At 46.1% G+C, this 288358-nt stretch overlaps 2 protein-coding genes and 1 long non-coding RNA gene across 3 annotated transcripts; 2 read left to right on the top strand and 1 right to left on the bottom strand.

The window, feature by feature from the left end:
* Nucleotides 1-96246: 96246 nt before the first annotated feature.
* Nucleotides 96247-100279, top strand: MYC (MYC proto-oncogene, bHLH transcription factor). Its single transcript, XM_037381425.1, has 3 exons — nucleotides 96247-96583; nucleotides 97523-98225; nucleotides 99295-100279. Exons 2-3 carry the CDS (start codon nucleotides 97538-97540, stop codon nucleotides 99855-99857), a joined length of 1251 nt encoding a protein of 416 aa, XP_037237322.1. The 5' UTR covers nucleotides 96247-96583; nucleotides 97523-97537; the 3' UTR covers nucleotides 99858-100279.
* Nucleotides 100280-112405: 12126 nt separating this feature from the next.
* Nucleotides 112406-131439, bottom strand: LOC119144925. The gene is made up of 2 exons (XM_037380890.1): nucleotides 129493-131439; nucleotides 112406-112416 (listed from the first exon to the last, which is right to left on the bottom strand). Exon 1 carries the CDS (start codon nucleotides 131300-131302, stop codon nucleotides 130388-130390), a length of 915 nt encoding a protein of 304 aa, XP_037236787.1. The 5' UTR covers nucleotides 131303-131439; the 3' UTR covers nucleotides 112406-112416; nucleotides 129493-130387.
* On the top strand, nucleotides 125199-260089 carry LOC119144926. Its single transcript, XR_005103251.1, has 6 exons — nucleotides 125199-125715; nucleotides 128311-128491; nucleotides 160538-160881; nucleotides 183682-183762; nucleotides 223219-223591; nucleotides 258484-260089. It is a non-coding gene; the product is annotated as an uncharacterized LOC119144926 (long non-coding RNA).
* The last annotated feature ends 28269 nt before the right edge of the window (nucleotides 260090-288358 follow it).

Here is a 288358-nt window from a genome sequence, read left to right as displayed (position 1 = left end):
TCACAGAAGAGACAGGAACATTTATGCAGAGATCCAAGCCTAATTGCAGAAGACTCCCTAACAACAGTCAAGGAAACAACACTGGAATTGGGAAACCTGAAATGTGCTCCCAGTGTATCCCTAGGGCAGAGGAACAGAAGTTAATGTATCCAGTTTAGACCTAGGAATTCATCAGCAGGTCTCCAGCAAAGTCAAAGTGAAAACTGGTCGAGAGGACACTGGTGTGAACGTGTCCAAGTTGTACAGGGGATTAAATCTTTGCATGCTTCTAATGTTTTACTGAAGAATTCTTCATTTAGAAGCAGGACAAGGAGATGTGAAGATCTAGGGTATGCTCTCACTCTCTGTAGTAAATCTAGCAACCGTGAAGCAGCACTGAAATGAGGTCCCTGAAAAATGCTGCCTTTTGCTTACAGGACAGGTACAGAAGGTTCAGTAGCAATAGGGGCTCCTGGGTCATCTCGCTAGGAGCAGCAAGCCTTACACTTTGTCCATAGTTATGAAGATAATAATATATACTGGATCATGCTGGTATTGCACAAACATCACAGTCAAACAATGCCCAAAAGCTTGCAGTCTAAATAGACAATACAGATGCAGGGATAAGGGTAAGACACACAAGCAGAGCAAACAACATAATAACAACTAATGGTTGCTATTAGTTCCACAGTTAGGTCCAAAGCTTATTTTTTTTTTACCCCTTTCTTTGAGGATGGGAGGATGTCCAAAGAAATAATTGAAAAGGAAGGGAGGAGGCTAGGATGGAGGAAGGCTTGGATGATATTTCATGCTAGAATGACCAACCCAGGTGTAGTTATCCCTTCATAAAATCATGGAACGGTTTGGGTTGGAAGGGACCTTAAAGATCATCTAGTTCCAACCCCCTTGCCATGGGCAGGGACACCATGATACGGCCAAGCTCATCAGGAATTACAGCAAACTGCAGTTCACAACAGTCCCAAAAGCTGCAGTGACACAGCCTGGGCATGGAAGGAGAAGACAAAAGTGGGACATTTGAATCTCAGCCCTTCCACAGAACTTGTGAGTGAATCAGACAGGTTCACCCGTTTCCCTTTCTGTCCTTGTGACTGTCTGTTTGAAATCAAGTGGACACTTCTTCTCCACCTGTGTGTTCATGCTTGTACACACAGCAACTCTTCCAGTACTGCAAAAATCATACAATTTAACCATATAACAGGTGTTATTTATAGTGAAATATCAAAGTTAAACCAGGCGGTCACCCTTCCAATACTGTCACTTGTGTTGAAGTGGTTGGGATCAGACAGCATCCCTGCCCTGATGAGAACCAGGTATGAGAGGTACTTCTAAGTACGCCTAAGAAATCACTTGATCCTTGCAGTGGGTCATGCTCATTTGCCTGCTGGATTGTCCTCCAGAGAGGAAATGTTTGTGTGAGAGGGGACTCGACACTGTGAAACAGCCTGAAACTAGATGGCCATTTGTGTTTTGATAAGGCTTTGAGAACCTCATTGTATGGGGAAATTATAGCCTAGTGAAACAAAAACAGCGAGGAGAGAGGGAGAGGAATGCCAAAGATGACAGATATTATGATCCTTCTGCAGCTAAGTTTGCCATTTAGGTCTGTCACAATTTGCATCTACATATGCATTTTAATTGTTCTGTGAAAACCTTTGCATTGGAACAAACCCAGAAGGAGCACGCATGAAACATGCATCCACACACGGATACAGGTCTTGGGCGGATGCCTAATCTTCTGCAATGGGAAGAGCTTGCTGTAGGCAGAGTCTCTGAAGATGAAACTATCTCTTTCTCCACTCACCTCAGATGAGTCAAGAGGGCCCTTGCGGTAAGACCTGCAGGTGAGCACTCACCTGCTCAGGAAACCAAAAAACGTGTATCTGTTAAAGATATCTAAATAGGGATTTAGGGGCCTAATTCAGGTACCCACCTTTAAAAATACATAATTACTTATTTCCAGCAATGCCAAAAGGCCCCAATGTAGATCAGCAACCTCTCCTGCCAAGCGCTGTGTTAACAGGAGTCAGGTGTTGCCCCAAACAGTTTACAAGACAGGAAGAGGAAATAATCACCATCTTGCTTTGCTGGCAATGAAACTGAGGCCCAAGGCCAAACAGAAGAGCTGACAATTGAAGCAAGATCACTCATTAAAAAGAAATGCCAGGCCAACAACTTAAATCAAGGCACTTCACTGAACATCAACTGATCAAGCTCAAATTCATGCTCGGTTTTCATTCCTTGACCAAAGAAGCCGTATTCAGTGTGGTTTGGATGAGAAATTTATCAGACTGGAGGCTGGAAAATAAAACCTTGTCTCCTTTCAGCATCTTCATAAGACCATGTTGCTTTGCCCCTGTACCAAGCACCACCCTCTTCACAAGAAAAGCGTTTATTGCTTATTGACACCAACTGTACAAATAACTATGATTTAAGAGAAGCTTTTGCAGCAGGACATGCTTTGGGACATAAAGCCTTGTTGCAGTGTTCAGTCCTGGGCTGTGGCACTTCAGGGACAGCCACACTATGGGGACAGCATCCTGGAGATTGGGTTTGCCTCACAAGCCAGCCTGAAGTGGCAGTACGTCAGCCTGGATCCCCTCTCTTCAGTAGAATTTACATCTACCTGAGTATGGAAGGATTGAGACAGATGGAAGATAATTTTTGCTTCAGTGAAACAGTGTTGACTTGCAGTTTGTTTAGTGGGTATGGATTTAACTTCTCTCAAACACAAAGGGAAGTTTTACTAAGTCATAAACAGATAAGAAACTTTGACTTACAGCCTCCTAATTCTCACATTGCAGAACAGTTTGAGGGGGATCTTTTAACAAATATAAAAAAAAAGATGATTCCCTGGTCTTTAGGTGTTCCTATCAACCAAGAGTGTCTTCATTGTGGGCAAGCAGTAATTCCTGGGACTTTGCAAGCTTCACTCAGTAACCCAGATCTGTAAAATGATCCAAATGAAGAGGAAGTCTTTTAAAAAAAAATAGTAACCTCATCTAAAAAGAATTTAGTCAAAGGGGGGCAGTTTTGCTTTTTCACTCAGATTCCTTACTGGAATCGGTGAGAAGTAATAAGACAAATGGTTAAACCTGCAAAACCAAATCAGAGACAACCTGCACAAAGAGCAGGGTGGGAAGGCCCAGCAGGGAGATAGCTTCATTTGGCTCAGCACTTTTCAGAGCAGTTCATCTGATCGTGCCCTCAGCAAAAGAAGTGGGAGGGTGTTGGTTTGGTTTTTTTTTAAGTGCCTGTGGGACCTATTTGTGAGCTTGTATTCTTATCATACTTGAAAAACACTTGGGTCTTTAAAATACCACCCAGCCAGACTGAAAAATTCACAATCAAGTAACTGTGGACAGAGAACAGTACCACCCCCATTAACAAAGCTATTCTTTTTAGGAAGAGAAGGACAAAATGGGAAAGGGGGGAGGGAAATGTGTGAAAAAGTCAGTTTTTATAACTCAGGGCTGCATGATCAGGCAGGAAGAACTGCAGAAATGAGACACCCAGCATCAACTTAACTCTGCTTCTTTATGTATCTCTAAATAAGCTGTCTCTTTCTAGCCCTGTTAATTAGCACCAATCAGTTACTTAGCAGAAAAACATCTGTGTCTCTATTGCATATACCTCACCTCCACAGCAGGAGGTAAAGGGTTAAATGATATAGGACAGTTTCCTTTTTTATATGATAACTAAGAGCTGCAATATAATTGCCTGATTTGCTCTATTTCATTAAGGCTTCTTTTCCTTCTACTTCAAAAGGTTAATGCCACTCATATTTCCTTTTTTTATTGTCTGGCTTCACATAATGCCATGGGACAAGACAAAATAAGCAGTTGCCTCAACAAACTATAATTCAACCTAGCAGAACAACGACCAGCTGTAATTCAGTCTATTTTTAAATCCAACACGTAATGAAAATCACCAAAAATAATACTTTTCCCAAAGCCAAGACAGTAGGCCTAATATGTGTAATAATTAGCGCTCTGGCCCAAGTGCTTCAGGCTCTAAACTGTTTTATGACTGCAAGATCTGTTCTTAGCAATCAACCAAGTCCATTGGCACCCACTTAACATCTTTATTATTAACATGTGTTTGTTGTACCATCTATGTTTAACCACAAGCTAAAAGCACCATATGTCCACTTAGCAAAAATCTGTGCCTCCCAACTCACTCCCCTCCAGTTCAGGACATTCAGAGGTAACACAAATTAATTCATTGTCTAAAACGGGGAAGTCTGGCAAAAAAAAAAAAAAGACAAGGAAAACACCTTGGTGTGGTTTGATACATAACCATATTTATGTGGCAAAGAAAGCAGGCTGTAGATCAAAAAATAAATAAAAACTCTCCACCCTGGCCAGCTGCCTCTCCTCATCGACCTGAAGTGGCACAAGGCGATTGATCTCCCCCCCCTCTCTTTTACAGCAACGTTCAGTGATCTTCAGCAAGACCCTCTGCACTATGTAAATTCAGCGTGTGTTAGGGCATAATAAATACACAAAAAACTTGCTGAATGATCCCTGACAACCTGCCAAAAAATCCCTGCTACTGCAGCAGTGCTTTTTCATAATCTGCATATGCTTTTCCTTTAATTATTAGCTCACACAAGGATCTGATACCTGCCAAATTTTTTAGTACCCACAGTTTTGCATCTTCAGAAATGGCTCTTTGGGGCTGCATGCATCATTTGCAGTCAAACGTGCTCTAAAATAAAACAGACATTTTTCCTAGGGCATTTAAGTGAGCTTCAGCGCTGCTGCAATCAGCTGGGTCTGAAATTCATTCAAACCTTTGCTTTGATGGGCAAACAGGATGATTTCTTTTCCAGCCTCTTAGCTTAATTGAGTTAGCATGAAAGGATTGAAAAGCTCTGACATAAACTTAAAACTCAGGTAGTTAACACATTTTGTCACTCTAGCCTGTCTATCCTTTACAGCCTGGTAGTGCCAAGTCCCAGCCCAGGCCTCTCTGCTTACAAAACCAGGGGAAGGTCCCTGCCCCAGCCTAGCAAATCTTGATGAGGTATTTCAGTTGCATTGAAAAAAACCCCATACTATTTGATATTTCAGGTTGCTTTTGCCTGTCAGGATATGGCCGGAGGCTGAAAGCCCCTGTGATGCTTTATGTTCCATGAACATCATCTCTTTGACTTAGTGCACAGCACCAAACCAAGGCTAAGCACTTCCCTCTAACACCACCATTGCTATCGTAAAAGTAACAGGCATTGTCCACCTCCTTTCACTGAGACAGAACTCTCATCAGCTTATGGGATGGGTTTACATGAGTAAAGAGCTTTGAGAATCCACATTGACAATCTAAATGCATTTGTTCAGGATAAGAGTGAGAAGAGCAGCATGACTTCTTAGAGGACAGGTGAGTCGATGCATGCAAAATGCCTCAGTGGAGCCTGGGCAGTGTAAGAGCATTAACAGCAAGCCCCTTTAAAGAATAAACTAGATAAAGGAAAATAAGAACAGGGCAGAAATCACTGCAGCTCCCTTTCAGTGTGTCATGCCAACGACATTCATTTCAGCCCACTAGTTTATGCCTACCACCACACGGTGTTTTATCAGTCTTACATCTGGCATGGACACCACCACTGCTGTGACACCATGAGGGCACTTTGCACTGCTTATCTTTAGTCCTCACATCCCTTGCTCCTCCGCAGTGAGGAAGCAAAATACAACTATTGCTTCCTCAAAATGCAACTACTGGCATGCTCAGGCAGAAAGATACTAGGCCCAAGACCTCAAAGGATCTTAAATGCTGGGCTCCCAACTATTAGCACAGCAAGAATCAAGAATCTTAATCTTTATGAGGATCTGGGCTTGCACCTTGCACCCAAGGTGTTTCTGCAGCAGGCCAGAACATTGAACCTGTCTCTGCTGAGTCCCAGCCAGCCTCCAGCTACAACCCAGCCACGTGTTCCGAGGCTTGCATTTGTACAAAGGTGTCTATGCAGCTTAAGAGTAATTTGTATCCAGATTATTGCAAAACATCCCTGGAGCCTCATACAAGTGAAATAAACTTTCTGCCTTACCTGAGCTTGACTACAGCTGTTGGGCTTTAACGCCCATTCTGTAGGCACCAGCTGAATTCACAACTGTTTCCAACATACTGTCACCAAACCCTGACATTAAGGCTGTGGGCATGCTTCTACTACATTGAAACTCTGTCATGGCAGCCCTCAGAGGCCACGGAACCAGCCTGCAAGGCCAGAGGCCTTCTTCTCACAGCATGTTCTCAGCTGCATCCATGTGAGTTGAGCAACATAAGGAATCAGCTTAGGTCAGTCTCAGCTCTCCTACTCTTCATCTCTTCCCACCTTCATCCTGCCTGTCCTCAGAGCCAGCTATGGAACAGAGACCAGACTTGATTCCTAGAGAAGGGGACAGCAGCTGATCTGGGAATTACAGCATGTGTATCCCTGCTGCAGCTTCACTGGTACAACAGAGAGAATGAGCAGCTCAGGTGGCTCTGGTTGGGTAAGGATTGCCTTCAGGATAAATACAAGTAGGTCAGCATGCCCTCAGTATACAGTAAAGCTGTGAGTGCCTCTCTGAGCAGTGAGGGTAAAGAGAACCCAATGAGGCAAAGTGCTGAGTAGCTGGTTGTTATGGGAGCATAGATTACCCTGAACACTCAGCAAGGTGGGTCCCAGAGAAGAAATAGTTAGATGTTGTTACTGATATGAAGTGGATGAACTGAAAATATTCAAGGAATTTTAGAGACTGTCAACCCAAAATTACACTGAAAATATTGTCCTTTTCCCAAAATTCACCTATAAACAGCTTGGCCAGAAATACAACAATTTCTGATCTACCTGTGCATGAATATGAGCTTTCTAGTAAAAGAAAAAAGGCTTATAATAAATATTGCTTCTGTGATAATGCCAGACTAAATATGTATTTCAACAGATGTAGTATCAAGCAATGCAGTATCCAGGTCCTCTGTTTGAGCTGGACCTTTGTGATTAACACAGGAGCTTTACAGAGTTATGACTTGTGGGTTGAAATTAAAAATGACAAGATAAGAGTCTCTATTTTTCCAGATGTAAGTAGGACTACACAAGCACCTAGTAAAAGGGGTTTTGGCATTTAGATGAGATTTACAGTCATTAAGACTTTGTACCTTGGGTTCTGCCTGCAGCAAACCTCAGCTTGATAAAAAAAGGATTCTTAAATCAGTGAGTGCCAAGCCAATGATTTCCTCTCTGTGGAGCTGCATAAACAAGATGTGTGAAATGATGAAGCAGAGTTTGGGTACCTTGAGACTATCTGGGTATTGCTAATTGATTGTTTTTAACCTTTCAAGCTTTTATGTTTGTCTAGTGATAAATAGTTGCTTTTCAATATTTTTGGCTTTTATATCCAAATGCCAAGTAAACATTGTTTTTTGATAGAATACATTTAGAGATGAACATATATTATTCTGCTTTTTTATTTATTTGTCTTTGATGATCTGTAGTATTAAGAAAATAATCCTCTTTATACTTGAATCTTAGACCTGGCTTTTCTCCTGTGAATAGAAAGAACGTGTTTGCAGTTTGGTTAAACAGTTAATTGAGCACTGAAAAAGACAAGACAAAGAAGAACAAGGTGAAAAAGGGAAAAGAAGCAGTAAACACAACTCACCCTTTCTGACATCCCATAACTAATATTTCAACAGCAATGAAAAACAGAAGTGATGCAATTTTTAGGAAATCTGTCCGGGAAGCTGGAAAACAAAACTGATTTCCTGTATGACCTTGGGCAGTTATTTAGGGCCATGTTCAGGCCACCAACCAGAAGGACCTAAAGTTAGGCATCGTGAATCCTATGATGTTCAAGCATTTCAGGCCACCTGTTGTGTACTGAAGACTCCCAAAACCACAGATGGAGAGAAGCAGTTACATCACCTAGGCAGCTGTAGCCACTCTGGGGAGGACTGGACAGTGCACCCACCTCGGGTATTGTGATTTCTCCTAAAGACCAGGACGGAGCTGTGGCATAGCAATGAGAATGTGACACTTTCTTTCCTTCAACATAGACAATACACCTTTTCCTGTCTTCCTTAGGTGTTATAAAGTTCTGGTGGTTTGGTGCTGGGCATCAGTGACAAAGGTCAGGTAAGCACTCGGGAGGCATGGGCTGTAAGTTGAGGTGGTACCTTTCATTGGACCAACCACTAGATGTAAATACCTGTATAGATAGCAGGCCATGGGACCATAAATATCCCAGAGCCTCCAGCACCCAGCTTGCTCTCACTCTCAGGGATGGAATCACAGAGCCAGGTAGATGGTGAGAAAGTCACAAACAAAAGAAAATGTATATTTTGCCAAATATCCATCTTACACTCCCTACTCCTTGTGAGAATAACCAGCATTGGATGATTAAAAGTTTTGCTGTAAGTGCCAATAGAAGGTAGGATTTCCACCCTGTATAGATAAAAAGGCACTCTGTGCTTTTAGTTTTCCTGTTTGGAATGTTTCTTAACCTTAGCAGCTATAGGAAAGGCTGCAAGAGGAGAGGAGCCTGCTCCATTAGGTCCAACCCCACACTTCTCCACAGAGCTCACAACACGGTGCTGTATCACGCTGCTTATTTGCTGGGTCATTCGTTTATTAATGACTGCTCACACTTTAAGTCCTAGGCTGCTTGTTAGCTGTGTGCAGCAGCCATAAAAAGTTCCATTCTGCACTAAATCCACCCTATTACTCTGTTTAAATGGTATTTTTGAAGTTTTAGAGCCAGAGTGATTGTCCACATAATATTCAGATTTCCCTTTACATTGCCCTCCAAATTACGTGTCAGAGAACTGCTCAGCCAGATTTCTCGGCACAGCTGGTGAGGATCAGCAGTGTATCTCAGACAAAACACACCCACTGGTGTGAGGGTTTGCTTCATTTGATCTGGTGTGTCCCTTTTCCACAAAGGCTATAACAACCAAGGCTGCTTCCTTAATAGTGTGACATTGTCTGGTGTGTCCAGTGGGAAAATGAACCATGGGAAGGCCCTAGGGCAGCCTCAACCCACCCTTCCTCTGATCAAGCAGTGCTGGCTGGGACCTGGAAGCTCCATGTCATGCAGTGGGAGCAGCTGCCTTCCCCCACCAGCCGCACCATTCCTGTTCCCCACCCTGAGGTTGCTGAGCATCTGTCTGCATGCATTCCGCTCCTCATGGTTTTTGTGTGGTAGCTTTCTCTTAAGCTTTCACTTGAAACCTTGTGCCTCTCTCGGGGTCAAGACACTGTCAGCATCAAGCATGATTTTGTCTGGCTGGAAAGCCTGAGATGCCCAACATCAATCAAACATCTTTTTGTGCCAGGCGCTGTAACAGGAACCAAGTCCTTGCCCTGATGAAGAGTCTGTCTGAATGCACAAGATAGGCAGAGAGATAAACATAACAAGTTAAAATCAGTGTTCCCAGCTTCCACAGCAAGGCAACAGCTAAGCCAGCAAAAAAGCCACTCTCCATCTCAGACTAAAGCCTGACCCCTGGTCCCAGCCAACGTCACATAACATGGGGAGGCTGCCTTGGATTCCAAATTAGCCCTGTAAGAATGACTTGACAAGCGTTACAGAATACAAAAAAAAAAAAAAAAAAAAAAAGACATTTTTATGGAAGCATTTGTTTACTTTAATTGAGCAAACAGTTTAATTAGATTTTCCTCACACATCAGATAAATAGCATTTTGCTCTGTCCTGTTCTGTATCTTGTGAATGATTCTTAGATGTGGTTTCCCCAAAGTCATTCCTTAAATTGGAATGATTAACCACAGCCAGGGTATTTTTGCTCATGTACTAAATGTCAAACTAAAGGCAAAAATAAAATTAGAATTAGAATGTCATTTTGTGCTGGCTCCAAATTCATCCAGTTGGAATAATCTCAACACCCATGAATGAGACCATTTTTCTGTTCAGTCAGTCAAAGAGGATGTCTTCATCTGCTTTGCTTGTAAGCACAGAAGCAGAGGGACCTGGCTGTGCTGTACGCCATGGGTCCCAAAGCCTGCAACTTCTCCCGTCAGGAGCCATGGAGCAGGGTACTGTGAGTCCCTCCAATTGTACATAGCAGAACAAAATGGAAGAGTTGTAATGCTTCAAGACCAGCATTGGCTTCCTGCATTTTCCCTGTTGGTGCCTTATTGAGCCTTGGGGAGAAAGGAATTAGGAAGCAAGTAGAGCAGTTGTTGAGAAATAAAAGCATTGAGGCCAAAGATTATGGAAAGATTCAGACCCATGGAGATGCCAGGCTTTTTCCCTTATTGAATCAGCCCCTTCAGGATCACTTATAAGGATAGAAAATCTCTGTATGCATTTGCTACTCCAAAGCACCCAAAGGGAGAGGGACAGTGTCTGGTTTCGTTGCAATGAACTCAGCGCTGCATAGCAATATCAGATCCTGTGCACAAGCAGTGGGGCTGCTGCGACAGCATGTGCAGACGATTGAGAGGAAATCTCCCTCGTGGGGCAGCCTGGGCACCCAGCAGTTTAATTTGACCTCTTTACCTACACAATTCAAGGAAGAAGGAGCAACCCTTGACCAATCATCCCCTTCTCCCATCCACGTGGATTTGGGTGCAGTCTTCTGGCAGTAATGCAAGTTAAGCAGCAGCTCTCCAATGAAGCAGAATCCATGGAAAAGGCTCTGCTAGTGTCAGCTTTTCTGGAAGCTGGCTTTTGATTATTCCTATAACCCAAAATTTTAAATTATGAATTACTACTATAATGTCCATCTCACATTCACTGGTGCTAGTCCACTATGCAAAGCAGAGACAGATTTTTTTTACTATCTTGCCAGCACAAATTGACTCCTAGCCTGGCACTGAGAAAGTTGGACTGAGGTTTTTAGACATCAGATCACTTCTCAGTGACTCAAAAGCTAGAAACAAACAAACAAAAAACAGACCCAGCAGTAGCATGTAAGCAGTACACGTAAAATCATTAGAAACAAGCCATTTTTATCAGCTGTTAAGTTCTAAGACTCAGAGTACTTCTGACTTCCTCTAGTTTTTGTATTATAATAATATTGTAAGGTTATAAATAACCTGCAGTGATTATCTGGGGCTGTTTACTACATTCAGAAAGGTGGAACAATACAGTACCTCAACAAAAAAGCTGCGCAGTATCCCACCCTAGTTGTTTTCGATAGTTTTTGTTGGTTTAGATGCTCCAAGCTATATTCCAAGATACACATTTGTATTTAATCTTTAGCTAAACCAGTTGTGCATGGAGAGTTAAGCTGGGGAACCAAAATGCAACACAGATAGTCTAGGACACAAAACACCTTGTCATGTCTCTTGAACAAATTTACTGCCAGAGGAAGTCGGCTGGCACTTAGTATGCTCTGGAACCAAGAAGAACAGTCTTGGAATAACCACCCACTCAATACAGAAGAGATCTGAGGAAGAGTTTGTGTACATGGAATTTTATTTGAGATATAATTGCCCAAATGTATCAGCTGGTGTAATAAGGACAGTGCTTCCACTTAGAGGCTGCCTCTCCTATACATGGCCTATGGTAACTGCAGCCACCATTTCTATTGGAATAAGGGTGAAAGCTCTGGTCATTAGAACTGACATTTCCCATTTCGAATGCTGAGTAGGGGTTTTAACCAGCAGAAGTCACACTTTTCTTTGGAATCCTTTCAAATTTGTGTTCTTTCATTTTAAACACATTTATTCTTCCCTAACAGCTGCTTGCTATTCAAAAGCAGTTTAAGGCAGGACACTCCAAGACAGGTCAGAATCTGAACTTTTCCAGTGACATTTAAATCCTAACCATAAAATTATTACCATTTTTCAGGTGCTTTCAACAATTCCACTCACATTTCTCTCGGTACCTGTTGTATCATTGCATTATTTAAAATACAAATGGATCCTCATTTTATGAATCAGTAGCTCAGCGAAATACATCACTTCTCTGATGAAATGGCATATTTTCGGCACCACACTCTGACAGCTGGCACACAGTAATCTATCATGGAAGCTGCAGAAAAAAGAACTCTGCCCAAAAAGCAAGGGTGTGTAGCCATCATCTTGTGTCAGTAAAACAGGTTAGTTTTACTACATGGAATAGCATTGAGACCCTACAGTATCCCTTAGCCTTCAGGCAGAACTGTCAGTGTTTTACTCATCTAAAAGTCCCCATCACTGTGTCATATAAACACCAGGAGCAATGTTGGTGCTAGGGAACAATGGACCTACACACAAAATAAAGCACACTGCATGAAAAAACATCAACTAGTCATGCACCTCAAAATCATTTGTTTCAATGAAATAAAGATCCCTTTCTTTCAAGACAGCCCAATGAAGACTTCAGCTCAGTATGCAGCTACAGGAAAGAAAAAAAAAGAAGATGGAAAAAAAAATGTTGACTAGACATTGCAAGCATGTGGAACAGCATAAAGAGTAGTGCAAGACACACGATGCATAATAAACGAATTGCATAGCAGTTCCTGGAACAGGGTATGCAGTATTTGTCAGAGCACTTCAAAAGAGAACTCTGGAATTGTAGGGATCAGAGTATAACAAAATACAGATTTAATAAAGACAGGGATTGCTTATCTTTAGGAGGGTAAGTCAGAGGGGGACATGAGAAAAGGATAGAGTAATGAACAGTAGATGAACAGAATATAGATGTATAGAGTAATGAATAGTAATGAGTAGAACAAGGGTTTCAGCTTTTTTCCCAGGGCTACTTTTGTGCTAGAACAGTTCAGGAAGATGGCCCAGTATCTGCTCCAGCCCTGAAATGAGCTATGGACCTCTAGTTTGTATGCTATTGTCCTATAAGAACTTCTGCTCCAAGCTTCAAGCCAACCTTTCTTTGCCTGGCATCAGGATGAAGAATGAATTGATGGAAGATTCCTCTGTGACCTGTACCCTTGGTAGACACACATGTGTGAGCGTTGCTCCTTCTCCATTATGCTGCCAAAGCACAGAACTGCCAGGTGCAGCTGCACGGCTGCTGAGGTGTGTGCAGATTCCCTCCTTGTTCGAGAGCATCCATCCTCAGAGCTGGGTATTCAATCACACAGGTGAGCATGAGTTCACCTCTCCAGCAACTGACTGCATGGGTTAAATAAAAAATAAAAACCCAACCAAACACAAAACCCACACACCTCTCAGCTGGGGAAAGCCTCTGTTAAGTTTCCTTTTTCATTGGCAGAAAGAAGGGGCTCCTCAGAGGGCAATACAGAGCAAAAGCCTAGCTTCAGAGCTTTGAATTGCTCCCTGAAGGATGTTCTGTATTAACTACAGAGGTATCCGAAAGAGATTGACCTGGGGGGCTGGATGCTTAGAGGGTAGTGAGATTCTGCTCAGTGTCATGCTACAACCATGCTTAGGGTAAATATTTTCTTAAGAGGTTTCTTAAAAGCTTCATACCAAGTTCTGGTCACCTTTGTACCTGAAATAGGGGGTTTCAATCTGCAAGTTGATAATAACTCTAAAAGCAGTACAATAAAGCTTACACTTCAAAAAAGAAGTTGAGGCAATGATTAACAGAGTTAATCCAACCAACATGAAACTAAACAGACAGCAGCATGCTGTAAAGCCCTGTAAATCAAACTTCTTAGGCAGAAATTAATAAACTTACAATAAACTTCCAGCGCTTGATTCTTCTCTATTTACAACCGTATAATTCAAAAGTAACTCAAACCAAGTCAGCAGAGTAATGCAGGAGTTGAACATGCAGAGATCAGACCACAGACCACAACAATGTGCGGAGGATTAAAAGGAAAGCTGTCATAAAGGCAAAGTCACAAAACCAAAAATGGACATGTGATGGATAAATCTTTTGCATATATTTTTAGTTAGCAAATACTAACAAAGTAGTGCCATTCACAGACATGCAGACTTGTGTTCCCCCACAAAAGACCTTACAGATTTGTATGTGTTTGATGGATTTACCCCATATCATGTACCTTCATTTATTCTTTCTCTATTCAAAATCTCCAATAAACACTATCCCCTGAGCTGATGGGAACAACACAAAGGGAGCATATTGCCACAGATGACAGTAAGACAGAATTGATCTAGACAGATTTATTCCCAGGTTTAGTAAGAAATACACAATTACTGCAAAAAGAAAGGAGAGAAAAATTACTTTTGCTTGGGGCAGTTAATGGCTACTGCACCATCCCTTGCCTCTTAATCACTTGCTGCAGCAAAGCAACAATCAATACAGTGTGAAAGAGATCACAGAGGGCCTGAACCAGGTCTCACTGAAATCAGTGGTGGAAAAAAAAGCCTTCCCCAGGCAAAGTTCTCTGAAAGCCACAGCACAGAACCTTCAGCCCAAGAGCTGAGACTGAGGAGGCTTTGAGCTACAGTCGTGCTCTCCAGCTAGGGCTTCTTCAGAGGGCTGAGACAGGTCCTCAGGGAATGCAACCCAGTCAGGACAACATGCCCAGGCCACTGCAGAAGAATAGCACTGCAAGCCTTTTTTTATCCTTGCCTCATCACACTGCTTCCCTGACTGTCTTCCCTGCACCAGGTTCTATATGGAGCGCTCAGAAGACAACCATGGGGTGTCCTTCCATGATGCTTCCATAGCAGGGCAGAGAAAAGACCAGAGCTGAGGCATCTGAGGCTCTGTGCTGCCGGGTCTCAGCCCCAGCCTTGCAGGGATGGAGCAAGACAGAAGGCTTCACACTCTTCAGAGACAGTAGAGAGTGAAGGACCACAGCATTACTCCCAAGGACCTTCAGTCATTATTTCTTTGCCATGGGACCTCTGTATAAACTAGTGACAGTCATTTTGTTCCCCTGTGCTCATTTCTCCAGAAGGTGTAGTGCTACATCATTGTCTTTGGGGAGTGGAGGGGTGGGAGAAGGGTTGACCAACAGCTGTCTTAATCTGTGAGCTCCTAGGACTGTAATATGAGAAGAATCACAGGTTTCTATGAAAATTGCAGGTCAGACCCACTGGAAATTTTCTTGTTATTATTTTATTGCAAATAAAAAGAAAAGATTTTTTCATAAAATCGTGTCACTAGGCCAAACTATGGTATGTGCTCTGGCTTTTCTCCAAGGCTGATTACAAACCTGAATGCAATGTAATTGAAAAACAAAATAATTAGAAGGCTTAGAGGTGAAGAAAGGATTTTTAAAGTTCCACACCCAGCTTTGCTCCTGATCCCTCAGTGACCTCAGGCAACAAGCCAAAACCAGCTTAAACTCCATCTAAGTTTCACATCTGGAGGCATCAAGCCAGTGTTCTTGTGTTCTTGTAAAGTCAGACTAAAGGTCATTCTAATACAATATTGTACTTCCAGCTGTGGTCAGATACCAGGTGAAGGGTGTAAGAACGAAGTAACCATGTAAATTATATTTTGGTCTACACAGCTCAGTCTCTAACAGTCTATGGTTTGTGAACTTGCTCAGCAATGGGTGTTTCTTTGCATGTAATAACCCTCAATGCATCTTTCTTTGATAAATTGGTCTAACAAATTTTTCAGCCTATGTAAACACTTGGCTGCCACAACCTCTTCTGCCATTAGGCTCTTCAGGTGCTGCTTAAACAGAAGCCCCTTCATGGTTTGGATCACCCCCATTGTCCAGTCTCTGCTTGCTTTCCAGTCCTGTTGTATCATTTTAGTGATGAATACCAAAACCGCACTTTGTTCTCATGAGGCTGCATACACCACACAGAATATTTTATTCTCTGTTCTCCTCCTAAACATTTGTAATATACAGTTGTGGTTTATAATGAACATTTAGTTAATTTTTTCATAGAGTTCTTGGAGTATTTTCTCCTGAGTTTTTGGATATAACCAGAAGATCTCATTCCTAATGAGCAATGTCTACTCCATAGCTTGTTCTTCGTAAGTTTTTCTCCATGCCTATTTTATATTTTTTCTTTCTAATTTTTTTTCCCTAAATTCTTTACAATGAGCTTTCATTTTACAACTTTGAATAGTTTAGTATCATAAGCAAACTTTGTCATGTTACTGTTTACATCCTTTCCTAACCCAGGTATGAAAATACCGGACTGTGCATGCCGACCATGAATGTCTATGGGACACCAGTGGGGCTTTCTGCCATTGACAAAACTGACAGCTTAATCCTACCCTTTTTTCTTCTGCCTTTTAAGCACTCTTTCATCTATGTAAGGACCTTTTCTTTTATCCTGTTGCAGCTCAGTTTCTTTAAAAGTCTTTGATGAGAAACCTTGTCAAGGCCCTTCTAGAAACCCAAGTATCGCCTGGATCTCCCCTGTCTACTTGGTTATTGACTCCTTCAAAGGATAGATTTATGATGCACAACTCTATAAATGCCACAGAGACTCTTCCCCAATATATCATATTTACCCATGTGCCTGCTAATGTAACACTTCATTATAGTTTCTATCATTTTGCCTAGCACGGATGTTTGATTTACTGGCCTGTAGTTCCCGAGTTTTCCCTCTTTCCATTCCACTGACACCAAAACAGTTTTATGCCTGAAGTTCAACTAATAACCATTCACAAGGTGTCAGAAGAATCATAGAATCATAGAGTATCTCAAGTTGGAAGGGACCCATACGGATCACCAAGTCCCTTGGTGCTCACAGAACTCAGAGCAGAACAGATATAGCTGGGCCACTTATTTCAGGTACCAAATCGAATCTTAGGTTTGAATTTTTTCTGAAAACTCAAAATTCTATTGAAACTAAGGAGTATCTAATGAATTCAGTTATTCCTCGCATTCAACACATTTTATGTAATCAATCCCAGTAAGACAAAGACCAAGCCATTTCTTGAAGAAAATCATTAAGTTTTTTAAGCGTGTAGGAACCCAAACAAAACAGCATGGAAGCAAACATCCTTTTTTTTCACTTCGATTCTGATGTCATTCCCAGTGAAATCAGCTGAGAAATCACCAGTGGTGGCACTGGTGAAGAAACAGTCCCTAACTGCTGGCATGTGGAAACACTGGCTGCAGAAGGTGACCCTGAATCAAGAGGCTGTGTACCTTCCTGCACGTACAGGTCAAGCCTAGCTCCTGAAGTCAGTGCTTGCTTTCAACCTAAATAAAAGCGTCTCTGTCTTGAGATCAGTAAACAACCACGCTTGCAGCTCTGTCTCACGTTCCCTGCCTAAACATCCGGGGCAGTTTAGGATATTCTTGCTGCTCAGCTGTTTGTCACTGCGCTGTACAGTGCTGCAGGAACACCCGCCCGCGCACCTCTGACGCTTCTGCCCAGCACCCAGCGGTTTAATGAAAACCCACTTTTTCTGCATGTGAAGCACATACAAGAGACCATCGGCTGGAGCAGCTGGAGCACGGCAGTCTTCCTCTTGCTATCGTGAGGCAAATGACATCCAGAGAAGGTGCAGATGTTTTGGGGAGGGTGATAGCTTCTTAAAACAGCTGCAGCAAGCTTTTCCAGAAGTCACCTTGCAGATGGCTGCAGTGCTGAAAAAGTCAGTCATCCTTGGCTTTGCTACTGAAAAATCCCGGTGCTCGTCCTAATGGTACATAAACTGCACAGCGGGACCAGGGAAAGGTCATCATAGTGTTGCATGTGCTACTCTTCCTAGGAAGGTAACAGCACCTGCAGGGGAGCAAAGGCTAGCAGGTTTGGGAAAAACGGGAGAAAGAAACACCTATATGATGAACTCCATGCCCTGTGCTTGTCCCTGGATTTGAAAGGGCTGACACTGCTGTACCCACACTGTAAAGGCAGAAGTCATTTCACTCCACACCTACTCTCAGGTGATTTTTATGTACTATTCACTGTGCTATTGCTATTTAATTTTACTAAAAAATCCACTGATGGATACCCAAGGAAAGAAGCAGTTACAGAAACAGCTTTGCCTTCTAGCAGCATTTCAGCATCCTTCAAAAACCAGAAAAGCCCAGCATTAACTGGGTATTTTTACACTTGATTTTCAGTCTCTACACTGCAGAAACAGAACTGTGCTACAACTCTACAAGTTGAGACCTGTAGAACCAATAGGTCAACACAAATAGAAATTTTTTTTCATAGCAATGTCTTTGTTGGATTGCTTTGTGGTGGAATAGCAGTCTGCAAATTTTCAGGAAAGTTCTGTTCTTCAAAAAAAAGGGGGTGAGGGGTTATTTCCAAATGTGACTTATGGAACAATTCAGAACTATGGAAACTATTTTCTAAGTGGATCTGCTTACAGGTACTGATGAGAAGAGAGCTGCAAATGTGATGCCAGCTCACTCTATTGAAAATCAGACTGGGAGTGTATGTCTACAAGACCGTCTCCTAGTGTGTTTAATGCATTTTGCTGCTTTCTGCTAAGACAGATAGCATACTAAACAGATCCGAAGCGTTCTTCACTGCCACACTGGAGCATTCTTTTTAATGGAGGGTATAATCTCATTACAAGCTCTGGTAATCATCTAGATTACAATCTTAATTGCCAAAGTAGGTAAAATAGATAAAACATATTTCATCTGTCCCCTCCTCCTCCTTTTTTTTCTTTTTAAAGGATCAGCAAAAGAAGAGTGGATTTTTTTTTTCTCTCTCATGAGCTTTTAAGCACCAGAAAGGTTTCTTTGTCTTTGTTATCCTCCACACAGATCCCCTGCAAGATTACATTTCAAATTTCAAATGTATGATTATAAAGCTGGATTCCTGTGACAATCTTCCATCAGGCACTGAGAGCTCTCAGCATCTCACAGGAGGTGTTCAACACCTTGTAGGATTCACTTCTCATTACACTGAGTCCAGGAGCACATCTCTTGGTAGTTCAAAAGGTACAGTCTTCTGAATAGAAATCTCATTAACTCCATCATCCCCCTCAGCCCATAACAGCCTACACCATAGGCTATCTACATTTGCAAAGAGCTGTATAAACACCCCTAAATCAGCCTCATATCACTCTGGGAAGGGAGATTATGTCTTCTTGCTAAACTTAGTTCATGTATATATCTCATCTCATGAGATGAGGAAGCATTAAGATGGCAGGACAAGGAAATCTTAGTGCCCTGGCAGCTGTCTGCTGCCATAACCCTGCTGACACCCTTGAAGAGGCTGTGCATTTAAACCAGCATCCCAAGTCTTTATTTTGCTGCAGCTGGGCTTCCAGCTGCAACCAGATCTGAAGCTATGCCACTTCAGCACTGAAATGAGTTGTTCACTAGGAAAGAGGAACTGCTGGGGAAATACAGGTTCACAAGCTTATAAACAGCAGGAGGAAAGGGTCTCTCTCCAGCCAAGCACTGTGGTTCTGCACATTTCTTCAAGACAATTCCACACAAGCAGCTCAAATCTCAGAGTAGATGGTGCCAATGATGATGTTCAGCACTAAAATCTGGTTTCCAACATAGGCTTCTGGGAGACTTTTGTATCTTGGTGATAGAGTTGCCCACTGCCATCACAAGAAAGGCCACCTGACAAGTTTCTGCTATCAAACTCCTAAAACCCATGCTTCAAATGGCACTAGTCCAGAACTCGATTTGCAAAGTATCTGGAAAGTGCTTAGCTTTTACCGTTATGAGGAGGAAAATTGACCCTTTGAAGCATTTCAGCTGAAGAGGTGCTCAGACTGAGAGATCTTGCTATGAAATTTATTCCAGAGAAAGAGGACACCAGGGTCAGCCACAATTTGTTCTCTGCTTAATTTTCCTTGAGAAAATGGCTTAGCTCTCTTTTCCAAACAGAAGGTCGAGCTACGGCAAGTGTAAAGATGCAGATCTGGGCAAAGACCTTCATTGTTGAGTCACTTTTCCCAGCAGCACAGAGCTCCCAGAGCAGCCCAGCCAGGGAAAGGGAGGTGTAGGGTAATCCTTCTCTCCATTACAAAAAAGTGGGATGTGAAAAGTTTGTACTCCTTTGCCACATTTATAATAAAAGACAAGTGGCTAGGCTCCACCCTCAGACTGACCCAACTCAGGCGAATGCCACCGCCTATGTTTTCTCTGCCACCAGCCCACACTGATTATGACCTTGCCCCTGATGTCCTACACCAGAATCTCACAAAATCTGAACTCTTAACGTTCACATTTGTGGTCCTTCTAGATTCATGGGTCTATTAGTTGAAATGCGGGTTCATCATAGCTAAGAGATCAGAGTAAACCTGATACACTTAAATACTGCTCACCAAAAATTAGGTGACATGTGAGATCCATTTACAGCTTTTTTGCTTGTTTCTTCTTGCTGCAGCCCAGCCTGGGATTTGTACATGTAAATGACAAGCTACTTTGCTGCCTAGGTGTACCTTAATAATTCTGTTTAAAAATTAAATGGGGAAAAAAAAACAAAACAGTGAAATGCCTTTCAGCATCCAGGAATGATATCTCCCTTTGCAATTAAAGTTTAAACAAAAGTGTTTTTAAAATTTATTTATTAAAGGGAACACATTGCTTTTCATTGTCTCAAACACCAGCACAGAAAAGTGTTTACAATCTTAATAATGAATGCTATCTCACAATTATAGTTTGCATCACAAGATCATCACAACTTTGACACTCTTGCGTGATTTCAGAAGTATATGTTGTGGTTATATTTGAAGGGGAAGGGTATATGTATATGTTTTCCTTAGATAATAATTCCATTAAATTTCCAAACTAGCAGTAGCTAGAGTTACAGAACCAGAGTTTTGGATGATTCTCATTTTCCCTTTTAAGCCACTGTATGCATAAGTCACTTTCTCTGTGGGACATTGATTGCTCATACTCTTTCATTTAGCAACAGGACAAGAAGGTTTGTATGTTTTACAAGGCTGGATTTAAAGCAGAATTCTTTTGCCAGACTACAGCTAACCCAAATTTCAGAAAATTATTTCCACTTGTGATTTTTTCTTTTTCATACTATGCTGGTTAGCCTGTCCTTCATGCAGCATGTGAAGGTCACAAGAAGGTACAGGCTTTGCAGTGCTGGAGGCTTTACAAGCACGTTGTGAGTGATAGCTCTGTTGCTCTGAAGAGCTTTCAGTCTAATGGCTGAGAAGTCTATGCAGATCTGCTGTACCATCTGCCACTTTTCTTATTCCAGATAACTTTTTTTTACTATTTTCCATGTGATTTCTTATTCACAAGGACTTGACATAGCTGAGTTCCCCAAGGATTGTCTGAGAACTTTCCATGTGAAGGTCAATGTCTTCTAACCTTGGAGTCCTCCAACCAAGAGTGGAAAATGTGCCTTAAGATGAAATATTATCACCCACACATATGTAGTTAGTTGTTCCTAATGGTCCATTCCATCCCTGAACATATATTACTAGAGTTCACTTTTAGTCTAAGGCCAAACTATGCCTGTGACAGCCCCATGAACAGAGGACTAAAACGTCTCACTCCAGCTGCAGAACTCCAGCTGCAGGTTTTCAGAAGACTGTACTTTTCTCCTGTGCCAGGAAGCCTGTAGAGAGTGTATTCCCTACTTAGGAATCACCTGGAAAGGTCCCAGACCTGCCTTCCTTCTTAGTCTGGAGCACTGACATTAGATTTACCCACAGAGTGCCTTGGATTGCAGTTCTGCATCCAAGCTGGATGGATGTGCTGAGCACAGTACGCTCCCTTGAGAGCCTGCTCTTGGAACTGTGAATTTCAAGAATATGCAAAGCTGGAACTGGGCTCTGTGAAGTGACTCACTAAAGTTCACAAACCTTACAAAAAGACTGGAAGAAGAATAGATGCTTATAATGGAGACTGTGCCACCTATACATAGAAAAAAAAAAAAAAAACCAACAACCAACACCTCATTTCTGCCCTTTTAAATAATTACAAGTCACCAGTCACTTAGCTTATCTGCACTCTCACTAGGAAGGGATTAGGAGCAAGCTGGAATACATTTATTGTGTACAACACAAAACCCCTGCACATTTACCCAGGTGTATATACACATAGGAGTGTGCATACGTGAGTGAAGGGGGGCTAACAATTCAGCAAAAGACCTGCTTCATTTCTCATTCTGACATGATCCTTCTGAATTCAGATGCAATGCAAACAGGACTTAGTGGGAAGCAGTTTCTAATAAAATGCTCAGATTAGTTTGTCAGTCAGAAGCTGCAAATCTCAGTCAGCACTAAAGATCAGTTCCTGCCAAAAGGGTTTTTTTCATACAGTAAATTCCAAAGAGATACAGCAGTCCTAAATAGATCTATTGCTTTCTAAGAATATAGTGCTGTGTGCCTGCTAGGCAACTTGCCTAGAAATTCTTTTCCAATGAAGTACTGGAAGAGACAATTTCATTTGCTCTGCTCCCAGTTCCTTGAGTGGCAGTAGCTCCACTGCACTGCTTCAGTTACCCATATGAAGGCATCCTGTATCTAGAAATCACTGCCTTAACTCGAAGGAGGTGTCCAGTCTAAGCGATGAAGTCTACCAACCATAATCCACCATAAACCACTGAAGATGGTCTTGTTAAAGACCAAATTACACCACTGTCTGTGACTTAATTCCAGTTCTACAGTTATCAGTGTGAAATGCTTGTTAACACTGATAGACCTGGACTATAATGTGGAAAAGGGAGGCTACGCACCATCTTGTGATCTTCTGCAGAGAAAGTCAGGAAGGAGAGCACATACATCTAGATATGTTGGAGGTAACTCCCCAAGGTGGTTTTTTTTTCCCCAAGCCACAAGGGCCAAAAGCAGACACAAAACTTTCCTAGCATGGTACTACACACACGGTAGCATAACTCATGTGAGAGACTTTCTTGCAAGGCCTCCTGTGGATTGGCTTGGGACTTTAAAACCCCGGTCTCAGATAGATATGGACCCCGGTTTTACAAAACCCCTGAGCCAGGTAGTTCTGTACAACAGGAAAACCAGAGGTTTCTCATCACCCATGTTAGGAAATGCTATCATGCCTCGGCATGTCTCTGCATGGCTGCACCGAGTTCCAAGGACTCACTCTACCCATCAGCTCCCTTCTTCACAGCAGCAGGAGCAGGCTGCAGGAAGAGGCTGGTGACATCTGAAAGCTACCAAATCCAAGGCTTAAGCTCAGAGACAACCATCACAACAATTACAGGTTTTCAAAGCAGGTAGCCAACAGAAGTACCACACACTGGATGCTCCTCGGGGAGGAGAAATCAGACTCTCTGAAAAGCACCGACTGCTCATAGGTAATGTTGTCTGACACATGTACAGTGCTTAAAGTAAAATAAATCACAAGAAAGGGCTACTGTCACACCGCATTCCTACCCTGCTGCCAAGACAGCTTCTTAACCAGGATTGCAGAGTCACTTTAAGAGACTGAGAAACAACAACAACAAAAAAATAGAAGCATGTGTCCAACCTAGGCTTCAGCAGCTTTCACACCACCCCTCTCACAAAGCTTTCTTCCATTTCCCCCTGGTAGGATACACCCAGGACAATAGTTCCTAGTTTGCTGAGTGGAAAATCACAAAGAAGATGAAAGGACAGATTGCAAAACCAATTCCAACAGCCCAAAGCATCAGAGAATCTCCCTGGAATGTCTGCTTAGGAATTCCCCTTCCACTCCTGGGTGGCATGGTGCCAGGTAGTGCTGGAAGCTACAACTTTCTCATCAGCCAGGAGAAGGGGCTTCAGATCCCACTCAAATAGACTCTGTCGCCCACCAGCAGACAGGTAAAAAGTATAGCTACATTCACAGTCTCTGGATTTATTCCAGGGAATTGGCCGTGTACTTGTGCTCTTCATTCTGAGCTACATCCAGGCCAACTCAGAGTCCTTGCCATGACCTTTTTTTCTCCAAATAAAGTTTGCGTAGTGGTGACGACTAATGGGAGGGAAGAATTGTAACTCCACTGTGGTATCTCACAAGAATAAAGACATACCAGCTGACAAGTGACAATAATTCATGCAGAACATCCAGGCTGGATACTGCCCAGCTTACACTTTTGCGATTCCAGTGCTAAAAGAATCTTCAGATTGTGTATTATCCTCACTTGGTGGAATGTCCAGCCAACTCATAGTAATGCAATCTTGGGGAATTATGCAATGCTGTTTTAAGTTCAGTACTCAGTGCCAGAAAGTTACGCCCCATAATATGTTAAACATACCACAAGCAGTGTAAAAATACTGCTCTCACTTCAAGGAGGGCTGAGCCCCACAGACTTCTGAGGATCAAAGCCACAGCCATCAATTACAAGAATTGGTCTACAATAGCAAGCAAAAAGCCTTACTTATTCCCCACTGCTGGCATCGGTATTATTCAGCTGGCAGAAGGCTCATGGCACTGGTACAGCTCCAGGGGAGCAGACTTGCAGTGAAGACTCTGATTAAAACAGCAGGCTAAGTTTTTTTGTTTTTAGTGTTGCCAATCATCAGCTACCATGTCATGAGATGTTGATGTTTTTATATGCAGCCCACAGCCATGCCAGCTCCTAGTGGTATATCTTGCCTGGTGGAGAACATCAGGACAAAACATCAGCTTACTCTCCACTCATCTCTTCTCTTTTTTTGTTTTTTGTTTTTTGGTTTGTTGTTGTTGTTGTTGTTGTTATTATTATTATTATTATTATTAGGGTGGGTTTTTTTAATGCACAGAAAATTAATCACAAAAGTTTGCAGGAATTTGGGATGCATGAGCCAGGCAGGATCAGATGGCTGGTCTGTTCTTAAGGAAGTGGTAAGAAAAGAGCACTATAAAGAGGAGGTTGTGTGTTAAAGTACTGGCCTGAGAATACAGACACCTGGATCCAGCTCCTTCGTAGATTTCCTCAGTGATTTAAGGCAAGTCCAGTGGGATAAGCTGACCCATAAAAATGCGTACCCATGCTTGCTCTGCCCATGCCCTGGCCTGGCTCTTCTTAAGCCTCTCAGCTGGGCTTATTCACTCAGCTGGTGTGTGGTGCCCGTTCAGCCACTCAACCTTTGAACTGAAGCTTCCAGATGTCTGTGCATGAAGTAAAACTTTCTTGCACCTGTCTACACTCAGGTAGTTGCTCATAACCTCCATCTCCATGTCTTCTCAATGTCTCCACAAGACTACCACTCATCCTTCCTTTCTCTGCTTTGCAATAAGATGGACAGCTGGGGAGATGGACCATTTTTCAGCACATAACCATCTCTTTGGGCCCTAGTATTAGAGTACATGGTATCGTTAATATGAAATTATATTTGCTTGAGAAAGTCTGTCATCAGCAGCCCATCTGGTTACTTTTCCAAAACCAGGGTGGGATTTTTTTTTTCATTAGCCCCAGCAGTTGAGTCTAGCCTGGAATCTCTCTAGCCATTTTAACTCTCTAACCTTTCACAGCAGCTTGTTCCATTGCCTAATTATTTGAGTAGCTGAAACACATCTCCCACATATGTAGCTGGAATTTTCCTTTCTGCCGCTTAAATCAGTTTCTGCTGCTTCTTTCCTCCCTGACTAATGAGAATAACTGGCCTGTTCCCTTTATCACATCATTTCATGTATTTGCAGACGGCTATTATGTCTTCCTTCAGTCTTCTGTACAGACTGAACATGCCTGTCTCTCTCAGCTGCTTCTCATAAAACTGATTTTCTAAATCTTTTATAATTTTTGTTATTCTCCTTTGAGCTTTCTCCAATTTGTCAGTGTCTTTTCTTGAAGAGCAGCGTCCAAACTGAACTCACTATGCCTGCTGAGGCTTTCACCAGTGCCAAGTGGAGCAGAAAAGTGACCCTGCTTGTTTTACAAATGATGTGCTCCTCATTTATACAGTCCAGAATATTTCATTGGAAAGCACCAATGGGCTAAAAATGAGAACATATAGATAGGGGACAGATAAGAGGAAAAGAAACATCTATGAGATTTCAGAAGGGATAAACACCAAAAAAGAGGATTGTTTAGGTGGGCTTAAGAGGAAGGAGGAGGCTAAGAATAATGAGATGAAATGAAATTGTAGGCTGGATATCAGGAAAAATATCGTAACAGTTCAGACTGTGGAAAACCCTTTCCCTAGGGAAGAGATGCAGACTCCATAAGTTGAGTCATTAAGAAATAGACTAGACAAAGCAATGCAAACTGTACAGCAAGATGATTTAATATATTATTGGGATAGGGGCTAGATGGGCTGATAAACTTGGCATTTCTAAATTTGTGATCCTACGTCAGTCTCAAATAACAGAACTAACCTTTTCTAATGCTAATGTTCACTTTTTGTCCCCACCAACACCTTCATGTGTTCTCCATTTGACCCATATGTGACAGCAAAGCTAATTTAGAAAGGCTTTGAGAATTTCTGGAAAAGCTTGGGGGAGTTTAACATTTCCCTTGTCTCTGTATCCATGGGCCCCATGTATAAAAGGCGTTTGCCAGGTTCCAGTCCCAGACAACTAAACACTAACAGATCTCACATGGTATAAATGGAGAAAGCCAACACATCCAGCAGAGAATATTATCCATGCCTAAAACTGACAAAAAACCTCCACCACCACCACTAGCACCATGACCTGCCAATGCAAGGGGTCACATTGGTGCAGCAACACCAATGGCTGGCAGCCAGTGGCAGTAATCAGGACAAATCCCCAGTCTAGACAAAGATTTAGTTATCATGAGCAAAAGTCTCCAGTCTCTGGGTCTAGTTTTCCTTTCAGTAACACCACTTTAATACTGGTGGACCTCCAGAAACTTCAGCAGAATCGTTCCTGACTCAGTCCCACAGGCACAAGTAGGATCAGATGCCTGCAGAATTTCCCTTGGCTAAGAAGGGGAAAGCTAAGTGATATTTCTTTAATTGCCTGGTGATCAGGGGACAAGAAAATGTCAAATTCTAAAGATGAACTTTACTAGTTTCTCTCTGGAGATCACAAGTATAAGGTCCAGTGGCTTGGGGAAGACTGGAGTTAGAAGACTGTGTGTCCACCACTGGATGCTCAGAATCTCTTTTTCTTAGTGTCAGAGATGCTTAACTCTGATCTTGTTAGCTAGTCTAGACAGAATCTCAGGCTCAGATGTTTCACCAAACCAAGAATAAATATAAATTTCAGGTGAAGAAATGCAAGTTGTAACAGAGAAAGAGATTGCTCCATTCTATACAACTTAGAAAATGACAGCTATTTACAACTGCTCCACATGGTCAAACAGCTGAATAATTCCAAGTAGAAGTCTAGCACCAACATTCACTTAAAAAAACCGTGGAATTTTATATTAATTTTGAATATTATTGTATCTGAGTGGTTGCTGTCATAGGAGCTTTCAGATCAGGTCTTTTACAACAGGATGGTCCAATTGTGAAAGTCAAATCTTTTACAAAATAATGGTCCCTGCCCCAGAGAGTCTACAGTCTAGAACTGGCAGGCTAGTAAAAGGAAACCAGCCAACCATGTTAGACAGTAAGATGAGCAGCATTACTGCAGCATGAGGAAGGTTTTTCCACCATCAAATGTTTCATAGCTGCCAAAGCAAAGGAGAGACTCTGGGTGTAAACGAAGCAAGACCTTGAAGAGCTCTGAAAAGCCAGCCTGAGGTTAAACGACAAATTAGCACCCAGAGAGGAGAGGTCTGGTGTGTTTAGCTGTGTTAGTTGGTAAGTGCTGGAACCACTGGCTTACAATGCCAAGAAGTGGCTATTACATTAGCGAGATTATAGTAATTTTGTTGGTGCCGTTGCATAACAGGCTAAGATGCCTAAATTCAGCAAAACTCTCGTCTGGCAGGAAATTGCTGCCTTGTAACAGCTGACCAGCTCAGCAGCAGTAGTCCTGAGCGCCTTCACTGCATCTTGTGCCAGCACACTGGCAGAGCTCTCTAGGAGATGCCTGTCTTTCCCCTTCCCTCTCTCATATTACTTGGCACCATTACTGGCAGGGCGTGGAGACCTGTCAATGAGAGGGAAAGCCAGGGAAGAGGGAAATGTAGTTTATTGCAAGGACCAAACGAACATTCTGCAATTGTTTGCTGAACTACCACTGAAGAATGTCAGCACCAAACTGCCAGCATCAAGTGGAGGAAACACTGACATTGGGAAGTGATTTGTACTTTCTACATCAGAAATGAATCCCAAGGTTCACAAAATACTCCAGCCAGAGGACCCCTCGGCTCATGGCTAGATGATCTGAAACTTCTCCTGCACAACTGGCTATTCCTTGGCATTGGGACAGACTTGGAGTGTTCAGATTCTTCTAGCATCATAGTTAGGAGAAAAATAGAAGTCGATCTAAAAAGGAGTAGAAGTTTTAGGTGTTATTTTGGTTTTCTCTGTGTGTGTCCTGTACAATGTGTCATCCTGCCAGTCTCTGTTTGAAAGTCAAATCTACCTTAAATACTCTCGGATGTCTTAAACAGTCAAGTTAAAAGTGCAGCATTTTATTCCTTAGTATAAATACTCATAACAATACTTTTCAAAGTATGAAGTATCTCATTTGCCATTATGTTTTGTACCCTACAATAAGTGTTTTCCTTTCCACTATCACATCCTTCTTCTAAGGAATGAAGCATTCCTCAGAAACATGAATCACCCAAGTGTACCAATAAAATAATAACACACACATTGTTTATTAAGAGGTTTGCACTGGTTCACAGATATACAGATATTCAAACGTTGGTGTTTTGTACTCACTGCTTGTAGCTTATCATAGTCAGGAAGTGTTTTGAACTCAAACAGCTCCTGACTTTTGAATTAAACACAAACAATTCAGCATTGCCACCACTTGCAGAAGTTCAAAAATGACCGCGGGTGCCCTGTTCCAGACCTTCGTTTTTAGTCTAAAAGTCTCTGCCCTCACTCTTACCTAAACAAAAGTCTTGGAGATGCTCTCTGGACAGCTGTAATGTCCTAGCTCTTCTACTAATCTTTTGCATCAACAGCTATGCAAAGGACAGATTAGAGATGTAGCAAAAAGTGTGAGACATATTATATTTTTTCTCTTAACTGCGTAGTCCACAAAGCACTAACAATCTTTCATATCTATGCACCAAAGCAGATAATCCTATAATTTCTGCTATAAGTATTCACTGTCTAAAAAAAGGAAGTGTCTTGAGTTGCAGTCTTTTTCAGGACTTAAGGAGACGACTCAAGGATATTGCCTGACCTCAACCCTCAAAACACAAAGAAAACACACAGAGCCTTTCAGATTTCAAGCATTCATTATTCAAAGTGTGCAGCGAATTATCACTTGCTGGGTTTTTGCTTGTAGCAAATGTTTCACCTGTGCATTCACTGACAACATGCTGCTATCACCATACTTCAGGTTCCTCTGTTTGGATGATCTTTGGCTCAAGGAGGAGTTTTGCATTCACCAAGGCGTTGCAAAATCCTTGTCTTTTCTTGATGTTGAATTCACATATTTTGTCAGCTTGAGGTGTCTACATTAGTCCTTTATTCCATATGAAACCAGAACAAGCAAAACTGTTTAACACAAGCTGACAAGTTCTTACATCTGCCTAAAATATTTCAGTTGAAATTCAGTAACAAAAGTCTTCATGTATTTGAATTCTATTGCTATTAAGACTAGCTGATCGAGTGAAAACAAATAAGATACATCAAGCATACCACTAGGTAGAGAAAACAGCAATGCAAATTAATGTTGAGTTTGGGGTTCAGTTTTATTAAAAAAAAAAAAAAAAGAAAAATTCAGTTTTGCTACAATCAAGCCAACCACTGCATTTTGCAGTATAACTAGGTCCTTCAAAGTTTGTCAGAGCTCCTGTTCTGAACCTCCCCAGAATTTTATTCATAAATTTCACGTGATTTAGTCAAGCTTTTGTTCAAACTTATTACCTGCTTATTAATAGATGAGGACCAAAAGTCTCGCCCAAAGTGGTGGCAGTGGTCGTGGTTCTGCCTGCCGCTGCCGGAGGTGCCGCCTGCCCTCCCACACTCGCAGCCCCTAACAGGGCTGGGGCTGCTCTCGCACCGCTGCTTGCTGCCTTCAGCTGCGTGCTGGGGAATGGCAGCCTGGGAGATGGCCCCCAGGAATTTCTGATATCCATTTGTTCTTGCGCACATAGGTGACATTTTGCTGGCTCACAGGGACTTTCTGTGTTTGCCTGCTGAGGTCAGTGCCTTCTGGGTTTAGACTCTCAAGTCTTCCACCCCTACAACTATTGCTGGAAACTCATTTCTCAGCAGCTAATATATTTAGGAAATTACCATTCACACAATGACTGACCATAGCCATTTAAAGTTTCCAAAGATTATTTACAGTAAACACTTTCAGGCCCTTAGCTTGCTTGCCAAGTAAGGAACATCACTGAGAGGAAAATAATCAGGTGTTAGTATACAGAAAACATGTTCCTAATACCGTATCTTCAACACCTTGAGGTCAAGCATATTAGTTTAAAAGAGCACCAAGGTCTGCTGTCCTTAAAATGAGTTATAAATTGTGTATTTTTTATATATATATATATATGAACTGTGTTATAAACCTCGCAGAGCATACACCCCCTGACCAACACAGAACTCTCCTGAAGGCCAGGTGAAAATCAGCCAAGAATCAGGAGACGCAGGTAATGAATAAAGAGCTCGTTATCATTTAACACTTGTTTATTCAACAGCATAATGTCATATGCAACTTGAAAAGCATCAGATGCATTGCAGAGCATGAAGGCAATTCTACTCCTCAAGATATCCAGAAGGAAAATCATATTAGTAGGATGACTACACTTGTGCCTCTGCGGTATAAGCCAGTAAATTTCCTGGTGTGAATCCTTATTCAGAGACCTAAGGATTTCTCAACAGATTCCCAAGGGCTGTGGCCTGGAAAAAGGGTTCTGTTCTGCCAGACTTGGAAATTTAATGTGTGGAAACACAGCACGGCTGGCTGTAAATCCTTGATGCCGGGCTCGCCCCAGTTTGCAGTGTGACCTACCCCCCCCCTCCCTCTGACAGCCAGAGTTGACTTGGCCTTTCTTACTCATCCTTTCCTTCACCTCCTTTTCACTCTGGCACCTCATCTGACAGTGATTCCCCATGTACATGCACACAGCCATGACTTCCCTTCCCCATCCCTGCTCCATCAGGTAAATTCATTAGCAATTAAGAAGTTGATCCTGGAATGTAAAACACCAGCTTTAAACAGAAAGCTGACGGTAGTGAAAGGGCGAGTCTGGGCTCCTTCCATCCCTGCAGTATCTCCTCTGTTGCTGCAGCCTTGTGCTGGCAGGTCCCTGTCCCCACCAGAAGGGCTCGGTGCAGGATAACTCCGCAGACCTGTGAAGGTTGGTGGGTCACCATCCCAACTAGGAGGTCTCTGACCACTCCTAAGGGAGCTGCGATCACCCTCCAGTTTGAGGAGCACTTTGAGCATAGCAACACTAATAATAGCTTTAATTAAAGCACAGGAAGACCTACCCAGTGCCATGCAGTGGGTGCCACAGCAGTGTTCCCCGCTATGTTGCTAAGGCAGGAGGACCTCAGTGGGGTGCTAGGATGGGGGCAAAGAGCAAAGAGACTGCCTTCTCCTGGACTCATGGAGTTCCTCTATCTCTTTACGCCCAGGGAAGGCAAGGGGAGGCGGGCAGAAAGCCACCTCACTCAGCCATAGGGTCAGACAGAGAAGGAAAAACACGCACAATTGCTCTGGCCCCCTACTTCAAGTGGCAGACAGTGTCTCTCATCCACTCCTGGAAAAGCTTCTGCTCTCCATCCCCTGGCCTTCCACAGTCCCTCTTCAGTGTCTTGCCCCTCAGCCCTGCATGCCAGAGCCCCTGCTCCATGCTGCAGTGGCTCCCTGTCAGGAAACCTCACCTTGCTGCCCACCAGCTATGGCCACAGCATCTCATCCTGCATGGGCCATGCCCAATGTCTAGGTAGCTGTATGGTCTTCTCCCAATGGAAAAGTCTCATTACCTTCCTCCCACACCAGCAGTGACCCTATGGTACCTCCTGGGAAGAGGCAGCTACAGAGCTACTGCGGTTTCTGTGTCACCACAGGGATGGGCTGAAGAGATAAATGTCCTTGGCTTGTCCTGGTGTCCAGCACTGCACAGTCAGTTCTTCCTCCAGAATGCCCACATTTCTAATAAGAGTCTGCAAATCAGTCTCTTCTACTGACCTGGCTCGTCACTGCAGCAAATATGGCAAATCACCCTTCTGTCTCCAGTCCACATTAACACCTTTTGGTGTGTTGGCTGCTTGAAGGGCAAAAGCTGGAGCACAAAAGACAAAAGGGAGAACGATGTTCATTATCCCACTAGACTGACAAAAGCTGCAGTGCTCTGCCAATCTTGCAAGGTGCTCATTGTGGTCTGGATGCTGCAGTGTCACTGCACCTTCAGGTCGTTTGTTCCTCCCTTCTCTTCATGCCACAGTCATGCCTAAGCTCACCAACTTCTTACTCATGCAGTACACTCTCCCACACAACACACATCCCATAGGAGCCCCCTCTGCTGCAGCACTCAGCTGGGGCTCTTCCAAGCTGGTCTCTGGCCTGCTCCCTTTTTAGTTTCACCTTACAGTAGGGAAAGAAATCCAATGGAAACTCTGCTTGGGGTCTCTGCATTCTCCATTTGTCAAGTCTTTTTCATTTTCAGGTCTTTGAAGGGCTCCCGAGGCAATTATACAGGTCTTTCACACTGTTTCCAATCTGTCTTCTACATCAGAGGAATTTGCCTTTAAAATAGGCTTAGTAACTGCCAGTTTTCCTGCATTCCTTTATCCCTGAGATTATTTTCCTCAAAGACCTTACTTACCAGTTCCCCAAGTTTGCTGAAGTCTACTTTTTTGGAGTCATTATCCATATTCAGCTGGTCTAGCTTTTTCCCTTGGAATAATGAACTTTATCATTTCATGCTTGCTTTCATCCAAATTACCACCCAACCTTTAGATTGTCAGGCTGTTCTTCTCTGTTAGTCAGAAATGGGTTTAAAGTAGCTGCTCCCCTGCACATTTCCTCCCACTTTCTGAAACAGCATCATCACATCACATCACAGGACCTTAACAGCCCATCTGTATCTAGCTCTGTTGCTTTTGGTGGAGGTATCAAAGCAATATTGTGTCTTACTACTGGAAAGAGCTGTCCTACTGATGTGCTTTCCTGTTGCTCAGTAAAAGCTGTCCACTACCTGTCCCAATGAGTTGATCAATATCAGTTTCAAAGTACTTTATAATTGCCCATTTTTTTTCCTTTACCAGAAATGTTCAACTAGTTCCTTCCTGAACACCAACACTTGGTACTCGGCGCCTCCCTTCTTTTCCCTTCTATCTCCTGGACAAATGGCATCCTTCTATACCTTCCATACCATTCCTCAAGTCCCATGGTGTGCCCCACCAGACTGCCATTAAGGCTTACAGCTCTGTCACTATGTGTTACTGCTTTTATTACTTTCTTTTCGGATTAAAATGGATAAAAGTTTAATAGACCTAAATGGTACAAAGTGTATTTGGTGAGACATGAAGGGATGTAGGAAGGGCTTGTTCTCCAAAAAGCTGCATGTGAGATAAGTGGAAGACACACACAGAGACTAAAAAAGAAAAGAAGGAAAGAGAGAAGAGAAGAGAAGAGAAGAGAAGAGAAGAGAAGAGAAGAGAAGAGAAGAGAAGAGAAGAGAAGAGAAGAGAAGAGAAGAGAAGAGAAGAGAAGAGAAGAGAAGAGAAGAGAAGAAGGAAAGAAGAGAAGAGAAGAAAGAAAGAAAAGACAAGGGAAAAAAAGAAAAAGAAATGAAAGGAAAAAAGAAAAGAAAGGAAAAAAGAAAAAAAAGGAAAAAGAAAAGAAAGGAAAAAAGAAAAGAAAGGAAAAAAGAAAAGAAAGGAAAAAAGAAAAGAAAGGAAAAAAGAAAAGAAAGGAAGAAAGGAAAAAGAAAAGAAAAGCCCTTAGGTCTGGCAAGCAGGTTGCTGAAAAGCTGGAAATCCTGTATTGCAACAGATAGACAAAGCTGCTATATAATTTCTTGGACAGACTCCCACATGCAGGCTTCGTCCTGGGTTAAGCACCAACTGATTTAACAGCAGCATGACTGTGGAATCCCCTTGTATATTAGAGGGAAGGAGTGGGCTAAAGGGCAGTAGCTCCTCATTGACCATATGAGGAAAACCTCATTTTTTCATAACACATTTTTTCCCATGAAAGGGAAGACTGAAAGCCAACAGATGCTTTCTTCATGAAAACTCTGTTTCCTTAGTGTTTCTCTTCAGAAGTCAAGCGTGCAATTCCATCTGGCCAGACAGACTTTTCACGTGCAGTATAAATCTACCGCATCTCTTGGAAGACGGTTTGGAAGCTTTAATGGCAGGGAAACTATCTACAGCAGTTCCCACTGGATTACATTTAATCCTGTTCTCCACTTCAATAGATTAAGGTGATCCACACAGCCTGTACCTTCCACAGCTTTTCTAGATGCAGTTTTTTTATGGACGGTTATGGATGGCTCACTTTCCCTGTGAGCATTTTTGCCCCTGTGTCTTTAGATGTATTTAATCTTCCTCTCCTGTGCTCCACCCCAGAAATGGCTGCGTCGAGTGGGGTGCTGATTGTAGTTATGTGTGAAATACTTGATCTCTTAGGATAAAAGCTGCAATTTGGATGCAAAACACTGTGAAAGCTTCCCACTTCTAATGGTTTTGCTTTCCCACGCTGGAAAATATCTAGGATGTTCATTTCCATTTTTCTTTTGTTTCCACTTTTGTGGTGCATACCTAACAGGAATGTATGTCATCTGAGTAAGGGGAAGGGCTACCTAAGCCTCAACCCAGACTCCAATTGCCAGTTTGCCAGATGACCCCTGGTGCCGACCAAAATCCCCAGTTCTGAATCAATCTGGCCTTGGAAGGCATCACAATTGGCATCCAAACTTTGTAGTGTGTAGAGCTGGAAGGACTATCAGCAAGTTAACGAGTCCAGTCCCTTACCCTAAGGGAAAAGCCAGCCCTTTCTGTGACTGTTGTTCCCATCTGCTCTTACCCATCAGTAGTCTTTACCTGGGATCCTGGATCATTAGTGGATAATAACTCAGATAACCAGGTCCATATTCGCAGCGCTCTGCCTTTTGCAAATACACCACTTGAGTTTGCCACAGACATTTTGTGCTTTGGCATGACTTACCAAATACCCACCACACCCAGACAAATCACTCACAGCCCAGCAAGACCCACACCATCTCAGGGCTGGCACTGCAGCCCTCAGGGTGACCGAGGCATCACAGCAGGTACCACTGCCATTTGGAAAGGAGTGACTGCTTTTCAGATACCCAGCAGTTGAACCAGTCTCTGTGAAACAGGTCTGGTACTGCAGGGGGACTGATAGAATCATACCATGCAGTATCAAAAAAATTATTTTGGCCCACTGGCAGAGGCATGCACACCGGCGTCTTGCCCAGCACGGTGGCGCTCAGCACCTCGCCACCTCAGCTCCCTCTGCCCAGCAGCTTCCTCGGCCGCCGGGGTTTGGATTCTGTCTCGCATCGCTTGGCGTGTAACCATCTTTAATCACAACCAGCCAAAGCCACTCTCAGATTATTTCATTTGCCTGCCCGTAGCTCCACAGTAAAATACATATGTTATCATCGTTGTTTTCTCATTTTGTTCCATTGCAAGAGTCTCAGATGGGGCCGGGTGCTCTGGGCTTTGATGTGTGTTTTTTTAAACTGCATGAGAACTATATTTAGTTTCAGTTCACTTGCAGTGTCAGGCTTCCCTGTCATGGCCCTCTGCCTTTACCTTGGCAGTGTTACAAGATCCAATTATGGCTTAAAAATCTGGCTGCGGAGAATCAAAACTGCTGGCCTTTTATTCATTACTAAACAAGGACCTTCTGTTGTCCACAACACGTGCCTGACGTGAAACCTTTCAGGGAGGCCTTGAAGAGGCAGTTTTGCTGCTGTCTTACCTTCATGATCTCTTGAAGACCTCAAAGTCTTAAAGACTTCCCTGCTATAAGAGCCTGTGAAGCCTTTGGTGTAAAAGCAGAGCTGCGTCCCCCTTCTTTCACTTCCAGTTTGACCTGTCAGACACAAATTCTGCTTTACTTAAAAAAAGAAAAAAGGATGGAAGTGGGAATACTTGTTTGAATCATAACCTATTTCAGACTCATCCACTTACCCTATCTGCTGAATTGTACTACTCTGTCTCAAAGCCAACATGATGAATCAATATTTCTAAGGGAATGCGAAGGGATTTTTTTTCCCTTGGTTTTCCCATACCATTTACAGTAGCTTTTATGTTACCTTTGTTAACAGTCAACTTCTGGCTAACACATATCAGATTCATCTACAAAGCAAAACATTTTCTTTTCTGACAGTGGATGTGAAGAATATGTTTGTTTTAAAGTGACTGTCTCGTTAATATGTTTAATTGAATTATACACCCCATAAAGAAATATTGTCCCATTATTAATATATACTAAGGCAATATCCAAGAAAAACTTCTGCAGGAAATAACACAGTGAAAAGCCAGCTCTGTCTGCACTTTGCATCTCTTTTTTTTAAGCAATGCTTTATGTTTCCTTGAACATAAAGGAGATATTGTCAGCCCACAATTTTAAGAGTTTGACTTTCCAGATCAAAAGAAAAAGAAGGGAATTTGTGCTGCTTTCTCCTCAAAAACACATGGTTTTGGAGTATTTTAAGCTGTGACCGTGTTGGTCTCGTTGAAATACGCTAGGGATGGCTTACAATAAAAACTTTTGTCATTTACTTGATGCATAATCATTGTGGAAGAAACTCCAAAGTGACACTGTCCTCTCATGAAATTACAAGGTTGCCCATCATGAGCCTTGTTTAGGGCCAAGAGCAAGTCAAGCTGCTGATGCCATCTTCCTCAAGGTAGCCATCCCCAAGTCACCCCCACCAAGCAGAGGACGGAGCAGCACGCCCTGGTCACTGCACCATCAGAGCATATGGGGACACTGGGGATATCAGGATATTCCTGCAACTCACCCAGGCCTGGCTTACACGTAGAAATTGCCAGCCTTAATGCTCAAATTGGTTGATGAGTGCTTTATGCTGATTTAGCTTAATTTGGGAACAAACTCAATTAAGCTGAATCAATGTTAGCTACTAAAGGGGTTGCACTGATTTAACTAAATTAATTTAGAAACCAATTTAGTTAAATTGGAACGATTTGTGTATGTAGACAAACCTCCATTTAGCACACACTCTCTCATTGACTTCATTTGAAAGCATAAACCCCCTGCAGATCTCGCTTCCTTCTATACTTGCATAAGGCACCTCATCTCAAAGACAGTTGGAGTGCACAGATGTGCACACATGTATGGACGTATACATGCACACATAGGCATGCTGTTTCTTACAGACCCTTCCTTCAGTCAAATTTTCCCAAATTTTACCTAATACCCAGCAACGCTGACTCACCCCAAGTCCTTGACATTTTAAAGAAATGTGTTTAAATTCATGTTTATGCTCATAAACACTGGGTGGTTTTATTTTGGTTCACACTTCACATGTAAGGCATCTGCAGAGGATCTGTTTTCCCTTCTTTTTACATCTCTTTTCCTTCAGCACAGCTGAAGTGACATGTACACTGTACTAAGCCTACGGATGCCGTGGTCCCCCAGCTGCTCTCCGCTCTGATGGAGGATGCCCCAGCATGCACAGGGCAGGACTGGGGCCTCAGTGTTCTCCACTCTTTGGAACAGGAGCCACAGACAAGAGATAGCCAAGGACAAACATGCTTAGATTAGTCCTTGCCGCACTGGCTGGCACTGCTACTTTGTGCCCCTCGTCCATTTGAGGTGGGGTCAGGACCGACTCACCACCTCCTTCTTCCCAGGCTCTGGGCAAGATGGGGATGGGCACTGCCTTGTGCCATGCCCACCCCCCCACCCCACCCCCAATCAGATGGGACTGACAGGGAAAAGGAGGAACAGACCTCCTTCTGTGAAGGTTGTCAAGTTCAGCAAAAGTGTTTCCATTGGCATAAAAGCACGTGAAGTCCAAATCACTTTCTGCGTTGGCCGTTCATGCAAAAGCAGCAGGTCTCAAGCCCCCTTCAGCTGGGTGAGTTTTGTTCCTCCCTGCCATGACAATGCCAAATACACAGGGCATTACAGAGCCTAACTGCCTCTGCTGTGAATCCCCGGTAGTTTCATAAGGCAGAAAATTACTCCAGTGGCACAGCGATCAATGCATCATCCCTTCATCCTCCTCAAAAAAAGAAACTTATCTCAACACTGTCCACAAGATCTCTCCCTCAGATGTCATAAAAGAAGTTTAAATCCAATAAGTTTAAATAGAAATCCCAGCCTTTCTTTTTGTTTCCTGTTTTATAGTGCTAGGACACTGAAATGTAATGCTGGAAGCGTGCCCCCGGCTCTCTTTTTATTCTGCTGAAGCAGAAGCCAGGGCAAGCATCCCTCCATCACCCACGGCCGCCTCCCGTGTCGCACCCGCGTGCCTTGATACAGCTGAGTGCTGATAAAATTGCAGTTAGGAGGAGCAATATCCCTGTCCCCTTCTCTGTAATTTCGGTTTCCCAAGGATTAAAGTGGTTTCTCTGAAGGAACCTCAATGCATATCGCAACACCAAAGCTCGGCAAGGACAGAAACTTCCTTTGTTGTGCAAAGTTATGACAGGAAACAACGCTGGGTTGGACTGATAAGCGTTTTGCATTCACCTGCTGCATATCAAATGTTTGGGAAAGGTGTGTAGCAGGACATTCGAAGTCAGCTATTCACCGCCAAAGCTTTATAGCAGCTTTGTAGATGGCAGGCTTCTGGGTGCAAATAAATTTATATCTCTGTCACAAAGAAAGTTCCAAAAGCGTATTGATAATACCTCGGTAAAATGACTGCCTGACTGGCATTAGTATTAAAACTGCTTCCATTCCTGCCAAAAACAAGCTGTGTGATGAAACAAACACCACTTTATTTTTAATACCATGGCAGCTCTGTGTCGAAATATTTTTGCAGATTGCCAGACACCAGCGCGTGTGATCAGATCCTGTTGGATCACAGAGGTTTCTAAGCTGCCCTTCGGTATTTACATAGTGTAAGCGTCTGTTGTATTTCGCATGGGATTAAGTATAATCAAAATTCATGTTACCCTTTGCAAGCTAGCATCAGAGGAAGGCATGCATATTTTAGCTAATTAATTAACAGGAGGATGGATGTGTTAACGTGAGCCTCTTGAGATTCAGGTTAATAACCCACTAAGGGTCGTATTTGCAAGCAGCAAAGCTTCTGTGGCTATACAGTGAGCCATAAATTATGGGTGAGGCCATTTTCTTTTCCAGTCTTGACTATCTAGATACAGGGGTTTGTTATGGCTCTGCTTTCACAGGAAGGCAAGGATTGCCTTTTTTCCTTCTTTTGCTCTTAACTCTTTCTGCGTAACTCATTAAAACCCTGAATGGCACCAATCATGGTGGGAGGAAACACAAGGGTCTCTTTTTCACCCACCCAGAGGAGACACGGAGGCTGTGTAGCCTTCATTATCTAATGCTTCCCTGGCATTTTTAAGTCAGGGACTGAAATTAATTTGCAAGCATCACACCAGCCATGCCTACGCCACTGCAAAGAAACAGCTAAATGATGTGCCATGAAGAGATATCAGTTCTGTGGAGGCCTGTTGCCAGCTGAAGACTGTACCTGCTGGAGGTCACCTTCCCACTTCTGCTTCAGTCACTCAGTGAGCATCTTCGCCTACAGAAACAGCCTGGCCTTTTGCTTGACAAAGGGCTTGGGCTCTCCTGACATCTCCTACAAGCTAAGCCGTGGAAGTGGGAACAAAACGAGCTGGTGGCAACCCACCTGTAGCCTCCTTAGACCCACTTCACAGGTGGGCACACTGAACCCAAGGCCAAAAATTAGGTTCAGCTACAAAATTCAGGTGGGAAGCTGAGAGATCCTGCATCACTTCTCCACACTCCTAATTCTGCAAAGTTTTCCCAGATCTTCAGGCCTTTGTAAAGCCCCCATTAGCCAAAATTTTGGGTGTCTCTGGAGAAAAGCTGGTGAAAGCCAAGCCTGAGATCAGAGTAGACTCCCCACTGCTTTCCTACACACAGCCCCCAGCATGAACCCATGAAAAAGCCAAGCCTTTCCACTAAAACCAAGGAGCTTGTACATCCTTTTTAACACTTTTAATTACAAAAGTGTCCCAAAATGAATTCTGACAGGGCTACATGCAGCTGGCAGAGGTGGGGAGCTGCCTCTTCTTCCCCAGCATGCACGGGGGTTGTCTGCCAGAGGTTGTGTGCATGGGGTCCCTGCAGAGCCACGGACCCCTATGCAAGTGCAGAGGGTGAGGGGAGGCCAGAGAAGCTGGGAAGAAGGCTTTAAGCCTTTTTTAGGAAATCTGGCTCAGCAGCGGTCTGCAAGGGGGAAAAAAGCTGGAAAACGGAGGAAGCAGAAGGTTATGGATGGGGACTGCTCTGCTGCTGGGCCCTCATCACGCCCCTCTCCCAAACCAGCACAGTAGGCACTGACCCGAGCCGAGCCTGAGCCGCATCCCTCCCTGGGCTGTTGGGTTTGGGGTTAGGGCTGCATTGGCAGCCTTGTCCTGCAGTGGGGTTGGCAGGGCCAGGTGTGCTCCCCACCAGGCTGGCTCATAGGCTGTGATCTCCGACAGGGATCAGCCAAACGCCAGCTCCTTCATAACAGGGCTGAAGGGATCCCACACAGAAAGACAGCTCCACGCCAGCCGGGCTGTGAAACAGGACTTCTTTATCACCGCCTCCTGCTGCAGAGATCCTCCAGGCTCGCGCACGCCCTGGATGTGTGGGAGATGGGGCACTGGAGAAGTCGAGTTTCTCAGGCTTCTTGCTCCTCCGGCCCAGAAGGCCTTTATTATTTGGGGAAGCTGCAAATCCATGGTGTAACCTCTCCAAAGACAACACGAGGAGAGGGAACAGTGTCTAATAAAAGAGGAAGCTCCAATATATAATCGGATGTGTTCATTTCAGTTAGGGATGAGCTCCATTCCTCCTCATGTTTCACAGATACTTTAACTCTCAGCTCCTACAAAGGGTGCAGCTATGTGGGAGATGACTGAAAAGTCTGATGGAAAGAGTGGGTGAAATTACACAATGGATTCATCGATGAAGTGTCCAAGGTCAGGGTTTATTTGAACAAGTCACTGGCTACAACCAAGTGGCTTATGGATCTTGCCCTGAGGAACAGAGCAAGTTAAAACACCACTAAACAAATCTTCCCCACAGCATTTAATTCCTTCTTAGTCTTGTTTGGAGTTGGCGCGTTAATGGCCTAATCACTTGTAACAAAATGGGCAAGCTTAAGCACCAGGGAGAGTGGGAAATCATACTGTTTATCGCTGCTGAGCTGGCATTTATCTGTATAAATAGGAACAGGCTGGGTTACAAAGACATGCCTGAATTGAAAATCGAGGGAAATCAGAGCTTAGTCCTCTCATTTACCCACGCTTATGAGCTAGAACAGCAAAAGTATTTATCTGTCCCTCAGTGGCACACAGGTGCACAGCTGCCCTAAGAGGTGTGTTGCACAGGTCACAGACCAGCTCGCCACTCTCCTACAGGAGCCTGGGGAGCCTGAAGATGCAGAACATAGGCAGGCGAACAAATCCAAATACTGTTAAACCCCATGGTTACTGTTCCTCCCTCTCATGCTCATCACCACTTGCAGGGCAGTTCTTATTTGTTGTAGTTCAGTGGATCAGCTGCCCGCCAAGCCACTCTGACCTGCCCTGGGGAGAGGACCCAGGCAGATATCAGCCTTACCCCACCAGGATCCCACCAGACCCTCAAAGAAACAGGCTTTGCTGAAGCATCCTTCCAACTAAGCATGCTCAAAAGCTTTCACCAATCATGCCTTTCACATGCTTCAAAAAGTAGATAGTGCTTCCAGCTGCAGCCTGGGAAAGCCACAAATGCCTGACTAGTTTCTCAAAAGGCTGCATTTAGAGACTTCTTTCTCACTGAACACTTCTAATAAGGAGCTGGGAGTCCAGCAGCCTTAGTAGATACAGGGTCATCAACTCATTATCAGTCTCTTCCTATGTCCTGAAGTTACTAACCCTCCAGATTCAGCAGTGCAACTATACAAGAGTTGCTCCCTACAGCTCCCGGGGTTGCCTCACCTGCTCACATCTGTAGCCATGTGCTCCTTTCCCTTTCCTTCTGCCCCAAATGGACACTCCAGTCCTTTCCTCTGCCAGTTCTGGTGCTCACCCAACCCTTCTGGAGAACTGATTCAGCTCATCCACTTAACAAAAAGTTCATGCATGGATGTGACAAGCACCTGAGCCTAGTACAAGAGAAGCAACAGGAGTGTCTGGCCATGTGAGTGGCACAAGTGGGGCTCTCTTCACTTGGTGACAGTAAATTGATGTAATCTGGGTCACCAACCCATTGGTGTAGCCCAGACTTAACTTTTTCCAAAAACACTTGAGAAAATCAATCAATCAATAGATTAAAAAAATTTAAATTATGTTTACGTTATTAAGATTACAGCCACATCATTTGGGTGGGAGGGAAGCTTAGGGTAGGAAGGGACTACATAAGCAGTTACTTCAGGGGAGTAAGGGGATGGGAGGACCCCAAACAGTGAGGATGATCACAACGAGCAGATGGGGACAATAACCTCTTAACCCTGGCTCAATTCCATCCACAATAACATGTCTGATCACAGCCTGAAACCCCAAATGAAGCGCTAGAGGTACGAGTTTACCTACCCACACACCAGTCATCATTCCCGGCCACACTCTGCTGCAGCACACCTCTGAGAAACCACTCTAACCGTGCTGCATCTGTGGTTTCACAGACTTGAATTCATAATTGCAGGCTCAGCATTCACTCTTTGAAAGCCAGCCTGCTGTATCTCATTTCAAGTCATGAGCAAGGTGCCAGCTAAAGCTACGCAATGAGAGTATTATTATAGCTAAAGCACAGGAGGTGTTGCAAGGAGAAGACCTTGGCAGCCCAGATGGAGGACTACAAAGACATGCATGGGTATACATATGATGCAGATAACTGCATTTACTACCAACAGACTGGCTAAACTGAACTGCTGCTGGAGTGGCAGAGGCTTTGCAAGCGAGTCAGGCCTTTGCAAGCCTGCCACATTTGCAAGCTGGCACAGAAACTACGTTCCTCTTTCCGCTATGTTTTCCACTTGTTATCGTGATGTGGAAGAAACTCTAGATGTCCACTGCCAACTGATTAAAGGAGAGTAAAGAGGGCAGCCCCCACCTCATTTGCCTATTGGTTCATTAGCACACAGGAGTTCAGTCCTGTCAATAAAACGTTTTCTTCAGTCTCTTCCCTTTGGAAAGGCTCTCAAAAGTAGGTCTTGAAGACAGATTTCTTATCCTGAAAGAAATGAGAGAGTACAACCACTGATGCCACCTGTCACAGAGCAGATATTTGCATGGGACTGAGGAAGGGCAATCTCTGCCTTGCTTGAATTTCCAGCCACATGAATGCTAAAGAGGGCAAAAAAAATTAACCTTCCACCTTTCATAGCTGGCAGTAAAAAGTGAGCACCATCCTAATGGTGATTACAGCTCTAATGGTACAAGATCCCGAGCGCTTTTAGTAAGAACGAAGTATGTGATTCAGTGGCTCTGGTGAAACTCCAGGCACATAATTTCTGTCTGCCCCCCATCAGCTTGATAAGTGATTTGGAGTTATCCTGAAGTGCTGCAGTGCAACGAGTGAAAGCAGCTTCCTTCCAACCTAGAAACAAAACATTTTTGTGACTAATGCCTGGGGTTTATTTATAAATAAATAGATAGATGCAGGGATGGATGGATGGATGGATAGATAGATAGATGGATGGATGGATGGATGGATAGATAGATAGGTATGTGCCACTACCCTTTAGCTGGATGCATGTGGGCACATGGGTCCTGCTGCCCGGATGGACCCCTGCTGTTGTTAACAGAATTCCTTGGAAGCATGAAAAACTTCCTGCACAGATCATAATCCTTGACAAGGGTCTAAATGTAGCATAACCTCTGTGCAGATATAGGATTCACTGTTTGTAAAGGACCTCAAGTTGTCTGAAAGGACAATGCATCATACTAGTCACTCAGTACAATTCTGAGTGTTCTCTCCAGCAATGTACTTTCACTAATGTCATTAGAGTTAAATCACTGTAAATAAAGTCTGAATATACTTGATTATTTTTTTTTTACCTAGTTGAAGCTGATCAACAGGTTTGGGTGTCTATCGCTGACCTTAATGGCAGTGCTTATGCTTCTAAAATATGCAAGAGGTACTCAATGATATATGTGTACACACACTATGAAATGGGAGCTTAGTTATTATCAAGGTAACATCTACAGGTCTTGTGCCCCAAAGTCCTCACAAGTTATGTAAGGCGCAACCAAGAATCAATTCCCACACTGAATAGCTAATGTAATGTAAGTGTAAAATGGACAGAGGACAGTTTCATCAGACATAGAACACACAGATATGATTAAACAAATAGTGGTCTGAGGGACAGGAGACCAAGCTTGCCAGCTGCTTAACACTAAACATGACTCATGAACCCAAAAAATTAGTGTCTTCAGAGGAATAACTGTCCCACCCTACACAAGGTGTGTACATCCATATGCAGTAAGTCAAACAACACAGGAGCAATGTTGCTTAATGGCAGGTGCCACCTGTTAAGTCGGGGAAAATCCAGGTGGGCATGGCCAGAGCTCCAAGAACTACAGCTGCACACACAGTTGGCCAGGTAGAGCCTGCAAGATCGCTGCAAGTCACAGGAAAGTTATGCAACCCTGCTGCAAATGTTTTGGAAATGGCGTTCATTCTTTTTTTTTCTGTTCACTCAGCAGGGATTACAGGCATAGTAACTTCATCTATCATTTTCACAAGGAGATAAGGGCAAGGAAGGTGTAGGGCAGATAAAGCATCTCTCCTCTCCCCACCCTCTCACTTCCTCCAGTGCAAACTTAAAAGCTGCACAACACGGCTCACGTGAGCACCCCTTATCTAGTTAACACAAGGTAGGAGAATGTATAATTAGTTTATTGCTTCCTGCAGCTGTACCACCTGAAGCTCTGATCTATCTCATCAAATACTGTAAATGGCTGTAAAGATGGACAGACGCTGCCCTGCCTTGCCGAAAGGGACCTCTACAGAACACACAACCAGCAGCACAGGGGTCTCTGTAGTTGGAGGCATTTTGCTGCCACCTTTCAGAGGCCACAAGATCCAACATCCAACGGGGATATCCAAGCGGACTGCCTGTTACAAAAACATTTTGAGGAGTTTAGCTTGTATCCCACAGGCCAAGGTATGGAACATGTTCACATTTGTTCAAGGAACTATTTGCAGAAACTCACCTCATGCCTTTGACTAGCTTCACCTGGCCCTATAAATATTTCATTGTTTGCACCACATAGAGCAAATAGGGAGACCCGCAATGTACACTAGACCCTAACTTTACCTAATTTTCGTTCACCTAATTAAGAAATTCCTAGATTCTCTGTGTAGTCAAAGAAAAGAAGGGCTCTAGAGGGAGGCTGCTGATCAAATTTTCCCACCTGGCTCTGTGCCCTGGTTGTTGAATAAAGCTGAATAAACTGACATCTTCCACAGTCCTTTAGAAGGGAGGGTGCCTTGCCTTGGAGAAGGTGACTCAAATTTCTAATTTGTGAGGGTGTCCATTCTAGAAAAGGCCACTGAAACCTGTGATGTCATTACAGGCAGTACAATTGCAAATTATTATAAATGCAAAGTCTGATTAAGTCTCTGGTTGCTTATTGGAAAACCTCTAAACCTTCCACAGTGATGATAAAAAGCATGTGGTGAACAGCATTTTCCAAAAAAACAACCTATGAACAGCACTTTGTTTACACATGATTTGGTTGGTTCCCTCCCCCATCCCCAGAGGCTCTTCTTTGAGGGTGTTAGAGGAACCTGCAGCATATGAGCCACTAACAGTATTTACTGAGAGTCTGGTAGCAATCAAGTAACCTATATGTCTGCTTCTCATTATTAAATTTTCCAAACTTTTACTGAAATTATTAGAACCTATTTAATGGCTCATTGAACTTAGAAAGCATACAATTTTCCTATTAGCCGTTTCCATCTAAATATTTATGATAGCAGTTCATACGAGAAATAACAAAAGACACAAAAAATGAGGAAAAGGAAGGCATTTCCTCAGCTGCCTGGGAGCAAGATCTGTCCATAACTCTAGCATAAACCAGTGGTGCAACTTAAAGGAAGCTAACTGAGAGACACAAAGCAAATCGGACGATGATGAAAGGAGAACCTGGCCATGTCTTTAAGAGAGTCTGCATAAATTTGGGTACATGGCTCTTTTCCGTGATTAAAGAGAATATTTGTAAGTACTCGTTTCATTTCTTTTGGGTGTGGTAAGGAGTCTTCCAGTCGAATCACTACCCAGTATAAACAGTTTTATCTATTTCTAACTAGAATACAAGTGAAAATTCCAACATGTTTTCCATCAGCATGCTAAAAGCACAGCTGTGGAGAATTTAAAAAAAAAAATAAATATGGATTCTTCTTTGGATGAAGTATTGATGGAAGAGCCCCCCAAAAGGAAGACTTATTTTGAGGAAGACATAGTCATGAGAGCTTGAGAACAAATTGATGCAACCTGTATCTTTAGATACTCTAAAGCCTGTATATTTTTAGATAGTCTGCAGTTTGAGATGTCAACAGAGTAGAATGCAGAAGACAGGACCACTCTGTTTATGTGATGATGAGAAAGGATGGATCTGATGCCAGAATCCTTCAGTTCAGGTTATTTGGGCACAATTCTCTGTACCAGTCAGCGAGGGCAAGCAAAATCAATGCAGGGCAGCACCCTCAGATGAACATGAAGAAGACACAGGCTGTCAGAGCAGATGCCCACAATCTCACTCCTGCTCTATACATGTTCCATGAAAACGGACATGTTTAAGTCCAGTTGCATTAACATGACACTGAGCCTGAGTTAAAATGCTTTGTCACTCAACAGAAATTATTGGCCCAGGCTAATGTTTTGATGCACAGCTTCTAGACAGGATCTGGCTAGCACCCAGCTGGCTTGCAGTACTGGGAAAAGGACACAAAAACTTTCTGACACATCCACAAAGAAACACTGCAGTTCAAGGGCATAACCCTTCAAAATTGCTGCCTCACTCTATGAATACCTCTAGTTTTCAGTTTAAGGTTGTATAGGTTTTTAATGCTCTGCTTGAGGATTCTGTAGGAGTGCTGCATGATGCCAGGAAGAGTGAAACATGGCATCTAGCTTACTCCTAAACCTGATCAGGAATGTTAAAAGCCAGATATTTTCTGTTTTGGAAAAGAGAGAAGGTGACAGAGGTGTGTACAACCTGCCACTGTGAGAAAGGTGAATTGACAACAACCCAAAATGATGGGAGGTTCAGTGTTTTCTGGCTTTTTCTTTGTTCCAAGGATAAAAGACCTGAGCAGAATAAAGAACAATTCCACCCAAACTGCTGTGAAAGCTGGTGTGGGACTGGTTATGTGCAATATACATAGGTACGACTGGGAATATAAACATAGGAGTGACACATCACCAGGCCTGGGATTCTCCACTGATGTAGCTGTTGTGATGCTGAAGAAGAGAATGGCTCCAGCTAAATTAGGTCATGAGATATAAGCACTTTTCGCTTTATGTTCCCTTTTCATAAGGAAATAAAGTAACACAGGGCCTATAGATAATAAGATTACAGAGCCAGTAATTCAAAAGACATATAATGGAAGAACTGAAGTCATATAAATGCCTCCTCATACCATCCACATATATACATGTAAAGGACACTCCTTTTCCAGGAAGTTTAACCTCCAAAATTAGTTATGAGGAATCCTGTCATGGTAACACAAGAAATAACAAACCTCCAGCTGTCTTCTCCTCCCTTCTGACTGAATTTGCTTCTCCCAGAGTAAAACCACTGGAAAATACACCTGTTTTCATGCAAAATATAGCAGCCCCAGTGGGAGCTGTTCTAAGCCAAAATGCCAAGCCTTGCAGAAAAATGGCAGGGTATGAGCACTCATTTACTTCTGCTGACTCTCACTAAGGTGGGAAGGCAGCAGGCAGCAGGATGAGGGATTCTGGAATATACAGCAACATATGTGCACTTGTCTGTGAGTGCCCCAAGTGAATAAGATATTGGGCATGAAAAAAACTGATCTTTTCAGACAGGAACCTCAGGCAGGGAAATGGGGATCAGAGACTAAGCTAATGTACAATGTGTTCCTTAACCTAAACTCTCCATTAATATTGCCAGCTAAAGGACATCAGTAATTAGTTGTCTACAAAACCCAAAATGATTGGCTGCATGCATGGGTCAGTTGAAAAAAGAAACTCATTCCACTTCCCCACTTGCTGCCAGCCGTCTGATATCACAGGATGGCACTCTATGGTGTGTGGTGGTAGCTCAGCTGAGCCAGCATCACTCCAGGTATTTCCCCCGCAGGCAAGGCTCCTGGGGTCTGCACTGTAGGAGGGCAGGGCCTTCAGGCTTGAGTGTGGAACTTGGTGCGTGTTCAAAAGGAAGCATATAGATCCTGCACTGCCCTCAGAAGAAAGACTGTAATGTCGGAAAACAAAGTCTCTCTCTCTGTGGAATAGACTTTTCTCTTTTACACCCAAAAATCTCAATTACGCTATCAGGATGACACCACACTAACTCAGGATAGGGCCCGTTTCCATAAGGCTCCCTTTTGTCAGTGCATGTTTTGTCTAATTGCCCCTCTTCTCAGTCAACTCAGTAATGAAGAATATGTCTGTCATCACCTAGTTTCTTTTAAAAATACAGCAAAGCCAAAGGAACATGATCTTCCCATTTTTGTCTATAACAAACAACCAGCTTGAATGATAAACTACAGTACAAATAAAAGCAGGGAATCATAAGCAACATACTGAATAGCTACAAAAGAGTATTGGTTTTCAGGCTATCCCTTTATCAGATAGTAAATTAGATATAAAGCCATTTAGTTGAAAGATAATAAGGTTTATGCAGCTAATAAGTCAATCTTGTAAGGAATATTGCTGACTTCATTGTCTGTGTTAAGACAATCTCTACTTGTTAAACCTCTGACCCTAACCTGAGTCTCATTCTGTAACCTATGAAGAGTGACTGTACTTTAAAGTACCTCCTTCCCTCCAGTACATTTTGAAAATAGAGGGAGGTAGCATAACAAAACACAAGAACATAAGAGCAGCCACACTAGGTCAGACCAAAAGCCCACCTAGTCCTGGATCCTGTTCCTCACAGGGGCTAAGAACATGCAGAAGGAAAAAGAGAGAACAAGGTGAGCATATGGGGGCAGCTACCTAGAGTAGTCCTGCAGCCTGGAGATTTTTATCTCAGAAATGTCCAGACTAAAAATTATCACATATTGTTCAGAACTGGCCTGCTTCAGCACTTCTTGTCTTCATATTTTCATTATGATGGTACTGCCTTGCCATGCTCCAGGCTATGTCTGCCCAGTCCTGCACATACATATAGAAGACAACAGCAAATTGACCATCTAGCTAGAGCAGAGATTAGAGATGAGAAGGTGACCAGGATCACTGGGACACCTGGGAGGAGAACCACATCTCCTGACTCCCAGTCCTACTCCCAGCACCCTCGCTCTCTCCGTGCTTTTGCAAGAGCTGATCAGGCAACACGTGCTTCTCATTTTCTCTTCTCAAGCCTGTTACTTGACACCTTCAAGACAAACACAATAAATCTTTACTAACATATAGAGTGAGCAGTGCTTATTCCTTGCACTGTTCCACTGATATCTAGGCAAAGCATTATTGACACTGATGGAATTTCCCTTGCTGCTAGCTGTGTGCAGGAACAGACAGAGCCCAGCTTTGCTACAAGAGGTGGATTTCTCCACACCTACCTTTCATTGCTTTCTGGGGGTAGAAAGAGAAGAGGAACACTCCACATCTGTCACCAAACCAGAGAGACACAGACATAAGTTGCAGCACTCTTGTATGAACACCAAAGCTCCCAGTGCTGCAGCAGGGAAACAGGGCACGGCAGATGAAACAAGTGCCTGAAGCCCTCGAAATACCTCATTCCATGACATACACCCATGCAGGGCTGTACATGTGTGTGTCCAAAATCAGAACACCAGCCACAGCTTAAACACTTGCATTTTTGCCTGTATCAGAGCTTGATGTTCAAGCCATGGTTCTTCCAGCCACTTTCCTTCTCTGATGGGTTTGGAAACTCTGCATCATACCACAGTAGTGTTCCTCGGTGAGTCCAATCAAACAGCACCACGATTTCAAATGTAGCTAGCCTTTCAAATGAGGCATCGACTTTGGGGGTTATACATCACAACTGGAAATCAGGAAGGACCTTCTCTGACCCTTTTTCCAGTTCTTTCTCCTGAAAGGAGTGGCAGATTTTTCCAGGCATCTTATGGTTACACAGATTAGAATGCAATGGTCAGCACAACTTCTGCTGTTTTAATCTCTCAGGTTTTTTATCTTTTATAGAATGTGCTGTATAGACAATAATAACAATAACAATTATTATTGTTATTATTATTATTTACAAAATTAATTTGATATCATAAAAGAGCATCATATAAAAGAAAACTCTGGAGATTGTGGGAAATGTAAACATATGGCAGTGCTAGTCATTGCATAATGTTTCAGTGTACAGCAGAGAGCACTGTTTGTATCTCTGATTCAGTTTCCTAGTTGCCATTGAGGAAAGTTTGCTTAATAGCATCAGTTAAGACCTCAGATTCTGAAATCACCGTTTTCATCTGCAGAATAAGGAGAACAGGAGGCAGATCAATGTATTTCAGCATAGAGTTTCAGTGACAAGCATGTGCATGTGTCCTCTGGTATGTAATTTGTAGTGGTGTCAAAACTGTCGGAAAGATAAAGGAACTTAAAGGAAAAATATATACATCTGCAAATGAGTTTCTTCTTTTCAGTTGGAAAGCCCTGGAATTAAAAAGAAATACAGGAAAGCAACATAGAAAAGGATGTTCACCCATCCATTCCTACCTCTTCAGAAAACTGACCATGTGAGAAAAAACTATCGCGCGCAAGAGACAGCTGCTTTCTCTGAGCAGGCTGGCTGTGATGAGACGAGCCACAGTGCCACTCGCCTCAGTGCACAGGTCTGCCCAGGGCCCTCTCACAGGGGTCCTTGTTGGTAAATGGGACCTTGCAGCACATTCTGCACCCCAGAATGCCGTTTTGTTATTACTAACACTTCTTTGTATTAGGGTAGCTTCCCAAAGGTCTCCCTTTCCAGGTGAAGGACCTCATTGTGTTTGGCATAGTAGAGAAAGAAAATCTGTCCCCGAAGAACTGATGCTTTAAACAGAAAGTACTAGCAGTAGTGATAACCCAAATTGAAATTCTGGAGATATTTCATTTCTTCATGTCATCAAATCACTTGACTATGAGTAGGACAGGATTGAAAAAAAAAAAAATTAAAAAAAACAACCAAACAAAAAAAAAGTCCTCAAGGCTCAGAGATATTATACCTAATTTATTACATAATTAAATGTTTGTGTGTCAGCTATCCTCAGATGTGGGTCTTCCAGCAACAACTGAAAACAGGAGTCCACTATAAAAACAAATATGTTAGCACCTTAAGGCTGTAATCTGCACTAATAAAATCACTTAAATTAGTAGCATTTTTCATTTCATTGTGCTGCTTTGATTCATTTTTTGGAGCTAAATTGGCCATGAATGATGAAGATATTGTAATTTGATTTCATACCAGATGTAACTGGGCCAACAAGGCATAATTTTGTATGTAACTGTAAACAGCTCTACAGAAGTGAAAACATAGGAGGACACTGGGATTTTTAAGCCTGAGAAGATGTTGAGCTGAGATGTACATGTCTATGTTGATCCTGGAGCTTGAGAGGGGTTCATGTCCAGTGTGACATTTCGTGCACACACTAATACAGGCTCCTTAGTACTCACTGGATAAAATCTATTCAAATGCATTAACTTCATGACTGTTTTTATTAAAGCTCAGGCATGGACAAACTGAAAGGTTAACTCTGTCCTCTGGGCAAAGGGGGACAGGGAATATCATCATCTAATCATGCTGCAATTCCTGGGGATCAGGCAGTTCAGCTGCTTGAGAAAATGTACTGAAAATGCAGAGATGTTTGAAGGGACACACTTAAAGATGTAGTGTGTAGTATTTTATCCTGAAATACTATTTGATCCAGATCAAATAGAGCTTGATTACTTGTATTTCCTCTTTTTCTCTACAATTTCCTCACCTGAGTGATCCCTGACCTGTGACAGCCACACCATTAAGACTACCAAAGTGAATAAAAATGTACCATGGTGGTAGCAGACTCCAGCTGGGCTGCATCTACCAGAACCAAAACCAGCTTTTTGTCTTTTCAAGGTTTGTAATGTGTCACTGACATGCTGAGAACCAACAGCTCAGATTTTAGATGAGGTATTGATGAAGTCTTCATTGCTCATCCTCCTTCATCTAAAAGGATGAAACACATCCCGTGTCTCCAAATATGATTCTTTTCTCTTTCACCAGCAAACACAACTGTTGCAGTAGTTTCCCAGAGCTGGTTCTTCCCTCCCTTGGAAATGCTCACCTACTTTGCCAAATTCACTTCACAAGGGTAACCACAGCTCCATGACCTTCTCAGTAGCCAACACCAGCAGGCAAGGACCCTTACATCCCGTAAGCCCCATCCAGCATTTTACTTTCTTTCCACTCTTGCCCACACATCCCATTTCTAGACATCAGAAATGGCCCTTCATGACAGATGTTGGTAAATGGCAAGGCACTCACCACGCACCTTCTGCACCAATTTGTTTCAGAAAACGAGCAGGCTTAGCATGAGTAGCACCGCATTTTAAAGCCAGGAACCTAACATTAGACATCTGAATAAATGGGTTGATCTCGGGCTTTCTGAGCACCAGTTTCCTATCAGCAGGTTATATTTTTTCAGTATATTATTCACAGAGTAGATGTCCCAGATAAGATGTTGTCCTCAGTAAACAACAAAGACAAAGGAGCATAAAGCACATATAAATCTCTTAGCAATCTTTTTAGGTAGCTAGCTAACAAACACACATCTTTAAAACTAAATTCCTATTTTCTCCTCTCCTTTAGGGTGAAGTCTGGCTGCATATTAAATTTTTCTTTCCTTGTAAAATTTTGTAGTTCTGTAAACTCTCATTGTCTTGGATGTGGTATGAGTTTGGGAGTCTTCACCTTCCTTTCCAGTCGTGAGTACAGCATAGTTAAACTAAAGACTAAACTCCTCAGATTCTCTCCACTAACATCACAGGTGTGGCTTTGAATAAAAGAACAGATTTCACAAATGTTCTTAAGAGAAATTTAATTTAGACTATTGGAATTGCAATATTTATTGAAGAATCAGATTCAGTCTCAGCAGAAACTTATATTTACCCCGGGGCATATCAAAATACAGACCTTCAGCCTCTACAGGACCATGGTGCTTCCATATTTTGAAACAGAATTTTGAGTAAGAATGCTCTGGGCATTGTGAGTGGGCCTTCTGAGGTCTCAGGATCTTCAAGTCCTGCACAATCCAGTAAAGGATGTGGAATTGCCAAGGAAGGATAATGGTACTGTCCCCTTCAGTAAACGGTGTTGAGATCTGCTGATGAAAAGCACTAGATAAGAGTGAGATACTATCTATGCCAACACTCGAATCAGCCAGCCTTATGTACAATCTGTTTATTTTTATAGTGGAGTAAATTATACTGCCAAAAGGACACTTCATCATCTATAATAAATATTCATCTACGTGTATCATGTACTTGAGCTGCATGAACGATGAGATCAGAGTACAGAAATGAATGAGAAACTCGTAAGATAAATGTCACCTTTCAATGTTGTTGTTGCGGATAAATTGCAGATGGATATAAACAAAGTCAATTATTTCATGCAAGTGTTTCTTGACTCATCATAAGGTCTTCCTTATGCCTAGACTAAAATCCTAAATCTCATAATTTACTTTTCATCAGAGAATGGCGAGAAGAAACAGTATGAAGTTCCGCTAACTGAGGATAATTATGTACAGTAACACACAAACTCCATCACGTATATTTTCCTAGTACCAAAGGTCACATGCTATGGTGTAGAACAAATCCTCACCTGTGCTTACTAAATAGCTCCATTAACTACAAAAGAAATATTTTGATTAATGCTAGCAGAGAATGTAGCATATAAATTGAATTTCCACATGTAGTTGTCACCCAGCAATGACTCTGAAGCATCGCAAAATATTATTTCTGTGACTGAGGTCTAGTAAAAAAAGGAAAACAAATTTAACAGAATCTTAAACTTTGCTGACTTTTTGAATATACAGTTTGGATTTGCTTGGTTTTGCATCTATGAACATATGTTCTAATTTTTTAACTGTTATCTTTAATTTTCTTAGGGAAGGAAATATTTTTCCCAGAACAGTCTTTTATTTGGTTTTAAACCACAATAGCCCATGAATATGCAACAACAATATGCAACAACTGCTTTCCATAAGCAACATGAAGAACAGTAGATGCAAGAACTGTATTGTAATATGCCCAAAGAGGCAAAGTTACACAGCCAGGGAGGCCCTGTTTCCTATGCTCTGTCATCTGCAAATAAAACAAAACAGAAAGGAATTGTTTGAAGAAGAAGTTTTAAGTTTCAGTAACTTGTGAGTGTTAATTCTGAAAATGTTTTCTATGCTAACAGGAAGCCAGGGATGGTGGTGATATGGCATTGTCACCTCCATGACAAGACATTGGATTTAGAAGCTACGTATAACCATTCCAGTCATAATTTGGAATTTTTTTCTCTTCCAACTAGAAGTTTGGTGTCATTTTAATATTAAAACCTAAACAGCATCTGAAGGTTCAGTCATATGATTGAATGCAATCACGTTGTGGCTGTTTAGCAAGTTAACTGCGACTGCCCTCCTGCCCAAGCAGAGATAACCACCTATACATCACACCTGGTCCACACAACCCCAGTCACGAGGCTTATACACATTAATTCATCTCAGGTAAGGCAGCTCAATTTACTTTGTCTCACAGCCAAGGCAGCACAAAAACAGGGCACGGTCACTTGTTCAACCAGCTTCAGCTCCACGCTTGCCCATACACCCAAATATTTCTCTCTTATGGCACAACCCAAAAATCCACCGAAGCCAACTCTATCACTTGCAGGAACAAGGGTTTGGGCTTTAAATGTTCCTTGCTTTCTAAGTATGCAAGGAGCCTGTTCTGCCAGCACTTACTGACTCCAGCAGTAAATGTGTCGCCTGTGCTGCCTTCGCGGCGGCAGCTTACCCCTCCATGAATAAGCGTTCACCAGATCAGACATCAGGTTCTCTGACGAGAGCTGCCCAGCTTCCCCTGCAGTTTTACTGAATTGTGGGGTAATGAAATATAGGAGAATAAACAGAGATGCTGTTCTCTCGAAAGCCACTACATCTGAAATTTGGCAGGCTGCAGTACATTATACCACCAACCACAGGGTCATAATGTCTAAATACATCGTATATAGAATATAGTTACCGGAAAGTAAGTATAGTCAGCATTTGTAATAAATAATAGCTAATAAATTGTGAAAGCATTACATTCTAGGATGTAGGATCCTATGTCTTCCATTACTTAGTAATTTATTATATGAAATCCATTGACCTTTCCAAGCTTTCTTTTTTGCCTTTCTTTTTTTGGTGAAGCAGGAGTGTTAATTATGCTTTCGCTTTTTTTATTGAGCAACATTAGCATACAAATAGGCCATCAATAACCAATTACAATCTCAATCTCAGAAAGAACTACAATATTAAGTGTGGCTACTTACACATACACGCAATCCCTTTTTAAAAAACGGCAGAGCAACTCACAATTGAATAAAACAGGAATGCACAGGAAAAGCAGACAATGATAGATGGATAAGTATCAGGCTAGCTCTCAGGCAGGGAATTCAAAAGGTCCTTCTTATTCATCGGCCAAATATAAGACTACCAAAATAACCCTTTTTTTCCCCAGACTGCCCTGCCAATGACTCCAGAGATTAAAAATCCATTCAGATAACTTGCTGGTAACATTTATGAATTTTACTCAAATGGAAACTATCAGTTGTGTCAAATGGCACTGACTTATGTCTTAAGCAACATTTGACTTATTGCCAGTGAAACACTAAATCTGCTTGCTTTTTTTATATAGTAGGGAACCTGTATGGGAGAAAGGGTTCATTTGTTGCTTTTATCACTGTAAGAGTAGGTTTGTGCTAAAGATGAATAATAAAACAATCATCATAATATTTTTTTTCTTTAAGTACAATACATTGCTGCTGTGCCTTTCATCTGAAACCTGGTTAAAACCTGGACCTACACTGATTTAAATGAAGTTGTTATTTTAAACCCTTTTACTTGAACCAGTTTCAATTCATACTGATGGCCTAAAATTGACTTCAAACTCAAATAGAGGGTAAATTAATTTTAAAGTGTCCACACAAGACATTTCCACACGTTTACCTAATATTTAAATCCACTTAATCTTACAGTCAGTTATGTCTAAACATACGGTCAATCAGTTGATGCAGTTACAGAAGTCACGACCCCCAGCTAAGATGCAGTAAACAACCAGATGCTGATTCATAGACCATAGTGAAAAACGTAAACAGCTTACTTTAAAACCATCTTTGGTTGAAGGTTGACTTCTTACACCACCATGCCTTCACCTGTTCCAAGCTTCTTGTCTGAAGCAGTTTTGCGCACATTCTGCTCAGGGAACACATGCTCTATGGCAAAATATTGAGTAAACACCCTGAATTAATGAAGTCAAAGCCTACCGAAGAAAAAGTTGTTTACAGCTTTCATGCAAGTTATCTTGACCCCCTGCCCTATTTACATCAAAATGATCAATAAATATCTGGAAACTACATGACACAGATTGTCTAGACGGCCTTCTTTTGTTTAGGGCTTCAGCAGGCAAGTTCTGCCCAATCCTGCCTTGCCAGCTGTGGAGACGATCCCCTTGGCTGCCCACCTGGCCTGGCAGCAGCAAATACCATCTCCCACAAAGACACAGAACCACTCAGAAGACACCACATTTTAAAACCTACTGTCTCAGTTTAACCAAACACAAAGACAGATGAAGTTGTGAATTTCAGCAGCCAATGTGTCAATGCTCACTCCACTTTTCCATCTCCCCTGTGAGGCTGATATCTTCTCAGTTGCCCAGGAGGATTCCAGGGAGTTCATTAATGACAGCTTCTCCTTAATGCAATTTAACAAGCCCCCTCTCCTCCAGGTTTCCTCCAGTGCAGGTAAGACATGAGCTGCTAAAGTCCTAGCTGCTGTCAGATGATTTCTCAGGTTTTAAAATACAATGTGACGTGCCTAGAGAGTGACAAATACATTTTAACTCCGCTATTCTCTTTGATTCTTGTAAAATCTTGGGTTCATCCTCTGGCATTTTAGCCTTTTACCACTGAAACTATGCATAACATTTCCTGATGGCTTTTTCTGGTGATGTCAGTACATGGGTTTATGACACTGCCAAGGACCATGTAGAAAAAATTTTCCATACCTTGGTATCAGCATCAGCACTGAAAAAGAGCTTGGGAAAGACTTGAGGGCCACCATTCAGAGGAGCTTTAGGGTACAGTCCCACGAGATGGGGTGAGCCAATCCAACAACTCATTGTCAACACCTTGGTTTTGACACTGGGGTTCTCCCCATTTTCCCTCTCCTCCCTATGCCACTCGCACTGCACCCTACTCTGATCTTGGGCTGGCTCTGATGTCCTTTGAGCCACCCTTTTCACTAATTCCCTCCACTAACCCGGCACAAACTACGCTGTAGGCTGGAAGGGAAAGTTCAGATCATAGTTCCTGCAGGTTTGGTAAGCTGGAAGAGCTCAGAGGAAGGAGACTCAGGGATTAAAGTCAGTGACAGGAAGGAATGAGGCTGTATAACCAAGAGGAGGGGAATGACACCCACCCTTTGTGGAAAGCACAAGTCACCTGAAACCAAACCTTAACCTAATTTCATCTAATGTGGTAGGAAGCTCCCAGTTATTCTCAAAGAGTTTGCTGACCCATTCACAGGATCTTTGCTCCTTTGATTTGAGTGTCCAAGCAGTGCTGCCCAGAGAGTGCTGCAGACTAGAGAATCTGGTACTGCAAAGGAATATTTCATACACAGATTCCCCTCTGGTTATCTTCATGCTTTCAGAAAATACCTAGAGAATAAAGCTGTAAAAAGACAAAAGGGTCTCAAACTCTTTACAGTGAGAGGCAGCAACAGAGAATTGTTCTTTGATGTACTATTCCATTAGATGATTAACAATGTGCTAACAGATTATTTCTCCATAATTAATAGCACAAGACTTGTCTCAAAAGGAGGAAGGGGACTTTTCATATCCATCTCTCTAGCATCTTATTTTGGATTTCTGGACACTAAATGTGTTGCAATCAGGAATGTGAATTTTCCCTTTTAAATTTTGTTGGTTTGTCCATTTAAAAATAAATATATTCATTTGTATCTTCTCTATTTAAAATAGAAAACAGAATCAAAATGAGCATTTTTCTGAAAAAGAAAATTTTAATAATTCTAACTTGGCAGGAAATCTTTTATAAGGAAATCTGAGCTCCCCTTCTAATTAGATAGATTTTAACACTCTCTTTATAGCACTGCACAAGCATATGCCAAGGCAAAGCTTTTGAAGGTAATTATATTGCAACTCATTTTCAAGATATTTCAAATCAGCAGCCCAGCCCAAATGCATCCATTCCAATTGTTCTCTGATTTTAGGATTGCTGAACGTTCACACCTAATCATAAACACAGACTGTAGAACCACAGTTGTTATTAAAATGGAGATAAGATAAATCTTAATTAACTGGTTATACATCTGTAAACAAATAAACTAATCATATCTCCCTGAATTGCAAGGGACAGCTCTGCATCGACCCAAGGAGAAGAGATTATTTTTTTTAATTTCTACTGATTACAAATTACAGTAATGAAAAGTGTACAGTATGAAAACAATAGATTTTTAACGGCTCTTTAAAATTCATCTCCATGATTTAAATTGAGAAAGAAGGGAGTGAATGCACATTCTTATGCCTGTCTTGCTAAAACTGAGATGTAAGTTGGGCTGGTAAGTCACAACTCATTTAGTTATGGTGTGGCAAATCCATCACTGGAGCAATGCCACTACCTTCTTTAAAGTTGCTGCCATTCCTCTGAGAAATAAATTCAAATGGAAAAGTTGAGATCACTGCTCTGATGCTATCTTGGCTTTGCTGATGACCACTTTCAGATATCTCCAATGAGCATGATTATTTTGTCTCAGTTTAGAAATTCTGACATGATCTCTGCCAGTGGTTCAAAATCTTCATGGTCTTCAATTAATGTCTACATATTACACCTCTGTAAATATGGAATTCCGCATCAATATTACTGGCAGGCTACCCTAGGGTTATTTCAATGGCAGTTTTATGCCTCTTATTGCTAAGTCAGTAGGGAGAAATATTCTTTTAACTTACTTTTAAGTTGATTAAAACTTACTGGTTCCATGATGTCTCAGCAACTCCACTGAAGTCACCAATTAATTTTACACAAGCCACTGAAAAAAAAACAGTTGATGGTGTGAGTTTCTGGGTCTCTCTTGCTTTGGCTGCATGCAGTTGACCAAGAAGGCGTTATGACCTGTTACTGCTCATTCTCACACAAGTGAAGAATGGGAAGTGTGCATTTTATCTGATTAATCCAATGGTATTTCTGAAATGACAAATGGATACTCACCGAACAAAAATTGATATCACCAGATTATTTTTGATGCTATTATCTTCAACAGAGGAAAAAAACATGGGCATTTCTAGATTCAATGGAATTTCATTCAGCCTAGAAGTGTTTTCACTGTGATGAAGCTAGACTGCTTTGGTAGAAGAGGTCCAATGGTTCCCTTGAAAACAGTCTTGAGTGCAAAATTGTGTTTTAAAGCAATTAACTTCCATTTCTGATTTCCTTAATAAATGTTGGGGTTTTAAACATAAAACTGTAAAATAAAATTGTTGGTTTGGTTTGGTTTGGTATGGTTTGGTTTGGTTTGGTTTGGTTTGGTTTGGTTTGGTTTTGAGAGGGGAACAGGAGGTAACTTCCAGTGAAATCTTGACATTTCCACAGAAATTTTACAGGTTTGATTTCACCAAAATTTACAAACAGAAAAACTTACCATTCCTCATGCTATGTCTTTGAATGTGCAGTGAAAGTCTACACAGAAGTATTCTGATATTCCTTAAAATATCAAACTATCGATATAAATAGACTTTCCCAGGAAAGATAAAAGTACTGGCCAAATGGTAACTAAAATATTGAAGCAAGATCAGACAGCAGAGAATATTTATGTTTCTTAAGATATGAGGTTTTAATTTTATATGGATCATTTCACTCAGGATTTTTTCATTGTTGAAGTGAGAGGCTGAGGTGTAATTTTGGCTTTGTAACTCACTGGCTATTTAATGACACCAAGGAAAGAAAAGTTGCCAAGCTTTCCAGTGAGATGCAGTTGAAAGTATTTGTCTTTATTATACGCTTAATCATAATCTTTACAAAACCTATCAAATAGCTGATAGATTCAAGAAATTAACAAAATGTTAACATGATGAGAAGGATACATTAGTATGAAATTCTAACTAAAGTGAAAACCAGCCACCTGTGTTTGTTGTATATACATGTTCAGGGGAAAAATAATCCTAGATTAAGTTTGAAAAATTTACTACAATAATCCCAGGGATATAATTAGCCTACTCTACCTAAACCAAGAAAAATAATCCTGGACTGAATGTCTTTCCCTCTTTTCTACCAGCAAACTAGATAATAAAATAAAACTGAGATGGGGAAAAAATTCAAAGCATCAAATAAAACCAAAGGAGATATATTGCAAAATGAATTTTTTTTTTACAAAAATCTAAATTACATATTTTAAAAAGCTCTTTGGATGAAAGACTTTAGATAAAGGTACTTATTCCTTTTCAGTTTCCCCCCTCTTTCCTGTTTGGCTTCACTATAAAGTAGTAAGCACCATCTGCCTTTGGATTTTTCTGCTGCTTTGCGCATAGTGCTGTTGCTATGAAATTTCCCTTAGGCCAGAATTTGCTGAGCAATCTTATCTTCCCAGAAGTTAGTGTTTTTAGGAGGGATTCAGCACCTCAGAGTCATAAATTCCTATCGTAGGCATTCTGCCTGTTGACATCTGCCTGGGTCCCATTGACCTGTCCGCCTCCCAGAGGGCTATGCAAAGGACCTTCATCGTTCTGCATTTTAGACCAAGGACAACCACCTCCAGAGGTTGGGCCCACACACACCATTCATTGCCTTTCTCTTTCCCTCCATTCTTCTCCCAAATGAGGTAGGTAGGGTAGGCTTTCATGGTTTTTCCCTGTCATAAGGGGACTTGCTTTTCCAGGGTCCTCACAAGTCACTGCCCTCTGCCCCTGGCTGAGACACAGACATGGAGCTGAACCTCTGAGGCCAGCACCATACATCAGACCAAATCCTCTCTGATCACAGGCTGCCAGCTTTCCCCTCCCACAGTGACCTCATGCTCCCACTGTTCTTCTGCAGCAGATCCAGAGGCCTGAGGCTGCAAGGTGAGACCCTTCTCCTTGCTCATCGGATGAAAAACGATCTGCTGGTTCTCTGAACTGCGATCTGAGCTTGCTCATCCAGGAGCCACCAGCACTGGACATCAGACACAGGGTAGGCAGGAGGGAAATATACAGCTGGAGACACAGGGAGCAGGACAGCATTTTTTAGGAGAACATAGTTACATAGATAATGTGTAATATGAAATTGTACTGCAGGTAACATGCTCTCTGCAAAATATTTCCTGGGGGGCAGCACATCCCAGAAATGTTTTGTAAAGTATCATCTAACTGAAAATTTTCCTTCTATATTAACCTCAACAGAGTGTTCACAGGGTAAAACGAGAGAGAGCTACCCTTCCCACAGGGTAACATAGACCCCCCTCAGTCCTGGAATAAAAGTTATAGGAGTGTCTGTGTTGCCTTTATCTAATATATGAATTAACTGAAATGATCTGGCAATCAGTTCATTTTGGAAGAAAAATTCTCATCTGCACAAGCCCTCAGCAAAGATCAGGTTTCTTTTTTTGTCTGATCTCTCTCTCCCCACTCTTTAAACTCCTCCACGTGAAAGCATATCACCCTTTAGCTGTTCCCCAGCACACAGCGTGCTGCTGGCATGCTACCAGTAAAACTCCAACCCATAACAACATCAAGAAACAATCATTGCTCCTGCTATCACAAGAATCCTGTTGAGCTTTGGGGGTGGGCGGCTAAATCACAACCTTCATAACAGATCATCCAGGCCCATGAACAATTCACCTTTGGAGCTGCAGATTAAAATTATAGAGGGATGCAAAATGCCACCCGGACACCTCTGAGGAATTATTTTCATATTGTGGAGATTTATTTGTAATATTGTTAAAGAGATTACTATTTACAAGTAGCCTTGTATCTTTAAAATGTTTGTAACCAATATGTATTGGAGGCTTCCTCACATGCACACCACCATCATCTCTTGGGTTTATACATTATCAGCTATGGAAAACTGTGGGGATACTTAAAACATCAAACAAGTTATTAATTTTGTGATTATGGAAATGAGTAGATTGTAGCTTGTTCCCAGAACAGTTTCTCCTGGGGGAGCTGAACACAGTGTTCGGAAAACCTTGTTTAAAAACAAAAACAAAAACAAAAACAAAAACCAAAAACCAAAACAAAACAATAAAACACAAATTGTTATTCACTGAGTGACCAAAGCCACAAATCCCTAAATATCAGCCCAGACATCTGAATATGTACAGAACAAGCAAAAAGATTTAAAAAATCCACAGACAGCAAAAAGATTACTCTGGAGGTGGAATTCACTCAACCTGATGCATATCTACCAAAGTATGTTTCTGTATCTGGGCAGGTCACCTGGAGATATCTTTACAGTCAGCAGAGAATTACACAAACAATTTAATGAAGATGGTGACACAATTCATCTCATTAGTTTTCTACATTCTTAATTGCATCTTACCACTTCTATTAACTGCTGTGACTACATATCCCTTGGCTGTAATAGATGTTCATGATGCAGAGGTCTGAAAATGATGGCACTCACCCTAATCTTCAACTTGTTCTGAGCTTCCAGCACCAGAGGACCTTCACTGTGGTCCACACATAACAAAGTTCACTTTCACATCTTTCTTTAACCTGAATCTGTCCTGCACTGAAAAACTGTGTTGAAATCCTCAGTTAAGACCCTTCTAATCCATGTGGAAACATCTAAGAGCCAGTATATACAAATTTGTTAATATTATCCATGTCAGAGGTCACATTGGGTATGATGTAATAAGATTTATGTGCCTGAAAATTCTTTATTAAAAATGTCATGTAGGGGTACATGATGCATACTAATATGCCAGCTTGTCCACTGCCAACCTAACTGCTCATAAATTACCTTTTCAAAAATGAACCAGAAGAGCACAGGAAGAGTTTACATGCAAATATCCAATGGCTCAGCATATAAAACCTCTGTGCTGGTGGAGTATGGGTATGTTTGATGAAATTATTCTCCTCTATCCCATAGTTTAGGCATAAGACAGTTGAAGAAAACAAAACCAACAAACCAACCAACCAAACAAACCACCCTTGTGATGTCATGTGTATGTCATATGGGTGATTGGCCAGAAACCTCCCTGTTGCCCTAATCTATATAACAAACATACATGACCTGTCCAACTGCCCCTAGCAAAAGAGCAGCTGCACATTATAGAGGCAAAGGCCACTCCACCTAGATCTGCCTGTGAACAAGCCCTGAAGCCCACAGAGAGCCCCAACTGGGCACGACCAGGGTGCTAAACTATCTGTACAGGGATTAACTTTCTCACCTTTGCAATGCCTCTTGCTTTTGGTTTGAATATAAACTTTGTCTCCCTTCTCAAGACATAAGCTATGCCTTTATCAGCATGATGTTACTGGCCCTCGTGAGCAACTCACTTGCTGGTGCACACTAAGCATTGCATTAGAGAGCTAAATCATGGTGCTGTTGAACCGTGACCTCAGGCTTTTACCCATGCTTACCAGAAGCAAAGGTGTAGGAAGTTCAGAGACACAAAATGGAAATTCAGAAGCTGGATCTTCAGGACTTGCTGCCTGGGTCAAATCATGGCTTTCCACAGACTTCCTATGCCCATTTGGGTGTACATCCAAGCCCCTTTGTGCCATATTCTCCTCTCCTTACAAAGCAAGGAGAGCAGCACTTCCCTGTCTAAGGCTGAATACATCAAAGATTGTGATGTACCCACATATTTTGGCAATAAAGTTGTAGCAGTATCTCAGGTAGATAAAATCTCCTACAAACAAAATACTGGATTCTTTTAAAAGAATATTTTTTCCAGTTCAATCAAGCTAAAAGAACAATATGCATTATCCAAACAGGTTTTCTGATTTAATTACCACCGTTTCAAAGTCCCCTCCTGTACTTAACAGTCAGGGTTATGGAACTTGTTGCCAAGCAATTACCCCTTAAATTTGCTTTAATCCATGCCGATCATTTCCCAGAGTTGATCATTATTGCAGAGTTTAATTGCTTTTGTTGGCTTGTATGTTGCTGGAGTTCAAACAGAACAGATTAACAGGAGGCTGGCAGCCGCGAAACCCTTTGAAAAAAAGGCGGGAAGCCGAGTTAAGAACCTCACAGTGTACTTTATTTCAAAGACTTCCCAGAAATTGTGGTTCACACCTATATTAACCTCTGAAAAGATCTACAGGAGTTAGATCCTGATCTCACTGCTATCAGTTTTATAGTGGTACCGGCCATTTGTGTTGCATGGAGTTGCAGGCATGAAAGTCAGTACAGACTTGGAAAAACAATGGCAGAATCACAGCAGAAAGAAGGATAAGAACATTATCTCCAGATAGAGCAGTATGCAAGACAACCGAGATACCAAGTGCGTGTAAATCACAAGCCCATGTCAATAGGAGAGAGTCCCACACTGTCACTCCTTATGTGGTTTGGGTTTGCACATTGCTGGGAGCGAAGGGCACTCTTGCTCCTACCCTGAACATGCCGCCCAGTTCCCATCTCTTCAGATCATTTATCTTAAGGAAGCTGCCAGGTGCAGCAGGAAGTTGGATTGTGTCCGTGATAAAAGCGATCTTTTCCTTCAATAACCTGGTTTATCTATTAAGTGAAACTGCTTTTAGAGGAGACTCGGTATGTTTTGCAACATACCCCCTCATAACAAGGTTAATGCGCCTGATGCGGCTGATACTGTGGAGCATTCATCAGGACCATCTTCATTTAAACACCGGATATATTTGCAGCCATTCGGCACTTTCCCATCTAACCCCAACTGGTCCACTTCTGGTTTTCAGTTTGTTTCCCACATGAACATTAAAACCCTCTCTACATTTCCCTACTCTCAACACAGCTTCAGACTAACATAAAAGAGAGGGAAGTTTTGTCCACACAATACATTTTTCTTCCCTCCCACACCATCATTATCTCTTTTCCTTTGTAGCTCAGTAACACCTAGAAGCTTTGGCAGCACACCAGGGGTTTCACCAGTGCTCAGCATCGTACAGCTACATGGCAGTCTTGGGCTTAATCAGATTGGTAACACAAAACCACAGCAAAGGAGTGACAATGTATATACATGCAATACACTGGAGAATGAACAAAATCTGGGAAGAAGAAAGGGAAGGAAACCAAACATCACATACAAATAGGGTGAGGGACAGAATGATCTACAGTAAGTTAGTACTACACACCATCATGATAGTGACAAGGTTGTGTTTACATAGTTTATGTTGGAGGAACACGCTGGCAGGTGCTACAGCCACCAAACGATTATCAGTCATATTGTATGTTTACACACAGATGTGCCATGGCAAGAACAGACTTTATAGGCAGGGAAAGAAAAAGAGCTAACTTCATGGGAAATTGATGGTGCAGTGCCCACCCAGCCTAATGGAAACCCAAAGCAGCCTTCATCTTTAGATGAGGACCCATGAAGAATACTTTCTTACAACTCCCAGCAGAGGTACCCACCATGATCTCAGGATAAAGCCCTGGAGCAAGAGTCGTGTTATCACAATCCCTGTGAGAGCAAAAGGCTGTGTTCTGTATGCAGAGAGTCTGTAAGAACCACTGCTCTAAAGTCCTCTTTCCTCCTTCCTCGTCTAGCTAAGCAGATACTCTCTATCTATGAGAACAAATTGATATATTCAACAAGGAGGTGCAACTGTGCTATGATACCCTCCAGTGCCACAGACAACATGTAGCTGCTACCTTGAAAATTATTCAAACTGAACAAAATGCAAGATGAAAAATAAGGTTTTGTACACCTTCATTGTTCTTTGGGGAAAAAACAAGAGAGTATGGTAAATAGGGAATTTGAGAAACAGAAATTAGAGTGGAGATCATCAACCTAAAGACAAAATATTTTAACGGACAAATTGATGACGCAGAGATGGGAGGCACTGCTTACACTGTGTGGCACAAGACTATCATACAAGGAGAACCCTGAATAATAGAGATGGACTGTAATGCAAAAGTACTAAATGCAAGGTCCTACACCTGGGAGTTAACACCACTAATATTGATCATGAATAGGGGCCTGGGAAAGAGACAGAAGAAATTGTGTATACAGTCAACAGAAAGCTGTATGCCGCCACCATGTTACAAATGTGAAAAAGGAGAATGCAATCCTAAACTGCTATAGGATGTGATATTTCAAAAAGAAGATGAAGTGGGATTAAAGCCACCACAAAAACCTGTGACAATAATGTGTACAATTCTAGCCACACATTTTCAAAGTAAATTAAAATGAGGACAGATAAGATGAAAATTTTCTAGAATAATCCAGGAGAAATAAAATCTTGTCAAATGAGAAATATTTTTCTCGCTCAGTCCAGCAAAACAGATTGTCAGGAATACAAAATTTTTTTCCCCTATAATTGTAAGGTCTGAACTCGGGAGTCAAAAAAGATATTTAAACTGAAAGACTTTGTTGACTCAAGAGGGAATCGAGTACACACGAGCCATGAATGCAGTCAGCTTGGAAACTGGAAGAAAAATTCTAACTATCAGAGTAATTAATCTCTAAAAGTTTCCATAGGAAAAAAACCAAAGCACAAATAGAGTTACAGTGGAACTTGATAAATTTACTAAAGACATTTTTATGACATATTTGCCTCCAACAGAATGGGAACAGATTTACTGAACCAGGAGATATCTTCCACCCTATGTCTTAAACAAAATTCACCCTTTGTACAAAAAGGAAAACTCAAAGATCCTTGAGCCTATAGTTAGAAAATTTTACAAGAGTTTCAAATAGTTTTAGAATTTTGGAGTTTCACCCATGGCACATAACTTGTATATCATACATCTGTTTGGCTCATAGGTTTTTATATGTAGTTTAGAAAAACATTTTTTCCTGTGCTTGTGGGATCTTCTGAACACCAGATTAAAAGCATTTGCATCAAACCCATCCTAGATACCACTGCCAGTGTGTAGTTCTTCCCTCACCATACAACAGGGTTTTATCAGGCTCCCTCAGCTAGACAGCATTTTTTCATCTGGGAACACAAACCGAGAAAAGCTTAGGGAAAATATAATAAGAAATAATAATACTCATTCTGGCTGAAAGAAAGTGCCAGATTTTGCTGAAGAAAATGCCTGGTTTAATGCTTATGTAGGCTTTTCCTTCCCAATTTAAAGGGACAACCCTTAGAAAAGTTGCTCTGAGAAACATTTCTGCAGAAAGAAGCAGAAAGAAGGCTAAAAGCTGACAGAATAGGAAAGACATAGACAGCTATTCTGCAAGGCACACGTCAGGTTTTCTTTTCAGCCAATATGTGCCAATGAATTGGAATTGCTGAAGCCAGAATACACACAGCTTGGGTGCTCGCCCATGTATGAGGCTTGCCTTGACCTTCTGTTGATGTGGTGGTACCAGGGATGGTTCCAGTGGATTTAAAGTCAGTGTGAGCAGACATTTAAAGGATGCAGGGAAATTCACATTTGGATCAGATCCCTCCAACTCACCTTCTTTCACTATTTTGTTAAACCTAGATATTCTCAGAAGACTTAACCTGCTGGCCCTGATGTCTATGTGTGTATTCAAGGATAGGGACAGAGATGTTATATATCTTCCTTTCCTTCAAACTGTAACAGCATGAGTACCAGTGCTCTGGAGGGCTGATTTCTGAGGCATATTCACCTTGTGACTGGCTCACATTGCTGTCTATGACACAAGCTATAGGTGAAGCTCTTCCCATATCTGAGGTATCTACAGGAGCCTTCTCTCGGATGGATTCTCTATTTCCTTTCCCACAGCTGACAGCATGTACAACATAATTTTCTTTTACCTGACTGATAATTTTCACTAAACTTAGAAGAAGCTATTTATGTTTGCAGTTTTGTTCTCTTCCACCAAATATAACCAGAGACAGCAAACAGATTAGAAATGTACCAGCATAAGACACATGGACATACTTAAACAGTGCATTGTAACATAAGCCTCTTTTCCTTTGAAAACAAGGTTAAAAAGCCTGTCCTAAGATTTAGAAAATAGGTTCAAACACACAAGAGCATTTATTTTCTTTCCTAAGACTTGGGATACAAAGAGCCTTCCTGCCACTCTATGGATTTCTCAGCTAGCTGATGGACACAAGAGTAATTCCTACACTCACAGAAGCAGCAAGGTTTGGATTCATCCCATCTCATGCAGGCTGAAGGCTCCCTCTATACTTAGTGGAGACAAAAAAAAATCAGAATTGCCTCCCCATGACACTTTCCTCTCTGTGCTGGTGACAGAGAAAGCCCAGAGTGATTATGGTCCTTGTGTAACTTCAAGTGCTGACTCTGGCTGGAGCACTGAGTTCATCCCACCACGGCATTTCCGCTGGCACAAACTGTTCTGGAAGAGCTGCAAAAGTCTCTGAGCAAAAACTTGATCCAGGGCCCATAATCACTGCAGAGAATGCTGGCTTTCTGAAATGGAGGGGGATGGTTAAAAAGTTTGGGTTTCAGGAATTCTGGACATGGGTGGCAACCCTATCACCTATGCTGATGGTACCAGTTTGCCTCCTTTACAGCTCTGGCATAAGGAAAACATTTACTGCCCACTTTTCAGTCACTTGCCAATTATACTGCGCCAAAGCAAGGTTTTATAAGTGTTCTCTGTCTTTGCACATTAAATCCAGGGTGTGTAAGGCAAAAAGAATGTGGGGCTGGTGGAAAAAAGGCATAGGATTTCTTAAGGAAATTTTTCATTGTGTGGCAGAGACGAGAGAACCAAAGGGTCTTTTATCTGTAAAAGCACAGAATTTGAGAAACAAATTTTAGGCAGGAAAGTCCAATGTTTTTTCTACTTCCTTTGGCCTCAGGAAATGGAGAATCGCTTTAAAGATGAATTGTGAGAGAACGCTTGAATTTCTTTTCCCATTTCAATTCAAATGGGTGCCCCCTCTTACTTCAAATAAAAGCAACACTTTTGAGCAGCACTTGGTTAAAGAAATCAAAGGTTGGCTCGAAGAGGAAGGTTAATCCAGTAGTTAGAGTATTAGCACAGAATTTACAAAACCTATTGCAGAGCAGGGAGCTGAATACAAGCCTCCTATATGAACTTAAATTACATCGCCTTTCTTTGCCTTACCTTTGCTTTCCACATATATTTGAGGTGTTCCTATACTGACGTAAAAGCAGGCAGTGGACAGAGATGAATAAAACCAAGCAAACTTCAAAACCAACTCAGCTGTTATGCTGAGGATTAATTAAAAAAAAATTAAGTGGATTATTTCAAGTTTCAGGTCCAGTTACAAATACTTTGCACCAGTCTTTGAATTAGCGCCTTATCTTGCACATTAAAAAGATTTTCAGTGCTAGCCATTATCTAATGGAAGAAGGTGGATGAGGTTCTCTTCAGTGAGGACAGCTTCTTGGAGACAGTGAATGCAAGGGTTTTAAATGAAAGAAAAAAAATCTAAGGTGCATTGTCAGACTTCAACTCTGCCAGGTTTGAAGTTGAAGTCTCTGAGCAAATATCTGGGTGCGTATGCAAAGGTCTATGTAACTCTGTACCATCAAAGCCTACTGAATCAACTTTGCCACCCTTACATTCCACAAATATACATTAATACAACAAATGTCGTACTTGGCTACATATGCTTTTAAACTAGAAATCTGTGTCTTGGTTCCAGCTAATCTACCTATCTTTTTTCCTTCCTCATTGGTGTTACAAAGATGTTAGCTACAAAAGCCCCTTCCTGACACAAAGTCCTTTGTGCTTTTAGTCATATGTTCCAGTATTAATGAGATGTTTGCAATGTTAGTCATAAAAGAACTATCCCTCCAGAAAAATATCATTATCTGACACTCCACAAGTGCATGTCATATTGCCCTTAACTTTCAGTCATTTAAGGCTTTTAATTTTGGAATGTAATTGTAAAAATGAAAGCTTTGCTCCCACCTCAAGCTTTTTTAATCACATGGTTAAAAATCAGACAAACAAACACCATCAACAAGCCCAGCTCAGTCTGGTCATGGTTATCACCTTTACCCAGTGAGTGAACAGATTTCTTCCTTTCCACAGGATGCAAGAATGTGAATTTATAAAAAAATTTAGTAAGTGGTGTTTTGTTGTCTTAATCTTGATTTGTTTTAGTAATCTACTGTTTATTTCTTCTTGCACTGGCAAACTCAGGAAGCCAAAATATATGTATTTATTTACATTAACCTTAAAAATCTCAGAAAACGCTTATTCCTCCCTTAATATACCTCTAGTAAATACATTTTTCCATCAACAGCTTCTGCTTTGGCTTTTATTTGAGACACCACCCTCTGATGTGATGTAATAATGCACTGCATTCGCACATTCATTTCCAACCCCAGCTCAAGCAATTGTAATGAGTGCTTTAGGAAGACAGGCAGGCAGATACCTAAATTTGAGCTCATGTTCTGATTTCTTGCTATCAGTATCCCATAATCCTGCCTCATTCCCTCTTTTGACAAATTGTAGCTAAATGCAAGGCCCAACTATAAAACCTCATCTGCCCAGGTGGATTCCTGCGCCTCTCTGGAGCCTGGCACCTTGGTTTGGCTCCTTGTTGCTGTGAAGATTTGTTTACTGTCATGCAAAAGCCAGATTAGGGCTGGTGTGGATGAACTCTGCAAGGTATTCTGTTCGACAGCAAAACCTCAGGCATGTGCACAGAGCTGAGCAAGTTCACTAATCCTCTGCAGCAGCAAGGACCCACCAGCAAATTCATTTTCCAAAATAATATTGTGTCAGATCTGCAGATTGCACTGATGCCACCAATACTTTCATCAACTGGGTATTAAGATTTCTTTTTCTTTCCTTTAATCTTCGAAGATACAACTTTCCACCTGATAAAAATCAGCAAAGTATGTTGATAAGCACATAATCAGCTACGCCTTTAGATTAGCTTAGATTTGATTTAACATTATTAATTATTCTGCTTTCCAATGAGTAATTCAGCCATGTGATTGCCTACCCAAGCCATAGCAGAATATCCACACATATTGTGTAACCTGCAGCTGTGCTAACCTGAAGGATTCCTCATGGTATAAAGGTCCAGATAGAAAATTTGATAACCTATGTTGGAATTTCTTCAATAGCTAGAGTCATCTGTAGGCCAATATCCAGACACCATGTCCAGTTTGAAAGATAGGACATATAAGAACCAAAGCAGAAGGATTATATATCAGGATATATATATCATTTTAATGTCAGTAGCCTTCATCCCTTCTAGGCAATGAAACAGTTGAGGTTGAAGTGCCAGAGTAGGGCAGAGAAGGAACCTAAAGATGAGCACAAGAAGACAGATTCACAGCTAATACAAAGAGCTCCAGCAAAGCAAAAAGGCAAGGAAGTGTGGTCAAAGGAATTACAAAGCTTTATGCCAACCAGGGGTGCAGTCAAGACAGTTTTATAAATACACCGAGAACACCAACTATTTCTTCATAAATTTAAAGCCAGACACGCCCATTAAAAGATTAAGGCTAGCTCTTGTATGCCATACTCCATCAAACCGCATAGCACACTCCTGGGCTGAGTGTAGGAGTTTAGGTTTGACTAAAGCTCATCTTGCAGAGATGCGTACAGTCCTGATTTGAAAATGTCAAGAAGCTGAAGATTCAGTCCTTTTCTTCAGGATTCTACCCCAGATTAAACCAAAATGGAACAAAACAAAGCAACAACCCAAACAAAACCCACAACAAAATGAAATTAAACAAAAAACCCATGCTGTCTTAGTGACAAAACCTGAATTCAGCTTCCAGCCCTTGTTTCCAGTTATGCCTTTCTGGGCTAGACTAAGCAGAATTCAACACCCAGTATTTTCTTTCCTGGAAGTATTTCTGCTTCACAATCAAGTCATGCTAAATTAGGCAGATGAGTATCCTTAGGATTCTCTCTGTTGTTTCTGCTTAGAGGAAAGGAGTTTGCAAACTAGATTGAAATTACAGCTAACAATTACAGTTTTTCCCTAGAAAGGGGTAAATTAAATAAGTTAATTAGTAAAACTGACAATATTTTGAAGGTGAAAAGTGGCAAACAAGAAAGAAAACAAATCCTGATAAGAACATCAACCCAGACATACAATGGGGAGTTTCCTTGTGGTCTGTTACTTCAACCATTAGATGTATCCATGGGCCATTGGGATAAGGCACTGGCCAGGCAAAAAAAAGGAGACCAAGCAGCAACTCAATCTGAGTGGAGGCCTGTGGGTTTGTTGCATCCAGTGTGTGTGTGTGTGTGTGTGTGTGTTTCACGCATGCTTACTGCTTGAAAGCAATGATGATTTTCTGAATGATGACACTAACTGAATGGCTCCAGAGGGGAAACTCCAAAGCTGAAGTTATTATGAAAAAACTCACTCAGAATCTTATTTTAAGAGTCACAGGTTGAACCCTAGTTAATAATGTCAGTGGTCTCTGTACAAAGAAGCAAGTCTGCAGTAGACAACAGAGACCAAGTTATTGATGGATATTTATTTACACACAGATCAGATCTAATTATTTGGTTCTCCCACACTAGTGGCCAAATAGCATTCACCCACCAGAGCCACACATGACTTTAAAAAGCAAACAAGGCAAGACCACAGCTTCAGCTGCTATAAGTTAAAATCAGTCAATTACCATGTTAAACTCAAGTGAGACGGCTGGAGCAGTTACTGCTCGCAGAGATTGCCAGCCCTTCCGCTGGGGCAGCCCAATAAAATGCCCCAAAGCCACTGCAGTTTGCAGAAAGGCATGTGAAAGTAAACCGTGGTTTGGGGTTCTAGCCATAGTAGTTCAAGATCAGCTTTGCCAGCGTTTGAGCAGGACGATGGCCACCAGGAGAGAAACAGGGAGGAGAGCTAGAAGTAATAATTGCCTTGGTCATCTCAGTTCAATCTGCCTGTGCTCATGAGTGACCTTCCCCCTTCAGAGAGAAGCATAAATACCTTCATGACATTTTAAGTTGAGCAGCAGGTGCCTGAGAGTAATTGTTTTATATTTATTTATCTATTCTTTTAGTTAACTGAATACTGAACTCGCAACCCTAGTACATCTATTGAACGATGCGACTTTTTTGCTTATTATGAGCAAAATTTTGTAGTGTTCTAACCAGTATTTATTCTTTTGCCCGCAAAATCCTTTCATTTATTAAAACAAGCAAAGGTAGATGGTCCCTTTTAGCTCTACTAATTATCAATGCTTTCTAAGCTTCAATGGATTAACTTTGAAAAAAAAAAATAAGGAATGCAGCGATAGCTGAAGGATTATTTCTAGATTTACTTAGTCAACACACAAGAACATGGAGACACTCCCCTTTTCATTAACCTAGAAGCCAGCTTGGAGATGGCACAGGCAGTTTCACAACACTTCCTTTCTGCACAGATGAAAGGCTGCAGATTATTCAGTAGTGAAGGTGAGCCAGGGGAAGACAGGAACATCCAGGATGACAAGGCTGTCCACACCCATTAGCAGCTTTTAACCAGAGGAGTGAGCCACAAGCAAATGGTGTGCCAGCTACCTCTGTCAAACTACTTCTTTTAGATGGTTCAAGGACAATGCTGCAAAGACTGCAGAGGAGAATTTGTTAGAAGCCCACGTAAAGAGCCACCAACAACAGGCTGGCACTTCAACAGGGATGTTAGTGGGGTTGGCCCAAGTATCTTCAGCTGGACGCTGACTCAAGACCCTGCACACTTAAGGAAAAGTTTCCTGAGGCATTTGAGGACATTGAATTTTCCTGTCTCCGATGCTGTGCAAGACATTAGTGGCGCTGTATGTTTTACTTGGAAAAAAACGTTAATTTCATGGCAATAATTAATATACAGTCAAAAATGCCCTCGCTCCACCACAGACATGTCTCTCACTCCCTCATACTAACCAACAGGATTTAAAGCAGGAATATATCCTCTTCCTTTCTCCCCCATCCATCTTTCTCTCCTCTCAAGACGGCAGGTACTTAGTCTGGCAGCTCTGAAGCAGTTTCACAGACATACTTGGCTCATCCCACAGGTGGTTAACCAAGACATCAATAAACTACTCAGCGGAGGACTCCAGATATTTACCTTCACTGAGTTCTCCCTTACGGCTGGATTCAAGCAACATGAAGATAGCTTCTGGCTCTGGGTCCGCTAGGAGATGGTCAGAACCCTGGACCCCAGTCTCTGGCTCCCTGCAGGCTGCACACAGAGGTTTTGGCTCTGGAGCCCCAGGACACGTTGCCTCCTCTTCATTTGCTTTGGTGACTCTTGGACAGCTGGTCTGAATCTTCCCTTGTCGCTGTTGCAATAATGGTTTGAGGAGCGTGGGGTCAAGGCAGGCCAGGAGACCTGGAGGGCTCTGGCCAGAGTAATAAAGGGTTTGTTCGGCCAACAACAGGCGGTAGGTTTGAGTCTTTTCCAGGACCAGGGCCATGCTAGAAAAAGTCTGAGGTTTTGACTCTAGGGCTACAGCTGGCAATCCAAAACCTCCTCATGTAGATGCACTTTATATGGGCCAAAACAAGCCCATATAAAAAAAGTTTCTGCCAGGAGACATTCTGCCAGGTCCCCAAGCAGAACAAACAGCACTTCTGTGGGCGGATAGGGGCATGCTCACAACATCTTGGGTCAGTCTTGAAGTATTGCATAAGATCTCAGAGCCCTACCTAGTGTTTGGTACATCAGCAGGAGCTCCTCAGGTGGACCTTGCTGCGAGCCAGCCTGCCTGAAAGGAGTGAGGCAGGAGCTGTGCAGCAGTAGGGTCAGTGTCACATCATGTAACCAGGGGAGCCCTGACCCCTTGGTTCCACCCCAGTGACAGGGGTCTCAGCACCTTCAATCAATGCAATTTTGCCTTTGGTGACCAACGAACAAGGATGACTGATACACCAGAATAGAGCACACTGAGCTTGCTTGGGGCAGTGGGGCCGGGGGGTTAAACCTACCTCTCCATCCCCTTGTAAGCATGACTCCTAACTCCCAGATGTGGAGGAACTCCTTCCTCTTCCTCCTGGCTGGTTTCCTCCCTCCTGCCAGCTTGGGAGCTCCTTAGACCAATCCAGAGGTCACTTCAGTGAACTGAAGCAACAGAAAACTACCCATCACATTTTGCTGGGCAGCTCAGGACAGGGAGTTAAATCAGCTCTCAGAGGAGCCTGCCTCCTAGAAAGTCATGAAGTGTTCCAGTAGCTAGAATGGAAATGTGATAAACTTGACCTTGAAACAAGATGCAGTTTCCTGGGGGTAAGGATGATTAAACACTGGAGCAGTTTGCCAAGTGAGAGGAGGATTCATTTTGCTTAGATCCTTTACAACAAGATTAGATCTCTTTATCAAAACTATGACTTAATCCCATTTCTGGGGAGAAGTTCTACAGTCTAAGTAAGCCAGAGGGGAGAGGGGGGTGAAGTTTGTTAATCACTGCCTCCTTCTTGACCTGGAGTCCATCTACCACTGAAAATACTATACTGATAGTTATGGTGCAACAAGATCAGAAATATTTACTCCTTCCTCTATCATACTCTATCATACTTTAAAAAAAAAAAAAATTAGGTGAAGAGAGTGCTGCGGGATCTATGGATTTCTGTTTTTTCTAACACCACATGTAAGATTTCAGAAGTCAGATAGTTTGACAAGCAGTATGGGAAGAGTGTCTCTTCCACCAATTCTCCTATGGATGCGAGATCACTCTTAAGTGCATGTACTCCCTGGTTTCCAAGCACTGCATCTCCTAATCCTGCTAGAACTGGAAGTTTTCCTCAGTAAGCTACACTGGCCTCCAAGGTCCCACAGCAAGAATGAGGTCAGGTCACCTTGCTGCCAGTGTCTGGGATAAGGCATGAGGTGAGCAAGTGAGAGACTCTCCCAATTAATACATGAGACTTGACAAGTCTGAAAGTAGCCAAGTAGGTTTTAGACCTTCCAGGGATTCCCTTCAAGCCAGTTGATTTCCATCAGAGGTGACACAGCTAATCTCTTCTCCCCCATGCCCTTCAGGGAAGAGGAGAGAAGCAGAAACAGAACCCGGTCTATAGAGTAGTTCCTACCATGGCTAACAGCACGCTGCTCCTACTGCATTTGGCCTCTGTCCTATGCATGGGCTTCACACTCTTCTTTGCCAAATGCACATCAGCTCCAAACAAGGAAGAAAATGAAGGAGAAAAGAGGCAAATTGGAAATCTCCTAGCCAGCAATCCCCGCAAGAATTATTCCTCTTTCAGCCAGTGTAAAACACTCCGAAACTCTAAAACTTGTAAGATATCAGACCAACAGACATTTATACTTGTGGGATTGTTACAGCATCCACACCGGCACTAATCGCACTATGTATGGTTCACAGATTTTAAGGTCAGATGTTTAGGATCATCCAGGCAGTATAACACAAACCGCTGAAATTCAGACAGAATTTCAGCCACATCAATCCCATGTATTCAGTTCAGAGATTGCTTGGGCAACACCTTCTTTCAGCTCAGTGAGATCTTTGATTTGTATACAGAGTGTTCCTTTCTATTACCTATGAAAACGATGTCTAAGGTTAGAGGAAAACAGGAGACAGCAATAACAAAACCATCTCCCTCAACACACCTCCCTCCCCACCCCAGAAAGTTAGAGAGGAATTCTGAGTAATTTGCACCAGAGGCACTCACATTTTATGCAAACTGCCATAAAGTGGAAAATACCAGGTGACAGCTCCATACTGGAGATGCTGCAGCCCTCAGCGGGCTTATATAAAAAGCCATAATACACATAAAAGTCTAATGTGCCTTCAAAATTACCTCATCTTTTATTTAGAGGTTATTTCACCCTTGTCTTCCTTTATCACTCTTTATATGAGTGAAGTGGGGCAGCTGGACAAAATTGAGGCAATTTAGGTTACTAAGTAGAACTACAGTTTATGGTCAAAGTTAGGCTCTGGAGGAAGAATTCCTTGTCACCACCCCCATAGCCAACCCACCTCTGCTGGGCAGTCAGCCTTAGTTAGGTATTTCTTCCCAGCTCTAGCCCCCACCCTTTGCCTGGTGATAAGGCTGTCTACTAAAAGAAGAAAACACAAACAGAAAGCTATGGAGGGCAGCTGGATGAGGGATAAAAATAGCAGCAGGGTTTTTTGTAGTGGCGTCCTTTGTACCATTAGAGTGAAAATTCTGGCAGCATTTCTATTTCATGGGGTTGGTATCTCCAAGGGGGAGTGACATACATATACCCCCTAAAAAAAAAAAAAAAAAAAAGGAGAGAGGCTATAGGCTGAGTTTTGGGCATGTCAGTGACATGCCTTGTGTAGTTCAAGCTGATTTCTAAGTCAACGCCCAGGGAAAACAATGGAAAACCCCTCCTGGAGGACAGGGTGATGGAGAAACACAGAAGAAAGTCAGTTCTGCTGCTCCCAGTTCCAACCTGCTTGGCAGCCTGAGCCCACACTGCTTTCCCCTTTCTTTTTGTTGTCTCCCTTCCACCCCTTGCCTATTTTGAGGCTATTTGGAGCAGGCTGTCTCTATCTGCACAGCACCTGGAAGACTGATTATGATCCTTAGGCTCTACTGTTAACATAAATAGTGAGACTCCAGTTGGCTCCAAGGTCCACAACATCTCACCAACTACTAACAAGTTAAAAGTTTCTACTTGGGGAAAAAAAAAAAAAAAAAAGCTATTAATTTTAAAATTAGCAGTAGCAGTAGATCCACAGCTAACATTTCCCATTTATAACAGAAATAGTGCTGAGAGCAAGATGGACGAAAAAAAGCCAGCATTATTTTTTCTCCTCTCCAGAAAATTCTATATACTCCCAAAATATCTCTTCTAGCTGCTGGTATAAATTATCCTAAACCGAGGGGGATTAAGACAAATTTTCACAGAGATTGATTGTCTCCTAACGGTCTGCTGTAGCCTTCCAGTGAAGCTGCTAATACTGGGTATCTTCCAAGACCAGATCCCAGACCCTTCTCTGCGATTCTCGCTCTGCTCCAGCATTTCTATTTTATTCTGTTCCTCTGAAGACCTTTCCCAACAACCGTTATAATGCAATCTGCCAGTGATATCACCAATGCACTCCCCTCATCTGGCCAGATTTGGACAACTTTCTGCAAGCTGCTGAGCAAGCAGGCTTTGCTGGCTCCTGTCTCTTAAAACACCAAAAACAAAAAGAAAAAATAAAAGCGTCAGATCCAAATACCCAAGCTCTGACTTTCAGGAGAACTGAATGATGCAGTGAATTCAAACTGAAATTTCACTTCAGATGTAATTTAAACGCAAACTGGTGACTTTTCAGGCTTACCATACACCTAAGTGGCACCAAATCCAGTGTTTTCTGGAGTTGGACTGAGAATTGAGTTAGTCCTTTCAGGTAGATACTCTCCGTTGCTTTAGAGGATGACACAGACATAGCTTAACTCAGTAGCTAATCAATTATTTAATTTTATCCCTAAACTAAACAAAGCTTGATAAATATCAGACACTTTTAAATTGGGTTTAATTAGTGTTTATGCATGTATTTGAGGGTTCTGATTCACAAGCTGGCAGCTCCATGCTGAAGCAACCTTGTCTTTCTGCTAGAAGCTACTGCCCTGTGCCCATTCCAGAGGCAGCAGATGGCCCTCAGACATGCAGGGCTTGGGTGCCCTCATCCTAACGGGAAGCAATCTCATAAACCTTATCACGATGCCTTCGTTCAAAGGGAGCAAGGTCCGTGATGCACAGGAGGAGGAAGGGACATCAAAGAGGCAGCCGGGGAGGGGCCCAGCTTTGAATTTCCAATTGTAGGTAAGAGGCAGTTCAGGAACAGCTGATGAGAGTGATGAGCAGCGCAGAAAGACGTCAGCACGGGGAGAGATGGAAGAGATTTCATCTGCTTCCTTCAGAGACCATGCAAACAAGGAGTGACGTAGTGGGAGCGTGTCAAAGGATTCATGGTCTAGAGAAGTTATGGCTACCTACCGTGTCTCCCAGCACACAAGAGCATCTGGCAAACCAAAGGAGCTGCACTTTCAGCAGATGGATGTTTTAAGAGTAAAAACATCTTGCAGATGCCATTCTCATCGTCAGTTGAGACCAGAACACCACCAGAAAATGAAGCATAGCCACAGGACGCTCCCAGTTGGCCTTGCAGAGACTACCCTGCTCTGGGGAAGGAAGGCTTGATTCCCTCGGCGCAAGCCATGCCATGCCCCTCGCCCTTCGGCTGGAGCAGGCACTGGCCTGCTTTGTGCGCCAGCACAGACACAGACGGTCAGGGTGAGAATCAGCCAGGATCTAAAGGGTGCAAGATCCTTATCGGGACCCATCGCTGTACTCAACAGGGAAAGAAAACATGAGGGCAGAGCCAACCTGTGTTGGTAATACAAAGAACACTTTAGAGATGTATTATTCTGGATACTTATTCCTACTTCTCTTCCAGAATTCCCTGATACCAAGGTTTGGCGAGGTCTTTGGGCTGACGCTGCGGTTCTCAGGCTTCAGCACTCCAAATCGAAGCAAACAGGCTTCTCCTGACGGCATCGCTCACAATCCCACCAGCTAACTAGCTCTGTCCCCTACGGCTTGCTAGATCCGCAGACACAAACACCAGGCGCGTACCGAACTGGTGTGGGAAACCGCATCCCATGGGCAGACGGAAAGATGTGCTCTGAAACGTGCAGTTTTGCCAGCATACCACAATTGGCCCTTAGGACCTCTGCCTGGAAAGCTGCAGTGCTGGAAGTCCATGCTTCTTCGTGCCCTGACATAATGAGACGGTGCATGTATCTATCATACTTCATTTTAATAAATACAATATTTTTTTCCTCTGGGCTTTCCTTTCTTGTTTTTGTCAAGAGGCAATGATTGTATCAAAGCCAACATTATGATGCAAAATCAGAGGGAAATAAATGCATTAGAAAGGTGGCATCAACTAAAGAGATGTGATGGCTGCTTGCATTACCTCAAACATCTTTCTCCCTGAAGTCTGACCCCTAGTGTAAATCAGAGAAGCCTGACGGAACATAAAGAATAGATACTATCCTTTTGACCCAGTTTTCATAGAGAGCAGTGTGGTATAATTATTGCGGCTGCCTGCAGCTGATAAACCATCCTGTGTGAGGTTAGAAACGATCCAGGCATTTACTGGTGACACAGCAGTACGCTAGAAACTGGCAAGGCAACCTGCTCAGCCACAGCTATGCTGGAGGGAGGTGTGGTGAGGCATGATCCGGGACCGAAACAGCTCTGCTGGCAGATTCCTCGGCACAGAGAAAGCTCTACAGGCTTCTGCTTAGGTGCCTGGTTTTGTTCAGGAATGGTAAAATAAGTGATATCACAAATACCCTTCTTTTGCAAAAAGGTAGGAGCTGCACAAGGGCTGTGTGTACGGTGCACCAACCTGCAGGAATATCAGTATTTTTCAGCAGGTAAATAAGGCACTCTTGGAACTCCTGCATTGCTGCAGGAAAACTGCTCCCCATGGGAAAAGTTATACCACTAAAAGTGCAATTTTTTTTCCTATAAATAGCATCAGTGCAAAGGATTTCTGCCAGAGAAGCTGTGACACTGAGAGTGCCCCTTCTGTAGGCCCCAGCAGATGCCATTGTGCCTGCAGAAGTCCACAGCAGAGGACTAGGAGGAATTTGCTGAGATAGCTCCTCCGTGTCGTGCTGATGACGCCACTCCTGTACATTAGCAGGCTACGATCACCCGTGATAGGGTTTGCAGTGCTGAGCTCCAGCAGTTATTAGGTTCATGCAGCGTGTTTTCCCCACAGATGAGGCTGGTGCTCCCCAGGCTGCAGAGCACCACAGGTCAGGCAGCCAGGTGTGAACATGACCTCCAGATGTTCAGTGGGTTCTTGTGGCCCTGGGAAAAAGGTTTCTGAAAATTCATCATGGTGCAAATGCAAGCCTCTCACAACCACTGGCTTGTCACCCCTTTTGTCACCCCTCACACAGACTCACCATCCCTTCCCTCATTTCTCAGATTTTCACTTTATTTTTTCACAGATTGAAAAGTAGCAGAACACAACATATATATGTCGTATATGAAATTTTGATTTTATGTAGGTGCGTAACTGTTTTTAGACCGCCCCACTGGGGTGCTAGAGGGACCAAGGTTTTATATGTTTTTGATTTTTTCACAACTAAAACATATTTCTATGTTGCATTTGATGTGTGCAGTGTCTCGGTGTATACCCAGCAATAATAGTAATATAGTTGCTACTTAATTCTTCTAAATAAAGTGACCGACTTGGGAAGCATTTTTCCTGTACTTAAGGTAAAAAGCACAAATGGATATTATTATATAGGCATAACTTTCTATTCTGGTCTTGGTTTTGTTTATGTCATTGGGGAAAGGGATTTAAGTTCGCCAAAGCATTCCCATTTCTATTGGAAAAAGAAGGTGAGATTTTTAAGATAAACGATAGTTGTCCTACACAGCCTAATACATTGGTATTAATGGTAATGGTATAATGCACCATGTAAAAAAAAAAAAAAAAAAAAAAAAAAAAAACAAACACTAATTCCTGTATCTTCCATTACAGCTTATATCCTGGTTTCATGCAAAATTGGAGTAAGCTACTAATAGTAGTGGACTTCCGAAAGACTTATTCTAGATTAAAAGATTCTCATCTGCTTTTTGTGTGGAAACTGCAAATGTTACTTTAATACAAACACAACTGATCTCTAAACCAGCTCATTACAACTCAGATCTGTGTTAAGTAATAAGCATGCTACATTAAAAGCATCAGTACAGGCAGGTTTTCCTTTAACAAGATTTCCTCAAGACCAGCCAGCTAATGAGTGGGGTTTAATCATGATACTGAACCATTTCCCAGGAGTAATTGAGGTTTGGATCCAAATACAGAAAGTATACATCAAACATATGTGTCCCCACAGATCACCAGGTCTGCGTGGTCCATACCCCCATGAAATACCATGTTTATAACATGGCTTCTGCAGTCATATCTACCAATGAAACCTCAACTATGCTCCCTGTGACACAGCCTGGGGACAACGCAGTCCCTTCTGCTCAGCAAGCCAAGCACAACACAGGTCCTCTGCTGAGAAGAAACACCCTACCACCGAAGCTAACCAGAAATTATGGTATTGCAGCCCTTGTTTGCTCAATACCAGTTTGCTGTGGAGGCCAGACCCAAATACAACCCAGCCTGAACTCTCTGTGGTGGCTAAAGCAGTGCCGCGGGACCCTGACTGCTACGCTGCTGGGTCAGCTGCATCCTGGTGGCACTCAGATGTCACCCATCGCCATCTCAGCACTGACAGCCACCCTGTGTGAAGTGCTGTGGTTGGGAGAGACAGGTCGCAGCTCCTCCTTTGCTTCTGCTTTCCTCCTGCAGAGATCGTGCTTTTCACAGCTCGGTTATTAAGGCAGATGGCTGCCTGCAGAGCCCAAGGCAAATGGACAGATGGTCTCTCCTCCCCTCAAAACTACAAGCTTGCTGACCTTGTCTGTTTTCTTGGCTGGAATCAGTCAAAAACACTTTACTGTAGCTTCCATTCCTGTTTCCACATAGGGTAAACTGGGACCAATGTGATCTTAGTTTTCCTTGTCTGCCAACACCAGGGACCCAACACCAGGCTGGGGCTTGCCACTCAGAGCTGAGCTTGAACTGCTCCTAAACTCAGCGGTGCTTCATCTCCTTAACTCAAGTTGCTCCCCTACTACATTTGTTCCAGATCTGATCAGGCAAGGATCATTCAGCGCTTCACCTCTATATAAGCCAAGCAGCACATTACCTTTGTTCATACTAACGATTGCATGCATTTATGATACCATAAATGCTTAGAAGAGCCTTCAGGATCCATGTGGCTTGGGAGGAGGGAAGAAGAGATAGTAGGGAATATACAGGAAGAATTGATATGGGAATATACTGACCTCAGAACAAATTTAAACTGATATTGATACAAGCTCTCACATGGAAATGACTCTGACCGATCACCTGGTGACCAGCTCCATCCATCTGATGCTGTTCCCCTGGATGTAAACCTGAGAAATTATGGAGGGAGGAAAAAACAGAGGTGACCCAACCAGTGCTGCAAAGCACTGGGAAAATTCAACCCTCATCTTCCAGAACCAAGATGGGAGGACCTGTGTGGAAAGACAATATGCAGAAGTTCATGGAGGGCTAGCTGGCTTCTCACAATCCTTTCTGACCTAAACTTTTCTATGATTCAACTCATAAAGTAGGACAGAGGGGGAAATCCCAAAATATCCTTCATGATGAGGGCTAAAAGAGTCAGTTTGGTCCATTTGCAACCTATACAATACCTTCTCCAACCTCTGCAATTTCAGATATTGGTGCTGTGGGAGCCACAGACAGAGCAAGGAGACGAGCAGGTGCTTGGTGAGACGCTGAGGCCTTTGTGTTTAGACCGGAAAGTGTTACAACAATCTGAAAATTGCACCAGAGTTGCTGAAAAGAAGCCTGTAGAAACTTACTGAATATGACAGGCCTGCCCCAAAGGCTTGTGAGCTTTAGCAAACCCTTCAAGAAGCCTGGTTTGAAACAGGAATTTGTGACAGAATTTCAAGTCAATGGCTTTACTGCAAATATTCTACACTGGACTCAATCTTCTTTCCTTCCCTGTTTTATAGTAATGTTGCCTTGTGTCCTCTCCAAAAATCTGTTCTTTGCAGCTTTGTTGTCCTACAACCTTCCACTGTAAGATTTCAAACCACAAAAAAAGCAAGGAATCCAGCTGAAGAAGGAATGCAGGAGACAGGCAACCCCGTGCAGCGTAATTGCCCAGTGATACATTTTGGTGTCACGAAGCTGATGTGATGATTTCTCGGTAAGGACAGGGTAGAACCTGCTGAACTGAGGGGGAAAACTGCTAGCTTTTAGCTCACAGAGCTCTTGACTTGCTGCTGAGCAAAAATCCCTCACCTACTTACTGAAGTCAGTCCTGTGTCACGGCAGCTATAGGAATCACACAAGTGGCCCATTACCAAGTGAAAGCTCTTCTCCAACTGCCTATTTGGTGACCATATCAGGAGGCAGTAGGCGAAAATGGAATGCAGTCTTGCCTACAGGGCTTGCTCTAAAAAAGGGATTACTCGGGGAGTGGAAATCCAGCACAGATTGGGAGTCTTAAGAACCCCTCTTTAGCTGCCCATCAAGAGTGGGAACAGCAGGTGGGACCCACAATCACATCAGTGTCCCTGCAGAGCTTACAAGCACCCTCAGGCAAGCCCTCTGATCCCCCAGCTACCCACATTTCCATCTTGTACCCAGCAGACTCTGCCTGAAGCAATAAGGGGCACCAAAGTTTGTCCTCAGGAAGATATCAAACAATTCCCATGTCCCAAACTTTTCCCTTCCCACTCCTCTTTGGACACTGGGCTGGCCCCCATTCTTTCACCCCTCAAACTGTTTTTATCTTCCATCCCAAGGAAGCAGCATTTACACCAGTCCAAACCCTCCAGCTCATTCATGTGCAGGCTGCTGGCCCCTATTTGCATGTCTCCTCCAAAGCTTTCATTTGGCAGGCAGTCTGGAAAATGCCAGTGTGCTACATTAACCTGCGTTTCTCTCCTCGTTCACCATTCTTAATCAGTGTTTGGAAATGAATTAACATGGACCTAAGCCACAGATTTGCATCTGAGCTTTCCTCCTGTTCAGAGAAGCTGAGCTATCACCAGAGCCTGGTGAAGAGTCACCCCATCCTCACACAGGACCTGAAAGCCACTGTACAGCAGCAATTCCCTGTCACAGAATTCCATCTTTGGCTTGAATAAATAGTCATTGCGATTTTTTCCCCCTGTTTTCCCACCTCCAAGCCACAGTCATTTGGTCCAGGTACTGAAGCTGTTCAGAAACTACCAGCATTTCCAGCTTAACCAAAGTCTTTGCCTTCAGGCAATGATTGAAGAAAAAGGGAGCAGTGAGAGTGGATGAGTTAACATTAAATGTCTCTGTAGACACATTAGGAATGAATATATGAGTTAGTTACTACTGAGTTTCATGTGTACATGTGATAGATAGGTCTAAGTTTGCAGCAAGACAGTTACTCTGATACCACAGGCTTTGAAATAGCTGCAAGGTCAAAGAGACAGATGACTCCTCTGCTCTTCCTCAAGTGGCCCATCTCACGAATAAGGTGCTAGGAGGCAAGCTGAGGTCTGAACTCCCAGTGTGTCCGTTTCCATGGTGCAGTCTCTCCTACACACTGCTATGCTTGGGAGGCAGATATGTCCATTAACATCTGTGGTTAGTAACCATCAGCAGCAAATGACCCTGCTAAGGGTAATTACTAGAAACAGCACTGTGCCAGGGACAGAAGTTACTCGGACAAACTACCAGCACCCATCAGTAGATAACCACCCTTCTTCCCCAAGATCTTTCTCATAGATTTCCAGCAGTGCCAAACCACTTGGCAGCAGGAGCAGGTCCACACGGCACCTTTTGCGCAAAACAGCAATGCAGTGATCCACTGACACACCCGAGGCATCTCAGAGCTACCCAGCTTATGGTGCAGGCCCTCCTCCACCAGCTGGTCTTAGAAGAGGCTGTAAAACCTGTATGGGCAAAGCAAGGTAAGCGAACTTTGTCTGAGCTCTGAGCTGCCATAGGACTCCAGGTACTGAGGTCTGCTGGTTTAAAGCTGTTCAGTCTTGATTATAAGATTGCAGGCACGTAACACACCTACACTCCTTATGCTGTACCATTTTAATTGAGTGACCTACAAATGGGTTTTCCAATTTTCCAAGTATGGAAAAGTTAAGGGCAGTTGGGAATCTTTATCACACAGAATAATCCAGGATATTTCCCATTTTTGGACTCCTGGGGAACCCCATCTACTCAGTGTTTGGCAGACAGCAACTTCTGGGACTCTGAGGGAGGTGTATAATGACTCTCACACTGCCAGCTGCACTGGAGAGAATGACCAAGTATGTATATTTAATGATGTAAACATGACCTTGCACCTTCCAATTAGAAATATCGTGATTAAATTCCACAGCACGCACACACAGAGCCTTTGGCTTCATAGACATAATACCATCAAGGATCATTCTCTGTTAGTTTGGGAGGCAGAATAACAAGGGAAGCTGAGAAAAGCATAAGCTGAAGGCAGAGATACCTTCTGGTTAAATATAGGAGCACTAACAGTGTAATAGCTATAGATATCAGCATACATACCTACCTAAATTTCTCATCTCATCTATAGGTAGAACTTGCTACTCTGAAGCATTTAGTAGTCTCAGCTCTTAACTCATATAATTTTTGTGGTGGTCCATTAAAAAAAATAATAATAAAAGGAAAAAAAGCAATGAATGCACAGTCCTTAGTAAGAAGCAGTGCTAGGTGGTCCTGAAGTGACATATTCTTGGGTTGTGTTTATGGTCTCAGCAAAAGCAAGTTCCATTCCTCATCGCCTTTTCCCATGACACTCGTGGGAGGGTACATCTACACTAGAACTGGACTGGAGCTATATTGATACAGGAGGGTTATCCTAGATCCTTTAAACATTACGGTTTGGATCTGCAGATAAGTCTTAATGGAAGTGAACAGGAAGCAGAGATGTTCCCTGCTTCACAAACACACAGGCAATGACAGGTTAGAGAAAACCTGGGGTTTCCCAGATTCCCTTGCTCTATTCCTGCATGCAGTGTTGGACCATGTACTTCGGTACTCTAAACCTCCCTCCCCCCCCCCCCCCCTCCTCGCTGCACATCTCGCCAGCCCTTTCAGAGCTAAGGCAGGCAGTGTGGTCAGTACAATACACTTGGCCCTACAAGATGGGGTCTGAGCCTGGTTAAGTGCCTTTGCAATACAAATGATAACAGTAACAATAATGGTTGTAGCACCCTCACCTCTTCTTTCCTTTCTAAGGCTGGGTGTAAATAATGTTCTTATCTTCTAAGAAATACCTCTGGCATCTCTGACTAGGCGATAAGTAGAATGAAGAGAGACACTTAACTGCTGATCAAGAGGGAGGAGAGTGATTAGCATCCTCTGGGGAACACCTTGTTGATGATGGCTGCTTTGCATTGTTAAGGCTGTAAGAAGCACGTAAATTCCTCCTCCACAGAGCTCTCAGCTGCTGATGAAGTCAGTTCTGCATTAATCCCTCAGCACACTTCTTGTCAGGCTGATTTCTGATCAAAGCTTTAGTTGCCACTGCAGTCATAATTGCAACCCTCTGCAACCCTGCCCAGTTTGGGAAAGGGACATAGTCTGAATGTCAGTAGGAGGAAAGACTGGGGACTTAGGTGACACCAAGAATCTTCTGAAGTAAGAAAATGAAACAAAACCACCCTGCAGAGCAACCAGTTAGTACCAAGGCTGAATCGATTTTTGGAGTTGTCATGTTTGGGGTTGTGGCCCTGGTTCCCTGGTAGCTGGGTTTGATACGCTGGGTCTCGGCAGTCCCCTGGCATAGCCCATCAGTGCACAGCCACTTCTGGAGACTTAGCCCAGTCTCTGCCATGCACAAACTTCACCAAGGCAAGGAGAAACAGGCCCAGTGAAACAGCATTCCTCCTACAAGGTTAAAGCCGGACTAGCACACAAGCTTCCTGAAGCTTAGACTAATCTTGAGGAGCGGATCAATGCAGATGTGTGGGCGCAACCCACTGCATTGATTTGCATTGGTGTGTGTCAACAGATCTGGGCACTCTCTGTCCACACCACACTCAGCAGTGGAAGCAAATGGCATTCCTGAGGCTCTGCACCCAGGCTGGGATCCTGTACTGACAGTCCTGCTCTGCAGCCAGACCGAGATGGTCAGCCTGGGTAGCGCTGCAATGCACCCTGACATCTTGCTGAGGCATCCCTAGCCTGGCCAACAAAGCACAGACATAAGCCCATGCACACTGAGGCTCCTTCTGCACTGCAGGATCAAACTGGGCTTTAAACATCTCAGAAAACAGCTGTGACAGAAGGTCCCTCCATCCCAGACATGCTTGCTCTCCTGGCAAAGGTGGGCCCCAATGTTTCCTGAGTCTGGTTGCGCAATATGAAAAAATGCCAACCACATCAGAATGACATCTACATCTAGCAACAACCTATATTTGGATGGTATAGGAAGAAAATACAGCCTTACACTTTCAATTACAGCCCGCTTCTTAAATGAGGCAACCCTAGCCCATAGTAATGATGTGCTTTCTCCCCTCTTTTTACACTTTTTATCTCCCCCTATCATTGCTCACATGAAACATCCATTTTCAAGCGTGGTATTTCCCTTTCTAATAAAATGCAGCAGGAGGTTCCACAGGTTAATTATAAATTGGTTTAAAAAACATTTACCAAGAAGTGTTTTAAATCCATTTCCCTTAATTTAATTTGATGCAGCAAATGTCTTGCAGTGCAAAGGGGAGATGCAGCTTTATTGCCACTATCTGCCAGATGAACATGCTCATCATCAACAGCGCAGGGAGTGATAAGTCTCTTATCTGATACAGAGAGACAAAACACTCCCTCTTTCTTATCAACAAATTGAGTTATCAGCCAAGTGAAGTAGTTTTTCGGTAGCCTTTCTGACTGCGTTTTGCTTTTAAATCCATACTGGCAGCAAATGTTCATGGATATATTTGCCTCTCTTATGTTCATTTCAAAATGCAGCAGCAGCCATAGATAAGAATGCTTCATCTCCCCAAGACGTCTGGTCTGAGTGCTGTTAAACAGTTCTGAATTTTCTCTGATTGCTGTAAACTAAACTACACAGAAAGCAACAAAACTGATGCTAAAACAGTCATACAAAGAGCTTAGAGGAACACAGAGGCTGTAACACTGCAGCAGCAAAGCCTGCTGACATGACCATCACCAGCATCTTAGGCCTCATTTCTCAGTGCCATCCCTTACTTCTGGGAGCCTGACCTGAGACAATTGGGACCCAGAAAACTTGGACAGTGCAAGCCCTGATCTAGCCAAGGTAACGCTTTTGCTATACCTGGCTACATATGCCCAAATCCATTCAGAATTAACTGCAGAGCATAATAAAGCTAGAGAGAATTTGGGGTTATCAGCCATGTGACATTATTAGGGGACCACAACATCTGAACACATGAAAAGGTTTTTGGGTGTGAAGAGTCAGCAACCATCTGATGCCTTTTGGAGGCTTGGCTTGTTGGTATGTTACCCGCTGGTGTTCTCTCTGTGTTAGCAGCTAATCTGAAAGGCTTTGCACAGAGTACTACCCATGAGAAAGGTGTCAGCGTCACACTAACTTCAGCAGAGGACAAATGCACTCAGTTGTTCTCAGTGCTAGAGTCAGTATCATTTTGGTTGAGTGGGGCTGGAAAGTTAGTTTCATTGGGAAAGCTCTAAAAAATCTTCATCCTTGACTGCAGAGGCCAATCGTGCTCATTTCCAACTCACCAACCCATCTTTTAAATGTGACTGTTCTCTTCCATAAACCAGCAGAAGGCATGGCTTGACAGCAGAAACTCACAGACAGCTTAAGGCAGAAGTGTTTCTTGCAAATTCCTACAAACTCCCTGCTACAAGCTCATCTTCCTCCCTACCATAAAGACGTGATCAAACTAGCACTGAGATTAATACAAGGGTTGACGACAAGAACACCATCATTTCACCTGCTGAGCAAGACAAGCAAAACCTGTGAGCGCTCTTGAGCTTGATGAGCATGGAGCCCAAGAAGGGAGCTCAGACTATCTCCACCAGCAGCTTGAACCAGAGCTCTGGACTTTGCATTGGTCCAGATGAGCAGATTGCATACACCATCCACCTCCCCAGAAAATCAAATACACCCACCTAAGAGTTGCAACAAGACCAGTCACACCTCCAATCTCCACTGTTTCCCAAAGCCCATACATACCTATTTTTTTAGAGATTCTCCCTCTACAGGACTACTTTCTTTCCCAGAATGTTTTCCTGTGGCTGAGCCTGTTAATTAGGTAGCAATCAGATGCCTCATCTTTAAAGCAGCTATTTTGCAACCAGCTGCATTTTTCCTGGAAGGGTTATATACTCTCACCTGTTTGTAGACGGGACAGGATTGTTGGATATTAATTCTTGAAGAGACAAGAGATAATTATAATAATGGCCCAGCTGACAATAGTTTCAATAGTTTCCAGCCTTGCTGTCAGCTGACACATTCCTTCCTCTAGATAATATCTGATACGCTCAGATATTTCGGAAGCTGTGCCTCCACAGGACATGCTGTAAGAACTACAGCAAGCTCCGTGCTCCTCTGCTTTAATACCAAACCCGCGAGGAAGCTGCTTACAGGAGGGGTGGTTTATTTTCCTTGAACTTTAATAAGGAACCTCCCTAATAACTCCCAACCCTTCCCTTCTTTCCTGCTGCAGTGGTGCTCTGGAGCTCCTTCCCACTGGGTGCACAGGCTCTGCAGATGCCCTCGGCACGGTGCTGAGCAGAGAGGGACCCTGCACTTGCAGGTGCAATATGGCCATGGCTGCACACACATGGGTAGGCAGAAAGACTCATTCCTGCTGCCTCACAGGTGATACTCAGTCCTGTGCAAGGGCATGGAACAGGGAGCATCATTCAGAAACTCTCACCCACCAGTGTTGATGGGCTGGAGCAATGCAATGGGAGAAGCTCTGATCCTATCTGAGCTCTAAAGATCAAGGCTTTTAAAATTAAGGAAAGTCTTGACAGTGTTGATACCTGAAAGGATCATTAAGTAGTTGCAAATAGCCTTAATACTTTAAAGAGGACTTAATCAAGCAGAGCTGGGACATCTTGACAATCTGATAATTGCAGCATAAAATTCAGAGAATGCGGAGGCCGTGGGATGCATGACCAGCCTTTTGGAGCTGATTGTTCTGAAACAGCTCTTCTTTTTCTTTTTGAAGAGAAATTCAAATTACCCCGACTTTCAGAAATAACTATCTTTTACAAGAGCCTTGAAGATCTTCTCTTTTATCGTGCACTTAAATCAGTGCAGATTTCCTGTAATTCACCCTTAAACCACAGCTGGACAAAACTTTCTTCTATCAAGGAATGCCAGAGCTACTGGTGGTAGCTTGGTCCCTCCCAGTTATCCATGTCAAAAGGTGTTAATTTGCGTAGGAAGGGCTGATTCCAACTCTACTCTATTTTGGGGTTGCTTCAATGGGACTTTGATTAGTTTACAGGTAGCATATTTAAACAACAAAAATAGCTAGCATTACATAGCTGGCACTGAGATTTTAAAATAGCTGTCTATGCATCTGAAGAGCTTCATTTTATATAGTTAAGAATAAACGAATCAGGAGCTGCCCTGTCTGTAAACAAACTAAAATTTGATACTGAAGTAACTGTGATGGTTTGAAAGAACTGCAAAGTGAAACTGTCTGTAAACAAAGGTAAATTAACAGCTGTGGTAATTTAACCCTGAAGCAAAAAAAGGTAAAGGCTGCACGCTGTGGAAAAACCAAAGCTGGTGAAAATTATTTTATTCTCTGTATTCAAAAATGTTAATTACATTACAATGAAGATGTTTTCCTGTCTTTCAACCCTAATGTCCTCTCCAAGTTTACACCCATACAGAATAGGATAAAGCAGGTCAAACATATACTGATACACAGGTGCCTAATGCCACACCACCTTTAAAAACCGCTAATGTTTTTATTTCACTGAAGACTTGATTTCATATGCACTGTCAGATTAAAAAAATCAACACCTAAAACGTTTGGTTTTAACAATTAAGAAATTAAAACAAGTCCTGTTTCATATGCATTGTCAAACTGAAAAAAATAACGTCTATAATGTTTTCTTTTAACAATCAAAAAATGAAAAAATAAAAGCCCTAGCTTTAGATCCAGGGCAGGATCATTCCGAATCTCCTTTGGTTTGGGTTGAAGGCTGGTGTTTGCAGCCCAAGCCAGAAGGGCAGTTGAGGCTGTATCCTAATCCTCTTGATGACAAAACTGACTTTTCTGGGGTTTCAGTAGGTTTCTGAGGGACGTGGTACTCACTGCAGTGCTGGGGGAGCAGCTTAATATCAGCACAATACTTTCCTTCCCAGCCCTCTCCCCATTTAGTTTTCTTCTATTTCCTTCTGTGCATTTCTCTTTTCTTGTTGGGAATGAATAGTCTGAATTTTTCCATAGTAAGGATCACAGGCTGGCAGATTATGAGAAGCGTGGTGCGGAGGAAGAAGCTACCATGTTTGCTGCAAGGGCTCTTGGGCACATAGGTGAGAAGATGAGGGAGAATGAAGTTAATAAATGACACCAGGTGCCACTTTCACTAACCCCCTGACATCACTATCTGAAGATGGACATCCACAAGGTGAGGATGAAAGCAGCCTTGGCTTCCAAGAGCAGAAGAGACCTTAGTATTTGATATGCACTACAGCCGGTTTCAAAACTAGCACATTTTATTATGGTATTTTATTTGGTTTTTATTGTACTGTTGTGATCCTCTCATTCATACTTCCTGATGACACATCATCTACATTGCCTGCTGCTTTCTTCTGCACACTTTATTATCATTCTAAAGACTTGTAGCCCGTGGCTGGGGCTGCTGTACTGGGCTAGCAATGATGGAAACTGCAGTGGTGCTGGTCACTCTAAATCTTCAACAGGAGGTGTATTTCAGTCTGGTTTTCACCACGGTACACAGACAAGGACAGTGGTCTTCCCAGACACCTGCATTTCTCCTTTGTGCTGGGGAAGTCCATTGAGAAGATGCTTATTAGCGTAGCACATGAGCCTGAAAGAGAGGGGTAGGAAGATGTTATTAATTTAGTCAGTGCCATGCAGCTTGCAGAAACACTGTCAGCTTCTGCCTACACACATCTCACCTCCTATTGTTAAAGAAATTACAGCCACTGAAAGAGGTGAAAAAGTAGCATGTTTCTTTTCTGCCTTTTACAGTAATAAGGCAAATCCAATTCTTCTTGACTCCATAGTGTGGGCCCAGCTTTTTGGGCTGGTGTCCTTCGGGGTAGTGGTGGAGACATGACTCCCTGCTCAGGTGCTATCAGATACGCAAAGGCGTGCTAGCCCATTTTAATGGCTCTGAGTGCAAGGACCACATCTGTTTGGATAAATGTCTCATACAAGGACTTAGGACTTTCCAGGACTAGTTAATATAGAGTTAGTGCTTTCCCATTTCTCACCAGTAGAAGACCAGGAACCTGCAAAGCTATGGAGAGGTCAAGTGAAAATTTCAACAGAAATTTCTGAAGATAGCTATGAGTTCCTGGTGACCCTACAACTATTAGACAGCTTATTGTCTACTGAAAAAGAAATTGCAGATGTCGCCTGAAAATGAAACGTGCAGTAGGTGGCATAGGCACGCATAACATTACGATTCGTCTCAGGGGTTTCCAGATGCAGAAAGGTGTGAGAGCTTTTTCCACTATCTCTCTCAGGTTTTGCTTTCATTTCTGCTTCTCACAGGTTCCCACTCTGCCATCACACATAAATTCCACCCAGGCTCCCAGCTCAGCCCCCTCCCATTTCCTATTCATCACTAAACCCCCCGTGTCAAAACAATCACATTGACTCTGCTGTCTCCTCAATGTTATATGTGTGTATTTATTCTTTCCGTATAACAGCTATTTTGTCAAAATGGCCTTTTTACTGGAGATTTATACTTACTGATTTCATACCTTGCCAGTGCTCTTTTACAGCTGGGGCTGGACATAAGAAACCAGAGCGAAATGTCTTTCTTCATCCACGCTAAAACTGCCACCTAAGAGCTGCACCGGTACAGCTTAGAGCTGGCCCCCCAAGAAAACAGCGAACTCACAGTCTGCATGAGACCTGAAGAAATCCTATAGAATATTTTAAAGACTGTTTCTTTGGAAGGCTGTATTGTTTCAATAGCACATTTCTTCCAATCTTCCTTTCCTGTTTTTCCATTCCTGTGAACACAGGGTATTTTAAGAGTCCATCTGTTCATGTTACTTACTTATTCCTCACTTCCAGTCATAATCCTCTATGATACTACAGTTAATTGTTCTGCCTATGATTATATTGCAATCACAAATGGGATTGTGATTTTCAACCTATCTGTACTGGAGTAATCTCAGAATATTTCCACTATTACCAGCTCTGGCTGAATTTCAACGGCTCCTACAGTTTTGAGGACATTTATTGTGTATCTGGCTATTCTGATGTCGTTCTTAAATAGATAAAAGTGCCCACACAGTGTTTTACACTAGTTGTAACTAGATTAATCTGGATCTTGTACCTTTCTGGCTGAGTTCAGGCCTGCCTTTAGTCACGTTATTTCCATTCACAGCAGCAAGTCTCACTACAGACAGAGGGTGATATTATTAAAACTAGCACGAGGTATTTTAAGCCATTTCTGAGCAGGCTCAATACGATTCTGAAAACGTCAGGAGGTGAAGCATCTACATCATGACTACCACAACGGCTTTTTGGTTGTTTTATCACCCTTTCTGCTGAAACTGGCCCTCCTTTTCCAACAGGACTCGGGGCAAGAGGAAAACGGTCCAATTTTCCTGCAGCCCTCCGCTGTGCAGGGAGTCTTGATGTTTGTAAACGCTTTGCTTGGCGAAACGCTGCCCAGCAGAAACGGTCGGCAAAAAAAAAAAGGAGGTGCTTGTTTGTTTGGGGTTTTTTTTTGGGGGGGTGCAGCCCCTGGGGCTTGTAAAGGGGGGCCGGGGCAGCCGCAGGTGCCCGGGGCGGGGGCTGCTGCTGCCTCCCGCGGGCGCGGGCCGGCCGGGAGAGGGCGCGATGGCCCCACGGTAGCGGCGGCGGCCGTGGGAAAGGCCCCCAGCGCCGTGCGGGTGGGAGGGGGGGATCTGGGAAGGGGAATCTGGGAGGGGGGTGCCCCCGCCCCCCCGCATCCCCCCCCCCCCCCCGGTGCTCGCCGGGCGCTTAGCAAAAAGCTAGGGAGGGGAGCGTGTAAATAAATAAATAAATAAATAAATAACAAAAATCCCAGCAGGGTGCCCGCGGTGGGGATGGGACATCCGCCTGTCAGCGTTCTGGGGGGGACACAGGCAGAGGGGTGTCCCTGCGGGGTGTCCCTCTGTCCACCCCGCGTGTGCGGAGGGCAGCACGGGGAAGGGGCGGTGGGATGCGCGGGGCGCGGCTCGGCGGGGGCTGGCGGCGGCCCCGGGGGAACCGCAGGTGCGTGAGCTGCGCCCGCCCGGGCGGTAGGAGGGGGGCGGCGGTGGCCGTGCGGGTCGCCGGCAGTTAGCGGTCTGAGGGGGCCGGGGCGCCGGTGCCGGCGGGACCCGCTGAGGTAGGGGCGCAGCGAGGGGCGCCCCGTCGGAGCTCGGCCGCCGCCGCTCCGCGCCCCTTCGGGGATGGCCGAAAGGAGAGGAGGCACCGCGGGCAGGGGCTGCCGGTGGGGTCAGAGGGGGGGCGGCACAAGCCGAGGAAGAGGCACACCCGGGGACCGCCGAAGGGAGCGCAGCGCGGCTGCAAGGTGACCCCCGTGGGGCTCTGCCTCCGCCCCCCCAGCCTCCCTCTCCCGGTTTAATCCCCTGCAGGCGCCGGCAGAGGCGGGATAATCAAGCGGCGGCTGGGGCGGGGGGTGCCCGAGCCACACACGCTCCTTTGTGCCGGCCGGGAGCCCGCGCTGCCCCCGCCGCCCCTCTCCCCCGCGGGGCAGCGCCCTAGCTGCGCGCCGAAGCCCCCCGGAGAAGCGGAGAGGAGAGGGCGAAGCCCCTTCCCCGGCCGCCGCCATCGGAGGGCACCGCGCTCTCCCTGCCGGAAAGCGGCGGGAGGGGGGAGCGCCGAGGAGCTCCTTTTTAATCCCTACTAGTATTTTTTTTTTTTACGATGTTTACTTCCGACCTCTCCTCCTTGCGCGGCTCGTAGTAAAAAGCTCCAAAAATAGTAAAAAAAAAAAAAAAAAAAAAAAAAAAACAACACATATAAAGGGCCGCGGAGCGCTGCGTCGCCCTCTCCGCCGCACCGGGAGGACCGCGCCGCGGCGCATTTCTCCGCGGGCGGGGGGAGAGGCGCGGAGCTGCGCGGCCGCCCCCTCGCGGCGCGCCCTTCCCGCGGCGGGAGCGCGAAGCCCGCGCAGCTGCCAGGGGCGGGCGGGGAGCGGCGGCGCGCACAGAGGGAGCGCGCACACAGGGCCCCGCGGTGCTGCCCCCGCCCCGCAGCACCTCCCGCCCGCCCCTCGCCGGCGCTTTAAAGGAGGAAAGCAAGTAAACTTCTATTGTACCGGACAGAGCGCGCCGCGCCGCCTTGGACCCTACAATCCGCCTCACGCCGGGAAGGCGGCTTCTCTCCGCTGCTCCGTGTGGCTTTTTTTAAACCGTGGTGGGAGGAAGAGATCAACGTTCTCCCGGCGTTTTGCCTTTTTTTTTTTTGTTTGTTTGTTTTGTTTTCCTTCCCCGTCTTTGCTGGCGGTTCTTTTTTATTAATTTTTATTTTTACATTTAAATATATATATAATTTTTTTTTCGCCTTGTTTTGTTGTTCCCCGCACCGCCCGCAATAATTGCCTCGCTACGTTTCGCAGCTGGCGCCTTGGAGAAGCCGGTGAGTTGCGGGGCTCTGCTTTTCCCATCACTCGATCCCCCGCGGTTGTGGCGTTTGGACTGACACGGGCTGGTGACACCCGGGCTGCCGGCGGGGCTGCGCTCCGCGGACGTGGATACCGACGGTCCCTCCCGAGGGACGCTCTCCTCTGCCGGGGCACCGGCGTTGCCCATCCTTTTCCTTGCGCTCGGATTTTTTTTTTTTTTTTTTTTTGTATATTTTGGGGGGGGGGGGACGGGGGGCGGGAGAAGCATTTGCTGTCTCCCACGTATGCGCGGGCAGCTTTATGGTTATCGCACATATTGCTTATATGTATACATATGCATATATATATATATGTATATTTGGCAAAGTTTGCCAAGGTCCCTGCCCGTCCCCGCGCACTGCCAGCACGCCCAGGTGGGTGGCTGGGGAGCAGCCTGGCTCTCGGCTGGAAGCCGCCGGGCGCTCGCCGCCCCTTCCCGCCCAGCTCCCGGGACGCGGGGGGCGGGATGGGGATGGCGACGCGGCCTCGGGAGCGAAGGGCCTCCGTGCCGGCGCCGGCCGGAGCGGTGCCCCGTGCGAGCGCGGAGGGGCGGCGGGCGGGAAGCGGGGCCGGGCGGCAGGCGGCCGGGCTGCGGCAGCCCCGCCGGGGGAGCCGCCGGCCGCGGGGAGGGCGGCCCGGGAGTCGGCAATCGGGTCGCGCCGCCCGGTCGTTTTGCCGAGCTTGGAAGGGGGTGAAGAGAGGTCGTGCGGTTTTTTATTTATTATGATCAGAATGAATTTTTTTTTTTAATCGCGAAACGCGGCTGCGCGTTTCCCCGGCGGCACGGCGCGGGGAGCCGGGAGGGAGCGCTGCGCGCCGGGGGGGCCGGCGGCCCCGCCGGAGCCGGGGGAACCGATCCCCGCGGCGGAGCGCGGCTCACCCGGGCGCCCCCCTCTTCCCCCTCCCGCCCACAGGCACCAGCCGCCGCGATGCCGCTCAGCGCCGGCTTCCCCAGCAAGAACTACGACTACGATTACGACTCGGTGCAGCCCTACTTCTACTTCGAGGAGGAGGAGGAGAACTTCTACCTGGCGGCGCAGCAGCGGGGCAGCGAGCTGCAGCCCCCCGCCCCGTCCGAGGACATCTGGAAGAAGTTTGAACTGCTGCCCACGCCGCCCCTCTCCCCCAGCCGCCGCTCCAGCCTGGCCGCCGCCTCCTGCTTCCCCTCCACCGCCGACCAGCTGGAGATAGTGACCGAGCTCCTCGGGGGAGACATGGTCAACCAGAGCTTCATCTGCGACCCGGACGACGAGTCCTTCGTCAAGTCCATCATCATCCAGGACTGCATGTGGAGCGGCTTCTCCGCCGCCGCCAAGCTGGAGAAGGTGGTCTCCGAGAAGCTGGCCTCCTACCAGGCTGCCCGCCGGGAGGGGGGCCCCGCCGCCGCCCGCCCCGGCCCGCCGCCCGCCGCGCCGCCGCCCGGCCTCGCTGCCTCCCCCGCCGCCTCCGCCGGCCTCTACCTGCACGACCTGGGCGCCGCCGCCGCCGACTGCATCGACCCCTCGGTGGTCTTCCCCTACCCGCTCAGCGAGCGCGCCCCCCGCGCCGGGCCGCCCGGCGCCAGCCCCGCGTCCCTGCTGGGCAACGACACGCCGCCCACCACCAGCAGCGACTCGGGTGAGTGGGGCCCACGCGTGCTCGGGGCAGGGCGTGGAAATCCGCGCGGCGCCGAATGCCCCCGCCCCGGGGCTCGGCTGGGGGAGCGGGGCCTCCCTCCTCACCCCCCCGCTCCCCCCCTCCCGCCCCGCGTGGGCTTTTTTAAATGCCACGTTAGCGAGGCACAGAGAGGCTCCCAGGGAGTATTTCCTGGAAAACCGGCCCAGTTTTCCTTCCAGGGCTGGAGGGACGAAAGGGAGGGGGAAGAAAAAAAGGAGCGGGGGGGTGGGGCGTGGGGAGAAACTTTCATAACGGGGTCAGAGTCGGTCGGTGTCCAGCGCGGTGCCCCGGCGAGGCGGGCTGCGCGGCCCCGCGGGCCGGGAAGGGGTTAGCCCCGGCCCCAGAGCCGCGGGGGAATGTGCCGTCCGGGAGGTGCTAGTGAAAGTGACTACGGAGGAGTGAATGGGGCTGGGAAAGTTTTAGAAATGCTTCCTTAGGTGTTTGACAGCCTGTTCCGCTCCCTCATAAATTTGGTTTGAAAGTGAGTTTCTACTCCAAGCGCCACAGCCTCCCCTGGTTATTTCGGGGTTGTTGGTTCCTTTCCACCCCCCCTTCGATTTTCCACAAATTAGCAGATCAAGAGCGCTTCGGCAAACGTCTCTGAATACACATGTGTGTTAAGTAAGCTTTCTTTTGAGGCGTGGCCAAAGCCTTCTAAATCCTTAATTAAGGGCAGCTTGAGTCTGGGAGCTTTATTGCGCTGTACTGCTGACAACCGAGGTTTAACTTCCCTGCTATCTTTCATGCGCTCCTCGGAATTACGCAAGATCTTTAAAACTTTTTGAAACCAGGGAGCCAGGGTTTGGAGCACAGACCTGTGTCCTATTATTGCACTCGAAGCCTTGCTTCCTTAAGGGAAAGGCTCCTGGGGAAAGCTGAGTCCAGCAGCATCAAATGGGTTTAAGAAGGGTTTGTCAATGGGTTCCTCACCATGCAAGCTCAGAGTAACCTTCCCTTATAAATACAGCGGTCTTGAGAGCATTTGCGTAGATCAGCTTATGGATTTTGTTTTTTCCCTCTCCCCTTGCAGAAGAAGAACAAGAGGAAGACGAGGAAATCGATGTAGTTACATTAGCTGAAGCGAATGAATCTGAATCCAGCACAGAATCCAGCACAGAGACGTCAGAAGAGCACAGTAAGCCCCACCACAGCCCACTGGTTCTCAAACGGTGTCACGTCAACATCCATCAGCACAATTATGCCGCGCCTCCCTCCACCAAGGTTGAATACCCAGCTGCAAAAAGGCTAAAGTTGGACAGTGGCAGAGTTCTCAAACAGATCAGCAACAACCGAAAATGCTCGAGTCCCCGCACGTCAGATTCGGAAGAGAACGACAAGAGGCGAACGCACAACGTCTTGGAGCGCCAGAGGAGAAATGAGCTGAAGCTGAGTTTCTTTGCCTTGCGTGACCAGATACCCGAGGTGGCCAACAACGAAAAGGCGCCCAAGGTTGTCATCCTGAAAAAAGCAACGGAGTACGTTCTTTCCATCCAGTCGGACGAACACAGACTGATTGCAGAGAAAGAGCAGTTGAGGCGGAGGAGAGAACAGTTGAAACACAAACTCGAGCAGCTAAGGAACTCTTGTGCATAGGAACTCTTGGGCATCGCTTACAATAACCCAAACTAGACTGAAACTATGATAAATATTAATGTTTCTAATATTGCTCATGAACTACACCAGTCCGTTGAGTATGGAACTATTGCAACTGCATGCTGTGCGATTTAACTTGAGACTACACAACCTTGGCTGAATCTCCTCAGGGTTTGGCCAGAACCTCAAAACTGCCTCATGATTGATACTTTGGGCATAAGGGATGATGGGACATTCTTCATGCTTGGGGATGAACTGTTCAACTTTTTTTCTTTTAAAATTTTGTATTTAAGGCATTTTTTCATATGAGAATCCAAAAAAAAGTCGTCCCCAAATTGCTGTATATATTTACACATCTTATTGCCATGTAAATACCTTTAATAAAGCCTTTATAGAAAAATGTGCAACATTAATACGCAACAGTTGTGGCAACTGGATTTATACTTGTCTTGAACTTCTGTGCCATAACATTTCACAATTTTTTTTTATTTAAATACATTTTTCTTTTAAAAATGATTTTTATTTTGTTTTTAGATAAATAAATATTTGCCCAAAATATAATTAGCTAAATTCTGTGTAAAGACTTTCCTTTGTTTCCCACTGTTGTCATTAGATGCCTATTTCCATGACATCCTTCTCCCTGTCATCATGGCAGTGACCTGACAAAAGTCAGTGGGGAGTTAGGTGAGAGAAAAATGATGATGGTTTGGCAGCTTAGTTGGGAGTTGAGTTTCTTCCCCTTCTGTTAATTCAAGTAGACAAAGTGGTTGCTTAATGTGCTTTGTTGGTTCAACCAGTGTTGCCACCAATGTCTCCGTGAAGGTGGTAGGAGCGATGTTGTTCTTGGCTATGGTCATCTGCCTGCTGAAAGTACAGTTGAGGTGGTGGATTTTTACACCAGTCACCCCAGCATATAGGCTCTGCATTCCTTCCAAATACATATAATTAGATTTTTGGGGCATGACCTTCATTCTGCACTAGAGACCCAGCTATGTATTTTGAGGGCTGCTTTGTAGTAGGCTCACCTTAATTGCTTCCTGTTTGAGTTTGAACAGAAGTTAAATGGGATAAGAAAATAAACTGAGATGGTGAGTGCTGAAGTTGTTAAAACAACAGAGCGGTTTCCCTTTTTAAGTGCTGAAATCAGCAGAGCCAATCTTCCTGGCCAAACACCTTAACGCTTTATTAATGTGAACAGTTACTCGGGAATTCAAGGAATAGAAAGTTCAAGGACGCACAAAAGGGAGCAAAGGAAAAGAAGAGCTATTTCTCACTTGGAGAATATGCTCAGACAGATTCCTAACATTTGCCAGACATATTAAATCATATTTACATTCAGGAATTGTCTCATGATCAGCTTTGGATGGGCCATAAAGTACTCCCTTGACACAGCTCCTAAGATGAGATGTGATCTTTTTCTCCCCTCCTTTCGCCCACTTACCTCCACTTCGGTCAGAACTTCAACAAGAAATGAATGAGCCCTTTGATGTGGGGGAAGAAGGCGCTTTTCAAAAAGTTGAACCTTGTACTTTCTAATTTTCATAATTCCTGTTAAATACATATTTGCTTGGCTTCTAACCATTCAAGGAGCAGTACTGCCAGATAACACCAGTACCAGCAACTTGAACTGGGCCTGAGGGTTCAGGTTTTCTATTGCTTTTGAGTTTGGAGTGGGAAGAAGGGTTGAGCAGGGATGTATATGGGATGCAGAGACGTAGCATTTTATAGCCAGGGTAGATGCCAGAGGTCTCTGCCCTGCAAAGCCTGGGGTAACAGTCCCAATAATTTTGTATGTGGGGCTTCCAAAAGAAGGTAAGTGTCTTAATCCCATTTGATGAAATGCTTTAGGTGCTGGTCTGAAGGTTTCTTGGGAAAAAAAATCCCATTGTTAGAAAAACAGGAGAAGGCAATTCTTTTTTTCCTCCTATTTCTCTGCCCCACCCGCTCCTATTTCTCTGCCCCACCCGCTTGTAACTGGGTTTGTAGAAGCGGACTGCAGTTGCTTTTTTCAGCATGTAATTCAGATATTGACTTATGAGGAAAAATAATGACATGAAATGAAACTGTTAATTGTATCTGAGCTGTAAATCGAGACATCTTCCAGCTCTGAATAACTGAAAAGTTATTAGACAGGATAACTTACTTTAAAAGAACACCAATTTCCCTCACCTTTTGGCGTGCACTCTATTTTAGATATTGCTTCGGAACAGAAGCAAGCTGTGGTTAAAGAATTTCTAACTGCACCTCCATCCTCCGAGACAAACCAAGATGTGTAGATCCATCCACAAAACTACGGAAAATGTCTGTCACCTTTGGGTCCCAGTTTCTTGTGTTAGCAAAACCTCCCGTTAAATGAGGTTAGACCACAGTCATTAATAAACCTCTGTTTGTCAGCTTCTTAAATGATTTGAAGAACAGTTTTGGTTTTTTCTTCTGTCTGCAGAAGGTCCTCAGCCTTTTGATGAATGGGATACTTGCAGTTATTTAATTTCTTACTCTCATCTTTTAATTGAGCATTAGTTCCGCTTGCCACTTTCCTACTGGAGGAGCACACCAGATCATGAACACAATCCCAAATTACCACTCTAAAAGAGTATGATTTTATGGGATGACACTTCATATTTATGACATTTCTTACTCTGTTGAAGGATTGCTAAGTACCTAAATAATGTAGTTAAAAAAATAAAAATTAAAACAGCCTACGGGTGCAGGGGTAGGAAAGCTCTCCTTGTCATTAAACTGCTGCTGCAATAAAGAGGGAGGTGGCTTCTACTTTCCAACTCAGCAGAAGAGGTTGGGACGTTCGGAAGACACAGAGATCCCACAGGAGTTTCCAGGCTGGATTCAGTTAGTAACGCATTGTATATGGATAGGCAAGTGTTGAGTTTTGCTGCTGTTTTGGAGCAATAAAGGAGATAAGCTTATAAAAGAAGCTTCTGAGCCTTGAAATAAAATGCAGTAAGTAATTACAGTGCTTGCCAAACATCTGTACCAAAACATACTTGAAATACAAGGAGCATTTTTAACTTCATCTCTCCGCTCCTTTACTTTCACAGGAAATTTCAAGCTACTTCTCCTCCAGAAAAACATTAGGCAAAATACGTCTTCAAAGGAAGCTACAAACAAACCATCACGGAAAAAAAAAAAATTGCCTTTATCATATATCCTCATTGTTTTCATTTAACAATACCGATTTTTAGGGTTCCAGATTAATTTTTTGTCTTGTGTATAAGTTCTGTCTTTCCAGCCAAATAATAGTCTAAATTACTTCAGTGCATCAACACAGAACATGCTGGGGGAGCACTGGCATGTATAAAAGCATCCATGTCTACTTAATTCAGCTCCCATCGGAGCCTGTTGAAAGTCCGTGTTTCTTCCAGGGAAATAGGTTCATGTCAGCGAAGAAGGCTTTTGAAAGTTTTATCATTGCCTATAAAGAAATCACTTTGCTTGCTCCTGCCATAGCCACTCTTGCTCCTGTAGCATTTGCAATCATTGAAGGCACTTGAGAGATGACAAACATCCCATCAGAGTTGTATGAAAAGAAGACTTTCAGGTAAGTTGGATAGAATTACTGTAAACTGGAAATAAGCCAGGCCCCTTCAGTTAAAATCTGAATTTATTCAAAACAGAAGCTAGAGGTGATTGTTTCATCTACAGAGATGAGCCATCTTCTGGATTTTTTTTTTAACTAATTTTTTTGATTGATTGGTGTTAGTCATTTGCCAATGAATTATCAAAAACATAAAACTGAACAATAGGGGAGCTAACACAAGCAAACATCTTGGGAAGAGATTCAGGATCTACTTCCTAGCTTATGACTTTGCTATTCCCTTGGGACATCTATGGGAGCTTCTGAAAAAGGGCTTTGCTGACTGAAAACTAACCCCTGGTTTCCCTCTGAGGTTTCCACATAGATGAGACCTAAGCCTGCCTAGAAAAATCAAGAAATGAGATAGATGAGCCACGGAAGCTGGATTTCATTTCCAGTATGAAACGTTTGATGTTCTGCAGGTTTTACCTACCTTCATGCCTTTTACTCATCTCACGCATAGCTGTAGAGTCAATGGGGGCAGCCAACAGCAAGAACGTCATCCAAGATTCAGAATAACAGCTGGGGAGTCAAAAGGGGTTTTTTTTCTAATTCTGCCATTCACCTTCTACAGAGTTCTTGAGCAAGGGGAGGGTGCAAGTGTTTGGAGCATCTTGCTGGTTGCAGTGGACTCAACAGCATAAGTAATGCACATCACAGCATCATAGAATTGTTTAGGTTGGAAAAGACCTTTAAGATCATCGAGTCCAACCATTAACCTAACACCACTAAACCATGTCCCTAAGCGCCACATCTACACATCTTCTAAATACTTCCAGGGATGATGACTCAGCCACTTCCCTGGGCAGCTTGTTCCAATGTTCCATAACCCTTTTGGTGAAGAAATTTTTCCTAATGTGCAATCTAAACCTCTCCTGGTGCAACTTGAGGCCATTTTCTCTTGTCCTGTCGTTTGTTTATTGGAAGAAGAGACCAACACCCACGTAGTTGTAGAAAGCAATAAGGTCTCCCCTCAGCCTCCTTTTCTCCAGGCTAAACACCCCCAGTTCCCTCAGCCGTGCCTCATCAGACTTGTGCTCCAGACCCTTCACCAGCTTCTTTGTCCTTCTCCAGACACGCTCCAGTACCTCAGTGTCCCTCTTATAGTGAGGGGCCCAACACTGAACACAGCATTCGAGGTGCGACCTCACCAGTGCCAAGTACAGGAGGACACTTACTGGCCTGGTCCTACTGGCCACACTGTTTCTTATACAAGCCAGGATGCTACTGGCCTCCTTGATCACCTGGGCACACTGCTGACATATTCAGAGGGCTGTTGACCAATGCTCCCCAAGGTCCTTTTCCCCCAAGAAGCTTTCCGGCCACTCTTCCTTAATCCTATAGCGCTGTGTGGGGTTGTTGTGAACTAGGTGCAGGACCCAGCAATTGGCTTTGGTCCATTGATCCATCCTGTCCAGATCCCTCTGCAGAACCTTCCTGCCCTCCAGCAGATCAGCACTCCCACCCAACTTGGTGTCATCTGTAAACTCACAGAAGGTGCACTCAATCCCCTCATCCAGATCATTGATAAAGATATTAAATAGGACTGGCCCCAGTACTGAGCCCTGGGACCACCAGCCGCCAGCTTGATGTATCTCCAATCACCACAACTCTTTGAGCTCGGTCATCATCCAGCTTTTTACCCAGCAAAAAGTACAGCCATCCAAGCCATGAGGAGCCAGTTTCTCCAGGAGAATGTTGTGGGAGATGGTGTCAAAGACTTTACTAAGGTGCAGGCAGACAACATCCACAGCCTTTCCCTCACCCACTAAGCAGGTCACCTTGTCATAAAAGGAGATCAGGTCCATCAAGCAGCACCTGCCTTTCATAACCCCACACTGGCTGGGCCTGATCACCCAGCTGTCCTGTATGTGCCACATGATGGCCCTCGAGATGGTCTGCTCCATAACCTTCCCTGGCACCGAGGTCAGGCTGACAGGCCTGTAGGTCCCCAGATCCTCCTTCCTGTCCTTCTTGTGGATGGGCGTCATGGAAGAGTTGCAGTTACTGTGCATCCAGGTGGGAACAGGATTGGGTGAGACACTGGCCAGGCAGTGACACCACCACCTCTTAATTGGTTCTTGACTATATGACAGTTACAAGTTAGTTTTTCTGGTAGTAAAGAGCATGACCTTTGAAGCCAAATACTAGTGTGTATGAAAAGGTTTTTATCTGCCATTTGCCAAAACTATTTAATATTTGTAGTTACTGAGCAACCCTTCCTTCAAGTTGCCACCCATGCATAGGAGCCCGAGCTATGAGGCACATCTGCACGGTCATGCTCAAAGCCATGAGAGACGAGGGAGAAGTTGCTGGCTGAGAGTGGAGCTGCCCAACTGAGGCTGACCTTGATGGCAAAGTATCTTATTCCCACAATCATGGTTTCTAGTCTCCAGCTTGATATATGAATTGTGGAGCTATTCCTTGTTCTACACGATTCTGGGAGAAAGCAGCGAGGTAGATTAGTTCCTGACATTATGTATTACGGTGATTACATTTTGCTGCTGAATTCACCCTCCATGTATGTCTTTCCACAGATCTCACCATGGCTACTGTTCTGTTGAATACATTTCTATTCAAGGCCAAAATTTTCTTGCAACCATGTGTAATTTCCATCGCAAGCTTCTATGTCCCAGTTATGTGGAATTATGTTTTTCCTATAGGATTACAAATAAAAAAAAAAAAAGAAAAGAAGAAAAAATAAAGGATTAGGTGCTATGAATGAAGAGGTTTTAAAATATAAGCTACAAAAATGGAGCAATCTGACTGGTAAGAAAGAGTTCCAAGCAGGGAAATTAACCCTACTTGGAACTAATTAGCCCCATCAGCTTCCTTCATGCTAATTTATCCATGATGAAAGAGGATGGAAATAGCAGGAGGAAAAAAAAATATTAAAATTACAGGAACTATGCTTTATATACAGCTAATATGAGTAGGCAAACCCTAAAAAATTCTGCAGGCTAAAGTGTGAGTGTGCATGATAAATGCAAAGCCCTGCTGCCACAGCCACATCCCTTTGGACATCCCTTTGGATTGCTGCAGGTTGCAGTTGCACAGCAGCGCTCCTGTTTCCCAGCATATTTGTCTTCCAGGCACCACACGTGTACAAGGGGCTGCTCGTAGGGGTGCAGCTGCCGACACGAGAGCTTTTTCTCCTTTTTCTCCCATTAATATGCTCCATGACGACAGCAGAACCAAACAAAGCCTCTCGGTGCAGGTAGTTCCTGTGATCTAGTGCCCAGCTGAGTGTCTGACAAAGCTTTTTTTGGCTTGTGACCAACACTGTGCTGCACCAAAGGTGAGTTAGGGGAAGAGGGATCCGCTCTGCAACTGTGTAGATACAGCAAACATGAACTAAAAGTTTGCATGCTTCCCCACAGTACGAAAAGATCCCCGCTTCCCCTCCCCTGCAGCATAGTGAGGTCTGCAATACCAGGTGGGCTCCTACCCCAGCACCGGACAGACCCTACATTGCTCAGCTTCCAAATTTATCAGTCTGATTTATCTAGTTTATTTCTGTTATTCAGTCTGATATGGGCAAGATAATTTCCTACAATTCTTTGGGTTTTCATTTGGCTGCACTACAATTACTCCTTAAATGATTTGGGTTTATTCATGTCATGTATGTCCCAAGAAAGGAAAACTGCTCTATAATAATTGCTGCCAGAACAAGGCTTTCCAACAAGAATGCTTTTGGGAAGCTGATGATGAAATATCTAAGTACCAGGAAGAATGCAGAGAATATAGTGAGGATGCTGGACCAGACAGCAAAGACAAACTTTCTACCACCAGTTTCTAGCCGTGTTTTTTCACTATTCCACATCACTAATTTACTTTTAGGCTAAAATTCAAATCAGGAATAGAGGAGTAACCTGAATCGAAATTACAAGGATGTAACAAGATATCCAGCAAGCATTATGCTACAATCCATCTTCCATGCACATATACATTTCAGAGAGAAATTAAATGTGATCCATTAGTTTTTGAGGAACCTGAACAAAAATACTTCTGCCTTGGACTGGGCTGGGCTTTCAATAGTAAACTTTTGTATATTATATATATATATATATATATATATATATATATATACACACCACACCCCCCATCACTATATAAACAGGTGCAACCTAGCTTTCAAATATAGAGGGTTTGCATTGTATAATGTGATGGACAGGAGAGAGAAGTGAGTTTTGGGTTTTTTTGACTTTTATCAACCAAGTTTTTTTCATGAACAGAGATTTTTTAGAAGAGTTAAGAGTTTACCATGTATTGGCTGCAGACATTGTGATTTGCAATGGATTCAGAGAAGAAAAGCCATATTATTTTGATAAATTGAACGGGTTTATATTATTAATTTGATCTGCAAAATTCCTCTCATCTGGCGTAAAGCAGATTTTTCTTTGGGCGCACATAAAATCTTATTATGTGTTCTCATTATTGTTCATCATTATGGTAAAGAGCAAGATAATATTGTATTGTGCCTAGACTTCTACACTTTGAGGGAATGTAAAGGCTATATGAATATCTTATGAAGTGATTGCAAAATAAAATCCGACATCAAAGTGATTCAACTATGCGACATGCTATTCCCTCCCTGTAAATTGGAATCTTACTGAAAAATGCTTTCCTCCTTTTGCATTTGTGAAAAAGAGAAAAAAATAATTAGTTCCTGCCCTTATGGAACAATACAACATTTTCCCATGTTTTACAAGGGCAAAAGTATTCATCAGCATCTGTACTTTTATTTGAAATTTAATTTTAGGTGTTTGATTAAAATGAATCCACTCCCACCTCATTCATTTCAGCATGCTGCCCTAAAACGGAGACCTGACTGTGACACCCAAGCAGTGAACACAAACTGCGAAAGCATTAATGGGACTCCAGAGGCCAAAATAGCACCAGCTATTTATGACTTGCTTAGCAGCTGGAGCAACATCTCTGGGGCAGTGAGGTGACCACCATGGAGGTCTGTGCAGCCACACCACCTTGCTGGGCCGTGGGGGCTCCTCCTTTCCTCGAACTCCTTTTCAAACTCCTTTTTCTTGACATCTGTAGCCAAATTCCCATTAAAGTCATGCACTCCTGTTCGGAAATGCTACGTGCCAGAAGATTTTAAGCTCAGCTGATGTTTCCATGAGGTTCCTCTATAAATGTGCCTGTTGCTGGTCCTCAGGAAGCTTGCTTGGAGGAACAGTAAATCCCACAAAGAGTGCTGGCTCCTGGAACAGACACACCACATCCACAAGACGCAAAGTGCCAATCCAGTGTGAACTCACTTTGCCGGTTCAGACCTCTTTACAAGGCTTTGAATAGAAAGCTTTGTCCTGCCATATGTTATGGCAAATCTGGTATTCTACCACAGCTACTCCAAAGTTATCATGAACACCCCATAGCATCCAGATCAGTGATGACATTGATATGAATCATATTTATCCTGCTGGACGCTCCAGCCATGCATGGTTTCGATTTTGTGACTGTGAGGCCACCACAACCCATTCATTCCCTGATCTAGCTGGCTCTGTGCAAATTAGCTTTCAGTTCATACCTCCTTTTGTCTTGGTGTGCATTGGGAGCAAAATCTTAGCCTCTTCGTAAAGCACCATAGAAACCGCAAAACACCTATTGACTCCAACAGGGCCAGGATTACAACCTTAATTTTGCAATCTTTCTTTAATCTTCTTTTAATTAATTTAATTCTGATATCATTATTTAGATTGCCCCGTTCATTTAGCATCACAGCATCTATCTCTTCATATTCACTGGAAGGCTTTGGTAACTTTGCAAATGTTGCAGCTCTATCTCCCGTTCCTATCTTTTGATCTTTAACAACCTTCCTTTAATGTCTGCTGAGCTCAGCCTTTATCCAGGCAAAGCCTCCACCCTCCCGGGTTGAGGGGCACTGGCTCTGCTCAACGAAGGCATGAGGAGCTGAATTTCTCCGTCTGCCTCTCAAGGTGATCCTGCTGGTCCCATCCCAGCTCTCCAGCCAGTTCTAAAACCGGTTCAGCCAAACCCAATTTAAAACTGAAGGGCAGACAGGATTTTCATAAAGTTTTACAGCCCATTCCAGTTTTTAACCTAATTTCAGGACCGTGTTTTCTCTGCTGGGGGGTGTTTCTTCTGGTAACCTCCTTGGGTGGACAGTACTGTGTGGGTGCAAAAATGCAGCAACCCACAGCTTGCAGTGGGTGGTTTAGGTTGAAAAGTATATAATCCATACTGTGCTGTTGTTTCCATTAACTTTGAATGAGCTCAGCTGACGCCTTCTTTTTCTTTTTTTTGCCTAGCTGCACAAAAATACCACATGCTGCCATAGGTACAGTTAACCTTAATGGCACCACCTAAGTATAGACGAGCTGTCCCCATTTCTCCTTGGCCTCAGTGTGACTGTGGCTTGGCTGGTGTGAAGCAGGGACCCAGCAAAGACGACAGGCATTGCCGCTGGGTCAGGGTGAGAGAAGCTCAGCGGATTGGCAGGGCTTGCACCAGGACCTCCCACTGGCCCCCAGTCAATTTCGTACCACTGGAATAAAAATGCATATTCCAGTAGAATCTCCTCCTAGGTGGAAAAATTTATATTGGCATAACCGTGCCCATACTACATCGCTGTGACTCATTGGATTTTTTAAAATGAGTAAATCTTGGGATAACGAGCTCATGAAAATTGTGAGGCAAGTTAGGCTGTGGAGTTACACAGTGATTTCCACTGTGCCATACATGTTCCAGCTCTTTGGTCCCTGCAGTAAATGTTTAGTGATTTATCTCTGTATTGAGCTACCCTCCTGCTGACAGTGGAGCACGGTGAAATAGCTGGTTATCCTCGTGCCCTTCATCACAGACTCACAGACAGGTGAAGTTGGAAGGTACTCTGAGGGCCATCTGGTCCACACCACCTTGCTCAGGCAGGGCCACCTTGAGAAGACTGCCAGGACCACAACCTTTTTAATTATGACCACGGCTTCTGAGTATCTCCAAGGATGGAGACTCCCCAACCTCCCTGAGCAACCTGTGCCAGTGCTCAGTGATCAGCACCCTGGTCATGACTGCTTTGCAGGGTGTGAGTCTTGCTGTCCCACATGATTTGACATACAGTATGTCAATTTTCAGAGGTGCTGAGCAGGTTTCATTGCCTCCATCTGCAGTTGGGGATGCTCATTGCTTTCAAAGATCAGGCAAAAAAAAACACTGCAAACTTTCCGTCTCCTGAGGCGGTAATGATTTCTGGAGGAAAAGACAGCAGAGAAAGGGTAAATCTGGGGCAGGGACAGATAGAAGTGCACTGGCTGCCCTCTGCCTTTTTTTTCTGGGTAACTTTAAACTCTGATGCACTCTGGCTCTGAGGCAAGGCGCATTTTCAGAAGCTCTCAGATGTCAGTGGATGCAAAGCTCAGCTGAAACCGAGCACAAATGGAAAATCCTGTCCTTTGGTCTCTGCTGGCACATCAAGGATTTGCTTCAACCTCTTCAAAACCTACCTGCTCTGCCCTTATTTTCTCCCTTCTATTCACTTGTACCCATCATTTGGCTACAAGACAAACCACCCGAACAGGTCAGTGTGGTTTGTCTGTCACGAGCTGAGAAAAAACCCAACAACCCTAAATCCTGAGGGCAAAGAGTGGACACGGGCAGGAAGAGGACATAACAGCACAGAGCATCTGTGTGGTGCTGGTTTCTGGAGCGATAGTCTGTTTATGCGATGCTTTTCATACAACGCATGCTTTCTCTGCCCAGCATCACTGAGGTGAAGCTATGCAGCATGACAACAAAAATAAGCCGCTCTGCCCAGTAGTGGAAAGGTCTTTTCCCAGCACATACTACAGTTTGCTTAGATGGGCTGCTAAAAATGCTGTGTTGATTTTAACAAAGATTGATAGTCAACATGAATATGCCGCCTGCCTCACTTCTCTGCTGGACATTCCGCGGAGTGTCTGGCAAACCTTAAACAATGGGATCGCCTGTTGATTTGGGGATTAAAGCGTCTGTGGAAGAGCGTGCTGAGAAAATGTGCTAAGAGCTTCTGCTGAAGGGGGTATTCATAGATTCTAGTCAAGTAGCTTCATACCCATGTCTATCATGAAAATTGTTATCAGCATCTGCTTGAATCACGATCAATGCACACTGATTTTGGCAAATCTAATTAGATTTAATGGGGGAAGAACAAGTTTGCATTTTTTAGGCTCTGTAGTTCCATCTCTTTACCTGTAATTAATTTTTGATTTGTTTAACAGCGATTAGGGGTTGTGAATCATGATACCTAGAGATAGCTGGCCATGGTTATCCCACTCACTTAGCCAGCCCGTCTGTCACGTGAGGCTTAGAACAGGTGACCGGGAAGCAGGACTCCAGTGCCTCCCAGTTATACAGGCCAGAAGCCAGTGGGTACTCCCTGTATGGCCCCAGGCACGAATATTTTACATATCTGCCCCTCAGTTTAATTACCTGTGAACTTGGGTATAGCATATCTATGCATCTTCAAGGCATTATAAGACATCATTGATCACTACTCCTTCGAAATTGTTTCCATTTCTTCTGCTTCCATGGCACAACACAAAACCAATTTCATCACTGGAGATGCAGAAGGGGCACAGCTTGGTGCTTATTTACCTTTGTGAGTACCATGGCTTTTCTGATTTAAATTTTTGCTTGTAATATGCAATTGCTTAAATCTCTTCTTGGTACAGTGAGGCTACCAGCCACACAGGTGTCCACCACGAGGTCAGGGCTTAAATGGGACACTCTTGGGGACGAAACCAGTGAGCTGGTGAGCAGTTTAGGACAGATGCCCACACCAGATACTTCTCCCTCCCTCATTAAGTCTCTTCTCCAGTACTTTTGGAGTTTATTTAGCAGCTGTTAACCAGTTTGCCTAGATTCATATTCCCATCCAAGGGAGAACGCTGTACCTTGTAGCATTGGAACAGCAGCATCATGGCTATGAAACTGGTTTGAAATACCCAGGCCAGTGTCCTGCCAGTGCACACCTTTACCTCTGGCACAGGAGGTGAGAAGGAAAGGGCCAGCAGAGGCCAAAGGCTGAGATGGCTGATGGCACGCAGGGTACAGCCGCCCTCTGAGTGGCAAAGAGATGCAAAGGAGGGTGTTGAACCAGGTCTTCCACTTCTTAGGGTGGTGCTGGGTCGTTATATGGAACGTGGGCAGTGATGCCACCATCATCACCTGTGCTAAAAAAAGCACAAATCTCCCAAGAGCCTTTGAGGAAGATCCCAGCCCTGCAGCCACGCACCATCCTGCCCAAGCCCCCAGAGGACCCAGCCCCTCCGCCTGCCCCACGGCTGCACCAGGGAGTGTGGGGCACATCTGTAAGCAAGCGCTTTGGCAAGGATAAAGCTTAAATGTGTGTGCATAGACAGCACCTTGGCTTGAGAGAGGGACACCAGCTCCAGCGTGGGGTTCACTGTCCCCTGCTCTTGTCCTGCTGCTGGAGGAGCACCGGGCATTGCCCCCAGGCACAAGTTGTGGCACGGCTGTGTCAACACACCTGTCGTGACACTGCATGGGCTGCCAGTGTCACTCTGCCTTGAAAATCGCTCACATGAATGTTGTATATTTGTTATAGATGAAGAGATTAGTGCAAAAGCTAAAAAAAGAAAGTAAACGGAGAGGGAAGGACCCTGGGGATACCGCAGTGGTGTATGCCAGCTTGGCTGGTCCGACCTGTTTATAATGTCTAACACGATCACAGGTGCCAAAGAATAACCGACAAGTGAAATAATTTCCTCTTGGCGATTTAGCGACAGGATTTTTGTGTGAGGAGGGCAGGGCCCCTGCTGTTTTCCCAGGAGCCGAGTGCTGCAGAAGCGGGGAAGCAGACGGGCTCTCCTCAGGAGGTGGGGGGCATTTTACCTGCTTTGTGTGTCCCCTTCCACTGTTGAGACGTACGGTCCTCATCTGGGCCCAGGCTCTCCTGCCACCACATCTAAGGCTCTTCTTTCTTGTCTGACGACGTCTTCCCATCCTGGGTTTTCTGTCCCTGCTGATGGTGCCACTTTCCACTTCCTCTCCCAGGCTGCAACTTCTGTCCTGATCTTTCACCCATTGTGCCAAACGACTCGACCCCTCCCTAAGGACTCAGCAAGTCCTTTTCTCAGGGGCTTCCCTGGGAAATCCAGCTGGGACCTGAAGGGTGCTGCCTCCCTCTCTCGAATTCTCTCTTCTTTTGTTCACAACATTTGGGTTTTTGCTACTGGTGTTAAACCTCCAGCTCATAATTTTATTACCTCTCCCTCAAACTCAAGCATGCTCTTCTCTGGATCTACTTTCCATCCTGTCAGTCCAACAAATGTTTAGTAACCCAGACATTTGGTTTCACTTTACTCCACTGCTTTCTTGTTTCTTAAATCACGTTAAAAGCTACTCATCTTAACTGCTCTCCATAACCTCAAATGGAGTTTTTTGTACCTTTCTGCCCTATTAGTTCAGCCTTGCTGCACACTCCGAAAGGCATCACTTTAAAACATCATCTTTTTTATTTTTTTCCCTAAATCCCACAAAATTAGGGAATATATGGAGCATCTGAGTCACATGGTCCTGTAGTTGGGCCATCAGTGACAAGTCTGTTATTTCTGTGGTTCATGTCAACCCTGCATATTCTCTTCCTCTGCTCTGGAGTCACAGCAGAGCTGCCCTGAATTGGAGCCTGAAGAAATCTCCCACTCCTCAGAACACACTCCCAAATTATGTGCCAGGCATCTTCCCCACAGTCTTGCAGAGGAAGGTGCACTATGCAGTACTGGGGTCCCAGCAAAACTGAGCCCAGCTTCATTAACATAGCTGTGTTTGAAATGGATCATCTCTGTTTCCTTTACCCATCATCTATGTCCATGCTCAATATAGCCATCAAAAGCGGCGCCAGCCTGTGTTTTCGGATAACCTATATGAAGAAATGGACAGGAGGAAATCTAGTGACGTAACTATATTGGTAAAAAAATTATATAAATTCTGGGGTGTGGAATTGGCAATGATGATGTAATCTGCTCTCACAACTGTGGACGGGGATATTGCTTATACTACTCTAACATCTTCCCTCTCTCTTCATCTTAAGTTCAACACTGAAAGCACATGGAAGGCAGTAGAAGTCTTTCCAGCAGCTTCAGAAAGTTTCCAGTCTTTGCTTTTGCTCTATTATTGCCACCCACTCCTGCCTCTTAGAGCTTCGTCCCTGCCAAAATCACAGCTGAGTCACCACCACCTAGAGATGGATTGCTGTTTGGAGGCAGGAACGCATTTACTTTGGATCCATATGAGTAGTTAAAAGACTGGGGAGCAGAAATAAATTATGAGAAGCACCATTGCCTCATATCATTACTTTATCACAGAATGAACTCGATATTGGTAAATACAGCTGGGAGGTTTGTGTAAAGGGTGAGGAGAAGAACCGGTTGTGTCAAATCATAACACCTGCTGCAGAACAGATGGGTGTGCACTGGCTTTGAACACATTGAGGATGGAAATTAGGTGGTTTCTAACCTTCAGAGGAGAAAAGTTCCAAGATAATATCCAGGGAGGTGAAGTGAGGACAGGACACCGATGCTGAACTTGATGCCTTTACGGGCAGGCTGACGTGAAATGATGGCTTCTGTTAGGAGAGGAGCAGATGCAGTGACCCAGCCCTTTTTTCTGAGCATCGGAGGTGACTTAGGTTTTTGGACAGTCCCAGAATTAACCTGGAACAAGCTTAATCCCTGGATGAGGGAAGGTATAATTACTGCTATGATTACACATTCCCAGCTGTTTTTTCTGCTGTGTCTGTCCGTGAACCATGTTTGGGGGCGATGTGCAGTGGTTTGCCCTAGCCTCCACTGCACCTACCTGCCCCGGTTGAGGACACTTCCCCTTCCAGCTGCCTGTGGTCACCAGCTGGAGGCTGTCACCGCCACGCTGCCCTAACCGCGAGGAGCACGTTACAGCTCTCGTTGGCTCTGCTGGCCCGTCACCTAACTTGGCCAGCTTTGCCTGACACAGATAAAGGAGCAACTCATGTGATTCCTGCAGCCGGCTGGTGGGGCCATAGGGAAGCAACAGTGGGGCACGGGAGGGCAGAAGCCCTCAGCTGGCACGGCCGTGTGGCAGCCTGACCCCTGATCTTTGCCTCAGATCTTCTTTTGGCCTCGAAAGAGCGTGCTGCGTCATTTGGCCTTGACTTTGCCCTGTTTAATTGGCAGGGGTGAACTTGGAGCAACGCAACCACCTTGTCAAAGTGTGCTAAGCTGTTGTAAAGACGATTATACTCAAGTGCATGATTGACATGGGCTGAGTATATTCAGGCTGTAATACTAGATGATTTTTAGGGTACACCCACTAGAAAGGCTGCAGGGCTGAGCAATACCAACACAAAGCATATTCTACATGCCTGCGGGAAGAGGGTTTTTCTGTTACCTCCTGCAATGAGAGACCCTAGGTGTGATGGAAACGGCGGGTGCCCCCGTGACTGCTGTGGTTCCAGCTGTGCCGTGGCTGGGGGGGAACACTTGGTGGTCCCCTGCCAATCCCCTGCCAGCCTCCCAGTGAAGGGTTGTGGTATAAAGGATGGTTTGTGCGTTTTTATGGGGTCTGGAGCCTGACTTCCATACCCTGGGGCTGCCTTGTGGTGGATGGGAGCAGTCCACATCTGCATAAGCTCATGTGATTGTGGTCTGACTTCTCTGTGGGCAAACAGGGAGGCAAACGCTTTCGCTCCCTTTTCCATGATGTTTTCCTGGCTTTGTCATGCTGGGAATTGCACATGGAGATACCTGCTTCCCATCACAGTGCACAGAGCTTGCATTCATGGCCGTCCTGCTGGTGCTGGTAAGGCATAGGCAAGCCTGTGGCATCAGAGAAACAGTATTAATTTGAGCTGATGGCTAATAGCAGATTCTCTGTGTGTTTTGCCAGGGAAGGAAGGGAGTCCTAGGGAGAAAGAAATGAAAACTCAATTTTCAGGGCTATTTGATACATATTTCTCTCCTGCTCTGGCAGCCGGGAGTTGTGAAGGAGCCATCAGGGCCCCATGGTGAAGCCGGAGTAATAGCTTTATGTCACAGCTTCTCCCAAACTCTGGACTGGGAATGGGCTTGGGGGAAAAAAGTGTATCCGGCTGCTCCGGCACTCAGGCTCTTTTCAGCTGACAAAATGATCCTTCGGTCTCATGAGTAACTGTGGATTTTGACCTTACTCCCAAGTTCACTGACCTCAGGAGGCCATTTATTTAGGGACTGGTCTTCAGCCAGCTGTAGGAGTACGGCCCAAAGCCATCTCCTCCATCCCTGTTCTGCTGCAGTGGGTTGCAGAAGGGTATGGCATAAAGACCTTCCATCTACCTGATCAGGAGGGCTCTTGTCTTTTGTACTGTGAGCGTGCAAAGCCTCTTTTTCCAACGCGATGTTGAATCTTGCTTAAACTGCAGGACCACAGAATCACAGTTTAGATAAAAGCCATGTTTTGCACCATAATTTTGTACCTTTTGCTCTATAGCATTTGCTTCTTCTGTTACTGATGGGGCTGCTTTTGCAGATCAGTTTTTTATTGCAATATCCAAAACATTGTAGGGGGGTTGGGAGCATATGTACTAATTAAATGAAACAGCATGTGCTGTCAATGTGGAAGTGTTACTATGTTGGATTCAGACTTTGTGCAGAGGCTGATTAGTCTGGTGTGGCAGCAGCAGCTCCCAGGCTGGGCACCACAGCCCATGCTGGTGCAAGCAGGTACTTGTGGGCTGTAGATGCCACAGGAGAGATGCTCTGCAGGTACCACATGGCTGCAAAGGTGCTGGCACAGCAGGATTTTAGGTTCCCTCCTGGAAAATGCAAAAAGCAGTATGGGGGGAAAAAGTCACGTGGCATTGAGGCTTCTGCTTCGGATCAGTTCCAGCCTGGAATCGAGGATACATTTAATTAAAAAGAAAAAAAAAAAAGAAAATAAATCTTGTTTTGTCCATATACTGGAGATTTGCTTTTGGTTTGTTGTTTCACCAGCCCGCTGCCTGTTCAGTATTTTTGACGTTGTTCCTTCCAGTACTCCGAGGACTGCGAAGCTACTTTCTGTGCTTGTGTGTGGTGTGCTTGCATCCTTGTCCCATGAGGTTCTTTGGAGACATCCGTCATGGTTCAGCACTTGAACTTGGGAAGGAGGTGAGTTATTTATTTATTTATCTATCTATTTATTTATTTATTTTCCCCAAGCAGTGACTTTCATGGATGAGCCAGCGGAGCTCCGGGGAAGGGAGACATCCATCATGGTTCAGCACTTGGATTTGGGGAGGAGGGCATTGATTGATTAATTGATTGATTTTCCCCAAGTGATGATTTCCATGGGTGAGCCAGTGGAGCTCCGGGGAAGGGGCTCTTTGGAGAAATCCGTCATGGTTCAGCACTTGGACTTGGGGAGGAGGGCATTGGTTGATTATTTATTTTGCCCAAGGGGTGATACCTGGGTGAGCCAGTGGAGCTCTGGGGAAGGGCACCCATGCCATCGGTCATGGTTCAGCACTTGGACTTGGGGAGGAGGGGATTTATTTATTTACCTATTTATTATTTATTTACCTATTTATTTATTTTCCCCAAGCGGTGACTTCCATGGGCGACCCAGCGGAGCTCCGGGGAAGGGGCACCCACGGCATCCCCCGACCCGAGGTGAAGAGCCGCCGAGACCTGGCGGGTCCCGCACTCCCCGGTCGCTTGCGCTGGAGCCCAGCCCGTGTGCTCGCCGGGCCGGTCTCCGGCCGGCGCCCCCCCCCCCCCCAGCGCAGCTGCCCCCGCACCTGGGGAGCGCCACCGCCGCCCGCGCGCTCTTACGCTATTTTCTCCTTTGAATTATTGTGTTTTAGTTTTTTTCCGGCACGCCGGGGGGCGGCGGGGCCGGGCGGCTCGGCGGGGCAGGGGCGCGGGGGCGGGCGCTGCGCGCTGCCCCGGGCTGCGGCCGGCGGCGGCGGGGGGCGGTGACGTCACAGAGCCGCTCGCCAGCACAACGTTCCATTGAGGCGAGCGCGTGCTCCGGCGAGCACATGGGCAGCGGGGCCCGCGCGCGCCGCTCCGCACCGCCCCGGCCCGCCGGGCGCCTTCCCGGGGAGGGGGGGGCCGCGGTGAGTACCGGGGCTGCACTTACCGGCCGGGGGTGGGGGGAGGTGGGCTGCGTGCTGGTGGGGCTGTTTGATTTATTTGTTATTTTTTCTTGCCCTTTTATTTATTTATTTTCCCCCCCCCCCCCCCCCCCCCCCCCCCCCGCCCCCGGTGCCGTGGGATTCGTGTCTCCCCGGTGGGGTTTGCAGGTCGCGGCGGAGTTTACAGCTCAGGCGCGGGGGAAGGGGTCGTGCAGATGGGTGGGGGTGGGGGGCGCAAGGTTGCATTTCATCTAATTTTATTTGTTTATTTATTTTTTTTTTAAAGCGCTGGGCCGACGGCGGGCTAAAAATAGCAACTGCAAGCCGAAATCTGCGCGGGTGGGCAGGCGAAGGGCTCGGGGTGGCCTTCCAGCGTCACTAAATAGCGGCGATAAGGACCGGGGGGGTCTTAGAGCTTCGCTCCGAAATGACACGGCTGGCTGTGCCCATCCCCCCCCCCCTCGGGTTGCAGCGGCAGCGCGGCCGGGCCGCGGAGGGGAGGAGATGGACGCCCACCCGCTGATGCCATGGACTGGGGAGCAGTGGGGGTCCTCGGGGGTGTGTGTATGTGTGTGTGCGGATTTGCGCCTTCCGCAGCCGCGCGGAGAATTGCGCGGAGGTGCGTGCGGAGCCGGCCTGCCGCTGCCCGCGGGGGGAGCGGGGCCGCCGCTGCGGGCTGGGCGCGGGGGGACGCCGGGCAGCAGCGCGGGGAAAGCCCTCGGAGGCTCCCAGGAACATCTTTGCAAAGGGCCATTTTTTTTATTTTAGGCCGCCTTTTCCTGCAAAAGCTGAGGATTCAATGTTATAAATAATATTTAAACGTTTTCATTAACAGGGGGCTTTAGGACTTGGGTATCCATCCGTTAAACTGTTGGTTGCTGCATCTTAAAATACCGTGTGGCGAAATCTTAGCAGAACTGATAACTGTCTCTGAAAGATGCTGGAGGCCTTCAGCGAGATCTTTTTAATGCCCTTCGCGTTGACAAGTTTAGACATGTTTGCCTGTCCGCCTCTCTGGTCAGAGATGGGAGTCGTGAGCCCCACGCTAGTTCCTTTTCACCGATATGTTGAAAAATATATGTTCTCCAAGTCATTGATTTGGAACAAAAGAGCTTTTTTTTGGGGTATGTTAGAATATATTGGCCATTGCTAAATACGGAGAGCACAATATATTCTGTACGTGTGATGGCCGTATGAAATAGCAGTATTATTTCTTCATCGAGCCGGAAACGCAACTTCACTGATGTCAGTTTGTGCCAACTGGTCTGCATTATTGTAGGAGCACTTATGTATGCTGTTGTAAAATATGAGGATATTGGAAAAATTAGCTCTGAAGTATTGACATCACTGTAAGAATGTCAATAATAAGGAATGAGGATGCAGTTGGATATTTAGTCATGTCTCATAAACATCCAGTTTCCTTTCTATTGTGATTTTTAAAATGACTTAATAAATATATGTATTTTCCAAGCACGTGGACCAGTTGGATGCTCCTTTGTGCCAGGTGCTGCAGATCTCTGATAAATGCCAGTTCACACCGCAGGGAGTTTCAAGCAATCTACATACTTTGCATCATTTTAGAAATGGAGCTCTAACTTCGTGTCTGTGTCGGTCTCCCCCATCCCATCGTGTCCCCCAGTCCCCCTTCTCTCTCTCATAGCCTTAAGTCATGAGTCTGGCTTACAGCTGGCTTAGCATCGTTGTAATTCTGATCCATCTGACTGTGCCTTTGTGTATTTTAAGTTATATTAAGGTAATTAGTGGTACACGTGCAGTTTGTCAGCCAATGGGGATGCCTCGGTACCCGTTAGGAGTGAAATGCCTTGTGTCCATCTCTATGGCTGGCATCCCTGGGAGAGGGGCTGGCTGCATGGGGGCAGCAAGAGCGGGGGCAGCCCTCTGCCCTGGCAAGGCATGAAGGGTTTTGCATCTTTGGCGTCTGCACACTGATGTCCGCGCAGCATCAGAGCGATTCTGCAGTAACAAAAATATGGAAGGGCTTAGGCCCGCCGCCATTAAAAGGCCCATCTGTTGCAGAAATGAATTGCACGTTTGGATTAGTTTGTAGAATGGAATATTGGCTCCCACAGTGAACGTGCACGCTTGGAATATAGCTCAGGTGGGAGCTAACAGCTTTCAGAGGTGATGGTGAGTTGTGTCTCCCGACGGTGCAGTGTGTCTGTGCAGCTCTGTGGTCACAGTGTTCTCTCCTTGTGCCCCTGCCGAAGCAAAGCGCAGTTTTGGGTTTAAGTAAGGACTTTACCTGCTAAAATTGGAGCTTATGCTGAATTGTTTGCAAGATTCGAACCGTATCTTCCTGTTTGTAGTCAGAACGCTTTACCAAGACAGCTTGTGCTTCCTGGCAGCATCTATTTCACTAACTTTTAGATGAGGAATCACTGGCAGGGGAAGCGACCCATAGTGCCGAGGTTGTGGAGCAAGGCTAGGGAAGAAAAATCGTGTATCTGTGTACTTATATCGGAGCATCTTGTGTTTCTTGCCTTTCAGCTGAAGATGTTCAGTGGGTTATCACAGTTTTTCTACAGGCTTCTTTCTTCAGGCTTTTTCTGTAATTATGCTGGTGCAGCGCTGCTAGGAATTACAAGGTAGGGCTTACAAGTATGACATCTTAATAAATAAAAAAATACACGTTTATTTTTTTTCCACATGGGGGTCTGCAGACAATAGCACTGGCAGGCCGTAGGAAGGGGAAATGCTGGATTTTGTGACATGGGAGGTGTTTCTGCTGCTGGCAGGAATACTGGGCATTTGTGTTTTGCTCCCAGTACATGAATTTAGCAAAGGCTGATGTCAGGCACCCGTGGTGCAGTGCACTGCAGCTTGGAGCAGCGTACTGCAGCTGTGTATCCATCAGTTAAGCAATGCGAGCGGCTCTGTTGGAGCCTCTGTGCTGATCTTGGTGCATCGCTGCTGGAGAGGACGAGGTGGTGGGCATGTCACCCAGACCCCTCACTGCTGGCCAAGGGGACAGAGGCGTGCTCAGGTCCTGCTTTGTAAGCAGGAAGGGTGCAGAGCTGCAGACGGAGCTAGTGGGGAGGAAAACGCTGGTACCTGGTCAGGAAGCTTTTGCCTGTTTGCAGCAAGGTGATACCGATCTTATTTTGAGGCATGATGATGTGTTATTTTCTGTATTCTTGCTGGCTCGTAGCTTTAGTACTGAACACCTGCATAGTTCCTGGTGAGATTTATGAAGGGTGAGGAGGGAATAAAGACATAATCCGTCTCTTGGACCCATTAGCAGTGTGTACGGAGCATGTTTTCCCTTGTCACAGCTGCATCTGTTCCTGAGCTGGTCTGTCTTCTTACATAACAAAGTGCTTAGTGCCCTGGCAAGCAATCCACTGTACGTCTGCATATGGTTTGTTTACATCTGGAGATGCAGTGCCTGCTGATTGCTTGCCTTGTTGGTGCAGTTCAGTGGAGACAAGCATTTTGTGGAGTTACCAGTGTTGCGATTAATGCAGTATTCCGGAGTCTTTCCTCAGTTCTGGCTCTGGCAAGTGCCAGAGGCCCTTTAGGACAGGGCTTGCTGGTGGTGCTTTTTTCCCTGTGGCTCCAAGGGTGACAGAGGCGAAGCAGCGAGATGGTTAGCTGGTGCGTTGGCTCTGCTCAGCTGAAGACAGCAGTCTGCAGGGTGACACAAACACAGGGACTGGCTGGGCATATGGAGTGGTCTGGATGGTTTACAGGCATCCATATCTATGATCTAAATGCCTTTTAATGCATTGCTGGGTGGTATCATTCCTTATGTGGATTCAAGGTGCAGTTGCGAATATTGATGTGGAGCTGTATCCTGCAAACCAGGGCTGGTGGGGTGCCACCCAGGGTTTCCAGGCAGGTTTGTCCCACCTGCTCTGAAGCCTGTGCTGTCACATCTTCACTGCTATTGGTATCTAATATCTGTCAGCAGATGCTATGGTTGCATCTTCCATCACCTCGAAGGAAAAGTGATCCATGATTTGCTGCTGGTACGGTGCATCAGGCAGTAAAGGGCTCTGGAATGCAGCAGTGACAGGCAGAGCTGGAACCAGTGCCTGGCTGATAATTCAAATTAGAAGTTTTAGCATAGGTCTTCAATGGCAAGGGTGATTACCCACTGGAACAGATTGTCAAGAGAAGGGGCAGTTTCTCTCTCTGACGTTTCTGCCTTAAAACCCGAGTCAGAAAAAACAGCAGCAGCAGTTTTGTATAAAAATTATTGGGTAGGTTCCTGCAACTCAGCTTATTGGAAAGTCCCTTGACAGGAGAGGGGAGGTTTGACCGTGGCTCCTGTCCTGGTTTCAGCTGGGATAGAGTTATTTTTTCTTCTCAGTAGCTGGTGCAGTGCTGTGTTTTGCATTTAGTATGAGAACAATGGTTGATAACACACTGGTGTTTTCAGTTGTTGCCAAATAATGTTTATACTAAGTCAAGAACTTTTCAATTTCTCAGGCCTTGCCAGGGAGAAGGCTGGAGGGGCACGGGAAACCAGGAGGGGACACGGCCGGGACAGCTGACCCAAACCAGCCAAAGGGATATTCCATATCATAGAATATCATGCTGAATGTATGAACTGGGCGGAGTTGGCTGGGACTTCCAGATGGCTGCTTGGGGACTGGCTGGGCATCAGTCAGTGGGTGGTGAGCACTTGTATTGTGCAGCACTTGTTTCTTTTCTCTTCCCTTTAGATTTTATTCCTCTCCTCTTTTCTCTCATTTTAATCATCATCATTAATTTTGTTCTTATCTCAGCCCTCAAATTTTACCTTTTTCCTGTTTCTTCCCCCCCATCCCACAGGGCTGTTGGGGATGGAGCGAGCCAGTGAGCGGCTGTGTGGTACATAGCTGCCGGCTGGGGTTAAACCATGGCATCCCCTGCTATGAGGTTGGGTTGTGTGGGCACTGGGAGCCGACCTGCGCTGCTGGAGAGTGGGATGAGCTGGGATGGGGTGTGCGGAGCACCCTGGCAAGAAATAGCAAGCAGCCCAGAGCCCTGAAGGACTGCATCATTGCACAGGAGAGTGTCGTTGCACAGGAGAGCGTCGCTGCTGTGAGGTGTTTTGGAAGACAGCGTTTTGTCACCTCTTTTGCATGGCTTGGTCAGGAATATCCAGTGCCGAAGTGTACGTGGCTGGGAGCTGCAGAGCTTAGAGCTCTTCCTGAGTGGGGAGGATGCCATCACCGGGGTTCTCGCCTGCAGGCTTGGTGACTTGTCCAGGCACAGGACCCAGCTCCTCTCCTGGGGGTGGAAGTGAATGGCAGAGAAGACTAAAGGAAACCCCACAAGGCTCTCCCTGTTTTGGGGAGAGGAGGTCCCTACTGCAGGAGCAGTGGCTGGAGCTGTAGGCTGCTCCCTTCGGGCCAGGTGGAGAGCAGAGGTGGGTGGGAGAGGCGAGATCACATCCCATCATTTACTTTATTGAGCAGCTTGTGGGGGCTGTCAGCACAACACAGTTTTTGCTGGGCACCCCCAGGCTCTGAGGCAGCCCAGTGCAGGGGTTTTAAGGTGGAAAACTCCGGTCCAGTCCTCCTAACCACCTTCCATTGTCTTCCCTCCATCCAGCTGGTATGGTCCAGTCCACTTCTCCCTGGCTTTCTCTGAGCACCTTTCCTGTGCTGCCCAGCTTCCCTGGATAACTGCTGGGATAACTGCTGGTTGGATGGGTCTGCACTTCAGCTTTACCGGTGGAGTTGAGCTGGTTAAGGGGTATGTCACACCAGTAACACCTTTGGTGTGGATGCAGCAGCTGGATCCCTTGCACTGGTAGAAGCCATCATGTTAATACTGCTGTAAGCTCTTCTGCATCAGGGGATTTTTGCAAGGTAGCAAACCCTATAGGCTCAAAGTCAGCCAGAGGCAGGTACGGGCCAGCCCCTCTGCTGCCCGCTTGCATGCTGCTTGCCTTTTGTCTCAGGTCATTTTGTGCCTTTCCTGAAGTCCCAACAGCTGGATTTAAGAGATTGCTTGCCTTGCTTTTTTTTCTTCCTGGTCAGCTAAACTAAAACTTTTGATCTTTTCACTGGTGCTGCAGGGGTAGCATCCTGTGAGGTCCTGTGTAAATCTCAGCTGGGGTTGGGGAGCTATTGCCAGTAACTTAGAAAGGAGGAGAAAAATCCAACCTCAGAGTACTAAAAAAAAAAAAAAAAAAAAAGCCACAACCTGCAACTCGTGATTAAGACTTTGTATTTTGAGGCCTAGATTCGATCATGTTGCAGCCATCTCTTATTGAAAATGTTGGCTGAGCAAAATCCTGCCAAAATAAAATGCATTATATTGCCTTGTGCAGTTCCCTGCCCAGGTGGGCGGTGAGCCCTGAAGGCACGAGTGGAAGGGGCTTGCAGGCTGTGCAAGGAGTGAGCAGTGCAAGAGGCTGAAGTGTTACAGCCTGGGTAGGTTTAGGAAAGGTGGCTTTTCCTGGCCAGCTTTTAGCCAGGTGGCCTGTCCTTGCAGCTTGGTGTGGGATGGGTATCACTGTCCCTGGCAGTGGGGCAGTGCAGATGCACACGAGATGTGGTGTGTGCTGCTTTACGTCGTGGAAACGGCAGCTGGGGGCTCATGCCTGAGTGTGTGGGAAGGGGAGCAATGACCAGAGCCCAGGCTGTGCTCAGACCTTTTACATTACATCTTATCTGCGCGGGAAGAGGTCTAGCATGAGTCTCTTTTAGCTAATGTTAAAGTTTGGTAACATTATTATTATGGTGGTTGTTGGTTTTGTTATTGTTATTCTCCTCCTTATTATTATCACTGTCATTTTTATTATATTAGCTGTGTTGCTGACATAAAGTTTATTATACATTAATGTAGTCATGCTATAGCAGTCTCTAGATGTGATATACCAAACCCCCTTAATGCTTCAGCTGATGTTGAACACAGTCACACCGATCAGTGCAATGACCTGTGATTTAGCATGCAGAGCAAAAAGCTACCATACATCCTTTTGGAAATACTTGGTAATCATTTCCAGCCCCATTTAAAGAATAATGGGTTGTTTATTTTTTTTTTCCTCTTTCATAACAGTAGGAAAGTCTGAAATTGACTTTCCCAGAAATGATCGAGGGGGGAGCAAAGGCCAAGAGCTTGTGCTGTGGCACAGGCAATTGAGATGCTGCTCAGAGGTTTACACGATGTCGTTTGCTGTGTGACTTGCCGGATCATTTGATTCACAGGTATCCTCACGTCTGGCTATGGTTCTTCTCAGTTTGATTTTGGGGGTGGGGTGGGCAAAGCTTTACATTTTTTCTTAAATGTTAAAAGGCTGTATTAGATTATATAAAAATACTAACAAAAAAGTATGCATGTTTGATGTTGCAGAGGGAAATGATCAGCCTTGTTTACGAGCTGGGAGGTTGGACTGGAGACCCCAGAGGGTTCTTCCCACCAGCACTTCTCAGTGGTAACTGAGGAAAAATTGAAAAGCTGAGCCTCAGGTCTCTGTGGAGCAAGACGTAAGGAGGCACAGCTTTCATGAATGCGTGAGATAAGAAAATAAATGCTATTAAAGTGAGCAGGTTCAGAGGGGAAGTAAGATGCTGCTCTTTGCAGTCCAAGATGCTGAAGGCATGAGAAGTTAATCTTGAAATGTTTTCCTTCGCTTGGGTTTTATTGTGAAGACCCACCAGTCCTGCTTGTTACTTGTGGCTTGGAGAGATGATGGGGTTCCCCAGTGCTTGGCCATGGGTAGGATTTGGAGGCTCTGCCCTTGGCAAGACATTTCTTCTCCCTCCCCTTCCACTCTTCTGCTTGCCTCTTTTGTCTGTGAACACATCAGGGCAGAAGCTGCCTTCCGTACAGCTGTTCGTAGCATAGGATGGTAGAGCCCTGGTGTCAGGTGGACCCTCAGCTTCACAGAAATGGTTGAGGTTCTGTACTTCTGCTTGAGGTGGCCAGAAATGGCAACGGTGACTTCCGTAGGCTGCTGTCTCTGAGGGGGAGGTCTAGTGGCCACAGCCAACACAACTAGACAGGAAAAAAAGCTTTAGACAGCTTCTCACCAAGTAGCTATATGTTGCAAGTGTTGAAGGTTTGGAAATAAGACCTTCCTTAGCTCCTGGCTTAGTGTGACAGGTAAACATGAGTACTGGCTTTCCATCTTCCATAGCACCATCAATGGCAGTTCTTTGTATGGAGGAAGAAAGGGGGAGGGGAAGTTTGCAGTAATTTTAGAATTTTCATTGTAAGGATAAGTGCATCAAGTACCATTTACAGGTTGGCAGGTGGTAATGTGGGTGTAACTATCTCTGAGACAGGTTGTAGCCTGCTCAGAGCTCAAGACTATGTCCATTAGCATAAAGCGTAACATTATATTGCCTGGTGGTATAGCCTGTGCACCACTGTTGGTACCTGCTGTCCTGGTAAATCTTGATGACCCAAGAGACTTCTAGTCAAGATCTTATCTTACAGGCTGTTCTTAATGACTTTTAGTGAGTGTTTTTCTTGGGTACTTTCGTGAGACAAATTACAATAAATAGGATTTCAATTCTGTATGCCCCTCTGTTAATTAACTGCTAACACTGCCTCGTGGAACAAGGCAGTATGGGAGGGGAATGTATGGGAGAGAGTAAACAACCTGCAGTCACTTGGGCTGATCTGCCGTGACTGGCAGAGCCTACAGTTGGTCTTTACCTTCTTCTGATGATATTAGGAGTGCAAATACTCACAGTGACAAACACCTGTGTCGTGTTTTGCTTGGAAAATATGGATGCTGAGCAGGTAAAAATGCTGTTGTCTCCACTGTGGCAGCAGCAGGACAGCTAAAGCTCATGAAGGTACAAGATGCCATCAGGGATGGGGCCAGCGTGTGGGATCCTGGGAACCATGCTCTCTTGAAAGTCATGAGGTCTGGACTGAATCTGTTAGAGGCCTCCCCGAGGTGTGACAAAGCCTGTAGACCATGAAATACTGCTTACAACATTAGTATTTTGTTTGAAGATGCTAAGGGATTTTAGTGCCTGTTAGAAGTTGGCAAGCACTGAGGCTGAGCTCGTGCAGCTGTGGTTTCACTGGAGGCTTGGCTGGCAGAGCGGGTCTGCCCAGAGGGGCTCCTGACCTCCTTCCGCAGTGGTGGGCCATGGTGGCTTCAGAAGAACAAGCTTGAAGTAATCTCTGAGCCCTTTGGGGTGGCTGATACCACAGGAGAAATGATGAGATTGCCTCCTCCCACCAGCCTTCATGCTTGGAGCCCCACACTGCCTTGTAGTAGGTGACCTGGCTGGGCAACCCAGGCTCTGGTGACCACGGCGTGAAGATGATCCATAGCTCCATTTAAGCTTTTTTGTGCCCAGCTGCTGCCAGGGAGCCAGGTTCTTGGACATTGTTGGCTTGCTGGTGAGGAACAGCTCTTTGAGCTCCAGCAATGTAAGAATGTGAGGAAGGGGTTGAGGAGTCCGCTGCTGCCGTGCTGGCTCTGTTGGCTGATGGTACTTGTCCACAGCTGGTCAGTTGAGTTGGTGGGTTAGGAGCACTCCTGAGTTTCTTCTGGTGTTCTCTAGCTCTTCTTCTGGTGTTCTGTCTTTGGCTGATTAGGAGGTGCAGCCCCATCTTCCTGGGAGAAGTCCCGGTCTTGGCCCTGGCATTTGTTGCTTCTTGGCTTGATATCAGCGATGACAGACCTGTGTAGGGAGCCTGCAAGCGAAAAGAGCTCCAACCAGTCCAGAAAGCTTCAGGCTGTCCCTGCTGCTGCATGGGCAGCTTGCAATGTCCTTCTAGGTTGGCTTCTGTTAGAAATACAGATAAAGTCTTGAGGTCTTTTGTTCTCTTTTTAGGGTGCTCTCCGTATTGCGTCAGGTAGCAGAAAGGCTGCTTAGAGCTTTGTGCCAAAGACCATGGGAGCTCTCTGCAAGGAAACGAAGTTCTGCTCTCTGAGGGTCCAGTTTCACGCGGACTGGGCAGCCCCAGGAGATAAGGACCTCCACAAACCTCACCGCACTCTGCTCCAAGTGCAAGGTATGTTCAACTGAAGGTCCCTTTTCTAAATATATAGCGATGTTGTGTATCATGTTTAAAGACTGTTAAGGAACACACAAGCAAAACAAGACTCTCCACCGCTGGGTTGGAGGAAAGAGGAGAAATAACATGTTTCATATGTTGGTTCATCAGTTAATACACTACCCAAAAGATAATCTGGTGATGACTGCAGTTTTTAAACTGAGCATTGAGGAAAATACTGTAATTCCAGTTACCTGCAGCGATTTGAGCCTTTTCAGAATATAAAAAAAGTTAGGAAATATCAAGATTGAAGTACATGCCCAGATATCCTTAACTCTGCCCTCTCTTTCCTTTCTTAACCCCTTTCAAACTAGGGGTAATTACTAGGAATTTTCAGCAGACACAAGACTGGATTGTAGTACCCTGTCTTGTTAACAGGTCAAAGCAAGCTGTTTTATCTAGCGGATGTGTTCAATGTTAAATTACAATTTTTTTAAATTACATTGCCTCCTTTATCACCCTGTGGATGGGCTAATAGATTCCAAGTTAATTCATATACGACTCTTGGTCCCCATCTGTTTCGTACATCCCAAAATATGACATTTAAACAAACCAACAGTCAGGATAGGAATCGGGAAGTTGTGATGGACATTGTGGCCACTTAGCTAGGGGTTGTTCTCTGTGTGGTTTGATGGATGTGGTGGTTCTGATGTGGATTACTGCTGACTGCTGGTTGTTTCAGTAATGGGGGTTCTTTGCACCATCTCTATTAGTGGTTTAAGTGGGATTTCGGAGAACAGGGAATGGGGTGGGTCTTTGCTCGTGCTCTGTTGTGGTTGACCCCTTCCTGTCTAAAGCAAGACTGTTAGATGCGCCCATCTAGGATTACCATGTATGGTGAGATGCCAGTATCTCCTTTGGCACATTTTGCTCCACTCTGGGCAGCTTGCCTTACTTGCTTGTGCTTTCTGTCTGTGTCTTGGTTTTATCCTAGGTCATTGGGTCTCTGGGACAGAGACTGGCCTTTCTATTCTATTTTTATATAATATCCAGCACAGATGCTTTTGGTATCCCAAGCTTTTGGTGGTGCTATATGTAATGCCAGTAACTAATAGCACTGAGGTTCCTCCTGCGGATGCGTGGCTGGCTGTGCACATGGTGGGAACGTGGTGACCGTAAACATGCTGCTGTGGTGTGAATTTTCTTACATGGCTTCTGTGTCGTTTTAGCTCTGAATAGGAGTAAATGCAGGAGCACTCTCGGCACAAGAAGTGTGCGGACAGTGTCATTGTGCAGGTGGAAACACTGTGCTGTCAGAGCCGGTGGCCAGTGGTGCAATCTTTGCTTTTATTCGAGGCTGTGTAGATAAAGCACAGTGCAGTTTTTCTACTTGTGTGTGCATGTTTACATCTATATGCAAGTAACTTTGGTAGGTATTTTTATATATATGCAAACACATGTGAAAGCATCATTGCCTGTTTAGATCTAACTGTGCTTCCTCCTCCTGGTTTCCCTCTGCTTCTCTTTTTCTGTTCCACTTCATGTTTGAGTTCTATGCCTGTGGTGTTTTTCATAGGCATGTTTCCCCTTTCTTTCCCATTCTGGCTTTGCGTTCTTTACCTTCTAGTCCACATGTTTCTGCTCCAGGTTAGTTGATAATGTCTCTTCTGCATGGTTCCTCCTTCCTCTCGCCCAGGCAGGTTGGCCGAGCACCCTGTTAGTGTCCTGCACAACCTGGGAGTCCATGGCCTGAAGAGCGGCTGCAGCTGTGCCCCTTATTTCTTGGGGGGGAAAAAAGAATAAGGGAGTTGGAGCTGCTCTCAATTCCCTTCTCTCTAAATGAGTCTCACACTGATAGTTTTGGCTTTCCTTGCCCACTCCGGATTGCAGCTGGTGTGGCTGAGTAGATGTTTCTCAGACGCGATGGTTAAGAATAAAATCGGGGTTACTGACCACAGTGTTTCTGCCGTGCAACCTGGGCTCGGTGATGTTTTTCGTTGGTGGTTGCAGTCTGTGCTCTGAGCCCAGGCTCCGCATTCCTGCTGTTACTTCTCTTTCTGCTGCTAATTTTAGTAGCCGCCTGGCTTGCTGCAAGCCCAGGGCTTTTCCACCTGGTTTCAGCCCTGTTTCTGCCCAGCAGAGGGATGTGGCCCCAGCTTGTGGGGGTCCTGCATGGGCTGCTGTGCCCTGATGGCAGAGGGCTTCTGGGTGCCTGAGCAGCCGAGCAGGTGGGTTTGTGTGTGTGTTGGTGATGGCTTGATTTGAGCCATCCCCCCATCCCTGTGAGAAAATGCTGCCGAGAGAGAGCTGGCAGGCAGTGCTGGGAGCAGGGGGGATATTAAATGGAGCTGGGGGCATGTCCTGCACAGCGCTCCCCACTGCTATGCCAGAGCGCTGTAAAGCACTGGGTCCTCCTATAGGGGTTGTCTCGTAGATATTAAGTGGAGTGTTTTGACTGCTTCTGATGATTGAAACAGATCTGAAACCAGGACATGCTTTGATGCTGGTGATCTGAAGAACATGCACAATATCACTTGACAGCAAACATTTTATTCTTGGCAGCATCAGCCTTGCAGCAAGCGATTTGGTTGGGTGGCTTTGCTTGCACAGCTGGGTTTTTGGTTGGGCGTTTTGTTTTGGGTTTTTTTGGGGTTTTTTTTTTTGCTTTTCCCTAAAATCCCAGGACTCAGCACTGCATTTCCCATCCTGGAAAGCTGATACTTCCCAGCCCCGGTTTGCGGCATTGGTTTCTTCGATGGGTGGCGATGCCTGAACATGCCCAGCCTGTGCTCCATGGAGGTCAAGTCGGGTGAGCTCTGCCAAACTCATTTTAGGCAAGCAGATCTGCGGAGAGGGCTTTCCTTTGGATAGATGGAGATATTCTTTTTTTTTTTTTTTTTCTTTTTTTTTTTCTTGGAAATATGTAACCTGACGAGGAAATGTTAAGGGACCTCATCAAGGTGAATAAACAGAAATCAAACTCCAGACTGTCCCTTTTGTGTCACTCATAATACATGAGGCTCCTTATGTGAAATGTGAACTCTCAGTGTCCAGTTTCATTTGGGATGACTCTTCTTTTTTTTTTTTTTCCTTCTTTCCCCCCCCCCCCCCCCCCCCCCCCCCCCCCCAGTAATGCAGACCCACTTTCGGGAGTGGTGCAAGTGTCCTGTGCCACCCCCCTGCCTCTCAGCCTCTCTTGGATGAGGGGCTGTTTCAGGCCACGTGTATAACCTGATCTTGCTGATGACGCTTGCACCCAAGGATCATTTATTGCCAATTGTTAGGGTGTTTTGCTATTTTCAAGACACTTGTGCCTGATTCTATTTCCCTTACGTGCCCAAATGGGATTTTTTTTTTGCCCTGGTTTAGTTTGGCTTGGGAATGGGCTGTTTATTTGCTCACAGATCTGGTGCTGTCAGTCTATTGCCCATGGCCATGGCACCTGAACTTCTGTAGTAGCTGCAGCCTTCGGGGTGGGACACTGAATTATACTGGTTGACTTGTGGGATGCACCTTGACTTGGAAAGGATAAGGAGCAGGTCATGGCTGAGGTAGCCTGGCAGGCAGCTGGGAAAAATAATTTCTAAATCCCAGGTTTGCTTGAGCTGTCACTGTGTAGGTTGTCCCAGATTTGATGGTGGGGCTTGTGATGCTGCTGGCCCTCATTTTTGGGTTCAGGTATAGTAGACTTGCTGTTCTGTGGTAAGTGCTCCTGTTTTTCTTAGCCAGCTTTCTGTTTCTGGCCCTAGTCAAAGGCAGGTGTTTCAGGTAAAAAAAAAAAAAAAAAAAAAAAAGGTTGAAAGTGAAATAGATGACTAAAAAGTAGTCAGATCTTATGAGCAGTTTTCTACCAAAACATTTCGGGCTCAGCTTGGCTTGTGCCCAAGTCACGCCTGCCCACTGGAGGGCTGGGTGATGAGTTGTAGGTGGTGGATTTCATCTAGCTTACAGCATCTAAACAAATAAATCTTTTTTTATTTCTACCCCCGGCCCCCCCAGTGTCTAAGTGTGTGGCCTTTGCTACTTGAGTATCTCTTTTTAAGCAGCTAAAAAGTTTTTCTAAGTGAAATATGTTTCTGTGCTGCAGTTGAGAGATAAATATAGCTGGTGGATTGTGAAAGAAGGCCATGGTATGTGTTACATTGCTTAACCCAGTATTTTTTTCTCTTCTTTTTGTGGTGATTCTGTGTTAACTCAAAATAGAAAACCTCCTGAAAGATGTTGTTTTTCCCATTGAAAGAGATTTCATGCCAGGATGCCATTCACTGCCTTACGCTGCAACCAGTGAAGGATTAACGTGTCATGTCTGCCCCAGCTTCTTCAGCCCAGTGCCGTGTGTTTGGAAAGCAGGCGCGTTTGCAGCTGAGCCAGCTCTAATAATAATAATAATTCGGGTTGAGAAGCACGGAACAGCCTGTGATTAGCAAAATAATTACTGCACAGTGTGTAAATGAGGAGGTGGGTTTTTGACATGGTGAGAGGGACGCACGCCGCAGCTGCTGGGGGGAGGCGGTGGGCTCGTGTCGCCCTGTTGACATACCCCGTGTAAAGCTGAGCGCAGGAACCACGCGGAGCAAAACATGCTTGTAAAATGATGATTGCTTTTGAATTTTTCCAGTAAATTCTGCTGATGAACGAGCAGCCAGAAAACTTGTAAATAAGCATTTTATACTGTGCTCTGCTCCCCAGGGTAATTTTTTTTTTTTTTTTTTTTTTCCCCAGTTTCAATGTAGTTGATGGGTATTTTCTCTCTGCTTGCCAGGAGGCTAAACTTTGACTAGCTGTTGGCTCTAGGACTTAAAAAACAGGCTAGGAAACCTTCCAAAACTTCTTCACGGGTGCCGGTTCAGATCGGGGTCAGTGGGATTGAGAGAGACATCTCTATTAAATATATGATGCTGCTCTGACATGTATAAAGCCAAGTTCACAGACTCATAGCTGATGACTCGTTGCCTTAAAATCTAATCTGCTGTGCTGCACAACAGCTCGCAGGGCATTTTACGCATGCTTTCCCCTCCACACTTTGTCAGCAGGGGCAGGGTTTCCCCCCGGCAGCGGGCTGATGGTGCGTGTGGGAGGTGGCAACGTGCACATGCGGGTGCCCTTGGCCATCACCCTGCGAGGCTTCGGGGCAGAGCTCGCCCCGGGGACGTGCACAGGGCGGCTTGGGATGAGGGGTAGTTGGGAATGATCCAGCCCCAAAAAACGAACGGAGCTTGGGAAATGCTTCCTGAGGATGGTGTTGGGATGGGCATCCCCACACCTGGGCTGCGTAGTCTGTGTACCCTCTCCTTTTGAAAAATAATTTATCTGCAAATAAATATTGTACCAACAGAAATAAGTCTTTAAGACAATAGGTTTAAGTTAAAGTGAGTATCAGGTACTCATACAGGTTTACATCTGTGTAACCGAAGCCTGCTGGACTAGATCTCTTCCAGACTGCCTTAAGTATTTGTATAGGACTCATACAAATAGGGCCCTGGTTTTCCTCCATGATGCTTGCTACAGTAATAGACAAATAATAATAATTAAAAATAGTGCCTTAATTAGGCTTGTTTTACTTGAGGCAAGCAGGTGGAGTGCATCCTTTGATCCTTTCCAACCTTTGTTTTTTTGTGATTTTGTGTTTTCCTCTCCTGTTATCTGTTTTGTTGACAATAATCAGAAGGATGTGTGTGTTCATGCATGTATGTGCATGTATCGATACACATGCCACATGTTCACACACATACCTGCTCTTTTTCTGTATTACAAAATACATATTTTTTTTCCCCTTGTGTCAAAGAAAGCCAGTATCACCTGCATGCCACTACACAAGCCGTTAATACTGCAATGTAAAGCTCAGGAAAGCCTGGAGAACGTTTTTCTAATAAGAGGATATTCTGGTCCTCTTGATAATCAGACCCCCATTGTAAACTCATTTTGAGTCACAGGTTTAAATCTTTGTTCCAGCGGAAAAAATTTTTATGGGCAGCCCAAACAGGCATTAAATCCTGTGGTGTGGTTTTTTTTTTTTTTTTTTTTAGCAGACTTGCTTAAAATAGTGCAGATTTAAATCAGAAGAGTGACTCCAAGGGAAAAGAGAAAAGTTGAAACAATACAAATCATGGTTTGGTGGTACAAACCTTTTGTCCCACCCCAACCCCTAACAGAAATTTGGCAGAGGCAGCAGGCTGGGTTTCCTTGCTGTGAGACACTGCATGCTTGCGATTGCTCTGTACTGTTGGGTTTCCCTCTGCTCTGTGGGTGGTCACCCCACTTTTATTATGGGGATGCCAGAATATGACTTTGGAAGTGAAAATTGCCAGTTTTATGCAGATTTATTCCCCTGCTTCCTGTATCCTTCCTGCATTTGCAGGGAAGAGGCTTTTCTGGAAAATGAGCTAGCATTTCAGAAACGCGGTGTCTCCATGATTTTTGGTTTTGACCTCTTTTTCCTGTCCTGGAATCATAGAATTGTTTAGGTTGGAAAATACCTCTAAGATCGAGTCCAACCGTTGACCTTAATTAATTGACCTTAATTAAATGGCTGAGTCCACCACTAAACTGGTCCCTTCCTACTACAAGTAGGACATCCCCAAACAGGCTCACAGCTCTTCCCACTGGTCCTGCGCGGCTTATCCATCACCTTTGTGTTCAGTGGTTGGGATTGCTGTGGCATCAGTGGCCTTTGGGATTATGGTTTTGTCAGGACAGAGCATCACGTTGAGACAGTCCACATCTTGGTGTGTGTGTGTGACTCGTGTCCCGATGGTGGCAGGTGGCTCAGAGGAGTCAGTGCCCAGGTGAGGATGAGCTGGGAAACCTGTTCCAATTTTCCAGTGCTGCAGAGGGTGCTCCTGGATGCATGGTGGGTTTTGTGGGCAGCATTGAAGTTGAAAGCTTTTAAATCTCCTTTTGCTCTTCGTTCCTGAGAAATCCAGTGTAGAAAGGTGGCATACATAATTTTCTCCTTCTCCTTCTCATCCAGATGTTGGTCTTAGTGCTGGCGTAGCAGCTGGGTACCCCTCAGATGTGGCATCATCACCCTTGCACTACCTGTTGCGCTGCAGGTGATGGATATGCTGCCTCTGCTGCAGCCCTTCCTTATCTTCATGGATCCTTGGTGGGGGACCTTCTCCTGGCAGGTGGGAAGGGCTCTTCTCTTAACTGGCCATAGCTATCCCAGTGCATACACCTCTGCTGTACGCACTTTGCCTGAGTAAACACAAACTGCATTTTCAGTGCTGCTTTTTTTGCACAGGAATGGCAGATGTGGTGTAAAGAGCTTTTACACCGTGCAGGGTCTGCACACGCTCAGATTTCCATGCCTCGGTCTCATGTACATCCTTGGTTCCCCCAACTCTGATACTGAGGCATTTTTTCAAAATTAAAAAGTGGCAGTGATCTTAGCCTTTTCCTTACAGCAGTCCCTGAGCACGGAGGAACAGTGAGGTTAGCATCTGGAGCGGATGTATTTATTATTGCTGATGTCTTTTAAATGATTGAACAAATTTTCCCTGCATTATTTAGGGGAGTTATGATATTCACCATTAATGGAAAGCTGTCTGGGGAAATGTGTGATTCACACTCATAAATACCTTCTGTCCTTTTGTTATTTGCTGCGTGTTTTCTCCCAGCTCTTGCCTGTCCTTTTGACATCAGCATTTGTCCTTCTGTCAGTTCCTCCTGCTACCTTCCCCCTTGGTGTAGGTGACCCGTGGCGGAGTAAGGGGTGAGGTGTTTTTTCTTCTGGACAGGTAGCTTAACTTGCAGTGTCACCAGCACTTATATAAAGGATGTGGTAATCCGGGTAAGGTAATAAGGTTTGGAAACTCTTCAGTACATTTGAGAGCTCTTTCTAGCAAATGTTGCTGGGATTAATGTTCTTCATTTTACTGTTAAGGATAGCTGGAAGCATGAACAACCCTGATGTTAAGTGTGCTTGTCTCCCCATGATATGATGCAATATTGCAGCTGAGTTTTATTGCAAAATGAGGCAACGTTACCTGATAATTCAGTTGTGACAGGATAGGCTTCCCTCTGCAGAAGACGAGAGTCCCTCTGCAGAGGATGAGTCCCTCTGCACCAGGTAGTTTTACTGGATCCTTAAGTCACTAAAGCACATTTTTTTGCCATGCAGCAGAAACACTGTTTCCAGGGTGCAGTTTTAAACATGAAGATGTGTCTGTTAGCTTACCTGCAGCCCTGCAGGACATCGTCATCCCACATCATTGGTGGGGCTTGGGTTGACCTCCGTATAGTAAATTCAGTGTTTGAATCATGAATCTAAAAGCATGGATTTGTCTTAAATCACAAATCTAAAAGCTGTTTTTTAAGGAAGGGGGTATTTAGATAGAATCTTAATTGTTGATATTCATTCTTTTGGCTGGAACTGTATCTGCCTTGTGCAGAGCCTGGCCCTGGAAGGTGAGGGTGGTAGGAGGAGTGTCAGGTGCCTCCACACTAGGTCAGGAGGTGGGAACCTCAGCTTCAAAGGGGCATGTGGAAAGGATGAAAAGGGCACTTTGTATCAGTGGCTTTCTCTAGAGCACGCAGAACAGAAATGGCCTTAAGTGAGAAAAAAAAAACAAACAAAAAACCCCAAAAAACTCTAGATAAGGGATTTTCCCCCATCAGGTATTTCCCTCCAACCATTCTTCTGCTTTTACTAATGTTTGTTTCTGGCTTTCAGACTCAGAAATCCCTCCTGTAGGAGCCTGGAAAAGGGTTAAGTTTTTGTGACTTCTCCCTGTGCAGCTCTATAAGGGAAAATGATTTCTTTGTTGCTTTTTTACCCTGGGTCCTGCTTGCCCAGCCTCTCATGCTGGAGAAGGTGATGTGCATCTCACATGGCATCTCAGGCTTGCTTGAGTGCTCTTACATGGTCTGTCTGGGAAGAGCAGAGTGGCATGAGCAGGTACCTCACAGACGTGTGGCACCATGGGAACACAGCGGGTTTGGGATTGGACCCGGAGGAAGATGTCTCAGGTATTTCTGTACTCCACGTTCTGCGATCTTCATCCTTGGGGCAAGCCGTTAAGCCTCAGCACACTGGGTTATGCTGGGCACGGGGGTGGGCGCTACTGGGGGAAAGGAGGCCCCACTCCCTGGCTTTTGCTGCCAATCGGTTCAAGTCCAAGAACATAAGGATTTATTGTTTTTCTTATTCCACCTAATCTCTCTACAGAGGCTCTGTTTAATATCTTACCCGTGTTTGAAATGTGGAATCTATCTGCTGCTATTATTATCCCAATGCGAAGGGGCCATGAGGCTTTTTGTTTGGTTCAGCCCAGCCCGGGTCACTTGGTGCTGGGGGTCCTGGCTGCAGGATGGGGGTGCCCAGGCCACGTCCTCTGTAAATTAATGTTTCCCCCTTTATTCTACAGCAGCCTGTTGTGCAGCTACAGCTCCTTTTCCTCTAAAAATTGTGAGTGGTGTGGCGGGGTATTGCGGGATGCTTCTGGAGGTCTCATTCCCGGCAGCGAGGTGTCCTTCATCACCAGCGATGAGGAAGGTGCAGAGGAGGCAGAGAACAGTCTTCCCTAACCAGAAACCCCACGCAGCCCCACCATCCTGCTTCGGGGTTCCTTCCCAGCAAACTAACCCATCCCTGGAGCTAAATTCCCTGGAGCAGCAGATAGTTGCTGGCTGCTTCTTCTCACCAGCAGATGACTGCCACCACTCTGAAGTTGCACCACCCCCCTCCCGCTGTTCCCCTTGTGCCATGGATGACATCCCATTTATCTCCTGTTCCGGGCAGTGCCGGTGCTCGGTGCTCGTGGCCGGTCACACGGCTCCCACGGGGCTCCCACAGGACCGTGCTGGGTTTGCCGGTGCTGAGCCACCCGCGTGGGCGTGTGGTCCTGGCATGCAGTGCTCACCCCCCCCCCCCCCCTGGCTCCCGCTTTGGCAGGGAAAGAGGGAAAACGACTGTGAATTCTTCACTGCTGACTGCAAAGGGCAATTATTTAGTGGGATTTCGGGCAGATAGAGCCCAGAACGGTGAGGCGGCTCTGAATCTGAATGGTGAGGCTGTACTGGATGAATCATGGGGGGGAGGGAAAAAATAAAAATCTCTTGAGTCATAATCCCTAATATTACAGAGCGGATTTGCTGTGGGGGGTTTTTTCTGTTCCTGTGTGCTGACTAATGGACAGAGAGGCAGCGAGAGCCCTTTCTCTGCAGTTTCATCCATGAGGAATGCAGCCCTGCCGCCCCGCTCCTCGTCTCCCTGCGGCTTATTCCCAGCCGAGCCCAAGCCCTGCAACCCACCGCCAGCCGGCTGGGCACTGCTCCCCCTCCTCAACCCCCCCAGTGCCACCAGCAGCCCGGTGGGTGCTTTCCCAGCAGAGGGGACGTGCCAGCAGCTGTTTGTGCCCCTGTGGCTCTGCCACTGCCGGGCTGTGGGACCCATCAAATACCCCTGTTTTGCAACCAGCACCTGCTCTTTGAGCATCTCAGAGTGATTTACGAAGGGGGTTTAACGTGATGACGGCCACCCAGCACCCACAGCCTGGTGATTTAAATACACTGAAGTGAACTAGCTGTTGTCTCCCTGGAGGTGATCTGGGCTCTGGATATCTCGGTACATGAGCCTTGGACCCTGAGGAATTTAAAATCTGTGTATTTTTACAGGGCATCTGAGTTTTGGCATTTTATTGTCAGCCAGCTTTGTGCTTTCAGATTCAGAGGGTGCCATGACTCCTACTCTGTTAAATTAATTTTGATCAGATCTCCCTCCCCAAAGACATATATAAAATCAATACTTATTTACTAAAATATACCTGCCCTTAGCCCTTTGCTTGCACCGTCGTAGGGCCAGGGATGGAGTGTCCCGGGGACTCGGGGTGATACTCCGTCCCTGGCCCTATGATGGCGCAAGCAAAGGCAGCGGATGTCCCCAAAGATGTGGTCGAGAGACCATGGTGGCCTCAGGGGGGTTAAGTTGTGAGTGGCAGAGCTGGTCCCCCCAGTTGGTGTGTGTTCCCCCCCCCCCCCGGCACCCTCTGCCTTGGGAGCCAAGTTTTTGGCTGCCTTGTTACTCTGATTAATTTCCTGGATGAAGTAAGGTAAGTGACATGTATGCTCTATAACCAGTATGAGCTGCTAGTTTAGACTCCGTATGTATTACTACAATATATTTTTAATCTCCTTTGCTGAAAGCATGTGGAATTGAAAACTTAATACACGGAGGCACACCCGTACCTGCACATGGAGAGAAAAGCAGTGCAAGTGATTTAAATTTCAGTGGGCAAAGTGTTTTGTTGAGGTATGAGACTTCTTTTTGCCTTACAATGTCCTTCATTAATTTTTCATTAATCCAAGTATTGGTGATAGGATAAGTGTTCCTCCCCAGAGGAAAGCTGGTACCATCCCAGTCCAGGAGCGGCAGCTTGGAGCTCATGGTGCTGGCTCTGAGTTTCACTGCGCCTTGGGTTTTCCACACTCAGATGGAGTGATGATCTACACTATGAAGTTTATGGCTTGTTTTGGGTTGTATTCCCCTCATATAAGGTTATTTTTTCAGTTCCCTTGTGGCATTTGCTACCTCCCTGTAGGAGGAGAGGCGGCAGCATTTTAGGGGGGGCTGCGCATGTTTGGGAGATGCAGATGTCACCTACAGCAGGTGATGTTATCCACTCCCCCGCCACTGTGTACGGCTTTTCTGCTGGGCAGCTGAAGCCAGCTCCCAGGAAAAAATAAGCTTCTTCAGCACAAAATAGGCTTTTTCCTGGTTTTCCTTCCCTGCTGCCTCCACAGAGCTATTTCTAAATCAATTGCATTTGGTCAGCATAACTACACTGGTTGGGGCTGTGGGTGTATTCTGAATTTTCTTTTCATTTTCTTTTCATCATTTTACAGGCTGCTGGCACATCTTAAGTATGGGTCAAGTGAAGGCAACTGTGAGATGCCTTGGTTTCTTGTATGCAGAAAGGAGCTAATATGCCTTTGGGTGTGAGGGTGGGGAATTTGTGAGTCTCTGGATACAGATTATTTTGTTTCTTCCCTCTGTATATGAGATTTAAGGGGGAAAGGAAGCCCTTGGATAATAAAGTGAAATTAAATTTTTAAATACTAACTTTTTAAATACTAAAGCATTTGCCTTATACAAAATTTTCACTGATTTGATATTTAATCCATTTGGGTTTTTTAAGTCACATTAGCTATAGGGATGCAGGTGTTGGAGTAAGTGCTCTTTCTCTGCTTTGCTGACGTGGAATGCAGACAAAACTTTTCCCAATCATTTTCAGCACCTTAACATGGAATCACTCCCCCAGCCTGCCTGGTGGCTGTCCCAGCCAGCCTGCTTGGGCCAGCCTTGCCTGCTGAAGTGATGTGACTTGTGGTGCTGTGATGACAGCAGTCCCTGGCATATGAGCAGGCAGGGAGGGTGGTAATGTTTTAAATAAATACCCATCCAGCTGAGCTGGGCTAGGGGTCTGAAGTGGGAAGTGGATTCCCTTTGCAAACATCCTTATTTTTTTATTATTATTTAGTATTATTAAGTATATGTTGCCTTATACTAAATCTAAATAAAATGGAGATATTGATTAAATTCATGCAGTCCTGGCATGTAGAAGAGGGTAAAGATGAGTGCATTAAAGCAGGTGATCCCAGGAGCTTTATGGGGGGACGACATGCATTACTGCTGTGAGGCTTTGATAGAATGAGGGCAAACTTGTATAAGATGCAGACGTTTCCTTTTTGCTTGGTATTTGCATAATTCCCCGTGCTTTCTCAGGGCTCTTTGCTGGCAAATAGTTGCCGAAACGTTAAGTAATCCTCAGCGGTTTGGGACTGTGGGTGGCTGTAGTTTCTTGTCTTGAAGGGTGGGGAGGCTTGGTGCTAGGTGAGGTTTTGCTGAAGGTGGAGTTTCTCCAAGAGACTGGCACCCAGCTGCCAGCGCCTGGGACAACCCGGCCGTGCACTGCATGACCTGTCTCAACTCAGGCTTGTTGTTGTGTTCCAGAGTAAACTTGGGTGCTGCCTTAATCCGGATTAGAAGGAAAACTCCTGGTTATTCTTGAGCAGCTGCGGCTGGAGTGTTTTAAAGGATGTACCCTGTGGTTTGTTGTGCTGGGGTGGCTTTGGATTTGTCCCCAGCTGGTTGCCACCAAGCTTTATGGAGGCTGGCAAGCCTGTGTCAGATTTTCCTGTGTCCTCAGTGCCAACGAGATGTATTTCAGTTTACATAAAGCCGGTGCTGCAGCCATGCCTGTATATACAGCTGGGTTTTCCTGTGTGCTTGGCTGAGAGTTTGAACTCTGGGTCCTGCGCTCAGTTGCACTGTGGACCCTGTGGGACCACCCAGCAGATGTGCAAGTGGAGACCTCCCAGCCTCCGAGGGGGGTGCAGGTGTCCCAGCTGGTACAAACCCCCCCGGTCTCCTGAAAAACCCTCTCATCTCCTGAGTCAAACCTTACGTTAGAAGGCAGTGGAATACAAGAAATGAATCCATTCGTGTATCCTGGTAGTTGTATCGGAGCCACTGGGGATGTCCAGAAGGAAATGGTGTCACGCGTTGGCAAGGCAGCAGCCGCATTTACTAGCTTAACTGAGATTTGGTCATTGAAAATCTGCTGCTGAAAGGCTAAACTATGAATCTTGGACTTGAAAGTAATTTTTATCTAAACAGATGGATCTGAAAGCTGGAAACCTATCAAAGGTACAGGCAAAGTATCTGAGTGCCTTTGAAAACAAATGGCTTGGAAGAACACTGAGCAATAATCTCCAAAGACAACCCAAAAAAGTGATAGAAGTAGTTGGGGAATAAGAAACAAAAGTCTCTGCTGTAGCAGAGGGGCTGCTGAGCCCCTGATGGAGGCGCTGGGAGGTGGTAGGGACAACCCCTCTCTTAAAACATAGTCAGATAGAGAAGATTATATGGGACTTACTCTAGCATGCATGTTGAGGAGCTTCAGTGGTAGACAAGGGTGGCAAAGCCTTGCTTGTTGTTTAAATGCTGGACAAGGGTAACAAAAACTGGGCAAACTCATTTGAAAGCTTTGTGAGTTCTTGTCCTTGGAGGAGTGGGGTAATCCCTGTGATACATGGTGCACTCTGTCATGATGTGATTTTGTCCGTGTTGGTAATTTGGGTTGGTGTATGATTTGTACTGGTGATACATAGCCCAGTGCTGAGAAGTGGTTTCCTGTGGTGTGGAAGCTGATTCCTCCTGCCCTTATTGCTGCACCTGTGAAATGGGGTAAATAACACTTTGATCTACTGTAGGCTTTTAAACCTCTGAGTTTCCCGAGCATCCTGTTACATGTCCAAAGTGAGTTCCTATCATAGGGGATGGCTCTAAGAGTTGTGGCGTCTAGGTGGTGGAGGATAAGCAGCAGCCAATTAAGAAGTACTGCTAATGAGAGGAGGAACACACGAGTGCATATTGCTGCTGGGATCTCAAAGATCTCTTTCCTTATCCTCATGAGCAGCCAAGGGGTACATCCTCATTAATAAATTCATCAAGCTGCATCTTAAGAGTGATTGGGCTGCCAGCCCTGCAACTGCTGGGAGGCATCCAGAGCTGGGCATGGCTGGGGACCTTCATGCTGCAACCTGAAGTCACTCATAGCCAGCTGATACTCATTTGTTCTGGTGCCAGTGTTGTCCTTTAGCTTAACTCAATCTTTCCGTGATACAGACAGCAGTCTCATACCCTCTGAGCCGTGTAGGTCAAACACAGGCAGCTCACTCTGTCCTCTCATCTGAGAGGGGCTTGTCATTCCCCTCCTTCTGGCAGCTTGATCCGCTGCTGAGCTCTGTTGAACAGCACCCTTCTTGAACAGAAGCTCCCAGGTGGGGCCGTAGCATCTCGGAGGCAGGGTATCCTGCTGTTGCTGGTGTAGCCGTACATCTTCTGCCAGAAACAGTTTGCTTTCCAGCATTCTCCAGAGTCATGTTGCCCTTGAAGCCCTGCCATGCTCATGTCCCCAGTTCACCTGCAGAGAGGTAAAATTTCTAGTAGGACCAGCTTTAACTAAAACCAGCTTTCACCCAAATCTGGCCCCAAGTGTCCCAGGCTTGGCATCACTGTGGAAAGTGCAGTACTTACAAGGGGCAACAACGAAAACTGCTTGTTCTTCACAATTGGGTCTTTACCAGGATTGTTTGGCAGTATGGGGTATAAAAAGTACATGTGACATGATGGCTTATTTACTTTTATTTATAATTGTGGCAGTGATGACAAAGAGGATACAGTTGTGATCCTGTGATGGTTTTGTTCGTAATAGCTGTTCTGCTAAGATGAAGTTTCTGCTTCCAATTTTCTGCAGGCTTTGGGTGCTTCAGTTCTTTAACTATTTGCATCTTTTAAAATGGGGTCAGAGGAGCTGAAGTGAAACACCTAAGCTTTTAGGCAGTGCCAGGGTTCACCTGGCTTTCAAAAGGTCCTCCTCTGTGCTGTGGGTTCATTGCAGCTCCAGCTACTCGTGCAGTGAAGTCTGGACAAGCCCCTGCTGCAGGTGGACAAAGAGGCTTTTTGCAGCAGTGCAGTTTGATAGAGACGTGTACTCTGCTGTAAATGTGGAGTTTATCTCTGTGAGAGGTTTATCTGTCCAGTTGTCCTTTTGGTGGTTGTAATTCGAGGTCCATCTCCCTGGCTGTCCCTTAGGAGCGAACAGTTGGTGCAGAGCAGTTGCTGACAGGGCCCTTGCTTTCCATCCTTCCATTTCATTTGTGTGGAAGGGAAGGGAAAACAAACACAAGCTACAACAAGAGCAGAATTTCTGCTACAGCTGTTTGATACAGTAAATGAACCACGATGCGACGTTGTGGGTGTTCCATTTTTTCCCCCTCATTTTGTCATCCAGCTTTTATTATTTCCCAGTCTTGGCAGTGCAAAGGACCATTCTAAAGACTTGGTCCCTCGCCACAGTGACTCCTTGAAACCAGAGGTACCCTGGTTTGCTAGAGTGCAGAACCTGCTGGCACTAGCCGCTTCCCAGCACACCATGTGGCTCTGCCTGTATGAAAGGATGTCGGTACAAGATGGTCACGGGCACTCACTGCTGTAGAGCCTGTACCTGACCTACTGAATTGGGGTCAGGATGCCACATAACCACAGTGACACAATACACAAGGTTTTGACTTGCAGGAGGCTCAGCTGGGGTGGCTGATGTGCATGCAGACCTGTATCACCTGTCCTGGAGTTTTTTTGGGGGGCAAGTAGGAATGGAGACGATCACAAGAAGCAGCTCAAGCACTGTCATGTCTTGTAACCCAGCATGTTGAAGTCCCCTAAGATGGGTTGCTGGTGGTGCTCTGTGCTCTTGTGTAGAAGGAGGAGAGAAGTGAACAGTGGTGGGCAGCAAATGCCTGAGCTGTCCTCACTTCTACTCACCTGGGCCTGGTGGTCAGCACCCTCCTCTACTGCCAGACATGAAGTTGTACCCTGGGAAAATTCAGAATAGGTCTGATGGGGCAAAAAACACTAGAAGAAAGCTATCGGAGATAAAAAATACGTACCTGTGTATCTGCGTGGAAGTACATAGTTGGCTTGAGCAGTGACCCTGTGGTTAAATGGACCTCAAGGGGTTGTGGCAGGTGGTATCCCAGTGATGCAGCCCCCATGGTAGATGTCATCTGTCATCTGTCTGCTTTGCTTCCTGGATGATGCCATGCTTGCTATGGGTGGCAAAAGGGGAACAGTGTCATCTCCTCATCTGCTACAAGCTTCTGCTTAGAAATTAGTTTAAACCAGTTTTAATTAAGCTGGAGAATACAGCAAGTCGTTTGTTAGTGCCAGCAGTGGGTGCCAGTCGGAGCGTGCCAGCTGCATGGGTCTGCTCTCCAAAACATTTGAGGCTGGAGACCGGATGCTGAGCAGAATAGTGGTTGGTTTTGATCCTGTCTGGTGGTTCCTTTGTCACTCCTTTAAAAACTACCCCTTTCACTGGAGGGCTCATCACATGGTCTCCGGAGGGTTCACATTCTTCAGAGTTATTCCTGGTCCCTTTAGATAAGGAGAGCTGTGATCTTTAGGTATTATGGCCTGATGTGCCTCAGGCTGTCCTAATGAATAGGAGTTCATTAGTGCAATTGAACCACTTAATAGACAATAAACTACAGCAGGCTTTTGGCTCCTGTGAGTCCATGGTGGGTACGCTTGAGGGCTTGGATTTAGAAGACAATCTCACAGAGATCCCTTTCTGGGGGGCACAGAGTGGGGGGTGGCAGGAAGTGATGATGTTAAGGCAGTTGAGGATCACAAGATCTCTCATCTCCCCCCCCCCCGCCGCCCGGTGCCCCACAAGTGGGGCTATTTGTACCGCTTTGTTACCCTGCCTTAGGGTTGGAAGAGAACAGGCTCCCACTATCCCTCCCAACCCCATGTTGGTCTTCAACGGCTTTACACTGTTGTGAACACTCAGAAGACAGGAAGATGGGATGCCCTGGTATCGGCTTGGGTGCATTGATGCAGCTCTCTGCCAATGGAATTATTTCGGTTCAGGGAAAATGAGCAATTCCCCTTGGTTTTGGGTCCTTACTGGGTGTGTGTGTGCTGGTACGCAATCTGCATGGGGAACCGTGTGGCAGCTGTGCATGTTCACAAACCTGGCCAAGAGTGGTCAGACCTCCTCAGAGTTAAAATGGGCTCAGGGTTGATGCAGATACTTACCTCTTGCGTGCAATAAGCTGTTTGCATCCAGCTTAAGTAGCCAGGTGGACCAAGGTTGGCAGCTGTGAGAAAATGTAGCCCTGAGAGGGTGAATCCAGACTTGGCTTTTGGCAGTGAGAATGGCAGTTACCAGCTAAACTGGGCTTTGTCAACTCAAGGCCAGAACTTCGGCGTAGCTGTGGAAAGAGCAGGCTGGCTTTGGCATGTCTGGATATCGACGTGATGCATTTCCTGGTGGTAGGTGGTGGGAAAGCCCACATCTGCTGTGAAATGAGCATTGCTTTCCTTGGAAAAGTGCTTACCGAGATAGCGATGATGGACAAGTCCCTCTTGATAATTGTGACTTCACAGGTCGTGTTTTCAGCCTCATGGAAAAAAATGGAAAAGGCATCTAATGCGTTGAACTATTTAAAGGACACGTCTGGAGTTTTGAAGGTAATGCATTCTAAAAATAAACATTAAAAATGATTCTTGAGCTTGGGCCAGGTTATTTCAAGACTAAAATCAAGGCCAAGGCACTCCAGTATAGGTTTCCAGGTCATTTTTGTTGGCTTTGTTAATCTGTGCTGCTTTTGAGGTAGGAAAAAATGGTAATGTCTACCAGGATCTTTCCACTTTCTTCCTGAAAACATGTTCCTAAGGAGTCATGGCTCTTCTGCCAGTCTTATGTTTGCAGCTCAGTTGCTGTATTGTGTGAGGCTCATTTTCTTTGATTTATCAGTTTACCCATCAGGAAGAAAACACCTAGTTTTAGTGCTTTTTGTATAATCAAGACTCTTGTAACATTTTTTTGGTATGGTGAAGTATATATAATGACAGCATGTGGGTGACTTTAAAGGGGCATTTAGAGGGACATGAAGAAGATAGCAAAATGAATAAATAAACCAAAAATTGCTATTGGTGTGAACCCGGATAGGCAGACCAACAACATGGCAAATAAACAGCTAACGTAACTTCTTCTTGGGTTCTCTGATGTCTCACTGGCTGGCTCCAGCACTTCTGATAGCTCAGAAGCCCATTCTGCTGGATGGCAGAGCTGAAGTGGGCTCGCCAGCCGGAGCCAGCTGGGCACTGGGGAGGATGTGGAGATCAAAGCTAAGTTATGACTAGGCATGAACAGTCTGGTTCAGCACATGGGGCAGTGAGAGTGTTTTGATGGAACCAACTTCAGATTTGGATCTAAACACCCTTTTGATGGTAGCTTCTGGCACCTTCCTCTGGGGCTGATGCATTCCTGATGTGTTTTCCTGCTTTGACTCTCCCAGATCTCTGTTGCTGACTCTTGGGTCCTGAGCCTGTTGTGCTTTGCTGCTGGGCTGGAGAGCCAGGGCGGGGTTGGAGCTGGAAAAGCTGTCGGGGCGTTTTGACATGCTGGTGGTGGTCTTGCTGCACTGTTCCCTGGTGGCCCTTTTTGGGACGGGAGCGTTAGTCCTGTGCGTGAAGCTGCTGGGGCTTTTGCTTGCACCATGGCATGGGGGCAGCCTCTGCCGAGGGATGGATGGGGGCTGAGCCCTGGCTGGAGCTGTGGGGGAGGGGAGCAGGCTCCCTTTTCCTGGGAAAGACAGTTCTGATCCCACTGGTCAGAGGATGACTTTGAGCATGGGATCCCCTGATCCTTGCCCCTTAGCTTGCTGTGTCCTATGAGGACATAACTGATCTTTGGACCTGTTGGAGCAGACAGCCATAATGGGGCTTGTTTTTCCAAGGTAATTTTTTATTGGGAAAGCAGCTCGACAGATGTAGGTGAAAGGTGATGCCAGCATGCTGCCGATGCCAGTTGGCCATCGCTTTCCTGGCCGCGTCCTTGGCTTTTTATAGCCTTGCTGTATCAGGCTGCAGCTGCCACCCACCTCCGGCGGCTCTGGGATCACAAGGTAGTGTTGGGGCCGTGTGTGCTGTGTCATTGGGTTTGCTGGGTTGCATTAGCCACAAACTAATGTCTGTTCTGGTAGCCCAGCTCCCAAATTAGCAGCGTTGGATGGGTTAGAGGAACTTGGATGGGTTAGAGGAACACAGGAGGTGTTGTTGTCTTGAGAAAAAAGGTGATTAAGTTTAATCACCTATAATACCTTTTTTTTTTTTTGCTGTTTATTAGCCATGAATCATGAAGTTCAGTTGTTAGTATGCCACTTACTATGATATTCTTGATGTGTTTAAATGCTCCCCTCCTTCTTTTCTTTTTCTTTAACCAAGGGAGCTTCCTTCACCAAGTATGTCCCACTGTCTGATGATGTACTGAGTTCATCAGCTTTGCGTTTGCTGTCTTAAATGAGGAAAGCAGCCTGGAAAGGCCACTGACCTCCAGCATCATCCCTGAGAGGAATGAGTTCAGCCTGGGAAGGAGATTGGCGAAAAGGGTGTCTTGATGAGCAGTCTCCAGAAGGAAGTTATTTCAGATATTTCAGCCAAATAACCCTGAGGACATGGGGATTGGGGCTAACATTGCTTCACTTCAGGAAAGACCACCTGAACTGTATCACCTGCAGTAATCTCCCTCCATTCTGTGTGATAAAGGATGGGCATCTGCATGAAAACAGATCTTCTGTTCCCCTCTCCCTCTTCTGTTCTGTGTCCCTGGAGCAGATCATGACTGTGAAAGAGAAATCCTGACTCCATTGAAATTAATGGAGAGGCTGAAGTGGGAGAATTTACCTCCTGGCGAGCATAAGTCGGATGCTTAGGAAAGCCTGATCTTCTTCTCAAGCAGCTCTGGGTAAGGAGAGAAGCAGAGCTCTGAGCCCAGGCAGCAGCTTTGTGTCAGGTACAGCTCGGTGCTTCAGGCAGTGGTGACAGATGGATCTGCTTTTGGTGTTAATGTATTTGCACAGTAGATAAGAGACATCCCTGACTTTAGGAGTGGGTTTGGTAGACATGCTGGTGGGCATTTCTCCTCCGAGAAGCCCAAGTGGAGGTTTTAGCTGAGCCTGGGGCGGGGGAGCTGTGCAAGTGGTGGTTGTTCGGTGCTACAGCAGTGCTGTACGGGCTCCAGGCATTTTCCCTCTGTATCCAGAGAGCTTTTTTGATGTTTAACTGGCCTCATCCAACCCTACTTTTTTTTTTTTTTTTTTCTTTTCCCTGTGGGGCAAATCAAAGAGTACTCACCTGCATCACTGTCTTGGCACAGGCAGTGCTGCCTGGCCATGGGATGTGTGGGCAGAGCCAGCCCCGCACCTTCCAGGGCAGCGGCATCCCTGCAAAAGAAGAGGGACCTTTTGGGCTGGAAACACTCAAGGTCAGGCTGGACAGGGCTCTGAGCAGCCGGATCGAGTTGAAGATGTCCCTGCTCATGGCTGGGTGGTTGGACTAGATGGCTTTTAAAGGTCCCTTCCAACACAAACCATTCTATGATTCTCTGATTCTATGGCTGTAGGTTCTGCTGAGACTGGGGGAGCTGGCCTTGTATGTAAATACAGTATTTAACTGCATTCACATACAGCAAGTGGTATGTGGCTAGGAATTCCTTTGATGCATTTAGATGCTAATATAGTGATAAAACAATCCTGTTATTCCTTATTTTTCTCACAGCATGTAAGCTCTTCAGAAGGCTTGGTCATTAAGCATTTAAGAGCCTGGACATGACTAAAATAAAAATACTAGTAGCAGTAAATGAGTAAGAAGAGGTGCAATACATTATCAGTCTTGGAATAAAGAATAAAAAAAAAAATCTCCCCTTTGGGTGGCAGGAAGGTCAGCTGGCATTGTGGACACATTCAGACCAGAAAACGATTGGGATGCCAGCCTGGGGAGGTCATCCATCCACCCAGCTGAGCTGGAGCCTGACTGCTGCCCAATTTCGTGCATGTTGCAGGGTTGGTGGGAGGCAGCTCCAGGGATGAGGAGCAAACAGCTCCCAGACGTGTTTTCTGGGGTCTTGTTTCTTACCTTTCTGTTTTTTTCCTCTTGATGTGGCTGCAGTAATCTTCGCAAAGGATGGAGGTGATGTAGGTGAAAGCAGAGTGACAGTAACGGAGATTTCACAGGACTGAACTGATTTTGGTGAGGAGGATTAAAACTGCTGTGTGGTAGGAAGTGCTCTGCAGGTACGAGACAGTGAGCAAAAGACCCTTTCAGAAGTGCATGGGACATGGGAAGTAGAGGTGAAGCCCAGTCCTTGATGGGAATCTTTGCATCAGCAGAAAAGGGATTTGCTGCTCTGGGATATCAGCAGAAAAATGAATCCAGGGCTGTAACTTCATAATGTAACTGTATGATGCAATAAATAAAACTTTTCCATGCTGGATTTAGTTAAACCAATGCAACATCTATATTTGGATGAAGCCTAATCCTATGCTGTTATGAAATCTTTCCTAATAATAATATTTTCTTTCACCTCAAGAAGGTCCTGAGCTCGTGCCTGTTGACTTCACTGAGCTGCACAGTGAAGCTGCCTGTAACAGCGAGGCAGGCATTGATTTGGGTTTGCCAGCTGAAACGAGTCAAATTATTCCATGGCCTTTGGTTTAATGGCTGAAACTTTCTGTTATTATTTGCAGAATATTGAACATGTGCCCTTCATAAGTGGGAGCTTTATAAAAAGTAACAGGAAGAGAGAGCCTGATCTGCCAAAAAGTCTCTGCGTTGCTATTCCCAGAGATGTTTTGAAATCTTCACCTCAGTTGCCTTTGTGAAGCTGTGTGCCAGCCCCAGAGCACGTGGGGCTTCTCCTGGGCTCCGCGGGGATGCTTGGACCTCAAGCCAAGTGTGACAGTGCAGAAGGAAAGTCATTAGCACTGGGCTCCTCTCCGGTTATCGGAGGAGGCGGCAGCCACCGAGAATTCAGCTTTAAAAGGAGGCAAATACCAAGCTTGAAACGCATCAGCCGTGCAAGGGGTGATTTGCACACATTAAAAAATGCCTTTTTCCTTCTTGGCCCATACCCCTTTGCTGCTGCTGGACTAGCTCTGGGCTGGTTGCTTTGCCTGCAGAAAACCCTCCCAGCAAAAGCAGTGCATGGTTTCCTTTGGGTTGGTGAGTTAAGCTGGTCCAGAGGAGTGTGGAGAGGAGCAGTGGGCTCAGAAATGTCTCATGTTGGCCTTGTTGGGCCATCACATCAATTTGGTGTTTGTGGGGCATTGGAGCTTCATTAGTCCAATGCTGCAGTGATCAAAGTTTGCCAGCACTGAGGTCTTACGAGTTTTTTTTCCCACTGGTGCCTTTAGAGGACCAACCTCACCATCCTAACGCTGGTGGCTGGCACATCTCAACGTTCTTGAAGTTGAAGCAGTGGCAGTATGGATGGTTTCACAGGGAAAACTGCAAATTCAGTATAATAGAGGGATTTCAGGAATGGTGGTGGTGGTGGATTGATGAAAGCAAATGTCAGCTGCAAAGGACATGCCTTGAATTGGTTAATTTATCTTTGAAAAGTAAGGGGCTAGTGTCTTCTGTTTTGTTTTAATAGCGGCTAATTAATCTCTCTGAGCCGCTTTTATAATTTTAGCATAACTCCTTTGTTCCTGGAATGGTGTAGTCTTGTGAGAATTTCAGCATTTGTTTGACTATAAAGCATGGTTTTAGCCTTCACGGTGACAGCCTAGATCCTGAAGGCTTAAAGAATAGGTCTAAGATAAAGAACCAAAAATGTAACTAGCAGGAGGATTATTTTTTGTAGCTGGCTTAGTGATTTTTTTTCTCCTTTTATTGTAAGCTAGTGACTAATGCTGTAGACTAAAAATCATAAATAAACCATAGCAAAAAGTGACCACAAGGTTCAGACTGAGCCCTGCTCTGGGGAAGGCAGGATGGTTCACAGTGACCGAACCGGGCGTGGGAAGCTGTGGTTCATTTTGGCCAAGGCAAGAACTGAGTTTGCAGCCAAGTTTGCCAGAATCTCGCAGCGGTGCCCAGCAAGGGAGCCTGACACTGGGCTGCACATCTGTATGTAGCTGAGCAGCTTTGGAGATGGAGGAGCTTCTCCATCTCATACCTGGGAGAACTCTTGCAGGTCTTTGTGGCTAGACATGTGCCAGTGGGAGAGCTAATGGTTTCCTTGCTGCCACATGCCTGCATATGGGACCTGAGGAAAGAAAGGCTCGTGTTTGAGCCCACCGGCAGCATGGGAGGTGAGTGATACCCACTTGGGTGTGAACAGTGGGATGGAAACCTGGCTGAGCACCAGTTTCTGGAGAATGGGCAAATACCAAATGTCTGTTTTGTAAGGAATTCAAAGAATTAAAAAAAGAACTGTGCTAATTAGGCTTCCAATCAGGCTTATCTGGAACTTCTCTCTGGCGTAATCACTGCATGGTTCATGTGCCCTTGTTATGAGCTTCACTGGGTATATGTGAAACTCCAAAGTGGTTGCATCCCCACAAGATGTTACAAGTGCCTTTTGTTTGTGGGTATTTTTTGGGGGGGTTTTTTTGTTTGGTTTTTTTTTTGAAGAGAAGTTAGCAGGTTGGGAGGGCTCTCCCCTAGCAGTGTTCATGCAAAAACGGCTTTTTTGTTTGGCTGAACCCTTTATCATCTCTAATCTCCCAGTCAGGTCTTTGTCATGGCTAGTGGTTGCCTCCTGCACGCTTGTAGCAAGTGTGGTGTCACCAAGGGTTTTTCAGAATTCGTGGAGGACTCTCATGGGTTCCCAGCTGTCTGTCTTCTGCATTTGTAAAAGGCCGTGCAACATTTCGGTCCAGCTATTGAACGTGGGCAGCCTTGTCCCCTTGTCCTGTGGAGATTGCTGCTGCAGGTGTAGAGGCAGAGATTTAAATGGTTCAATAGCTTGAACTATTAAGTGGACTTTTTTATTTATTTATTACATTTGATCTCAAACAGAAGAAGTTGTGCTTCATAAAACATTATAAACATGAATGCTTGTAATTCCTTTTAATGGAGAGGAGAGCCACTGCTGTGTTATCCCTGTGTGTTGGTGACCAGGTAGCAATGATCTGTATCTGCTGTGGGCATCTCCTGGTTCTGATGTTGTGGGATTACCAAGAAAAATACAAACCTGGTGATTTCACACCCATCAGGTAACTCGTTTTTTTAGCAGTGTAGGTCATGGGAGACTTTAACGCCATAAGACAGAGCTGAACCCTCCCCAGCAGCAAGTTTAGCAGCAGAGAGCTCGTGGCTTTCATGCCTCCTGCAGCCTGGGGTGTTGCCAGAGGGCCTTCGCTCACAGATCTGTACCCGCAAAGACTTCTGGAGGTTTGCCTTGCAGTGAGGAAAATAGTGCTTTTGCCCCATTATGCTTGAACAAATGCTCCGAAAGGAAGGGTGGGCCAGCAAAAGCCCAAGGATAACCCCAGAGGTGGTGTGAGGGAAGTGCTTTTGTCACTGCTGTTCATTCTGCTTGTTCAGCTGTGTGAAGCATCCTCTCTGTGATGAGTCTGTCCATCAGGTCTGTGGTGCTCTTGGTGGGATGAGACACTTCTTCACACTTCTGACTGGTGAAAGGGTCCGTAACTAGTTGGGAGCTGGCTTGAGATATAGACCAGCCCTCCAAGCATGGTTGTTGTAAGATGTGCTTTCCCCTGTACGCATGTAAGACCAAAATGAGTTGGAAGAGCAGGAAAAAGGTGGAGGTGAAGCATGAGGCTGTATACGCTGGAGTCCTGGAGGATAAGTACTAACATACCACAGAGTATTGCAGTCCTTGCCCCTGCTCCACCAGCGGTGGCTCCCTGTTGGGTTTTCAGAGGGGTGTTGCAAAAAACATGTGCAGACTCCCTCTTCCTAAAACGAAATGTGATGGAATGAGTTGTGTGAGGCGCCCTTTTATGGCCTTTTCCACTGCCTCCATCCTGCACAACCTGTGTGCCCTCCTGCGTCTCTCAAAGCCCGTATGAAGCAGGGGAGATGAGATAGGTGTAGCGTGGGCCAGTGTGGCTCTCCCTGTAGCAGGGTGGTGACCCATCTCTGTGTCCTTCCTGGCCGGTTTACAGGGACAGGAGAGCCCCCAATAAGTGTGAAATATCTGCTGAAGAGGGAGCTGAAGGAACTGCCATTGCTCTTGCAGCATGGCCAGGTACCGTGATGGGGTGGTGATTTTGGTCCTCCCAGGGCTGATTGAAACAAAACTGTCGGGAAGGGCCATTCCTCCACCCAGCTACAGGAACCTGCCTTTCATTTTGATGCACAGATCTTGACTTTTATTTTGGTAGTTGGAGCTGATGAGTAGAGATTATTGATTTAAATAAAGAGTCTTTTAAGAAAAGCAGGCAAAACAAAAATCCGTTTCTCCTGCACTTGAAGGGGCACAGCTTACCTCTGCAGTCTTAGTCTGGGGGCCAGCATGACTGTGAAACAGCTTTGAAGCCAGAATCCACAGTCCTGGGAGAGATGGAGGCACGAAGTGCTGTCCCTTGCTTTACATCCGTCCACATTGGATCTGCAAGTTGGATTTTCCCTGGTGTGCATCCCATGCTGGCAATGTTTGGGGTTTGGGGTCTGGGATCCGCCATGGGTACCCCACCCTGCCTCATGCTGCTGTTCGGGGGAACGGGCAGCTGGAGGGAGAGCATAAGGGTTATGGCTCCGTGGTGTCACCTGCACCCACCTAAAGTTACAACTGCAAGACAGGGGCAGTTTGTGCTGGAGTCTTGCACAGAAGTTCTGAAATGAAAGAAGAAAAAACCCAAAAGGCTGGGCTTTTTTAAATGAGTCAGCTCGTTATTGAGTGACCCACACTCTTGCAGCATCACTGAGCAGTCAGGTGGATGTTCCTCCTACCCAAGGCGCCTGATCACATGTCAGAGGGAGAGTAGCTGTTGTCTGTGCTGGAAACGTTTCAGGGCTGAAATGGTCATTCTCGATAACTTGATTTTTCTGTGACCTTTCAATTTTTCCAGGTGAGGCAACTCAGTATCTTTTGAGATTGATACTCCTTAATTCATTGTGAGGCATCTTGTGAAGAGGAAGATGTATGGAGTGCTCTTCCCCATGTTAGAGGTGATTTCAATAGCGTGAAATGAAATTATTTTTCTTGGTACTATGGCCTAGTAAGTTGGAGAACATTCCTGTCTTGAATACTATAAAAAGGCTAGTTAATATTTACTTTACAGTTTGTTCCTTTGGTCTTTTCTATGTAACGGTCTTCCATTTATTAGGACAGTGTCTCCTCCCACTCATTAGGGGACATTTAAAATTTTGTTTTCTCTTAGTATAACTGTGTCAGCTGGTGTAGATCACAGAATAATTTGGGTTGGAAGGGACCTTAAAGATCATCTAGTTCCAGGCCCCTGCCATGGGCAGGGACACCTTCCACTAGACCAGGTTGCTAAAAGCCTCATCCAGCCTGGCCTTGAACACTGCCAGGGATGGGGCATAAAGTTACTAAATCTTACATGGAAGATGGTCCAAGGTGACATTAGGTGCTTAAAATATCAGATTGTGGGGCACTTGCTTAAACTTTTGCTTTTTGTCTTCAAAACAAAAAGGGTTAGAAGAACAGGTACCTTCTTTGTAAGGCATCGCAGCAGTGTTTTGAATAATAGCATTCCTGCTTGTGATCCTCATTTGGAATCATCTTGTGAAGGCAAAACAGCATACTCATGACCTGCATTTTGTATGAGAACTTGAGCTGTAAAAATACAGCTCCTTGATCTCTTGGGTGTTGGTTCAGGTTGGTTGGCAGATCCATACCGAGTGTGGGTGAAGAGTTCTGGATGGATGTGAGGGGAGGGAGAAGTGATGGTACCTTCAATGGCATATCTAGGCTTACATTTAAAAAGGTGGACTTTCTTGTGGAACTATTACAAGAGTCAGCAGTTCTTGGAAGCATTTTTTATGTTGCACGTTGGGTTATCAAATGACTTGTCTTTGAGTGGAGTGTAGGTTGGAGAGCCCAATCTGCCGGGCAATTGTTCTGTGCTTGTCTTTCTCCTTCAAACATCTTTTGGTTGGAGTTCGCAGGAAGGAACTGGCTTTAAGGATGAAAAATGGTAGGGTGGGACATGATAAATGGTTCTTGCCTCCACCATGTTTTCCTAAAATACTCTGTAGTACAAACAGTGGGTTGTATTACAAAGAGTACCTCAGATTCTGATGCAAGTTTACCAACTCCAGGGGTTAATGAGCAAACTGTAATAGTCTTCCTGATTTTCACTGCTAATTGGGTGTGCATGTGTCTTCTCCTGGTCACAGCGGAACATCTGTGAAGTGCCCTCCCCTCATTAGTCATGTCCCAGCCATAGTTGCTTTGATCGAGGAGCAAAAGCCCTAGCTCTAGAGACTGCCTGGGATGTGGCTGCTGGCCAAGCTTGTGAAGCCCTCAAAAGCAGTCAGGTTACTCCATGAAATTGCTGTTGCTGAGTGAGGAGGAAAAGGAGCAGCCTTTTTTTTTTTTTTTTTTTTTTTTTTTTTTTTTTTTTTTTGTCTTTTTCTCAAGTGGGTGGTGGTTGGTGGTGGGGTGGGCAGGACTGTTTAGGGTTTTGTTTATTTCTCATGTTATAAAGGTGTAAATATTATAGACGTATGGTAGGAGAGACTGTTACCGGTGTCCTTCCATGACTCCGTAAAGTAAACAAGTTCATGTTTCCTCACTGATACAAAACAGAAGTCCTGTTGACCTCAACCCCCCTGATCTGCCACTCTCCTGCTATGCCAGGTTCAGTCTGTAGCTCTTTAAAAGTTAGATGCCTGAGAACGGGGAGGTAACAGCCAAGCGGAGGTTTTGGAGATGACTTGTGCTGATTCACCAGCTGGATGTCATTGCAGGGGACAGTCTGGGTTTGATTTTGCCCTCTTCCTTCCGCAGGTGCTGGTGCTGAGCCTGCCTTGGCTCAGCAAACCAGGAGAAAACCATTCCCCCGTGCTGAGATACCCTCTAATAGTGAACTGCTGCCTTTCAGCAGATACACCTGCAACCGTTTGCTTAAAATGACCTGTTTTTTTCTTTTCTTTTTTTTCTTTTTTTTTTTTTTTTTTTTTTTTGTCTTCTTCTGCTGGGTAGCATTGAATTTGATAAGCGATCTCTGCACCTGGAAAAGTTTTTCTGCATGGGGATGTAGTGAAACCATTTTGGGATGTTCGCCTTGTATTTAGGAGGGGATTTTGGTGTCAGGTCAGCAAACTGAGTGCATGCTGCCTGCAGTGCCTGGTGGGTGGATGGAGCAGTGGCGGCGAACAACCCCAGTTGCATTCTTGCCCATAATAAAGTCACTGCTGGATCTTACTATAGCAGATCATGAGGTTTAACAGGTCCCTTACTGCACTTAACTCACATGGCTGGGCTGTAATGAACATGCTGAAGTGGAAAAAACAGCCCTGTCCTCAAAACAAAAAACACAGGCACAGAAAACACTCTTTGTTTTTTAAAATGAGCCATTGCACTTGGGACTCTTTAATGGTCAGAATTTAGCAGGTGGAACTCCTTATTTTTCTCTCTTGCCCCCTGTATTTCTTAACTAATTATTAATGAGTCTCTTAACTTTTTTCATGTGGTTATTAATCATTCGGGGGCTCTCTGTAGCAGGGCATGCTTTGCTTGCTGCTGGTTTTCTTCAGCTCATGTTGACTTGTTCCTGCTGCCCTTGGAGAGGAGCCGTGGGCTCAGAGGGCTGCTCTCCGGGTTGAGGCTCATGCCTCATTTGCTCAGAGCTGGACATGTGCTCAGCACATCATGTTTTCTTCGTGTGGCTGATTGAACCCTTGTTGTGTATGAGTAATGGAGTTATTCCTCATCAAGGGATGGGGAGGGTGAATGTGTTTTTCAAGTGCTGGCCCATGACTTGCAAAATCTGAATGTTTTTCAGGGCTTTGCTGCCAACCTACTGCATGACCTTCAGTACATTATTTAGGGCAAGATCTGAAGTGTTGGTGTTAGGCAATAGTCGTAGGCAAACTGCAAGGAAGACACCCCCTCCCATTTGGAAGGGGAAGCAGAAGGCAGCCGAGAGCCTGGAGTGCAGTCAGCTGAACATGGAGGTAAGATCATCGTAGCAGGCAGAGTGCTTAGCCTTAACAACCTGGCACATTCTGAGGGTAGAGTCCAAGAAACTGGAAAGTTGACTTTTCAGGCTTCTGTCCTGGGTATGAGAGTTTGAACTTCATCCCAAACAGGGAAGCACTGAGACACTGTCTTCTCCTTATGTCCAGGGGTCAAAGGTGCTGAGGATCTTCTGTGCCATGAAGAAAGATGCTTAAAATGAACATTAATCACCTGACATTGGTTTATCAGTTGTCCCAGCCCTTATAACCTGACTAGAAAAGCCCATACGTTTATGTAAAAACATGATGTGGGCAAGATGCTCTTCCATAGCCCTTGGGTCCTGCTGCCACCCAGCTGGGCTTGAAGGCAGCTGATGGGAGTGATGTGAGTGGTGTGGTATATGCAAAGTGGGGGGAGCAGTAAAAGGAAGAAAACAAGAAAATTATGGTTTTGCTCATTGGACAGTGAGAACCGTTGGGCTCGTCTCCCAGGAGAAGTGAGCAAAGTACATATTGACACATCCGTGGTGGAGCTGGGACAAAAAGCCCTGCTGCCGCTCCGGGCACAGCACGTCAAGAGGCTGGATCTATGGGGCAAGCCTCATTTCTCTGGTGACAGAGATTTATCTCTGTTTGCGTGCTCATATTTTACAGGTAGTTGGCTTATAGAGAAAATCGTTAGCTCAAGGATTTTAGGCAGGTGCTCTTGCAGTAGAGAAACAGGTTTTGCAGGTGCTTTGAGTGTCATACAGTCATCAAAGTGGCTGAGGTTCGCTGTGTAATTGGTGGGATGGGAGTTATTTTGGGGGGACTTGAGTCCTTTTCCAAAATGTTTTCATCAGCTTAGAGGTTTGGGTCAGACCTTCTCCAGCTTCAGTTCATTTAAAGAGGGGGGAGGTTAGGGAATATTACATTTCCTAGCTCTCCCCATCACTGGAAAAAAAACCTTAGAAGCAAGGGCAAAGTAATTCAGATTTTTTTTTCCATGAATTAGCAGACTTCAACTGCAGCTTCATCTGTGAGCCTGTCTGCAGACTTCCAGTTGCCCTGTACGACTGGCGTGCTGGGTTTTCTAGTTAACAACCCAAACACATTGCAAAGACACTGGATTTTCATGAGTAACCATGTCATCCAGTCCCGTTGGTGGCATCGCAAGCCAGGTTAGCTTGGGTTGTGGTAAGGCTGCATCTTTACTGCAGAGAAGGCAATTTTTGTCGTTTTCCCTAGAGGGGAGGAAGTTTTGATTCAAAGCAGACTTCGTATTGGAGGTGATTTAAATATGATCAAAGCCAGTGGAATTTTATTTAAAATAAACACGTGGTTCTCCCGATCAACCCTTTAAAGAGAGGGCATCTGGGGAAAAATGATGGGGTTTTGTACAGTCACTTGGTGTTTTTTTTCCTTTTAAATATCTGATGACGTTTCTCCTGTTTGAGGATAGATAGGATTTATTGACACAATTAGCAAAACAAATGATTATCACACCTTTTATTTAACCCTGTGCTATTTGATCTATTTGCTTGCACTTTCATCGCTCCTCTGCTTGGTTACATTGCACGATGATACCACCTTCCTGTGCTGCTGCAGCTAAAACAAAGCGAAAAAAAATTCCCAACTTTTGGCTCTCAGCTGCTCTCTGCTGTTTTTATTACAGATGAACTAGAAAGCAATGTCAGGCAAAGAGTTATTTGATTTTCCCTTCAGTGCTTGTTAGGCATTATTTCTGGGCCTGGCAATCACCTGTGTTTGTGTGACAGTTTTCTTATCTTAAAATAACAAACAAAAATCCCAGCAACCCTATTCCCAGCACAATTAGTAAGATCAGATTAAACAAAAAAACCCCAATAACTAACACACACTCTCCATTATGATGGTATTTATATACATCAAATACTAGAATCTATATGACTAATTTCCTGGGTATTTTGAGCTACTTTGGGATGTGTTTATTTTCTTTGAACGTAGGAGTGGGAAGTGTGTCTCTGCCTGGTAGGAGGTCAGGGAGAGCTGTTGTATGTAGGAGCTGCGAGTTTCTGAGGTGCCGGAGGTAGGATCCCGCTGATGGATTGTGCCGGACTTCGGCAAGGACTCCTGACGATGTGATGCTTCTGATGGTGGATGGGTATTTTCCCCTGAAATTGGGAAGGCAGGTGGTCCTACTGACCTGCTGCCTTACAGCCCTTTCTGTCCTTCTCTTCCCTGGTGGAGAAAATATCTCATCAGGTTTAGAAGGGGTGGAAAAAAAAGAGAGGGGAGGAAAACTGTCTCCTTTCCTCTGACCAAAAAAAATAAAAAAATAAAAATGGATTTTGGAAGGATTAGTTAGGTGACAACTTTTTTTCAGTTGCTGGCTTGTTCTCCTCCTTTCACATCACCTGGCACTTGTGAGGGTTCTGGAGGTGGCCCCATGGTGTGCCTGTGCTCAGTGTGACATTCACTTAAATAAACCATGCAAACTGAAAAAAAATCCAACAAACAAAGAAAAAACCCAAACCTTAAAAACTCCTTACTTTGAGTTTGCATGGGAATAAGCCTTGTCCAACGTGCTGAGAGCTGTCATGTAACGGCCTGTCCCTTTCCTCTCTTTGAAGGTCCCAGCCCCATGCTTCCCGCCAGTCAGGAGTAGCGTTTGGAGGAGCCCGGCAGCGTGATCCTTTGGTAGTTCCCAGGGATTTTTAGGATCATGGGATGTATGGACCCCCAAAACCCTCTGGAAAATGTTGGCTGTGGATAGAAGCATCTGGAAGTTCCTACTGTCTTTTTACCCTGTGTTTTCCTGGGTCACCTCTGTCCTGAGGATTATAGCAAACCGGTCACTTACTGGAATACCTCCCCTTGGCATTTTCTCAAGATGGAGCCATTGCTTTACCCAGCAGAAGGATGGGGTTTTTTTCTCCCAGAGCTTTTCCAGCACGACAGCACTCATGTCCTGCAGGTATGCAGATTTTTGCCTCACTCACTAGCCAGTTTGCTTTCCTGATCTTTAGGAGTTCCATCATTTTGTTTCTTTACTAGCTTCTGCTAAAGGTAAGACCTTCCAAAGTCCTTGGTGCCATGCTGTGCAGGGGGCTGTGCCTCGTTAGGACGCAGACCCAGCTTGCCATGTAGGTTTGTGTGGAGCGGTGGGGTCAGCTCCTCCTGGAGGTTTTGATGCCTGACCTAAGCCTTGCACCTGAGGAGGGGGATGGAGGTGTTCGTATCTGCTGGTCCTTCCTTATTCCTCCTCCTGGATCACCTCACACTCTCGGGCAGCTGCCCATTGTGTTTGTAACCCGCAGCTGGCACTGGCCGCCTGTGGGTCAGCTTATCGGGCTTGTCGGCTGGTTTCAAAGGAGATGACACAAGTGCTTAATCCATTTTTCCTCTTCTGAATTTAACAGTATTTCTGCTGAGGAACTTTATTTTTGAGGACCGTTTACTCCCTATAAAAGGAGATGGCTTTGATTTTAAAATCAAAACTGTTCCTCTTCAATATAGGCATGGATAACTCAATAGCTGTAATGGTAGCAATGAAATTTGCGTTTTTGTAGTCATTTACAATGAGTTACATATTTTTGTGAAGGTGACAAACTTTCTCCTCTCGTTTTCTCTAATACCAGAACTGGATCATTGTGTTGGTCTCTGTGTGTATCAATTTGCTGTGAAAATCATCCTTTTTGGCAGTTGTGCTGGTTTGGGTTGAATCTGCTCACGTGTGCTGGCGAACAGATTGCTCCTTCTGCAGGGTCGAGAACAAGTTAGCTCTTTGAATCTAGCTTAACTTACTTTTACTATACAGGAGGCGCTGAAGGGAAGGGGCTGAAAATGCTTTGCTATACATTTATTCTGCATTCCCATCAGCATTTGTGAGGCATTAAAAGTTTCGTGCTCTTGCTTCATAAGCGCAATTTTGCATCAGATTAAAGGAAGGAAATGGGGTGGGGGGTGGGGGGTAGAGCATGTGTGTGGTGAAACAAAATCGGTTGCCTTGCTCTTGAATTTGACTGCAACCCGTAGGCCAAATGGAGATGGTAGACAAAGATTGAGGATAAAAAGGTTCTTCACTTTAACTAGCAGGGAACTCAAGTGCTGGCGTGCCTGTAAGAGAGGCTAGAATTAACCACAGGGATTTGGGCATGGTAGGTGAAAAGCAGCTTTGCGCCACGCCACGTTGGTGGGGATGGTCACTGGTCAACACCTGTGCATGCTGCACAGGTCATGTGCAAGACAGGACCTTCTCCAGGAGGACCGCCTGGAGGCTCAGCACAGCAGCGTCTGCAAGATCCCACTCCTCGCTGAGGATGGAGACCCCCAGCATTGTTTGCTGGGGCTTTGTGCTCTGCTGCAGAAGCATCCGCTGGGATCAGGACATTCAGCATTTGACTTCCCCCTGCTGTACTGTGCTCCTGCTTTGCTCACTCAGCATGTTGCAGTCTGGCTCAAGTGATGTAGAAAATATGCTGGAAAATGATTGTATTTCTTCTGCATGATGCCTCTTTTGTATGTCTGAAGGCTTTCTCTGATGTCCGAGAGGGAAGGGTGGTTAGGAAATCTATATTTGCAGCTGACTTCTCCAGTGACTCATCTGTACCTCTGGTAAAGTCACCAAATAATTCTATTTGCTTGCGTGGGTCCACGTGTGAGAGGTGATAACTTTTTGTATGGTGGTATTTGTTTTTTTTTCTTCTGCCCTAGCTTTTTGTCCTTCAGCACACAGAAATGATATAATAAGCCCAGATAAACACTGCTGAGATTCACCTGGGCTTACCAAGCCAAACTCTGCTCTCATTGAGATTTGCTGCAAAATGCTGGTTTGCAGTTTAGGTTTGATACGCTGCTGCCTGTTAGGCAGTAGAGCTGGGATCGTCCACTCGGATGCTCTTGGCTGGATAGCTTGGGCCTTTCAGGATGCCACTCTCCTCCCAGCCCTTGCTGGGTCTTCTGCTGGTGGAGCCAGAGGGGAGACATGGCTGGACTGTGCAGGGTCCGGCCGTGGGTGAGCAGACCAGTGGGTACCACCGTAGAGCAGCCCTGGTGAGGCCTTGGCTCAGAGTCTCCTGATCCAGAGTACCAAATCAAGAAATTACTAAAAATCCAGGATTTAGCATGTCTTTGGCTTGGGTCTCAGTCCCTCATTTGGAGATGAGAATTTTCCTTCCTTAACCTGAATTAACTTTCGTGGGTGGGCAAGCCCCGCTGTGTGGGTGGATCAGGAAAATTGTTCAGCCCATTTTTCTCTCTCAGGAAGACAGAGCACACCTTTCCCATTGCCAGAAGTCCTGGTGTTTTATTAACTAGCTCCTAACAGCTTCTAAGGCACCTAAGAAAGAAGGATCACTGGCAGTGTGAGCTTTTAATCTCAATTACAGCAAACACCATTGATATCTGAAGTTCTTTTATATTTGCTGTCAGCTGTTTGATAAAGACGTTGCAAACCAGCTCTCCAGTTGTTCCTGTAAGATGTGAAAGGTCCTTTGTCAGCAGTGCGTGGTGGTTGAATGAGCTTTATCTGTATGCACGTAACTAGGAGCTTGGGCTTTCCTCCTTGCAGGCAAAGAAGAACCTAATTAGAGCTTTGAACACCTCCAGAAGACTTGGAGCATATGTGCAAAATGTGTTTATTGGTCTCCTAGCCCTTGTTGCTCAATCTTTTAGGAAGAGCATATCTGTAATTTGATGCGAAGGGAGTCCTTCGGGTTTCCTCTTGCTTAGAGAGCCAGAAGAGGTGTAATCACCGCTGGCACGCAGGTTTCTTCATGGATCTTGAGGATAAGAAGAGGCATTGGCTACAGTTCTGGAGTACAAGCAGTGCTCAAGGTCACCCCAGAAAACGGGTATCAGTTGCTCTGCTCCAGCGGTGCAGTGGCTTTGGTACTTCTGGAGATGCCTGCTTGGCATTGCCTGGGTAACCTAGAGCCACCCCAGCGGTGCTTGTCCTCTGCATTGCGTCGGTCTGAGCTGACAGCGAGCAAGGAGGAAGGCCATGGTAGATGTGCCCCCCCAAACCTTGCATTCTGCATCGCCCCTCACAAAGGGAGTCACCCAAGGGCTCACAGGCACCTGAGAGGCTGCCGGTGCCCGGGGGTGACCTGAGAGTTAGAGCTTGGCAAAGAATGATGTTTCGGTTGCAAATCTACAGCTGTCTTTTACAGGGAAGAAAAATCACCTCCAGTCTTGTTCAGAGCCGGTCTCATCCTGCACAGACGTGGGGCAGCTTCAAAGGGAGCGTAGTTTAAGGGTTTTCCCCCTTGGTCAATGTGAGCATCTGAGCTGGGGGCTGCCAGGTGCATCTCTGGGTACTAGTTAATAGATGAACTCCATCAGCATTTAAAATACTTGCTGGTAAAATAACTTTTCAATCAGGGTGCAGAACATTGGGTCAGAATGCCCTGTAGGGGGTAGGTCTCTGGGCAAGTGCATGTTACTAATCAAAAAAAAATGCAAAAAGCTTCAGTTTGGCCGTTTGTGAGGGTAATTATTTGGGTGTGTGCTTCAAAAGCACATAACTGATTGTAAAAAATCATGGATGGGCTAACTCGGCATTAATGATGGTTGGATGACAGTGAAAAGCAGCCCTGGCACATTGCAGGGATGTTCTTGTCATGACTAACGCCTCTCACTCTCACTCGAGAGGAATTTTTTAGTGCCCAGCACAGACAAGCACTGAAATTGCAGGTTTGCTGAAGTTTTCAAGTCTCTCCCCAGCTGGCAGGAAATAAAGGAGTTTCAAATATTTATTGGTTTAAGAGGGAAAAAAATAACCTCAAAGCTATAAAATAATTTGACAGTGAAGTTTTTTTTTAGGGAGTCTTACTTTATAGTTTCGTGAGTTGAATGTATCGAAGCCTGGCAAAGGAAGAGGGTTTAATCTACAGGTGCTATCTCTTGCTTGATGGTTTCCTGCTTCTAAAATTACTACCAATGCTCTGGAATTGGGGCTGAAACTAGTTTCAGCTTTCAGTTTGTGGGCAACCTACCTTACACATTTCAGCAGGCTGGATTTGCAAGGGTTGGGGGCAGCAGATGCAAGTAAGTGCCTTCAAAGATTCTTCTCTTGGCTGCCAGAAGTGTGTTTGTGGCTTTTAAAATATTTACACCTGAATCTTTGGATTTGCTTTTTTGTCTGCTTGGGGAAAATGCTGAAGCCACTGACACTGAAATTTTGCTTGCATCTTTCTTTCCCAGTCCTAACTTGGGACGGGGGTTGGAGGAGAGCGTGCCATGGGTGAGGGATGCTGATGGACCTGTGCTTATCCTGCTGCTGTTGACCCCAGGACCATGGGTTGGAGGATTTTGGCTTTTGCTCACCAGGCAGCAGCGAGAGCCAACCCAAGCAAAGCAAATTAATTGTGGCGTGCAGTCCTTAGGTTATGCTAAAACCTTCAACCCCTTTTGTAGTATGTATTTTCACTCCTTTGGGTCTGTCCCCCGTTTGGGGTGCTCACTAACAGAATCTTGGTGTGTGCCATTTGTGCCCAAACTTCGTGCCCTCATCGCGGGGCATCTAATTGGGTATCCACAGGGCCATGTTTCTATCTATTTCTGTAAGTAAATAAATACATATTTTTAAAGGTCTAGAATAATCCTGCTAATATGTGTCGAATGGTCCTCTGTCGCTTTGAAATGTTGCTCGATGCTTTATATTGACTAAGGCATCATAGTCATTACTTTCAGACTAAAGATCTTTCTTAATGTGTGATCTTTGGTTTTTCCATGAGCGCCTGCATCTGCGGCTTGCTGTGCACAGGAAATACTTAATTATCTGCTGACTTACTGTGCTGCTTCAGGTTGCAAAGCAGCAGTGAACTATCACAAGACTTATCATTGCTAAAGCGAGAGTATCTGCTCGGCTCCCGGATCCTTTGCATTGCTTTGCGGAGCTCTGCAGGGCTGAAGGTGTCAACAGGCTGTTTTCTTGGGCTCCCATCTGGTGAACAGTATTATGTGGATTAATACCGAGGAACTCGTAGTGAAATTTGTCTCATGCCACGAAAATGTAAAGCCTCCAAAGCTGGCTGGCATCCCAAGGCTGCGAGAGGCCCTTGGAGGGGCTGGTGGTGAAGGTGGCAGGATTTGCACCGTCCCAAAGCTGTGAACAGGACATGATCTGAAGTTTGTAATTAAGTTTTAATCATCTCCAAGTTGGTCTGGTTGCTGATTTTGGGCAGCACACAAAAACTGCTAGGCAGGAGCAGCTGCCATGGGGCCAGCCCAGCACCAAGGGCGATATTCTGGTCTTGTGTTGTGGAGCCCGGTTCAGAAACAGAAAATACTGTTTTGGGGAATTTTTTATTCTGAGAATGTTTCTTGAGCTGGAAGCAAATCTTGCACCCATCCTCCTGGTTTTTCCCTGGCAATGTTTTGAGGATCTGATGTTTTTGCTGGCTCTGCCTTTGCAGGAAATGATCGTTGTGCCACCTCCTTGTTATCTTCTGTGCAACAAAGAGCCTATAGACAAGTTGAGGGGTGAGGTACAGGTACACCCCAGCCCTGGTGCTTCAGGAAGGTGGACCCCTGCCCACCGTCCAGGTGAGAGGTCTGACTACAGCCTAGGCTCAACACCCCAGGTTGCCTGGTCAAAGGGGAGCGCTGGGGGCATTCACTGGGGGTGCTGAGCAATGCTGGGACCCCCACACTGCCCCAGCTTCCTACAGACTAGGGGGGCTTTTGCCACCTTTCAGCTTGGCCACCTCCACAGCATGGATGTGCCCTCCTGCCAGCTGACAGCATCCTTGTGACATATGGATGCTGAAATGCCATCACCCTCCCCGATGCTGGCACCATCGCTCAGTTTTCATTTCTGCAAGGAGCAGCTCTTCCTGCTGGTGTCCCTGTGCAGTGTTATCCAGAGCTGCATTTACATCAGCATCAGGTGGTTTTCGTTTGACCTTTGGCCTACTTAAAAATTAAATACTGAGGTACTAGGAAGAGAAGTAATCTTCCAGATAAGCACTTTTTTTTTTCCTTCGCTTTTCTGTAATTCATGAGGGAGCTGGCTTACCCTGCCTGCCTGTGGATGACTAAGGAGGAAATTCTTTTTTGGTTAGGATAATGCTGAAAGTTCACTGGAATTTATTTTTATCATAGGTTTATCACTTCCTCCCTTCAAATTCCTAACTCTTATGTGCAAGGCAGGAAAAAAAATAATGGTGACTGCAAGTTGTGGAATTTGCATTCTGTGGAAAAGATGCTGAATGGCTAAATGGTGCTCTATGGCTTGCATGGGGGATTTGCTCCATATCCAGTTATATAAACAGGTTGGGTAAGAGTCATGAATATTCTAGCAGCTCCCATCTTTCAAATGTGTTTTCTTTAATGTTGCAGTTAATTAATGCTCCTGTCTCTGGAATATAGGTGAGCGTAAGCCTGCTCACTGTACAGATGGGGAGGAGGTTTGGATTTATCACAGGTCTCAGAAAGACGGCAGGGTCAAACTCAAGTTTATGTGTGAAGAGTTTCTGGTTCATCTTGTTAATCTCCATATCTCCCTTTTTTATAGAGGGGCTCTAGATTTGTGTCTCTAGAGAATGCAGATGGAGTTTGGCCAGGGAGACCCTGCCTTTTGGTTAAACATGTGTTTATTCTGGCAGTGTTTGCTTCCTGGTGGTGTTGCGGTGATTGCAAAGGCTTGACAGCATCGCTGAAAGTCTTTGACACTGCAAAGCATTGTTTACTTGTGAAAGTATTATTATATTTTGAATATCTATTATTCATCTTTTGTGCTAAAAGTGACATTACATCATAAATTTGCTCGTAGATTTCAGAGCTTTGAGGAAAAGCTGTTTTTTTTTATCACCGGTTCCCTGTGACAGCACTGGGGAGTGCTTTACCCTTTGTATCTCTGTAGTCCCCTTTTATGAATTGTGAGTGACAGCAGGAAGGTATAAAAGAGCGCAGAGGAGCTGGTTTGATGTTCATAAAAGGCTTTGATAAAAGATGCAGCACATAGACTTGGTATTATTTCCTATTTTTAACTTCTTACGAGCATAAAGCGCTCAGATCCAATATTTATGTAAAAGGGGAAAGAGGGGGGGTGTGTTTCCTCTTTTTTTCTTTTTTCTTTTTTTTTCTTTTTTAGGACTGGGAGAATTAAAATAGAAGGGTGTCTCTTCTTCTGTGCAGTAGAATTTTGCTTTCTTCCGTGAAGCATCTATGTCTATCTTCCATGAAGCATTGGTAAAGGCGACCTGATGGCATTAATTGTGTGAGCGATGCTGGGAGGAGACCAGCTGGAGTTTCAAAGGCTTCTTGGTCACAGGCTTGTGCCTTCAACCTCCCAGTTACGGCTGGCCCCAGTGGAGCCACCAGCCACGGTGATGTGCGTGCAGAGGTGTGTGCTTCCGATAAAGGTTTCTCCTCTAAGACGTGGAGAAATAAAACATGGGAAAGGCAAGGCAGCTCCTCTCCTTTCTCTGGAAGTCAGGTCACCATAAAGGCATCTCTGTAATAACTATCCGTAGAGATGAGAGGCTGTGTTCAGGGTGGGTAATTGGGGTTTTACTGATGAAAGCGCTTGTCATTATTTCCAGCCTCCACGTTGTAGTCTCCTCTTTAATCTTGTCTGCAAGCATGGCTTGCTTGCAGTGGGCCTGTGTACTTGTGCATATTCATGTGCGTGTACCTATGAGCATACCCACAAAGCTTGATCAGGCACTGTCCTGTGTGCGTGTGCACAGGCATGCCTGGGTAGAAAATACGTGTGAGGAGGAGCGCCGGTCTCGTAGGCACACGTGGCACTGGCATGGCCATTTGCACAGTTGTGTTCTTCATTCATGCAGGGGCCTTCACGCTGGATACCAAGACTCCTAACGATGGCAGCATGGAAATCTGACCTTGAGATCCACCTGATGACAAAACTCATCCTCTTGCTCGACACTGCATTTTCTGTTTTAATGGGGCGAGATGCCTTGAAACACCTTGTGGAGGGGAGAACAGATCCTATTAGCCCCCAGAGAACCCCAGGACAGAGCAATGTTGCAGAGTCCCACCTTGCTGCAGTGCTGGTAGTTTGTCTTGATGGGATGAGCACGGCGACAGCTGGCAGTGGGGGTTTTGAGTTCTTCAGCAACGTGCACTCATCCAAGGGACTGTTCAAATCATGTACTGGGTTTGAAGTAGCTGGAGTCAGGGAAAGGCATCCCAACCTCTCACCCATCTAAGGTCAATAAGCACCTTCTGCTCAGTTCTTCACACAGGAACATTTATGTCAGACCCTAAAACCAAAGGGGATTACCAGCCTTGGGTTGTCATTAGAAGATGCTGAGAAGTGTGTTTGCTTGGGTGGTGTCTTCATGCCTCTGCTGTTCCTCTGGGAGTTTGCAAACTTGGATGCTGAGCAGCTGCAGGGTGAGATACTCCTTTGGCATGTGTTGGCATAGCACTACGCCTGCTTGATAGCCTCACCTCTTGTGTGCACCTTCATGGTGGTGAGTCCCCAGTTATATCCCAAGTGGAAGACTCCAGGAGTGTTTAATTGGGCCCATACATGGCTTCATGGGATGAATAAGTTAAAATCACCATGTCTGAAGCACAGTCTAATTTTTTTCTCGGCCCACCCATGAAACCATATACCACCACATGCAAGAAGGTGCCGTCATCCTCTGCTGCGTGACTTGTTGGACTTGGCTAGCATATAGTAGAAGCGTAGTGGCACATACAGGTCTCTTTCCAATGTTTGACAGGTTGTCCTGTTAGCCAAAGAGTTTGAGTATCCTCGGTTATTCTTTAAGGTATGAGAGAGCTTTGTTGTGCCATTGGAGGGGACAGTATGGGAAATTGGAAAGACTGTTTCTGAATCCAGGAGCGACAGAAGAGACAGGTCAGGATAGGACTTGTTGAGCTGGAGTGCTGATGTGCTGTGCCCCACCTGCGACAGGTTGGTTGCACGGGCTTGGACACCCGGCGGTGCTTGCACCCTGCCTTGGTGCATCCTGTGCAGCAGCTCAGGTGCCTCAGTTGCATTTTCAGAAGCAGTCCAGCCACCTCACTGCGAGTTGGGAAGGAGTGGGCTCTGGAGCACACTGGGGACTCCATGGCATCGAGCAGAGGTGTGCCAAAGCGTCTGATGAAACGTGAAGCTTGGAACCGCAACTCCTGCCAGCCTCTTCCTTTGAAAGAAACTGGGAGAGGTGCCCCAAAATAACCACCGGAGAAAGTGTCCAGATGAAATGTCTGGGAAGTGTCAGGTTCTCCTCTGCTGTGTTTTCAGGCTCTTCTGTAATCAGCTGTCATTTCGGGATCTGGGCATATTGGACCTCAACAAGTACAGATTGAAACTTAAACAAGCAGTGACTCTTCTATAAATATTTAGCTCACACTGTTTAGGAGCTGCTGGGAGCAGGAGACAGAGTAAATTTAAAGTTCGTGACTGTCTAAAAAAGCTACTGTAGGATGGCATTCAGTCATCAGATCGGCTGGCATTCAGGTTTTGAATTGCTATTCCTCCTCTTCCTTTTTTCCTGAAGAAAAAGATGTATTTAAGCATCCTTTGCAGTGTTTTCACGGCTGCATTGGGGATTCAAATCAATGCAAAGGTCTTCTTCAACTTGGCTGGTTGAGCCGGGTGCCCAAGAGGAGCCATGGTATGGAGTAAATTATGTTCCCTGGCCCTACACATTTTTCTTTGCAATTTTGGACTGGTAATCTGAAGTATGTACATGTGCATGGAAGAGGGGGCTGTATCTCAGAGTGTGTGCTTTTATCTAGCCACTGTGATACCAGGACAATGGCTTGCGTCCAGGCAGGCTGCTGATGCAGGAGCTGGGGTCCCTAGTGGGGCTTGTGTAGGCAGTGCTGAATCTTGGCTGCCACGCTGTTCCTACTCTTGTAAAAGTCATGATAGCAAGGTAGACCTACCCCGGTCAGCCATTTTTTGCCTCTTAAATATGAAGATAATACCCTTTTTTTACTTTGTAGAGCTCTTGCAAGAATGGGAAAGAATGAAACGTGCTGATAAGAAATGGTATCAGTAGACGAGATGGGCAGAGGCATGTGTGCTTTGAATAAGAAGGGAACTTCACTGCACACAAGAGTCTGCAATTATTGATCAAAAAGAAGAAAAAAAAAATCAATCACTGATTATTTTTCTTCCCTTGCTCTTCTAATACAAAGTACTTGCAGTTGGACTAGATGCTGGTTGTAGGTCCCTTCCAACTGAGCTATCCTGACCTATCCTACCCTGCTTCTGGATATATTTGGCATGTCCTGTGATACATTTTCCAACTGCTTGTGCCACCCCGGCCCCTGGTTGCAGCTTCCTGGGGCTTTCTGTACCAGGATGATGCTCCACGTGCCCTCTCCTTGTGGTCGATTGCTTTGCCTGGAAGATTAATGGCCAAAGAGCAAATGCAGAGGAAGGATGGGTAAAGAAAAAGGTAGCTTCCTCATTTGCTAGCTTGTTGAAACCACTTTTGGGGTTTTGAGAGAAAATGTCAGTGTTTGAGTTGGAGGCAGTGGCAAGCTTGATGGTTTTTCTCTTTCAATAGTTTCTTTTAGTGCCCTTCCTAATTTAAAAGGAGGGTTTAAAATTACTGATGTTTTACCTCCAAAGCGGAGGGATTCCAAAGCCTTTGGCAAGTCTCTGCTGAAGCATCTAACGTAGAAAAGAGTCTCATGCTTTTTCCCAACTCCGTCTTTGACAGAAGCCCCTCCTTGTGTCCACTAGGAGTACTAAATCTGCGGAGGTGGACAAAGAGCTTGATTTGTGTAGAAGGTAATTTTCTCCAGTGGTGGTTGGCCAGAAAACATAAAGATGATAATGATTTTTAGTTTTTGGCATAGCCTTTGCAGATCTCTGTGTTTCTGCCTGTTGCTGAAGCAACACTCTGCCACGGGTGAGTGCCAGCGCTCGGTCCGGGATGCTCGGGTGCTGCCTGCGAGGGGTGGGTACCCTTACCTGGTCAGTTTGGCCCCATCCCTGCAGTGCCCTGGAGGTGAGAGGCAGATGAGGCTTCAGATGTTGATCCTCACTAAAGCTGTAGTTAGAGCTTAAGCCTTCTGCTAAATTTACGACATGTTTGCCTGCTAAACCTCCCCACTTTGGGTATTTGTCCTGATTTTGTACCAAATCTCCTTCTTGCTACTTGAACTGAAGAATAAAGTATTATAACTTTGGCTGGGGGCAGCTGTCCAAGGGATATATTGGGATACACTTGGCCTTTGAAAAGAAGGACCTTAGTCTCCAGCCCTGTCAGTCCCTCTGGCTCCTGGAAGTTTTCCTTCCAAATGGTTACTTCAAACCTCAGAGAAGAAGTTCATGTTTTTTCAGAGCTATGATTAATACCATTTTTACGCTTCGTTGCAAAATGCCGCACAATGAATGAGACCCACAGGGTGGTGGTTTACGGGTGGGAGGAAAAAAAAATATCATCAAACACACACTTTCAGATGCTGTTTTGGAAGAGTGATGTGTGTGTGTGTTATATAATCTGCAAACTGTGGGGCTGCGTTCCTATTAAAAGGAAGAGAGGAAAAGAAAAAAAAAAGGCTTAAACCTCATCTATGGAAAGAATGTCAGAAATAGTTGAAAAGTTGAATAATTACAGTCTTTTTGCACCAGGTCAGTGAACACTAATTTAATGTGCAAGGTTGCAATGCAGTTTGCCTTTGCAATTACAGAATCGCAGGATGGTTGAAGCTGGGAAGGGGCCTGTGGAGATCATCTGGTCCAACCTCCTAGCCCAAGCAGGGCTAGTTACAGGCAGTTGCCCAGGACCGCGTTCAGATAGCTCTGGAATATCTCCATGGATGGAGGCTCTACAACCTCCCTGGGCAAGCTGTGCCAGTGCTCGCTCACCCTCACAGTAAAATTTGGCATAGTGTGATGTATTTCAGTGAGTCAGTTATAGGTTCCTGCTTGTTCCTGGTGCAGCTTGGAAGGTTTGGGGATGTGTCTGTGGTTTTGGGTCAGAGTTGGCTTGAACGTTTGGGGGACGTGGGTCTGCAGCTGAATCCTGTGGCTTGGGCTCGGCAATGCTTGGTTGGGGCTTGGGAGCCAGTTGGGCTTGGTGCAATTGCCAAGAACGTTCCCCTCGCTGGTGTGCAGGGAGGCTTGCTGCATGACGGTGCAGTGTCTGAGAGCTTGTGGTCCCTCTGATTTGGTTTTGAGGCTGTGCCTGTAGCTGAGCCTCCAGCTAGCTCTGCTGACTTATGCTTCCCTTCCCTTGACACAGCGAGCCTATTCCCAGTCCGTGAGTCACTTTGCCACAGGAATCTGGGACTCATTTATCAGCAGAAAAGGAGGCTAATTACAGCCTTGAAGACCTCAGCATCAGTGGAGCTACAGCATCAGGTGCTTCCCCAGAAAGCCCTGTCCTGGTGACAGACCCGGGGAAGAGAAGCCGAAGGGTTTCCTGCAGCGGCATGCCCAATGTGTCCCCATCCACAGAGGATGCTAGTGCACGTGGGAGGGCACCTGAGCCCCTATGGGGACATGGGGGTCAGCAGGGATTTGCTTCCTGGCAGCTTCTTGTACATCCCTCACATGTGGAAAACAAAAGCAAAGCCTAAGGCTATGCTTGGGATCTGGTTCCTCTGCTTGGTCTCTAGTGTTTCCTTCTGTCCTTCCTCCATGGAAAACAGTAGCCCTTGCTTGTTGTCCTGGGTGCATTTCTTTTTTTCTCTTAAGGCACCTCTGTGCCTTTTTGGTTGCTGATAGGTGGTGGGAATGGCAGGAATGAGATGATGGCTACCAGTGAACACTCCTGCTTTCCACAGACGCATCCCATCAGCATGTTCAGCCTCCATGCCAGTGACGGGGGTGTTTTCTCATTAAAAATAGACCACAGACAATGCCACTTCCCGAGGACTGTGATTTATCATTTAATAACAAGTGGTTACTCATTTCCTTTGGAAAACTTTCTGGAAGTGTTATTTTGCTTTCTCCCCTTGCTTCCTTTTTTTTTAAATTTCCTTCAAAGCCCTGCATTACCCTTCAGAGCCACCGTGTCTGTTAAATGAAGTGTTCCCTTTTCAAGTGGAAATCATATTTATGATTTAAAGATCATGAAAAAACAAATCTTAACCCTTTGGGCATGAGCTTTTCTTTGTAAGCTCCTGCAGCCTTGAAGTCCTAGCTCAGCCAAGGGAAATAGCAATGGAGAGACAGCTGCGTAGGTGAGACTTGAAGAAAAGCGGTGATGCTGATTCTGGAATGGATGATCTGCCTGATCTGACTTGAAAGAAAATGTCAAATAACTGCAGAACGCGTATCCTCTGAGTTGCCAGCTCTTAACTGTGATACCTCCTGGTGTAGCAAGTTCTCCTGAAGGATGGAGGGCTTGAAGAACTACTAGGCAAACTCATACCAAGTCTGGTGTTTTAGTGACTTTACTAAGAAAAGTGCTGAAAGCTGTGGAGTATTTCTTGAGGAAATCCCAACAGCTCAATAAACAAACTCAGGAAATGTGCTGAAGATGAAATCATTATAAGTGGGCGCTTAAGCTGAAAGAAATGGTTTGCTGTTAGATCAGGGAGGCATTGTGAGGGACAGTAGCAGGTTAGATGGTAGGCTGCAGAGGATACAGAAGGTGAAATGTAACCAGAGACACTGCGGGTACTTTAGGTGATAGCATCTTCCCTTACAGTTGTCTTCATGAGCTGCAAGGGTGGTTTGAAGACAAGAAAAATAGATTACATAGATAGAAGTGCGAAACAGTGCCCTCAGAAATGGGATGCATGTACCCAAAACAAGCAGTAACGGGTTAACTGCAGAAAGGGGTCGGGGGGCTGCTGTGAATCACAAGCTGGGTGTGAATCAACAGTGGGATGCTGTTACAGGAAAGGCAGATCTTGAATAGCCCACAGCAAAATGGCAAAGGTAGTAATTCAGCCTCGGTTTTCGTATAAAACCTTGCTTCAAATACAGCATCCAGTGTTAGCCCCTCTAATTTTAATATGAAAGCAGGCGGCTTGGGAAGATGAAGCTTCAGTTTGGGAAACTTTACTTAGGAGGAATAGCTGGAAGATTTGCATATGTTAAACCTATTAAAAAAAACCACCCCAAACCAACAACCCGCAGGTGTCATGCCATGGTTTGATGGGATGCTGTCTTCAGCAGTTATTTCAGAGCGAGGTGTCTCTGCTCTCCTGTTGTTGGTTGTGTTGCGGCTTGTTACGTGGTCAGGTCTGTGGCCACAACCTGTGTGTCCACACATGAGCTGGGACAAGGAACATCTGTTAGTATAGAAGAAACTGAAAAGTGTCCCTAGAATTCTTTTGAAGTATGGCTGCGCAGTTTTGCCTGGACAAAAGGTGGCATGCAGGAGGAGGGAAGGAGGCCAGAGAGAGGAGGGGTGGTTGAGCACCTGGTGGAGTTTGAGACTTGCAGGGGACTTAGCAGATTTGAGACATGCAGGAAGGTGCTGTGAGGAAGGAGTGCAGCACTCGATGCCTCTCTGCATCTGCAGACAGAAGAAGAAAATTGCATGCAGGGAGGGGTTTCTCTGGACGCTGTCTTCCAGTGCATCATCTCTGTCATGTCTGGTAGCAGTGGGGTAGGCTGACATTTTTCAAAGTGTAGGTTCCAGCTCCTGGTGGTGGTGGTGAAGGAGCATGAGTGATGCTGGAGCTGACCCAAAAAGCGTTAGAAACCTCTTTGTTAGCAGCACAGCAGCCCTTCCCGGATGGGTGCTCGTCGCTGGGAACTGTAGCCGAGTCCTGCTTCCTTCTTGGCAGAGCTGTGCTGGTGTTGCCTTGGAGAGTGGCATGGAGACAAACAAGCCAAGAGAGGGTTTGGGGCTGGGTGGCTGTTCGATGTCCCTTCTGGCCCAGCGTTTCTGCAGTCCTTGCATTCAGGTTTTGGCACAGCTTCTGTCCCGTCAGTCCTGCTGAGGCTGAGTGTCCCAACACCTTCTGATGTTCTGAATCCAAATTTCCAACATTACTACATTGCACTTGGTTTTTTGGCTCTTGGGAGTAGTTTGGTTGACCACAAATTGGTCACTGTGCTGTGATGCAAGCTGATGATTTCCTCCCCTGCGGGTGCTAAACCAAATACCCCTGCAACTGCTGTCTGACGGGGATGTTACTCTCGGCTGGTGTTTGCAGCTACGGGGATGTTTAGGAGCCATGCAAGCCAGGGTGATTCAAGCTGATACTTGTGATTAAATGCTAAATGCCTGGTCTGTTGTGTTCTACCAGCTGTAACCCCTAGGGAAAAGAGGGGGTTTACTTCAAGAAGAAAGGATATTCTGATATTGTTTGGTTGATAATGAGAATGCATAGCTTCAAAGCTGAAACAGTGTGTGCTGGGTTTTAAAAATCACAGGAGCATATAAAACTGTCTTGAAGAAGAAGATCATAGATAGGCAGACCTACTGAATGCGCCTGGTCTTTTTTTGTAGACTGCAGAGCTTTCTTCTGTGGTTTGCAGGGTTCCCGTGCCTTGTTGCATCCCTGCACAGCGCAGAGTTCAGCCTCTGTGCTTGCTGTTGTGGAGGATGTAGATGTAAGGCTTGCTAAGAAGATCCAGACTTCAGTTCTAGCTTAGCTGATGCTAAAGTTCCCCTTAAAAAAAAAATAATTTATATATATATAAAAATGCTTGCCATGCTTGCTTGTGGCATGTGTGACATGCTGGCACCGATTCTGACTTGTATTGATCTAGGTTGCTTCAAAAATAAAAAGAAGCACAGTAATTTATCTTAAAAAGGGTACAGAGAAAGTGAAGAAGAGAACAAGCAATTTGCTATTTGTTGCCTTTTCAAGGCTAACAGGCAGGGGCTTAAATTGGGAAAAAGTGAAATCCCTAGGCAGTTCCTGAGCACCATGTAATATCAAACGGAGTGACTGCCAAATGAAGTTTGCTGGATAGCAAGCGTGTGGCAGGACTGCTGATCGCGGAGCTTCAGAGCTCTTCAGTATGGTTGGTCAAGTTGTAGTGGCATCTCTGGGATGTGTCTTTAGGCGTACAGAAACCACATCTTCTGCAAAAGGCAGTGGGTAGTTTGGGTGATGCTGAAGGTCTTTTATTTTCTTGAATGCTCAGAAGGGGCAGAGTGAGCCTTGAGCATTGGGAGTGAGGGGTTTTTTTCCTCATGGCTTCTTCCAGGTTTGCATTTCTGGAGCGTGCAGAATGTCGTCTCTGGGCTTGCTGCATCTCTTTCTTGGTTCACTTATGCTCACGTTCCTTTGGCCGCTCGCTTCCCCAGCCACCCGATGGATTTTGGACTAGGATTGCCTTCTGCTCTGCTGCTTCTCAAAAATGGGAATGAAGGAGAGTAAGCACCTGGAGGGTGCTGAGCCCGGCTTTGAGGTAGTGATGGGGGGCTGGAGGGGAGCGTACTGGCTTAGAAACATGGGGTGGGCTTCCTGCTTGCCGAGCGGCTGCAGGGAGCCTGTATCCCACTGGACATGCACTTTTCATGCACGGATGTGCTATTTACTAGTGTCACCCTCGCCCTGCATTTTGCAGGTGTTTCTCTGTGCAGTAATATGTGTCGTATTGTGGTGGGTTGACCCTGGCTGGGCGCCAGGTGCCCACCCAAGCCGCTCTGTTGCTGCCCTCCTCAGCTGGACAGGGGGGGAGAAAATGTAAGGACAGGCTGGTGGGTTGAGGTAAGGGCAGGGAGAGATCGCTCATGCATTACCCTCATGGGCAAAACAGACCCAACTTGGGGAAATCAATATTGCCAGTCAAATCAGAGTAAGATAATGGGAAATAAACCCCAAATCTTAAAACACCTTCCCTCCACCCCTCTCTTCTTCCCAAGCACAACTTCCCTCCCGATTTCTCACTTTAAAATTGTTAAATAAATAGTGATTTGGCTTTGCTTAAATGGGAAGTGCAGCTTAATTTGTTCAAGGTTTTTTTGTCCTCCCTCAGACTGGGGATTTGGCTCTGTGTGTGTGTGAAGTGTTTCTTGTAGTTTGTAATCTGCATGTCATAGCCCCAAGTGGGCAGAGAAGGGTTATGGGACTGTGAGTTCTGAACGCTTACAGTAAAAGTGTAGTCATCCTGAACCTCATCCAAAGAGCTTTAGCTTGGTGTGGGTTTTTTGGGTTTTTTTTTTTTTTGTTGTTGTTTTTTCTTTTATTCCCCCCCCCCCCCCCCCCCCCCTCTCTCTCTCTCTCTCTCTCTCTCTCTCTCTCTCTCTCTCTCTCTCTCTCTCTCTCTCTCTCTCTCTCTCTCTCTCTCTCTCTCTCTCTCTCTCTCGGCAGGATGCTGCTTCGTCACTTGCATTCTTCAGCATTGCCGCCTTGTTGGGAAGGCAGAAATTCTCTGAGCCTGGCGGTAACTCTTTCCAGGCTGCCAGCAGCAGTCCACGCACTTGCATCCTGCTCCATTCCCTCTGCAAGAGCATTGTGCACAGGGCAAGTGCATCCTCTCTGCCCTAGCAAAGGAGCAGCTGCTTGCACAGGCAGAGGTGCCCATCTTCCTGAAACCCAAAACCCACTCATTTCTCTCTTGCACCTATTCAGATCTCGAGCGAAAATAGAACAGTGGTTATTGTTGTGTAAGAGTGAGGATGGGAAGCTCTGGATAAGTGTTTGGAAAATACCCAGGGAAAACAGCTGCCAGCAAAGGCTGTGCTGAGTGGGAGCGGAGATTGAGTTGGGTACCAAAATGCGTGTTTCAGGGTGAGAAATGTGTTTCTTGGGAAGGACACAGGGAACTGGCCGCTTCCCAGCACGCACCTCCCTCCTGGGGCTCATCCTGTGGGAGCCCAGAGAGGTGGTGCTGGGGCTGGTTGTCTTCCGTGTCTCAGTGCTGAACGGGCTGTTCTTGCCAGTTCCTGCTTTTTATTCTTTCTGTCATCTTTCATAAGATGCTTCCCTACCCGCCTGCCTGTCCAGCCGGGTTCGGTGCATGTCGCCCCACTGCCCATGTGCAGAATACGTTAGTGTCTTTCCCAGGCAGCTCTGAAGGTATCCCAAGGCTCGGACCTTTAGAAAGCAAGATACTTTCCAAGATTGTGCTGGCAATTGCCTCTCTTCAGCACCAAAAGGCACCCTGCTACTTTATTTTATGGAGGGGTGCAGAAATTGCTGTCATGGCTGGGACAGTGGTCATTGCTGCCAACAGCAGGGCTCTGTGTGGGGAAGGTTGGGCAGGCATGTGGAGCACCTGCACCCGGCAGAGCTGTGCACCCAGGACTGGGTTCTGCTGCTCTTTGCAAGGAAAAAAAAGAGTAACAGCAAGTGGGTTTCTTTGTGTGTGGTTAATTGCACAGTCAGCTCTCCCTGGGCTTCCAGGGGGACTGTTACTGATGAGTGGTTTCCACACTGGATCTCTTAGCGCAAGAGCAAGCTGTGGTCCCACCAGGTACCACAGCATCCACACTGTCGGTGCAAAGCCTCAGGGATTCAGCTTTTTGGTTTTTCTGGGTTACAGCTTCCCCCCCTGCCCTCCCTCACCCATGATGGTCGTGCATGGACTGCACCTGGGCTCACCTTTCTCCATCGCTCCTCAATGCAGCATCACACGCTTGGGTGACTGATGCAGGCTCCTCTCTGGTTTTTTTTTTTTTTTTTTATTATTTTACACGTTTATTATCCCAGTCCACTGTTCTGAATGGTAGAAACTTGTCTGTCTTTTGGGAGACAGTTGTTACTTATTGACTAGCTGAATGGGGGGGAAATAACCTTTACTCCCTGTAGTGGGAATTGCATGAGTAAAAATTTTACATTCCATCCCTCAGATCCCCAAAGCCATTCATGTAAGGATGAGTTGTGGGTCAGAGAGAGGCTTTGCCCCCCTACTGCTCGCTGCAAGGGCTGGCCGTCTCAGTGTAAGGAGAGCAGAATAAAACTGCAGCCATGGCCTGAGCGAGGATACCGAAAATAACATGAAAAGGAAAGGAAGGAGTTGTCTGAATACAACCTGCAGTCCTTTAATTCTTTATGACAGTGATACCCTGAGCCTGGTTATCTTGAGCATCAGTGTTGCTGCAGTGATGGAAGCAGCTGATTCTGCATGGGAAGAGGAAGGTTTGATAGGAGGTATAATAATCTCTTAGATGTTTTAATTTTCTCCTTTTCATCCCAAACTGTAAGTGCAGAGTTTCCTCCACTTTGAAATGGGTCTTTTTATGTTGGCCTGCCTTTCAGATTGGGTTGAATCATGTTTCTTCAATATATAAAATGAATCTAGCAGCCTGGTTTTGCGCTTCAACCTCCCAAAGAGACAAGCAAGTATAAAGCAAGAAGATTCATTGCGTACTAAAATGCTCCACTTATTAAAAAAAAAAAAAAATTCCTCTGTGGACATCCTGTTTCAACTCTGCAGTAAAACTCACCGGTCAGTAAATGGTGGATCTCCTGTTCCCATGGAGAAAGGCAGTTGCCAGCTTAGGAGGTTGCTGTGGGAAAGGGGGGAAAAAGAAAAAAAAAAAAAAGGAAAAGATCCACTCTTGGTCTTGCAAACAAAGGTTGCCTTGGATTGCAGTCACATGTTGCAGTTCAGCTGATCTTAGCTATGCCAAAAGGGGAAAGTTTTCTAGTACTTGCCTAAACCCCACTGAACTGGTTAGGGAATTAATTAGAAGAAAATTATTCACCTTTCCGCCTGCCCCCCCCCCCCCCCCCGTTTTCTCTTAGATCTGATTGCCCTGCATTGACTCCAGGTCGGGGGAGCCAGGGGGAGCTGGGACAGGACCACCCTCTTGATGATATGTGGCCACTGTGTGAATTTAACTGTGATTTAAAATTGCACCATTGACAAATGTCTCCTGGCTTTTCCCTGTTGCGGATGAAGGAGTCTCTCACGTACTCAAACCTGGGATGCCGCCGAGCTTTGTAAATCATACCCAGTGGCCCCTCACCATGCATGTGTCGGGATTTAGTAAATACTGTTGGCCAGGTCAAGCTCCTTCCCTTGGGTACACCCCTCTGCCCATGCTGGGTGGAGATGTTCAAGAGACCCTCATGTGGCTGGACATCACGTGAAATTACACAAAATTCACTGCTTTGGCTTCAGAGAGTTGGTATTTAGGTAGGTATGTATGTTACATGCATTATACATGGCTTTTTGGGGCAAAGCCAGCGTAACAGGTTTAGCTCTCCTCCTGGGTGGTTTTCTCAGAGCTTAGGGTTTGTTCTGATCTTCATAAAGTGTATCAGATCCCTGGGTTTCGGAGGGTACTTTCTCTGATGAGTCTCTTCTCAGCAGAGCCAGGTATTGAAATGCTTTCCAGGATTTTGTCACCTTGTCCATGTGTGTGCTGGGTCTGGAGCCAGCTCAAGCCTCAGCGGTACCCCACATATCCTTCGTTACTGGGGAAGAAGTCAAGTAATAGTTAGACAGTTAGACCCCCTAGACCTGTTCATTTTGAATGTGCTGGTGGTTATTTTCCCTTTTTTTTTTTTTTTTTAACCCAAACCAGTATGAATTAGGGCTGCTGAACTAAAACAGAGTGAAAATATATTTATTATTATTCTTATTTTACAGTGAAAAAGCATATCTCTGTTTCTTGGGTGAGGCAAAATGAAATACTTGCCACTTCCCAAGTTCCCTGTGCTCCCCTGTGGCATTGTATGCTTTGTTCACAGCACCCTGTGCCGGAGATGAAAAGCTTTGGTGCATGCTCCCTTCAGGGCAACGTGGATTCCTCCTCAAAAACCTCTGTTCTAGCGACCGGTTTTATAAATGCCTAAAAAATGAGGCTTGCACCTTATCTCTTGGGAGATCGTTGATGGATCCATTTCTCAGAAAGATATTTTATTCAGTCCTTTAATGCCATGCCACTCCCTTCATTCAGATGCCTGGAGTCTTTTATCATGTCTCCTCTTACTTATTGCTTAGCCAAGTTGGGCATATTTAGTTCTTTTAATCTTTCCTCATAACTCAGCTGTCTTTAATCATCCTTCTTGATGTCGGAGTGTTTGATGCCCACTTTTACGGAAAACAAGCCTACTTTCATTTTTTGGTATGCGTGTGAATCGCCTGGGAAGGGTCCCAGGAGAGAAGCTGTAGCTCCACGGCTGGTTGCCCCGGCTCATGCCTGGGTTTCCTCAAAAGCTCCCTTGAACATCTTGGTGTGGGCGCCAAGGAAGATTTCTGGCTCACCTTGTGCATACACCATTGGACTTGGCACCCTCTGGGATTAATTAATGTGTTTATTTGTTGGGTGTGGGCAGCAACACCCCCCCAAGACGTTTCATGGGTTGGGTTTCCAGGGCATGTTTCTTGGGGCATCTGCAGGAGGGTGCATGTGCTGATGGTGTTTATGGAAAGCGGGCCCAGAAAGGTTACCGTAACCTGTGCTTCCTTCCTGTACCTGCCAGCAACAGGAACGAGAGAGAGAGAGAGAGAGAGAGAGAGAGAGAGAGAGAGAGAGAGGTTTAATTTGCTTGTACTATCTCAAAAGCAAAGCCTGGTGATCAAGATGTTTCTAGGTGCCTGTGCTGCAGGTCAGGGCAATGTTTTTAGGTACTGCCAGGGATTGTGGCCCCTTCCTGCTGCAGCTATTGATGCTGTCTTTCCTGAGTAGTTCATCTGTTGGGCACCCAAAAATAGTCATTCACAAGTTTTTTAGATCAGTCCGAGTTTTAGGATCGCTGCTACCTGTTACCAAGCTGAGCACTGCATCCCTTCAGGGCAGGGTCTTCAAACTTGGCTGTCTGAAGTTGAATGCCTCCTGTCCTGCATGGAGATGTCCTGAATTCCCCCCACATACCTCCTGTTATGTCAGCGGGAGCTGTTTCAGAAAGCCTGACTTCCTAATTTTCTTAAAGTAGCCAAGCTCAGATGCTGACTCCAAGGGGTTAAGGCGCTGGATCTCCAGTTTTGCTGGGGCTGGGCCATTCCTTGGGGTGGCATCCCTGACAGGGACTTTGAATTACATATGGAGCGGGAGCACTTGGCTGGGAGTTAAAGGAGGCTGAAAGCCTGCCTGTCCCTCCCCCACCTCCTGTTCTGAGGGAATGCTTCTCATACTCTTCCCAAATTTAGCTGTGCAAACGTGGCTGGGTTAAGTAGGCTGAGTGATGAGGCTATTCTGATGGTAATAAAGGTCCCCTTAGCTGCTCTGCCTCCAGCTCCTGCTCACTGCCAGAGAGGCTGTGTGATACGTGGCTGCCCCAACAAGGGGTCCTGTGGCCTGAGAGGATGAGGACCTTGATGGTAGAAGAAAACATACCCCGGGACCACCACGCAGCATGGTGCTGGGAACCTGAGCAACAGCCTTACGTCCGTCTGAGTGTCCCGTGCAACCCTCAGGCTGTAACATGGGGTGTCAGCAGGGCCTGAAGGTCACCACGAGGAAAAACCCACATCCTCTCCATGATGCTGCTAGGATGCTCTGGGTCATGGAGCAGGGATCCACTGCCTCCACCCTTTTTCCTTGGCAGCCCTGGGTGGGCACCACAAGAAGGGCATTTCTTCGTCATTCCAGAATCCCTGACACTCCTGGCTGTGTTTCCTCTCATTACTCTTTAGGAGCAGTTGGGGGATTGCTTTAGAGCTGACAGTGAACATCCCAGGTTGGTGCCCTGTTGTTGGGTCATCATGTGTGTTCATCAGCTGTAGGGCTCCATCACTGCCGCCAGTCCGTTTGCTGCAGTGGAGGAACATGCTGATGCCTTGGCTGCTTGCAGGGGGCTCCTGTCCCCTCCCCAATTTACATATATTTAAATAGATAATATATGTTTTAAATACGTATGTATTAAAATGTTTAAATAGATCTGTAGGCTGCAATTTAGATATAATTGCTTTCCAGTGCTTTCTCATTTTGAAGAACTGAGGAAATAAAGCTTTTTGGTTGGAGGGAGGGGACGAGGTTGGGCTTACTGACATTTCTTTTGTTGTAATGTCGAATAGGTCTCTGCTGACTTCAAAAAGGAGAGAGGAGGAGCATGTGGAAGGGAGGTCAGATCCTGCCAGGGTTTCCTGGGAGATGAGGTGAGTGGTGACGGCTTTCAGCACTTGTAAGCCTGGATACAGAAGTCCTTCTGGGCTTCTCTGCACCCTTGGGGTGAGACCTCTTCCACTGGGCCTCCAGACTTCATTTTGTTGGGGGTTTCCCTGTATTTTGCCTCTTCAAGGCTGATGGGAGGATTTTAGACTGGTGATGCGCGTAGGGGTCTCAGAAGGGATGGAGAAGATCTTGAATATGTTGAGGTCTGTGTATCACACAGACCTTGATTCTGACTGTATTTGGGCTTCACAGCAGGGGACTTTGCTCCTCTAGGTTGAGAGACCTCTGCTGCAATTACCTGCTACTGAACCAGTCACACCCCCCCAGCCTCCTTTTACAGTCACTGGAGAGAAATGGGTATTTTTAGGAAGCATCTGACCCTGACTTGCTGCAGGCATCTGTGTGGGATGAATCATCCCCTGCAATGCCTGCTTCTCCGCACTGTCAGCACAGCCGGGATGGTTTGTTCGGCTGTAGGGTCTGCAAAGCCTGTGTAATACCTGCACACTGCGTAGGAGGACTGGAGTTCAGGGTGCTTGCTTGTGGCTTGGGGTGTCCAAACTCACTGCACGAAAGCTTGGGCCTCTCCTAAGCTGCCCTTAAATTTTCTTCAAGGTTTGGACTCAGCTTGGATCCGTGAGCCACTTGTCTGAGCCTGCTCGGCATTTATACACCCTGACTGGTAGTGTAAGTACGTTCCTGAAGGATAGGGTATGATTGCCAAGGAGGTTTCAGTCCAACTGGGTCATCTTGTGCTGGCTGTTGCAGTCCCAGTGGGGACCAGCAAGATGACTCAAGCCCCAGGAGCCACTGCACTGAGAGCGGGCGAGGCTGCTGGGGCTGTCCCCAAACCTCCTGGGAACCAGCCCTGGAGCCGCTCTGGCCTCTGACTTTTCAAGTAGTGTGGCTTGTGGGTTTTCGGCCGTGGGAAGATTTGGAGTAATGCTTACCCTGTCCCTACGGGAGCCTGACACCTGTAGCGGGAGCATCCACATCCCGGTAACTCAGCTGCAGTGCAGCAGCCCGCAGGTGCAGTACCGTGAAGAGCTGAGACTTGTGTGTCAGGTCTCTGTTGATCAGCATCTCCCTTGAGAGCTTTTGTGCAACTCACTGCATCTCCCCTGCAGGGGAAGTTCCGCCCCAGATATCTGTCTGCCTTTGCTGGACCACCTCTGCTTCACCCCCCCTTTTGTTTTTTTGAAGGACAGGAGCATTGTTTTCTGTTAACGTTTGCAGGGTGCTCAGCCTGCGCTGGATAGTCCTTATTGCAGTGTGGATAAATATTGAGCAGAAAAGGTTAAAATGTGGATGTACAAGCTGTTGTACCTAACCAGATGCAACTCTGGAAGATTTTTGGTATGCTTTTGCTTCTGCTGATGCCCTCAGTATGTTCTAAGAGGTGCAGCCTGTTGAGAAAGAGGGTTTGATTTTGACAGTCCGTTGTCAAGGTAGTCACCTTAAATCAAGGAACAAATATAATTTGCTGTAGTGCATCACACCTGTTTAGTTTTAACTGGGCAAAGAGAACATGTGTGTGTGTGTGCGCTTTGATATGTAGGGTTTCTTCTGCGGTTTACTTTTAGCTTTTCTGTGTTACGAGTCATTGGAATATTTTCACTACAGTTCTGGAGAGAGGAAACACTCCCTTTTATAGTGAGGGAAACATGTGAGATCGTGTGGCCACAGCCCTTTGCCTGAGCCCTGGCCATGTCCAAGCTGGAGACACGTACATCTTTTGCCTTACGTCTGTCTACTTTGGGGACTAGAAGATGTTGCAGGGACTCATGGTGCCCCTTAGGTTTGCCTGTGACCTGGTGGCGTGAGGCTCTCCGTTTTCCTTGGGTTTCATTGCTGGGATGCTTTGGGATTCTGGGACATGGTAAGTGGGAAAACGTGCTCACCTCCATCTTGACCAAGATAAAATGAGCAGCCTGCCTGAAGTGAGGAAGGTTTCACAGGTCTCAGTGACAGCAGCTAAAGTTGGGGGTGGTGGAGAAGGAGGTTTGTTATCTGCTTCCTGTCAGCTAAAAGCAGGTGTTCAGTCAACTGGGAGTTGCCCTCAAGGCAGAGAATACGGATGCAAATGACCTGTGAAGCATAAAAGGAACCATCTGAATGCCCTTTTCTGCCACTAATGAAGTTTACCTCCACCCTGGGTAATTTGCATGACGCAAGTTGATCAGCCCTGAGAAAAAGCAGTTGAGTCCAACATGACAAGATAACTCTGTCAAGCCTAAGGATCTTGCAGAGAGGCAAAGCCCAGAGGACAGGCCAGGGGATACAGAAGACCAAAGGGTGGGCTGTGGTGATGCTGCCCAGGTGGGGAGCTGGCTCCAGGGCGAGCATGGGCAGCGTTTTCATCAGCAGTGCACTGCTCACAGCGGCTGGTTGGCACTTCATGAGGTCCCTGCCACAAAGTTTCCTCCAGGTTTTGCAGTAATTCAGCTAAATCAGTGCCGATCCCCAACACAGGAGTGTGTGTAGCAGCTTAAAACCTTTGATGAATGCAGTCTGAGGAGCGCTGGTTGAGCAGAGCTTGCTGAGCTGCTGCCCGTTACACTGTTCCAGGTATGATGTTAGACTGGTTAGTGTAAACCTACCTGGAAAGGCTTTTAGGCTGTGCTTTATCTCATGTTTGATGCGGCAGCAGTACACAAATCCAACCAATTGCTGCAGCTCAAGGGGTGGCTGGTTAAGCAGTGACAGTCCCTTAGCTGGAAACCGTGTGGATTTAAGACCCTTCTTGGCCAGCGTGGCGATGCTGAGCGTGGTGGTGAGCAGCGCTGAGCTGTCACTCCCTCTGTCCTGCCCCTATTCTGCTGCAGACAGATTTTTACCCCTGGCCAGGGTTTACACCCAACCAGGTCTTTCAATGAAGTTAATTTTTTTACTGTGGTTTGGACCTGCATGCATGTCCCGTCAGGTGCCGTCAGATCAGCTGTGGCCACAGATGGCCACTCTCCCCCATTTCTTGCCTGTGCTTTCTTGCGGCGTGACGTGATCCACTTCATTTCGTTGGTAGTTTCACTAATTTTCCTGATGTTAATGAGCACTTCCTCAGCCCCCACCAAAGCCAAGACACTGACTCTTTCACCACAGTGGTTAAATGCTTATTTATTTTGTGGGCTGCTCCTCCCCCTTCCTGATTTCACTTGACATATGCAGAATGTGAAGATAAAAAAAAACACGTTTGAGCTGTCTCCTATTTCAGGTGGCTTTACTTCTTTAAAGTAGCTTTGTGGGGTGATGAGTGTGTGCACAGATGCCTGGATGGGGAGGTGGGGAAGAAGCATCAGGCTGGGCAACCCCATGCTCTCTGCAGGCTCCATCCTTGTCCATGTGGGCACCCAGAGCTTTGATCTAAGGTTTTGAGGCGTTACATTCCCTCAGAGCCATTGCTATCAATCTGGAAGAAATAAACGGTGACGTTGTTCAGTCTGGCTTTCCCTCAGCTCCTCGCGTTTTCCTCTTCAGGATTCAGCTGCTCCTTATCAGTGGCTTCCCAGCATTGTCTGGGCCAGCCGGTGACTCGCCATGTTTTATGGTTACACATATCCACGCCTAGAGAGAGGATGGCATTCGTACAGATTCATACAGTCTCCTTTGCAAGCCACATGGGGTGTATGGCTGTGTGGGTCTCATGTTCTTGGGGGGACTCCATGCAGCAGAACGCATATATTGAGCCAAACCAGGTGTTTTCTCGTCGTCTGGTTTTTGTTGTTGTTTTGGGTTTTTTTAGGTTTTGCATCACTGGGTTGTTCAGTTTGCTGCTTCCTAGCAAAAGTTAACAGTGTCTATGGATGGCTAAATCACATGCATATAAAAAACTGCTCTCATTGGTTTGTATCATCTGTATTTTTTTCTCAACCCCCACCATGCCTTTGCCTTCCTTACCATACACAGAACTGCCCACACCTTGGCGTTTCCCCATGGTGTGCACTGTGTTTCCTGGGAAGCTTGAGGATGTAACAAGGGAGGTTGAGGGACATCATCCAGATGTGGGCCACGGTGGGGACCTGGGGGGAGCAAAGTTGGGGTGGGGGGTGGGGGGGAGGCAGGGAAGTCCTGGGGCAGCAGCCAGGCCATTGATGTCTCTCTACCCAAGGGCAAGCCCACAAAATGCTGACCAGGAGGTCTCCAGTGCCATCAGCATTGGAGGAGGGCAGCCAGCACCTCCTGGGATGGAGACATCCCCACCTCTCCAGGTGACCGCTTTCAACACTGCACCACCTTGACACAGGAAAGCTTTCCACGTGTCCTGTGTGGCCACAAGTTTTGGGTGTTGCCCTTTGCTACATAGTCTGTCTTGGCTGCGATGAGTTGATGTTGAAGGGTTTGGGGGGAAGCAGGGAGAGGTCTCAGGCCACTTGTAGGCAACAAGTGATGGCACTGGTGGGCAGTGAATGTATCTGCAGCATGTCCTGCAGAGATGTCAGAGATGTCTCCTCTGCGGAGATGGTATCCTTGTGCAGATGTTTTTCCTTAATAAATTTGACCCTCTTTAAGAAAACCATGTTCATTTTCTGAATTACCAAGCTGTGTACTGAAAACCAATATGGAGTAAAGGGTGCTGAGGTGATAATAAGTAAAACTGGAGTGTATTCTGCTAACATTAAGTGCTCTGGGGGTAATTTTTCTTAACCATAATCCTGAGTCATAACTGCCCACTTTATTGCAACTTGCAGCCACAGCAGTATCATCTTGGAGAAGCTGGCGTGCAGGCTGGAGCCAAGCGATTTGACATGTCCACATTGACGTGACTGGTGGGTGCATGGTGCTAATGCACCTTCGTGGAAGGGGGGGATTAAAAATGGGACAAGAAAAAAACCGAACCAAACTGCCAAATGGCTGCATGTGTTGGGTTTGCATTATTTTTCCTTTGTTCAGGTGTATTTGCTTGAACTTTCAAGTGGATTCCCAAAACAAGAGAACCTGAGATGTCTTTAACAGCAATAGATGGATCTCAACTGTGGAGGAAAGAGTTGCCCTTGAGGGGTGGTGGTCGTGGGTGGTATATGGGGTGTTACTGCTCCAAGCAGGCATGCTGGGAGCTGCTGACTTGGAGCAAGATGGGTGGTGGTTTTCCATCTTGTCGTTCCTTGTGGTCACGACAGGGAGAGCTGATGTTCCTGCAAGTTGACCATGTGTAGTGACATGCCAGAAATACCTCCTTACTGGGTTGCATCCTTCTGTGGGAAGGCATCAGATACACATTGTGATGGGGGTTAACTCATTAGACCTTACCGTATAGATAATGCTTTACAAATGATCTTTTCCTGGGAAGATTTCCTATCCGGGCATAGTCCCAAAGAGTATAAAGTCGACGGTTCTGGCTATTTTATGTTATTCCCAAATGCCTTGGTATTTTGGGTAAACAGCTGAAGTTGCAACCCTTTCCCTGTGCTCTTGTCTGTGATGGTGCCACTGGTCCGGGCAGGGCTGCTGGACAGTTGGGCAGAACCAGGTGGGAATGGGGCGGAATGGGCATTCCTCATGTCTGATTGCTGGGAGGTCATGTAGCACATAGGTTATCTGGGAAGAGATGTCCAGGTGATGGTGATGGGAGAAAATGGTTTGTCTTGCTGAAATGAATTTTCATATTTCTGTAACAGCTGTGCTGAAAGTAAAATAAAATATTGATGCTTCTTGGGATTCATTTTTGTGTGTTTTCTGAGAGCACAAATGAAGGTTTTTAAAGCAGTTTCATTTTCCAGAAGGCGGAAGAGCCCAAATTTGAGCATGGGGCACCCTGGTCCTGGCATTGCCATCTGTCTCCCATGTGACCTCAGACAGGTCCTGTAGGTTGACCAAAAGTGTCCAAAAGTGTGACTTGGCAGCCAAAATGCTGACCTGCTTGGAGATACGGTATTGGCATGACTATGCCAGTTGGAGCTGGTGTTTGGTGGACTTCACTGCTCCTGAATGGCTGTGGTTAGGAGTCAGTTGAGGTTAGGTGTGAAATCTAAAAAACCTCTTCTCCAATGTAAACTCCACTTACATGCAGTGGGAGGAGGGGGAACAAATGATGCTTTGGAAGGTTTCCAGACAGTTGGCTTACATTAAATGCCTAACTTCCAGACAGCTAAGGTTAGGGAGAGAGCAGTCCCACCTTTTAATTTCTTGATGTCTCTGTTGCTTGGATGTAAAATGAACTTAATATCAAGTCTTTGTTTCCCTGAAACAGAGGATAAGTATAAAATTTGGAGCTGCTGCCTGGTTACAGCAGCAGACGGGTGATTGTGTTTGGGATAACAGGCTGATCTTGGCCATGGGCAGCATCTTTGAAACTGCCAGCATGCCAGGAGTTAATGAACACACTCGGGTTTCTCCTGATGAACCCATGTGCTTTAAGGCTTTGAAAGCAATTTTACTGCTGCTCTCCACCACAAACCTTTTTATTTAAGGTGTTTCTTTCATGAAGCTTCAAATAGCACCCAGGTTGGACTGAAATCAAAATCTCCAGGAGAGGTTAGGACAATTTCTCTTGAGGTTTCTGTTGTGGTCATTTGCAGGAGGAAAAAAAAAAAAAAAAAAAAAAAAAAAAAAAAGAGGGTAAGATAACCAAGGTCAGCTCCTTACTTCAAGCTGCCGGCCGAGCTCCTCCGGAGCAGAGAGAGATTGAGTTACCCCACGCCTGTAATTTGTCCCTTGTGCCCACAGCCAAATAATCCAGCAAAACAGCAGCGAAAAGGATGGGAAAGTTGGGGAAACTTTGTGCTGTAAGATGAGCTAGGCAAGTGATGCTCAGAGCCACGTTGGTGTGTCAGGCACAGATTTCTCTTTGAAAAGTGCTGGGGAGGGATTTTACTCAAGGTTTTATGATAAAAGTCCTGATGTCCATAAAGTGTGGAGCACAGTGTGTCTCTTCAGGTGCACCTCTGTCTTGGTGGTAGGTCTTAAATTTTGGGTGTAGTGATTCTGTTTTGCACTTATTCTTGCTCCATATAAGTATGTTTTTATTTATGATTAATTATTTCTTAATATTATAATAAGCTTTATTACAGAGTAGTGCTACCATGTATTTTTCAGTCTTACCTTTCTAGGGGAGTTATTAAACGCTTCACAGCCCTGGGATGCTCAGTGGCCCCTTGGATGTCCTTGGGCACATTATCCAATTGTGATAAAAACTCACAGGCCCATTTTCATTGAAATTTAGTCGGTACTACTTTGTATTTTTTATTCTCACCTTTCTAGAGGAGTTGCTTAATGCTGCCCAGCCCTGGGATACTCGGTGTCCCCTTCGATATCCTTGGGCACATTATCCAATTGTGATAAAAACTCTCAGGCCCATTTTCCTTCATTTTTAGTCTTGTTTTGCACTGTAAGTTGATTGTTACGAAGTCATTGAGCTAACTACAGTATTGCTTTATTCTAATTCATATGCATTTGACATTGTTGACATTATTGCCTTATCTAGGTTAACTCCAGGATGACATCCCGGCATTCCCTGCCAACATTACTTTTTGTCTTGTTTATGTTGGACTGGCCTTCAAGGAATGGATTTTGAGAAGTTATTTCTGAGGTTTTGCTGATTTTTGCCATGTCAAGGCTGCAGGGCTTTAAGAAAATCGCATTTCAGCGGCAGGCTGTCACAGACAGCACACTGGTGCACTCCATGATGCCCTAATTGCTACAGCGCCCTAATGCATGCAATCTTCATTTTTCCTGGGATATCTCACGTGGGCCTTCTCGCTGATTTTTCTCCCATGAGATCTGATATTATCATTTTATGTTGCCCTGTGTAGGGCACCAAGCCAAGAATATCCACTATTTTTGAAACGTGATCGTTACTGTTCAAAATAGCCTTTTTTTCCATGATCTTACAAGATTCTGCCACTTCTCTAATAAGCTAAATTTATCACTGCTTTGGCATCCGTACTTGTTGGTGTTATTTTGGTGTGTACTTTATATATATCTTATATATAGCTCTGTGTTTATGCGTTACTGTATGTGATTTATATATAGCCTGTCTTGGCTTCACTGTCATGAGGAAATCATTCTCACTTTTGTGGTGGGATCTTGGGTTGGATGTGTCTGGTCCAATCGGTCCGTTTCCAGACCTCTCTGCAACTGTCCCAGTTTACTTCCCTTCATCCCCAGATAAGACCAGTGTTTCACCTGGGCAAGAGAAGGCACAAACCATCCAGCACCATTTCAGTTGCTGGTAGGTGAGGGGAGTGTGGGCTTTGTGGCTGCTAGGTGGAACCCCCAGATCTCTTGAGTTGGCTGTATGTGTGCAAATGGGCATGGGTCCACAAACGTGGACAAAGCATATATGGGGAAAAAGGCTTTAAAAATGGGGATAAAACTGCCCTGAAAGAGGAGGGAACATGTGCTGGACTCTGATTAGGGTGTCATGGGCATGGCTGAAGGCTGGAGACAGGAGGTGGGGCAGAGGTGGAGTGTGTGGTGGTAGGTGGAGGAGAAGACTGGTGGGAGGAGCTCTGCACTGGGTGGCAAACTTCAAAGGAAAATTCTGATTTGGATATGGAGATCATTAATTGGGGCAAGCTGCTTCCCCCATTGTTTCTTACACACCTTGCTTTGCTGGCTTTGCTTTCCTGGTGTGCCTGCTAGGGTCATTAAGTGCGCCAACTTAATAACTGGGTGGAAGGACTCCCAACAGTTCCAACATGCTTTTGGGGCAGAAAAGGAGCTAAAGTTAATCACTGGGTCAAGTTGCGGAGGAAAAGTGGAGCCTTGTGGTCAACTCCAAACTGAAGGAACCAGTGGAGCAAAATAGTCACTTAATGCACCCATCTTTTGGTCTGCTTGGAAGAGGACGCTCTCATTGCATGGACATTCATGGCCTTTGTTACATTTCTTTAAGGCCTCTGCATGGTCATGATGGTATCAACCAAGGAGATAGTTATGGTGGTATCAACCAAGGAGATGGAGACTTTGTTGTGACTTTGTCAGTTTTACATATTTGCCTAATGTGAGTCACAGTCCAGCTGATTTATGGTGGGCTTTGTTGTAGGAGAGTAAAGATTTCCAAGAAATTCTGGGGTTTCTAGATTTATTACCTGAAAACCGGCACAAAACGTGTGAGGTGTAGAGTGGGGAGGATGGCTCGTTCCTCTGGAAGAGCTGGGTTTTACTAGGAGGATGCAAGGCTGAAATGCTTATAGATAAATGTGCTCTGTACCTTGACTGCCAGTTTTGAGGTCGTCAGCTGAGGCAGGCGTTAAGCCAGAGCAAGATATTGTCACCTCCAGCAAGGTGTCTTGGTGGGTCTGGCGTGACAGGGCAGACTGTAAACTGAGTTTCAGCTTACAGTGTGAAAAGAGACCACAAAGGTGTTAAAAGCATTGAGCCCAAGTTTTGTCACTGAATGTCACCATCAATCAGTGAGAGCTCCGAAGATGAAAGGATTTTGGAGTGTGAAGTAAGGGAAGGAGGGAAGACACTCAAAATGATTAGCTTAATATTCAGTTGAGCCATAGGGAATTTAGGATGGGTCGGTGAGTGTATGAGCATGAGCAAACCTGCTGAAATCGGTGTGGGTCTGTCAGCCAAAGGGGGATTTTCCCAGGTTGGTCCTTGTGTCCTCCAAGCAAGGCAGGTTGAATGTCTTTGTAGCTGACTCTGCAGGAAGGCTCTGGCTGCTGCTGTGGCAACAACACTCAAAGTTACTATTATTCCCTTCACAGAGGAAGCTAGAACAAGAAAAATGTCTTGTGTCAACCTGGCCTTTGAAATACAAATGAGTAAGACCAGCCTCACTTGTAAACTTCACGGTGTGCTTTGTGTGCTCGCTTCATGATGTGGTTGCTTTTCTTACCTGCTTAATGCATTTTCAGACTTTTGCTTCAAGTGATGCTTCAACAGAAGGGAAAGGAGAAGAGGAGAGGGTCACCGTGCTGTGTGTGGAATCCCGCAGGGCTGTTTCCCTGCTGGGGAGCTGCACTGACCCTGGGTCAACTTGCGGCCGTCGGCACAAGCACTGTGCTCTTGTGAAAGCCCAGCTGATGGTGGAAGGACCTGCAGCCTCGTTTTCTTGCAGTATCAGATTTGGTGGGACAGTGTGCAAAGGGGCACTGTGCAACTCTTTGGCTTGACAGCCCTGGCTTTTTCCATATGCTCTAAGACCCTTTTAGGGTCTGTTTGTGTCTATCTGTCAGGTAGTGTGTGCTTACTTGCTGAAACCCATTCCTCCTGTCGTAAAGATGAGTTATCCCATACTGGACCACCAGCGAGCGGCCGTGCCCTGCCAGCCAGGCAAGCTCGCTCCAAACCACAGCGCTGCACTTGCCGCATCACCTTTGGGGGCAGCTCTGTACTGCCTTTTGCATGATGCAGTTTTGGGGTTCGCACTAACCCATGCAGCTTCTTTGTGGACTTCTCCTCAAAACTGAATCATGAGGCAGTATGGAGCCAAGACTGGAATAGGATACGCTGCTTCTGCAGAGAAGACAGTTATGGAAACTAATTGTGTTATTTTGGGTTATGCCACGATGGTCTGGGTGGTTTTGATGATGTTTCTGTTCTGTCTGTGATTAACCTGATGGTGACAGTAAAAGAAAAAATAACATTATTAGTGAATAAAAACCTCAGAATGATATTTGGGATGCCAGAGGATGCTCATCTTCAAAACATAATTGTTTTAAACTAATCTGATGATTAGTTCAAGCCAGCTTTGCAGACTCCTGTCTGAGTAATGGACATTTCTGTGGAGTTAATCAGAAAGAACTGCAGTTTCTTTTACCATGAGCGAAAATAGCTCTCAGACTGAGGACAATGTGTAACAGCAATGACTGGATCTGTTGACTTAGACAGAAATACGCAAGCTGTTTAAAAAAAAAAAAAAAAAAAAAAAAAGGAAGAATCATCTGGAAACACTTCACAGGCCTCTGAATGAGTGCTGAAAATGACTCCAGAACTTTACGAAGTTGGTGAATAAAGTTGTTGAGAGGATTAGCGGGAATGCAGCAGTGCAGGAGATGCTCTCTGGGATCAGGTGGACCAAAGAAGTGCTTGTCTTCCTCATCTATCACTGCCCATCTGCAGGGGCTGAGCATTCCAGGCTGAACTTAACCCCGTGCCTTTTTGCATCAGTTGAGAGGGGAGGAAAGAAGCCTGTAGGCAAGAAGTAGTGTCCTGGACCAGATTTTTGACTGGTGAGTTTTGCTAGATCAGAGCTGTTTTCTGAGTGCGATAGAGCCTAGAGAGGGCTTATGCATCCCAGCTTGGGTGCTGCAGGGTTGCAGTTCAAACGTCTATCACGAGCACTGCGCAGTAGGTAAATGATGTGACCTGGCTGGCACAGAGGTGCTTGGGTGCCCTGATTGAAGGCTTCCCAGGATATCCTATCAAACTTGCATTAGCCAGCATTCAAGGTCCGGGAGACGGACTGTGCTTTTCCCAAATCCATGCCAGTCTGATGGCAGGCGAGGGCTGGGAGCTGGGGTGTGCTTCCCTTTCTCTGCTGTGCTCAAGGGGAGCACTGCGCCCTGCCTGCATCCCAAACCGGTGCTGTTTCTCCAGGGGATGCATTGCTAATCCAAACCATGTGGGTTTGGCAGGATATTGGGGTACGATATGGTGTGGAGGGGGCAGCTGTCACACACATCCTTTCTGGCTGGATAACGTGCTAGCTTGCAGTGGATTTTCCCCCCTCCCTCTGTTTTCAACATTTCAGTTAAAAACATAAACAGCGTGGTGTTGTGTAACAGGCTGCTGGGGATTTTGCTCATGCCCATGATGCTCGGCCACAGAGAATACACACAGGAGCCAGTGCTCCAGCCCTGTGACCAGGTCCCTCCCCGTGCATGACTGGGATTGGAAAAAACTGTATTGGGAGCCTTTCCAGGACAAAACGGGCTTTGCCTTCCCTGGATGAGCTCAGCTTTTGTTACAGCGCTCCAAGCTCAGCTTTTTTACAGCACTCTGCCTACATGGGTTGATGTCTTTCCAGTAGCCTGGAGTCGGGATAAGAGACCCATGGCCAGAGCATCTGCTGGAGCTCCCTGGACAAAGTGCCAAGCCTGCTGGTCCTTGGGCAGGAGCCTGCCAGGCAGTTTGCCCGTAAACTGCCAGTATTTAGTATGGTAAAACAGGGTTTATATAAAGGTTTAGTGATGGCAGGGCCATGCCAGTTTGCTCGATCATGTTCATAAAATAAATGGTGGTGGTTTTGAAGGTGCTGAAATATTCCTCGTGGCCCCTTACAAACAGCCAGGTGATCAGGGAAGATTTACTGTCCCCTCTCTCCATTTCTCTCTGTTCCCTGTCCATCTCTGTTGATAATGTTGAGTCTTTCTGCTTCATTTTTCTTTAATTTTTTGTTCACTTAGAAACTTCCAAGGCATGCTGTTAACTTTATTGAGTTTAAATACTTTTGCCTTTGCTGTATGGAGCAGTGCATGCTGGTTGGATCATTACTGTTATCTCAGGATTCCCCGTGTCTTCCCGCAGACTGCTTTTGATTTCAAAGATACATTTGTTGAAAAAAGGGAAGATTTCCACAAAACTGTCCATCGCACCTCCGACACTTTCAAGCGCAACTCCTGTTGAGCATCTATCCTGTTTTACCTTAGCAGTTAAAAGCTGATTAAAGGAGCAGGAATCCCAATTGCAGCTATTTTTATTGCACGTGTATGGCTTTGTGCACACTACTTTTGCAGTTGGATATCCAGCAGGCTGGTTGGTGACAGTTGCAGGCACTTTCAGGCATGCATACGAGATGCAGGCATCACAGTGGTGAAGCAGTGGCCCCTTGGAGGGATCAGCAGCAGTGCCTAGGGGCTTTGGAGGAGGTCTGCAGGGAAAACATGTGCTTCATCTGGCTGATGCCCCCCTCCTTTGGAAACAGGTCATAGGTCCAAATTTACCACTTGCTGCACCTTTCCTCCCTGTGCAATCTCTCCTCTCTTCTCCTCCTCCCAGACTACCTTCCATTTCCCAGCCCTGCCGCTGACACGGTTTGGGTAGGAGCATCACGGGCTTCTGTGCAACACGTTGGCCTTGTGCTACCGCTCTGCCTTCCCTCGGTGATACCCTGAGGGATAGTGAATAGATACCCCCTCTCAGCCCAACCCTTCTTCACTGGGTGTGTTTGCCCACCCTGCATGGAGATGGCCAGCAGAGTCCTTCAGAGTCCCAGCATCACCTCGTCTGGCTGGAACCTCTTTTGGACATGAATTTGCACATGAACGTTGTTTTGCAAATTGTTGTGTTTGGAAAACATTCCTGCTTTGTGGAAGCTGCAGGGAGCCACAGCTGGAAGGCTGCTGCTGGGCAAGGTTAAGTGGGTGGTGTTCAGGGCCTGCCAGTGCTGCTGGCGGAGGCTCCCTGGCCGAGGTGTCACCCAATGGTGGCTGGCGTGAGTCACCTCCAGCATCTCCTCCCTTCCATGTCAGTGCCTGGCAGCTCTTTGGTGCTTTGTGAAATGCTCAGGGCCGTGCCGGTGAGAGGGTCTCCAGGGATGCCCTGTGTGCATCATTGGGTTCAGAGAGGAGCAGTGCTTTTTTGGATGAGTGAAGCAGTGAACAGGCCAGCTTTGACCCCACTGAAACAATTTCCAAAGAAAATTCTATTAAAAAAATAATAGAAAAATATAAGCAAACGTTGAAGTGTTTTGAGATCTTGCAGCTGACTCCACCTGGGGGTGAGCCTCCAGCAGTTTGCAGTGCCTATTGGAGAGGGAGCTGGGGAGAGGAGGAGCTCAGATGGGTTTGAGTCCAGAGAAGGACATTGAGGTAGAAGAGGTATCCTTGGGAAAGGTGGCTAGAAAGCCATTTGGGGAAAGGCCAAGAGGAGGGAGTGGATTGGGTAGGCACATTGGTTCACAAAACTGTTTATTTCTTAGCAGATGCTTCATACTGTTAGCACCCAAGTGGCTCCAGCTGGTCTTTTGAATCAGTGTCTTGTTGAAAAGCAAATAGCAGAAGAGCTGTGGGGAATACAGCGTTTCTTTTATTGTTTTGGTTGCTAAATGTATTTCTCTGCAAAGTTGAGTTAGCAGCGAGACTGGACATGGCTTATTTTGGGAGCGCTGTTTCTTTGAAACACAAGGCATTTATCATTTTTGCTGTGTTCTTTCTTAAAACTCAAGATTCATTTATGTAGGAAACGATAAAATCTGACAAAACTGTGAACTAATTTCTTTTACACCTGCCCTTCCTCCGTGCTCTGGATCATCAACCAGCAGCAACAGCTACCATGCTGTCTCATTCCTCCTCCGTGTGAACCTGCTCCTGGGCAGCTACCCTGGCTGCTGTGCTGTTCTGCGCTCCCGTGCCCTTCTCAGGCGCTGGTTTCACAACTGTTCCAGCCTGTTGCTGGCACCGCGGGGCGAGCCAGCAGCGTGGCTTTGATCCAGATCAGCCCTGGGCATGCGGTTGGCTTCCCCGTGGGATCAGGCTGAACTTGCTGCGGGAAGGTTACGTTGGCCTGCTGTGTTTGAGCTGGCTTCACGCCGGCCATGGGAGGACAGGCAATACCGGATCGGGTGTAAGATTAGTGGGGTACATGGAGGATGCCTGATGTGGCTTCACCTGGCACCATTTTTGAGCAGATGCGGACAGGGTGAGCGTCACCACATCATGCCACCTTGCAGAGGTCCTGCAGTGGCAGGGCCGCACAGCGCCTGCCAGCATCCTGCTGAACTGCAGCCCCGGGTCTCGTGTCTGCAACAGGTGGCATTATTACACACAAACTACACAGTATTTTTTTTTAAAAAAAAGTGACTGAGTGGATTTTACTGTGTCATTTACAGAGGTATTTTCGCCCCAGCTCAGATTCATTAATCCGGTGAACCATGGCTGCGTGCTGCCTGATTTGCACCCATGGTACTCACTTCATCTGCCTTCCCCCATCTCTCTAACATCCCCAGGCTGCGATGAGGCTCCCGTGTATCCCTGTGTATTACATTCTTGCTGCTCTTACACCTTTTGTAGGATTGTGCCTCCTTGCTGTATTTTCTGACGGTTTGGAAACATATGCTTTTTTTTTACTGCTTGGTTTTCTGCAAGTCTCTTGTTCTGTGGTGCTTCTTTCTGTGTTTGAAGCATCCTTTGCATACTCGTAGTATCTTTGAGTGAAGCCAAAATCTAGAGGACCACCAAAATTTGCCTAAAAGGATGAAGAATCTGGCAATCTTTTCCACCAGAAATCTTCCAGAGTCTTCAGTGTCTGTATTCATGTGGTCCATGGGACAGAGATCTTCAGGGAGCAGGAGCTGCACGAGGGACATGGCAGGGACACGCTGGGCCACGAGGTCCTGTGTGCTGCAGGTTGGTGTGTCCGGCTTTGCTTCCTGCACAGTGTTGGTGCTCTCCTAACCGTGATTTGTGTCCTCCGTCTGCCACCCAGGGCCACCAGTGCCCTGTGGGCAGAAGGAGCCTGCACAGCCCCTGCCACCTCTCCTCCTGTCGGATATCTGCTTTTTGCATCCAGCTCCTCTGTCCTTCCCCTTAATTCTGGCTCCTCACCTGCCCTGCCATGGCACAGAGCTGTGCCAGCCCCTGCCCTGACTCAGTCCTGCTGAAATACCCCTACTCCCTCACCCAGGGCTACAAATTTCTGGATGCTCGTTCAAGGCCATTTCTGATGCCCAATGAAGTCTTTCCACCAAACTCATCACTTCCAACTCGGTCCTTGCATCCCCGCATGCCACAACCTGGCATGGAGCGTGGTCTGCCCGCACCGTCACTGCTACTGTCTGTGCTCTACAGCTGCAGCCACTGCATTGTCCCTTTGAGCCTGACCATGCAAGGGACACGTGGCCATGGTTCTCATGGGCAGCAGCACTGGTGATGGCAGGCAAAGCGTGGCCCAGGGGGCAGGATTCCTAATTTGGATCAACCTCAAATCTGTCAGAGCCCTTTCTGGAAAACCACTTCAAAAAGGGCATTTCAATGTGTTTTAATGAACAGAAGACAAACCCCAGTGTGGGGCATGCAGAGGTTGCAAGGCAGGAGTTACCAGCTGTAGGCATATGTAGGAGTGATCAGAGCTTCATGCTGCCATACCCAGTGCTATGACGTGAAGGGTACCAGGAGCAAGAGCAACTTCCCTGTCTGCTCACTTACTTTTCTTTCCCACTTCAGTGTTTTGTGCAATTTTCAAAGCATCGTGTGCCTATTCTGTTTCTCTTCTGGACTAAGCCGTCGTCTTCTCCTTTTTCTTCTTCACGCAGAGGTATGGAGTGGTAAAATATTTTTTTCAGAGATAAAACAAATGTGTTTGTTGGATCAGGGTGTCTGGGGATGGGCAATATCTGTGAACAGGTTTTGCTGTTTGTTTGAAGTGGCTTAGAATTCATAAGGAAAATCAGAGTTATTTCCCTTAGGATGAGCTACTTGCAAGTGTCCTGCCAACCGGGCTAAGAAACCCCAAGCAAAACCAAAACAGAACCCAGCACTGTTCTCTCAGCTGACAGATTTGCGTCTTGATTTGGGGTTTAAATCATAGGCAGTTCCCCAAAACCAAAATAAGCCTTTTATATATTATCGTCTTCCCTTCCTCCTTATTGTCCACCTCTCTCATCTGCTGCTTGCTGGCCGTGTGATGGGCTGTTCTGGGAGGTGCTGGGCTGTCAGCATTCCTGCCACCAAAGGGGATGGTACCACTGACCTCTCCAGCTCTCCTCAGCCCTTGTGCTGGCTCTGGCACTGATCCCTCCACAGCTCACTGTGCTGTTAAAAAGTGAGCCTGTTCCCATGCTGGGTAAGCTTTCTGCAAGGTCAGTGAGCTGCACCAGCTTCTGGAGAGGTTTGGTGAGCACCAGGGCCAGCCGTGGCTTCAAGGAAGTGGGGAAAGGGGACCTGGCAGTGATGAGGTGTTAGACTCATGCCACATCGTGGAGCCGAATGGGGAGTTTCAGCCCAGTCCACTTCACCCATTGAGGTTGCATCCACATGATTTATAAGATGAAGAAGTTTTATGTTGGGTTTGTTGTTGTTTGGTTTTTGGGGTTTTTTTCTGTCCAAAAAGGTCAACTGCTTCAGGAGTCCTGAAAGTGCCAAGGTGTAGGCTGTCATTGATTTTTTTTCTCTCTAAACTATCTTGAATCTAATCCAAGCCCTTCACAGATAAACACAGCCTAAGATTTAATCTTATTTCAACAGAAGAGTCTACTACTCCATCAGCTCCTTTTATTTCCGTGTATGTTGTCTTGTCACCCATGTATGTCTAGAAATACACTTTCTTCTCATGTGTTTACTAAGGCGTTCAAGCTAAACGTATCAAGCCTGGTGTCTGCTTGGATGGTTCATCAGGCACTTCCAGGTGCAAGTATGTTGGTGATGCAGCAAACAGCTATTTTCCCATCTTTAAGGTGCACATGTTACTAGAGGTGCCTTTTGATGATCATTCAGGGTCTTCAAGCCTTTCTTTCTACATTCATATTTCTCTTTGTATTGGCTACATTTCAATTCACTTTCTTCCCTGTGAACAATTTCCTTTTTGTTGTATATACTGTTCCTCACAAACCATAGCAATGAGGTCACTGCTGTTGTGGGGGTTTTGTTTGGTTGGGTTGAGTTTTCAGCAGCTGTTTCCACCCAAAGGTGGATTTCCCTTCATTATGCACCTTCTAACTGGTTCTTCAAACCTTTCTTACCTTGTGGGTTCCTAAATTATTTTTTTTTTGATGGAGGTTTGGGATCCTTTCAAGGAAATTTAAGTCTTGCATTAGAGCTGTATTTCTTGTGTTCTTTGCCACAGACCCATACAATATGGTACATGGTTCCCCAAGGACCAAATGGCTTGAAAGCCACCATTTGAACAGGGCAGAGCAGTACACTTGTTCACTTAAATCTGTTCTTTCTAATAGTGGTTATTAGGCATTTTCTGGGTTGATGATTTATAACCCTTCCATTCTCATGTAACTGTTGTGGAGGACAAAATCAAAGGTGTGGTTGGTGTTTGCCCAGGGCACACACTTTGTGCATATGAGCTTGGGCAGAGTGCTTTACTAATGTGGCTCCATGGCTTTTGTCTTAAGCTGGATTGATTCCCAGTCAACTTTGGGCACAAGCGGAGCAAGCCTAGGTCTGTCTGCACATGTCTAGGTAGACACATCCCACTTGGATCTTGTGAAATCCCTGCTCATTGGGAGTCTTGGAGAGACCTTCTCGCCTTTGGCTGTACCTATGAACTGTGTAGCACTGGATGTACAAAATAATCAAAGTGAGCCTGAAAATGCCTGTTACATTAATAAAAACCAAGAGAGTTGTTTGTGTTCAACCAAGCAGAATCTTGCTGTTTCTCAGAGAACAGTGTTTTCAGCTTTGCACTCCTGGGAGAAACCCTGATCAAAATCATTGGTAGCTGACCTACAGGACAGGTGATTGCAAGGCGATAGGCACAAGCTCTTGCCCAAGAAATGTTTTCATGTGCATATATATGTGCAAAATGCCTGGTGTGAGCCATGGGAAATGCTTCCCACCAGGGAAGGCAGAGCGTGCCTCCTGCAGTACAGGTGTGGAGTCCCTCTGCATGGGCAAATCCATCCTGAATCTGCAGAGATGTGGCTGAGCCCCAGTGGGAAGCACTAGAAGAGGTAGGAGAGCTCTCACGGTATGTCTAAGGTCTGTAAGTCCTGTGGTTTATGCCTGGCTTCTCTCATCACAGCCTCGGTTCAGGCCAAGTTCAGCTAAAGGATGAGTGGGAAGGCTGGGGGGGGGCGGGGCGGGGATCAACCAGCCTTGCTGTATGTGCATCTCCTTTTTGTGCTGTGATGCACAGGTCTCATGTGGCTATTGGATTTTCATCAGTCAGCGAGCCGGCGGCGCCGTGCAGCACAGGGCTGCCGGCACCGGTGCCAGAGTGGGGCAGGCTGAGCCCTGCCCGTGGCATGGCCAGCCTGGGAGCCCGGTGGAAGAACTTGCCTTGCAAGCCTCTTCTGTGCAGTGGAAGGAAAGTCACCTCCATGTGGGCTTGCTTTTATTTTTTTTTTCCCCCCAATGTCTTTCAATCTGCTAGTAGCATCTACAGAGCCGTGCAAAGCTGTGACTGTGTCAGAGCTGCCTGCGGTGTGAGCTGTAATACTTAGTTGTGTTCCTGGCCGTTTGAGTACCTCTGTGATTGGAAAGCAGAGATGCCAGTGCAAATGCGGGGGCCGCAGGTGTGGGCAGACTTTGGAGAAAAGTGCTCTGAGGTCTTGCTCAGGGCTGTCCCTGTTCCTGGAGCTGAATGGCAGCAGGAGCTCCTTGGTAGTGGTCACCTTCAGATGACAAAAGTGGCGGGATGGCAGAGATTCAGAGAACTGGACGAGCTTATCTGGTCCCCAGGAGCACAGTGATACTGATGAGGACAGGCTGAGAGAGTTGGAGTTGTTCAGACTGGAGAGGAGAAGGCTCTGGGGAGACCTTACAGTGGCCTTTCAATATGTAAACGGGTCTTGTAAGAAAATGGGGGACAGACTTTCTTAGTAGGGCCTGTAGACAAGGGGTAATGAATTTAAACTGAAAGGGGGTAGGTTTAGATTAGATGTAAGGAAGAAATTTTTTACGAGTGGTGAAACACGGGAACAGGTTGCCCAGAGAGGTGGTAGATGCCACATCCCTAAAAACATTCAAGGTCAGGTTGGATAGGGCTCAGAGCAACCTGATCGAGTTGAAGATGTCCCTGCTCATTGCAGGGGGGTTGGATTAGGTGACCTTTAAAGGTCCCTTTCAACCCAAACTATTCTGTGATTCCATGAGTCTATGATTTCCAGTCTAGTAGAGAGAAGGTCACTGAAGTGCAGTCATGGTTGAGCAGTCATGGTCGAGAAGTCAGCCTGGAGTGTAACACTCTGTTCTTCAAGACCTACAGAAAATCATCATGGGATGCCTTCTGTGTAACCAAGAGTGGTGTGTCAAGAGATGCTCCTAGTATCCCGTGGGAACGCTTTGTGCTGTGATTTGTTTGGGAACAAATAGGATGTTGTTGTAACTAGGTGCAACAACAGGGCACCTGGATCTCTGTGCGTTGTGAAATGTCCTTGGGTAACTCGTGGCTTTGGCAGCACTATGTGAGGGAACTTCTTGGCCATGTTCTCTACTGTAAACCTGGGAGTCATACCTAGTGCATGCAAATACCTGGACCTTGATTGGATGTTTAAACATCTTATTTACACCACTGTGACACAAGGAGTACTAACCGTGTTCCATAACCTATTGTTCTTTGTACAAATACTGAATCAAAGGCTGTGCATCCCCCAAGGAGCTTATGGTCTGGATCAGTGATGGAAGGTTGTGGCTGGATACATACAGTTTGTGGAATAAAGTAAAAATGCCAGGGCACTATTGATCATCTTGACAGGTGTGTCTCAGAACACCAGCAGCCTCACAGTGAGTTTTCTTGTAAATGTCACAGCAAAGGAGAGTTTTGATGAAGTCGTTGAGGTGGTTTGGCAGATGTTAGACGAATTCCTACCAGATGAGAAAGGGGCAGCAAGGGAGAAAATACCATTCAGTATCAAAGATGTTTTCCACGGACTGGCCCAGGAGGCCAGCTTCCTAAGTAGAAGTAAACACTCTTAAGAGTCAACAGCAGATAGCGGGTACTGCAGGGCATGGGATAAGCCTTGAAAGTTAGAGAGCTCTTGTGTGATGAGATGGGGAAAGGAGGGAGCCTTAAGAAGGTGAAGCGCGATAGAAAATGTGACCTGTTAGGGTGGCATACTCTTTGGTCAGGAGAAGTTAGGTTTCTCAGGGAAGGGTAGGTATGTTGGCTGTGATGTGGGAAAGTAAGAGGTTTGATGACAACGGCAGATTTGAATCCTGGATGACAAAGTGGTCAAAAGATGTCTTGAGACTTAATTTTGAAAATAAAGAGAGGACTTTGGCGTACAGAGGAGAGTCTGTGTGGAGAAGGGCTGGATGTGTGTTTCTGGTGCAGGTGAAAGGGAGGTAAAGAAGGATGGGACCATGGCTGGAGACACAGTGCCCATGGGGAGCACAGCAACTGGAGGATGATGAAGAGGTGGGAAGGGAGATATGAGAGATGGTGCTGTTAGAGGCAGGTTTGAGGAGCTAAGACCAAGCAGAGGGACGTGTGAATTCTGACCTTTGGCTAAGGAACCATTAGATTTTCCGGTAAAATCATGAATAAATAATAATATTGCTTTCAGACCCAGACAGGATCCTCTGCAGATAAACCAATGCAGATAGTGAAAAGCTTTCGTTATAACATCATCCTGGGGTGGATCAAACCACAGTGTAACCAGCCAATAAAAGGAGGTGAGTATCCTGTGTATTCAGTGTTGGTGCGGCCTCACCTTGAATATTGCGTGCAGTTCTGGGCCCCAGAATTTAAGAAGGATCTGAAGGTCCTTGAATGCATCCAGAGGAGGACAACAAAGCTGGTGGTAGGGCTAGAAAGCCTGTCCTGTGAGGATGGACTGAGGAGCCTGCGTTTGTTTAGTTTGGAGAACAGAAGGCTGAGGGTGACCTCATCACTCTCCACAGCTTCCTGAGGAGGGGACGTGGAGAGGGAGGTGCTGATCTCTTCTCCCTGGGATCTAGTGATAGGACTCATGGGAATGGTTCAAAGTTGCACCAGGGGAGGTTCAGGCTGGACATTAGGAAGCGTTTCTGTACTGAGAGGGTGGCCAAACACTGGAACAGGCTTCCTAGAGAGGTGGTCAGTGCCCCAAGCCTGTCAGTTTTTGAGGCATTTGGACAATGCCCTTAACACTGTGCTTTAACCTTGGGTCAGCCCTGAAGTGGTCAGGCAGTGGGACTGGATGATTGTTCTAGGTCCCTTCCAACTGAAATAGTCTTGTCCTCCTCTTCTCTGCTCTTCTCTACGCTCTCCTCTTTGCTCTTCTCTCCTCAGAAGTGGCTTTGTGTGTGCGCTTTGGTCAGGGACCCGTGCTGCACCCCTGCACAGCAAGGTGTCTGCCTGGCACTGTGCACTTTCTATACCATCTCCGCACACTCGTGGTGGGGATGCTGTTCCCATAAAACAGGCATGTGCTGACGTCTCCGCCTGGTTACACAAGCCGGCTCTGGAAAACCTCAGCTCCTAGATTACAAACATAGCAGGGCTCTGTCTGCAAAGGTGTAAGGTTACAAAACACACACTCGCACACTCGCAGGGCTTAACCAAAACCACGTCGTTTTTAGCAGTTTGTGAGGGTTTATTCATTATGGCGTGGTAGAGGAATGCAGGAATGCGAGCAGCGTTAAACCTATTCATTTGGCAGGGAGATCTCCTCTCCCCTGCTCCAGCCTTGCCTGACTTTAATGATAATTGCACCTCTTGAGTTGTTGAGTTGGCTCTCTGCCAGGCTGGCTCTCCCTGTGCAGATGTGTGTGGCACAGTGCTGGGAAGGGAGGCCGGAGCCGGGAAAAGGGCTTATGTTGATGCTTTGGAGCAGGGCTGTCTTTTCTGCCGGGATGCGCCCTGCATCCAGCCCCGCTCGCACCTCTTCCCAGGCTCCTCGGCCGTGGGCTTCCAAAAGGCTTTTGTGCTCCTCCTGATACAAGCTGTGCCAGGGAGGGAAAACCTGCCAGTGCCTCCTTCCTAGCAAGCCCTCAGCCCCGCAAATGGCCTCAGCTGAGGTTTGAGTGGCTCCTACCTTCTTCCCAAAGAGCCTGTCTTCCCTGTCCTTCCCAAAGAGCAAAGAGTGCTGGGCCACCCTGCCTGCACAGCGCTGCCCCAGTGCCAGCACTGGGGAGATTTGTGGGTGCTCTCATGCTCTTGAGGTCTGGGCAGGGAGGAGGACGACAGTCACTCCCTAACTCTTGTGTATCCCACTGGGGAATTTATTTTTCTGCTATCAATATTATTATTGTTACTTCTTTAGTGCCTCTGATTAACCGTCCCCAGATGCCTCTAACAATATCTTGGCATTTTAAAATTAACTATTGATTTTAAAAGCCTGGTCACTTTAAAAATGGGAAATTAAAAAAAAAAAAAAAAAAAAAAAGCAACAGTAATTTTTGTTGGCTTGTTAAGAATTTGAAAGATGCAATAAAATCGGATTTTAGGTTTATTCGTGCTGCCTGTTCCCAGGGGAGGAATGTGGTGCTCTGCACGACCCGGCTGCTTGCGGCTCCACCGCTGGAGTTTCGCATAAAGGGCCTGGGAAGTTGGGGAAACTGGTAACACTGGATCCATAATGTGAGGACAAGTATTATGTGTTAGCTGTGGATGTGCATGCTGGGCAGCTGGAGCGTTTGCTGGCAGACACGAGCGGCACGGGTGCGATAGCGCTGTTGACCTAATAGAAGCTGGTATAGTTGAATTTGAGCCACAGAGACATGTAGAAAGTTTCATTAGAGGTAGTGTTAAAGTTTGTATTTAAAGGACACTGTTTTGAAGGGTCTGTAATGAGTATGGAAATAGCCTAATTCAGTCAATTGGCTGGGAACCAGCCATTAGCCAGGGACCCTGAGGTTTTTCCTGCTGCACAGTGCCAAGGAGGAGACAGCTTGTGCCTAAAAGACAAGATAAAGTTAGTCATGCTTCAACAACTGGGATGCATTTGGACAGAGTCTATCAAATGCTCTTGTTGTACTGTGAAATTTCAGTTAAACCCACCCTGGCAGAACTGGGTGATGGAGAGTTGAGCAGTAAAGAGGTTTGCATAGCCCCCATGTTTGGGATGCTCAGGTGCGGTGCTTCGGTGCCCAGGTTTGGGATTTTCCACTGAGCTGCTTCATACCCATGGTCCATAGCTGTACAGTGAGAGCTCGGGCAGAGGTGGTTTTCCATGCTCTGTATCAGGCTCATTTTTGGTAGTGAGTATCACTGGTAGTTTCTGTCCAGTTTCTTCTTGGTCAAGTTGGTGGACTTGTCTGGAGGTGTGACCTTTAGACACGTCATCCTTAGTCACTATGATGATAATCCTTTAATTGTTCGTTTGTGTGGTAATTTAAGAGGTTATGAAAAGGCCAAATGAATTAATATGAGGAAGGTTGAGGGGATGGGATGGACAGGGTGGGGTCACTAGAGCAAGTGGAGGAATTAAAGAAGAGCAAATAAGTCTGTGGCAAGGCGAGAGGCCTTTCTGGCTGCTCTCTCCATCTGGCACCTTCACTGCTCTGGACCGAGAAGCAGCAGTTGCTTCACAGCATGCTGGAGGATACATACGGCAAATGGAAATACTTTTGCTTCATCCTGTGTCTTGGTGGCCCTCTAGCCAGGGTGGATCTGCTGACCACGGGGTGTTCTCTGTGGTCACCTGTCCCAGTGGCTCAGTCAAGCAGTATCACAGCTGCAGCCCCTGGCTTTGTGTCTTGCTGCGGCTGGAAGGATCCAGCTTTACAACCTTTGGCCAACTCTTAAGGTCCTGCTTGATTTGATAGGGAGTCTGTATGGTGGGGTCCACTCCATACCACGTATCTCCTGTTTCTCTGAAATGCCCTCTCCCAGTCATCGTCGTGCATAGATGTCCCAGACCTTGGACACAGGAATGGTAACAGAACAGAACTCCTCAGTGCTTTTTGGTGGTTTTCTGCTTGCAAACACCTGCAGGCATTGATCTTATTTCATGGATGGGGAAACTGAGGCACCCATGCCACCTCCTCTGACAGCCTTTGCTCTCTGTAGGAAGTCTGCATTCGTATGCTTTAAGAACAGGTCAGGGGGGGAAAGGAAAGAAACAGGAGATGCATTTTGAACTGTCCTCTTAGCAGGGACAGTGGCCACTGCTTTCCACCCCGTGTGATGGGGGGGCATGCCCCACCCTGGGAAATATGGCAGTGCCATGTAACCGCCCCGGCTCGCCTGCCGGTAACTCGTACCCTGCGGCAAGGCAGCACGGTGGGATGGAGAGACTTGTGCTAAACCAGTCCTGCCTTCTCTCTCAGCGGGTTGTTGGGCAATGTTGGATGGGTTGCTCAACCTTCCCAAATTGCAGTTTCTCCATCAGGATGATGATGCTAAGAGCAGTTAAGTGTGCGTCTTTTAAATGCTTTGAGATCTGTGCAAGCGAATTAAAAGAGGTACGAGAGGAGGTGGGGGAAGGGAAAGGATGCAAGTGTCAGGAATTTAATTGGGAAATCTTTTCATCCTATCACCTTTGTATTTATTCTGATCCTGTTGCTACCGTTGCCTTTCTAGAGCTAGATCAAGACTGCAGTTAATGCAAGGCCCTGAACCTTGCTGTGTCTGCTGGGTGATGCTTGACATCGTTATTGTGCTAACGGCAACAGCAAGGCTGATAAAAGATATTTGTGTCTCCTGGAACTTAACCTCTTCAGGATGAAAAGAGGTCCTGGCACTGCACTCTGCCCAGATTTAGCTGCAGATAATGGAGTTTTTCCTGCTGATATTTTAGGATGATGCATGGCCATACAACATTGTCCTTTCGGAGCATCCTTGTTGGACCAGCCCTCCTCTGTGGGCTTTCTTGTACAGTGGCAGGCAGTCGGCTGCCATTTCAGGGCTCGAGCCATGCCAGCTGTGCGTTCCCCAGCCAGGCAGGGCACAGCTGGTGACTCTACACTTGCTCAGCAGTTGTTGCATCCCTCTCCTGGGATATCCGGCTGAGCTCAGCCCCGCATGTACGCACACGCAGGGGAGCGAGGCGAGCGCCGGCAGTCCTTCCTCCTCCTCCCCGGTGCCGGGGCTGGTTGGCGAGCCGGCATCAAAGCAAAATTTCCAACTCGTGTCTCTTTTCTCGGAGCTGCCTGGCTCCAGTGTTGGCTCTCGGTGGCGTTGAAGCCTGCCTGGGAATGGGCGCGACTCCCGCATAGCTCCTGGGTCGACTCTCATTAGGAAGGGCGTATGCTTCGGAGAGGGTGAGCTGTGCCTCTCGTTTTGTTTCGCCGCGTAGCAGCCGGGCTGCAAAGCCAGGACGCAGTGCTGGGTTTCTTCTCCAGGGCTTGTTCTCACCGGCGCTTGCCCTGGCTGGCAGCCCTGGGCAGTGTGGGGCGGTGATTAACGCCAGCACAGCAGCAGTGCCCTGGGTGGCCAAGCCCTTCCTGTGCGTGCTGGGCTGTTCTGCTGGACCCCTGGGTGGGTGCCCCATCGGAGCCGCTCTCTGGTTTGGGCTGGGGGTCTCAGCCCTTGCCCTGAGTTCCCCCATGCACTCTGTGGTGGTGAAAGACATCTCCAGGGCAGAAGTCATGGCCCCCAGTTCTGGTGCTGCTGTCCTCCAGGGTCCTCCCAGAGCTCGTGTCCTTGGGGTAGCTCAAACACCCAAACTGGGTACTTTGCTAGAAAAAGAGGGGTGGCAACGAGTGCCAGAGCCAAGGAACCTTGAGTCATTGTGCCCTCTCCAAACCAAGTGGAGAGAGCCAGGCTTCAGAGCTTTCCAGGGATGGTTTCCAGCTTGGCAGCGCCCACTGTTACCAGGATTAGTGGGTGAAATGCCGTGGTCCTGTCCCCACATCTTCCCACTGGCCTGTGTCATCATCATTCATGCTTTGGGTTCATCAGAGTGCAGCAGCTGGAGCAGCTCGGGTGCTTTTAGGAGGCAGGGTGTGGGTGTTGCTCACTTGTCTTTTTCTTCGAGGAAACAGGTTGCCCAGGGAGGTGGTAAATGCCCCATCCCTGGATACACTCAGGGTCAGGTTGGTCAGGGCTCTGAGCAGCCTGATCTAGTTGAAGATGTCCCTGCTCACTGCAGGGGGGCTGGACTAGATGACCGTTAATGGTCCCTTCTAGCTAAGCCATTCTGTAACTCCATGAGGGCAACACCCAGCCCAGCTAACCCGGAGGGACAGGCTGGGTGCAGGGCATCGCTGCAGCCCTGGCACGGAGCAGCAGGAGCTGGGGCAGTGGAGGACAGGGGCTGACCCAGCACACCGTGGCATGGGCAGCAAAGGGATGGTTGTGTGCGTGGAGGGGAGATCTGAGCACTCATGTTGCTCAGTTACAAATTCCTCCCTAAATAGGTGGCTCAGGGCCTTTTTAGAGGCCATCGTTAATTACAGCAGATCCTGTCTATGCCTGCACTTCGATAGCAGGATTTGTCAGCCTCAAAGCTGGCTGCAGAGGCAAAGCATGGGTTGTTTTCTTTTGCATCATCCCGCAGGACAGGCCTTTCTGGACACTGAAGAATGTCTTTGCATGTTTTTGGACACAGCGTGAATACTTCCAGTAAATAATAAAATAAATACTGGTATCTCTCCCACATGGGTATATACAAGGCCATACAAGATAACTGCACTTGAAGGGATCAGCATCTTGTTACTCCTGCATTGCTTGCTGGTCAGGAAAACTGGTGAAGTCGCCACATCCTTGGATGGTGTTTTTGTTCGTGCCTGCATTGTCTCTAGGAGATACCAAGCACCAGCCATGGGTTTCATTCTTCAGCACCTAGTCAGAAACAGCTTGCCTTGGGCTTGCAGTCAGTGTTTCTGGCTGGTTCCTGTGGTGCTGCGGGATCATACCATAAGCCAGTCAGCTGAGAAGTGGGATCACTTAGCCAAATTCAGTCCAGTGATTGGATCACACATGTAAATACGGATAGTCACTAAAAATAAAAGCCCATGGCCATGTTCGGTAGCTTATCCCTTGAACAGCTGAGCAGCATTACCATAAAATCCAGGCATCTTTCTGCACTGCTGCACCTGAAACCAATGCAAGCAGCTGACAGCAAAGGATGTCACTGAATCCACTCGCAACAGGGAATGTGTCTAGCTGATGTGACTATTTTTTCTCTCCCCCAGGTTGTTATTCGGTGGATTGGGTTCCCCAATCCAGTTTGCGGTCTTGCATGGCAAATTGGCATGTGCTGGCATGGCTGAGAGGGAGGAACGAATGGAAACAATATCATGGGCTGGTGACGGTGCCAAAAAGCTTGTGGGGGAGAGTCACAGGCATAATCACATCGAAACCTCCGGAGTTGCAGCTGAACCGGGAACCTCCTTGGGCTTTCTGCCTGTCTGCTCTGCCATGATGATAAGTGGGAAGGTCTCCGCACCCAAGTACCTGCACACGCAGTTTGTTCCTTTGCAGTCTTGCTTTTAGAGTTAACAGCACAAAGTGGTGGAGGTTGGGAGAGTTTTTGATACTTCTTTTCACATCCTTAACTTTTTCCATATTTGCGTCCCATCCTGATACTCTCTTATCAGCATTGGTCCAGAGCAAGACCGCCCCGTAGGTGTGAGGTTGGGAGGAGCTGGGCCGAGTGCCAGGCTTGGGGCTGGATGCCCACACTGGCCTTTTTGTCCTTCTTGCCCCAGATGAGCCATGATCCTTCTCCCAGCAACCATGTTTCTGTATGGCTTGTGTGGAGCTGGGTTTTGAACCTTTTGCTGACTGGTTTCTCAGCAGCGGGTTGCTTGCCGGCATCTTCACTACAGTGCAGAGATGCAGCCACTGGTCATAGAATCATAGAACAGTTTGGGTTGGAAGGGACCTTAAAAATCATCTCATTCCAACCCCCCTGCCATGGGCAGGGACACCTTCCACTAGACCAGGTTGCTCAGAGCCCCATCCAGCCTGGTCTTGAACACTGCCAGGGATGGGGCATCCACAGCTTCTCTGGGCAGCCTGTGCCAGTGCCTCGCCACCCTCACAGTAAAGAATTGCTTCCTAATACCTTTTTATAGTTTAAAACGATTACCCCTTGTCCAGTTGCTATAGGCCCTACTAAAAAAATCTGTCCCTATCTTTCTTATAAACCCTCTTTAGGTAATGGAAGGCTGCTATCTCTCCGGAGCCTTCTCCAGGCTGAACAACCCCAGCTCTCTCAGCCTGTCATTAGCAGAGTTGCTCCAGCCTCTGATCATCTTTGTGGTCCCCCTCTGAACTTGTTCCAACAGGTTCATGTCCTTCTTATGTTGGGCATCCCACAGCTGGATGCAATACTGCGCGTGGGGGATCTCACCAGAGGGGCAGAATCACCTCCCTCGACCTGCTGGCCACGCTGGTTTTGATGCAGCCCAGAATACAGTTGGCTTTCTGGGTTGCAGGCACACATTGTTGGGCCATGTGGAGCTGATGCCCCTGTACATTGCAGGGGGGTGGACTAGATGACCTTTAAAGGTCCCTTCCAACCCAGCCCGTTCTGTGATTCTGTGATGGCCAATACTGTGGTCCAGCAGGTGATGATTTCTAACTGGCCCGAGGGAGCCCCTTTTTGGGAAAAGGGAGAGGGGGGACATCCTTCCCCTCTGCAGCCTTCTCCCAGCACATGGCATTGCTGAGATGCACCATTTCCTCCAGCGCAGCGTGCAGTAACACCAAACCTGCTCTTTTCTTTGATCCAGGGCTTTTAATGGAGCAGCATGATGCTCGTGCACTAGCTTTGAATCTGCCATGCAATGTGGTATGCCTGTGTCCAGGTTGACAGGGGTTATAAACACCCATTCCCTTGCAAAAGTTGAGAGTAAATGAAACCAGAGCTCACTATTGCAGTTTGGTGTTTGGTTTTTTTTTTTATTTATTTATTTAATATTTCCTAATGGCCCATGTGTTTTTAGCACTTAATACTAGGTACAAGGGGATGCTGCATCATTGTGTACCAGCTGTGCCCCTTGCTATCTTACAGCTCTCATCCCACATGCAAGAGAGGATGCTAACAACTTGGGTCCCAAAAAGGTATTTTCCTGTAAATTCTGGAGACAAATCACTGTAATGGGAGGTGACTCGAAGCAAACTTGTGGCTGGAGGAAGACAATAGCTTTGAGCAGGGATGTTGTGACCTGAAACTTAAGCCTGTGACTGGGTCGCTGCCCTTCTTTCAAGTTGTTTTCACTGGGCTGGAAGCTTTCATGTTACTCATGGAGTTGCATCCAGGGAGGATCTGAAAGGTAACTTAACCCTTTGCTGCACAGTGAAAGCAGGAACAAATGATAATACAAGAAATCCAGAGCAAGCCAGCCATCCCCCAAAAAAGACCCTGAAAGGCTGGAAAAAAAACCCACAGAGGAGGATGCTGGGTTTGTATTTCGTGTTGAGCAAACAGCCTGCATCTGGGTTGGGGTCTCACCAAAGATCTATACAGAAATTCAGTGCTATTTGGGATGTAACACAGGTAACAGCACTTTTTTTCCTCTGCTCTCTCCTCCCCTTCATCTTCGCTTTAATGCGTTTGACCGAATTACAGTGCAAATCTGTGGCTGTATAAATACCAAGCAGGGGGAAAAAAAATGCAGCAGAAACCACAGGCATTGTTTAGGTGGTTCTTTGATGTAGTTCACCCGTGAATATAAACTCCCTGAGCCTTGTGGGATGGTTTTGGGCTAAAAGGGCCTTGAGACTGGTTTGTTGGGTGCCTTACAAAAACAGTTCACAGACGTTTCCCTTCCCATCCTTTCTCTCTTAATGCATGTGCCTTGCAGAAAAGGCACTTGTACTGCCGGCTCCCAAGATTATAAGCCCCTTTTACTGCACAAGTACTGCTTGGGATCTACAATTTGTACGTACACTGAACACCTCAAAGGAGATAAATCCGGGTTCAGGTGCTGTTAGACCCATCTTCTGCATTAGCATCTTGGCTTTTGCTGGGCTTGTCAGGAGTGAGGTGTCACTTAGGGTAGATCCTGCAGCCAGTGTTGGAGCCAGGAGTGGGACCACACTGGCAGTGCTGGGTCTGCGGTGGAGAAGGAAAGGATGGTGTGATTTGGCAGCTGGGCTGTTTGTTTGTTTGGAAGTGTGTGGGGAGGACTAGTCTGTGATGCTGAGGAACAGATTTGGCCTGATACTTAAGTACCAGCTCCCAGGAAATTGCCATCAGAGTAATTAGCGTGTGCTGACTTATTTGTACAGTGATAACAGCAGGAAAGTATTGAAGCAGGGAAAACAAACACATTATTCATCTGAACCTTCAATCCGCAATCTTTACCTGACAGTTCACTATTTGCGATACACAGGTCTATTTTTAGATTTCCAGGTCAGGCGGGCTCTTTTTTCTTTGTTTGTTTTGTGTTTTCATTTTTATTTTGCTGACACAAATTGGAAATGAATCTGTGCTTAGAGATAAACAATTTTTTTGGATAAACCGTTTGAATAACAAAGAATGTTTTCTGTGGAAGTGCTGAAGTGTTGCTACAAGGCTACTTGTACCCTTGCAGTTAGGGATGGAGATGCTGCAGGTGGCAGCCGGGCTTGGCAGGAGGGGCTGGCTATGCGGATGCAGGAATGAGAGCCCTGTTTCTGTCAGAAGTGTTTGGTGTGACCATGAGCATCTTCTTTAGCCCAGGTTTCCCTGCTTGGTGGGAAGTGCTGCTTAACCAGCCAGGTTAGAATTGCCCATTGAGATGTGAACACCAAGAAGAAGGTTTAGTTACTTGGGTAATAATTATTATTAGTGAGGCTGTGGGAGAATGGCACAGGGTCACGGGTGTTTGTGGTCGTGAGGCATCCAAGAAGGTTGTTTAGGGAAGGCCATCCTTATATGTGTGAGTGTATGGAAGAGCTGGTAGAGAGCAGGAGGTGTTTGGAAACTCGGAGAAAAAAAGTAGGCGTGGAGAAACGCATTGATTCTCCTTGGAATGGAAACAATGGGGATAAAAGTGTTTGCTCTGCCCTTCCTTTCCATTCCTCCTGTATCCTTCTTACCGAAGTGTCATCCCTAGCCACCCGCAGTGGTGATTCACTGCCAGGCACTTGTGATAAATCCTTTGAAAGCTCCTCTTCTCCTTTGGTGATTAGAAATAAGTGAAAAGGGTGGGGGCAGAAGACAGGCTGTCTGCAGGGGAAGAGAGCCGAGAGGCCCCAGGGTTTCTCCTGGAGATGGATTTTGTGAACAGCTGAGGAAATCACCTGGCAAAGCACCTCCTGAAGCCAGCAGCTGTATCACAGGCACCCCTGGCTGCAAATGCAATGCAGATAAAACCAGAGTTAAAGCGCCTTTTTTAAATACCAAAGGCTTTTAAGTATTCAAGCCAGCCATCAAAAAGGTGAGTTACCATCTCTGTATCTTGAGATCTTTGCATGGAGCCAGTATGCCTCCCTGGAAGGTGGGGCTTAGGCAAACACTAGCAATACAGCTCAAATCAAAGGTAAATGAGTAAAACTTGTGACCTCCCTTATGCAAGATTCAGCCTGGGTAACCCAGCGGTCCTTTAAAGTCTTAGGAAGGGATTTCCATGCTTTGCAGCCCCAAAAGTTCATCCCCATCCCTAACTGCCCCCATATTTTCCAGCCACCACATGCAGGTCCAGGCCTAGAGAAGGCTGGATTTTAACCGCAGCCTCCAGGTTTCTTAGGGATCGATGGCAGCTCTTCTGAGTTTTGTGCCACAGGCTAATTCACTCTCTTAATCCTATCACTGTCACAGTGGGGCCACACATTTCAAGCTCTGAAGGAGGAAGAGACAGGGGTGAGGGAAGGTATTGCAAATGCACAACCATGAACCAAAACTATGATGATAAGAACTTCATACAAACCAGCCGGGAGGTGGGATTTGCATTCTATTTGCAGGAAGGGCTGGCTGAGGGCATTTACGTCGTTAGGGCTTTTCAGCTCTTTAAGGATGAAATGAGGAACCATGTCCTGGGACACACTTTTGAAGCTTAGAGGAACCGAGCAGATGTGAAAATGCTGAAGTCAAGAAGGAGAAAGGGAACCTGGAAGCCTAAATATGATTATCATCAGTGGGCGTTTTGGAGTGTCAAGAGTTGGGAGCTTTGTTCTTTAGTTCAAGTGCCTTTAGTCTGTGGGCACGGACCTCCTTATGCTCATTCAGCCTGTGTGAACAGAGAAATTAAGGTGTGGTAATAATAGAAGCAAAGCAAAATCGTCAGCAAGGTATAAAAAGACAACAGATTTAGAAAGTGTGTGCACGTGTGCATAATTTGCGTATGCATATGGACATAAAGCTACATATTTAAGGCTATTTTTACATATCTTTGACTTTAAAATGTTTTTTTGTGATCTGTAAACACTGCCCAATCTATGAAATTTAGGTGGTCTCTCCCCCGTTTAGAAAGGAAGGCAAAATGTTGATAATATTTTCACATGACTCCAGATGCTACAGCTTTTGAGAAGTGTACCCAATCTTGAGAGACTGGGTGTCCTGAGAGACAGTGTGGGTCTGGATGAAGTTGCATGGTGTTATTTGGTGAGGTTCATGTTGAAAGAAAGAAACAAACCCAGGACAACACAGGTGTCTCCACGAGCAGAGCTGGTGAAGCTCAAATGTGCTATGTGTCATGCTAATAACTTTTTAAGTAGAGCTGTGTCCTCTCTTTGGGGCAGAGGAGGTTTCTTTTCTTCCTCCAAAATAGTTGTGGAGGATAAGGTCAACGCAGTCATCTGTATCGTTCAGATCCCAAACTGACCTCCCATTGATGGGGATTGTGGTGGTTTGCCTTTTGATGATGGTGATGATGACGATGATGATGTGTCATTATTGCTGTTGCTGGAGACAGTTTTGGCAGGCCTCTGTTCCTGGTAAAGGTTAATTAGCCTTCCCACTTCCACCTTTCCTTCCCCACCCTCTTCCTAAGCCATTACAACCAAGCCTGGTCAGAAGTAAATCTCTTTATTAAAATATTTAGAGCCTTTCTAATGCCAGATGCCAGAGAAACAGTACTGTAAACCTGTGGGCTTCACAGCGTTTGAGCCGAGTGACTTCAAACCACCTGTATTAATGTAATGTAACACTGGCTTGGAGGAACATGGGTCAGCAGAAATTAATGGGGTTTCTTTACTGGCTGCTTTTATGAATTCACACAGCTCTGATTCATATCTCAGTCATCGCTGGCACTGCTCTCTGACTTCCTCTACCGACCCCTGATTTAGGGGCATTGGAGATGCCCATTTGGAATCCCCAAAACTATTCCCTTGCCATCTTTTTGAGTTTTAGGGAGCCACAGATTTGCTGCGAGGATGTGGTTCTTGAGCCATGGGCAGCCTGCCGTTGTGCCTATAGGATCCTCATGAACATCGCCTCTAGCCCGGAGACATGAGTTGATATTTATCCTCCTGGCCTCTGCGTGAGAGAGCAAACCATTAGCAGGTGGGACACCGAGGCACAGGCTAATTGAATCGCTGCTGCCATGAGCCAGGCCGCAGGGAAAAAGAAAAAGGCTCCCAGTCCAGCATGTCATACATTAGGTCGCGGTGCCGGTCTGCAGGCGTCGCAGCCCTGCGCTGAATTACAGCCGTGTCTGGGAGGATGCATGAGCTACATGCAAAGCAGAGAAGCCCAGCAGCCCTCAGGTAACTTGTCTGGAAGAACTGCCAATAACCGGTGAAATCTCAAAAGCAGGAATTAAGGAACGGTGTCAAAACACAGCTGGCCTCCGCTGCTTTTAACTGCTGTTTTAACAAGCTCAGAAAGTCACCCTGCTCTGATAAATGACTGTCGTCTTGCCCACTGTGGCGTGACACCTGCCAAGGTGGCTCTGGCTTGTTCTGGCCACCCAGGATGAGAGGGCCATGCATGATTTCTGGCATGAACATGTGGTGAAAGTGATTCTCAGGTTTTATTTCCTTTTCCGCATCCACTGGTAGATCTGGCTGCCAAATGTCTGTAGTTGGCTTTGCCAGAAAGCTAATTGAAGGGACATCCCTCCAAATGATGGCTAGCACTGAGGAGTCACAATTATCCCATCTCCTCAGCTCCCGGGGAGGGGAAGGGAATATGTGTGCTGGGAAGCCACTTGAGAGAAGAAATCTTTCTGATTCCGAAAGAGAATCTAAATCCCCTTCTCTTGGAGTTTAAAAAAAACCAAACAAACTGGAGAGTTTTGCATGCCTTTCTGTGTCACAGACCAGCCCAGGTTGGAAGGGACTTTGAAAGACCATCTGGTCCAACCTTTCATGGAAAAGGGAGCCTAGATGAGATTATCTAGCACCTTGTCTGGTTGCATCTTGAAAACATCCAGTGATGGGACTCCACCATGTCCCTGGGGAAGTTGTTTCAACGAATGATAGTTCTCACTGTAAAAACCCCTTATTTCTTATATCATGTTCTGTTTCTGCTCTGCAGGTATAATTTTTTGACTTCCTTTTGTTTGGTTGTGATTTTCCACAGTTCCTCAGCTGGAAAAGAAAAACAAGTCGATGTGGGTGTGAGTTTCTTGTTCAACAGCATCTCATTTTGCCGCTCATGGTGGAGATCTGGCAGCTTTTGCTGCTCTTGGGCAAAATCCAGGTCTTGGTAGTGATGGGGTGCAGAGAACCTGCAGATGGGGCAGGGATCTCTGGGGCTGGAGGGACCCAGACACCGATAACTGGGCCTTTTGTTCTTTGTGCCTTGTTGATTTCTAGGTTTCAAGGTCATGGTGCTTGTTCAGTCCGACCTGCTGTATAAGAGGAATTCCTTGAATTAGTTTCCACTTGGGTTCAGCATCTGTGGATGGACCCAGCCATGCATTTTGGGGGGAGTAAAAGAGGCAAGGTTGAATCCCATCTTATTTGAAAAACTGCCAGCACAGGATCACTGGCCATGCCAGCTGGAGGACTTTTCCGTCTTAATTACCTGCAGTGTTGAAAAACGGTACCTTTGCTTCTGGTTTGTTTTCTGTCGAGCTTCAACTTTTAACCTTTGGTCTTGTTACGCTTTTGTCTGGTAGACTGAAGAGCTCCCTTCCTGACAGGTACTTACAGGCTGTGAGGTACCTTTTAACTTTCTCTTTGATTGACTTCCTTGAGCTCCTTGGTACAAGCCTGGTTTTGTTCTTACAGCTGTCCTCTGAACTCTCTCCAGTTTTCCCAGCATAATTCTTAAAGTGTGGGTACAAGTATGAAACCTCGCACTCCCGTCAACTGTGCCAGCCCAAGGCCCAAAGATAACAGGGCTTCTCTGCTGGTACGTGACATCCCTCGTTTGTGCAGTCCTCGTTGTGGACCTGCCTTGCGAGCTCACATTGGGCTAATTATGCCTCTTACCTCAGCCAGTCCTGTAGGTCTGGTATGTTTGAAAAGTTTCCATGTAGCCATTTCTGTAATATGCCAAGTGTCTCATTAGTCTTTTTGATGTATTTTTTTTTTGCTTGCTTTTTATTCTGGAAGGAGTTTTAGTCTAACCTTTCTTGCCGTACCAGCCACACGTCAAAAATCTTTATATAGCTGAGAGCTGCTAGGAATGTATTTTACAGAACTGGGGGAAGGAAAATGGTTCACAAGAGGGAAATAACAGTGAGTGGTGGGACAGGACTGACTGCGTGCTGATCTCTTCACCTTTTGATGGATCGCTTTCTTCCATGGACGAAAACCGTGGAGATGGTTAACCTGCAAGCCCTGTGCCAGCCAGACCTGTCCTTGCTGGCTATGGAGCGTAGCACCAAGCTCATTGCTTGGGAGTCCTGGGCTGGCTGCCCCCGCTGAAGGTTTTGGGTCAGTGCTAGCGTATTGCTAGATACGAGACACAGAGGGCTGACTGTATTTCCAACTTGGGTGCTTTTATTAGTTTCATGTTGTTTCTTATATATAATGAGTCAGAGGAAAGAGAGGTGTTGATCTGATGGGGAACCTAGAAAGCTTTTTGGTAATAACATCCAGATGTTTCCTTAGCACATCTGCTTAAGGCACTCTTGAAGACGGTGCCTTCAGCAGCCCTGCTGGTGCATTTTACTGCCTGCTGCTATGTGTAATGCTAATTTATTAGTAATGCAGGCATGGAGGAGCGGGAAATGTAGACAGCAGCAGAAGCAGGGACAACCAGCTGCCGAGGAAGCATGGGAGAGGAAGGCAATCCAGACTGTAACCCAAATTATTCTTGCTTTTACCATTCGGGTAAGGTGTTTGGAGGTAGTCTTGCATGTAATTGTTTTAAGTGCTTTGCCCCAGGTTTGCCTGGTTACAGGTCACTGTGTACCTGTGCTGTTGCAGCTCAGCCATGTGGGCAATTTATCCATCTGAACATTGACTTCAGCCGAGAACAGGGCAAGACTGATGCGTGAAAAGATGTTCCTGCCTGTCCCCTTACTCCTGGAAAGCTGGTTTTGCTCCCTGGTTGTATCTGTGTTTAGCACTTCAACGCTGCCTTGCTAATCCCCGTGCCAGGACTGTCAGCATGCTGTGTTCCTCCCGGGGAGGGTCAGCGTTGGGACAGCTTGGCTGCCCCATGCCAGGGCTTCGGGCAGCTGGGATGCTACTGGAAGCTGTGCTTTTAATGTCACTGTGTCACCGTAATTCCCTGCCCAGGGGAATATCGCTGGCAGCCTGCAGATAACGCTCTGTAATGCCAGATGCCCTGAGCCTTGCAGTCTCTTTCTAGGCTGCACATCACAAACCCTGGATTTACGGCCACAGCAGTTCCGACACAACACCAGCCCTGGTGCGCGCTGGAGCTGCTCACACCACGCTGCTCTTTCTCCCTCTTCCTCAATGACTTCTGCTGGTGGCTAATTTCCAACATCACAGAGAGCGTGTCTTCAGAGCAGACCAGTTTGTGGTGCTCATTGGAAAGCGCTGACGTGGACACCTGGTCTTGAAAGGTGCTTGGCAGCCACAAGGTCTTTGAATAACAGAAGAATCTCATCACGCAAAATTAGGGCTAGTGCGTCACCTCCTTCTAGGGATGGGGAGGTGACATAGGAGGTTTTGCAGGTTAAAATGAGGGAAGAAGGTGGAAGCGTGTGGTTGGGGTGTGGTAAAGCACTTCAGTGGGGAGGAGACGTTGATGTGGTAGGTGCGTGTGAGATGGTTGGCCCAGAGGCGTAGATCTCATCCTATTCGTGTTTCTCCCTCTCTGATGGGGGACACAGCATCATGACCTGGCCAAGGATGGGCCATCAGGTGCATTTGGTTACATGGCAGGGAGCAGGCCTGGCCCACTGATTCACGGGATGGAGATGGACGCAACGAATTGCGTTGTACAGCCCAAGAGGAGCCTGTAGTGCCTTGGGGTGGGGTGGGAGGGCCTTTAGAGAACCAGCCTCCGTAACAATGCTGCAGGTCTTGGAGCAAGAGAGATGGTGTGGCATGTAAATGCTTGACACATAAATGCAGAAGGCAGCAAGAGATGGTGAGAGAGACCCATCTGTGGAGTTGTGGATGGTACCACCACCTTCATGGCTGGGCCCCTGTTTACAATTCTTGTCTTCCTCGCTGTCCTTCCCATGCTCCTGGTGAGTGCCAGGACCATTTGCTTCCACCACACTAGTTAACCATCTTGTTTCTTCTGGCAATGAGGTGATCCATCGCTCTCAGCTTCCCTAGAAAAAATGCTTCAGTGGGCTTCACTGGCTTTGTACCTCGTGTGCCACGTTCTGTGCCCAAGGGAGGAGGTTCCTCAGCAGTACGAACCAGCCCTCCTCCTCCTCCTGCCAGCCTCTCACTGCACTGTGGGTGTCTGTAACTAAGATCATTAAATCTGGGTAAGACCAAACATCCATAGACAAAAGAGATGCCTTTTAGGAGGCTAAGTTACAAGTTATTCCCAGCTGCCTTCTAAACCTGAATTGGTGTCTGTGTTGCCTACCCTGGCAGTCCTCCTTGCTTGCTGGGTTGGAGTTTGTTTGGAGTTTGCTCCTAATAAGATGGGGCTGTCGGTTCCTTCTTCTGCAGCTCTTGCCATCCGAAGAAGTCTTGGCTATATCTCCATCGTGTTGATTCTCCATGTCTTCCAAATGTTCCCTGAAAGCAGATGGAGCTTGCTGTTTCTTCTTCAGGACCATTACATGGGACTGCTTGTGTCCAGCCAATGTCCACAGGAGGAGCTCCTGGACATTCTGAAAATCTTTAGTTCCTGATACTGTGTTTCTGTTTCTCTCTGTGCAGAAAAAACCTGCTATTTTTGACCTTAGAAGTTAATCTAGATTTGTTTTTTGGAGTTTTTCCTGCCTCCTCATTGGGCCAGTATTTTATACCCAGTGGAGCAATGTCTGCGTTAGTATTAATCAACACACATTGTAGTCATTTTGCTAGTCTGTGAATCTGTAGTTGAGCACTGAAATTGTTTTAGGATAGAATTGACATGTAAAACTAACTATATTGCATTGTGTATTAAAATCCATTTAATTTGGTTAAAGCAGCTCGATGTTTCCTTTGTCAGCACTTGAGCTGACTGGGAATTTTTCACCAATATACCCGTGCCGAAGTTGAATGCACCCTCAGGAGAGAGTCGGCTTCAATAAATCTTCCTTTTTGTGGAAAGTATAGTAAAATTTTGGAGAGGGTTGGCTACTGACAGTACATCTAAATTTTCCAGCTGTGTTGGTATTTTGGTTTGTATTTGAAATGAATCTTTGTTTCTAATGCAAATTACAATGAAAAGTGTAAAAGTTTATGATACCAAAGTGAGATTTTCCCACTGTTGAACCAAAGTGCTTCTAATCAAAATCGTTTTAAATTTAGAAAACTTCAAAACGCCAAGGTTTTTATCTTCCCCCCCCTCCTCCCCACTCCTTTAGAATGGGAAAAAAAATAATCAAGCTTTTGAAACCCTCCAAGGGTGATAGAATTGGGGTTTTTTCCTCTTTCTTTGACATGCCTTGTTCATCATCTCAGTTTGAGCAGTACCTTCTGTTGGCTGAATTTGCAGACATGAACAAGATGTTCTTCATTCAGTACTGTAAGGGCAGGGTATCCCCTTGAAGGGGGAATCAGATATTACTCTCTTTTAATACTAACAGAAACCATGTATAAAACCTGAAAGTTTGTCAGTCTGTCCCGATCCACATACTAAAATTGTGTTTTCTTTATAGGTGCATTCACTGTTCAGATGATAAAGCTTGACGAGCTGGGTTTTGCCTTGGATTACAATGTTTCAAAAGACTTTCTGAACTCGCTGGGCAACCCTTCCCCTAGGCTTTGGGGACAGGGGAGCTTAAGTTGAAATCTCCAGTATCGCACAAGGAGAAAGAACAGAGTTGGCTGCTTTGCACAAGTAACTAAAATCAGTGCTGTGTTGCTGTTGGGAGTGCACAAAAGGAGAAAAGCCTGGAGTATAGCTCTTGTGTTAGAGATGGATTTTTGCCCAGGAGGAAGGTGCACAAGGGAAGATACAGGAGGAAGGAGGAAAGGTGATGCTACAAGCCAGCTTCCTGACCTCCAGAGTGGGACTGGCTTCATAACAAGGTAAAAAATACCCTAAACCAGCCAAACATTTTCCCTCCTTCCCACCTCACTCAAATACCCATCACGCAAGAAGTGGCATGAGTCCAGGCACTGATTTTTGATTGAGTGGTTTCTCGTACTGCCCCCAGCCTCCCTCCTGTTCTGTTACCCAATCCCCATGTCCTGCATCACCCGTGCCTGCCTCTGCAGAGCCCATCACAGAGACCAGCAGACACTTGAGCAGGCTTCATGTAAAAATAATCAGCAGATCTCTAGTTTTACTTGTCCACATATCTAAGACTTAATTTTTCAAGCAGCTCTGCTCACACACGCACATTAAATACATCGCTTCTGGAGGAAACTTTGTGCCTTTACTTTGTGCCAGAGGAGCTTGCTGCTTTATTTTTGGAAGGGAGGATAACAAGTCCCTCATGCTCATCTGCACTATTTGCAGCTCCAGCTCCAGAGCACGACAGTGATGTATTTTCCAAACTGATGACATACAAAGAGAGCTGAAATAAATGGGCTTATCACATTGCCTCATCCAAAGCCACAAGAGGAGAAAGGCAGCAGCTGGGGAAAATAGAGCAAAATTACCTGGTTTCAATTTACCACCTTTGGAGAATTGAAAAATGTTGTTTGCAGAAAAGGAAGTTGAAGCTTGATTTATTTTTTAGCTTCTTTCCTGCTGCAAATATTTCTTCCTTTTAAACATATGTGGCTCCGTGCTTGTTGTGCCCTGGGCTCTGGAGCACTGGGAGCATTCCTTGGAGGAGAGGAAGGCTGACCAAGATGGCAGAGAGGTGTCTTAAGTTTCATCTGTTCTAGTGATACAACTCAATGGGTGTGAGGGGCATGTGGCTTTCCTCTGCTGCACTTTGCGCAGTCAGGATGGTTTGTGGTGGTGAGGGTGGAAAGGCTTGATCAGACTCTTCCTCTGAGGTTGCTCTGTGTGGTGTCGCCAGGAAGGCCATGCCAGCACGTGCATGTAGACCTATATTGTCATGTTAACATTCCCTAATAAATTTGGCAATGATGAAAAATTCTGAACTGAACTCCATTGAGATTAAAATCCCCTCGTTTTTTGCACATCAGAGGTTTCCCCACTCCCCCTCACCCCCGTGTCTCGGCACTGAGCTGGAAGGAACATCTCTTAGTATTAGCAAGAAGTTTTTCATCTGACTCATTCAGTCGTTGGTTTAACTGTTGGTATTTCCAGTGAGGATGCCGATGACATGGGTAGATCTGGTGATGGGAAGATACCACTGGCCAGGAAGCAACATTGATTTCACATCAGTGAGGAGATTGTGACCAAGTGTGTAGCTACAACATTTCTACACCAGGTTTGAATCAGAGAGAGGAGGGACACTTTCAAGGTCTGGGTCTAGCCCAGTTCCTTAGAAGCACCAAATTGAAATACGTGCGGGTTAAACATGAGTTTCTGTTTCAGGGTGGATGTTTCCAATGTTCATCTTCAGTTTGAGAGTGAAATTCCCCTATTTAAAGGTGATGGTGGGGGAGTGTGTGATACAAGTTGAACCACAGCTGTGCTGTTGAAGATGAGAGGGAATAGAGTGGCTGTACAGAGTGAGAACATCTAGTTTTATATCTCTCTTGATGATAACCGAGAAAGGGTAAGAAAGAGCTCTATCTTCCCAGTGGTTAAATATGCTAAGTGCTTCTTGGGAGCATCCTTGAGTTGTCCCTGTGGATCAGATGCTCCTGTTGCAGCTCAGGTGAAGGAGTTCATTACTCTGAGCAACTCAAGCCAGGCAGTGTCTGGCCCAATATTCTGTTCATACAGATTAACCCGGGTCACCTAAAGCAGAGGTGCCAAGCTGGACTTAGCAGGGGGACACCCCAGCACTGAGTAGACTGGTGAGACTGGTGGTCCTGCTGTAATGACTAGGGCTTATCTCAGGAGGCTGGAGTTCAGCCCTCGGTCCTGTCTAATTCTGTCACTTAACCCCTCTGCTTCCTCCCATTGAAAGCATCTACTGGCACTTCATACAGAGCCCCAGTCCTATCTGTGGGTGTAAGCTCCTATGTAATGAGCAGGATTTAACGAGAGAAACAGGCCTTAGAAAATCCTGTGCAGCCGTGCCTTGGTTAGTTGTGTAGTACTGTTGTCTCCTCGGTGGCTTGATGCTCGGAGGAGAGAGATACTACCCCTTGTATCTCGCAGGAGCCTCTTCCAGGTCTCCAGAGAAGAACAGTGTAATTTGGCACTTATTATTTCATTGCATCAGCTTTTCGGAGTGTGGGAGTGCTCTTAGCACAAGCAAATAAATTACCCGTCTCATTTTGCTGCGTGCTCTGCAGCCAGCCATATGTTTGAGCCTGATAGAGATTCTTATCTCACGGGCTAAAATTACTCAATGGAGGATGACATTTCTTATCAAGGGCTTTGCTGAATCAGAGAGTGGCCCTGGCACCCAGCTCTGAGACACTGCTCCTCTTTGTCCAGCATCCCAGCCTGGCGATAAATGGATTTGTGTCTGTAGGTCAGAGGTGCTTGCGTCAAGGTTTTGCTGGTGATCGAGGCTCTGAGGATTGTCCGTGTGCCCAGGAGGGTGTGAGATTGAGGAGGGGAAGGGAGGCTGTTCGTTTAACTAAAACAGGCGGGCCTACCGCTGTGCAAACGCGTCTTCGCTTGGAAGGTCCTTGTATGCACGGCTGGTGACTTCAGCCTTTGTAGGGACCCTCTTCCCCCACTGCGTGTGAAGGCTTTGCTTCACATTAGGTGGTGCGAATAACCATCCTCTCCTATACCAGCCATAGCTTTTCTCCAGACTTACTCACAGCTTGCACAAAGCTTCATCTCTCCATCCTCTCACCTCTTTAATGGATAGGCTGTTTTCCTTCCTCTCTTTCCCTTTCTGTCTTGGTGCTTTGGAGTTTGTCTGGTAGTTGTTGACGATTCAAGGTGTTCTCTGGGTGTTTAGCAGGTAGGAGAGAGCCAGGGAGGAACAACTGCTGTTGCTTATAGCTTCTTCCCACACAGCATCTTCCCTTTGCCTTCTCTTTGCCCCTGTTCAGTGCAGAACTGACAGTGCAGGGTGTTTAGTTTCTGCAGTGCGTGTGGGCAAAGCTTTTGATGGAGAGCAGAGGGACCTGTTGGTGGATTGTCCTTTCCTCTAGCTGAGCTCTGTCCATGAAGGCAAGTTTGTCCCTAGGAGCCCTCCTGGGCAGAAAGCAAGACCAGCCATCCACCCAACCACCCAAGTGTGGTTAAACTCTCCTTGAGAGGTTCCTGGAAAAAGCAGCTCTGAATTAGCATCTTTGTTTTTCCCTTGCAGGAGGGTGTCTTTGCCAGGTCAATACTCTCTTACAGTGTTGTACTAAGGACAGGGCAGGGTCGTTAGCTCAGCTCAGCATCAGTCTGATAAATTGCACTCTTCCACAGACAGAAACTGAATGCGCATTGTGGGTTTGTCCTGCTAAATGGTCTCATGTGAGTTTTTCAGGTTTTCTGTGGCCACAGCAAGTTACTCGCTCACCCTTTAATTAGAAGTATCTTCAAGCTGGCCTGTGGCAGCCACGTAATGCACAGCACGAGGGCAAGTCCCAGATGTCCAGCAAAAGACATTATTTGTGTGGGTGTAAGGTTGACAACCGTGTACGGTGAGGACGTTGCAGCTGAAGGTCTCACCATGAGCACCCGTGCTGGCTCAGCTCTGGGATGCTCTTAGGAGCATGGGATGGGTCTCAGAGTGATGCTGGCCAGAAAGGACCGCTTTGGTTCAAAGAGCCAAACCACTGGCACATCTTTCTGCAGTACCCCATGAGAGATAACAGCCCTCCTTGGTGTGGCAGTGGGCCAAGACTGCGTCATGCGTGACTCCTTGGAAAGGCTCTTCTGCCATTTGCAGCAGCTGTCCTCTTTGTCAGCCTGCTAGAAATGCTGGGGCTGATGCGTCCCACATCCCCAGGCAGCCCTATCCCCGGGGCAGGGTTGTGGGGGTCAGGGAGCAGGACAATGCCACCCTACTTGTGGGTGGCACCATCCCTGGGGATGCACAGCCTTCCTCCTTCTCCTGAAACAGTGTCCACAGCCTGATTTTGAGGTTTTTCTGTGTCCTGACTCCTGCTGTCTGTCGTGCAGCTCACCACCCATCAGAGCTCACAGCGCAGTGGTCCCAGGCGTTTCTGGGTGCCGTCACATGTGAGCTAGATCTCCTTTCTTTCAGACTTTCTCTTCTCACCATTTTCGTCCCTGAATTGTTCTGAGTCACCCCAGCCTTGCCACAGTGACCTCAGGCCAGCCTGCCAGCCCCTGGCCCTGTGCCACTGTTGAGCCACCGCTGCCCAAGCGCTGGTGCCCGGAGGTGATGCTGGGATGGAGGTCTCCGGTGCTGTGGATGACCAGCTGGCCCTTGGGCTGTGCTCCCCAGCTGGGTCTGCCTGACATAACACCACAGTAAGTTTTTTCCCATTCTCTAGCTCCTGCTGAGGTATCTGCATGTCGCTGCTTTGCCTCTGGGTGCAGGGCTGCCCCATCCTGTGGAAATGGGTGGTTGCCTCAGTGGGGGGTTGGGGGCAGTCACAGGGAAGCACCATGCTCGGGACTGGTGTCCAGCTGGGGTGGCCAGCCAGCATGGCCAGGTCACTCCCAGCTGAGTCAGCCTGGCTTGTCCTGCTGGGTGCCTGCGCTTTGTCCTGTCGCAGGATCATGTTGGATGGAGGAGAGGGAGGGGGTTCCCTCTAAGTGCCGGCTGTGTACTCTGTCTGTCTGTCGTCTCAGGTGTTGAGTCTTGCTGTGGCTTCTGAACTGTTGCAATTAACCTTGGCTGAGTTGGACTCGGGCAGCTTACCCACAGTGTGTGCCCTGCATACCCACAGCATGCACCCCACATACCCATGGTGTGCACCGTGCAAACCCATGGTATGGTATGCCCATACCCTATATGCTCCCAGCACGCACACTGCATACCCATAAGCAAGCATCCTGCATACCCATGGCATGCAGCCCTTGTAGCCATGGCATGCAGCCCACACACCCATGCCATCATGGCGTGTACCCCACATACCCATGGCATGTACCCGGCATGCCCCATAGCATGTGCACCTCAAGCACGTCAAGATTACATGCCAGGTGGTGGTGCTTCAGGTGACGAGGAGAGCTCAGGTCTTTGCTTTCAGTTCCCAGACTGAGTTTGCAGTTGGGAGAAAACAAGAAACCAACAAAAAACAAAAAACCAAACCAAAACCAAACCTGTAATTTTATTTGTCAGCTGAGATAATTTTTCTCTAGAAGCCACCAGTGCACAGTCAACCTGCAACCCGCAGTGCTCTTGCTAGAAACCATTTTCTGGGTTAAGCTTGCACGCTCATAGTGGGAAGGTTGAAGTGATTCCAGTGTGTGGCTAGGACGTTGTCAGTGCCCAGTTTTGGTCCTGCTCTGACACAGCCTTAGGTGGTGGTACAGCAGAGATCTGTGGAGCAACCTGTTGGGGATGTGGTTGTGGCTGGCAGCCATCCCGTGTGTAGCTCTGGGAATGCAGGAATGGTGACTGGATGGGCTGAACTACCAAATATACTTGAATCCCCAGATCTGTTCAGCATAGCTGCTGCCAGCCAGGTAGGAGTTGTGGAATCTGGAAGAACCTCTAAAACATCTGCTCTATGCTCAGGGCTTCCCAGTACCAGCATAGGCTCCTGCATGTGAAGCAGGACAAGCCAGCAGAAATGCAGTACACCCTGGGGAAGAAACAGATGAGCTCGGTCCCAGTCATTTTAAGCAGGTCAGAAAATATCTGTTAGAAGGTGAATCTTCAGTAAAAAAATAACTGGGAACCTCTTCTCTGTCACTTTGGTGTCCTGAAAACACTTGGGTGTCCTGAAAACAGAGCCCGTTTTCGAAGGTGCTATGAACGGACGCTGTGTCGTGCACCCTGTGCTTGCTTGAGCAAACTGAGTGCAGGCTTTTCCCCATCCAGTTTCTGTCCTCACATCCAAACTATGCTTGATCATCTTCCCACCTGATTTGTTACAGTAACAAACAGCTCATATAGGTAATTGCCATCAAGCTTTAATTGAGGTTCTCCATGCCTTTTTATCCGCCTCCCCCCCCAAAAAAAAGTGTTTAATCTTGATTGCTTGGGAGTATGGGAGCGTGCAACCCAGTGCCCTTGACTTTGGCAGTGATTTAAGCTCATGCATAAGTGCTTTCCTGATCTGAACCAAAATTACAGTAAATCTTGACGACCTGCAGCAGGAGTCTTTCATCTGCACAAAGCTCTGTGTCAGTGAGGGAAGCATTGACAACTCTTGGAGCCAACAGAAAGAATGTGTAAATCCTGGCAAGGAGGTGAATTACCGAGGAGTTCAAAGCATGGCACACCCTTTTATGTACTCTATCTCAGTTGTCAGGAGGGAGTTAGCTCTTGCAATGTGATGCTAGGGATGTGGACAGGGTTGTTTTGTGCTTTCTGAACTTTGCCAAGCGATCAGGAGAGCGGGTGCTGCCCCGTCCCATGAACTCCAGCTGGCTGAGCATTGCGGGATGCAGCATGAAGCTGCACTGCAGTCACTCATTTCCTTTGGTACTGCAGCAGTAACTTTACAAAGCAGTTGGTCCGTAGCTCAGGAAATACTTTTCTGCTGACCACATCCCTCACTAGTGATTGCCCTCCCACTCTGGGAGGCAAAGGCAGGAAGAGCGAACTTTTAGCTGAACGTCCTCCAATTGAAGGTTCTTGGTTTTCAAAATTAGTCTGATACTTATTTTTTAAAAGAATACATGATTTCTGGAGTATTCTGTAAGATATCTTTCACTGGGCTTTGCAGAATGATTAATTTCTTCTGAAAATTTTTAAAGGGGGAAGTATCACTGTGATGCTGCGTAACTCCAGAGGACTGCATGGGATGCAGGCAGGTGGTGATGGCAGGAGGAAGGAGTTAGAGGTCAAAACAAATGCAATTTATGCAAAGATACCATGAAGCAATTCGACCTGGTGAGGGCATTGAGCAGCAAAACATCTTCCCAAGGAGAGACAGAGCATCACTGCTTTGCTCGTGTGACACAGGGGAGGATCTAGCTGTCTTCCCCAGGGGATAGGTTGGTGCATCTTTTCCATCTCTAATGTCTCCACTTCCTCATATCTGATGTAAATAATTTATAAGGATCGAAACATGATCTTGAGGCCGTCTGTGCAGGAGGAAGGCTAAAGCCTGGGGCCAGGCAGTGTGCAGGGGACCTGGTACCTAATGCAGTGCCTGTTCTTCATGGGCAGTATGCCACGTGAGCAAGTGCTGGATTGGTGCGTGAGCCTTACTAAAGTCACCCTGCCCGGTCGTTTTATTCTTTCCATCCTTTTCTCCACATCTGATTTCTTTCCCCCCTTATTTCAATTTTTTCCCTCCTTTTTTTTTTCTCATCCCTCCTCCCCACCCCACCCCCCCCCTTCTGTTTTTCCCTTTTCTCTACTGTTTGCCACTATGTCCTGCATGTAAAGAATTGGCTGCTCTTTTTGCCAGGCAGTAGGTTTTGGCTGTAATTGAGCTGCAGGTATTTTGGCTGTATAAGAACTAAACAAAGGGGCTGTCACTTCTGTACTGGTCTGGCTTAAACTTGGGGGTGAAACATCACCTGTCGGTGCCGAAGGGAGGTCCGCAGAAAGCTCCACTGGCAGCGGGGTGACAGCTGGCTTGAGGTGGCAGTAGGTAGGAAGACTTATCTTCATCTTTGAGTTCTGCATATATAAGTAGCCATCGAGTATAAAACCCATGAGGCATGGTCTAGTGTGAACATACCTGCAGCTACAGCAGAGTTTTAACTGCCAGGACAGTTGCACGGGTGCTTCAAACTTTCTGGAAGTCAGCACAAAGTAAAGCCACATCTTGCTAGTTGTGCTGCTTCCTTGCTTGGCAGACTGGCTCACCTGTCGCTCCAGAGGTTGGGGGAAGATGATGCAGAGTCCTTTTGCCATTCAGAAGGGTGGGTTAGCAAGTGAAGCAGCCAAAGGTGTTCATCAGATAGATAAAATAAATACAGCCCAAACTCCAGGGGTGGGCTCACCTCCAGGAGAGCTACCTTCATCTACCCTAGTGTCCTGGTGGAGCATCTCTCCGATGAGGAAAGACTGAGAGAGTTGGGGTTGGAGAAGAGGAAGAGAAGAGGAAGAGAAGAGGAAGAGAAGAGGAAGAGAAGAGGAAGAGAAGAGGAAGAGAAGAGGAAGAGGAAGAGAAGAGGAAGAGGAAGAGAAGAGGAAGAGGAAGAGAAGAGGAAGAGGAAGAGAAGAGGAAGAGGAAGAGAAGAGGAAGAGGAAGAGAAGAGGAAGAGGAAGAGAAGAGGAAGAGGAAGAGAAGAGGAAGAGAAGAGAAGGCTCCCAGCAGACTTTACTGCAGCCTTCCAGTACCTAAAGGAGGCTTACAAGAAAGACAGGGAAAGACCTTTTACCAGGGCCTATAGCAACAGAACAAAGCGCATTGGTTTTAAACTGAAAGGGGGGAGGTTTAGATTGGACATAGGAAGAAACATTTTAAGCTGAGGGTGGCGAAACACTGGACCAGATTTGCCCAGAGGAGCTGTGGATGCCCCCTCAGTGGAAGTGTTCAAGGCCAGGTTGGACAAGGCTTAGAGCAACCCGATTTAGTAGAAGGTGTCCTTGCCCATGAGAGGGTGTTGGACTAGATGACCTTCTAAGATGCCTTCCAGCCCAAACCATTCTATCGCTATGATTCTTCAGATCATGCAGCTTGTGATCCCCTATTGCAGTCGATCCATTCGTGTTAACTGACGGGGAGAGACATGGCAGTTTCAGTCCGTTCGGCAGCAGAGACGTGCTTGTGCCACGAAACTGCTGGCAGCTGCTGCGGCTCAGAGGTGGCAGATTCAGCAGAAAGGTGGAGGAGTAGATGAGCCCGGAGCCTGAGCATCCCTTTACCTACACAGGTGAGCTGGGTCAAAGCACCATAAAAGACCACGGACAAATGTCTGTGAACCTACAGAAATATTATCTTGGACTATTGCTCCTTTCTGGGTCTCTGAGGAAACAGGTCGCCTCACCAAGTGGGACGGGAGTTGAGCACAATTACACTGAATTGTGTTTCTTGCTTATCTCTCCATGGTCTTTCTCTTGCTCTGGCTCTTGCATCTCTTGCTCTGGCTGTTGAGAGCTCACTTAAACGGGTGATTGCTTGTGCCTGTGCCTGGGTGGCTGGTCTTGTCAGTCTTTCCAGTGTCACTCATGGAAGTACATTGTAAACACATATATTTTTAAACTCAGATGCAGCAGCATGGTCTCCTTTTTGTGCCATCTCAAATTTATCCTTCAAACAACATGCATAATCTTTCAGCATCATTTCAAAATATTGCAATAATATTATTGTAGACTCAAGTATTATTTATAAGAGCAGGATGCTCATAGTTTCCTGGGACTTTACGGTATTTTCTTTTTTTGGCTTCTCTTTGAGACTTGTGTAAACCACTTTTTATTTTCAGCAAAGCATCTGTTTTAGCTTCACGATTACTTTTGTCTTTTAGACTGAAAGGGGCCTCAGAGTGTTTTAACCTCCTGCTTCCCCTGCCTTGTAATCTCCCCAGGGTTTGCCAGGCTCCTTCCCAGCATGAATGGGGGGCTGGAGGGGGAAGAGGGAAGGCGGGGGATTCGCTTCCGATGAAGTCAGCCGAACTCTGTCCTGCAGCGGGCAAGCTGGGAAGGACCCACCGCATCCGCCGCTCACGATGCTGCCAGCATCAGATTAGGCAGTGCAGCTCTGGGCTGGGAAGCCAGTGGTGACTGAGCTCCCCCATTGCCAGCCTTCCCATGGGAAGCTTTTCCTGACAGGAAGATGCATGGTGTTGTTAAATACTTCCCAACATCTTGCTAGAGTTTTCCTTTTCTTAATTTAATTTGACTTTGCTTATGAGTTAGGTGATTGTTTAAAAGAGAAAAAAAAAAAGTCAATTTTTTTGACAGTTCATATATTCTTTGCACTTCGAAGCATCTTTTTGTACCTTTAAGTACATAAAAAATCTTTGATCCATCAGAGGTGCAGTGGATATTGGCTTTGGAGAGCATCTCCATCTCAATGAAGTGGTTTATCCCAATATAAAGGGGTATTTTCAAAAAACTAAGGTTGGAAGTTTGAAAACGTTCCATCTGCTTGAAAAAGAAGAAAGAAGCGTGCACCAAGTGTGTCCTTTCTTTTTTTCCCAGGGCTGTAACTTGCTGCCACTTCCTTTTCACATTCCCATTGGTAGTTGCAGGGTGCCACCTCTGAGTCCCCATCAACAGCAAAGACCTGCTGTGCTACGCAGTCCCTATGCTTCTGCCACGGTCCTACAGCTGAATAACTGTGATGAACAAAGTACAGAAGAGAGGGGTCATCCCTCTTTCCGCTGCGGAGTCCTATGGGCCATCAAACATCTCACCCAAAGTCAAGAGTTTCGGTTCTGCCTGGTAAAGCTGGGGCTTGAAGCACTGCCAGCCAAGGATGTCCCAGCACCTCATTCCTTTGGCATCTTCTCCTGGGACCAGCTCGCTGGAGCTCAGTGAGGAGCTTGGCCTGTCTTGGGCCAGCCTTGGCTCTTGAAGCAACTTTGGGTTTCTCTGAGCACCTGAGATGCCACTTCGTGTGGGTGGTTTTAAAGGACTTTCTGTCTGCTAGAAAGCATGGCAAGCAGCAGAAGCCTTGAGTAGTTTGGTGCAATGAGAGTGGGGAGGAAAGGAAACATGGAGGAGGAAGGAGGCTGCTGCTCCTCCTTCCCGTGTCTCTTCCTTTCCCCCTCCATCCCTCCATCCAATCTATTCCCTCTAAGCATTCTGCCTCTGGGAGTCAGCCTCTGCTTCGGGGTGTCCCTCCATCCCTTCTGGTTAGGAAGCCAGTTGTGCAACTGATAGATGCTGACTTTTTGAAGTCCTGCTAGGTGTTTGTGTTTGCTCTTCTTAGAGATTAAGCGTGGGAACAGATGCAGCCTGAGATGACAGTAGCTGACAGTTACAGCCAACATGTACTTCAATTTTTGTTATCTTCCTGCAGCTATTTTCACAATAGTCATATGAAAGGTCCGCTTATCTCACTCCTGCCATGATAGAAATGTCTAAAGAAAACATCCTTATTTGTTTGTATTGAAACTGGTATGGTTTGTGGCTTTTATGGCTTTTATGTTTTTTTGCTGGGTTTTTTTTTTTAATCATCTTGAACTCTTGAGCAGAAGGTAAAAAAACACTCAAGGGCAAAGTCTTACCGCTTCTACATCAGTGCAAAAGTAGGATAACTGCTGTCATTTACTGTGGGACTGCATCGTCTCATTTTCAGACTCAGGCTCCCTGTTTTTTAAATAAATAGATGAAGCCTTCTGCAAATGCTGAAACACATTAATTTTCCACTCCCTTTTCTTCCTTGTTAAGGTGTGTTGCATTATAATTATTAGGAGGCAGGTCTCCTATAGCACAGCAATTGCATCATCATTAAAGACAATTTTTTCAATTCATTTGTACAGACAGCTGCGTCAGAGGCATAGATGTAGAGGGGTTATTCAGCATCCTGAGGCAAAGCCAGGATTGCATCCACGCAACTGCAGCTTGCATGGGTGGACCAGAGGTTGTGCTCATCTGACTACCCTGCATGTAGCCATCTGCTCTGTGAAGTTTCAAAACTAGCCTGGAAGCCGGGGAGATGGCAGATTGAGTCGGTCCAGGGATGCCTTGGTACCCCTGCAAGGCTGGGTGTTGGAGCTTGTCTGGGGCGTCAGGGGTTTGGGAGAGGAGCTGTGGGTCCTCACGTCCTTTCCTCCTTCTCATGGCTGATGTCTCCTGCTGCCAGGCCAATGTTCAGGAGATGTCCTCCAGCATGACAATGGCATTTGTCCAGCCTGGAAGGGTAGTTGGGGGCTTGTTTGCTTTTGTAATTAGTTTGACTCAGAGGTTGCAGACTGGGGAAGGGCTTGATTTGTCATGTCTGCACTCAGGCGCTGGGCTGGGACCGTGCTTGTCTGGTGAGGAGGCAGAGGGTTTGATAATGTCTTTATAAGTCTGTGTGTCTCTGACCATTAGCTAGATGCAAAGCATAAGATTTTTAAATTAGCTAAAGTTTGCAGGGGGTAAATGAGTCAGACGTTTCCCCTTTCTTTTGCCATGGTCTTCCTGCCTGCAGATCAGCGCTGGGCGCGAGCCGGTGCACCAAGGGCTTCTCTGGCTGCTCTGCTCCAGCAGCTCCAAGTCAGCTGGAAACTATTTCCAAAGCCTGCGCTCCTTTGATCACCGATTAGTGAACTCAGCTATTGAAGGTGAATGTTACAGCTTTCTGGGAACTCTCACCTGAGTTGCCACATAAACGGCATGAAATTATCGTTGGGGACGTAGTTCAGCTGACATGGAAGCATTTTCCACTTGCATGGAGATAAAGAAAAGACCTCTTGGTGCTCCCAGATGTTGAGGAATTCAGCTTTGCCACCCTTCTGAGAAGTGATTTTTCTGCCTGCTTTGTAACTGTGAAAACGAAACAGGCAGATGAAAAGATTTACCCAAGATCATGTCGGATGTTGCTGCACTCAAGATCAGAATCTTCATCTTCTGTGTCCCAGTTTTGTGCTCCATCTATTAATACATCAATGCTATTTTTAGCCCTTTTAAGTAGCCATGTTGTTTGTAATTAACTTCACTAATAACCGCTTTTCCATATGCTGCAGGTCCCACCAGCGGAACAGCACGCTTTTCCGAGCAAAGCTAAATATGAGGGTAGCTAATAAAAGGTATCCGTATTTCAAGTTGGTTGTTGTTGAGAAGACACGTGTCCTTATAGCTCTTGTGATCAGGCAGCTGCCTAAATACAGCTCTTGTACCTTGGTTAAGGACGAGGTGTTACTACTCGGGGTTTCCGGGGCGTTACTTTGCTGACCTTTGAAGAAAGTGAAGGCTCTCCCTCTCCACCGTATGCTGAGTCAAGGCTGCTGCTTTCGAAGAGAGATAGCATCTCTCATTACCTAGAGACAGAAATTTAATTAATGGCTGCAAACGTCTTAGATGACGGCTATACTTACACCCCAGCGTACCTTACGCCCCAGCGTACAACGAGAATTTGTAGTTACTGTAGGGATTGGGAGGTGCATTTCAAAAGTCAGATGAAGCTGGAGTGACCAAACCAGATGCAAATCCAGAAGCAGATTGACTGTAGAGGTGATGCTGAGCTGCAGTTCTCTTACGTGCCACCGGTGGTTGCGATTTTGCTCCATAAAAAATCCAAACGCTTCACCAGTGCCAGGGTAAAGGTGCTATCTAAGCAAATGGACACATTAGTGGTTAAGGAGAACAGACTGGTTTTACACATTTTTCTTAAGAATCCAGTCCCAAACTTCCAAGCCTAAAATAAGGAACGCAAAAGTATTCTCCAGCTTGTGGAAAACAAGGAGCTGGATGACTGCAGTGCTTTGTCACCTTATTGCATGCTTGCCGTGTGACTTCTGCATCAACAGTGTGTAGAGCAGAAATTGTAGGGGCAGCTAAATGAACTCACCTTTCAGAAAACGCCCACGTCAGAGGGGTTATCAACTCCAGAGCCATGACCTCTTGTGAGAGCACTGCTCGCTTGCCTCCAGATCTGCAAGATCTGTGTGAACGTCACCATGTTTTGCATGCAAGATTTTTTCTCTCACTCTTTGATATAAATATATCGAGATGGTTATCTTTAACTGTGCACACACGCATGCAAGCCAAGCTGGTTCACTGAACATTGGCGCAAGCCGTGTATGCTTAAACGAGCGGTCTTTATTCAGGCAAAGCCCCTGTTGATTTTTCCTTGCTTCTGTAAATTCCACAGCCTTGGTCCGAAGCTGGTGGTGTGCATTTGTTTGCCTTTGTATCGTAATACAGATGGGCAATCCTTGTAATACAACTACATTTATTTACCGATAGAAATGTGTAGAGCTGCAGTAGGTTGCTACATAGATAATTATTGATTCCTTTTTTTCTTTTTTTTCTTTTTTTTTTTTTCCTCCCTGCAGAACTGGCTAGGCTAAATGCTGTGTTATATCAGGTTTTCAGCCAATTTGGCTGAATGAAGGCCTTTTTTTTTTTTTTTTTTTTTTCAGAAGTTATTTATAGCTGGAAGAATTATTCTTTTGAAGGAATCTCCTAATCTCTGTCTAATTTTGTATCACACGTGCTGCAAAAGTACTGCAAAGGCCAGATTACAGCTGTGGCCAGTTCAATTCCTACCCAGTGCTTTATTTGCATCTTAACACTAAGATGTGGCGGTTTTTCCCCCTCTTCCCCTGTATGCTGATTTCCTATGAAATGTATATTTAGGCATTTAATAGGCATGTGCAGTTTTGATCATACAGCTCAAAAAAGAAAGAAAAAAATACCAAGACCTAAAACCAGAGTTAAGACTCTACTAGAAAGATCTCGGAACAGATGTGTACCTAGAAAAGCAGCAGAGGTTTCCTAGAGGACAGGTCACATTCCTGAGATAGGCTGTTGACTGGGTCCAGTTGTTGTGTCCTCCAGATAAATTCAGATGGGAAGAGGTGGACGGGAAGGACTGGGAGGGGACAGCCTGGAGCAGCACAGTCAACGTGTATCAGGGAGGTGATGACCTGCTGAAGCAGAAGGAGCTGTTGGTTCAGGAGTGAATGGATCTCACCTGGCATGACTGTGCTTAGGCTGGAAATGAGAAGAAAGTTTCTAATCATGTCAGAAGAGAGGTTTTGGAGAAACTTTTTAATAAGAATGGTGGAAGCCAGGTGTTTGGTTTGTTTCTGGCCAGGATTATGTGTTTGCCTGAGGCAGATGCAGATGGAGTTTGGGCTCCAGGGAGGCTCTTCTCAATTCTATGAAAAAAAAAAAAACCAACCTCAAAAAAAAAACAAAACAAAAAAAAAAGAAGACAAGAAAATGTATAAAAATGTATATAATGAAAATGAGTTTGAGGATTCAGGAGAGACTATGTTGGCCTGGTTTGGTTTTTGAATGGCTGTCCCCGTACACAGCCTGTGCTCAGGTGATGGAATTGGTTTTATTCTGAGGTTGATGGGTAGGTGCTGAGAGGGACAGACTGAGGCCATGGTGATGACACCTTTTTCATCTGGCATGAGTGTGCTGATGCCAGAGAGGTTGATCCCTCTGACTTTCCTCTCCAGACTGGTTTCCAGCCCATCCCTGGTGTTGGTGCTAAGGTTCACAGGACCCTGCAGTGACCTGGGTTGAAACACTGACTTGAGCAAAATTTAACCCATAAGAAAAAACCCCACAGTCAAGCTTGCTCTTGACGATGTCCGTTCCTGCGCTTGCCTTACAAGAGCCGCTGTCCGCAGGGCAGGTAACGCAGAGGTAGCCCTGAGCAGTGATGGGGGGTGTCGTGAGAAGCTGCCCCAGAAGTGAGGTCCCCAGTACAAGAAGGACAGGGACCTGTTGGAGCGAGTCCAGAGGAGGGCCACGAAAATGATCAGAGGGCTGCAACATCTTTCCTGTGAGGAAAGGCTGAGAGAGTTGGGGTTGCTTGGACTAGAAAAAGAGAAGGCTCCAGGAAGACCTTGTTACAGCCTTTCAGTACTTCAGGGGGGATTATAAGAAATATAGGGACAGACTTAGTAGGGCCATACAGTGACAGGACAAGGGGCAACAGTTTTGAACTGGGAAAAGCATAGATTTAGTTTGGACATGAGGAAGAAACTTTTTACAGTGAGGGTGGTGAGAAACTGGAACAGGTTGCCCAATGAAGCTGTGCGTGCCCCATCTCAAGCAGCAAGGCCAGGTTGTATGGGGCTTAGAGCAACCTGACCTAGTGAAAGATGTCCCTGCCCATGGCATTGGGTTTGGATAAGATGATCTTTGAAAGTCCATTCCAACCCAAACCATTCTGTGATTCTATTAAATGCTGTGCTAGCCATGACAGAGCTTTTGTTTTCCAGTCCCTCCCAGGTAGGAGGTGGCCACCTTGGACTTCACACTTAGCTATGGAGGTTTCAGGGTTTGGTGGATCTGGACTAGTCCCCACAGCTGCTGCCTGCATACAGGCAAGCCTACAGAAGCGTTGTGCCCACCCTTGAAGCTTCTTGCCCCACAGCCAGGCTGCAAGGACAGCAGATGGGCTCCTCTGTGCTGGCGGGAGCCTTCGTGGCAGCCTGTGTGAACTGCTTTGGTGGCTCTGAGATGTTGGGGCAGGGTGATTCATACCCGGGGTTTTCTCTTCCTTTCTGCTGTGTGAAGCTGGGTAGGTGTTTGGAGTTTTCTCCCTCTCCGCCCCCACTCCCCAGTTACCCCTCCAAAATCTCCGTGAAACACCCATGTGATGACTCAGCCCCCTTGGGAGACCCTTAGGGTATTTCCCCTGCCTCCCCAGCATCGATTTCTCTCTTGAGAAAGTCTTCTTAAGGCTTGGCCTCGGCTTTTGTGGCTCACCAGAGCCTGCCGAGGCCCAAGCAGGCAGTGGACACAAAGTTCAGGGATGGCTGGGTGTGAAAGAGCAAGCACGGTCATTCAGGGTTGCCTGCATCAAACAGATTTGAAACAAGGTGGCTTTGTCTTTTTCTTTCATTAATTGCATCTTTACATTATTTGCAATTTAGATGCTGAGCTTTACTAAAAACAAGGTTAGGGGAGGAAGCATCCCTCATGTTCAGGATCCTTTTGCACCCAGTGCATGGGTAGGCTGGAGTTTCCCTGCTGTTTGGGATTTTACAGACACCAGCTCCAAGCAGCAATTTCCGAGGCGCTGGGTCCTGGCTTGGACCCGCACCCACTGCAAAGCATTGCTTGTGGAGAGGAAACAATGAGCATAAACCGCTAAACTGCCGTATCTTCTCCAAATTTGCACCTCAATCCCAAAATCTGTGTCATATACCTCCTCTGCCATAGGTGTTTGCTGCCAGCGGGAAGGGTCTTGTTATGATTGGGTTAGTGATACATTACTCATTCTCCGTATGGACCCTTATAGTTGTCTTGCTCCTCCTGGTGCGCATTTCATCTGATGACCCCCAAGCCAGCTTTCCCTCTGCCACTTCGGGTGCTGTCTTGCTGCCCAGCTACTATCCCCTTCCTTTTATATCTTTGATGTTCTGATAGGTTTTTTCCCCTCTTGTTTTCTATACAGATTTATCTGGAAGGTATGACCGGCGGGAGCAGCTTACTCACCATTAGATAAGTATTACAGATGACTCATGCACACAGTATTGATAGCTATGCAGCTGAGATGAATATGCTGTTTTGTAACAGCTGTAGCATGATGCCTAGAGCCAGGAACCTTAATTCCACCATCCGTACTTTTCCATGAATGTGCTTTGGGTCTCTGGCACCTTTTTCCCCTTGCTTTGTCCATCTAAAGGGTTCACAGAAGAGGTTTTGCTTCCCTTGGTGGCGTACAATGTATGGGGCAGCTCGTGTCATTTCAAGCCACACTTCGAGATGTCACTTTGAAGTAAAAGCTGGTGTTGAAAGGCTGCAGCTTTGTAGATATTCTCCAGGACAACATGGAATTTTTGTCTTTTTAATAGATGCTGTTAGTGGCTTTCTTCGATTCTTTGTGGGTTTTGTTTTTGTTTTCGTTCCAGAGACATTACCCCCCTTCTCCAGTGCGACAAACCAGAAGGTGGAGAAACAGGTAAGGCAACTGCTGTTGCAGTGTGTTAATTTTGAGCCTTTAAGGGCAAACCACTGGCTGCAGTAACGTAAAAAACCAACAACTGTTGACTTAACAGCACTGAGTGATGTAACCAGTGAAACTTCATGAAACCAACTGGAATCTGGGGACAAATGTGCAGGCTACCCAAGAGTGTGTGCCTGAACCTCCCTCTGCTTCCATAACCACTGGCATTAAGGCTGTGTGAGCAAGAGGTGATGAGATTTGAGTCATGAGCAAGGGGGAGGAACCTGTCTTTGGGGGAGATGCAGAAGGAGCTGAGCTGTGAAGGTGGGAGGGATGTATGGGACAGCAGGAGTTGCTGGGGAGATGTTGACCCGAGTGGGTTGGCAGGTGGCTGAGGTGGCTTTAGCTGGATGTGGATAGGTAGCTTGGAGGGGTGCAAAGGGCCGTACAGGAACAAGAAGAATTTGGAGTCAAAAGGAGACATTTTGAGAGGGAGCATTGCAGCGAGGGATGTGCCAGCGGTGGCAGTGTGCGTGGCTCTGCCCGATGTTCCTGTATGCAGTGTCAATTGGGACGGCCGGTGCGCCAGCTGGACCACACACTTGGGCGTCGCCTGAGGTTCATGGCATGGCTTAAACTGCTGAAGATGTTTGGTTTCCACTAAGGTGCTGGACCATGATGTTGAATATCTGTGTCATGAGCAGCACATCCTTTCGCCAGTACCAGCCTGGGGCAGGAGCTGCCAGCGGGGCAGCGGAGGCATGTTAGGTGCTGCACTTGATTTCTCAGCAAACATGAACCAGAGCCCCAGTGCATTAATACAGAAGAGAAATCTGGCTTGAGAATCAGTGCTTGTGTCCTGAGCATGTGATTTGGGTCTCTGCATTTACTGTGAGGGTGGTGAGACACTGGAACACGTTGCCCGGAAACGTTGTAGATGCGCCGTCCCTAGAAGTGTTTGAGGTGTGGTTGGATGGGACTTTGAGCAACCTGGTCTAGTGGAGGATGTCCCTGCCTATGGCAGGGAGGTTGGACTTAGATGGTCTTTGAAAGTCCCTTCCAACCCGAGCCATTTTGTGGATCTATGATTTTGATGCTTTGCTATGCTCATTTGAAGAACTGATGTGCCTTTGCAAGGCGTTTTGTGCTGGCGTCTATATGGGATCATATGTTCTTCAGGCTGTGGTGCCACTCTGCAGTAAAGAACTATGTTCTGCTTGTGCTATAAAAATAAACTACATTGCATCTGGCTCCAGGAACTGTTGTAGCAGAACCCCTTGCGTGTGATGTCTTATAACAGGGGCTTAATTAGGTCCCTGTGTAGTAAAGTAGAAAATGCCTTTAAGGCCTTCTCCCTTTAGACTCTGTATCAGATAATCGCACGCCAGGAACTGAACTCAGGACTAAACTGTTCTGAGTGATAATCTGGTGTTGCCCTTTGGGCAGGGGATGGAGGTTTGGCTCTTGGGTCCTGTAGCATCAGCCAGTGAACACAAGGGCAGGGGTATCAGGGGTTTTACCAGCATGTTCATCCACTTTGGGCATGTTCTCCTACAATAACACACTTGAAAAAGACCCAGAACTCTAGTGAATGCTCTTAACCATTGCTTGGTGGAAATACTTTTAGGGTAGAGAAATGAAGACACCGGCCCCTGCCATGCTCACCTTGCGTCTCTGGGGTCAGGATTGCAGCTCAGAGGCAGGATCTGGTGCTTGCCCGTGGGTGGCCTCAGCCATACGTATTCAAATCGAGCACCCAGGCATGTCACCTCGCTGCAGCATGGGGCTGAGAGATGCACAGGGGCTTTCCAGCCCCACGGGCCATTATTAGTAAGAGGGCTCGTGCGTGGTGTATCTTTTGGTTGAAGCTGTGAACTGCCAGTGGACTCTAAAAACTGCTGCTGAGCCTTGTAAATAAGATTGCAAAAGTTTCCGAGAAGCGTAATAACTTCCCTAAACATATATATTTTATGTCTAAAGGTGCTCAGGCGTGCGTTTATGCTGAAAGTTCCCCCAGCAGAGAGGATGCATACTTCTGTTGTCATTTGGGAAGCTCAGGCAGGTAGTGGATAAGGAGCTGGTTGCTGGGGTTTAACTTCTCTGTTTGGGAAGCTGGATTTCAGGGCATGTTTCTGGGTTTGATGGGCAGGTAGAACAATTTAGAGCAATGTGAGTGGCCTGCATGGTAACTTCAAGATTGTGCCATCTGAGCAACTAGATTGGGGATTACAGATCCCAGGGCACCTGAAGTCCAAATAGGTTTTTAAATCACACAGGTCATTTTAAAAGAGATAATTAAGTTCCTGAGTTACTCAGTAATGCCTACAAATGTTCCTGCGAACGGCTCATGAAACACTTGCAGTCTCTTAACTTCTGCCAGAGGTAAATGGGCTATTAGGAGGAAATTAGCTGCCCATGCAGCATTTTCTGTCTTGGAGTCTCAGAGTGTTTTACTGAGATGTGTTAATACAGCTGTGCTGAATGTACCACTGAAATCTGCATGCTCTGATAACCATCCTCAGGTGAAATGAATCCCGATGGAGCCATTTGAGATGAATGCTCAGTGTTCGCATGTTCCCGCCTGCCCTGTTGCCAGAAGTAGCTACCCACAGAGGCAGGGCTATGGAATGGGCTAGATGTATATCTGCACTTCATCCATTGTGTTATATGAGCACAAAACTGTCTTCACTTACTTGGAAGAGCTGGAGCACAAGGTGGGGAAACCAAAATGTGGCATATCTATTTTGTCTCCCTTGCTAGAGGGATGGAGGATTAACTGCTGGAAGCACACTGGGGTGGAGGTAGCAACATCTCAGATGCTGAAGTTAGGCTTTGAGAGCGGTTTTGCCTACTGGAAATTTCTGCTTCTTTTCGTTTGACCAGTTGGCAAGGTGGGAGTCATTGCATGGCACTCCCCCCACCCCACGTAGGTCAGCAGTGCAGCGTTTGGTTTCTGTTGTGGTCAGTAGAGACCTAGTCAGCATTGTCCATGGGATTTAAGGTGAGATGGATCTGAGAAATGAAATTAATTGCACCTTCATCTTCCCTGACTGTGTGGCAGACCCTTTACCAACTGCAAAAGCACCCTATGCCGACTTGTTCAGATGCAGACGCCAACACTGCAAACACCTTTCTTTGATCAGGTGCGGTGTGCCCCTAGCCAGCTTGCTTAGACTAGATATGTATGGTTTACGTGGCTATAGGGTAGGTGAGATGAATCCTGCGCCTGCTATAGCAATGTTCATGGCCCAGGCGGGCTGTTTGGAGGGGGATTTTTAAAGCAAGTTTTGTGAGCCCATCTTGCAGCAAGAGATGATTTCCATGCATTTCTGACAGAGAAGGTGGTCAGATCGAGGCCAGCTTGGAGAAGGGAAAATGCCTATAGGTTACTGGCGATTTGGCAGTGGCTGTGTCACCCGCAGGCTCCGCACCCATTGCCGCTGTGATGCGTGGAGGTAATGGGGAGGCAAGGGTAGGACTTCAGGGCACGGCACAAGGACCACGTGGGAGCTTTGCAGGAATAACGTTGCTTGAAGCAGAATGGGGAAGGCAGGAGGTAAATACTATCCTCTTTCCCAAAGATTTAATTAGTTTTGTGGCAAAGGTTGCTTTGGGTCTTGGCTCAAGGGTTCCATAATTTTAAGACTGGCCTTTTTGGTGCTAGTACCTAAGTTATGCAGAAGAGATCCCCAGGTGTTTCACCATGTCAAGTGTCACAAGATGCTCTGATGAAACTGTAGTGGTCTATCATGTATACGCTATTTGGTGGCCATCTAAGAAGCAGATATCTGAAGTTTAAATTTAAACAGCGTCGGCTTTGCATGATGGCTTTAGGGGAAAACCTTGCAGCTGATGGGAAGCCAGCAGATGAATATTTGACACTTAAATCAAAGGAAAGTGACAGGTTTAAAGTCTGCCCTGGCATCTCACCCTGGCACACGTCATCCTCTAGGCACTAGGGCAGTCATGAAAACCCTGTTGTCACTTCTGCTCCTTCTCCTTATGGTCTCTCTAGGGTGTTGCTGTGCTGCTATCAACGTGACATAGAAATGCTTGTTGCCTTCCCCACTATCAATCACCATGGAAGGGGCCTTATGAACTTCAGGACACTCATGACAGTGAAGGAGCGTGTTGAGAGGATGTTCTGAGGTTGTGTCTTGCAGATCGATTCAGTGTTTGTTCACCGAGGGCGAGGTCGCCAGCTCCTCTGATCATATTTCCCATTCCCTCCTGGAGGAGCTGGGTTTGCCAAATGAGGCATTGCGGCATCAGGTTCTGATGGCAACATCCACGTGTGAGTGGGAGGGAAGCATCAGTCTCTGCAGTGCCTGTGTCTTGGTAGTGACAGTGAACAGAGAGGAGTTTTATCGGCTGCTGGGATTCTGGGCACTGTGTTGGAGAGGGGTGTTTGGTGATTTGTTTGCCTGGAGGTTTGTCAAGGTTTCTGGGTCCTGTGGGTTGTGATTATATGAAGGAAGGCTGAGATAGTTGGGGTTGTTCAGCCTGGATAAAAGAAGGCTTCAGGAGACCTTATTGTGGCCTTTCAATGTATAGCAGAGAGCGTATAAGACAGATGGAGACATTTTACCAAAGCTTGTAGTGACAGAGTGGGGGGCACCGGTTTATACTGAAAGAGGATAGATTTAGGCTGGACATAAGGAAGAAATTTTGTATGATGAGGGTGGTGAGGCGCTGGACCAGGTTGCCCAGAGAAGTTTTGAATGCTCCATCCCTGGAAGTGTTCAAAGCCAGGTTCGATGGGGTTCTGAGCAACCAGGTCTAGTGGAAGGTGTCCCGGCCCGTGGCAGGGAGGTTGGACTAGATGGTCTTTGAAGCTCCCTTCCAACTGACATAATTCTGTCATTCTGTGATTTTTGTTTTCCTGTGTGGTGGTTTCCCGAAGTAGGGAGGAGGGAGAGGGAAAACAGAGGTGCCAGCTATGGGACTCACTTTTGTGTTGCCATCCTTGTAAGACCTGCCACTTTGGTCATTCCTTCCTGGGAAGCCAAGGCCCTTCACGTGCTGGGCCAACACCATTGTTTTTTTCTGATGATAATTCTGTATATCTGATGGCTGTGGCACTGCGAAACTGGGGAGTCCCAGAGAATTCCGCTTAACGCTGCCACCTTGAAATGTGGGGGAAAGGCATCCTTTCCTTGGGCTCTGCTCACCCATAGCAAATTCTTCACACTGCGAGGACAGTTGGCACAGTGGAAGGCAGTAGCTGGGATCAGGGGGGTCAGAAGCGGGGAAAATAAGCAAATTATGTCCTCCTGCTGCAGCAGAAGTATTGGCTTAGGGTCACTGTTATGGAAGAGGTGGGGAAGGTTTCATCCTGCATCGGACTCAGCCAGGAACCGTCCTGCTGTAAAAAACAGCTCTTTCCTCCCATTTTTACCAGCATTCTCTCTATCCCCCATGCACAGGAGCCTGTCCTGGGATGCAGTGTGGTGTTTATTTGAGTGAGGATGCTTCAGGGGCAGGGGCAATTTGTGCCTTCCTGATAATGTGCCATCAAGCCTGCTTTGTGCCAGGAAGACCGATGAGGACAGGGAGCAGGGCTTGCTGGGCTGCACACCAAGCCGTGGGCATCGTGTAGCAGGGGAGACATGGGAGGGATGAAGTGAGCTATTGGGCATGTGGGTTACAAATGTCCCCTTGTCCCTCAGGACATGGTGGGGACCTATCACAGCACATGTGTGTGCATCCATGGAATTGCACAGGTGGTTTGTTGTCTCCAGTAGTTACCTGCACCAGTCTGGATGCTCAGGACTGGAGAGATTTGGGGTTGCTTTCTCATTACCTGCCATTATGCCTAGGCTGAGGGGCTGCAAAAGGAGAAAGCGACTAAGTTGGGCACAAAATCCAACCTCCTGTTTTCTTGGGCTGGCTGGTGCCTCCGGAGGTCCACGGGCCACATGAGCATGGGTTGATGAGCACTTGGTGAGCAGTCTTGTGACAGTACATGGGGAAGGTTGTGCCAGTGAGCTCAGGTCATGTACCTTTCAGGGTCACAGCACCCTCTCTCCCTTGTAGATGGTCCCTGATGCAGGTGTACAGGGGCTGGCTCTGCCATCTGCACAGGTTACAGTGGCAGTAGACTTCCCCCCTGCAAGGGGAATTTTCCCTGGCTGCCACAGAGGCTGAGCAGTTAGCTGATAAGCCTGTCCCTGGTATTGCCACAGATCTATAGATGTATCATGAACAAGGAGAAGGGGAAGCACCTGGAGATGCATCTGCATCAGACCATGTTGCACAACTGTCCCAAGTGGGCAGCAGCCCAGGCCAGTAGGTCCACCCAGTGCCAGCGTCGTGCCTGTATGGACTCACCAGGCTGGCTGCCTGTCCCAGGTAGTGCAGGCAATGTCAACCTGGGCAGGAGGCTGCTGCTGGCTTGGTTGTGTCTTAAAGCCTTGATCGCTGCCTGATTTCTAACCCCCAGCCTCCCCCAGCTTCACGTTTTTCTTTGCATTCGGAGTTGCAGCCTGAAAACAGTTGAGCTAAACCCTGTACCCTAACGGTTGCTCATCTGAAAGTGTGGAGCCAGCTTGCAGCAGCTGCTAAAATAGCAGAACTAAAGTGGGGAATGAAAAGTGAGATGGTGATTAAGACCCGGTTTCCTGTCGCGGCCCCGCAGGGCTCCTGCCGGCGATGGAGACGTTGGTGGCGGTGACAGTGGCGGTGTGAAACGTCCCAGCCATTGGCCTGGGGCTGGCTGAATCACTGGCGGGCTGGCCCGCGCTGCTTAGTTATCGGAGTGCTTTGTAGACATCGGTGGGCATGGTAGGCTGGGCTTGTGGACATGAAGAGGATCTTGTTTTAAGAAGCCAGGAAGGGTAGGGAGCCCACGTGGGGGGTTCTGGCTGAGTTGGGGTTGGAAGTAGCTCTGATGAGACGCAGGCCAGCCCCAGAGCAGGCTGGTGTTTGTTGCTCTGTAGTACCTAGAAGAGCTGAAAGTGTGCACAGGATCCGGGGGCACTGGGAACATCAGTCCTCTGGGCTTTTTTCTCCCATCTTTGACAATACATTACTTTAGACCTGTCACCTAGAATGGGCGAGAGGAAGATGCAAGGTAGAGAAATTGCTGCTGAAGTGGTGGTGACCCTCCCTTGCTGGTTCTGTTTGTGCCAGGGGCACAGGGATTGTTCACTTGTTCTACTGTTTGGCCCCTTATATGCCTCGGTGACATAAAAAAGCAAATGCATTATAATTAGTTTATATTTTTGGCTTGCTTGCATCAGATGTTTGTGCAAGGAGAAAACAGTTGAGTGTGAAGGGGATGCTGAGCTGTTTCTCTGAGGACACTATGCCACATGCAGTCACAGACACGCAGTGTGTGTTTGTTAGTGCCAAAGGCATCTGGTTTCTTTCTCACCCTGGAAGTGCGAATCGCTGCTGCCCTGTGTGTGCTCCAGCCACTCCTAGGTCCCTGCTGTAGAAGTATGAACTGGATGTCTTTCAGCAATCCAGATCCCATCACTGTAAACTGTGTCCTTTCTGACAGGAGCAATGATGTACAATGTGGAGATGGGACTTCCCTATACCACCTCATCCTCTGGAGAAAGCCAACCGCAAAACTCCCTGCAAAGAGGCCAGAACCCCATTGGCCCTGGCATTTGCTGTGTGCTTAGTGGATACCCTGTGATACCTCAGCAAAGGAGCAGCTGAACGGGCTCCTTGCTGCCAGAGATGGTGGCAGGTAGAGGGAAGGAGGAGAACAGAGAGAAGGTTGTTGTCTGGGTGCAGAACACCTGGAATCAGCTCCTTCTCCATTTTTGCAACAGGAGCCGTAGCTCCTTCCCCTCTCCGTGCCCCCTGTCATGGTTGCAGCCATGTGGCTTGCTGGAGGCAGCACTTGACCCAGTGTGCCAGGGGCTTGCAGCAGGAAACTGGAGTCTCTGCTGTGGTTCCACCACAGGCATGTGGCCCAGCAAGGAGGACCCTGGGCATGTCCCCTGCTGGGTCATTTCACAAGGAGCTTCCACCAGAAGATGGTTATTGCAGCCCTTCGACAGGGTGAGGGAAAGCAGGCAAGCCGAAATATGTGACCTTACCCGCATAATTGCGGTCTTCCTCCAGATAGGGCCTGCCTGAAGGGTTGCAGGAAAGATGTCCATCTCTTGTGACTGCTCGTATGAACTTTTGTACCCCTCAACAAACCACCTTCTATCTCTTTCTGAGTTTGAAAGTTACAGCAGTTCCCATCCACCCCGGTGCTAAATCCACCAGATTCTCTCACTCCCCTTGGCTGTGCAATGGAGGGTTGCCACTAAATCTGGCAGTGTGAGGGACCACTGCTTGAAATGTAGTGCCATGTGGTATTTGGTCTTTCTGCTGTCTGTCAACTCTTGCGGTCACCAGCATCTCCTCCAAGGCTGCCTCTTCCTCTGCATTCCTGTACTGCTGGGACAGGCTTCTGCAGTACGGAGGGTAGGTAAATAGGGTAGGTAAATGCCCTGCTCATACCTGATCAGTGTTAAGGAAATGTAAATTAAAATGCAAATGTATTTTTCACAGAGCAGGTCAGCGAATGGGAGAGGCTCTGGCAGTGGTGGTGTCAGGGAAGGCGTGCTGATTCACAGCAGCCAGGGTAATTGCCCTGAATCGGTATCCTCTACTCCCCATTTCTTTCCTTTGACCCAGAAGTATTTCTCTACTGGTGTGCAGCCTGGGGCGTGCATGGCCCACATGCAAAAGGCGAGGGAGGGGGCAGAGGGGAGAGCTGGCCCCGAGCTGGGCAGAGCATCTGGGCAGAGCATCACACATTGCCATTACTGTGTGGGGAGAGGGAGCTTGCTTACAGAGAAATGAATTCCTGCGCTCACGGAGAAACTTTTGTAACATCTGCTGCCATGGGGGAGAGGGGTATTTTACACTTTTCTGGTGCCTTTCATCCCAGAGGAGTTTAAAGTGCTTGGCTTTTCAGACTGCTTTCATAGTGCTGAGAAAAGGATGAGCAGTAGGTTTTGTGTGAAGGAGAGCAGCCCCTAACTGCTGCAGCTGCGGCGCGAGGAGCCGGAGATCTTCCAAAGCACCCACTTCTGCTGGCGAGCAATAACACCACAGCACGGCATTGTTTCAGGAGTCTGGAGGAAGAGCTGCCTAGGATTGAATATTTTAGGAATTATTTCGAGGGAGGATGGGCTAAAGGAGAGGAAATAGTGCAGATATGGGAAGGTAAACAACTGCTTTTTGAGCAGGGAGGTCAAGGATGGCTCTGAGGTAATAGCAAGGAACAGACTGTAGATGAATTTGCTGAGCAAAGTGCTGCCATCCAGATATAACCCTCTTCTCTCCTTGCCAGAGAGATCTTCAGTATCAAGCTAAGGAGGAAACAGTACTTGGTTGGAGGAAACAACATAGCCTTGGTCTGCTGGCACCTGGCAAATTCCTTAGCCCTGGTTCCCCAGCCCAGCAATGCTATGGAATACCTGAAGGATATGGAAAAGACAGCAAATCTGCACCAAGGATCAGAGGTGTGCTCTTCTGGGATGATCAAGGTGCCTTCAATTAAACTCCCACAGCCAGGAGTGGCGGTTTTGCTGGCATCTGTGAGTCACGGCACAGAAGGGCAGCAGGCTGTGCCACCGTTCCTGCCTTCCAGGCAGTGGTCTCAGAATAGGGAGGACATGGCAGAAGTGGAAGAGGTAGTGGAGGAGGAAGGATCTGCCACAGTGAAGAGGCAGGAGAGGCTGGACATGGTGGTCCCAGTGTCCGCATTGGGCTGCAGAAGATGACAGGTATGGGCAGCTTGCTGGTATCTCCCTGTGTCACCGAGGGTGCTGTCTGAATGGCAGCTCCACATCCTGTGGTGCTTTTCAAGAGCTCTGTGGCCATCCGTTAGCATGTCTTGGATTGCTTCTCTGGTGTGAGCCCATGTTCATGACCACATCCATCAAGCAGTGTAAGGAGGAGCTTGGGAGCTGCATGGGAGAGCAGCCGGAGGAGACCCTGGCTGGGGTGAGCCATCTCTGGTGGCCTCCCCGCTGCTTTCTGGCTTTGCTCAGGCTGATGGTGGAAGGTGGTGCTCACACCTTACAGCATGTCCAGCCCAGCCCAGGTGCTGCAAGCCATGCTTTGATATGCCTTCCTTTTGCCAGCCATGCCAGCTTGGCTGGCTTTCCAAGCCTGCGTTCTGTGTGGCGAGTGTCAGCAGAGGAGCCAAAAGGTCACCAGTGTGTGTTAGACTCTGTTTGCAAAGCCTGCAAGAAGATGGAAAAGGTTATTTTGTCTGGGGTGGGGGAGGAGGGAAGGGGTGTAAGGAGTGATGCCACGTGGGTTTGTTGCGTTCCCTCAAGGAGAACAAAGCATCTCTGCAATGACAGGAGAGCAGCAGGGAAATAGCCAAGAGATGAAAACCGTCTCGCCCCTTAGCAACCCACTATTGCATCTCTCCTCTGGTTTGTCTCTTCACCACCAACAGCAGGGAATAAAAAGCGGGGAAAAAAAAGAAAAAAAAAAAAAAGGCAGTGAGATGGGTTTTGAATGGATGCCAAGGTTGATTTAATTAGATGTATTGAATTTGTTAACTTCTGAACGACGTGGCTGCCGCGCAGCACAAATGACAAGCTGCAAGCGACAACGGCAACACAGCACCAACCTGCCAAAAGGTTCAGCAAAGCAGAAGGATTGACCTACTTCCATCAGCGCTGCAGGGAGCGCAGGCGAACGCCCTCCGCTCGCTGTCGCCGTGCTCCCCGGAGGGCTGCGTGTCCCTCCATGCAGGGAAGAGCTCTCCTGGGCTGGGGGGCTGCTGGGGAGCCCTGCATCACCTGTGGACTCCAGTGTGAGCCCAGGGCAGGGTAAACGTGTGCCCACAGGAGGCAGCTTGCTCAAAGCAAGGGCTGCTGCTTTGTGTGCTGTCTGCTGGCTTCTGGCTGACTGATTTTCTGCTTCTCCCACCTATTGCATCCTTAAAAAAAATACTCGGGTGTTCTCTGATAACGGGCCTAAATGCTGTTGCAGCTGATAAGGGTGATAAAATCACCCATGCACACTGCCATGGCAACCTACTGCAATTGCTCTTGGCTCTTGATGTGTCTCTGCTCTTTGGTGTGAGCATAGATGTGTGGGTTTGGCTGAGACTTGCCTGGGAATTACCCAAATCTGGAAGATTTGGCTTTGGTTATTGATCTCTGCCATGGATGCAGAGCCACTAGGCAGCTCCTGGCCTTGCCGGCAACCCCTCGGAGCAGGTTGTGCTTCCCCTTGCACCTCGCTAAGAGTCCTGGCAGTGTGTATGGTATCTCAAAATACTTGTCAGCACCAGGGAGGAGTCCTCTGAAAAATATATTTGTTTCCAAGTGAATTTCATAACGGCTAACAAGAGGAACCACCGGCTGTCTGCTCTCGCCCCCAGTCATGCACATGTGCGTAGAACCTGCCAAGCACCAATGTCCTTCCTGAAGGCAGTGACCACAGGATCCCTGTGAGGTCGGTGTGGTGCCTCCTAGCCAGGTAAGCCTCCCAGCTGGAGAAGTTCAACAATTGAGTTGCATCTCAGTGTTCTGCCTCTGGTACCAGCCACGAGCTGAACTCCTCCCATTCATTTGGCAGTCTACTCTATCGCTCGCTACTGTCAATGCAAAAAAACGTCCTGTGAAATTGTGTCTGTCAGGCGGTGAAGAGAGAAGGTGGATTTCCTGAGCCACCAGCCTGTCAGTGATGCTTTTGTGGTAAGGAATGTTTGCCAAAACCTTTGGAGCTAGGACACCAACAGAGACATTTGTGAAGCACACAAGTATAGAAGTGCTGCATGAAACCATGGTCTGGGTTGTGTTGAAGATCACCATGTTACTGAACAAGATGCTGACATGGGAGGGAAGCTCAGACACACCATCAATCTCTTCTGATTATTATCAGTGTTAAGCCCAGGCTGGTAACCCAGGCCTATCGCACACATCCTAGGGGTAGTCACCCAGCGTGGTGGGGAAGTTGCTGTTTCAGTGGGGAAGTGAGGCCAAGTGGCATTGGGGAACTTGTCCAAGGTCATGCACAGGAGACAACCAGTTTGTTGTTTCCCACCATTGAAGCTCTGGCCTTTTCCTTGGGTGCAGTTTCTTTTCCACAGCACCCCTCAGCCAGAGCAGTGAATGGTCTCTTGAGTGGGGAGGTGAAAGAAGAAATGTTATTTCACTGGGTAACATCAGGAAATTATACGGGAAGAAGAAACGGAGGACAGATGGAGGGAACCCGGCTGTCTGCTTCTGTGGAGAAGACATCTCTTTGTAGCATTGAGGCTGCTTTTGGGATTCATGATTCAGCTTTCAAGTTGGTTGTTGATAGTTAGGATGTTTTCATTTTGACTTCATCTGTTGAAAAGGTGGTAAGAGCCCTGCAAGGGTGCATATCTCTCCATCAAGTATGACTAATTGTATTGGGACAGCCCCATGCGCGATAACACTTATGTTTTTCTCTAGAACAGCTCCATTACAGACTGCCTTGTAGCTGAGCCCCAGCGAGTGTTTTTGTGGGAGTTTTGCTGATTGTGCAGCCCAGATAACCTGTGAGTGAGCAAACATGGAAAGCATTGAATATTCAGCTCAAAACCCAGAAGCGGATTTGTGTCGCTGCTTGTATGAACTGAGCTTTTAACCGTGTGTTGGCAGTGCTTTTCAGGAAACTCATCTCTTCTGAGACACATTATCTGGTGAGAAGTGCTCCAATTTTAAGACAGCCACCAGGAGCTCTGCAAAGGCCAGGGCTCATGGCTTGCCGCTGGTGTCTTTGCAGCTCCGTGTTGTGCTTTCCTTTCCCCATCTTCTCCAAACTCAGTCCATGCCAAACAAGTCTATTTTTAAACAAGAGCCAACACTGTTTTTTCTTAGCCTTGCACTCAAAAAACAACCTCTCCAAAAAAGCCAGCACATGGCAGAGGCTGGTAAATATTTTCTCTAGATGTTTGCTGTTGTTGATCCTGCTTCTGCAGGAACCCAGGAGTTTTGGTGCACCCTAAGGGCTGAATGTTAACTTCTTGTAGTTAAACTGGTTGCCCCTGCCTCATTGGATAACAGTCGTATGTATATACGCACGAAAGCCACGCTTATGTCCCTGAAGAAGTGTGTTGGCACAGATGAGCCTCTGACCTCAATATATCAGCTCAGTGGTCAACAGCCTCATGCAGAAAGAGCTTTGGTGTGCAACTCTTCCACTTGGCAGAGTTTAATCTTTGTATGGATTACAGCAGAAAACTCCCTACGAGAGGCTGCTCAGGTTTAAAACTGTGCTGGCCTTTGATGGAAATCATTGCTCCTCCTCAAGGAGGCTTGTAATCATCTGAAAGCTTCACTGAAAGCATGCGAGTGGGCAGCCTGTCCGACATAGGGAGACAGCAGAGACCTTCTTGGTCCTTCCTATGCCCCTTTTCCCAAGGAGGGAGGCAGGTTTTTCTGCCTGCAGCAAGGCATCCCTCCTGGTTTAGGAGTGCAAGACTGCGCCTATCACGATGCTGGCGTGGGGCCATAGCTTCTAGTTGGAGGTTAGAGGAATTGGTCAGTAGTAGTCAGAAGGCTGGTGCACCAGGGGGTAGTCAGTCAGTGTGGACCTTCTGAGGGCATTGACTTCTCACAGTAAACTCACCAAAGGACCATTTCAGTGTTCTCCTTTTCTTGCTATGTTGGCTTTGTTGTTGGAGGACTGGAGTTATCTAGCGAGCTTTGAGCACCTGAACAGAGTGGCAGAGCTTGGGATGTGACCTTGGCAGCTGATGACACCAAGGAGGAAACAGCACTCCTGAAAGTGTGAGAAAACTCTGGACACTGAGAGAGGGCACATGGCATCATGGCCATTTGACCATGATCTGTCCAGGGTGAGCTTACCCAGGAGAGGCATCCCTTGCAGGGGCTATTCCATGTGTTTGCAGCTCCTTAAGGATGTTGTCCCATGGACAGGAGTGACCTGTTGGCATTGAGGGTGGTTCCCCTTGCTCCTGTTGGATGCTCCGTGGCGGGAAGAGGAGGCATGCTGGCTGCCAGTTCGGCTCTAAAAACGATGTCTGTGCAAAGTCCGTCCTTGTCTGGACTCCAAGGGGCTGCTGTGCACAAGGCCTTCACACAGTTTCCTTAACAGGCTCCTTTTCACTTTTTCCAGGGACTTGCACTGTGCTTCGTTTCAGAGGGATCCAGTGAATTAGCATATTGTTGCTGCTGCCTGGGTAATTGCATGCCCAGGGTCTGCTTTGCTCCGACACAGTCTTCCCGGCTTCCCAGACAGAAAGCATCCTTCTCCTCTGGCGAACAAGGCTGCAAAGTATTGCCCTGAGACCTTGCTCAAAGGATGGAGGAAGGAGAGGGTGGAAAGAGGGGGGGAGCCTGTTTCTGAAGACATATCTGGCTTTAAGACCTCACCTATCAACGAGGAGGTGGAGATGAGGTTTTTAATCTTTATTTCTGTACCAAGGTACTGGTTTTGACTGAAGCTGTGGTTTCTCTCGCTGATTTGTGCAGACCTCGGTATGCATGCAGTTACAGAAATTTAGGCCAGCACAAGTCACTACAGGGGCTCAGAAACTGCTTGAAATTAGCCATCCTGGGTCACACAGGAGTTTCAGCAGGAGTTGAAACTGAGCGGTCTGATACCCTCTTCTGTACTGAAAATAAAACCCTATGAATAGGTAGGTATAAAAATGCTTACTGGTCTCACTTCCAAGTACAAAAAACCCACATGTGGATAAACCCTTTGAGCCCTTTAAGGCCCTGTGAGAATAGAGCACATCTTAAAACACTTTGGCGAGTGTATCTTCAAAGCTGGACAGGTTTCTTAATGTGGGTGCAGGTTTGCATTTTTGAAAGATGTTATTTTGGTCAAGCCTGACTTCTAGCTGGGAGCTGGCATCCCTTAGGCTTTGGTCTCCAAAAAGAAATGTGCTTATGTGCAGTGTGAGGAGGACAGCTTTACCCCCTAGCACGGTTTGGCTGTCAAGTAGAGACATGAAGAGGAGTGGGAGCATCAAGGCTCTGGGATAGAGGTGAGGAGATCGGTTCGTGGCTCTGCCATCAACCTCCTGGGTGACCTGGGGCGAGGAGATGAACCTCTCTTCCACCTCTTCCTCTCCTGCCCACCTGGTGCATATGACAGTTGCTTCATGCTTTGTATGGATTCTTCTGGGAAGGCAGAGCTCCGCAGTGCTGGCTGTAAGGTCCCTTTGTATCTCCTCGGTTGTAACATTTCGTGTCTCTGAGCCACACCAGTTATCTTGACTGGAAGGAAGACATTGCTCCAACACCCTTTACGACATGAGGGATGGAGAGGAGGAGAAGGCCATGCTGGCAGCGTAGCTTGCTTATCCTGCACCAGAGCATTGCAGCTTGCAGGGCAGAGGGAAGGCTTCTTGAGGGATCTCCATCCCGTGGAATAGAGGCTGTAGCCTTGGGCAGTACAGAGAGCCTTTTTATAGGCAGCACTATACACAGGGCTTAGGAAATCCTGCTTGTTCTGTAATGATGTGGGTGGGTGGGTGGGACTGCCCTCCAGCACTGCTCTGGTATGTGCTGCAGAGGTTCCTTGGCCGCTGGTGCCCAAACTGAGAGGGACAGTTGCATGTGGATCACTGAGGGACTGCATGCAGAAGTGTGGTTTGTCATGTTACAGGGGGAACACAAGGTACAGTGCCTGGGGGTACCTTCTGGGCCCTTGTGGTCATGGGATGTGGTGGTTTCTCTTAACTCTTTTGCTTGGGGGATATCACAGTAACCAAGCACTGAGTGATTCCCACCCTTTCCTCTGAAGCCTCTGCACTGGTGGCAGTTAGGAGATGGCTTGTAGGACTGCAGGATAATTCAGGCTGAAAGGGACCTCAGGTGGGTCAGCTGTGAGATCAGACCAGGTTGCTCATGACTTCAGTCAAGTCTTGAAAACGTGTAAGGATGAGAGTGCACAGCCAGCTCCACAGCTTGACCTACCACATAGAAAAGTTTTTCCTAACATCCAGTCTGTACCACTCTTGTATCAAATAATGCCTGTTGTCTCTCATTCTTCTGTCAGACACCACTAGGAGAACCTGGCTCAGTGTTCTCAGTAACCTCCCTGCAGGTGCTGAGGGCTGCTGCTGGATCCCTCAGTGCCATCTCTTCCTCTGGCTGAATGAGCCCAGATCCCTCAGCTCGTCTTTCCAGGCAAGTCTGCCAGCGCCTGGCGATCTTGGTGTTCCTCCACTGCACTGTGCGCTGGTTTGTCAATGTGTTTCTTGTACAGGGGGCCCAAAACTGGATGCAGTACCTACATGTGTCTAACGAGGCTGAGATCTCTTACCTGTGCTCCCGCTCCTGCAGCCCAGGATGCTGTTGGTCTTTGCTGCAGTTTCTTCCCTAAAGGTTGCAGTTGGCCTGTGGTCCCCAAAACAGCCAGCCTAGCCCTCGAGCGGTGGCAGAGCTGCTCAGCTGGGACTCTGGGCTGTGTCTGGGTGATCTCTGAAATAGGACCTATCCCTGTGCTTGGAAAGCTGGAGTGTTTCTCAGCAGCCAGGAGGGAAGAGGAGCATGGAGGAGCCCTGGTTCCTCTTCTCACTGCTGATGTTGTGGGCTTCCACCAGGAGAGGGACCAAGCCCGGACAGATAAGGTGACGAACTGAGTTCTGCGGAATAACTCAAAGAGTTGTAGTGTTATAATTACCACCATCTCACTTACTCATCTGTGAAGCAAGTTTTTACTCGCCGCTGTGCTTCCTGTGGAGCGGGGACTGTTGATGGCCACAGAGAGCTGAGGTTCTGCAATACCACTGCAAAGGGTTGTTGAACAAATCTCACTCACTGTGCTCACTGCTGGGGACAAAATACAATTCCTGGTAGCCATGTATGGAGCAATTTTACACATATATGTGTATATCACATATTGAAAAAAATGCCGCAGTTTTATTTTTTGCTGCCAACAGTTAATGTATGAGTTTCAGAGCAGGCAACCTATATTCTTTAAGACCCAAGAGCCTTGGGAAAAGATTGATTTATTTTTTTTTTAATCCTGTACTAATTTTAAAAGTGCTGGTTTTTTTAGTGCAGTGTGATAGAAATAAAAGGCAAAAAGGAGAAAGAAAAGACAGAAAGACCTGTACAATTGTTTTAAAGGTTTTCTGCTTTTTCCATTCATGTTCTGTTCAGGAAATGAGACCGACTATATATAGGATAGGAATGAAGCCACATAGCACAAGCCACTGTCAAGTTCACAAAGTGACCACATTGAAAAAGTAGTGAAAAATGTGTTCTTACTAGCACCTTCCTAGCTCATAGGAATCCTAGCTGTGGCTTGCAATTGTAGTAGGGTGAAGATTTGCATTTTCAAGTTGGCGGTTTTCCTTTTTACTCTTCCACTTCCTACAAGCTAATTCAGTGCCGTGTTAATTGTAAATCTGGAATGCAAATCAACTCACCTGCTTGTTTTTCTTTCGTTTTCAGGTTTTCTAACTATGGAAGCTCTCCTGAGGAGCTGCATCATGCGCTGCTGCCCCAGGGATGGGACACAGAGCTGGGAGTGAGGAGGAACTCCAATGTGCCGCTGCGAATTGCTTTTGTCAGGAGGGAGGCTTTCTGGCATGTCATGCGGTGCCGAAAGCCATCCTACCCTTGACAGCAAAAATCCTTATCCTTCTTGTGTTTTTTTCCAGGACAGCTGATATTTCCTGTTAGAGATGCTTTGTATGCAAATCAAAGTGTTAAAAAAAAAAAAACAACCAAAAAAAAGTCCTGAAAGCAATCACACCCATAAACTTGGACCACCGGGGAATTCCTGCTTATCAATTTTTTCTTCTTTTCAGTTCTGTACAAGATACTTCTTTTCCTGCTTTTTCTTAGTCTTTAATGTTTGTCCTGCCAGACCTCTTGGTTATGACCTACCAGTGCTGCTTGGATTTTGCAGGGCTTTGTGTCAGTCTGCATGGACAAAAGGCTGTAGGTGCTAGAAGTCGGGGTTAACAGTCCCTGTGTTTCAGCTTTGCCCTGCATTGCGGTGGTGCTTTCTGGTGTTCAAACTGGACATGAATCTCACGCTGCAGATTGCCATGTGCCTGTGGTGATGATCTGCCTGGGAAGGTGATCCCAGAAACCTTCAGGAAGGTCAGGGGAGGAAGAGGGGAGGTAGAGAACAAAGAGAAGCCAGCAAAAGTTTATTTAGGAACTTAAACAGGAGCAGGATTTGACCCTCCTGAAGCACCTCAAGAGAGGCCATGCTTAGCACTGCACTAATGCAGCAACACGAGTTGGTCACCTCCTCGCTCCAGCAAAGCAAATTTGTATCTGCCCAGCCTGTGCCCTATAGGTATCCCTATAAGTGCAGGGGGCTGGTCAAAGCCTCACTTGCACCATGCTCCCACCCTGCTGCCAGCAGCAGCACCACACTGATGCTAGAACAAGTTGTGAGGGTGAAAAAAAGACTTGTAGAAGCAATGCAAGAAAAAGACGTGTCAGAGCAAGAGAGAGCTGCACCACTGCATGGCCTAGAGAATATTGTTGTGTGTGTCCAGAGATACCCGCTGCAGCCCGGGTCTTGTTGAATCACACTGTGGTTGCTCTGGCCTTTGTGTGGGTAACGGTGATAATCGTTGTATGTGGTGTTGGGTTTTGTTATTTGGTTTTTCTTAAATGTAAAATTAACAGTCAAATTGGCGTTGGTAGGGCAGCGAGCCTAGTGCGGCTTTTATCTACCCTGAACCTGGGGACAAAGGAGGGGAGGGAAAAGGCTTGACCAGTTTGGCGGCTGTGTACATAACGGTCCTGGAGTTCAAAGCAAAGGACACAACAGTCAGATACACAAACCTGCCTGGGGTTTGACTGATAAGTCACATTTCAAAGCGAAAGGCAATCCTGAAGGGGGGTCTGTTGAGTGGCTGAAGCCTCCAGTGCTGAGTCCTCTTTAAAAGGGGGTTTCATAAGGAGTAATATGAACAGAAATGGCTCTTTTGTGGTTTTATGCATTCCAGGCATGCCAGGACTGTTCCTGTCAAGGATGGGCTGTCTCTGGGGTTTTGGGTTCTTCCCCCCCCCCCCCAAAAAAAAAAAAAAAAAAAAAAAAAATTGCCACAAACTAGCAGCTAAAATGGTGAAAAATAAATGAGAGTTTCAGAATCATTACAGTAGCAGTAATGGAAACTGTGAGGCTTATACTTAAACTGGCTGTGGCGTTTCACCGTATCGTCTACACTGCTGAGCTGCTGGGATCACTGCTTTTGCCTGCTATGACTGCTTCAGGGTGGATTATTTGGAAGCAGAGCTTTAACTGTTGGTTCCCCAGAACCTGAAAAATCTGTGCTTTAGGCTTTTTTCAGAAGCAGTGCCTTTTCAGCTGAACCACTGCTAAGTATGAATCCCTTTACTGTCAGTGCAGTTATGTGGACATACAGCATCTTTATGTCATGACAGCAGCATTAATTTCTGCAGGTCTGTGGGTACAGAAATGGGATCCAGCTACTCCTGTTTCAGGTGCACTTTTGGTTTCAGGCAAGCTGCGTGAGTTTGGATTGCACCTGTACACTTTGACACAAAACAGGATTTTAAATGATGTGAGAGCTTCCATGCACAAAATGACAGTGCCTTAAACCTTAAAGAATTGCGGCTGACCTGTGCCTTAGAAGAGGCTGAAGGTTCACATGTGATAAAGCACTAGATGGTTTGTGTAGACCTGGCCTGTTAGATGGGTGTCTTAATGCACAAGCCTACACGTCCAGTTCTTGTAGGCATGTGTGCTGCTCCTGTTGCCGTAGTCCTGTGTGCCATGGAGGTAGCAGGAGCTCCCAGGTGGCTGAGAAAGCCATGGACAGAAGTGTTACTGCCATCACCTTTCAAGCTTGGGTGCTACAGGGAGTATGGCCATAACAGTGTGTAATTAAGTGTGGACCTCAAATGCCCCTGGGACACCCGGCACAAACACTCAGCACCTTTATGAGCAGCACCACACTGATTACCTCTATGGGCTGGAGCTGCACCTCTGCGTGCTCTGATGAGACTAATCCCTCCATGCAGGGAGCAGAAAACTGAGCCAGGCTCATCCTGGCAGAGGCTGAGCCATGGGGCCATAGAAAACTGCCCAGAGAATTTGCTTTTCAGCCTGGGTTTGGCCATAGCACGAGTGCAGGTGGAGGGTAAAATGCAGAGGGTGAGAAAACATCTCTTAGAAGGTGGCAATAAAAGGCATTGTTGAAATGAATCATCTGGCTTGGTTTTATTAAATATGAATATGGTTATTAGTGATGAACAGGGATGGGGTGGATTTACGACATGGTGCCTGAAGCCCCTTCCCTCCCTCCGACACAGGCTGATGTTACAGAAAAATCTCAAGGCTGTCACTTGGGCTGTTGTAGGTCTGTGGGTGAAGGAACTTTAATCACTGGGGTTGTTGTCAAATGCTGCACTTTTAACAAGATACAAGAAATTAAGATCTCACGTTAATTCAGTGCTCAATATAAATATTTTTCACCTGAGAGGTGTCTGGGCTTGTAGCCTTCTGGGCTGCTTGCCATTTTGGGTTTGTTTCTTTTTCTTTTTCTTTTTTTTTTTTTTTTTAAAAAAAAGAGGGTTTTTTTATTCCATCAGTGCTTCCAACCACAGAAATTTGGAAACAAAAAGTTGGAAGGTGTAGTCAGTAGCGAGCTGTCTTTTACTGGGCCTGTCTCGCAGAGGAGGTTTTGAAGTGGATTTTGCTGTGGCCACTCAGAGTCTCTGCTGTGGAAATATTTATCACTGTGAAACTGCAGCAAGCTTTGCAAGTGGCAGAAAAACCCTACTTTTGTAACCAAATAAATGTGTTTTCCTTACAAGTTACACAGATAGGTGTATGTGGTGTATGTTTGTAAAATTTTTTGTTTTCAACCGAAATTGCTTTTCCACTGTGTCATCTAGAGCGGGAAAACAAGTAGACCTTGAGCTGCATTTTAATGTAGGTTTCATCCATTTGACTGCAGCAGAAAGTTATGTTGGGATGCTCTGTTATCCTTCTGGTGTGTCCTTGCTTGATATTTTGTGCTTGAGAATCTCCATTTTCCCTCTCTTTGATGGTTTGAGAGTTTTGATAGAGAGGGCAAAAAACGTATAAAAATTTTCATGTTCTTTGGAAGGCTCCAGCAAGTCATGCAGTGGTGAAGAGATGCTGACAGCCGGTGGAAGAGCCAGTTTTTGACAGCATAGGAAGTGATTAGTGCCTCATTTGATGTCCTCACATCAAAGCTGGATGGTATGTATATATTTCAGTATGTGTGGCAAAAGCAACTCTACCTTAATTATTGTGGGCCTTCTGTGACCACAGGAATGTATGATGCCTAACGCCAGCCCTGATAGAACAAATATCTGAGGACCAGCTCATCACTGCAGCATAGCCAACTGTCTATTCTCTGTTCCCTGTGGGAATTGTGCAACATGGGATCCTACAAGGCAAAGACGGGGGTAAAGCTCATCAGGCAGCACATGTGCTTTTGTTAGTGTCCAGTTACTCCATCTGCAAGCCAGTGAAGCTGGGGCTGCAGGAGCTGGCAGTAAGGAAACGCCGTAGTTGCCTGGCTGCGTAGGAGTCCCTGAGCTCCAAATGTGGCTTCTGACATGGTGCCACTCAGCACTCGGAGGCTTTAGCAGCTCAGTGCACATCCCTGGTTGTATGCCCCAGGCTTGGCGTGTCTTTGTGGCAGCCTGGACCCACTTTTCTTTGCAAGAAAGAGCTCCAAGACCCTTCCTGTCCTACAGCAAGGCTTCTATCCAGACCTCAACATGGTCTTCAGTCAGGGTTTGCAGACTAGGCTGGAGCAATAGGCAAATGTTCTGTGGTGAGGCCATGGTACATGGGACAAGATGATTTGATGCGCCCAAGGCTGTTTTCTGTCACTTGCCAAATGGCATAGGACAACTTGTACCCGTAGGGCATAACCTCTACAGCTTTTCACGTTGGGGGACTGCAACCAGCTGGTCATTGGGAATAGCCCATGTTGGCTGCTGGTCTTCATTCAGGAAGGTGCTGGTTGTCATGAGCCAGGAGGGCACGAAGGAGCGTTGTAATGGCAGAGGTGATTTGTATACCGGTGTCTGGCAATATTCCCTCACACTGTTGAGTAGTAAAGATGTAATCGTTTTTGCACTGATTAAATAGTGCCAGTGCAAAAAAAACCCCTCATTTATGCTCATTTATGGCAGTTGAATGAATTGTGTTGTAATTGGGAACAAAGAATTCAGGTTCTGACTAAAGCCTGAGTGAGGCTGTCGGGGGAGCACGGTGTCAGGGAGGGACTTGAAGGGGTTGTCCTGTAATCCTGTGAAAGTGACCTCTCGGTGGAGCAGTGGGACAGAAGGGATCTCGCAACTGGAGAGCAAGAAGGAACAGGGAGATGAGTTTGTCCCTTTAAAGGGGGACACACTGACTGGTACCTGTGCTTGACAGAGTATGGGGAAATGCCAGGAAGAATTCAAAGGAGAGCCATGAATGGCTTGGGATTACCAAACCAGAACTCCAGGTTTAAGGAGCTTAGTTTATTTGGCTAATTGGGATGAAGGCTGGCAAGGGGGTGACTTGATTGCCGCATCTAGTGGAAGAAAGCTTTGATCAGGAAGCTCGGGAAGGAAGGAATCCTTGGAAGTTTTACGCCTTCTTCCCTGATTTTAGAGGAAATCTCTCTAGGGTGGCAGCTTTAGTCTAAAATACTGAGCTTATTATGTAGAGGTCTTGTGTGAAAGGGACTGGTCTGCAGAGTACTGAAGGCAGGATGGATCATTTGAGTCTTTGTCTTTATGCTCAGAGCTCTAATACTCCCCAGCATCTTCCTTCCTCTATCCCTGGGGTAGGGCAGTTCTCCCGCAATGCTGGGCATAGCTGAAACTATCAGGTCAAAACGCTTTGGAGCCATCTCATCTTAAGGCAGGCATCTAAAACAGGTGGGTTTCCCTCTGGTAATGACTGTTGTTCTCCAGGGACTGTGGGGGGAGGCCAGAAGCTGATTGAGATGTGGACTGGTACATTGTGGATGTCTGAGGCTGCACAAAGATGAAACCCCCCTCTCACCGCCTGCGCGAGTGAGAAGGAGCTATTAGCACAAAGCACCTAATGAAGAGCCATCTGAAACCATTTGAGATGAAAATAATACGGAAACTTTTAATCAGCTTGCAGAAGCTGAACAGTCCCTGGAGGTCCTGTACCAAGCCTGACCCACTTGCTAGGTCCCAGTGGTGCGACACCGGGCGCCCCTCCACCTGCCTTTGGAGGAGGGAAGGGACAGCGATCTAAAAAGAGACAAGCACAGGGGAAGGCAATGAGTTGTAAGACTTTATTAAGAACGAGTTGGGGTATTGTGATCATTATTAAATGCAAGCCTGCCTTCTGCAGCATTGCTTTTTTTGAGCTGCTGAGAAAGGAGGCAGGTATTTGGAGAGATTCGTTTTCAACCCAGTTAAATGATTTCCCAGTTCCTTCTCTGCACCCCTGCTTACCACATCCCAGTCTCTCCAGCTGTGCCATGTTTGGGAAGCGGCTGTGAGCGTGTGTCCTCGGGGCTGAGCCCCAGCACTGTAAGTGGCCTGGTATCAAGGGCTACTCCCATCCCTGTAGGCTGTAGCCTGCTTTGCAGTGAGGGAGGGAGGGCTGTTGGACTGGCACCTAGCAGCATGACTGTTCTGCCAAATGTCCCCGTTTGCTGGCAGGACTGCCTGCAGCAGAGGCTCGTGAGGAACCCAGGCTCCCATCCCTAAGCTTCCTCAAGGAGGTGTGACCACTTTGACACAGGTTCAGATTGGAACATCTAAGTGGACAAAGCAACAGTGGGTAAAAATCAAATCCAAAATCTCTGAGCTTTGAGAAGATGATAGCAGTGGACTATTTGCAGCAAACTGTAATCCATATCCCCTTCCAGGAAGATGTTGCTGGGAAGACAATGCCCACATGCTCCTTGGAAGGGCTTGCTGAACTGCCAGACGAGCACCGAGCTTTCACCCACCTGTGTGTACCCATCCCACAGGCTGCAGCTGGGATGCCGTTTGCCCTCGTTGGACCCCAGGAGGATGCAAGGTGCTGGCCTGCGATGCTCCAGGGCCTTCGGACAACACTCCAGAGTTGTGAGAGCAAACACTCCAAAAGTGAGAGCAAACCACTTCCTCCTGTGTACAACACACCTTGATTTTCTGAGTTTTTTTCTTTTTATTTCCTTTTCACTGACTGACTGAAGTACAAATCCCTTTCACCTATTTGACATTCTTTTTTTTGTTGTTTTTATTTTTTTGTGTTTGTTTTTTAACTGATAGGGTTAACGATACTATTATAAACCTAACATTCATGGTATGTTTTTGAGTTATCTGAAAAGTGTGAGTCGTTACATAAAATGTGAGAATAGTTGGGATTGTGGGATAATTTTTTTTAATCCCTGAATTTCATTCTCAGTTTTGAATGAATCAAATGTATTTCACGGGACTGAAAAAGCTGGGATTTCCCCCCTTTTCTTTCTGCAGTGTTGTTTTTTTGTTTTGTTTTGCTTTTTTTTATTACAATGTTTACTCACACATGAAGGTTTCCATATGTTAAATAGCTTCTGATAAATAAGTTAATGGTAAAAGAAAAGTGAGGGTAAGGAGAAGCCAAGCATTGGGGTTTGGTTGTTTCTGCTTTTTTCCTTTTTATTTAAATTTCAACAAAATGGCAAGCATTTCATTTTGACCCACTTTCAAATCACATTAGTGACTGAATACAGAATGGGAGGTGTGATCATATGAACTTAGAAGTGCAGCAGGTCAAGACAGGAGAGACTAGCAGCAATCCAGCCCTGACGGTGCGCCCAGACTTGGGTGTTTTAGTGTATCTTACCATTTTTTTTTTCTGTTACCAGTAGCAAATTTCCAGGGAGTGGAAGGAGATGAGGAAAAAGGAGCCACCAGCTCTCCTCTCCCCTTTTTTCTTGGCTGTCTTTCAGGTGACAGCAGCGTGCATCTCACAGTCACCATGGCTGCATCAAGCACTTTGTTTTTATGTAGGGCCCATCAATGCAGATAAATGCAGATGGACAGATGGGAGCTTGCTCTGGTCCCTGAGCTCTGGAGCCTGCAATCAGTGCCAAGGCTGAAATCGAAAATCCTCATTCAGAGGAAGGATACATCAACTCCGGTTAGCAGCATGGGAGCATGGTTGCAATACTCCCAGGGCTGAGTGAGCTCATCAACAGCTTGTTTGGCCTGTGATAAGATGGACCTTCAGCTGTGATTCATCCAAGGTTCTGCTAAGCTGCTGTTCTCCACAGCAGCAGTGCCTTTCTGCTTGCAGGGAAGGTACACCAACAGCTTCATCTGAGTTTGAAAAAGTCAGCCCCACAGTTACTGTCTTCCTGAAAAAAGTAGCAGGAGAACCATGTTTTATTTACCTAAGGAAATCAGTGCTTCTCCATTGACCTGGATGGATTCGGGTTGATTTGTACCATGCAAGAAGCTGATCCTTCTTCTTGTCAAAGCCTGTTCCTAGCACATGCAGGCTACGTGGTTCATGTTTGGTTTGTGTTTGGTTCAGGAGGGCTTAGAGGCCTTTCTTCATCATTATCAAAACAGTTCACTTTCTGATGACTTTGGCATTCCCATCGGTCTTACAGCAGAAGCAGCAGCAGCAGTTTTTCTTCCGTGAGTCCTCAATTTTTTTTGGTGCTTTTCAGGTGCAGAGAAGGGTGATCTTGGTGTTGCAGCTCCTGAGACCTTCCTCAGACCTTCCTCATAGGCATCCTCAGCCTAGGAAAGCTGCAACATGAGCTTTTTATCTGTGTAAAAGGAGGGCATTTTGAATGGTTGATATGTGGGAATATTCCAGCCTCTCCCTGTCTCCGCTGTTCTCAACTGTGAGATCGAGACATTGTATCTCTCCTGTCCTTATTCCCATTGGTGGTAGTAAACAGGCCAGCAGTGCAGCTTCAGAAGAGGTCTTGGGCAGCAAACCCAAGAGGCATGCAGGATGCTGGTACAGCTCCCCGGTGTCTGGAGTGATGCTGCTGGGAGTGCCCAGCCTGGGGTGAGCATGGCAGTGACACTGATGCTGCTGGGAGTGCCCAGCCTGGGGCGAGTGAGCATGGCAGTGGCACCATCAGACTGGCTCTCTCCTGCCTGCTTGGGACCTTGTAGCCCCAGGGTACTGAGATGTTACCAAAATATAATGCTGCCTCGGCCAGGTCAGCGAAGAAAACGGCACTCTCTGCTCATAACTGGGGCGAGATATGGCTCTGCTTTGCTTTTTTTGGACCTGCCTGCAGTTTGTGCACATCTCCATATCCAAAGCCTTGGCTCATTCTTCCTGGTCCCTGACCACCAGGTGACAAGCAGAGGTACAAAATCCCTGTCCCCAACCATCTGCAGAGAAGAAGAGGTACCCAGGGACCAATCCTGGCATCGCTCCCTGAAGCTGGTGAAGCTACTTCTTCCAGCTGTCCTGCCTGTCCTCTGCCTGTCCAGTCGGGTTTATTAGCCTCTGCAGCAGGTTGGGACTGGGAATCAAAGGGATAAAGCACAGTTTGGGGTCTGAACGGTTGCAGAAACCTGGGGCAGGGACATGGGAGCAAGGAGGGATAATGTGCTAAGCCGCTGCAGGTGCTGGATCAGCAGAGGGTGAACCAGCCCCTTGCTGCCCATGCCAACAGCAGGCTCCTAGAGCCGTGCAATTCAAACGGCGGAGACCTGGGGGAGATTCGGTCTTGCCTTTTGGCACTTCTTGGCCTCGTTGGCAGCCATCGTTGGATGCGTTGCCTCGTGCAAACCCTATTCATAGAAGCCTAAGCCTCTGCATCCAACCAGCTCGGTGTCATGGGCTTCCTCCCAGGAGCCAGATATGTCAGTACCATTATGCATGTGGCTTTTGAGTGACTTGGGCAAGGCCAGGCAGCAAGCCTGTGGCAGAGCAGGTGTTGAAATCCAGCTCTCCCAAGCATTGTGTTGGCAGCTTTTCCACCAGGAAATCCTTCGTTTAACTTTGCACTGTAGTGGATGAGGTTGCATTGATGTAGGAAGGAAGTCTTCATGTGCTCATGCATCTCTTCCAGCCCTTCTTTACCTCCCCACACCTCTCCCCAAAGGCACCTACTCTCAAGGAAAAGAAACATTTCTCGGTGTCCATGAGAGAGCAGAAAGGGAACTGGATTGCCTCTGGCTCCATGCACCAGAGAAAAGAATGGGACAGTTTTGGGCAGGGTTCAGGGCAGGTCATGCAAGTTTGCACACTGCTCCCATGGAGCTCCATCACCAGCTCTTATCCATGAGAGCCTGTCAGGTGTAGCAGCAGGTTTCTGTGCCACCCTGACTTCTCTCTCCTTCAAAGCAGCAGCAAGCTGCCCTGGAACAGGCTGACCTTTGGCATAATTCTTTCTTTTTCCCCAAGTTAGGGGCACTTGAGTGAAAACCAAGGAAAGCTAAAGCAACCTTAGCTTTTTGTCATCTTTCCTTGCAACAGTGGCAGGGCTGTTCTGCTTTTGGCATTAAGCAAGAAATCAGTGTTACCATGGGAGCAAACTCCCAAACAGGTGGCGATCACATACCTACTAACCTGAACCAGTGCAGGAGGCACAACGTCCCCCCTTGGACCTGCTGAGGGGAGAGGAGACCTCATCCCCCTTTGTTTGTACTCAGAGTGTGGCTGTCCGGAGGATGGTGCCCAAATAGATAAGGCTCTGGGCACGGATGTCTGGTTTGATTATTCCTTTCCTTTTGCTACAAACCATATGGTAGTATGGGCAGCACAGATAGCTGGCAATCAAAATTCCTGGGCTCCCTCCCTGACTTTGCCATTTGCTCATTTAATTTTCAAAGTGGTTTTCATGCATGAGCAAAAGTTGCGGCCTCGAACCTGCCCATCCCCTTAAAACAAGAGCTGCTCCCTCATTACTGGAGGTGCTTTTGAATATAGTAACCACATCTTGCATTGCTATCGCAAAATTAGATGCACTTAATGCTTGTAAACTACTTTGGCACCAACAGATAAAAGGCACTACAGACAGGTTGCTAATCAGTTTGATTAAGTAAAGCGCCTAAAGTTTGCCACTGCTGCTGGAGGATTGCAGGCTGATCCATCTATGACCGGAGGAGTAAGATGAATTAGGTATGATAAGGATTGTTTGGTTTCTGGTCTGTCAACCAGTGAATGAAATGACTTGGTGTTTATATGCCAGGTCACAGAGAAAAGTTTCTTGCGATTGGAAATGATTAGGCACACTGATTAATGTTTCCAGTGCTCTTTGATCCAGAGCTGCCAGTTGGAATGAGTCTTGCCGCACAGAGACATCCTGACTACCTTGTAGCAAAAGTGCAGGGGTTAGAAAATTGACTGAAAAAATGCGGGTGGGGATTGGAAGGCTCTGCCATAAGATATGCTCTTTTTCCATTGGGGACTCTAGGGTTGTATTCTTTGAACCATCCTCTTATTCCTGGAAGTCAAGGCAGTTTGTAACTCACATTGTGCTTGTCAGGGTTATTAATTTTAAAGAAAATGTTCTGGAAGATTGCCAAGTCATCTAAACTTCCAGTACTGATAAGGACCTCAGCATCTGCTAAGTTAAGAAGAAAGCATCCCAAGATGCTTTAAGAAAAGCTTTAAAATGTAGCACTTCCCGAGTCATCTGCAGCTCTTGTGAAACTGTTGATGTTTCTCTCAGTGTGGAGGTGCGATCTCCTGCATACGTCCTTGTGATGGATGTTCCTTCTTTTGGCCATAGGATTTCCCATTTTTAACCCTCAATTAGGATGTCCCCCTTTTATCATAGGTGAGATATTTCAAACAGTTTCCTAAGACAAGACACAGGAAGATCTGCTTGGATAAGGGGAAGAATCCCCACCACTTCTTATCATTCCCACATCACCACGCTGTTTGTCTTTGCTGTTTTGTGTCTCAGTCATGCTTCAGGTGTTATGGTTGAACCTTGAACCAGCTGGGAGGCCATGAACACAACTGTGTTGCCCACTACATTTTCTTTCTAACCAGGACTGCAGTATTTGTCGTCCTCACTGTCACGCCTGTCATCCACACTTGGTCCTTCTGGGGTGATGTCCTCTTTTGTGCAAGGTTGTGTATGTCTGGATGGGGTTTCTGGCAGCTTTAGGGTTTCTTTCCTCTGCTCGGCTGTTTTCACACAATAGATCGAAATATCAGCATCTTTCAGTTCTCTGACATGTTTGGTTTCTTTTATCCAATGTATTCAGCAGAGGGAGGGTGGACAGACGGTGATACCCTGGACCTTGTTATGTGGAAAACTGGTATAAATACAAGCATATATATCAGTTTCCTGCCTTTGTGAAGTTGTGCTTCATGCCAATTTTCAAGCATATGCTGTCTTCCTGTGTGTGTCCTGAAACAGTTAACACCAATTTAATTGAAGATCATTTTCACAAAAATAGTTGCCTACTCTGACTATGTTATAATTCCCAAGCAGCTCCACAGTGGCTGCTTCACTGCTCCCTGCCCCTCTAATAATGCTCTTGCTTTCCTCCGTGGCTTGCGTGGCTGCCCTGGTGTGTTGCTGGGACAGGGAGCCGTGGCGCAGGGTCGCCTTGCAGCCTGCGGATGTGGCCAAGCAAAACACAGCTGGGCATCACCCCAAGTACCTCACGTACTGCTGCACTGAGCGGGTTCCCACTGTCTCAGACATCTTGTTGTGCTTAATAGCAGCAGAGGTGTCTGTATCTCTCTCACAGCAAGCTGGGAGCTGGGGCCAGGAAAGGGAAGAGTTTGGGATTAGACTTGTCTCCAGCTCCTCAGGGTAGGAATCACTGCTTATCTGAAGCAATTTTGGAGAGGTATTTCAGGTGTGGCTTCCGCGATGGAGACAGTTTCACGCTGGTGACAGCTACCCCGAAGGTGTGCCATGGCGCTTGGTGGCTGCAACACCTCCCCAGGCGCATGCTGCAGGTGCTGCTCCAGCTCCCTGCCATCCCTTGCTGCCTCGCTTGCCGGCCGCTTCCCACCAAAGCCAGCTCTCCTTTCCTCCTGTCCCTGCGTGCGGGACAGGAAAGTGTCGGCCTAAGTGATAAACCCTCCCTCCTTATCGTCCCATCTTGGTACGGATCCCAGTAGGGAAATGGTGGGTGGGATGGTGAGGTTAAAGGTGCCCTGCCAAAAATTACACAGTTCAATCATTTGCCTCGTTAGTGCTACCGCGGTTAACCCTTCAGTTGCTGGCCCTGAAGCAGGTTATCTGTGGAGCTCTGTTCATCTCTCAGGCTCATAGCTCAAGCCATGGCAGGGGTTTCTGGTCGGCTGAGACCTGTGGCTGCAGCTTGTTTTGCCTTTACTGGTAACAGTCGCCTTGTTTTCCTCGCGTTCATGGGAGGTTGCTGCGCTCACTTGGAGGCTAGACCATGCGTGCCAGCTCACGTCCAGGAGGCAGAAGGGCAGGGCTTGTGCTTTGGGCTGGCACACGATGTGGAACATTAAAGAAGTCAGCAGTCAGGGGAGGCATGGCCAACGAGAAGCATGAGACTCACTGCCCCTCTGGGCAGGGTTAGACTGGGCAGAAACCTGGCAGGGAGGATGTCTGCCAGGTGGCCAGGTTAGGGTGCAACCCAGGCCATTAAAAGTCTGGGTATGTGGGAGCTGGAGCTGCTGTCTGAGCTAGTGAGAGATCTTTAACTCTTTGTATCTTGGACACTCATTGAAAACAAATACTGTTGCATCCTTACTGCTTTCTGCTCTGAATTGAAAAGCAACGTATGTATTAAAAATAAATGGAAAGGAATTGCAGAAACACGGACAAGTCTAGGTTGGAAGTGACCTCCACAGACCACCTGGTCCAACTTTCTGTTCAAAGCAGGCCCTTGGATTAGATTATTCAAGGCCCAGTCAAGCCAAGTCTTTACTGTTTCTAGTGAGGAAGATTCCACTCTCTTCAGGCAACTTATCCCACTCTTTAGCTGCTCTCACAGAAAAGATTTTTTTTTAATATTCAGATGAAACTTTCCTTGAAGCCACTTGTGCCATTTCTTCTTTTCCTATCATAGTGCATCCTCGTGAAAAGATGGGTCTTCTCCACAACTAACTCCACTGGAAGGCAGTGATTTGATTTCCCCACCCTGAGCCTTTCCTGCTCAAGGCTGAGCAAGCACGATTCATTCAGTTGTGGAGTTCTTCAGCCCCCTAATCTTGCTGGTCCCCTCTGGACCATCTCCAGGTTTTTAATGTCTCTCTTGAACTGGGGAGAGAAACTGGACAGTGTGTCCCAGGTGTGGCTTAACAGGTGCCGAGCAGAGCAGGAAAAATCGCATCCCTCCATCCACGAGCAATAGTCTTACTTAATTCAGACAGGGATGCTGTTGGCCTTCGTTGCTGCCAGGATACATGGCTGGCTCATGTTCAGTTTGCTGTCTGCCAAGACACCCTGTGCCTTTTCAGCAGAGCAACTGTCCAGCTAGCCAGTGCTCAGCTGGTGCTACTGCTTGGGATTATTCCATCCCAGGTTCAGGATTTGACATTTATCTCTGCTGAACCTCATGTTAAAGCTCATTCTTGTTGGCCACATCTCAATAGCCTGTTGAGATCTATCTATATGGTGGCTTTTCCTTCCAGAACATCTACCTTCACTCCCAGCTTAGGCTCATCCTCGAATCTGGTGACAGTGCATATAATTGTACCTTCCAGATCATTTATAAAGCTGAATTGCATTGATTCCAGAAGAAACTGATTTGTGCCCAGCTGCCAACATGATTTGGACCCTTTAAACACCACCCTCTGAGCTCAACAGTTCAGTCAGTTTCCTAACCGTTTTGTGTTTCATCTTTCCAGTCTGTATCGTAATGGCTTGTCAAACAGGATTTTGAGAGACAGCGGCAAACACCTAGCTAAAGTCAAGCGTGATTGAAACTTCATTCTATCCATGTTGGATTTTCACAGTCAGCTTCTTATCATTTGCATGCCTGGAAGTAGCTGTTGTAAGGACCTGTTCCATAGTTTTCTCGGGGACCGAAACAAGGCTGACTGGTCTGCAGTTTCCTGGATCTTCCTTTTTTTCCCTTTTTGTAGGTGCACATAGTATTTGTTCTTCATCAGTCTTCAGACTGTTAAAACCTGTCTCCACACAAAGATGGTTTCCTACTGTTTGTTTTCCGCTTCCCCTGCGTGGGGAAGTAATGTGGTTGACATGAGACAAATTGATTAAAACACCATGGATGACAACATGCAAAGAACAGAAGGTCCTTGTGTGTATTGATACCAGTCCAAATTAGTTAAAAACAGGACAAATTCTGGGCTGGAAATGACAATGGTTCATGGAGACATCTAGTCATGACCTAAATTCTAGAGGTGCCTTTGTTGATGGTGGAATGATCCCATCTGCAGATCTAGGTGAAGTGCAGTTCTGTGTAGCATGAGCTATCATAAATATTATTCTTGCAAGTTTTATTTAGCTGGGCCCAGTCTTTGGTCTATCATGCATTCAGCAGTCAAGATTTTGCTCTCTCTGCCAGTACCTGGAAGCCAGGTCTCTCCAAGACAGGGCGTGCTTGGTTTCACAGGACTATTGTGATATTGAATGCTGGTGTCTAGTCGTGATGGAGTTCATTAAATGGAGCTGTCACATCCTGAGAGGTAGCTAGAGTTTTATTAGCTGAAAGGTCTGTGTAAATTTTGCACAGACCAGTGTAGTAAGCCAGTGGCCTAGTTTTAGACTGATGTTGATATCAATAATTATATATATCAATCTGTGTTTAGCCACTGCAGTTAGTCAGCCTGATTGCACCAGCTGTACAGCAACATACAATCTCAGACCTGTATGTTTCTTTCATGTTGCAAAACAGGGTACACATCTTTAGCCCAGACTTACCAGCTTTGAAATAACAGGCGTTCAACAATGATACCATTGTAGTTGCATTGGAACGTGCCATTTTTACATTTTAATAACCACCACATTGACTAAGACTAGGAAATATGTGCTCTCCCCTGCCAAAGGATAGGTTTTTCTGGTTCAGCTCAATGAGTGACCAACGTCCTTCATATATCAGCTGGGGGCTCACCGTCTGGCTTCTGAGAAAAGCAAGAGGAGAATAGTAAGGGCTGGATAGGAAATTATAGAAAGACCAGGGAGGTTCATGTGAGGCCTCTGAACGGTGCTGCCCTCCAAGGCAGCGATTTGCTGATACACAGCTGCACATGGGTGTCCCTCTTCCACACCTATGCATTCAAATTATAAGTTGTAATTGTAATTACAATTGTAATTGTAATTGTAAGGCAATTGACATGACATTGCTTAACAGTGTTATTAATATTCACAGAACAGGTAGATATGTGCTGTGTTATGCCTCTTATATCTTTACTAATTAAGCATATCCTCAAGCCTTCCTTCCAGGAGGGTGGAAACCTGGCATCCACCCAGGCTCTGTTAATACAAACTCGATGTTACTTCAAGACGGTAAAAGGAGAGTGTGCTTTTCTTCTCCCTTTTTCAAATCTTTTTTCTTTTTTTGCACTAGAAGTACCCATTTCTGATCTGGCTGGAAAGAGTCAATAGAAAACAAGACACCACTGAAACATACTGCTGTGCCCTTGATGAGTATTTACATGTATATGCTTTAATAGTCAGCTGAGTTTAAATAAATACACAGAACTCCTGTTTTTGGCCAAACAAAAAGCTGTTGGTGCTGGTGTTTGTTTCCCTCATGCTGCTGGCTGCCTGCTGGTGTGGCAGAGGTGGAACTGTTCAGGGTGTCGTTTGCTTGAAACACTTTATCACGACTCCCCATGAGCCCTCCCTTCACCTGGTTGCTTACAGGTTTTCAATGAAGGGCCCTGTTCACACATGCAGCAACTCAAATTGTCTCTAAATAAACTTGTGTGTGTGGAGAGACATTCATGAGCACTTCCAGCGCGATGACAAATGGCAGGAGGGCCCACACGGACAACGTGGCCCCTCAGGGATGTGTCTCCATCAAGTTGTGCAAAGGTGCTGTAGGAGGGTGTGGAAACATGACTTTTAACGTAAGAGCAGTGTCTTTTGGAGCTTTAGAGACCAGGCTGCAAGCGACAGACATGCAGTGTTTAATCTGTCACCTCTTGTCTAATATTGTATCTCCAAACTTGATGGATACTTCAGGTTTTACCCCCAATTCCTCCTGGTGTGACTACCAGTCTGCTTCCTAAAAAACAACAGTCATCTTAACCCTTAAAAGACACCTTAAACAGATAGTTCTGATAAATATAATGAAGTCTTAAGAATTTATGTCCTGTCGTGCTCTTTTGCGGCCCTTGCTGAGATGATTCATGAACTGCAGTTGAGCTTTGGCCTAGCAGAGGCCGTTCTTCTGCAGTGACCAAGAGAGGGGAAAAGCCTGCAAATACAAGAGCTGCAGGAGGTTGTGGCCAGGTTTATCCCAACAGGTTAAACAGGGACAAGGCATAGCCCTGGGCACTGGTGTATACCTGTCCGAACTTCGAGCTGCTGGCACAGCTCCAGCCCACACCGGCTAGTGCTTCTCCAGACAACGCCTGGGCACTGTCTGGGGACTCACACTGGCCAGGGGCCATCCCCAGTAGTAATTTGGCTGCAGGCACCTTGTTTTGGGGAGGTGAAAGGGCTTAGCTGTCTGGATACGAGCTGCTGGGCAGTTGGCTCCGGTGCCAAGGAACAGTCCCTGGCTTGTCTTATTTACATGTATGGACAAGGTGAAGGCTTTGGGATACAGGAGCCTCAGTGGTAAGGCACCACACATGTGAATTTTGCAATTCTGGATGCAGTTTTGAAATACATCTGTTGAACTTTCAGGTACTGCTTTCAGATACTGCCTCTCTTGAAAACCCTGAACTTGCTGAATATCTGTTATTGGTCCCATAGAGCAAGGAAGGGAAGAAACCCTTCCTCTTCAGATAGCAGACATAAAATAATGTGAAAGAAATGTGAAATGACTGGGGAGGTGATTTATTCTCCTCTATAGGGCATTCATAGATTGCTGTTGATACAATTAAAAAGCATGCTGTATCTCCCTATTTGTGAGAAGAGGGAGAAGAAACAGAAGGAAAGACAGCTCAAAAACATGGAAATACCAAACAGAAATGGTAGACAATCTGATGTACAGGGTCTTACTTGTTACGTAATAATGCATAGGCTATGTTTGTACATATCTGTACCAGTGTCTACTTTTTTTATTAGTCATAAAATCAATAGTAAAAGGCATCCACTGTAGTCAAATTGGTCATGCTTGTCCCTGTTGAAAAAATGACTTTTTCTGCCCTTAAATTCCCAGGTGAGATTAATACAAATAAATAAGTTGTTTTGCCTCTAAGGAGTTATGTTCCTGGGGAAAAACCTCTATTGTGATCTGAATCGGTGCTCCAAAGCTCATCCTGTATAAACCATTAGTCCTGGAATCCAGCAGAGCTGAATTACAGATGAAATGTTATTTTGGTCCATTACGTCAATGCGTTGCTTGTACTAGAGAACCTAAAACTGAACACAGTGCTCCAGATGCAGTCTCACAAGTGTCAGATAAATGGGAATGTTTAATTATTTCAACTTACACAGTTGTATCGTCATAGGAAGTAGCCTGGTTGGTCAGCCAAGAGATCAGCATCACTCTGCTTGTCTACACTGACCCATAACAGGTTACCTTCACAGGGGTTGTTGTGTCTTTGGCTAAGGCGCTAAGGCTAGAACTGTGTCTGACTTGGCTTGAAAAGTAGTAGGTGTGCCTGGGTTCTGGTTGTATGCATTGATGTATCTGCATGAGCTGTTAAAATGGAGTCCCATGAGCACAGGGCACATGGTCAAGAGCAATCATGTGACAAGATCTAAAAGCAGCAGGAGTTTGTCTGGTATCTCAGAGGGCTTAGGGTGTAAGATGGTCCTTTGTCATTTCTGAACGTTCTTTGTACATGGTTCTATATCCATCCAGTCTTCTGTATCATCTGCTTTTTAACAAAATCAGACCTGAAGGAAGGGACATGAAACTTGACTCAGGCATCTCGCTATAACTGAACTGCTCTAGCTAGTGGAGCTGCACAAGGGTTTACAACACATTTATGCTAAAGTGAAGAACCATGTGAATAAATGAATAGCCCTAAAGTGCTGCAAACAAATACTTGGGATGAATTGAGGGGATGGGGAAAAAACGCCCGTTCTCCTTGCCCTGCATCCTCTCACATCCCATCTTTGACTACGCTCACCAAGGTGGGTGGACGAGATCAATAGATGGAGGAGGTTATAAAGCTCTTGTCATGTTCCTAAGGTCTGAAATCAGTTGACAAAATGTGCACAGCCACAGAGGAACCTGAGAGCCTCTCTTCTCAGGCTGGGAGGTCTGAGTGCTGCCAAAGGCTTCTGGCCCCCTCTCCCAGCCTAATGCTTTGAAAGAGTATCATTTGGCTCCATGACACTGCGGGTCTGTTGACTGGTGCTTGTATGTTTGTGCTTGGATGTGTGCACAACTCAAAAGCAAGTCTGAGGTTAAGTAAAGCCCCTTGCTTGGTGGGGAACCTTGATCAACGTGTCACAGAATGTGACAACTTCCATAATGGTTTTCAAAAAATGCATATGGGATTTGCTGCCAGCTTCTAGGGGAGGGATATGCGGTAACCACTTGAAAAATCTGACTTCTGGGCTCTGCCCTCATCTCCACAGCAGTTTTGAACAAATCATTTGATTTCTCTATGCCAGCCCGTTGATCAGTAATACTGTACTATTTATCCGACATCTTTGAGTGTTTGGCTTATTGAAGGGCTTTTTGTGTTGGAGACTTACAGTGGGCTTTATTAACTTTTTTTTTTTTATGGTCAAATTGAAAAAGAGTATCTTTTTTTTCTTTCCCTCTTTATGGACAGGCATTTAATACATCTGAAAATTTACTCCTTTTATTGTGTCGTAATTCAGGCATCTAAAACCCTGGCCCATTTTGAATTTAGGCCAAACACCCCTGCCATGGCATGACACAGTTTTCTCTTGGCTGGGCACACAACCTAACTCGGCACAGATGAGTATGGATGTGAGAGTGATAAAAACATGAAATGTTACATTTCTTGGCTGTTAGGATATAGCAAAGTTTTTTCCTGTGTACATTAGTTTTAGCATGCTCATATGTTCCTCCAAGACAGTGGGGTTTAATCTTCATGAAAGGCCTGTGTAAGCATGAAATACTGGAAATAAAAAGACAGCTGAGGGCAATTCTGCAGTCTTTATAGATCTTTATTTCAGGAGCAACATGACTGCTGGGGTCAGTAATACAACCCAGAGTGGACCTGCTTTTCGTACATGCTAATAAACAAGTGTTGGGGTGTTTATGTGGAAAGAGGCATACTTATGATGCAGATCAAAAAGTTTTATTAGGTAGGTGGAAACCCAGAATGATGCCATGTCCTGCTTACCACCTTCTGAGGACACCTCTTCTGCCAACATTTTAGTAATTTGTCAACAATCTCTTTTGCTACGTCCTTTTCGGTAATACACTTCTGCTACAGATCTTGAAAGAGTTTAAAGTTGAAGTAAAACTGGATCTCCCATCCCCACTGGACTTCAGTGCTGATGAGAATGAGAATCAGGTAAAAGGCTTATGAAAACAACTATTTTTGGCTCAGCCCTGATAGGACAACAGCTCCGCTGTTCCATCTGATATTCAGTCAGTGTGACTCATCTGTAGAGGACTTTCTGGCCCATTTTCTTTAAAATTGTGCTCTATCCAGAGAACTGACTGGGGCTTTCTAAAACTGGAAACTGAAAAAGAACATCTTGCGCGTTTATTGAATGTTGGTTGACCTTTTCTGCACCACCTCAGCTCAAAAGGTGTAATATGTGTTGTCTTATGCAGCGAGGTGTTTTCAACCAAAAGAATGCTTTTATGGACTTTTTTTTTTTTTTTAATCCTTCTGGAGGAGGGGAATAATGGAGAGAACAGGTTTTAAGGCCCCCATGGAGAGTGAGGTCAGGTGTCCTTAGACTTAGTAGGTGATGGCTGCTTCAGAATGGGAAGAGTTGGCAAGACTAGAAGAGACCACCCTGAACCTCACCCTGGCCTCTGGGCATACCTAGCTAACCCTTGGATTTTCCAGGTATTTGGGACTCCCAAAGCATGAAGACTGCTGCCAAGCTTTGCGGGTGCCACAACTAATACAAATGTGACTCTCAGCAGAGACTCTGGAGATATTTCCTCCGTGAGTCCCCCAGTTGTCTAGGATCTAGGAATTCTGCTTTTCCCCAAACTGGGGAAAATGAAAAATGTTTTCCTCAGAAACTCAGATACCATAAAAATCACACCTTTGAGAGCAAAGGTTAGGGAGAACTCAAACTTGTCATCTTCCTAGTGAGGACTCGTCCCTTCCTTTTCACTTGTTTATTTCCCCTGAAGATATAACCTTAGGCCGCAATTGGACAAGCTCTTTGTTAATGTAAAGCTGTGAATAATATATCTCTCAAGGGCTTAAAGTACCAGGTTGCATTAGGACTTTAGAAAGTAGTTGAAAGCTCCCTTTGCCAGAAGGAGCTTCCATTCATGGAATCTCAAAGTGGTCTGATGTGGACATCAGTGAGCAGCTTTGTTGGCTGTACGTGAAATCTGGCTCTGCTGAAGCCAGCGGCAAAACTGCCATTGATTTTAAGAGATCTGAATTTCATCCCCGGTATGTTTATTTACATTACTTTTTTTTCCTCTATTTTTTCCTGTTGCTTTTGGAATGTAGGCGTGGAGGAGTTGTGGAAAATATTGATATGATCGAGACACCCGTACCTTTACGGTGAGGGGTGAGCAGATGCCATTGTGGGAAGACACATTTAAAGTTTTGCCTGGCACTTTGAAATGCTTTTGATTTTTTCCTATCTGTCTTGCTTCAGCTTTCCAGGTTAAACTTGTGCGTGAATGACAGGTCTTACTGTTTTGAGCATTCTGTGTTTTTCTTCGTTATTTAGATACTGAACTTGCAAAATACTCCTCTTAACAGGGCAATTTGTACTTAACTGGATCTTAACGAGACCAGTCTTCCCTTTCCTGGGAAAGTATGTGCCTTTCACAAACCACAGCTAAAACTTGGTTTTTCATTGAAAAACAAAGCACACAGCTCCTCGCAAATGTCAGTTTTTCTTAGCATGAAGCAAATATGCATTTTGTAAATGTGGGACACAGACCTATTTTGATGTGGGTCTTGAACAGGGCTTCAGTATAGGGACAGCTCATCTTTAATTTATAGTTACACGCAATCGAGCCATTCCAGGAAAAGACATTTTGTGGTTCTTGGGCCAGGGAAGAAGAAGAAGGATAAAAACCTTCTACCCTAAACAGAAACAGTTACAACACGCAGTACAGACCTATGTTCCCTCAATGAAAAGTTAGTGTAAAGCCCTTGAAATGTTTTTCAGGATTATGGTCACTGAGAGACTGAAGCTAAAACTCTTTCAGGTATCACCTATTCTTTCTCTGGGTAAAACAGAAACTCCTGTTTGTTTGCTACCTCTGTTGCCTCAAGCAAGTTAAGTTAAATTCAGCTGGCAACTGGTCACAAGCAGTGTTCTCCAGGGCTCAGTACTGGGGCCAGTTCTGTTTAATATCTTTATCAATGATCTGGATGAGGGGATTGAGTGCACCTTCTGTGAGTTTACAGATGACACCAAGTTGGGTGGGAGTGCTGATCTGCTGGAGGGCAGGAAGGTTCTGCAGAGGGATCTGGACAGGATGGATCAATGGACCAAAGCCAATTGTGTGAGGTTCAACAAGAAGTGCTGGGTCCTGCACTTGGGTCATACCAACCCCACACAGCGCTATAGGCTTGGGGAAGAGTGGCTGGAAAGCTGCCTGGGGGAAAATTACCTTGGGGATGCTGGTTGATGGCCAGCTGAACATGAGCCAGCCATGTGCCCAGGTGGCCAAGGCCAACAGCATCCTGGCTTGTGTCAGAAATAGTATGGCCAGCAGGACAAGGGCAGTGATCATCCCCCTGTACTCGGCACTGGTGAGGCTGCATTCAGTTTTGGGTACTTTACTTCAAGGAAGAGACTGAGGTGCTGGAGCATGTCCAGAGATGGGCAACGGAGCTGATGAAGGGTCTGGAGCACAAGTCTGATGAGGAGCAGCTGAGGGAACTGGGGTTGTTCAGCCTGGAGAAAAGGAGGCCGAGGGTGGACCTTGTTATTCTCTACAATTACCTGAAAGGAGGCTGTAGGCAGGGGGGGTTGGTCTCTTTTCCCAGATAACAAGCGACATTACAAGAGGAATCAGCCTCAAATTGCACCAGGGAGGGTTTAGATTGGATATTAGGAAAAATTTCTTCGCTGAAATGGTTGTGAAGCATTGGAACAGGCTGCCCAGGGAGGCGGTTGAGTCACCGTCACTGGAGGTGTTTAAAAGACATGTAGATGTGTCACTTCGGGACATGGTTAGTGGTGGACTTGGCAGTGTTAGGTTAATGGTTGGACTTGATGATCTCAAAGGTCTTTTCCAACCTGAACGATTCTATGATTCTGTGATGCTAAGCTATAACCACATGCTTTAATCTGATTATGAGACCGGCTGCAGGAAATTCTCTGGCCTCTGTTGTGCCCAGTGTTGACTTAGTTGATCAAAATGGCATTTCTGGCCTGAAAGTTCATCAATCATAGGAGCCCAACAGAAAGCTTATGGTAGTGTAGTATATTTATAGAGGCACTTACAGTCTTTTATAAAAAAAACATTTTATATACAGTAATTGATTCATGCTTTCCTTCCACACAAATGCAACCACCACCAAGGATGAGGTCTGTCTTGTTTTTTTGCAGGGGATAGCAATGGGGAAGATGTAGGTAGGCAGCATGTAATTGTAAAAAAAAAAAAGGAATTTTATCATAACTTTGTGTTCACTTTTGTAAAAGATTAATGGGATTTTTTAAGGGTCTGTGCAAGTTGGGTAGTAATGTCACCTTTGAATTGTGTTGGGGTTATTGCTTCTGTACCAACAGTGGGAATTTCTTGCTGGATTATCATTACCTTGGCCTGGAATATCTCAGTGCCCTTTGATCAGCATTTAGGTGAGAGAAATTTCATTGTACCTCTTGTTTGGTACTGCAGGTAACTGTGTACTGCAAATACAGCTGCATGTCTGGCAGCGTGCTGCCTGTGTGCCTGCTTCTTGTTCAGACCAGCTGGCTGGTCTCCTTGCTGAAGGCTGTTACCTCAAACAGCAGAGTTGTTCTGCAGTGTGGTGTGTTCAGCCTTTACTGGTGCTCACCACAGCTTCTCCTGGAAGGAAAATGGATACTTGACTAATCTGTCAGAAACTGGCTTGTCCTAAATCATAGGAACAAAGAAAAGCTTGTAAAGGAAACTGCTGCCCTATCTTTATCAGCCAGCCTTTCCTTATTTCCATTACATGCAGCCTTGCTTATGTCTCTGACACTTGAGGAATACACAAGTTGTGCTCCTCTTCTTTTTCTTCAGACCAAATGGCTTTAGGTCTGATCCAAAACCCATTCAGTTTGAGGGGAGCCTTTCTAATGCTGTCAGGTAGCTTTGGATCATCTCCCTCACTTGCATCCCTTTGGGAAATCAGCTGGTGCACCTTTAACTTATTCATAGAAAGCTGATCTGAGGAAGGCAGCAATCAAATAACTTCAGTGTAGCACCTGAATGCTCTGCTTGAAACAGGTCTGTCAGAGGGTTGCTCGTCCCAAAGAAAGAGATTACAAAGGAAGGATTTTATCCAGGATATAGTATGATTTCTAATGCTTTCTATTAAATACAGGTAAATAGAAAAACATAGAAGACAAAGCAATCTTTTTTATGCAGCTTGCTTCCTCTGTCCCATGGACAAATTCCACTGGACCAACTTACACCCCTACTTTGACTGTCCTTGCTGTAATAGAAGATGTATGAAGCTAGTCAGCTTTGATCATTTAATGTATGCCAACATGAAAAAATGGGCCTAGAGTCTGAAATAATACTGTCAAATATCTGTGGGAACTAAGGAAATGGGCTTCAAATCTTACCCCAGAACCATCAATGAAGTGTTTTTAAAGTGTGTTTGTTTTTTTTTTTTTATTAATACTCTGTCACTGAGGGGGTGTCTTTTATGGAAATAGAAGTTTTCCTTATTTCTGACTTACTGGCTGGAGGTCTAAATTAGAATCGTTAGAAATCCCGGAGGGATAGAAGTGCACAAGGGCAGAGGGTCCTTGATGGCTTCGTGAAGGAAGAAGGAAGCATAGGGGGAGCCTGGAGCTCCGTGGTGCCTCCTGTGTGTCAGGGTTTATGTATGGACTGCATGTGCCATTCCACCCTGACTTTGGAGCAAGGCATCACTGAGTCAACTACCGGAGAGGACAGCTTGTGAGATCTCCTGGCCAAGGGTGGCTAGCAAAAGTGACAGCTACCACCAGTCACTCCAGGTGGATGGTTTCAGATGCTGAGGGAGCACCTGAGCTGGATACAGTTGTTCTCCATCAGAGCTGTACCTCTTGGTGCCGGATGGGTCATGCACGAAGGGTGGTTCTGATCCGAGGATCAGATGGGGCTTCTCGAGAGTCCTGGGCTCTCAAGAGCCTCCACTGGAAGAGGGACGGCTGGAAAAGCTGCAAACTCAGCTTCTGCTTGGGCTTCAAAAATTTCAATAAGGGCAACAGTACGAGGTGGGTGGCAGGTTTGAAGGGTAGCAGGGAGTGTGACAGGGAGTGGCTGCATGTTATTCCCTCCTTTCTCTGAAGAAAGAGTTGCACTTCTTTAATACATTTTTAATACATAATTGCTAGAATGAATATTGCTTGTGCCAGAGGAAATGTCAGCTGTCCTGCTAGGCATCTGGGCTGGGACTGGTGCTGATTTTACTGCTGCTCTTCAGCAGGGGCCTTTGGTGTCTAAACCTGACCCCTTCAAGGCTTGGCAGAGGCGTTACGTGTGAGCTGTGTCTAGCTCTTGAAGGCCCTGACTGGAGCTTCTAGATGCTACTGAAATGCTTACATGTGGTAAGAACAAGGACTTCTTTTCGTCTTCTTTTCATCTTCTTGTGCTGAGTGGGATGTTAGCTTTGGGAATGGCATGTGTGTCTGCCTGGAGGGCACTGGATCTAACACAGGAGTGATGGGGAACCTGTAACAAAACTATGGATTGTCCTGTCCTTTTCCATAGAAAACCTGAAGTTTGATAAAAATGTTCGTTTATTTATTGTTTTACCTTGGCTTACTCTCTTAGCTTTTATTGTATAGCAGCTACAAAGGTATTAATTAAGAATATTGGATGTGGTCAACTTTGTGCAGACTAAGGATGTTATAAAAACAACAGCTACTGTAAAAGCCTTTAAATAGTTTTGTCAGTCTCATAAAAAAGAGGAAACTTGCTGTTTTCTAACCGGTATTTTCCTATCATGGAATAGGACTGGGGGATTTTAGAGGATGACAAATTGACTATGAGTCAGTGGGGCAACATGGTGCTAAAGGAATCTCTCTACTGGGCTGCTGTGTGGGGTGTATTTAAAAAACCAAATCAAATGTTCTCAGACACTCGATTTTCTGCTTTCCTCAGCAATGGCTGGACCACGGGGTTCAGACTGGGGCTTCATGTTATAGAAGAGGAGAAGTGACAGTCTGGAGAGGAGACCACAGCAGTTGTGGAAAATGAGACTCAGTATTATTGCAGAGGGACCCTGGCCCAACGGGAAGAGAAGTGAGCAAGTACGGCTCATGACAATTACACACAGAAATACTCAGACTGTAGCAAGGCACCTGATCGTCAGAGGTACTCTGTCTCCAGGATCCTGCTCTGTATGAGATTAGAACTGCAAAAATACGTCAAATACACAAGACCATATCAATCAGAAAACAGAGAGCCAGCTGCTTGGTTCTGTTTATTATTTTGCTTTTGCATCTGATCCCAATTGCAAGCAGATTGATACCAATTCCTACATGGCCAAATACAGTCAGAAAAGCATCCTGGGTGGTTTAAGCCCAAACTCCTTGGGGAAGAGTTAATCCGGAGGGTGCATTTTTGTTGTCTTGACTGGCAAACAGCTGATGAGGAGCCTGTGCTAGTGCTGAAAGCTCACAAAAGTATTTCAGAAGCATCTTAATTCATGGCTCATATCTCAGTTAGTGCGTCAGCAGAACTGGTTGCTCTACAGTAAATCTTTCAGCATTTGAGCCCAGCTGCCTCTGCCCTTTTCTAACAATAAAGACGAGGGTCAATTCTTCTCATTAGTCAATAAGAGCTGAATTTAAAAATAACATGCTGATGTTGCTGCACGGAAGTGTTTAAGCTGGATTAAATATGAGAGGAAAATAAATCAGGGAAGAGCAAGCTACAAAGGGAATTGCAGATTCACTTTCCAGTCTGAAAGATTTTTAGGGCAGGGACTGTCAATTATTTTGTTTGTACAACAATCTTAACTTAGATGGGGCCTCTAGCTGCTTCCACAATGTAAATTATTGATGCTGTTAGGATCTACAAAAGACATGTTCCTAGCTTTAAGCACAGGGCTAATAAAACTGAAGTCTAGAGGAATCCTGTAGCTCAAAGTTAAATATGTGCTTATGTTCTTTGGGCTTCTTGTGGCTGCTTTAGATGGTTATGTACCTGACGTGATCTTGAAATAATGAAGCTGGCTGTGCTGTGATAGAGAATATAGGTCTGAATACACACACTTGGAGGTTCCAGATAATTCTCATGACCTCCTGGAGAAACTCAACCCCGTTGACTTCGCAGGAAACCACTTGAAATAGATAGTCCTTATCCAAAGTGACAGCAGGTACACGATCCTAATAAAAGAAACATGCACCCGTTGCACATCATCCTGTCATTGCGTTACCTTGCCTGACAAAGAAAGGCGGCACGCTGTGATCTGAAGAGATCAGAGGTGACACAGTGCCCGACAAGGCATCCCGGTTGATGGAAGGGGAGTCAGGAGGTGGGGAGTGTGGGAAGGGAGCAGGTCTGGAACCACCTGGAGCTGTGCCTCAGCACTCGCTGGTTGCTTTGTGTTGGGTGGTCTGTGTCTGCACTCCCGGCGGCAGATGGGAGTTTGTGAAGTGCCAAATTGAGCCCTTACTAAGCAGGAATAATTTAAAAAAAAAAAAAGGAAAGAAAGAAAGAAAAGAAGGTTAATAATCCTCAGGCGCTGGGGCCTTTTTGGCTTGCTGTTCTTCATCCCGACCTTCAAACAACCTGCGCTATGGCAGATTGCAGGCTCTTACAGATTTGCCAGCCCTTGCCTTTTGGTAAAAACCTTGCTTTGTTTTTGGCTCAGTTTACACTCCTTTTCAGCCTCGCTCGGAGGTGGGAGTTTGCAATATATTATGCATGATGTTATTTAAACCTCCATGTTGTTTGTGGTTTCTATGAGGCTTTTTTATTTTTTTTTGGGGGGGGGCGTGTTTTGTTTTGTTTTTTTAAATCTATCACCTGTCTTTAGGAGCAAGACACTGCTGGCTATCCTCACTGCAGATGCAGTGCAAACACCTACCTGATTATGTCTGGTTGTTTGTCCTGCTTAGGGCCTCTGTTTGTGCTCTCTGGATCTTTCAAGCTCTCTGCTCTGCTTTCCCTTTCGTACACTTGCCCTTTCCCTGAGGGATAAGTTGCAGGCAGCCTGTGGGAGGCGATGCCTGTGTATTGACAGAGGAATACCCTTCAGGTTGAAGAGTGTGCATCGAAGGCATCCAGGTGCTAGAAAGGAGCTCTGAATTTTTCCTTTACTTTCCTCTTCCTGAGCAAGGGGAAACAAGCCATGTAATGCCTCTGCTTCAGCTCCTTACCTGCCCACCTGAAGTACGGAGCTGAGGAGCAAGTTTCTATTTCTTACAATGGAGTTATCACCATGTGGCTCTTTCTTGCAGGAAAAAGGTGATGCAAAAAGCCTTCGGGGAGATGCACAGCAGGAGCCCATGAGAGATCTACCTCTGATGGGGCTCCTGCACCCAGAGGTGGGCTCTGACCTCTGCAAGCAATGCTGTACTCATCCCAGTGCCTCCTGTTTCCCCTCAGCAGGAGATGATGCCTCCGAAAAAAGGGAAATTGTGCCTCAGTGAGGGGCAGCATCTCTCAGTTTTGCCAAAGGCTCAAGAGGATGTTTGGCTCTGCAGAAAGATGAGCAGTCTCAGGACATCCCGTGCAACGCACAGCCCCTGCTCCTTGGGCCTGGAAGGAGATCCTTGGCTGAGCCTGGGTGGAGGACATCTTGAACTCTGATGGTTTGGGAGATGCTGCTGAGCATGGGTGGGTCAGAGACCACCCATAGTTCTGAGGCTCCCAACTCTGAGTGCTGTCACCTGAAAAGAAGGTATTTCCCTTCTTTCAACTCCTGTCTGCTTCCTCACAGCCTTTCCTTTCAGCAAGAGTCTTTTTCTGAGGGTGAGCATACATACGTCCTCCATGGAGCCGCCATCAGAGCTGTGCTTACAGGGCACTGTGCTATGGGCAGAGCAAAACTGATGCTCAAATAGAAACTGAAAGAAGAAGAAAAGATGGAGTTGCGCAGACCAGGAAGCCTGAGGTGACTGAATGACACTTTTGCCCCTCTGCTGAATTGTGCGTGTAAGTGTGCAATGTGATTACGTTGAATCAACCCCACCTAGGGTAGAGACACTGTCATCTAGGGTAAAGGGATGCCCTTTAAACGAGGAAGACTTGGGATCTGAGCTAGCCTGTGTGCTCCTCAAAAAGCTGCTGGAGAAATCAAGGACATGCTTGCAAAAGGCATACTGCTACACCTTCATGGCTTTTCCATTCCCAAGCTCCATATGCTGCGGTGGAGATTGCCTCCCCCGTACAGAAAACCTTCATGCTCTAGTGTGCTGAATAGCTACAGTTTCTGCTGTAAGGCCATCACTCACCACTTGTCTGGGCGCTGTGTAAAACTTGCCACATTTCAACCCTGGAAATCAGGTTTGGTTCATCAGTTTTTTGGCAAATCACTGGCTGGGTAACTTCTTGGCTGCACTGGGATGACTTCTGAGCTCACAGGACCTGATCAATTTAAGATGAAGAACCAAAGAAATTTAAGGTTCAGACTGTAGGGTGTTTTTTCTGATTTTAGGGGTACCCATTTCTTGCTTCCCTAGAACAAACTTGGGGTCTGACCCTCCTTTTGTGATGCTGCGGTGGCCCAGGCAAGGGTTAACATCTCAAAGTCACCCACCCTTCTGCCCACCCTGCAACAGGCTTAGCTTGCCCTTCCATTGTTTGGACTAAACCTTCCCAGATTTACTTACTTCCTTTTGATGTCTGGCAATGTTTGTTTATTAGCGCCAGTGGCCTGTGTTAACTCTGAGTAAGTCTTTGACTAAATCCCATTCTCTGCTTTTCCTCCTCCCTTCACCGGCTTGTGCAGTGATAAACTTCAGTGCTGGCTTTCAAACCCAGTGAGGTCAAACATGAACTTCTTTTACACCTGCCTGCTTTCCCAGCTAATGGACTCTGGTGGCTGCGGAGAGAGGAGCCCTTTTAT

This window comes from Falco rusticolus, chromosome 3 (genome assembly GCF_015220075.1).
Source record: "Falco rusticolus isolate bFalRus1 chromosome 3, bFalRus1.pri, whole genome shotgun sequence".
Taxonomy (NCBI): domain Eukaryota; kingdom Metazoa; phylum Chordata; class Aves; order Falconiformes; family Falconidae; genus Falco; species Falco rusticolus.
Note: the sequence above shows the minus strand (reverse complement) of the source record. Positions and strands in the feature narration are given on the sequence as shown.

What these genes read in the sequence shown, in the direction of transcription:
- MYC (XM_037381425.1), top strand. Translation starts at nt 97,538, where the DNA reads ATGCCGCTCAGCGCCGGCTTCCCCAGCAAGAACTACGACTACGATTAC. An exon ending in CACCACCAGCAGCGACTCGG is followed by an intron (nt 98,226 to 99,294) that starts GTGAGTGGGGCC and finishes CTCCCCTTGCAG; the next exon opens with AAGAAGAACAAGAGGAAGAC.
- LOC119144925 (XM_037380890.1), bottom strand. Translation starts at nt 131,302, where the DNA reads ATGAGTTTGGCAGAGCTCACCCGACTTGACCTCCATGGAGCACAGGCT.